The sequence below is a fragment of the Rattus rattus genome, chromosome 5 (assembly GCF_011064425.1).
Source record: "Rattus rattus isolate New Zealand chromosome 5, Rrattus_CSIRO_v1, whole genome shotgun sequence".
NCBI classification, from domain to species: domain Eukaryota; kingdom Metazoa; phylum Chordata; class Mammalia; order Rodentia; family Muridae; genus Rattus; species Rattus rattus.
In genome coordinates, this window is record NC_046158.1 from 26794703 (window position 1) to 27041043 (window position 246341).

General features: G+C 37.3%; 1 long non-coding RNA gene across 1 annotated transcript; it reads left to right on the forward strand.

Annotated features, from left to right (window-relative positions):
- The first annotated feature begins 7277 nt into the window (after positions 1-7277).
- Positions 7278-190692, forward strand: LOC116901391. The gene is made up of 4 exons (XR_004387986.1): positions 7278-7886; positions 90197-90268; positions 173926-174017; positions 190426-190692. It is a non-coding gene; the product is annotated as an uncharacterized LOC116901391 (long non-coding RNA).
- Positions 190693-246341: the final 55649 nt, after the last annotated feature.

The following is a 246341-nucleotide window of genomic DNA, read 5'->3' on the forward strand; positions in this document are numbered from 1 at the left end:
TGAGTGGGTGGGCTTTGAGATTTCAGAAGCCCATGTCAGGCCCACTCTCTGTCTCTTTCTTTCTTAGCCTGTGGGTTAATATGTAGCCTTAGCTACTGTTTCAGAGCCATGCATGCGTATTGCTCACTGCCATGATAAAAATGGAATAAATTTCCTAGACTGTAAGGAAGCCCCCAATTAATGTTTTCTTTTCTAAGTATTGCCTTGGTTATCGTGTCTCACCACAGCAACAGTAACGCTGCTAAGACAGGACTCTTCCTCAGGATACTAAATGGTCATCCAGTGCCAAGTGGTCAGCCCTAAAAACATAAATACAAGTAACATTTTATGGACTTAACAGGCCATGTTTAGGGACATACATGTATGCACTAACAATTAGTGAAAAAACAAAAGAGGCCATGAATTTGAAGGAGGGCTGGAAAAGGTATATGGGAGGCTTTGATGGGAAGAAAGGAGAAATGTTGTAAATAAAATTATAGTATTAATAACCAAAAAAAGGAAGAAAATGCTGAAAACAATGAAAACAATTGTTAGTGCAAGAGTACTAAGGTAACAAGGTAAACAATTTCTTTCTACATGGAGAAGCACGGGCAGATACTTAGGATTGCAACGTAATTCAGCCAGAACAGAAACTGGATTAGAGGTGGTTTCAGGTCATTGCTGAATGCTCTCAGTGTAAAGAGGTTAGCCAGGCCTGGTGGTGCGCACTTACTTACAGCACTAGGTAGGCTGAAGCAGGTGGATCCCAGAACTTAAGGATAGCTAGCCTGGTCTACAGAGTGAGTTCCATGACAGCCAGCGTTTTGAAAACCAAACCAACCAACCAAACAAACAAACAAAAATCTTACAGGAAAACCAAGCCTTAGGGAAGTCCAAACACTTTCCTAAGCTTATCTGCAGGAATTCTACTAATTTACCATTAAAAAAAAAAAAAAAAACTACATTTCTGTTGCAGGCGTATTCTCTGGGAGTAAAATATTCATAGAATATGTTGCAGTTCTTAACAAGAGTTGTCTTCAGAAAAAGTATTTAACTAGGACTGTACCAGAGACCCTAATGAATGCCAGGAAGACAAACAACTTCAGTAGCCTCTACTATGTAGTCCTGGGACAAACACGCGTGCGCGCACACACACACACACATTCACCCCCCAAAAATCCCATTCAACAAAATACAACACTGATCCTTGATTTAAAAAAAAAAAAAAAAAAAACCTAGAATGAGAATATTTTTCAACATTGTAAATAATATTAAGAAAAATATCTAGAGCTAGTATGGTTGACTGAATAGCCTTGGCCCTGGGATTGGCACTATTAGGGGGTGGCCTTGCTGGGGGGAGGTGTGTCACTGTTAGGATGGGCTTTGAGACCCTCCTCCTCCTAGCTGTCTGGAAGACAGTCTTCTCCTAGAGGCCTTTAGATCAAGATGTAGAACTCTCAAGTCCCCCTGTACCATGGGGAATATGGAATACTCCTGCCTTGATGACTAAACCTCTCAACCTGTAAGCCAGACCCAATTAAATGTTGTCCTTAATAAGAGTTGCCTTGGTCATGGTGTCTGTTTACAGCAGTAAAACCTTAACTCAGATTGTTATTTATTTTTAATATAAAATGCAAGAGTCTCCACGACTTCTAATCAAACAGTATAGGTAGTCTTATAAAATGTTAGGTAAGAAAAGTCAGATACAGATATGATGGGGAAAAAACGGTCTTGTTTCACAGATATTATGACTGTATAAAATTCTTACATATTACTTAATACCTATTATGTTGTTTATGTGTAAAAAATACTATGCTTATTGTTTTCCTGTAATAAACCTAATTTCCAAATTAAAATACTATTCACATTTGCAAACACCAGGTGTGCGCATGCTTGCATACATGTATACATGCATAGGCATACACACACACACAGACACACACACAGACACACACACAGACACACACACACACACACACACACACACACACACAGCCCTAGGTATAAATCTATCAAAAGTGCAACTTGGGATAAGCCACCCAGTGTGAGAGATACAAGTCCTTGGGCTTGGTGCTCCTGATCTGTTTTAAGTATAAAAAGAGAGCTGAACCCTCGCATCACTGCGTTATTAATTCACTGGGCCTTGCTTCTGACAGTGGATGTACTCTGACTTGTCAAGTCTCTGCTGCTGAGACTTTCTTGTCATGATAGGCTAGAACCTGAAGCTAAGTTTATGCCCTTTGGTTAGACTATAACAGCAAAGAGAAACTGATGGTTGTGTTTATTTTATTTGAGATTGATGACTCACTTGAAACTCCCAAATTTAAGTTATTTCCCAAATAGCTGTGATTAAAGCTACAGGCTACCATACCCACCTACATTTTTATTAGTAACCAGAGAAACTTAGAAGCAGTATGTTCTTTGATGGACTGGATGAAATGGTACAGCCCTATGATGATTATTTCTGTGCTATAAAGCTATGAAGCCATGAAAAGACAAGAATAAACTCTAGGTAGCTGCTCCTAAGTAAAAGAACATACTGTTCAACTTTACAGATGACAAAGGAGGCAAAACTTCAGAAACACTGACAACAGGTCAATGGTTGTCAAATGTCTAAGGAAAGGTAATATGGGACACAGCCACATGAGATTTTTTTCCATGACAGCATACTAATGATACCATAATAACATCTCTTAATACAAAGTCAATTTCATTGTCAACTCTGGACTTGAACTAATACAACTTACTAAGGCGAGAATTCATAGAAACTAGGTCAATAGTAGAGAAGATGGGATAGTGTTTATAAGCATGGATGTAGAAACTTACTCTGTTTAAAATTGTATGTTTAATTACCTTACATGTCAGTTTAATACTGAAGTCAAATTTGACTCTACGGTTCAAGAAGACAAGGTATTAAAATTACAAAATATTTTTAAACACTTTATTTTTGTTATAAGGCAACAATTTCAAAGGTAAAAATCACTGCTTCTTGTGGTAGTACAAGCTTTAATTTTGTACTTTAGAATCTAAGCCAAGAGACTGATGGTAAATTCAAGGCCAGCGTAAATGACACATGGGAGTCCTATAACAGCCTGGGACTACAAAGGAAAATCTTGTTTCAAAACCAACGAAAAAGCAAAACACATAAACAAAAGAAGATGTACTTCTAAATGATTCATATGTAAAACCACCTCACTACTCTTTGTTCCAGGGGAGACTAAAATATCTTGGTCTTTACTTGGCACTCTGCTTAGTCCAGGAAGGTTATGATATTGGGTCAGGTGGCTGTCACTTTCCTGTCTCAGAACATTTTTCAGTTATTTTAGCTGATTTTTCTAGTATTAAACTTCAAATAATATTGCTTTTCAATGTAAGGAATTTAGGATGCTGTAGATTTAGGTTTTTAATACAAATATCCTACCCTTTTATATGTCTTTTCACTATATTCGATATAGGAGACATCAGCTTATGGTAATGAAAAGAATTAGAGCTTAATGTACCAAAGAAACTAAATCTTAGCAGCACAAGAAAAAAAGGGTGACAATATAATATATAATTTGTACTAAAAAGTGCCAACTACTTTTATATTTTTACTGACACAGGTGGTTAAAATGCTAAAAGTAAAACCAAAAGCAGAGCATGCCTATTCTCTCACTGATGGACAGCTGTTGAGTGTTTCTGTAATTTCAAAGTATCGCTTGTCCAGTCCTAAACAACTACTTGTCAATACATTCTTGCCACATATTCACAAAAATCAAGAACTTCTATCATTTAAATCAACAACAAAAAGAGTATATGAGGCTTAGAGTTATAGTTAAGACAAACTGGACAGATCATCTTGCTGAAGCCAAAACACAGATACGTGCTCACACTTGACACTAAAAGAAATAAAGCAATCTGAGAGTCCATGCCCAGATCTAGAAAGAGGAAAGTCGGAAATGAGCTCCATACCCAGTCCCTTCTGCCTCCTAAACAGGAAGTGTCAACTGAGGCTTTGCTGGATCATGGCACAACACCATAGCTCAAGGCCCATCAAACGTGGGTACTCAGATTACCCAGCTTAAGGGAAGAAATTAAGGGCAACCTACTCAGGATAAGGGAAATGGCAAGACTTCAGCATAATTTTAAGTCCTGCAAAATGTTATGTCTATAGTGAGAAATTCCAAGATTTAGGTATGATAAAGTCATTTATGACTGATAGCAACCCTAGGAATCTTTCCTAGGAAAGCGATTTCTCAAAAAACATCACCCATACCTCATACAGTCCTAATTTCCCAAAGGACCTAACTGCCACACTCCCCTGAGAAATAAGTACATATTATAAGTTAGCAGAAACACACGCAAATAAAATTTGGAACCCTGAATTCTTGTCAAAGACAACAAATTAACTATGAATACATGCTAATGAAAGTGAAGAAGGGTTTAATTTTCAGGAGCTAAGTACAGTTTCTTCTGTTTTACAAGACAATGATATACTGATACCAGAATCCAGAGGGACTCTAAACCATGACCAAGAATTCCACCTCCCCTTCCTCAGAGTAGAAAAGCAGACAAACCATAGGCAACAAAGTAGTTCTTAAAAAACAGTTCTCTTTAAATGCCCAAAAAAGTTGCCAAAAAGACAGAAATGCAGGACATTAATCAGAAGAAAGTGGCCAAGATGTAGAAACATCTATGTCAATACTTATAGTTAAGAACACTGCTGTCCAACATAAATGTAAATTCTAATTTAACATTTCCTAGTATATTTAATAAAGCAAAACAAAGTAAAAGTAGTTAAAATTTTAACAAGCAAACATAGTGAGAAGCTGAGGTATTTTACACACTTTTAATATATAAAATGAAACAAAAACAACAACATCCTACAGTAAGTCATACAACATTTCAAGTGCCCAAAAGCCACATAGGGCTAGTGGCAGTTGTACTGTCTAGCACAAGTTGAAAACCTATGTCCTGGAGTTAAAAGTTAAATATAAAATTCAAGAAACAATAACCACATATAAATTAAGAAAGCTCACATACTATCCAGAAAGAAAGTAATACTCCAAGAACAGACTATCTGCCACAATGCTACAAATGTTTATGGAAAACAGCAAAGTAGAAAAAAAAAATACACAAAAGACCTAAAAAGGATAAAAGACAATTTATGAATGAATCCAAATAGCCAGTAAGTTTCTGAAAGCAGGCAATATCCTCAGTACAAAACTTTACTCAACACATTGCAAATTATACACTTATCAGATGGGCAAAATTAAAAGAAAAATGTTGGTGAGAAGGTACAAGCAAGGATCTATCACACCTGAGGTCGGGGTATAGAATGGCACACCAGTTTTAAAGTTTGGTGAAACTGTAGACAGCCATATACAACTCATAAAAATACACAGCTATGTTCATATGACAAATTTTATTTAGATAATCAGATTGTTATGTAGCTATGTAGATCATTAGCAAAACAAAGTCAAAGTTCATTAAGACTAATTGTGGCTTAGTTAAAAAAAAGGTGTTTTATACCTCAGAAACTCTTATACAACAACGAAAATATATAAATTACAGCAAAATATATCAACAGAGGCAACTCTCAGCTTTGTAAACAACGGCTTCCTGCATGCTCTGCCTTATTAGGATATGTGAACTACTACAAATAGATAAAAAGAGGCAAATTAATATTTGTTTAGAAATGCTGACACACGTTTTTACTAAAAGAAAAGCAGTGAATCACAAGAATCAAGAAAATATTAAAGTAGCACAGGAGGAAGAACGGTCTGGAAGCTATTAGTGGGCCTGTGTTTGCCAGCGGCTACCATGTTTTGGGTCTTGATTCATAGTGGTTACAGGTTATGTTACAGTTGTTTATTACATCTGTGTTTTGTGCACTTTTCCACACATTTAGGCCCTGACACAAAACAGGACTTAAAAGTTCTAACTAGGCCATAATAATTGTGCGCTCGTGCACGTGGGTGTGTGTGTGTGTGTGTGTGTGTGTGTGTGTGTGTGTGTGTGTGTGTGAGAGAGAGAGAGAGAGAGATAATAGTTTTTTCAATAACAAGATTGAGATTTAACTGACTGAATCCTACGGAGCAGAACTAAAACAGTTAAGACTAAGAGTAAGTTCGAAGATCTTTTATTTAAAAATTTTTTAGGTAACTTGGATTATTAAAGACGAAGTAATTAATAATCCTCCAAAGTATCTTGACAAAAACCAACTAAAAGACTAATGAAGAAAGTGAAGGTGAAGAAAAAAACGTTATTCACTATAAAAAAAGAAATACCCAGATAAAAAGCTTTCTTTTACTCCACAAGAAAAGAAAATTTCAAAGTTTTTGTTTTTTAATGACAAAACTCAGTATGAAGGACCACACAATCTCAAGCATCCTCAAACGTGCAAGTCTTTTGTGTTTGCAGCATTAAGGCAGAGCATTCAGGGTGCTTTCACTCAAAACTTTCCTGCCCGTTCCTTGCCTACAGCTTCTGCAAACCCTCAAGGAATACAGAAAAGGAAGGAAGGTAGGATGTGAACATAGCCAATATGAGCAAAGTACCGTAGCAGCTGATCAAAATTCACACATCTGGTTTGGTTTTTCCAAATAGGTCGCAAGCTCTAAAGCAGGTAGTGCTTCTCTCTGCAGAGAACCCGATCTCTCGACACTGACCGATGATGTTCCTCACCTACAAGCCTTCTGTAACCGGTCTTTGCAGAACTCTGCACTGCTCAGGGTTTCGTCCACAGCATCTCCGGGAAACCAAGAGCCAGGAGCAGGCTGCCTGCTTTAGGCCTATTGGGCCTACAGAAGCCTCCCAGTCTCCTTAGACTGTTCACCCGCCAATGGCCACTGCGGCCCTGACCTTGCCTAGGAGACCAGCCTTACCTCTCTCAGTAAAGCCTGCCTAAATCGGGCAAAGCCGGCCTCCGCCGACTGTAAGGACCCAGGATTGTTCACCGCCTTCCCAGCTCTGTTTCACCTGCGGCAGCCAAGAACGCACAGCAACTCCCAGCATGCACTGTGCTCGGCTGGCCTCTGCGGCCCTGCCCTGCCCCAACACGTGACCCCTTTTGCCTCGGTCCACGCCTTACCTGTCCCTCCACTTTCCTAAGGAGGAGGGAGGCAGCTGGGGTGTTAAAAGAGTAGCAACTTCCTCCTCTTCCCGCCCCCCCCCCCTCTACCCCCTGCTGCAATGTTCCTGGGTCGACAGCGCCTTGAGCCTTCTGGGAAAACATCTCATTTCCTCCCCTCCCCCTCCTCCTGCCTTCAACCAACCAGCCTCCCGTCAGAAAGGGACATGCGCAGTGAGTGCCTCCCGTCTCTTCTACCCGAGCCCCCCCTCCCCCCCAAGCAGAGAGACCCCAGCAGCAGCAGCAGCTGATGATGAAGAGAGAGGCAGTGGCAGAGGGGGGCACCTTTTTATTTCTATTTTTAAAGGGACAGGACACCATTTTACCCCACTTCAACCTGAATTGAGGGGGGGTGGGGGAAGACGGCTGAGTTCCTCCCCACCCTCCAGCTCTGAGCCCTGAGTGGGGGATTGAGCCTGAGAGAGGAGAGGAGTTTCTTCTTCTTAGAAAACCCCCATCCACGACTCCTACCCCCTCAGCCCCTCTACTCGCCTGCTTCCAGAGCCCCCTCCACCCTCCTTCTCTGTGGCCGTGAGAGAAGGAGAGAAAGAGACCAAAAGCCTCTTAGCAACACAGACCCTTTGCTGCTGCTGCTGCTACTGCTGCTGTTGCTGCTGCTGCTGCTGCTGCTGCTGCTTGGCCCTGGCTGGAGACATCTCCCTACACCGGGAGCAGCCACTTCCCCAGCTCTCCTCCTCCTCCTTTGCCTCCTCCTCCTCCACTCCCCCCCTTTATTACCCTTTGTGTCATCCTCCACAGCTCCAGGGAAGGCACTCAAAAGTGGGGGGCAGGAAAGGTAAGTGTGTCTGCGGGGGCTCCATTGCCTTCCTCTGGCTCTGACTTTCACTCCGGGGCAGCAGTAGCACCAAACCTCATACGCAGTGGAGCTCCGGGGTGAGGAGGGGGTGGTGCTGGGGGGTGAGTGAAGGAGGGGCCGGAGTGAGGAGGGGTGTGTGAGGTGGGGTGTCCACCCTGTCAGGGAAGGAAGGACACTTTTATTTTTATTTGCTGTTGTCAAAAGTGCTTTCTCCAGCTAACATCTGATTGTGTCTTGCTTCAGTGGGGGAGAATACAAAAACAACCCCCTCCTTCCTCCAATGAGGCGCCAGGGAAAGAGACAGAAAGAGGCATACTTTCTGGATGTCACTTAAAAAATTACGTTTGGAGAGCTTTTTTCTCTTTCCTCGAGAAAAGCTGCCTGCATTTGTTTCTGAGTGGGAAAATGTCGGGATCTGAATTGTGTTGGAACTGCTTTAACCAGTTGTAGACCTGAGTGTTTCTCTCTCTTTGCTTCTGTCTGTGGCTTGGATATTGACTTTAGTGTTGGAAGACTTGACTGGCTTTACGTTAGGTGTTTAGCTTCTCCATTTTTCATTTTGTCTGAATTGCATGCCAAATGGCAAATTTTAGTTCATAAGGCCTTTGGTTGGATTTTGCACTTGTCTCTTTGAAAAAAGATATTTGTTTCATGTTTGACTGTATATTCAAAGCTTAAAATGCTTATAGTTTAAATGCCACTGGTATTATCTTTTCCCACATACCTTTCGGGTATTTATTTTCCGCAACATGAAAATATTAGCTATTTCATAACTAACTTTTCCCCCATCTAATCTTTGTAACTTGTCTGAACAAGTAATCCCCATTGAAAACTTTGTGTTGGTCTTGCTGCATAGAGGGCCAAATCTCCCCATCAATATTTTGCTGGATTGGTATCACTTCAGTTTTAAATGAGTTATTTATTTACTGCTGTAAATCAAGATGGGGTTTTCATCTCAGTTTTTGTTGTGGACAAATTGAAAATAAATTTCGAAAATAAACTTTCATGAGTTAAAAAAAATCATGAAGTTGTAGTTTGTTATAGTTGGCTACAAATCAAAAGGTAAATCTAGATTTAGATTTATGGAATAACAGTCTTGATAAAAATAACACTTCTGTATTCCTACATGATATATTCTTATGGCTTTCGTTTTACAGTGCTATATTTTATTTATATGTATATATTATACTTATATTTCAAAGTAGAGTGCTATATTTTATTTCATGAGTACTAAAAATATATTTCTGCTGTAGGCCTCATAGTTAGAGCTTACATTAGGAGGTAATGTTTTGTTTCATTTATCCATTTCTTTAGCCTTTCTTTGAAAATGGATACACACCTTCATATTCGTATGCTATCCCTGTGCCTCTTTCTCACTTTTTAAGAACTGCATTGGTTTCTTTGATTCCATAATTTATATCAGTAATAGAAAAACAGCAATTTGATCAACAAAAAGGATCAAAGAAATAAATCTATAAAGATATTTGACATTGTCTTTGATGAAGTATTACAATGTAGGATCCTTTTTTGTTTTATATTTTTTTCTTGATTGTAAAGCCAAATCGTGATATACACATATTTTAGTAACCCAGAAGCATTTCATATGTAGAAACTTGTCTAGTAAAAATTTAATTACCAACCATGTATAAAAGTAGACATTTACACAGAGGGCGGGGAACTGTAGCAGTAAACAGTGTGGGCCTGTTTCTTTCATCTCTTATGAATTTGAACACTTTTTTTTTAAACCTTTCTCTGAGATGTGAACGCTTCACTTAAGCAGAAATCCGTGCTTGTTCCAAGTTGTTCTATTATCAGAACTACTACTGGTCCACCTCCCGATTCCCTGTCTCTTTAAAAGTTCACAACCATAATGTAATGGGTAAAAGTGAGTATGCAGCTTGTATAGGCAGTTGAAATCGTGTTGGCCTAGTAAGCAGCTAAGTAAAATTTTACAATGGATTTAATGCCTGTGCGCAGTTTGTGTTTCCTTCTCTTTGAGAAAGGGTCTCAAAGATACTTAGCTGAGGCGGGCTGTGAACTCATGCTCATCCTGACTCAGCCTTTTGAGCAGTGGGATTCTAGTGCTACTCCCTTGCATTTTCCTTTGAAAGCATTCCTCATCACCTGTTTCCTATTTAACCCCTACTATGGTCAGAAGATGGTATTTTCTATAAATGAGATAATGGCATGACTTGAAAACCTTTCATTCTAGGTTTAGTATGGCTTATATTCTAAGTGTTAAATACTATTGATATTTTAGGAGGATAATCTTTCACCTAGATAATTCCTTCGAGGTCACATTATCTAATTCTTTATGTGCTGCAATATTTAGATATTCTGAAGAATTCACGGATTCCATGCTTTTTTTTTTTGCTGCTATTTTATTCATTTATTTATTTATGCTAGACATGAAACTTTCATACCTAATTCCGTGGGTAGCAGTTGAAAGTATTATACATAGGCTTTTCTCAAGACAGAGTCTATGATGTGGAAATCCATATCTAGACCAGACCTGTTTTCATCTCACAGAGATCCACCGACCCCCTGCCTCCTCAGGCCTGGGAGTAATAGTGAGCAGTGAGTGCCATGCCTGTCTCATGCTTGTCTGTGAACGTCACGGTATATAGCTTTAGAATTATGATTTGCCCGTCTGTGAAGCAGTAGCTTGGGTTGCCCATTTAAAGAAGTACTAATTTCACTACTTGTGAATTATTGTTTTCAGAACCAGTTCTTTCTCTTACTAATCCCCCTACCTCAAACCTCCAGTTAGTCTATTTCTTACTCTTGTTTTTAGAGCCCCTATTTACAACAACAATCAAAATTATAAATGTTTACTTGCAGGCTTGACTTAATGAACCACTTAAGGACTAAAGTTCATCTGATTAGAATTCGTATGCAACCCCATTCATAGTAATCATGGTGGGTAGTAGGGCCAACTGGTTGGCATAATCTGTATTAGTTTTAGAAATAGATCTGTTTGATTTTTTTTTTCACCTAAGAGGCGTAAGATTAACTTCTCATTTTTCCTCTCCTTATTGATATAATTCTTAATACCATGAAAGTTCTTTTCCTCAGAACTTTTTTCTTGATGGTTGCTGTGGCTTTCAAATTTCCTAATTAACAACCAAATTAAATGCTGTTAAAAAGTACAGTGCTCATAAGAATTCTAATCCTCATCAGGGTAGAATTTGACTGAAGTGACTTATTTTGACCGCAGTGTCATGAAACTTGCTTGAACGTCCATTTGTTCAGGGTACACCGAGTCTAGGTTGCTGTGAGTAGCTGGGGTTCTTAGTCAGCTCTAGCCAGCTCTGTAAAGCAGTTGTTGCTTAGGGTGACATGTTTCCCTGACTTTGTTTTTTCCGTCCTTACCCAGAGAATTATCAGCTTTCCAGTTTTCTATGGATATGAAGACTTACATCTAGTTATCATTGGGACCATGAAGTCAGCCAGAAAGCCTAGATTCAACTTATGTATCTTTGTAAACTTTGTGGCATTTTTAAATGTACGTGAAAAGTAGGATGTTCTTAGTTATTAATTAAACATCTGTAGAGTATCTTCATCTCTCAGGCATGCATCAGGCATTTGAAAACAAGGATGGTCTCTGCAATTCCATGTAAAGAAATTTCCTAATTGTATTCCAGATGTATTGGTCAGATCTTTATTTTTCTTCCCAAAAAATTATATTGACTATATTAATACTGTTAGAACAATGCATGTTTTAGGAGCTTATATTACTATATTTTATTAAAAAGACAAATTTAAGAAAAATTTTATTTGATACTATACTTTGGGGATTTTCAATTCATGCACAGTTCACTAGCATTAGACTATAAAAGTCATCTGTATGGCTTCCGCTGCTGGGTTTTTAATTCTAACTATAATTCTTTAACTTGGAGATAATTTAAAATGTTCATTTTTTTTCAAATTAAAAAAGACAATTTTCTCCAAATTTAATGTTTTACCCTCTCTATGTGTTTAACCCTCATACAGCAGATATCGAAAGGTGTACGTTTTCACTTTAAGTGTTTCAATACTTTGTACCATATTTTAAGCAATTCTTAACAATATTACTGAAGGCTACAACTTTGTATGAGTTTTGTATTTTTAGTATATACTATATATATTTCTTCAAGATCCTTGTGAAAAAATTTCTCATTTTCTAAAGATGTTGAAATCTTTGATACTACTTATATAGTTTTAATAAAATGAGTTAGAGCTTTTTCAATGGATGAATTCTTTAAAAAGCAAAGAACCTGATATCAGTTTCTTTAATAGCTTTAATATAATTGAAAAGTACCTTGGAGAGAAAAAGCTGCATTTGTGTCTCAGTTTCTACTATGTATGTTTTAGAAAAATGTTGATTCATAGTTGGAGAAAAGGAGTGAATGTCTCCACTGCCTTGTTTAGTAGCTTTGAGAAGTAAATGGACTACAAGTGGTAAATTCTTAAGTCTTTTATATCCTACCTTCTATTCTAGAAGTATTCGTTATTTATTGTAAGTTTGTAGCACCTTACTGAATATATCAGTTTTACTCAGTCTTAATTATTAGACAGTATTGTGTTAGATGTAGCATACTTCTTAATTCAAAATACAATCATAATGAAGAGTTTTAGCAATCTGTACTCCGGAAAGTACTAATAGAATAATGGCTCCAATACCTTTTAAGTAGGATAATGGAAAAAATTTCAAAGTATACAAGGATAGAAAAACAAACCAAATACCACTCTTACATAGACCAGTGTGCAACTTAAATCATAAAGCCAGTCTTTTCTTTACATAGCAAAATAACATTACAGAACTCTTCATATTGAACTTCCTTTAACTTGCATGGAGTTGCATGCAGTGTTTTGCTAAATGAAGTTGGAGGTTACAACAGTATGTACCAAGGTATTTCTTCTGTTTTTATACAAAATGTTTTGTTGGTAGAATACCACAAAACAACATGGTATTTAAGAGCATCTTCAAAGGTAAAATGATTTTTAATCAGTCAGAGTAGATTTTTGTTTTGCTTTGTTTTGTTTTTTACCTCTGTTCCTTTCTTTCAGGAAAAAGAATAAAATTATGTTTTTTGTGTTAATTGATCTTTATGTTCTTTCCTTGTAAATGTATTTTTGTACCATATACTCAGGTTGACTGTCATCCTATGAGCAGTCTTCCATTCTTTGAAAACATTTAATGCTAAGGAACTCTGTGTTTCTGTTGTAGCTAAGAATAGATAATTACAAACGGTTTCTGACATGTAAGAACACTTTTTAAATTTGGGAAAGGATAAGTCTGTGGTCCCTAATAATTTTTTTAGAAAACTAAAAAAATAAAAGTAAGGATTCTAATTCTCTTATCATTTCTACTTGAGGTATATTACATAAGAATTTAATGTTGGAATAATATTTCAAAGAGAAAAAGAGGTGAGACATTTATAGACTAACACACATTAATCTTTATTTTCTAACATGCTTGGCATACTGGAAATAAAAATTGCTAATGATGTCGAAGCAGCTACAGAGCTTGTACTTCATTCTAAGTTGGATATGACAAATTTTGATCTAACATAGTTGGCTTATAAAACTTTGTCTTAGAGAACTTTTCATTAAATTCTATAGGATTAAACAAATTAGAATAAACTACTTTACTGGAAAACAATGAGTTATGTAATCAACTATCAATCTTGCAATGGTGGAAAACTTGTGAAAAAATTGGTTTTTAATAAAATTTTTATTAAGTAAACAGATTTAGCAATCTTGAAATTTTTTGGTTTGTTGTTACAGTTAAGCTTAAATTCCTGTCCCTACCTTTCTACCCTAGTTCTTAACTGAATGTCTGTATGTCAGAACTTAGAAATAGATAAGGAAATGTTTCTTTTTTTTTTTTTTTTAGAGCTGAGGACCGAATCCAGAGCCTTGCACTTGCTAGGCAAGCGCTCTACCACTGAGCCAAATCCCCAACCCAGGAAATGTTTCTTAAGACCCAGTCTTAAATTTTATTTGCATCTCTTCTTGTTGCTATGATTATTACCAGAAGTACAAAAATATTAGCCATTAATATTAATCTATTTTTGATAATAGTGTTGAAAAAAGCATAGTCAAAGAAAAAAATACTCATGTTTTAAGTTGTTTCTTCATTTGGGATGTGCTAATTAAAGTGAAACTGCCACAGAATGAAAAAAAAAATGGACTTTTATTAGAAAAATCAACTATAAAGTTTGGCATTATTATATTCTATAGCAAAATATTTAGAAACTCAAATGCATACTATAGTAGATACAGAATTTATTTTTTAAAACATTGTTCCAAAACTATGTTCCTCCTCCCCACATTTATCACAATGGAGCTTGTGCTAAAGGATTTCTTGGCCATTTTAGAGACTAATCTAGTTAAAAGGTTTGTTTATGCTTCCCAGCTCTGTTCTGCTGATGGCATTAGAATGCTGGCCAGAGCCAGACATCTAACTGTTTATAACATTCAAATTTCAATTAAAGCTACAGTGTTTAGTTCACTATGTATAAGCAAGCTCATACCAGCTAAAAGGATTGCTGGTAATGTTCGTGATGATTTTGTGTTGCAGTAGGTTTTGCTAAATTTTGCAACTCCTAAGAATATGTTTTTTAATGTAGGAAGTGTATTTACTTCTTTTATAGATGTGTAAAATCAAAGTTTACACTCTACTTGCAGTAATGTAGTATTTTCTATTTACTTTTTAATAATTTCTTTTGAAAATAACAAAGCCGAACTATTTACTTAAATAGTCCAAGTTTCTTGATTTTTTTGGTTTTTTTTGTTTTAACTTTTCACATTCTACAGTGGGTATTACTTTGCTATTCAATTGATTTGGATCCTGGTTCTAATTTGAGGAACAGAATAATATGCTGCTTTTTCCCACATAAAACTAGGAGTCATATTATTCCAGTGTTTTTTATGTGTATGAAAAGTAGTCTAGGTGGAAATAAGAGATTTTAATTTAGGCCTACATGCTTTCTATCTTGTTCCTCTTGCTTTTTGAGGTTCTGTGTTTTAAGTGTGTTGTTAAACTATTTACTTTCCTTTTTATGGAGGAATAATGAATTTAATATTTCTTCAGCTGCTTATCTATTTTTGTGTAGCTTATTCAGGCTAGTCAGAATCGTATGTGCATTTAGCTCTTTTATTTTAGTAGCTATTTTTGCCAAGTTTATTGCTTTTTCCTAAAGCAGTCTTACTTCATTTATACATTGACTTAATGTACATATTATAGACAGGATTTTGCTAATATCCAGATACATGGAGTATAAACGTATTATTTAGGAAAAATGAAAATTCACATAGAAAAAGTTGCTAGTACAATCTTTTAAATAGTATTATCAAGAGATGTATGTGGCTCACTTTTTTATACTTTAGAAAGTGTTTATTCCTTTGATAGGAAGTAATTCAAGATAGACAAAAAGTGCAGTGTAGTACCTGAAGTTAAGAATAAAAAAATACAAAATTTAGATCTATAGGTTAAATACATGGATGGAATGCTAAGATAAGCTAAGTACAAAAGTAAGTCAGATAATATGTACAGTGAGTGTGCTGTCATTTACATGAAACTATTAGACTATTCTGTTAGACTATTTGAGAATGTATTTTCCTGCAGTTAATATGATGCTTATTTTCTTCTCAGTGTATAAACTTGGTGGTGGTGGTGGTGGTGGTGTGTGTGTGTGTGTGTGTGTGTGTGTGTGTGTGTGTGTGTGTGTACACAGAGCTAGAATATATGTACCAACTTGCATCTTTTTTATATAGAAATTTTGTGTGTAAAATTTCGATAGGCAATAGAACTCTTATTTTTTTGTTGTTGTTGTAGCATTACTTGGATTTGATTTCAATTACTTCACATTTATGCAACAATTTTATCCTGAAAAAATATAGATTAGAGTAACAAGAACAAATTTGCCCAGAAAAATTACAGGTCTGACCAAATAGTCACATGGATAGATGGATCTCTGAATACCTTAAGGATATTTAGTATTGTTAAAGTTATTGTAGATTGATTCACAATCAAAGAATGATCTAGTCTTGTTATGTAAGAAGACTTGATCCTTTGAGGAAGGAACAATGAATATAGTATAACTGTACTTTGAAATAGTTTACTTTTTCCTGAACATCCTTCTATAATACTAACTAATACTGGAGGATGTCAGTTATGAAGCTTTAGTCTGAGATAGAAAGGATGTTTAGACATGTTTGTCAGTGATACAAGTTAGAGTCACCTGACACTTCTACACATTTTTTGGTATTCAGTTACTGGTTTGGATAGAGGGCAAAACAAACCAGAAGGTTTCTGAGAATATGCATTTTTATTTTCAAGTGACTGAAATATGTCCTTGAAAATCATTATAGAAACTTTTGTAAAATTGTATGAAAATGAGCATGTAAATTGCTTAATAAAGAAGGTATTAGAATTCTGTAAGGCTAATCACCAGGTACTTTTGGGGAAAGATAAGTTAATGAGGATGTATATTAGAGGGGAAATATTAAGTTGTCATAGAAGGGAGAAATTTCAGGTAAGGACAAAGCTTCCAATGAGATGATGCCTTTGGCAAATTTGTTTATTAAGTATTATTTTGTTGTTGTTTGTTTGTGTGTTTGTGGAGACAGGGTTTTACTCTGTAGTGCACAGTGGCGTGGAATTTATAGAGCTCTGCTTATCTGTCTAGCTCTACTTCACAAGCTGCTGAGAGTAAAGGCGTGCACCACCACAGCCAGCCCAGGAGATTTGTTTTTAATACATTAAAAACCCAGTGTTAAAGTTCAAAATAACCTGGAAGAGTAAGGATGTGATTAGAAATATATGTAAATTTCTGGTTTTACTTTTTTATTTCCCAGAACATAACTCAGAAAGGAAATAAGCACGAAAATGGGAGAAAAATAATTTAGGCAGAGATTAAGAAAATGAGTAATGGTGTAATAAGGGCTAGAATGTCCATTGGCATCTTAAGCTAGTGTATCTGGGTATTAGTTGGCAACGAAACCGTATAGTTCAGATTGTTAAACATTTCCAAGATTGCTGCATCTTCTGTTTGTTTGCTTATTAAAATTCATACCCAGGTTGATTCTTGAGAGCAGTTATGAAGTATCATATCATATGTAAATGTTAAAAGGAAACAGTATAGTTTGTTTTCTCCATTTAATTCATAAATTTTGATGGATCTGATCTAGCCTGAAGAGTTCTGCAGGGTATTCTACCCTTACCACCAGGGATTTTTTTTTTTTTTTGTTTCTGTTTTGTTTTGTTTTTTTCCATTTGAAAACAGAAAACTTTATTTCTACAAATATGTATCTTCTTTTCAGCTGAAAAGAAATGAATATCTATTTTAAAAGTTGTTCTTATGAACTGGGTGTTTGTTGTCTTCAACCAATGGCTTGCCAATACAGTTCTTGAACAAACGTGTTGATAGCTGTTGTGTGCTCACTGGGATATATGTTCAGGAATTATCATTGCTCTTTGTATGTTCAGGAATTATCATCGCTCTTTGTCTTCTAGAGTTAAACCCTGGAGGTGGACAAGGATTTAGTCAAACAGTTGCAGCAAATAGTGCAGAATTAGAGTTTTTATCCTGGGAAGTTACATGATGTGTACTTAGAGAACTCAGTTGAACCAGGAGACATGTGTTATGAGGCACTGCTTATTTGGTTGTTAATTCCTCTGAGAAAGAATTACCTCCATCATGACAGAGAAACATGGCTGAAAAGAAAAGCCCAGGGGTTGCTACAGGCACAGATAGGAGCTAAAGTCCAAGGCATTCGTTGTTAGCATCATTTTCCTTCATCCTTAGGTTTAATACTTAAAAGCAGACAAATATTCATTTTTCTTAATGAGAAAAACATACAATTAATTATAGGCTGGTGGTTATGGAAGGACACTTTCTTTCAGCATAAAACTAATAATGTATTTTCCCATATAGTCTTGATTTTAGTTCCAGGTCTTACAGACTTTTAACAGAAATAGATTGGAAACTATGAACATAACATACTTTTCTAGAGATAAATAGGCAGAACTTAAAAAAGGAATTAAAATAATATGTCTGATTTCAAAAGAGAAGGACCTGGTTGTGGTTGAGCAATCTATAATGATATTATGAAGAAGACGCCTCAGCCAGGTGCTAGGTTGATAGAGGATATTGATAACAGACGAAGGTAATGGACAGTGTGGGGCAACTAGTAAAGCCATTCAGCTGCTTCTAGCTCCAGAACAGTAGTAACACATGCCACATTCAAAGATGCTAAGACAAGACACAAACCCTTATAAATCTGCGTGTTTCTATCACCTACTAGAATATAAACATTTTACAAATTATTTATCACTAAGAAAAATGTGGTTACACAATAATGGCAATACAAATATTTGCTTTTTTATTGTTATGTTCATATTAACCGAATCAGAATGATAGTAAATTCCTAGGTTGCACTCCCTGTCTCGTGCTATGATCTTAGCTTTGAATATATTGGTGCGTCTGATTTGCATTAGTATTTTTAAAGATAAAATTGGAGAAATATTATTTTTACTTTTTAATATAATCACTGAGTTATCCTCATTCCATTTGGACTTTGGATACCACCTAATTTTATTAAAAAGTTCACAGTCTGATAACTAAAGGTTTAAGAAACAGAATATTATGAAAATGATAAAATTAATGGATTAAGTCAATTGTTCACAGCAAAAAAAACCAAGAAATATAAAAGTAAAAAAAAAAAAAAACCCACTCATTGAATAGATTTGGGTACTGCCTTACTTGGGAGTTAATAATTTCTTTCAGGGCATTAATTTTAAAGATGAACAGTTTGTAAAATACATTTGAGCTTAGTTTTCTGGCATTCTCAGGTATTCTGGTATCTCAGATCAGACTGCCTTGATTTCCACTCTTGGCCTTCTCTATTTTTTCCATCTTATTTTTGAAAAAATAGATGTGTGTGTGTGTGTGTGTGTGTGTGTGTGTGTGTGTGTGTGTTGGGTGATCATGCAACTAGAGGTGAGAAGATAATATTGACAGTGGGTTCTTTCTACCTGCGGGCAAAGGAGTGAACTCATGTCTTTAGGCTTGGAGGCGAATGAATACCTTTACCACCTGAGCTGTCTTGTCAGCCCAGACTATGCTTTACAAAGCCTTTTTTAATCTCTAAGAATCACAAACATATTTAGAGTTATTTACTTACTATGAATACAGTGTTCTGAATGAGAGTACAGATAGCATTGATATATAAATATATATATATATATATTTTTTTTTTTTTTGCAGTATCTAGAGGAATAGTGAGGTCACAGACCACCACTACTTGAAAAGTTTATAATATTTGAGAAGAGAACTTACTGAGTTCTTATCCCTGAAGGGCCAGCTGTACCTCCTAAGTGGGAATATAAATTGATTTGAACATTATTCAGAAATTGCTGTGTTCCTTCTCTTTTATACCTCATTTTTCTAGCGAAGCGTATTTCTAAAGACACTAGCTCTGTGATAAATGAGTAGTACTTCTGTCCCCAAGGATTCTGTTATCAAATAAGGTTAATAATCTATGGTTATAATTAAAGAATGGTGGTAGGATTTATAGCATATATTAGGATCTATCAGTACTAGTTTCAAATCTCTAATGTAATTGCTAATAACCTAATTAGTACTTTATTGTGTCCCATGTACTATACTAGGAATTTTATAGGTAATATATTGAATTTTTAAATTTTATTATATACTTTAATATATATGAATGTGATCCAAAAATCTATTTTTGTTTTTTTCTTTTATTGAAAATAGATTTATTTTCCTTCATGTAATACATTCTGATTATGCTTTCTGCTTTCTGTACTCCTTCCAGTTCATCCTTAGTTCCCCTCCCATCGGATCCCTTTCCATCTCTCATTAGAAGACAAACAGGCTTCTCAAAGATAATAATAAAGTAAAATTATGATAAAAAATGATATATCGGAATTGGACAAAACAAAGAAAGAGTCTAAGAGAAGGCACAAGAAAAGAGACTCACCTACTTATTCGCACACTCAGGAATCCCATAAAACCACTAAACAAGCCATAATCCATACACGAAGAACCTGATGGAGACCCATGTAGGCCCTGTGCCTACTGCTCAGAGTCTTTGAGTTCCTATGGACTTTGATCATATTGATTAGAAGGCCTGTGTTCTTGGCGTCCTTTATCTCTCGGGCTCTTACCCTTTTTTGCACCCCCTTTCACAAGGTTCTCTGAGTCCTGAGAGGGGAAGTTGATGGAGATCCTTCATTTAGAGCTGGGCATTCCAAAGTCTCTCACTATGTGTTGTCTGCCTGTGCTTCTCTGGATTTGTTTGCTTCAGCTGCAGTGGGGAACTTCTCTGGTGATGGCTGAGTAAGGCTCTGATCTGTGATATTTGGTTTTATTCTAGATGTCTGGGATATCTAGTCTGAGGTTCTTGGTCCCCAGCCAATGTTGGGTATGAGTTCCATTTCACTGAGAGGAACTTAAGTCAAATCAGATATTGGTTGTTCACTCTCACAAGCTTTTGGTCAACATTTCACTAGCATATCTTGCTGTTAGGACACCATTGTTGAGCCAAGAGTTTGTGGCTGAGTTGCTATTTACGTTTCTCTTGGTAGCATGCAAAGTACCTTCCTCTACCAAAGACGGTACTAGAATGGAGGAACGAGGCTCTGTGTAGGTACAGGCTGCACTTCTTCAATTTCAGTGACTTCTGCAGGTGTTGTTTTCATCAGTAGGGCCTTGCTGTCAGTTTGTGGAGAGCAACCCGTAGTCTTGGCAACAGCCTGGATTGTTTGAGGGTTCATTTGTGACCCCTTTGGCCAACAGCTCAATTATCTGTAACCTGTCGCAGTATTTGCAGCTTCATTTGGTGACAAGAGATGGCCAGTTGGACTCTGTGTCCCCCATTATTTAGCAATTTTATTTAACTCACCTTCATATATGTATATATTTTAGGAAAATACATTTCTACTGTATTCGGTTTCCATACTAACCCTCAATTGACCCTTAACTTATTTGTCTCTCCTAATATTTCCTCCCTCATTCCCTTCTCCCTTCCCCATCTCCACTTGGTTCTCCCATTCAACTATCCCCCCATTCCTGTTTATACCTATCTACTCTATTTCCCTTTCCTGTGTATCTGTTCATCTGACCCCCAGTTACCTACTCTATACCTAACCTCTGTGTTTCCGCAGGTTGTAGCTGGCTTATTATTGACTTCAGGTATTATATTTAATTCTTTTAACACGCAGCAAAAATGCATTCTAAGAAACAAGTAGGAAGTATTTCCTCATATTTCTTTCTGCTTATAAATACATAGGCAATTTTCTGTAAAGAATATAAGAGTAGAATAAATACCATTCTTTTGCTCTGTCTTTATAGCACTGGGTAAGAAAGGTCACAGGCTTTATCCATGTAGCTAAGTACTAAATATATTATTGTGCTTCTGCACTTTTTTAGCTACAGTGTTCACTGATACCAACAGTAACCCATTATATTCTGTTTTATTACTAAGAAGCAAGCACTGAGCTTGAGAGATGCCCTTGACCTGAGACAGCCTTGTGCACTGCATGCTAGAGTGCACAGTCTTGGGGAGCTGCTGCGATTCTCTGCTGTATTTTTTTAAATAAGGAAATTGTTTGCTAATGCTTTTCTTAGCATTATTTTGAGCTTTAAATGTAGAGCATATGAACTCCTAGCATCTAGTGCATATCGATTAACATTTTCCTTTTACTCTCCCCTCTGCTTTATCCTTTATAAAGTTATATAATGCCTTGTAACTCATGATCTGGTATAATTCATCCATTCTAACCTGTGCTTAACAGTTTAGGGTATTCTATAAAAATTGTGGAGAACACGTTATAGAGAATGTCGAACACTTGTAACTAGCTAATGCATACAGGCAATTCAGATTTTACACATTGACTTTTGGCAATCTTTTACCATTAGGACAACAAAAATATAAATATATTTAGTCTTAATTTCTGTATTTTTAAGATGGTAATACTATAAAAATGCTTATTATCATGGATCCTACAGCTAAACTTTTTGGATGGATGTGATAACATTTTGAACCATTTTATTAATAAAATGGACTTCATAAAAATACCTTTCTCAGTTTTGTTTGTGTGTGTGTACTTGCAGATGCTTTAAAAAATACCTGATACTTTGGGAGAGACATAATTATGTATTACACACACACACACACACACACACACACACACACACACACACACACACACCATAGTTTGTTATACAAAAAGAGAACAAGTAATTTACTTTAGGCAGTTTGACTTGTAATTCTTTTATATCATTCAGAATAAACCATTCAGTTTAATTCGTTTCTTTGGAATAGTTCTCCCCATTGTCATAAAGAGACTGAGATACAGAAAAAGTACTTTAAAAAAAAAACAGGTAGAAAAGCTAACATGGGAATGCAAAAATAGTCCTTGTGTCAGAGTATTCATGATCCAAGCTGTTTTCTGTGTTTTATTGAGAATTCAAAAAGCCTATCAGTTAGCAAAGTAAATGTTCTTTAGAAATGTCACTGTTTTGTGTTGGTGTCTTGTTTAAAACTGATCCACTCAGTGGTTGTGTGGATGAAGAGCATTCACTGGGTGAGTCTAGTTAAAGTCAAATGGTGGCCTAGCTTTCTCTTAGGATACTTCAGTGTTGAGTATTTTATCTTGATCACCAAATATGATTCCTCTCTTTTATGAACTAGGTCAAAACTTTCTTATTTTTAATGATGTCAGTAGTCCAGTTCCTGTACTTCCTATATGGATTCAGTAGGGTTTTGTGAACTCTCCTAGATGTACCTTGGTATTTTTTTTTTTCTGTGAACAGTGATACCCAAATTTAAAGAATGTGGAATTATAAAATACAAAAAAAAAAAAAACCAAAAACAAAACCAAAAAAAAAAAAACAACTCTAATTTTATGAGATAAATGCTGTATTTTAGTTAAGGCATTAAAGATCTGTTTTAAAGTGTTCGGTTTTTCTTATATGCTGTATAATTAGTTTAAAAATGTGATAAACTGAGTACTAGAAGAAAAACACTTTAACACTGAAAGACTTAAGAGAAAACCACGTCTAAGAGAATTGCAGATGGTTGCTTAGACAAGAAAGGAAGAAAAACAAAGAAATAGAGTGTACAATTTCATATAGGTTCATCAGACACACATTCATAAATGCACTCACATGTGTCTGCACACACACACACACACAAAAGCAGAATGAATTTTTTCTTTAAAAGTAATAAACAGGAGCTAGGGATATAAATTAATGGTAAAACATTTGCCCAGAGTGACTGAGACCTTGGTTTAATCTACAGTACCAAAAAAAAAAAAAAAAAAAAATTGAGTTTTAGAGCCTAATTAACAAGTCAACATAACTGAAGAATTTTACACATACAACCACTTAAAATTTTCATATTTTTGGTCTCGGTCTCTGCCTTCCTCTGGCTCCGTGTGTGTGTGTGTGTGTGTGTATGTGTGTGTGTGTCTCTGTCTGTCTGTCTGTCTGTCTGTCTCTCACTGTGTGTCTGTCTGTCTCTCTCTCACTGTGTGTGTGTTTGTGTGTGTGTCTGTCTCACTGTGTGTGTGTCTGTCTGTCTCTCTCACTGTGTGTGTGTCTGTCTTTCTCTCACTGTGTGTGTGTCTGTCTCTCACTGTGTGTGTGTGTCTGTCTGTCTCTCACTGTGTGTGTGTGCGTGTGTGTGTGTGTGTGTGTGTGTGTGTGTGTGTGTGTGTGTGTGTGTGTGTGTGTGTTGGGCACCTTGGGGTAAGATTTCAGAGGACAGCCCCTGTGGAGTTGGTACCACCTCCTTACCTTCACCCTGGGTTCCAGGGATTGGACTCGGTACTTGGGTTTGTGTGACAAATATTTCAGTGCTGAGCCATCTTTGCCATCCTGTTGAGACATACTTTAGATACATAAAGTTCATACTAATTTTTATATTAAACCATCTTTACATTTGATGGACCAGTACTTAAAATAGTTTTCTTTCTTTTGATATTTTGCTAGTTTCATATGTAAGTTTGGAAACCTAGTTCACCCAATTATTCCTGCTTAAAAACTCAGATAATTTTGTAAATTCTTATGTAGTTAAACCACTTTAAATTTCTGCCAAAAAAAATGTTATACTTTCATATAAAAGACTATTCTTTTAAAGTGAGATTGTTACTTGCATTTTAGACTATCCTGAAGACTAATATTGGCTAGTAAGTGGCATCAGGGACTAACTTGAGTTAATAATAAAAATTTCCAAAGAAGGAATTTGTCTTAATGCCAAAAATTTCTTTATTGCTTATAATAATATATATACAGTCAGAAAAGAGAATCCTCACACTTGAGACCTGGTCTCATATTTTGTGTATGATACAGAAAAGGCAAAGGAAGGTCTATTCATTATTTTCTACAAATATTCAGTACTTGACTGGATTTTAAGTCAGGCATTTCTAAAATGATAGTCATGAGTACTAACCCTTTATAAAAAGTTTACTGTTTATTAAAAAAAAATAAGAGATCTAGAAAAAGTTTATGGGTATCCTAAGTCAAGCAGCAAATATATTTGGGACTGAGATCAGCTGCTTCCTCGTCTCCTTACATCTCCCATGTAGAATTAAACAAGATGGCGGCAGAAAGGAAAGTAGGCAAGACACTAGAACGTAGGCAAGCACTTCACATAGGAATGTATTTTAGACATATGTCAAAAGGCCACAGCAGTTGCTGCTCTTGCAGAGGACCATAGTTTGTATACTAGTGCACCCACACGGCAGTTCCAGGATGCACATATATACATAAAGGTGAAAGACCATAGACACGGTGAATCATCTTCTGAACAGTTTTCACATTTTAAATTAATTAGAGTATTTTTAAATGACTTTCATTTTCCTTAGCATTTATTATTACAGAATTTTTTTAAAGGCCGTCCTTGTATAGGATTTCCTCACAGGGAGCATTGTAACCATTCTAAACCTGGGTGTGGTGAAATATTGTCAAGTCTCTTTTCTATAAAACCTAGCGTATGGTTTTACTGTTTTTCTCAGTGAAGAAAATTACTTCCTTTATCTTGAATTTAGTAAGCTATAGTCTTGGGTCTCTTGGGTAATTAACCCAGGTTTTTCTTAGATGGTCTCAATCTAACACTAATTTAAAATTCTCTTACTAGGGTTCAGTCATGAGTATGCATGATAAGGAGGGATTTCATAATAAATTTTAAACATGTAAAACAATTATGTGCATGTCCATGCACATTAGTGTGTATGCATGTGTATACCACATGGTACATGTGGAGTTTAAAGAACAACTTTGGAAGTCAGAGTCTTGCTTTTTATGGATTGAGGCATATCTCTTACTTCTGTTGCTACTCTGCACTGGAGGCTAGCAGGCCCTTCAGCTTCTGCCCTCTGTCCGCCCAGCCCACTCTTGGTGTGAGAGTGCTGGGTCACAGAGGCCTGGCATCGCATCTGGGTCTCTACTTGCCTTCAGGACTGGACTGAGGTCATGAGGCCTTTGGAGCTAGTACCCTTACCTACCTGGCCAGCTCCTCATAAGAAATGGAAAGGCTGTTCCACCCCAGGCAAGGTTTCGACTAATGTAACAGATAAACATTTGTAAAAAGGATTGATCCCAGCTTGTTTTATGTTTTCTTTTTGTTTGTTTGTTCGTTTGTTTTATGTTTTCTTAATTTTGGATTACTGCCTAAATTTAAATTCTAAGGATTCAATTTTTTTTTTACTTCCAAAATTTGGTAAGTATATTTAGTAGAAGAACTGAGTGAGTGTTTTTGAAAGATTGGAGAAACAATACACAATAATGAGATTAAATTTTCAGAAGTAAACAAATGTTTCAAAGTTGAGACTGCAAAGCTAGACATAGTAACCACAAGAAACATCCCTCCTACAGTGCATGTGGCTGGGAAGAAAGGAAGCTGAGCCCACAAACTACATGCTAGAAGGTAACCTAGGATTCCTTGTATCACACATGAAGACCATCTTCTCAGATGTAATGAAGAAAGAGCGACAGATTTTAATTCATAAAATATATTTCCCTGAAGTAGCAATCCTTCTGTTTTTTACAGTTTATAGTTAGCTTATAATATACCCTATATGCTTTAAGCTACCTTTTTTTTCCTGCATATCTTTTTTGTCTCTTAGGAACTGGTGATATTTGTAGGGGGGCAAATTTAAGAATTTCTTTGACCCAACATATTATACATATAGAATTAAAAATTGTGTTAAAGTTTCAAATAAAGATTTTTAAGTAGAGAATGCTACTGATATATTTAAATGTTTGTAAAATCACTTCCTACTTGAGTTTTTAAAGACACAAGGAAACTCTTAAGCTGTTAAGACGTTACATAAGGATAGTAATTAGAAGTAAATCACTAATAAACTTTCAATTAGAAACTAAAGAAAAATTATTATGTGCATAGAGAAATTCCATTTCCATCTAACTTTAAATATATTTTATTCATTGAGTTACAGCTTAATTTATTATCTTTCAAATAGTTTATAGAAACTACATTAAAATATTGAATGGAGTTATCTATTATATTAAATACTAAAATGTTGTGATAATTAACTATGCTTGTTACCTATATTGTAGACTATTTACTTTCTTAGATTAAAGTAACCATGCACACAGTTCTATTTCTCCTCTAGTGAAAAAATGATGCAATGTGTTTTGTACTGGACTGTTGTCTAGCTTGATCTTTTTAATAGTCAGATTATCCTACTGATAAGCAATATCTTCTCTTTTAGATTATGATTTATTCTGTATCTATAAATCTGAAAATAGGCATGCAACATAATTATTATTTTATTTTTAGTGATCTCTAAGGGAAATTGACAATGATTTTGATGTGTATTAATGTCTTGAATATTTAATATTTTATTCCATAATTATTGTTTTTTATTATAATCATTGGGCAGATGTGAGTAGTTGCTGTGAATAACATTGATTGCTTTTTTTAAACTGTAGCTCACAGTTGTCTTATTTCATTTGTCCTGGCTTAACATGTGATTTGGTAACCCACAATTTATCCTTGAGCCATATCTATTATCAGATAACTTACTGTCTTCCTTTCATTAGCATGCTAAATCAAAACTTTTTGTTTGGGTTTGCATGTAGTTTTTTTTCTCCTAAGTCTAGAACATTGGACTTGGAACCTGGCTAAATATGAAAACATGCATGGTGATACCTGTAGCCTTGAAGTCAGGATTTCAAAGTTTCAGAAAAGAAAATGTAACCACTTCTCCAGTTTTTGAAATGGGCTTATATAAATCCTCTGTAGACCGCTGTGAATGATTTTTCCTAGAGAAGTAAGGCTTGGGTGTTAAAAGGCTATGATTTTCGTCAGTACATCCTCTAGTAGCCCTTGTCATTCCATGCCCATTCTTGTTTGTGTCTGTCATCTGTTCTACCACCCTTGACCTCTTCTAAACTAAGTAAGGATAGCATGTTCTCTTGCGAAAGTTGGGTCATGTGAGGGGTTGCCTATAGCCCTCCTTTTCTTTCGTGTTCTACCTGTACCTACCCCAAACCAACAAATGACTATCAATAATTTTTCTTTTTGAAAGTTCCTTAGGAGAACTGGTTCTCTTTAACCAGTTAAGGAGATGTGAATTGTTGCCAGGTTAAACATGTATATTGCAGTCCTTAACAAGTTAAATATCTCTGTGTTTTAATCTGAAGTTGAGAGTCACAATTAAAAAAAATTTTTTTTTCCAATTCCCTCATGGTTACTGATTTTCTTTATGAACTGAGGCATAAAAAATGTGCACAGATATCCTTTAACACCCTAAACGTCCGTTAGGGCAGCCTGATTTACAGGTTTTAGAGAATAGTGCTTTTGTTTTGAAAAGAGACAAAATCTCAGTAAACCTTACATGTGGGTACAAATAGGACAACTTTATAATCAAAATTGCTAGGTAGATTTTACTGTGCTCAAAAAAGCTGTGTATTTTTACCATTCTTCCTTCTAACTCTACATAATAGCCATCAGAATAAGCATTCTAACAAAACCACACTGGTTTTTTACCTTCTTTTCTACCACTTGTTTTTAGTGCCTGTGTAACGTTTGAGAGTTGCAGCCATCTTTATATTACTGATGAGAAGCATATGCTACATTGCAGAAGAAAGCTAGTTTGTGACATAAATCATAAACATTTCTCTCAGCAGAGAATGCTGTAGGTAAATCCAAGGAAAAAGCCAAATAAACTTTTTTTTTTATTTAATTATGTCCTTGGATTGCTAAAGATATTTTAGACTAACATTTTGAGACAAGGACAATTTCAACGATTCACATTACCAAGGCTAATTACATTATGTTAAAACAAAATAAAACAACAATACTCTTATCATTTTACCATGTACAATAAATGTGAAAATATATATTTTCACAAATTTGAGATGTAAAGAAAGGACACTACAAAGTAAAAATACTACAAGGCCAGTAAGGAAACTACAGATTTCTAATTTCTTTCTTTCTTTTGGCAAGGTCTTGTTTAGATAGGCTGAATTCAGACTTTCTGTGCGGCTGTGGTTAGCTTGAAACCCCTGTCTTCCACCTCCACATCTCATTGCCGTGATTTGCCTTTGTGTGCCGCCATACCCAATTTTTCAAAACTTTTTGGAGAAAAGCCTGATCTAATAAAATTTCCTTATGAGAATTTAGTAAAGTTATAAAGACTGCATGAGAACCTGTAGAGATAAAAGGAGGGCAGTGGTGGGCTGCAGTGCTGAAGGAGAGCTGTGAAACCTCGGCATCTAGATGATATTCACATTCATTTTTCTAAAATCCTCCTGAAATCATTTGACTCTTGGGATCTGATAGTGCCCAAATAAAAAATTGTCTGTGGGTGGGCTTGGATATGCGAGCAGACTTAGGAAAACATAACTTTCTAGATAGTCTGCTGCTTTAGGATCTCCAGAGCTCCTGATAGCACACAGGCCCTGGGACCCCCAAAGAGGCTGGTACAAGTGTTAATAGCTCAGCCTCAGAACTGCTTTTCACAAGAGTTCCCAGTGAGTCTCTGTTTAATGACACTTTGAGAACTGCTGCTTTATTGCTTCATAGGCTAATCCTGCTCCTGGTCTAGGAGTAGCATTTTTAGTTCCCAGCTCCATGATCCTTCCCTTGCTGTGTGCTGTAACCTACATACATATTACCATTTTATTAAATATGGAAGGATGTAAAGGAAAATAGGTGAACAGTGGACAAATCAGAAATACCATTCCTGTGCTACAATGTATTTTAGTATTACTCAATTATTCCTCTATGATAAAATTCCTAATAAATGTTTATCTGTATATTTTTTCTTAAAGGGAAAATTAAACAGTTCAGTGGGTATTGTCATGTAAGACATGTTATTCCTAAGATTCTTATTTGTGAAAAGTAGGTGAAACTTCTTTATAAGAAATTTTTGTGTCTCCTTTGATATCCAGATTTTTATGAAAGGAATAGTTATTCTGCAAAGGTTATAATTTGGCGATTTTCCTGACGCTGCTAATTTCAGGTGATGAATTCTTTTATTTTCTTCTAAAATACTACTACTTTTAGGATATATAACTTGAGTTGACGGATTCAGTGTCTTTGTTTCTTCTTGTAGTTTTAAGGAACACAGATGCACATACAGAGACAAAATAAAAAAAAACTTTAAAAAAAACTCAAAGTAAAAAATGTGTTTTATCTATGCAGTGAGAACTACATACCTTTTTCACATTTACACAACGGTTATAAGAACTACAGTAGAAGCTTGTCTTATTAACTTCTTAGCTTGTATATAACAAATACCTGGCTTACAAATACAGTATATCATTTATTCTGCAGGCATCCTCTAATTCAATATAATTTTTATTTTCACCTATGAGCCAATTCAAGCAAGATTAAGTTAACATTAAATTTTTCTTTTCTCTTTATTTTATAATTATTATTATTATTTTATTATTATTGTGTTATTGTTTGAGAGAAGTTTCTCTGTGTAGCATTAGCTGTCCTAGAACTAGCTTAAAAGACCAGGCTGGCTTTGAACTCAAAGATCTGCCTACCTCTACCTTGCAAGTACTAGGATCAAAGCCATGAGCTACCACTACTGCCAGGCCTGAACATTACGTTTTACGCTGATTTAAATAGCTCTTAACTGCCACACTTTGCCTTTAAATGACTTTAAAACCTGTCCATTCTCTTTAAATATAACTATCAAATATAGATAGATTAGATTAGATTAGATTAGAGTAGATAGATTGATAGATTGACTCTCCTTCCCTCTAAAGAAAAATGATAGCTACTTGATTGGTTCCATGTGTATACCATTCATAATTAATAGACTTGTATATGTGTACTACATAATTGTTATTATATAAAGTAGTCATTCATCCTTTTCTATAGATTTAAATTAAGGGTTCAATTTTGTTGCCTTGCTCAGGTTTTCCAGAATGTGATAAAAACACTATATGACACTTTATTGCTTGTTATTGGTAAAGAAAAATCTAAAATTGAATCAGCTCAGTTTTCGGGTAAACTAGAGACTAGTTACAAGCTCTAGGAGAAATAGTAGGTAGATGAAGAAGTAGAAGTGTACATCTTCAGCTTCTAGTCAATATAAAGTGGGAAATGCTCCTTATCTTCTTTGTATTCTGTCTTGTGTTATAAGGTATTTGATCATTCATTGTATATGTCAGACATTGTGAAGACTTCTGCTATTAATTCCACAAAGGGTAGCAAAATTGTAACTTCACTTATGTATGCCTCTGTAGTCTATGCGGATCAAACCGAGCTCACCAGGACTTATTGCTTTATTGAGGGCTTTCTATGCTACTGATACAAAGGAAATACAATTCAAGGTTTTCAAGGACTTTCTGCATTCCCACAAAACTCTTCTTTTCTTCATGTTGGAGGAAAAGTTACTTTAGTTTATCACACTCCTTGATGTTAGTCTTCTACCCCCCTCCAGCCCTCATGTACAGTGAGTTGGTGTAATTCATTCTTTTGACGGAGAGTGACTCTAAGTAGTCCTTTTAGCTAATTAATCTGCCTCTTGCTTTCCCTTCTTTTGTCTTCTCCATAATGATCTTTGTGAGTTACATGTTCCCAAATACAATAATAATATCAATACTTTTGCTAAATCTGTTAAGATTATTTCTTCATTGTGATTTTTATAAAAATCCAAGTTCAGTCTAGCATACATTCTAGACTGCCCATACATATGTCTTCAGTTTAGACCTCCAACCTTATCACCATTACCTTTCTACTTTATTTACACTTCAACTCACATAGTTGCTCTCTCACACGCTGTGTTCTTCAGTTCTTGCCTGTGCACGAACATTGTGTTCAGACTGGTGCCCACAGCCTTAGCCGTCCACCTACCCAAACTTAATTTTACTTCAATCCCTACATCACTTCTTATAAGTGATTTGAGCTTAATCAAGCATACTTAATTTGTCCTTTCTTCATTATTTGTGGCTATTTACTTTTTGTGGAAATCTACTCGTATCGCTTCTGCACCCCCACAACTGTAAAGGTTTTTGTTTTTATTTTTACCATCATGTTTAGCTACATTGTCACATGTCCTCGCATTGTTGTAGTCATTAAAGCTTTGCAAGGACTCAGACAATTCTAGATGAAAGTAAGCAACAGGAATAGAATGCAATTTATGTGGCAGTGAGGGAGTTTTTAAGAAGAAGGAGCATAGATAATAGCAAGTGTAGATGTTTTTGATATCAAGCTTGTACACTATTAGATCTGAAGCCTACCAGGAAGTCAAGAGTAGAAACTAAAAATGTATGCCAGTATTTTTACTAAATGCCTTTTATGTACATGGCTTTATGTTCCCTCAGCACCAAAGATACTACGATGAGTAAAAATGGGTCTCTGCCTTTTAAGGAAGTTAGAGTGACTAAGTGAGACATAAAGAAACAAATCTGATGTCATCTATAATTGAAGTAGTTGTGAGGAATGACAACGTCTCATGCTGAGAATTTCTCCTTTGTCAAAAGGATTCACATATGAAGTGAAAAGAATTTCAACTGTAAGTTGGAATTTCTGAACAAATAAGATTGATTGGGGCTTCCTAGCCTAAAGGATCTGTATGTACAGAAACACATACAAAAACAGCAAGACCAGCTCAGTAAATGAAGATCTCACACAAATGAGCTCCAGCAAGGTGCAATAGATGACTTTCAACTTAGTTTCTTTCATTCATTCATTCTATCTATCTATCTATCTATCTATCTATCTATCTATCTATCTATCTATCTACCTACCTACCTACCTACCTACCTACCTACCTACCTACCTACCTATTTATCTACTTATTTATTTTTGGTTATTTTATTTATTTACATTTCAAATATTATCCCCCTTCATGGTTTCCCCTCTGCAAACCCCTCACCCTATTCCCCTTCCCCTTTGCCTCTAAGCAGGTGCTCCTCCACTGACTCACCCACTCTGGCTTCACTGATCAGCATTCCCCTACACTGGGGCATCTAGCCTCCACAGGACCAAGGGCTTCCTCTCCCATTTTTGATGTCTGATAAAGCCATCCTCTGCTACATATGCATCTGAAGCCATGGGTCCCTCCATGTGTACTGTTTGGTTGGTGGATTAGTCCCTGGGAGCTCTGGGTGATCCAGTTAGTTGCAATCCTCGTCAGCTCTTCTGTCCCTCTCCTAACTCTTCCACTGGGCTCAGTTCAGTGGTTGACTGTGAGTATCTGCCTCTCTATAAATCAGGTGTTAGCACAGCCTGTCGGAGGACAGCTATACCAGGCTCCTGTCAGCAAGTGCTTCTTGGCATCAGCAATATTGTCTGGGTTTGGTGTCTGCAGATGGGATAAATGCAGATGGGCAGTCTCTGGATGACCTTTCCTTCAGTCTCTGCTCCATTTTTTGTCCTCGCATTTCCTTTAGACAGGAACAATTCTGTGTAGAGGGGAAGGGGGTTGCATTTCTATTTACTAGAGGTGGTCTCTACAGGCTCTGTCTCCCCTTTGTTGGGTATTTCGGTTAATGTCATCCCTGTTGGTTTCTGCCTTTTGGGTGCAATCTTTATCCATTGTTAGACCTTTGCTATCATTTATAATGAAGGTTAGAGCATGAATTTTGTAGACATGAACTCACGTTAAAATATGGCAATATTCAACCTCTATGAAGCATCTTTTATACATTCAAACTCTACGTACTTTTCAAGAGTTTTTAGGAAGATTCTGAAATAATGAAGACAAAGCTGTTGGCAGGACCCGGTTCATAAAAAACGTTTCAGCAGGACTCAAGAAGTGTTAACACGTATTGCATCTGCTGATAGTCTTTTCACTTTCTTCTTCTGCCCCTTTATTTCAGGAATGATTTTTTTGAGTCCTTCTTATGTATTAGGTACTGGAGTTCACAAAGATGACTAAAACTCTCTCTCTTCCCTTCATCAATTTGATAAGTTCATGAGGATATGTTTCTATGTCTGTTGGAAATGAATAGCCTTGACTAATGACAAGGGGAGAGGTTTTTCTGAGGAAAGGAAGGAGCACCCACTGGAGAAGCCATCATCCTAAAGGAACATGGCATTGTGAGTGATCAACAGCTGGTTTGCAGTTGAACAATAGAGAGCTCTGACACTTTCTAGGAAAGTTAATGTTTGAAACACAAAGTCAGCGTAACATCGTTTACTCAGAGAAAGAAAACTGCTATGAAGGGGTTCAGTGAGATGTCTCAGCAGGGAACAGCACTAGCTATGCTTGTCTGATGATTTGATATCTATCCCCCAAACTGTATGGAAGCATGGAAAGGTTAAATGAATGATCCGGCTCCTGAGAGTTGTCCTCTGAACCCCTATGTGTTACCTGGTACAGGAGTGCCTGCACACACAGTATACATGCAAACACAAAGCATACACAGGGTCATGGCGGTGATGGTGATGATGACGACAGTAATAAATTGTTAAGGAAACTGGTCAAAAATGCCTTTAGCAGAGACGAGAATTTGAGGTGTGGGGTTAAAAATGTTGTAGGGTGTTGGTGTGTGATTCAGCATTATGAACTATAGGGTCTAAAGTTACAATTTCACTACCTTGTAATCAAAGCATTTAAGTCCAATGTGGATATGAGAGAAAGCTCTGTGAAAACTTAGTGTGGGATGCTGAGATACTGCATCAGTTACTGTGGAGCCTCACATAACTCACCAAAGTTTAACTAGAACTCAGACAGGAGGAAGGACCAGTATTTGGTTAGAAATGCTAGTGCCTAAGATATAATAGATGTTATATCCATTATAATAGATATAAGTGGGAAACTGATCATCTTGTTGGCAGTAGTTTGGAAGTCTTTTCCTGTTGTGTAAATTGCTAACATATGTCTGATAGATTGACTAGATGGAATGTATGTATGTATATATAGATGTATATATATGTATACACATACACACATATATACATACATATATTTTTTTTTCTGGTTTTCATGACACACTGATTTATACTCAGAAATTAGACAGCACATTGCTTTCCATAAACTAGAAATCATGTGACACATGGACTTTGTGGGATATCTCAGGGACTCTCTTTGTGCCAAAGGAGAAAGTATAACACTGGAAATTCATAGAAAGCAGCAGTAGGAATTGCAAGACAGTAACTCCTGTGCTGTCACTTTGCATTCCAGCCCAGCTGTATTTCTAACCTGGTAAAGAATATGGCAGTGTTAGATGAAAATGCAAAGAGGGAACGTAATACTCTGTCTGCCACTGTAGGTTTTTAGGTCTGTATGTCTCTCTGTCCGTGTCTCTCTCTCTCTCTCTCTCTCTCTCTCTCTCTCTCTCTCTCTCTCTCTCTCTCTCTCTCTCTCTCTGCGTGTGTGTGTGTGTGTGTGTGTGCATTTAGATAAAGTGTAACATAAACTTCATAACTTCACAACTTAGCATATACACCTCAGTTTAGACATGCAGTTATGTACACCTCACCATGAAAAGAAACAGTAATGTCCTGTTCTGCAGTACCTTCTATCCCGGTCTTAACTCCAAGGCTTGCTTATTGCAGACAGTTCATACAAACGGAATCATTATTCATGGCCTTTTGTGTTTGATTTCTCTTATGGTCAGTGTGTTTTATACTTGTGGTATGTACATAGACAACTTTTTGTAGCTAAATACATTTTCTTACAGGATTGTGTTGTAATTTGCCCATTCTTCAGTGTTTGGTGGGTATTTTTGAGGGCTTCACTTTTTGGTTTTTGTGGATAATATTCCCAAGTATTCATGTACACGTTGCTTTGTACTCATGTTTTCATTGCTATTGGAAACCAACTTGGGGTATCCAATTCCTTGGCTACTTTGTGAGTCTCAATTTAACATTTAAGAAACACGAAACATTCAAAATGGCCACAGCACTCAATAGCCACTTTCTCCTCCCACAGTCAGACCTTACAATACTTCAAGTTTCTACTGTTTTTGCTTGTTTGCTTGCTTGCTTGTTCTTTCTGCTTGTCTTGGTTTTTCAGAATGGTTTCTCCCTTTAGCCATGGCTTTCCTACAACTAGCTTTGTAGACCAGGCTGGCCTCAAAATCACAGAGGTCCATCTGCCTCTGTCTTGAATGCTGGGATTAAAGGCATGCACCAACACCAAGGTATTTTTGTATGTTTACATACTTACTGTAGCTATCATGGTCATTTGGGTTTAATTCCATAATGGGGAATGTTCTAAATATTTGTGCTAATTAGTTGTTTTCATATCATTTTTAAGTATCTATTCTAACCCTGTCTATTTGTATTTGGTTAGTATGTTTTCATTGTTGAGTATAAAGGTCTAGTCATTTCTGAGATACATGGCAGCAGTTTCCGCTCTTCCTTGGTGTTTTTCATAATCTTGCTAATATCTTTCTTTTTAAAGATTAGTTATTTTAGTCAAGGCTTTAGGATGGCTTTAAATTTGTTACTCTTTGCCTCTCTCCTGAGTTTTGGAATACAGACATGTGCTGTCATGCCTAGACTATTTGGTTTTATGCAGAATCTATTTGCTTTTTGGTGCTTTAGCTTTTTCTCTCTTTGTAAACACACATGCGCGCACGCGTGCGCGCGCGCACACACACACACACACACACACACACACACACACACACACACACGCCTGCTTCAAGATCTTGAAGATTTTATACCTCTGTTTGCTTCGAGGAGTTAAAATTTTATCCCTCATATTGAATGTCTTTGCTCTTTGATCCATTTTCAGTTTTTTGTGCACACTAAGATCTGAGTGCAGACAACTTCCTCTGTCCCTTTAACTTCCCTCTGCCATTGTTTTCCCCTCATTCACTGACCTTGGCTACTTCTCAGAAACACACGGATCATATGTGTGATATTTTAGACCCAATTTTGTTGGTTTTTCTGTCCCCAAATATATGTTAGGACCACATTGTTTTCATATCTTTCCATATGCTGAATTTAAAACTCACACGTCGGTTCCAGCATTTTTGTTTGTTTGCTGTAGTGTGAGTGCCTAGGACATTCACTGTTTTGGTCTATCAGGAGCTCCCTTCTTCCTTTTGACTTTTAGAGTTTCTAGGGAGACAGACAGACAGACAGACAGACAGACAGACACACACACACACACACACACACACACACTTTTAAAATTTGATGCAGATTGCACAGATAGTAGGCCATTTTGGAATTGCCGTCATCTTTATGGTAGTAGCTCAGCTAACGCATTTGCGCATGTTCTCATCCTTTACCTGGTACACATATCCCCTGTACTCTACCAGGCTGGCCTTGAAGTTATGATCCTCTTGCCTTAGTTTCCCAAATTCTGGATCTGTAGGCAGACATTGCTAGTTTGGTTTTTAATGCATCTAAACAGTCTAGTTTTTAGCATATACATCTCGATAATCATCATCATCATCATCAACAGCCCACTCTATTAAATTTAGTAAGTATTGAATTTCTTTGTTATAATCATAAGTGGACTTACTTATTTTTGGTTTGTTTATTGATGCTGTTTAGAAATACAAATAGTTTTTACTTCGTTCTTACATTCTATGATATTTTTGAATTCCTAATTAGCCTTAATTTTATTTTAGTGAACTTTTCAGACTTTTTAATATACATAAAATCATGTTATCTTCAAATTGAAGATGTGATCCTTTTTTTATTTGGAAACTTACTTTTCCTTTACCTCTTTTGCTTGATTGGAATGTATGAACCACATAGATCATTGTTTCTCAACCTTCCTAATGCTACTTCTCTTTAATACAGTTCCTCATGTTATAGGGACCCCAAACCATACAATTATTTTTATTACTACTTTGCCACTGTGATTTTTGCCTCTGTTATGAATTATAATGTAAATATTTTTGAAAATAGGATTTACTAAAAGAGTTGTGATACACAGGCTGAGAACCATTAATATAGAGTATAAAAGATGTAGATAGTGCTCTAGACCTTGTTTCTCATCCCAGACATTTCTCTATATAATCATGAAGTTAGCATACAGTTTCCAGTAGATAATCTTTACATTCCCTTTACATTCCCTAGTCCCTTTTGTACTTGTTGCTTTTAGTCATGTTTGTCATGTGCTTTTTCTGCTTTTATTAAGATGAACGTGTTTTACTATTTTTATTTTATTACTATGATTTTTATATATTGAACAAACCTACCATGTATATTAGTACCTCCGAGTTCAATTTTCTACCCAGGATTTTGTTAATAACTCTTGAATTGGTAGCCATTAGTCCTATTAATGCACAGTGTTTTGGGTTTTTATGAAATGATTTCCTTGTTTCACTTTGGCACTGAGGTGTCATAGAGTGGGTGAGACTATGTTCTTTTTCTTTCAGTTTTTTTGAGAGGCTTAGGAGATTGACACTTGTTTTTGGTTGATTATTTTTGCAATATTCAGTGTCAAGTTATGTGATTCTCTGTTTTTTATTAATATTTTTAAATTATTGATTCATTCTATTTACTTGTAATAGGTATATTTCTTAGAGCTTCCTTTGGTATTTTGTGTGTGTTTAGGAACATATCCACTTCATATTCTTCAATTTCTTGCCATCCAACTGTTTTGATTGGAGTGTTAACATGCAGTGGATGTGTGTGTACATCCGTAAGTTGACGTAGGATGTCTTTCTCTATGGTTCTCCAGTTTAGTCACTGAGATGGAAATTGGACTAGCTAACCAGCTTAAGCAAAGGGCCCTTCGTTTCTCCCTCTGGACTATCTCTGGCCAGCTACCACATGAGTCAGGCTACTATTGTGGGTTCTAGGACATAGATGCCCAGTCCTGCTTCTTCAAGTGCTTTACCCACCGAGATCTCCCATATACTGTGAACAATATTTTCTTTTGGCCTTTTGTTTCTGCAAGGCAAGCATTTGTTGGTCTTTAATTATTCCTGATTTTAGTGACTTCAATGTCCTCTATTTTTCTTTATCAGTCTAGTCAGTGGCTTGCCAATTTTGTTTATCATTTTTGAGAAATGTTTCTCTGAATCTTTTAGTTTCACTGATTGTTTTTCTCTCTCTTTTTAATTCTTATTTTGTTATTCCTGTTCTACTTGCTTTTTTATTCTTGCTTGGATTTGATTTGCTTCTTCCTTTTTTTAAGGTGGTAGGAGACTAATCTGAGATTTTTTTTTTAAATGTGTTTATTTCCAGCTGTAACATTTCTCATGGCATGGTTTGGATGCACACCATAAATTTTCAAATGCCATGCTTTCATTTTCAATTCATCTCTAGGCATTTATAATGTTTTTTGTAGTCTTCACAAGTTTTATCGAGACCTGCTTTTTGGTTAAAAATATAGTCTGTTTGGTAAATCTTGATTCATTTTAGAAAAATGGATTCTCTATTTTGGACACAGTCTCCCATTAATGTTACTTCTTATTAACTTATAGCATTGCTCAAGTCTTCATCGCCCCTTTAATCCTTCCTCCAGTTGGTTCTCTTTATTAAGACAGTAGGACGTAGGATGTTTTAGGTCTTCAGCTAATGTTGTTGACCTCAGTTCTCTGTCATGCTTCATTTTTCTGTTTCATGTAGTTTTGTGCATATAGGCTTATAATCGCTGTATCTTCTTGACTGTTAGATTTATATTACTATGCAAAGCTCTATACTCTCGAAACAATTTTGTCACAGTAGTCCTATTTTTAAAAGATTTTAGTAGTGCATTTTCAAATACTTTATTATATAATGTTTAATATACAGAGTAAAATGTGGCATGATTTTTGAAGACTAATAATGAAATTAATATGAATGTACAAAATTACATAATATTGAAACTACAAATATTTTTCCTCTTTTCCTCCCCCCTTCCCTTTTCCCTTCTCCCTTCCCCTTTCCATCCTACCCTGACTTCTTTCATAGTTGGGGACTGAAACTAGAGCTTTATACCATCAAGGAAATCACTCTACCATTAGCCACACCCCCAGCCTACCTTTTCTACTTTTGTCATTTGCTTGTCTATTCTAGAGAATCCTACTAAGTGACTTGTGATTAGTCATTCTATGCTTTTCCATTTCAAGTTTGTTTGTTTGTTTGTTTGTTTGTTTAGCGTGTGTGCTTGCATGTGCGTGCCCACCATAGCCCTTGTTGGAAGTTAGAGGACGATGTAGGAATTGATTCTCTGCTTCAATCATGTGGACTTTTGTTATTGAACTCAGGTTATCAGGCATGGTTGTAGCTCCTTTTACCTTCTGAGCTATTTTTCCAACCCCCTGCTATAAGAAGTAATGTTCTCTTCTGTTAATTTGTAGCAGTGTATTTCATTTTTCTCTAGTTCTGATTATATTTAAAGGTGAGGGCACTGGTGTCTAACTTCATGATGCTGATACATTCTGACAAAGGTGGCATCAGGCTGCTTTGCTGAGTGAACATCATGGAGTATATTTGCATAAAGATGTCACTGGGTGAGCAATCTTACTGCACCACCATCACAGAGGCATTCCAGCCTTGACTAAAATAGTGTTCATTGCCTGACTATCTGGAGTTTCTTATTTCTTCAAGTAGTAGCATAATTTCCATGGTTTATGTCCATAGTTGTGTGTTTAACTAGCTTTATGTGTTTTTTAAATTTTTCTTCTCTGGAGTTATAATTTACTTATTGTGCTGATGGACATTTGAATAATTTCAAATGTTTCTTGTTGTTCAATTAACCTTTTCTTACCATATATGAGGATCTCTCATGGTATATATTTTGGAAGAATTTCCCTAAAACTGTGTTGTCCACTATAGTGGCCACATAAGCAGCTTATGCTGTACATTTTGAACTTAAAGTAATTTTTTTTTAATTTTTTGGTTTGTTTGTAGCCACATGTGGTAATGGATATTCTGAACAACACAGAATAGAAAGTTTCTGTTATCTCAGGTAGTTCTTTTGGAAGGCCTTGTTCTAGCACAATGCCTTTTACAAAGTATTTCAAGGACCAGTGTTGATTTAAAAACTGCCACTTGTCTAACACAGAATAAAACATAAAATGACTCTGGGTAAAAACATATATAGCAAATGATATTTTGGCCACATTCATGTATGTTATTGTTTTTTATACTGAGTCGTCTTAGTAATTTAGTGTTATTAGAGTTTAGTAATTAACTTTGGTTACACATATCGATTAGTAAAAGATTTGACAGATACTGTTTAACTAGTTAATTTGCACTGAATAATTTGAGAACAACTAGATATACTGATAAAGGATTGGAAGATCACAGTCAAACATATGTGTTCAACTTTTTGAAATAAAATTGCTTTGTTTTCTACAATTGCCAAATCAAGGATCTACTCTCTTCTGCTTTGTATTCAATTATTGCTATTTGCTAGATATAAAATTGCACGCTATCATTTCTGCTTGCATTTCCACATTGATGATTAAATATACTCCGATATATGTATAGCACATTTTAATTATAATTTGAATTTATAGGATACTTATGTTGGATATTCATCTTGTAATCATTTTTTATGAACTTGTATTTTGTTTGTTTGCTTGCTTGCAGTGGGTATTACTTTGATAAATATTAAATTTTAACTTACTAGAAATTTTGATGGCTTCTTTTTAATGTTTAGGAAGTTTTCCTGTTATGTGTAAAGGTGTGTGTGTGTGTGTGTGTGTGTGTGTGTGTGTGTGTGTTGCTTCTTTCTTTAAACATTGACCTTTACCTTTATGTCTTTGATGCCATCAAAATATAGATTTTATTTTCATGTGAGATGTAAACAGGATGGCTTAGTTATCTGCGCACTGTTCATTGAAGAGGTTTTCATGCAGTTTTGATGTCACATACCCAGTTGGTCTGAATATGTTTTTACAACGATGCGGATCAGCTTCTTGGTTGACTTGTTACTTTGCCTTGCCTAAGCTACAGTAGCTGAGACTCTTGGTAGCTGGTATGTAAGGAAAGGCTTATGTAGCTTTCCAAAGATGCTTCACAGCTCTCTTATTGTGGTTTACATTGAGAAAGATTGGTCTCTGTCTAGATAATGACCTATTCCATCTTGAATATCTCAGGGTTTTAAACTTTTCTTGGTACATTCATTAGTCTTCGTACTTTAAACAATATTTTAGCTTGTTTTATATAATAATGGAGACAGCTTTTATATATTTATTTAGAAAGATTAATAAGCACGCTTTAGTTTTAGCCTTTATGTGTAGTTCCTTGGAAATATTTTTATAATTGATGATTCTTACCAAACAATAATACTTTGTTTTTGTCATTTTCAGAACCTTACATGTTTTTATTCCTTTTTGTTTTTTGTGCCTGCCAGAAACACCAGCTCTGAAATAGTCATTCTCTTAATGTTAATGTTTCTTTTAAAGCAGGTTTTTCTATTCACTGAATTGGAAGCCTGTTGCCTCAGCTTCTAAGTACTATGTTTGCAGGCATGTCCCATCATGCCTTGCTGCCCTTACAAGCAATCTTTTCTGAGTATTATCTTGAAGTTTGATGTGTAATTCGGTCTCAAAGTTCTCTTTCTAGTTTATACTGTGAACAAATGCTGTTATATTTGATGCTTTTTTTTAGTGATTATTATCTTTGTATTTTGACTCTTAGACAATGCATATTTATATAACTTTCCAAGTGAAATCCAAGATAATCAAAACCTGTATTTTTTTTTATTAGATTTAGTTTTTAAATGTTTAGCTTGAGTGTTATGGCTTCTTATTAAAGAAACTTTTTAAGGCTTCTTTTTAAACAATGAGAAGCGAAGTTCATCACTTATTGTAATCCATTATTTTGAACTGTATTAAAAATATTTTATTGACTATCTAGTAATATTCACTCAGCTGAGATGGCTCTTTAGGTTGGGATTTTTAATAAATGTTCCTTTAGTCATTGTATTTGAATTTTTTTCTCTGTAGCCAACTTCATCAAATAAATTAAAGGAAGACAGAATTATTCTAGCTCGTGGTGGGCTTTCATCCCTGATATTGTTTCTAAAGCCGAGCTTAAAGTGAACATCATGGTGGCAACATCTGGTGCGGGAAAATAACCGTTCTTTAGGAGTGTGCAGGAACAGGGGCTTGTGAGGACTGTAGGTAGCCCGTCTGCACAGGCCGACTTCTTTCTGGGTTTTCACCACCTCCAGAATAGCAGCTCGCACTGGCAGTCAGGGATCAGCACATGACAGGAGCATTTCACTCAGCATGAGTCTTTAAAGGAGCATTAGTGTCAATACATTCTCTAACTACTGTGCATGTTATGACTTAAAGAGGAATTTCTGTTTTCCCATCTATTGCCATAATGTTCTTCCATCATCTATTATGGAATGATAATCTTCCATTGTAATTATCTATTATCCATAATGTTCTTCCAATATTCCTTTATCTATTTCTGCACATTACTTTTTACATTTTGGGTTTTAATAGGAATCTTTTTACATATTAAGTCCACTATTCTTTTTAATCATGCACGCTGTTTTTCTACATTAAAATGCTCCTGCTTTTCATTTTATATCCTGTTAGCCATTTAAATTTTTCTCTTTAGAAACTTTTTCATTATTTAGATTGACTTAAGCCCGTCAGCTCTGAAAGTACAAACATTTAAGGCCATTAAATATCATATATACATACATATATATATATATATATCCTTATTGATAATTCTTTCATATGTACAAGTTTTAAAATTATTTTGTATAAATATTTTCTGACATCTAAGGCAATTTATTCACTGATTCCTGAATTCTTTGGAACAGTTTTCTTCTGTCTCACCTCTGTAAGGATTTGTTTATTTGCTGTTTATTGTAATGTATATTTAAAGTCTTTGGGTCATATGAAAACCTTGACAACTTATTAGAAAGATCCTGAATTTAGAATATCAGCTTATAATGTCCAGAATTGCTTTTTCCACCATTAACTTCAATGTGCATTCATTATCTATCTCTCTCTCTCTCTCTCTCTCTCTCTCTCTCTCTCTCTCTCTCTCTCTCTCTCTGTGTGTGTGTGTGTGTGTGTGTGTGTGTGCATATGATTTAGAGCTTACAAGTTATTCACATATATCTGTAGTATTTAAATAAAGTTAGATTGTGAAAAGAATGTTATCTTGTTATTGTTTCGTTGTTGTATTGAACATTGTTGGGCTCTGTCCATTTTCAGCACTGGGGTAAGCCTCATGTTTGAGGTTTTGAATTTAATGAACAGAGATTAAGCCCTGCAGTGGGATTCGAAGTTCATTCAGAAGATATTTTTTATGGACAATTGTGTTTTTCATACAATATTTTAGATACTTGAAGCCCCACCCAGAATCTTTACCTGAGTGTGCCGATTTAAGAGGGGAAAGTGTAACTGTATATCTCCAACGTCCTTTTTACTTTGATTTGGGTTAGCATTTTATCCCTGTGTGTTTTCTTCCATTGTCTTCTTAGACCGTAATTGTACTTTGTAATGTTTAAACTCAGAATATATTGGATAGCACTTAATCTCTATAGGTGTGGGGTTTTGTTTTTTGGTTTGTTTGTTTCTTTTCAAGGAAGAAAACTGGAAGCAAATGTTAAACTGTTAGTCATTTGTAATACTCAAAATGAAAGGAGACAGATTCAAACCAACTCCTCAGTTTTCCTTGTGTTCGCGTGACAGTTTAGTTTGTTTACAGATCTTTTGTAATGCAGTGTTATTAGGATAGAAATGATGGTGCATGTGTTCAGGAGGCTGACTCAGCAAACCAACAGCCCCACCCAAATGTAGAAACATGGACTTTAAAGAAGGAAATGAACAAAAGATTGAAAGGGAAAAAAGAAAAGAGGGAAAGGAACATGTTTAGATCATGGGTAACTTGGTGTGTTCAAATATTGGTATTTCCAAATTGCTTGTTAATTTAAATTGGAATTTCATTTAAGAGGTTTAAGGGGGACTCTTTCGTGTTTATTTCTTAATGCTATCCATGTGGCTCACTCTCGTTGCATTACTTCATTAAACATAATTGAGCAAACTGTCCTAATAAAGACTGATTTTATCTCCCTACCCTAAGTACTAGACAGGACAGATGTGCTGCTTCAGGTGTCTGCAATGGATTTCAGTGTTTGTATCTGACTTTAAAACTTAGTTCAAACACTGTCCAAGCAAAGAGTGTGCTTGACTTGTCACTCTAAACACTTCCCACACAAGGGACGCGTGCGTGTGTGAATCATTCTACAACTTAATGATAGTATAGAAAGTTTAGTAAGAAATTGATTTAACCTATATTCCTGTAACTTAAATCCTTGTAACACAATAGAAGAGCTTCATAAAATGCGATGGATGGATGGACGGATGGATGGATGGATGGATGGGTGGATGAGTTGATGGTGGATAGAAGGTAGGATTGATGATGGCTGGGTAGCTGGATAAATATGCACACATTTTATACAGTTATTTACAATACTCAGTGTCCTGTGTCTTTTGTTATTGTGAATGTTAGAGATAGCATCAAAGAGAAGAGTTCTTGGATAATGAACCTTGATGATAATTCCTTATAATTCATTTACTGTGGTCACATTTGTTTATAAAAGTTCTTTGTATACATTTGTCCACACTATTCTAGCATCATTCATAAATAATATAGTTGTCAGTAGCTTTTTAAAATACAAAAAAATTCTACACGTGGGGAAGTTGATTCTGATAAGTTAAAATTTACCATTTGACTTCCATATACATAATACATACATCAATTTAAAAAGTGATGTGCCCGGTAAGCAAGCTTTCTTTCCTGTTGCTATCACCTTTACTACTCAGCTTGTATGCAGTAAGGCAAGTTTTCATTAATGTGTTTAGCTGTTAGAAATTTAAATAATGTTAAGAACGTATGTAAATATACAGGCATAAATAAAATGCTATTTTGTCATCCATACTTAAATACTTCCATGCTTTTCCATTATGAAACACTAAAGAAATATGTATGCTTACTTACCAGTCCATGGTATCCTGCTGTGGTCTAAAGGAATTAAATCATGTCAGGATACCATGACAAAACTTTAGCTGTGGCAATTTTATTGAGAGCAATCAGACTATACCTTTATCAGAAACAGAATATAGTGCCAACTGCTAGGATCAATCAGTTATAGTTGCTAGGATACAATGATGTTTGTAAGCCTTTCAGGGTACACAAGATTAATGTCTAAGACCAGTTGTCTTGTAAAACTCCCATATTTTTTGTTTTTTGACTTCTGGGGGAGTATACAGAGAAACACAAAGTAGCCTGTAAGCTTGACTGCCTGAGGAAAAACATGGAAGGCACGTTGAGTCTCAGGAGCCATAGACTCTAACCGGAACAACCTGTGACACATGCCTCTCAAGGCAGCTAGGCCAATTTCTTGATTCCCCCACATTAGCTCTGTGAGCAGGGAAAACCGTGGTTCTCAGTGATTACTGGGATACTTTGGGGTGTTTAGAGGCCATAAATATATGGAGCTCTGCTTTGCAAATGTCCAATGGGACATGCATACTTTGAAATACTTTAATTATATGATTTGTATGTCATTCCTTGTGATACTATATAATTTTTAAGTTTTCTTATTAGTTTTATTTTGCATAACAATTTTTGAAAATGATTAGTTTAAGACTTGAGATATAAGTCTCAAATATTCCAGATTATATTGAAAATTTTAAGGTAAAATTGTTTATTTATTTGTTTGTTATAGCATTTTCGATGAGAGCCATTTTGATGATTTCACTTGTGAGGTAAACAGAAGACTGTTTCTGTATGTTTTTGAGACAGTCTCTCATATATCCCAGGCATGACTGGAACTGACTTTGTAACCCTAGCTAGCCTAGAATTTATAATATTATTGCCTCAGGCTTCCACATCTAGCCCAGGAATGAATGCTACTTCTAAATTTTCTTTAGACTGATAAGTTATATTAATTTTGTCAGTAAATATATTTTATCATCCTTTCCTGAATCATCTTTTTTATCTGGATCTTCACATTGTTTTACCTCCTCTTAAAGATGGGATTCCTGTGCCTCACTACGCTTGCCTGTGAAGTGTCACTCCAAACACAGGAAGCTTATACATAAATGAGAAAAACTAATTCAGATGTAAATACCGCTTGCCCTCTTTGTAGTGACTGATTGTACATGTTCTTCTCCATTGCAAAAAGGTTTTCTAATCCCAAAGCCAAAAATTTAAGTATCCTTGAGATTAAATTGTGTTAAGCTGCTTATAAATAAAATACAAATAATTTCTAATTTTCATTTGTTGTTATTCACTACCCAAGAGATTTTTTTTATTTGTGATGTCAGTCCTATAGAATAAAAAGGTGTTTCTCTTTATTCTAACTCTTTTCTGTCAGAGATACAGGAGTCCTTGCTCTTTAATCACAATATTTCAATTAAAAAAAGCCAGAAATCTACTCAGTAATCAGTGGTGTAGTCACTCTGTCTGTTTCTCTGGGTGTTCACTTCCGGCTCACAGTTTTATATCTAGAAGGTACATGAATTAGGCCATATCTGTCAAAGCATTTGGCTGCATGTCTTCTGTCCTCCTCACTTCTGAGAACATATTATATATCTGGTTCTCTTCCTTGAGCAAAGGGTAACTTATGCAACCATAAATATAGTTCATGTTTTAGTCCTGTATTGTTGCGTCTTAGGTTATTTCTGACTCTTACATTTCCTTAGCACAACTGTGATTTTTGCATCATGCATTAATTTCACATATGAAAATTCTTGAATGTGAGTCAAGAATTAAAAGCATGACATTATATATATTAAAATGTGTGCCATGTCTTGCTAGCAGTGTTAGAGTGTGTATACTATACAAACAGAATGTTTTATTTTCTTTAATATTTATTCTGTGTTCTCAGTATTTTAGCTATTTTTGACATTTACATTTTTTAATTTTAATCAAGTATTGATTCGTTTTTTTATTCTTTATGTCTTTTGAGGTTGTTTCTTCTATATGTGCCAAGATTTGTATAATTATATATTATCATTTAGTAATATTGATTGAAATATTTTCACATTTTGCTGATACATTAGATTAAAATTAAAATTATTGTATAATTGCTCACCTGGTTCTCCTTATTATGCTCCAAAACCTTGAACTAGGTAACTATAATAATGAATTTGTGCATATATAATTTTATATGCAAATAATATAATTAAATATAACACAAATATATATTCATTTTACCTTGGAAGTGGTCTTTCTGATAATAGCAAAGTGTTTGTTGTTTTATTTTTTCAGTGTACATTGACTTCATCTTTATGCAACCATGTACGTACTGCTGCAAAGAGAGTCTAGGAAATAGCATTCCTGTAACTGGAGTTACAGAAAGTTTTGAGATACTACTAGGTGGGTGCTGAGAATCTAACCTACTTTCTAGAGAAAACAGTCAGTGCAGTTAACCATTAAGATATCTCTCTAGATTCTGCATTAAAGTTTTAAAATGCTAAAATTAGGTAGTAGTTTGTAGATACTTAATTTGTAAAAGGTAAAATAGGTGCACGGTCCCTGTTTTCAAAGAAGCTTATTGTGTTCTTTCAAAATTAGTATATTTGATAAACTTGTAAAATACATTCATTTTTTGTTTATGTATATAAATATATTACCTGCATTTATTTTTTTTAATTTTTTATTAGATATATTACTTTACTTACATTTCAAACGTTATTCCCCTTCCCGGTTTCCTGTCCATAAGCCCCCATCCCTTCCCCTCCCCTCCCCATACAGTATTCCCCCCATACACCCCCTTTACTGCCTATCCCCATATTCCCCTGCACTGGGGGGGGGTGTCCGACCTTGGCAGGACCAAGGGCTTCCCCTTTCACTGGTGCCCCAACAAGACTATTCTCTGCTACATACACAGTTGGAGCCGTGGGTCAGTCCATGTATAGTCTTTGTGTAGTGGTTTAGTCCCTGGAAGCTCTGGTTGCTTGGCCTTGTTGTTTTTATGGGATTGCAAGCCCCTTCAGCTCTTTCAATATTTCCTCTAATTCCCCCCAAGGGGGTCCTGTTCTCAGTTCGGTGGTTTGCTGCTAGTATTGACCTCCGTATTGGACATGCTCTGGATGTGTCTCTCAGGAGAGAACTATATCCGGTCCCTTTCAGCATGCATGTTTTAGCTTCATCAATCTTATCTAGTTTTGGTGGATTATATGTATATATCCACCAAAACTAGATATATAGGCATATATATATGCCACATGTGGGGCAGGCTCTGTATGGCTGTTCCTTGAGTCGCTACTCTAAACTTTGCTTCCATATCCCCTCCTATGGATATTTTTTCCCCTTTTAAGAAGGAGTGGGAACATCCGCATTTTGGTCATCCTTGTTCATGAGCTTCCTGTGTTCTGTGGATTGCATCTTGGGTAATTCAAGCTTTTTGGCTAATATCCACTTATCAATGAGTGCATACCAAGTGTGTTTTTCTGTGATTGAGTTACCTCACTCAGGATGATATTTTCTAGTTCATTCCATTTGCCTATGAATTTCATGAAGTCTTTGTTTTTAATAGCTGAGTAGTACTCCATTGTGTAGAAGTACCACATTTTTTGAATCCATTCCTCTGTTGAAGGGCATCCAAGTTCTTTCCAGCTCTGTCTATTATAAATAAGACTGCTAAGAACATAGTAGAGCATGTGTCTTTGTTGAATGTTGGGGCATCTTTTGGGTATATACCCAAGAGAGGTATAGCTGGGTCCTCAGGTAGTGGAATGTCCAATTCTCTAAGGAACCTCTAGACTGATTTCCAGAGTATTACCTGCATTTATATATGTGTATGTGCAGAGCCCACAGAAATAAAAAAAAATGGGTTTGGAGATTCTGGAACTGGATGCATGTGAGCCACCTGTGGGTTCTGGTAAGTGAACCCATTTATTTTATGAGAGAAGCAAATGCCCTTGACTGCTGAGCCATATTTCTAACCCTGAGTTTCAAAACTTATCTAATTGAAGAAAGAATAAGTCATTTAGTATGATTTACCAATGTCCAACCCTCTTTATAATATATATTTGGTTATGTAAATTGTATTCTGAGATGGCATGCTAAAGCTAGGTGAAGGCTTACGTTTGAAGTGTTTGCCCTTTCTCCTCTGTGTCCCTAACTTTGATTCCTTTCATTCCACTGTCTTGTCCTTCTTTATTTCTTTAGTAACTGATGTTTGAAAATCAGAAAATCAGCTTACAATATTGGCAGGTATTTCATTCATATATACATATGTATACACACACACACACATATATATATTGTATGTATGTATGTATATAATTGCTTTATATGAAATTTATTTCTGATAACTGCCTGAGAGCTGAAATCATATAACATGCAATTCCAAATATCTTTATTCCCAGTTTCTTTTTATTTTGCTTTCCCAGGTCTAACAACCTAACAGTCGGGGAGAGTCTTGCCTCTTAGGGTCTGGTAGAGGTGGCACGTGCATAGCCAGTATTCAGAAGGAACAAGCTCAGTTATCACTCTGTTCCATAGTGAAGATTAAAAGTTTGATGTCCATGTTTCGCCGTCGTCTTTTCAATGCCAGCCTGTTTGCAGTTGTAGAATGTAATGGGTGAGCAGACATATTTGTTATCTTCTGTAGCATACACAAAGAAGCACTTAATAGACTTCTTTTGAGCTTCATGAGGCTGTCCCATTTTCACAGTAGCCTGGTATTTGCCAGCATTGTTAAGATAGGAAGAAGGTGCATCCAGGGGATGCTGGATCATTAGTTTTTAATGAATTATAAATTCTGGCTAATGGTTTAGGAAGATAAATCCATTGAGTTTGTGGGATGTATCCACGTTTCTTTTCCCTTTGAGCATTCTATAGCCTATCATTTCCTATGTGAATAACAATTAAGAAGCAATGCCATGAGTGTTTGAAATCATTCAGATTCAACGAGACAGCAACATAAGGAACAAAAGAAAGAAAGACAGACAGGCTAAAAGAAAAGAAAGGGAAGTCAAACTCAAAGAAAGGGACATCACAGTGTAGAAAATAAAGGTTTGCTATCATGAAATACATCTTCAAGGTCAAATGTCTTAAAATTAATGACTGGTTACAGGGTAAACCATAGTTGATCAAGAAAGAACGGGATCATCAGAGCATATAACTAAATTTGGATATTTTACGTGTTATAGACTTAAAGCTTTGCAGGTTTGTCTTTTTATCTTCATTGCCTGAAGTACAAAGCTGAGCTGAAAAAGGTAATATATTGACCAACAGGCAGTTAATAAATTGGATCTGTTGTATAATTACGATCTTTGTAATGTTTTTGAGCAAGAAGCGGGGATGAGGTCAGATCTCCCAAATGAGACCTCATCTTAGACTTTAAATATATGTTTCAAATATATCTTTTAAAACCTTATTTTGTTTTCTAATTAAGATCCTTTCAGTAACTGTTAGAATAATAACTAAGGCAATTTTATTACATTTTATTTTTCTTACTAGTTCTCATTAGATATAGAATGACATAGTTACTTTTCTATTGCTGTGAAGAAACTCCTTGGTCAAGGCATATAAAAGAAACATTTAGCTGTGGGCTTGCTTACAGTTTCTTAAAGTGAAACCAAACTGTCCTAGTGGAAGGATGGCAGCAGGCAGGTACGACACTGCAGCAACAGCTAAGAGCCTGATTATGTCCCACCAGTTACAGGCAGTGAGAGAGACTGTGCCTGGAAATGGCTTTGGACCCCTGAGACCACCCTCAGTGAAACATCTCCTCCACAAGTCCGCACTTCCTATGCCGTCCTATACAGTTTAACAACTGGAAACCAAACATTTTAATACATGAGCCTATTGGAGCCTTTCTCATTCAAACTACCATGTACACCTAGATACATGTCTTAATTTTAATATGAGTCTTATTTAATCTGGCATACCAATTTTCTTACTTTCAGATAGCTCTAAGTTCATTATGATTATTTCGAATATATGTAAACTCTGATATTTATATCTGCTTACCTATAAAATGAAAAGTGAATTTAAATTTTTATTAACTTTGCTTATAATTTAATTTTGTGTAAGGCTTGGTGGAAATCTTCTAATCCCAATACTTGGGAACTAAGGTAAAAGAATCATAGGTCAGGAAGTCAGCTTGGGAATCCATAGCAAGTTTTGGGAAGGTCCAAACTACATGGTGAGATTATATCTCAAGAACGAATGGCAGGGGAGATGCAAGAATGCTGTTCAGTACTATAAGAAATTTCATTATTTTCCTTATCTTTCAGTACCCTATGTCTCTAATTTTCCTCTAGTCTCATGTAACCAAATATTTGTATTTTCATATTTTACTAGTTGCCTTAAGAATGTATATTGCCATATTTAGAGCAGGTCTAATGCTTTCCTCTTAGTGTGAACATTTAACCTGGCCATGCACTCATCTAATGGTAGTATGGTGGCTATGTTACTAAACAAATTGCTTATGGTAATATGAACCTTCATTGGTGGCCTTCATTTGATAGTTTATGTATCTACAAACATCTGGAAGGAATTCATTTGGATTTTTTATGGATACTGACTCTTGGAAATTGATGTCCCTTGGAAGGATTCTAGAAAACATGGCTGTAGAGTTGTTGTTACAAGAGACATTGGTTCTTGATCGAAATAAAGCCTCAGCTTGGTAAAGTCCCCTCACCTACTGTATGCAAAGCATGCCTTATACCTGAGTCAAGATCTGGGAAGCCGTCCAAATCTGATGATTGTGTGACCCTGCTGTGGACTGCCACCGACATGTGAAGGACAGACACTGTGCTGGCTCTGTCTTCTGATGTCCCAGGGAGATTGGTGTTCAGGGCGAATGACAGTTGTCCTGTTCATTGTCCTGTGGATCTGGTTGACCCTACAAAGATAGGACCCCAGAGACATTGTAGGAGTTCTGACCTTTAGTTCCATGGAGTTTATAGAGAGAAGGTAAGGAACAAACTGAACACTCACAGTACATTATTTCACAGTCATTGTCTGTGGTCATAACTCTGATGTCATTGGGTTTAGGGATCTTTCTATATAAGATTGTTTAAAAGGAAATGGCATGTGTTCAGAAGTGACAGATTCTGATACACAGAACTGGATATTGTCGAAAATCCACTCTGATCTTTAGTTGATTTCTTTTTTGTTATGTTATGGAGGTCTCCTGTCCTGAGCAAGTAGCTAATAGTAATTATAACTAATTAACATTGTGCATATTTAATTTTTACTGTGTTGATTTTTTTTTCTGTTACATTGAAGACTGATGTATCTAACTTTACTAAAGAATTTGGGGCTGATTAGTTTTCATCAGCCTGACACAGGTCATCTTAGAATAGGGACCTGCAGTTGAGGAATCGCCTCCATCAGATTAGCCTGTGGTTTTTTTGTTTTGCTAATAACAGGGATCTTTCTTCATAGCTTGAAATAAATGATCATTTATCCAGTGTTTGGTTCTAGATTTACTACTTGAATAAATTTTGCCATATGTTACTCTACTTAGCAGTTATTCCTCACAGTTGGATAATAGAAGCCATAGTATAGAAATATCCTTTGAAGGGTAAGAGTAACTCATGTATGCATATTAAAAATAAACATTATAAGTAATATATACACATATGAATGCCAAAGTGGTGTATAGCATTCATACTGCTTAGTAAGTGAGAAGACTAGTCCTAACTGCTTTTTAAAAATAGCAGTAGAGTTAGTAAAATGTAGATGGTGAAGAGATCCTCAGGCTAGCAGCTGTTTTTACTATGGTTTTCCCATGGTTTCATGATAAAGAGATTGGTAGGGTACTTGATACAAAAAGCCAGAAGTCTGTAACTCTAGTACACATATCACTATTTTGTACAAAAGCATATGTTGAAAATTGTTTTGTTTTCTTTTGTTTAATTGCGTTTTGAAAAATTATTTTGTTTGTGCATGTGCCGTACCGTGTATGTGGAGGTCAGGGGACAGCTGTTTGGATCCCAGGGATAGAACTCAAGCCCTCAAAATTGTTGGAAAGCATCTTTACCTGCTTAGGTGTCAGCTAAAGGCATTTGCTTTTTCAGACAGGGTATCATGTATCCCAGGCTAGCCCAAAATTAGCCATGTAGCAGAAGATGGGCTTGATTTCCAGTTAATCCTGATGCTACTTCCCGGTGCTGATTATAGGTATGAGCCGTGCATGCCACCTGACTTCCTGGGAAATCTTTTGTATATATTTTCTCCCCTATAGTAATGCTAAGGACACTTTAGACCTTAGAAATGCAGAGAAGAGTCAAGCAACATGATAGGTATGAAAAGGTAAATTAAAAATAACATTAGATGGAAGCTTAACACTAATTTGTGGATCAATAATTTTAACTGAGATATAAAAATTATAATAGTATTATAAATTATCTACCATAAGCAGATAGTTAAAAGAGATATGCTAAAATATTGATAATTATATTGAAATTTAAAATTAGAGACAAGTAGACTTTTATTCTCCTCTCTGACATATTCCAGTTGTCTTACTTATACAGATAAATCGATATTTATATAAGCAGTTCTTTCTCTGTATATGTTCAGAAGTGAATTCATGTATATATGCATGTAAATATGGAAATGATTGACAGGAACTATTTGTATCTTGAGGCACATATTGTGATTATCAAGGGACATTCTCCCTAATTCCTTCCGATAAACAATGAAACATGAATTTTGCTTATCTTGTTCTTTTTGAGTTATTTACTGTTTCGTGGTAATTTACTAGTAGATCCCGAGGTTGAGATTTGGATGGTATTGTTTCTGGTTCACTGATTGCTCTGCGTTTTCTTGTTGAGGGTTCCAGACAGTTAAAAAATGATATTTTTCTAACTATCATTCTGTATTACGTATTTCACGAACAGCAATCCTTCAGACTACACTGTCTGAAATGCATTCTTCTAAAGCACCTTTAAATGAACAGATTTTATATTTCATGCTTTAGAACTCTTTCTTAGTTGAAAAATTAGGAAGCACAGCATTATGAATTTAATAATTGTTAAAACTGTGGTCAGCATTAAGATAAATTAACAGCTTGTGTGATAAACTTAAGAACTTCCTTGGATTTTCCAATTATCATCACCTGACAGTGGATCATAGCGATACAGCGCGTGCCGCTGCTAACAAATAAAGGGTTCTGTCCCTTGACTTCCGAAAGAAAAAGGAGAAGCAGAACAAACAGAAGCAGAAGCAAGTGCAGCTGCGTAAATGATGAAGCATTTTCACTTTCTGGAGAAACACACATGTCTGCTTCTTCATTTAACCATTCTTGAGCAGTGAAGATAATGTTATATGAGCACAGCACATCATAACATCCAGTAATGTGCATGTCATCAGTATAATAAGTATCTGCTGTAATTTGCTATAGGTCTCGTGTATAGAGAAATTAAAGTAGCAAACGTCTTTTTGTAAAGGAACTATGTGAACAGTGACCTGGAAACTCTCTAGTGAAAATCAGTCATTTGTAGCAAGTTTCCCGTTTCTTTGGCATTTTAGCAGTATCATTTGTTTGGATTACAATTTTTAATGCAAAAACCAAGTTTCTGTTTTTCCACGATCAGGGACTTTGAGTGCACAGTAGACGGACTTTACGTCCCCTCACTCTTTGAAGGTGGCACTCAGCAGTCCTATTTGTCCTTTACCAAGCGTACATTTTTGAATGTGTGATAAAAGATAAATAAAAACAATATTCCTTTTTTAGGCATTATTTCGTCTTAGAACTGTTTTTCCCTTAAGAACATAACGTATATGCAAAACAAGTATTTATTTAAGAGGTAAATTGAATAATTTTTCTAGCATAAAGGCATTTGCATCGGTCGTATGAAAACGGAGTATAGGCTTGTCCTGGCTACAGAATCACTGCTTTCTATAACAGCTCTAATGTGTGAGTGAATTGGGCTTACTATAGTTTTATAGTTCGAAAATCTCAAGAAAATAAGTTACTTCTTGTCCAGGGAGACCATTTAGATATTCACTGTTATTAAATGTTCCTGGATGTTGTTGGGTTTTTTGTTTGGTTGGTTTTGTTTCTTTCTTTAATGTAGAGTGGAGAGAAAGACCCAGCTCTGTGGGGTCATCTTCATCCCTACACTTGCATGCCATATGGGAGTGAAAACACTCCTAAGCACCAATAAATAGAAAACCAAACAAGGAAAGATAATTGCCCAAGCCCATGGCCTTAGCAGGAACGAAGGGAAGCTATAGACAGGGGCACAGCCTCACTCTCAAGCTTGTTCTCTTAAATGCTGTGCCGTGTAACTCTGTGCTGCCACCCTGAGAAGCTGCATTACCTTTAGAATACAGAAGCCATAGCACATTAATTATGATTCTCTGTATAAAGTCTGGACCACATTTCTTTCTGGCTTATAAGATAACAGATAGTGTAGGACTGGGTATGCGGGTCACTTGCTAGCTTGCTCGACTAGCTTGGATGAAGCTTGTGTTTCTTCTTCAGTACTGCCATAGGCAAGTTTGGTAGCACGTGCCTATAATTTTAGCACTCTGGAGGTAGAGGTAAGAGTTGCAGTTCAGAGCTACTGTTAAGCTCTAGTCCATCCTTATTAAATGTTAATTGCCTAAAAAGAGAGAGAAAAACAGATTTATAGATTATAGTATTTCATTTTAGGAACAGTGTGTATACTGGATAAGATTCAAAAGCATGGCAAGTAATGATCTGGAAATAACGCTTGCCTCTTCCTTCTAATTCTTGTAGCTTTTTGCAAGTGTCTTTTGAAAACAAAGACTTCCTCACGATAGATATACCAGCTACAGTGTACTTTGGGACTTCTCTCAAAATAGAGTTCTCCACAGGAGGACCTATCAGCATAAGGGGCTGTTAGCGAGTAATTAATAATTACAACTGCTCTAATAGAGAAGTAGTAGTACTTCATGGACAGATGGTTGCAGCAATGACTCAAGCAAGAAGCAGACCAGAGCAGAATGAAGCAACAAAATATTATAACTTCCTATAGAAGAGAAATGAGGTTACAGCTCAGGGTATATATAACCAAAGATAAGGGAAAATCATGAGACACACTGGAATGAATTGTAACTAAGCTTCTATCTTGCGTGCACATGCATGCGTGTGTATATATATGTGTTTAAAAGCAGAAAGCTGGTCTAGAATTTTGACTGCACTCCATCTTTGTTTGTTTGCTTGTCTTTTCTCCATCCCATGGTTTTATCTAAATCATAGGCCTTATAAGAGAAATGGAAATAACCTTCTATTACAATTAATGCATCAAGCTGTGGGAACTCTACCCAGGTGTGTGTGACAGACTCAATTTAAACATTGCTACAATACCATTATTACACTAAAGAAGCTTCCTTCATTTTTCTAATAAATTGAAAAGTTTGTAGATTTTTCTAAGTGTAACATTAACTGTGAGTTTTCTTTCTTTCTTTTTTTTTTTTTTATTACTTTAGTAAATGACCCCACCCTTCCTGGCTACATACATACACACACACACACACACACACACACACACACACACACACACACACACACTCCCCAGTTCCTCATCCCATTCCTTCTTTTTTTCATATTTTTTCCAACAGGTGCTGTCACCTGACTTTTTGATCTTCGTGATTCTGATTGGTGTAAGGTAGAGTTCTAGGGTCGTTTTGATTTGCACTTCCCTGATCAGTAATGCCTTTGAACATTTCTATAAGTGGTTTTCAGTCATTCGAGGTTCCTTTGTTGTAAATTCTGTTTGGTTCTGTACCCATTTTTTGATTGGCTTGTTTGGTTCTTGGAGGTTAGCTTCTATAGTTCTTTGTATACTTTGTATATTAACCCTCTAGCGGATGTGGGGTTAGTGAAGAGTTTTTTCCCAATCTGTAGGTTGACGATTTGTCCTTTTGACAGTGACCTGTCCCATATAGAAGCTTTCAGATTTGTGAGGTCCCATTTATCAATTCTCCATCTTAGAGCCTGGGCCATTGGAGTTCTGTTTACAAAATCATCACCACCTCCAACCCCCTGCCCCATGTCAATGAGTTTGACCCTCTTTCTGACTTTCTCTTCTATTAGATTCAGTGTATCTGGTTTTATGTTGAGGTTCTTGATCCACTTGGACTTGAGCTTTGTAGAAGGTGACAAATATAGATCTATTTTCACTTTTCTACATAGAGAGTGCCAGTTAAAATGGTACCATTTATTGAAGATGCTTTCTTTTTTCCATTGCATATTTTTGGCTTCTTTGTCAAAGATGAAGTTCCATAAGTATGTCATTTTATTTCTGGATCTTCAGGTGTATTCCATTGATCTACCTGTCTGTCTCTGTACCAATACCATGCAGTTTTTATCACTATTCTTCTGTAGTATAGCTTGAAGTGAGGGATAGTGATTCCCTTATAAGTTCTTATTGTTAAGAATTGTTTTAGCTGTCCTGGGTTTTTTTTTTTTTTTTTCCCATATGAAATTGAGAATTGCTCTTTCCAAGTCTTTGAAGAATTGTGTTGGAATTTTTATGGGGATTTCATTGAATCCCCATAGATGGCTTTTGATAGGATGGCCATTTTTTACTGTGTTAATCCTAGCAATCTGTGAGCATGGGAGATCTCTCATACAGATCTTTTACTTCCTTTGTAAGAGTTACACTAAGATATTTTATATATTTGTGACTATTGTGAAGGGTGTTGTTTCTCTATTTTCTTCCTCAGCCTGTTTTTCATTTGTTTAAAGGAAGGTCACTGATTTGTTTTCAGTTTTTTATATCCACTCACTTGGCTGAAGTTGTTTATCAGCTATAGAAGTTCTCTGGTAGGATTTTTGGGGTTGCCTATGTATACTAACATAGCATCTGCAAATAGTGATACCTTGAGTTCTTTGTCAATTTGTATCCCTTCTTCTTTTGTTGTCTTATTGCACTCCCTAGAGCTTTTAAGTACCATATTGATAGATATGTGGAGAGTGGGCAGCATTGTCCTGTCCCTGATTTTAGTGAGATTGCTTCAGGTTTCTCTCCATTTAGTTTGATGTTGACTACTGGTTTGCTGTGTATTGCTTGTATTATGTTTAGGTATGGGCCTTGAATTCCTGATCTCTCCAGTACTTTCAACATGAAGTGGTGTTGTATTTTGTCAAGTGCTTTTTTAGCATCTAATGAGATGATCATGTGATTTTTTTCTTTGAGATTGTGTATAGTGGATTACATTACTAAATTTTTATATATTGAACCAACTTTGCATCCCTGGGATGAAGCATACTTGATCCTGCTGAGTGATGGTTCTGGTGTGTTCTTGGATTTAGTTTGGGAGAATTTTATTGAGTATTTTTGCATAGACATAAGCGAAATTGGTCTGAAATTCAAGTATCAGAGTAATTTATGGCTTCATAGAGTGAATTAGGTAGTATTCCTTCTCCTTCTATTTTGTGGAATAGTTTGAGGTAGGATTTTAGGTCAGCTTCCTTGCTTTTAGGTATGATGGGGTATATCGGGCTTGCTGATGTGGGAGACCTGTCTTTTGCTTGCCTTTTGCCATCTGGTTTTCTCTGGTGTTAACTGGTCTGGGTATTTCTGTCTAGAGCCTGCCTCCTGTGCCTGGATTGCTGCAGGTCTCCTGGGAGGCCTTCTGACCATGGTGTCTTCTGAGAGGCAGAGACATAGATTATCTGCTCCAGTAGAAGGTGCAGGCCAGAAGGGAGGTGGAGTTCAAGCCGAGGGAATAGGTCCCAAGTCCACTGGGCTCCTCAGGGGTCCCAGCTGCTGACATTATTTGGGAGCGTCCCTTACTTGATACCCTGGATTCTGGGAGGCCTTCAAACTATGGGGTCTTCAGAGGGGGAGACAAGCTGATGATTTCCTTTTGTGAATTTTCTAAATAGTTGTTTATCTGAAACTGTAAATATGATCCATACATTACAGTTGGAATCTTGCCAGGTTTTAAAAATCAATGCCCACATAATATATTAATGACTAAAATAACTAGTTTGCAAGAAATGCAGAGTCAATAGTAATTAGTCAACTTATTCAACTATAAATAGCATCTGCTATAGTTTGTGCCCTAATGTTCGTAAAGGGCTGAAGCGTTTTTAAAAAAAATCTAGTTGTAAATTTTGTAGATGTGGGAGGTGGCGGAATTTTTAATGGTAGTTGTAGTGAATTAAAACCTCTAAAACTATGGATCCAAATAAAATTTAGTAAACTTATTCAGCTATTTTCTCATGACTACAGCATAGAACAGCTGTCTAGTTGTTTTTAAGTTTACCTACAAATGTAGTACTTTAGAATAAACATTAACTTTATTCTACTGTGGTTACAAAAGCATCATAAAATGTTAAGTATTCTATAGTTTTTGTGGTTGGTAGTCCAGTCAGGTATAGCTTGTAAATAGGGTCCATGTTAGCCTAAGATGCAATGATAATTGATAATATATCGATCAGGATAGGCTATGTTGTAAAGTAAGGAGAGCAACCAATAAAACCTCAGCGGTAAAAACAACAGTGTGTGTCTGTTGATCCCCGTACATGTCTGTCATGTTCCACGAGGACTGTAACAGAAGAAACAGAATCTTACAGAACCACCATTGCTTCAATCATTGAGGATGGCCGTGCTGGAAAGTATGCCGGGATGAGAGGGGACTGTCCCACCTCTGTAAAATAACGTTCCAGCTCAGACATCATACTCCGAATTCCAAGGAGGCTGAGCAGTTAGTCATTATATATAGCAGAAAGAGCCAGGCGCACAGCTTTACAGTTTATCTTGTCTGTAACGTTTTTATTTACCATTCCTAACGTAGGTCCTCATTTATTCACAGACTACTCTGGTGAATACTTAACTATTTGGGCATCACTGTACTAGGAAGTAAATGATTCCAGAGTCTGTATTATAGTCTGAACAAAAGAAGTGATTCTGTAGTAAAGATCACAGACACTTGCTCACAGGCAAATCTACTCCTTAGCTTTTTTGTATATCCTTGAAAGAGTGTTTACCATGCGTTTAGCACTGTTTTTAAGGGACCTAGGAAAATAAACACCTTAAGCAACCGGCATAACAACAACAACAAACAAAAACTATCCAAGCATTTATAGAAAATATTTGTCCAAAGCCTGCTTTGTTATATCTGTACTTAAATTTGAAGCCTCTAAAACAAACTCCTGTTTAGCTACCAATAATTTTTTCACATCTCTTAATAGTATGCCCTTTATTTAGTGTGGTACACAATGTCTGTGGGGCTGTGATCCCTTACTGTACAAAAATTTTTATACTTTTATACTCTATTGGAACTAGGCTTTAAAGCAGTGAGGCAGTTATTTGGTTTGATGCATAGTAATGAAATGGGATACATAAGGTGTCTGCATAGAAATGTTAAGTGATGCTTTGTTTTAGAACAGGAAATAAAATAAATCACTGATAACTGCTTTTTCAGAAAATAAGACAAATTCATTTGTCTTGGAAATTGAAATTTAAAAAGTAATGACTAAAATTATGAGGCTAGGAACATACAAAGATGCTGGTGAGTTCGTTTTCTTTTAGTCATCTACTATTGGACCTTTAATCCACCCTGAAGAGTAGCTTGTATACCCCTTTAAACTTACTTGGTAGAAACTAATTTTGTATTCGCAAGTAGATATCAATTACAAATAGCTTCTGGGTTAGTGTACTGGCTGGTTTTATGTGTCAACTTGACACAAGCTGGAGTTATCACAGAGAAAGGAGCCTCCCTTGAGGAAATGCCTCCATGAGATCCAGCTGTAAGGCATTTTCTCAACTAGAGATCAAGGGGGGAGGACCCAGCCCATTGTGGATGGTGCCATCCCTGGGCTGGTGGTCTTGGGTTCTATAAGAGAGCAAGCTGAGCAAGCCAGGGGAAGCAAACCAGTCAGCAGCATCCCTCCGTGGCCTCTGCATCAGCTCCTGCTTCTTGACCTGCTTGAGTTCCAGTCCTGACTTCCTTTGGTGATGAACAGTGTAAGCTGAATAAACCACTTCCTCCCCAACTTGCTTCTTGGTCCTGATGTTTGTGTAGGAATAGAAACCCTGACTAAGACAGCTAGGGATGGGAAGTGTGTCTGTTTCTTTAAACTCTGGGCATCTTCTGCTGCAGACCTGTGTGTAGGCTCAGTGCATGCTGCCTTAGCCTCTATGCCTCACTTCTGCTGAGTTTAGAAGGCCTTGTTTCCTCGGTGTTCTCTATCCATCCCCTTTGGCTCTTAACCTTTTTCTGCTTTCTCTGAGTCCTAAATAGAGGCAATTGGTGCAGATGCCCTGTTTTGTGCGAAGTACTCCAAGATCTCACTTTCTCAAAGTCATATACTATTTGGCTTTGGTCTCTGAATTTGTTCCTATCTGCTATAGGAGGAAGCTTCCCTGAAGATGACTGAACAAGGGACACTTGAGGTAGAATGAGTTATAAGACTTGGAATCATTTGAGCAGTATTGAGGTAATGTCACAGTCTAAACAGTAGAAGAACAGGTTAGGAATCAAAATAGTGCTTCCATAACCCTCAATTACCTAACTATATCCAAAATTTGTTGTGTTAGGGAATGATGAGAGAGAGAGAGAGAGAGAGAGAGAGAGAGAGAGAGAGAGAGAGAGAGACAGAGACAGACAGAGACAGAGAGACAGAGAGAGAGAGACAGAGAGACAGACAGAGAGACAGACAGAGAGACAGACAGAGAGACAGACAGAGACAGACAGAGACAGAGAGAGAGAATGGTATGATGGCTGTTGACTGGTTTGTGAAAAAAAAAAATACCTGTATAACCCTTTTGCCCCTTCATCCCCTCAGCTTAGATAAGTTATAAATGCGCAGAAGCGATGTGACTGTCCAACCCATATCACTGCCCAGTTGATATCGAAAAACATATGGGACTCTGCTAAAGGAAGGAATGTGTTGTGTGTTCGGTTTGTGTGGAAACAACAAAGCACCCTCAGGAGTTACTAATCAGTCACTGGGAAGCAACACCCGATGGAGTGTTATAAAGCGGGTGAATGACAGTGTTTGTGATGGTTTGAATGAGAATAGACTTCATAGCTCATGTATGTGATTATTTGGTTCTTGGTTAGTGGAACTATTTGGGAAGAATTAGAAGGTGTGTTGTTGTTGGAGGTGTAGCAATGTGTAAAGACTTTAGGTTTCAAAATACTAAAGCCATTTCCAGTATCTTACTAGTCTCTGTCTCCCTCTCCTTCCCGGCCTCTGCATCCTACTTAGGGATTTAAATATAAGCTCTCAGCTGTTCCTGCCACCATGCCTTTGCTCTGCCCTCATGGACTTGAACTCACTGAAAACCTAAACTAAATTAAACACTTCTTCAAAAACACAAGAAAACGAAAAACTTAAAACAGGTAATGGGGACACACATAAATGTAGATTTTTATATTCTGAAACATAGACCAACATGCTATCTTCAAATTCATAATTTTAAGTAGCAAAAGATTATGGTTCAAAATTTGTCATATTCTAAGAAGATAGTGTTATGTTTTGAAGTAGTCGAGATACAATGAAATCCAAGTTAGAGAAAGAGAAGTTACTTTGATTCAGATTGAGAAAAATACGAAAAAACCAATCAGGATTGATCTAAACAGTTTTGGAGAAAAAGACAGCAAATATGTAATAACCTTTGTGGCAGGAAGATAGAGTAAGCTACTGAAGAGAAAAGATTTCATAATCTTTCCATTTTTCATGTCTTTGTGTTTGTGTGGTTTGTATGTGCACATATGTGAAGTCATGTATCTGTGCATGTGGAGGCCAAGGTTGATGTTAGTAATGATCTTTGATTGTCCCTTCAGTTTATTCTATGAGACAAGGTCTCTTAGTCAAACCCTGACCATGTCAGTGTATGGAAAATCTTTTTAAAAATTAATTAATTAACTAATTGCATCCCACATGCTGCCTGCCTCCCTAATCCCCCTCACAGAACTCCTCTTCCATCCCTTTCCCTTTGCCTCTGAAAGGGTAGCTCCCCACCACCAGGTTTACCACCGTCCTGCTGCATCAAGGCTCTGCAGGACTAAGCACATCCTGTCTCACTGAGACAGCTTCTGTTATATCTGTGCTGCAGTTCTGAGACTAGCCTGCATATGCTCTTTGGTTGTTGACTCAATCTCTGGGAGGTCCTAAGGGTCCAGGGTAGTTGACACTGTTGTTCTTACTATGAGGTCGCCATCCCCTTCAGTTCTCCGAGTCTTTCTCCTCACTCTTCCCTACAGGTCTCCCACCTCTATCCAGTGTTTGGCTGTGAGGATCTACATCTGTTTCAGGCAGTTGCTGGTAGTCTTGGGCTATTTAGGCTAAGATCATGTCTGAAAGCACAACGTAGCATCAGTTAAGTGTCAGGGTCTGGTACCTGCCCATGGAATGTACCTAATTTGTTCACTGGCTGGCTATTCCTTCAGGCTCTGCTCCATTTTTGTCCCAGCATTTCTTTTAGATAGGAGCAATTTGTGATTGAAAGTTTTATAGCTGGATTGATGTCTCTTCCCATCCTTCCTCTGGGGGTCCTGTCTAACTACTGGAGGTGGTCTCTTCAGGTTCCACATTCCGTCTGTTGGACATTTTAGCTAAGGTCACCCACAGAGCCTCCCTATCCCAGGTCTCTGGGACATTTTAGCAGTTCCCCTCCCCTCACACCCCCAGCAGCTGCAATATTTCCATTCATTCTCTTGGCCCTCTGCTCCTGTCTCCCCCTGTACAGGTCCTGCAGCCCCTTTCCCCTCTCCTCCTCTCTCCCATGGATCCCTCCCTCCCTCTGCTTCCCATGATTATTTTGTTCCCCCTTCTAAGTGGGGTTGAAGATTTTTCACTTGGGCCTTCCTTTTTAACTCCTTATAGTCTGCAGGGTGTATCATGGTTGTATTTTTTTGGCTAATATCCACTTATCAGTGAGTACATACGATGCATGGGTTTTAGTTATAGTTCCACCCATTTGCCTGATGTCCTTGTTTTAATATCTGAATGATATTGGATGATCTGGCTGGCCAGTTTGCTGAGGGATCCTAACTCTGCCTTCAGAGGCAGGAATTGGAGCAGTGCCCAGGCCCATGGATTTACATGGATTCTGATGATCTGAATTCCATTCATCATCTTTGCATAGCAAGCATCTTAACCAGTCAACCATGCTGAGGTTCTACTTACTATAATTTCCTATTAACCTTTGGTACTTAGTTCACTTGTATCTCTACACCTTGAGGTCTATGTTAGTTTGTAGAACTCAGTTCTGTAGTCTGCTCAAAATGTTGTGATATATGGACGTAGATTGGCAATGCCAAAAACACTTGTCTAACAATCCTCGGAAGTCTGATCTTGCTCTGCAGAGTGCTTGCTGTTGTTATCGCTTTTATTCCCAGCCACGCATAATACTTTATAACACTAGTCTGTAGCTCTACTTTCAAGGGAATCAACGCCCTCTTGTGACCTTGACAGGACACCAGACATGCACATGGTACACATGTACACATTCAGTTAAAACATTAATATGAATGAAAAATGTTAAAAATATTCCTAGTCTTGTGGTCATTTGTGTGTCCTATTGAGTGTTAATGGGAAGTAGGTAGCTGGGATAAATGCTTCAGATAGCTTACTTCAGAAAGAAATCTTTAGATAAATTGCTTCAGAAATAAAACTATCACTGTTTTTTCAAGTAGCGGGATTGCTTTCTTAATATGCAACAAGCATAGTTTTCCGAATGACTCCGAAAGGTCTTTGTAATTTCTTTGGTTGATTAAAATTATGCAACAGCCTCCAATATTGCTGAGTGGGTTCTGGGCCCATATCCTATGGATTCTCTGTGCCCTGTGGGTAATGCGGTTGTTGACTTGCACATCACATAGATATCATGTTTGATCAGCTTCTGTCTGGGAGCAGGAAGTTGTTGTATAAGCACAAATATGTCAGGATTCACTAAAGATTTCATGCAATTCACTTCTCATAACTTAAATTTACCCTCTAATTCAGAGATTGCTTTTAAAAATCTCATTTTCTTTTATTATTTTCTACCACACAACCTTTGCCAATGCTCCTTTATATAACAAGGTCTTGAGACTGCCCTTTCCACCGTAGATAATCTACAAATATTTGTAATTCAGGATGGTGCTTCCTTCTACACTATAAATGTAGCCTGTTTGTAATTCATGATGTACTTTCTTTTGCAAATGTAACTAAACAGTTTGGTTTTGTAGCCATGAAATAATTTGGATTCCTTAACAATCTTTTCCTTATGTAGGAAATTTTAAAGTCATAAAGTAATGAGTAAATTTGTAATCAAAATACTTTACCCATGCATGGATATGTTGATAGAGAGTCTAAAAGAGCCTCATATATAACTTTCTTAAGACATGTTTGTAGGAAAATGATTAATATTGTTGACTCATTTCTTGCTTGGATTTGACATTTACATAATTTTGTTACTTTTCTATTGTCATTTTGACTGTCCATTGAAGTATATTTTTAGTCAACATGATTAATGTTTTAAAAGCAAACAAAACAGGTATCTGAGTTACTCATTGTCTCCTGTACCAGTTCTAAGTCATGATGTGCCGAGTTGGTATTTTAGTGGACAATGAGTAGATCACCTCTGCCTTCCCAATTTAAAACAAGATAAAATAAAGAGTTTGCAGGCTCACCCTCGCTAGTAAGCTTATACTGTGTCTGAAACTCTGCTGTCAGAGTGATGACTCCACTCTTCTCTTCCAGTGTCTCAAGTTTAAGTGTGACTGTTCTCGCTGTTAGAACGTACTTTGCCCGTTCATTAAAACCAGGTTGGCAGTTTATCACTTTCTCAGAATAAAATAATAACTTAAAATTATTAGCACCACCCCTTGGAATTATTAATACCAATCTCATCAAAATGTTTTCTTTAAAGAAATTTAGGATTAAGTGAGCATGGGATTTAGCTGTACCGAATTAGATGCAGGAGGTTAATCTTTTCCTCAAATAAGCATTCAGGAATCCCCCAAATGCTAAATTCAGCAGGAAGCATTTTTGTAGTAAAGCAAGAAGTATGAAAATCATAGTCCTTTAAAATCAACATAAGACATCATTTTGCAGTTAGTTTTAGGCAGTTTTCCAGATACCTAAAGTTCAGTACTTTTAAAAATGACATAGAGAGAATATATGTGTGGTTCTTTTTTCAAAAGAATTATCTTCTAAACTATATATGAAATTTTCTAATTTACTAGTACCTATCTCCTAATTGAAAAAATTGTTAATATTATTTTTCCATTTTGTATTTATCTGTAAATCTAAAAAAGAATATTGTGATAATATGAACACAGGGTTTTTATATGTTAATGCATTTTTAAAAATATCTGACAACACATTTGTACCTAATGTTTAGAAAATCCTGTGGCATTAGGTCTCAATTCCAAGACTGTCCTTGCTTAAAGTAGGCTTTCTTTCTACCATTCTTTAAGTTTTTAGATGGTCTGGGGGAAAAAATTACATAACTGTTATACTGTTTATGGGTTTTCTCTTTAAATAAAATTAGGAAGTATTAAAATATACTTACAATAAAAGTTATATGTGATATTTTGAAAATTATTATGCAGTAGGATAAACACTAAATGAAGAGCAATTTTAAGTATTTATATGTTTGGAGTATTAGGTAAGAATTTGTTGAAATGTTGGTTACGGTAAATTGGAAAAATGGTAAAATTTCTTCTAGATTCAGATTTTTCAATGTATACTTTAATGGTAAGAATAAATGTGTTTTTAAAAAGCTGCATTGTAGAAAGATAAGGTTAAATGTATAGAAGCATTGGCTACCTCAGAGCGTTTGAAGGGTACTTACTAGATAAAAATATATTTGTCCAAAGAATTGTCCTTTCTTTAGGCTTTATTGCAGCATAAGAGACTACTCAAACCGATTGTTTCAAGGTACTAAACAATTTTAAATTAATATCAAATATAAAAAGGGGTTAAACATACATTTTTATTGTCTCCCTCTAACTCGCATTCTGTCCCATAACATTTCAAAACACCTCTACAAGTATTTACTTCATTCCTGCCATTTAAAATACTTGTTTCCCTAGTATTTTGGAATAGTTCTAGAACAAAATAGGGAGGTGATAAGTATTTGTTCAATCAGGAATAAAAAGATGAGGGAAGTATGTAATTAAATCTGAATTATATATGCACAGGACATTTCCAGTGTAAATTACTCGTGTTCCCTTACCGTCTCTTAGACTATGAAATTGAAGGAATATGCGATGCGGTATAAAGATTAAAGATGCCTTAAGCCACCAGAAAGCATTAACAATGTGGAGCTGAGCAAGATGAAAGCCTGTGCTGGCTCCTGGGAGGAGCTTGAGTGCGCCAAGTAGGAAAGAGAGGAGCCTTTACACAAATGGACCCCGATGGCCACACACGCAAAAGGCTTCCCAGATGCTCCTGCACACATGTGAATGACTTGATAGGCTTATTACTGCACTGCCCACCCCATTGGGGCTTTCATTCTCTGTTTATTCCACACAGCATGTACTAAACTGTAACACATGCCTGTGTTTGAGAAATCTGGCTACAATACAATACAAACCACTACAGGACACAATTAAATTACCATTTGATCTGATAGGGGAATAGCTTCATCTCAACATAGACCCGTTGTTCCCTTGTATTATTTCAGGGTGGTTCTCTATAAATTCTTAGACTTTCTGAATTTGATTTACTACTTTGATTAATTCTGCTGTGTCATTTTGCAAGTTTTTTTTACCTTGCTCAATCCTTCCATACATTTTGTTTTTAAGGAAATATTTCCCACTTCTGCTTAAAACCAGAGGCATTCTTGAAAGCTCCTTTATGAGAAGCTTGAATTTCTCTCTAGCACTAAACCTCTCTAGTTCTAGACTGAATTGCTCCATCCAGAACCCACCTGAATACTGAACACATCTAAGATGTGTAATTCTTATCGTTCCTTCTGTGGTGCATAGCTATCCTGTCACATCTCCATCATTTAACTTTCTTCCTTCCATTTGTTCTACTAGGTCCTCCTAGCCTTTTTGTATGCCAGAACTGCCGCTATCTAATTCTTTATTATTTCTTAATATATACATATATACATATTTTTCGATTTTTTTCTCTCTTCTCCATTTTCTTCATCCTTATATTTCTTCTCTGATGGCATCAGCTTATTGATCAATTGACTGACTGTCATCCAATAATTACTTATTTACCACCTCATATAACTGGATATGCTATGCTTTGTGCTTAAAAAATGGGGCTTGTCTTTATAACATTTTCTATATTTGAAGAAGAAAGACATCAGTCTTAAACATATACAACTTAAACTTCCTTCTTGTTTTGCATATAATCTTGTAGAAAGGATATTTATCTGCATTTCCTATTCCAGATGATCTTTTTGCTCATAGCTTTTGCCAAATTGATAATTGGTGTGTTTTTAAAAAATTAATGTTGTCTTTATAAATATCTTACTAATAATTACACCAGCATTTGTTAGGTGTATCAGTTTTATAAACATGAATTTTATAATCTTCACAAGTGCTCATGAAGAAGCCAAGGCTCAAAGTTGTTTAAAGTTATTCATATACAGGGATAAGAATAGGAATTTCTTTGCTTTTTATTTTTAATCTCATGTTTGGGATCTCTGTTTCTATCATTCTATAATTATATTGCTTTTCCATGTCAAATCCTTTCCCTCTCCAACTCGAACTCCTCCATACCACTTGGAAGTTAATGACCTTCATTTCTATAAACATTACTTTTAAATTAACTCGCTCTCCCTGCCCCACCCCCCACACAGCCCATCTAAGCTAGTGTTTCTGTTGTGTAGGTATGTGTCTGACTGATGCTTTGCCCTTGGTTAGCCTACACGGAAGATGGTCCCCAGAGAAGACTGATCCACCCTCTTTCAGGAGCGCTGTTTGCTTATGAGCTCTTCATTGATGGGCTAGGAGTTTTTAGATTTCCCCCATCCTTTTTGGCACATCATAGGGTGCTATCATTATTTTTGAGGTAACTGTACTGTTGAAATTTCATGTGTGCAGCATCTGTATCATGTAAAGGACACTCTAGCTGCGGGTATCCTGGCATTGTGGTTCTTTCAGCCTTTCCATCCTCTCCTTTGTGGTGTCCCTGGCCTGAGCTTTAGGTAGGGTTTCATTTTAGATGCACCGATTAGCACTAGTGACCTCCCAGAACTCTACTATGAATTCATTTGGACTTGGACTGTCCTTTGTTGATGAAAGACGTAATTACTCTCTCAGTTTCTACCTTTACTGTGGATTTCTTTCGATTATTGATTTCTTCTTGGTTTTGAAGAATCTAGAAATCCATCCATTTCATTTAACTTTATCAGTTTGATGGAATATATGGTTTTAAAGTATTGGTTTATGCTTTTTAATTTTCTGGTGTGTGTGTGTGTGTGTGTGTGTCTGTGTGTGTGTGTGTGTGTGTGTGTGTGAGTGTATGCACGTATGTGCATGTTTGTGTTTCTAATCTTTCCCTATTTGTTTGTAATTTCATCAATTTGAGTGAGAGTCCTGGGACAGACAGGGCAAGTGAATGCACGTGTGTAGCTCCTGTCTGGACCTGGACCAAGCGCACTTGTGGATGCTGCTCCTTCCTGGACTGGATGGATAGTTTGAATGGGTTCCCTGGAGTGAAAGTCTTAGTCAAAGTAGAAAATTTAGTTTGTTTTTTATTAAAAAAAACTGAGTCACCTCACAAAGTTAAACTTTAGTTTTTTGATGGTTTTGTCTATAAAAACATATTGAGAAACATGTATTATAAAATAGACAACTTTTATGAAAAGAATTGATTGTATTTCTTATTCAGTTTTTTTTTTTTTTTTTTTTTTTTTTTTTTTTACTGTCTGTATACATGATAAGTGTAGGACACGTGTACCTGTAGGTAGAGATCAGAGGACACCTTTCTGGTACTGTTTTATTCCACCTCAGCAAGTGCCTTAGCTAGGTGGCACACCACTGCTTTTGCCTGGTTGTGGGTCAGTAAACATGGCTTCTTAGCAGGTAAGCCATCTCATTTATCTGTGGCTGATTGGATACAGAAAACATGGCTTCTTTGCTAAAAGATTTGTTTTGTTTGGTTAATATGAGAATACGTATCTGTGGTTTCTGCCAAGGAGCATTACATGTTTTTCAATGTTACAGTATTTAGGCAAGCAGAAATCAAGATTCTGTTTCATCCTTCTATGTTGTTTACATAATGTATTTTAAAATATTTTGTATAATTTCATGTCGATTATAGTATCATAATTCACATGGAGGCTTTTCTCATGGACGGAAATATTACATAAAAAGACTGAAATCCTGGTGTAGAAATACTTCATAAAATCATATGTTTGAAGCTAAAGATAGTATCATGTTGCAGAACATATGTTTATGTAGTAGTTAATCACATTTTACTCAAGACCAAGATCGTGTGTCATCATTAATATTAGGCAAAGCACTTACCTTTTTTTGTGTTTCTGTTCTTTTGTAAGGATGTCACTAACTCCTTGTGAAATGTCAAACTAGAAGACTCAGGCAGTTGTTGGGATTATACAGTTTTGCCATAATAAAATTAAAAATGTTCAAAAGCAAAGATTTTAAAATGTCATAGTATCATGGGAGTCATAAAGGAAAACAGCTATGACTTATAATTTTCAAAAAAATCAGTATTTATTGACTTTGAAATCATTTTAAAATGCATCTTCAACAATATTTGGATCTTTTAGTGAAGATGTGTGAATATATTTTCACGTTCTGTAGGTTCCACTTCTTTTATTGCCAAGTAATTATTTATAATAAATGACTATTGTGTACTTTTAAGAGTTACATCAGATTGGGACAGGAGAAGTGGTTCAGTTGTTAAGAGCACTTATTCTTACAGAGGACCTGGGTTCAATTCCACTTAGTTATTTCCAACCATCTGTAACCTTAGTTCCAGAAGATCCAGTGTCTTCATGATTTCTGCTGCCACCATGAGTTAAAATCACTCACATACACAAGATAGATAGATAGATAGATAGATAGATAGATAGATAGATAGATAGATAGATAGATAGAGAATTGCCCAAACTTAATTTTTTTAATTTGTCATAACTGCAAAATATATATCGATATAATTTTTTTTGGAAAACAAGTCATTTTTTTAAAGCAACGTATCTTCTTACTATTTGTAAAATAGTTTTACCATTTTCTTATATTGACAGTTCAATGGAAATTCTAACAGTGTTCACATGGAAACCGTTTTCAGATTAAAACCATCTACTGTATATTACCCTGACCCCTCAAACATAGTGTATCAGCACTGCCTTCGCTTGACCTTTAAGGCTTTCACCAGTTTATGGATAAGTATACACATTTCAATAAGCTGAGAAAACAACTAACATGGCATAGCAGACTTGGCTGTTTTTATCTTTCTTCATAGCCCAGACTGGCTTTAAACGCACCAATCCTCTTCCCGTCTAAGCCTCCCACATGTGCAGACAGCTGTCTCTGTGCCCTTCTAGAGATGGTGTTGTTTCTGTCTCTCCTAGTTGCAATTTTATTTCCATTCCATTCCTTTTCAGAGCCTGCTTGCCTGCACTTAATGACATCTGCATGTCTGCTATCTGTTGGAGAATATCTGGGCCTGCATCCTTTCCTCCTCTGCTACTTACCTTTGATTTCTAATCACTCATTTAACCTTTCTCTGTCTCAGTATGTTCCATTCATTAAGAATGAAAACTCTGGATCCAGGGAATTCAACACCCTCACACAAACACAGGCGAATACTATTGCATATGTAAGACAGACAGACAGACAGACAGATCACTGTGCTAACAAAAAGCTTTTAAGAAAGAATATTGACTACTACTGGTAAGAAGTAAAAAAGCTAGACACAAATTTGTCTGTGACCAGTTTCTCTTACATATCTTTAGTTTATCTGAAAATCAATTTCTTAAGCAAGTTCATGTTCAATATTTTCTTTAGTTGTCCTTAACCTCCTTCTATCGTACACTTAACATGTGCTATATGCACTTACTGCTTTTAAAGAAGTACGTTAGACACTACCCACTGTCCATGCCAACTGTCCTCTAGGAAGTGGCACGCAGAGTCTGTTCTTACTGCCTTGCCTTTGAGTACTTTGAGCCCGCTGGAGTTCTTTGCCTAGGCACACTGCTGGTTCGCTTGAACACACTGGGGAAGACTTAGGCTCTCTGTAACACTATTGTGGACGTTATCAGTCTCATAGTTCGTGGCTAAGCTTCGTTAGGATGAGACCGTCTTATTCTTACCTGCTAATTTTACATGATATATCTGAACTGTTAAATTGTCTTTGATATTTACACAGAAGTACGTAATAAGCCAGAGTTTTCCTGCTTTCTTTGTTTTTTGACCAAAACCACTTAAAAACTGAAAATCAGAGCATTATGCAGTCTTTCTACTTTCATGCTAGCTAGAGAGAAAAAGGTTCAAGGCTATTTTGAAAAGTTTAGTCTTATGAGTCCTATACTTTAAGCAAATCATCTTGAGTATAGGCTTTTGTACATTGATTTAAAGTTATAATCATGATTATTTTATATTTTTATCACTGTGTTAAGTAGTTAGGTATTGCCACATACAGACGGGCTCATTTATAATGGCAAACTTACTCTGATAATTGCTGAACTATTTAACTATATCATATGCCATTTAAAATGGTAGGTTATATGCCAGAAGAGTTTTCTAGAAAACTTAGCATCTTTCAGTTTTTCTTTGGTTTTTGAGTTTATGAAAATATCTGGAATAGCAAACATGGTGCTGTGTGCCCATCATCCTAATATTCTGGAGGCTGAGCCAGGAGGATCACAAGTTTGAGGTATAAATAGAAATCACGTCTCAAAAACAACCAACCTATAAATCACTCAAAATAAGAAATAAGAGAATGGTCTATATTAGTATAAACAATGTTAATGATATTTATTAATCACCCACAAGTTAAATTAATTTTTAATACTTGTATTCTTTAAATTGATTTGTATGTACAGGAATTCTTATAGAATTGATGTTTTCATTTCTTACAGAAAATGAGTTCTCGAGAAATTAAGTGACAAGACTTACCTTACATGATTATATGTGGCAGATACAAGCCTCTGATTTTTTTTTTTTTTTTTGGAATTTTTTTTCTCCATCTTTATTAAATTGGGTATTTTCTATTTACATCTCAATTGTTATTCCCTTCCGGTTTCCAGGCCAACATCCCCCTAACCCCTCCCCCTCCCCTTCTATATCGGTGTTCCCCTCCCCATCCTCCCCCCATTACCGCCCTCCCCCCAACAGTCCCGTTCACTGGGGGTTCAGTCTTGGCAGGACCAAGGGCTTCCTCTTCCACTGGTGCCCTTACTAGAATATTCATTGCTACCTATGAGGTTGGAGCCCAGGGTCAGTCCATGTATAGTCTTTGGGTAGTGGCTTAGTCCCTGGAAGTCTGGTTGCTTGGCATTGTTGTTCAAATGGGGATCTCGAGCCCCTTCAGCTCTTTCAGTCCTTTCTCTGATTCTGTCAACAGAGGTCCTGTTCTCAGTTCCTTGGTTTGCTGCTGGCATTCGCCTATGTATTTGCCGTATTCTGGCTGTGTCTCTCAGGAGAGATCTACATCCGGTTCCTGTCGGCCTGCACTTCTTTGCTTCATCCATCTTATCTAGCTTGGTGTATATGTATGGGCTACATGTGGGGCAGGCTCTGAACTAAATTTCTTAGATTATGCCTAATTCTTCTGGTAGTATCATTTAACAAACTAGAAATTTGTTGTGAGAATACCAAAGATTAATTCTAGTGCTTACTATTTGAATATGACAGATTCCATCACTTATACAACTTAGAAACCTCCAAATTCTGCATATTAGCCAAAAGACTTGGCAATCTACATTAATAATCTCAATAGGCCTGTCAATGTTTAATGTACCAAGTTCATTTCTACTTTAGGAATACAAGTTTTTCCCTCTTATAATACTTTTCCATTGGATTTTTGGATTGATGGATCCTGGTAGTCAGGCCTAAACTTTTTAAATGCTAATTCCCCCAAGAAATCTTCATAAAGACTTCTAAAAACTCATTCTTGTGTATATTCCTAAGGTGTTTCTGTCTACCTTTAGTGACATTGCTGCATAAAGTCTTTCAAAACACGAATGAGCCCTGTATGCACTGATAATTTGAAATACTAATGTGTTTCCTTTTATATATGTGAACAAAAACTATGTAGAGAATACTCTGAAAAAAATACATTTAAATTTCTAAATGTTTTAGAATTTAGAAATAATAGTAACTCAATACTAACTCACAACTCAGAAACGAGGCATACACAAGTGTTGCAATTCACTGACCTAGGATCCTTTCCTCACCAGTTGTGATCTGACCAAGATTGAGTCTGGTGGTACTGATATAGTTCAGATTGCAGCATGTCAGATTCCACAGATAAAGCTTTCCCACTGTCCCTGCTGCCTCAGAGTCCCAGAATGTAAAAGGTTAGTTGAAGCATCTTAAATTATTGGAATCTAGCAAACTATAGATTATCATTGAATACGCTTTTGGTGACTGCTGCTTGATCACAGCCACCTAATCCTAGTTAAGGGATGACTCTGTGCATGATCACTTGAGCATGGTCTTTGTCATAGGAGTGTGCATTTTCAAGTCCTTAAAAGAAATAGTGAATATTGAGATGGCGATGCTAAAAGTATTTGAAAGTGAAGAATGTTTCCTTATCAAATCTATTTACTTGTGTTAATTATTCTGCACTAGATCTTGAAAAATATACAAAACAAAACTCTAGCTATCTGGGGGACACTTTATAGGCAAATACATCATATCTCATATTACTGGTTAGAATGCATAATTCCATTAGTATGCACACAATCTATATGTAAGTAAAAATTTAGTTTGAAGGCTTCTTTTATGTAATAAAACTAATTACTTTCGGGGTTGGGGATTTAGCTCAGTGGTAGAGCGCTTGCCTAGGAAGCGCAAGGCCCTGGGTTCGATCCCCAGCTTCGAAAAAAAGAACAACAACAACAAAAAAAAAAAAAAAAAAAACTAATTACTTTCTTATAAAGGTGGGAGCATTTAATTAGTGAATTTGACACTTATATAGACTTTGATGCATATCAATATGAATCACTTGTTAAACCAATACACACCTATCCACAATTCCTATTTTTAATTTACATATATTACCATAAGTTAGTTTTGGTATGTTTTCATCCTGCCTTCTTCACCAGATTTGGAGAAAATATTTTGAATGAAGAGAGTGTTTCATAAGTTCAGAGATTGAAGTGGGAAATGTATTTGTGATTTTCTGGATTATAAACCCATTTGAAACCATTTTATATTTTGAGAGGGAAAAACTGAGATTCCATTTTCTTAGAATAGAAAAACAAACTGAAATATTACTGTGAGTTAAAACAACACTACTATCGGTTTTTAATTATCCATGGTTAAATCAGATGGCATGCTACAATCAGTTTAACAATTACACTTTTTCTATTTTCTTTCTTTCATTAGTAGCCTTTTGAAATTTTTAAAGTAAATTACAGAATGGATAAAGAAAAGGAAATAGCACAGAGAAAAGCGTCAGATTTCAGTTTTCTTTCCTTTTTATGTCTTAAAGAAGTTTATTTAATTAAGCTTTGAACACTAGTAATCACAATTTATTACATTTATGAATGGCTATTCTATTAGGGTTTATAGACTTTAAATAGTTTATCTGATTTAATGTTGGTAAGGGGTATCTAGAAGTTCATCCATTCACTTAAAATTTCAAATCATGTGGAGTTCAGGCTGTTGGAGTGAGACCTACTGATTCTTTGCAGTCTCTCAGTGTCTATTGTCCGTCCCCCTCCTCCTGTATCATTCCGTTACCTGAACAGTGTCTGTCTGAACAGTGTCTGTCTGTCTTACTTTGGCTCGGGGTTTGTCTGTCTTGTTGATTTTTCTCAAAGAGCCAGCTCTTGGTTTTGTTGATTCCCTTCTTCCTGGACTGTGTCGCTGGGCCTCGGTGGGAGAGGATGTGCCTACCTGCAGGGTCTAGCTGTCCCAGGGTGATATGGTACCAAAGGGGACGTCCTCTTCTTTGAGAAAAAAGAATCAGGATGATGGGGGGGAAGGGGGTTGTAAGTGCACTACTGGAAGGAGAGGAGGTAATGCAATGTAATGTGATTAAGAAAAAGGTTATCAAAAAAAAATTTACACCTAGTGATACAATTTAAAAAAATGTAATAAACATTAAACTAAATGTACAAAATAGTTAAATCTTAAAAAATGAACATTACATGTCCTTTGATGGAAATGGAAATGTTAATAACCTAGATTTGAAAGTACATATGCGAAATAAGTATTGGAATGCAACACTTAACTATAAAAGTACATACAATTAAGGTGGGTGAATCAGAATTATAAATATCCTTTCAACAAATTGAAATGTTAAAGATCCTGGTTTGGTCTTTGTAAACCGTATAATCTATTGTGATATAATAGTATATTTTGTAAATATTCATAGTTTAAAAAATGGAAAATTCAAAGCATTTCTCCTGTATCTTTAAAAATAGTAGTTCATTTTTTAAATGTTTTTTTAATATTTTGTGCATTTACATGTCAGATGTTATCCCCTTTCCTTGTTCCCACCTCTCCCATCATTCTTCCCCTTGCATCAATGAGGATGCTGCCCCTCTCACGCACCTACTCCCACGTCACCATCCTGGCATTCCCCTTCACTGGACCAAGGGCTTCTCCTATTGATGCCCGACAATGCCATATTCAGATACATATTCAGCTGGAGCGATAAGTCCCTCCATGTATACTCATCATTGATTGGTGGTTAGTCCCTGGGAGCCATGGGAGTCTGATGTTGCTGTGCTTCCTATGGGGCTGCAAACCCTTTCAGCTCCCTCAGTCCTTTCTCTAGCTCCTCCATTGGGGTCCCTGTGCTGAGTCTGATGGTTGACTGCAAGCATCCTCATCTGTATCAATGAGGCTCTGGCAGAGCTTCTCAGGAGACATCCATATCAGGCTCCTGTTGGCAAGTACTTCTTGGTATCAGCAATAGAGACTGGGTTTGGTAGCTGCATATGGGATGGATCCCCAGGTGGGGCAGTTTCTATATAACCTTTCCTTCAGTCCTTGCTTCACTCTTTGTCCCCGTATTTCTTCCCCTGAGTATTTTGTTCTCCCTTCTGTTCTTTTGAGCTCGGGTTACCTCACTCAGAATATTTTCTAGTTCCATCCATTTGCCTAAGAATTTCATGAAGTCATTGTTTTTAATACCTGTGTAATACTCCATTGTGTAGATGTACCACATTTTCTGTATCCAGTCCTCTGTTGAAGGGCATCTGGGTTCTTCCAGCTTCTGGCTATTTTAAGTAAGGCTGCTATGAACATAGTGGAGCATGTGTTCTTGTTAAACATTGGAACATCTTTTCGGTATATGCCCACGAATGGTATAGCTGGGTCCTCAGTACTGTGTCCAATTTTCTGAGGAACCTCCAAGTTGATTTCCAGAGTGGTTGTTCAACTTGCAATCCCACCAACAATGTAGGAGTGTTCCTCTTTCTCCACATCTTCGCCAGGATCTGCTGTTACCTGAGTTTTTGATCTTAGCCATTCTGACTAGTGTGAGGTGGAATCTCAGGGTCATTTTGATTTTCTTTCTTTTTATTTTTTAAAGATTTATTTATTTTATGTATATGAGAACACTGTTAATCTCTTCAGACACTCCAGAAGAGGGCTTCAGATCCTATTACAGATGGTGGTCAGCCACCATGTGGTTGCTGGGAATTGGACTCAGGACCTCTGGAACAGCAGTCAGTGCTCTTAACCACTGAGCCATCTCTCCAGCCCCATTGTGATTTTCATTTCCCTTATGACTAAGGATGTTGAACTTTTTTAAGGTACTTCTCAGCCATTCAATATTCCTCAGTTGAGAATTCTTTGTGTAACTCTGTACCCCATTTTTAATAGGGTTATTGGACACTCTGGAGTCTAACTTCTTGAGTTCAATGTATATATTGGATATTAGCCCTGTATCAGATGTAGGGTTGATAAAGAACTTTTCTTAATCTGTTGGTTGCTGTTTTATCCTAATGACAGTATTCTTTGCCTTACAGAAGCTTTATAATTTTATGAGGTCCCATTTGTCAATTCTTGATCTTCAAGCATGAGCTATTGGTGTTCTGTTCAGGAAATTTTCCCATGTGCCTATGTGTTCCAGGCTCTTCTCCACTTTCTTGTCTATTAGTTTCAGGTTTTATTTGTAGTCCTTGATCCTCTTGGACTTGAGCTTTTACAAGGAGACAAGAATATATAAATTTGCAATATTCTACATGTGACTGCCAGTTAAACCAGCACCATTTTTTGAAAATGCTGTCTTCCTTTCCATTGGATGGTTTTACCTCCTTAATCAAAGATCAAGTGAACATTAGGTATGTGGGTTTATTTGAGGGTCTTCAGTTCTATTCCATTGATCTACCTGCCTGTCTTGGTACTAATACCATACAGTTTTTTTCATGATTGCTCTGTAATACTACTTGAAGTCAGAGATGGTGATTCTCCCAGGAGTTCTTTTATTGTTGAGAATAATTTTCACTATCCTGGGTTTTTTATTTTCCAAATGTATTTGCAAATTACTCTTTCTAACTCTATGAAGAATTGAGTTGGAATTTTGATGGAGATTTCATTAAATCTTTAGATTGCTTTTAGCAAGATGGCCATTTTTACTATATTTATCCTGCCAATCAATGAGCATGGTAGATCTTTCCATCTTATGAGATCTTCTTCAGTTTCTTTCTTCAGATACTTGAAGTTCTTGTCATACAAATCTTGCACTGGTTTGCTTAGAGTCACACCAAGGTATTTTATATTATTGGTGACTATTACAAAGGGTGTCGTTTCGCTAATTTCCTTCTAAGCCTGCTTATCCTTTGAGTAGAGGAAGGTTACTGATTTCTTTAGGTTAATTTTGTATCCAGCCTCTTTACTGAAATTGTTGTATCCCTTTGACCTCTTTTTGTTGTCTAATTGCTCTGGCTAGGACCTCAAGTACTATGTTGAATAGGTAACCATAATGGGCAACCTTGTCTGGTCCCTGGTTTTAGTGGGATTGCTTCAGGTTTCTCTCCAGTTAGTTTGATGTTGGCTACTGGTTTGCTGTATATTGCTTTTACTATGTTTAGGTATGGCCCTTGAATTCCTGATCATTCGAGGGCTTTGAACATGAAGGAGTGTTGAATTTTGTCAGATGCTTTTTCAGCGTCTAATGAGATGATCATGTGATTTTTTTCCTTTGAGTTTATTATAAAGTAGATTATGTTGATTGATTTCTGTATATTGAACCATCCCTGCAACCCTGGGATGAAACCTACTTGATCATGATAGTTGATCATTTTAATGTGACCTTCGATTCCATTTCCAAGAATTTTATCGAGTATTTTGCATTGATATTCATAATAGAAATTGGACTTAAATTCTCTTTCTTTGTTGAATCTTTGTGTGGTTTAGGTATAAACATAATTGTGGCTTCATAAAATGAATTGGGTAGTGATCCTTCTGTTTCTATTTTGTGGAATAGTTTGGACAATTATTGGTATTAGGTCTTCTATGAAGGTCTGATAGAATTCCCCACTAAATCCATCTGTTCCTGGACTTTTTTTGGTTGGGAGACTATGAATAACTGCTTCTATTTCTTTAGGAGTTATGGAACTCTTTAAATGGTTTATCTGAACCTGATTTATTTAGTACCTGGTATCTGTCTAGAAAATTGTCCATTTCCTCCACATTTTCCAATTTTGATGCATATAAGCTTTTGTTGTATGATGTGATAAATTTTTATTTTCCTCAGAATCTGTTCTTATATCTCCCTGTTCATTTCTGACTTTGTTAATTTGGATACTGTCTCTGTGCCCTCTAGTTAGTCTGGCTTAGGGTTTATCTATCTTGTTGGTTTTCTCAAAGAACCAGCTCCTGGTTTTGTTGATTCTTTGCATAGTTCGTTTGTTTCCACTTGGTTGATTTCAGCTCTGAGTTTATTTCCTGTCTTCTACTCCTCTTGGGTGTATTTGCTTCTTTTTGTTCCAGAGCTTTGAGGTGTGCTGTCCAGCTGCTAGTGTATGCTCTCTCCAGTTTCTTTTTGGAGGCACTCAGAGCTATGAGTTCTCCTCTTAGCACGGCTTTCATTGTGTCCCAAAAGTTTGGGTATGCTGTGCCTTCATGTTCATTAAATTCTATCAAGTCTTTAATTTCTTTATTTCTTCCTTGACCAAGTTATCATTGAGTAGAGCGTTGTTCAGCTTCCCTGTGTGTGTGACCTTTCTGTTGTTTTTGTTGTTATTGAAAACCAGTCCATGATGATCTGATAATGTGTATGGGGTTATTTCAATCTTCTTGTGTCTGTGGGAGGTCTTTTTGTGACCAATTATATCATCAATTTTGGAGAAGGTACCGTGAGGTGCTGTGAAGAAGGTATATTTTTTTGTTTTAGAATGTAATGTTCCATAGATAATAGTTAAATGCATTTGGTTCATAACTTCTGTTAGTTTCACTGGGTCTCTGTTTAGTTTCTGTTTCTATGCTCTGTCCATTGATGAGAGTGGGGTGTTGAAGTCTCCCATTATTTTTGTGGGTGGTGCAATGTATGCTTTGAGCTTTAATAAGATTCCTTTTATTAATGTGGGTGCCCTTGCATTTGGAGCAAAGGCGTTCAGAATTGAGACTTCATCTTGATAGATTTTTACTTGGAGGAGTATGAAGTGTCCTTCCTTTTTTTTGAAAAATTTTGGTTGAAGGTGGATTTTATTCTATATTAGAACAGCTACTCCAGCTTGTTTCTTGGGACCATTTGCTTGCATAATTTTTTTGCCAGGCTTTTACTCTGAGATAGTGTGTGTCTTTTTCACTCAGGTACATTTCCTGCATGCAGCACCATTCTCAGTCCTGTATGTATCCAGTCTGTTAGTCTATATCTGTTTATTGGAGAATTGAGTTCAATGATATTAAGAGATATTAAGGAATAGTGTTTGTTGCTTCCTCTTATTTTTTTGTTAAAGGTGGAATCATATTTGTTCAGCTATATTTTTTTTCAGTTTTTTGAAAGAAGTTTATTTTCTTGCTTTTTCTAGGGTGTAGTTTCCCTCCTTCTGTTGGAATTTTTCATGTATTATCCTTTGTAGGTCTGGATTTGTGGAAAGATATTGTGTAAATTTGGTTTTGTCATGGACTATCTTTGTTTCTCCATTATGTTAATTGAGAGTTTTGCTGGATATAGTAGTCTGGGCTGGCATTTGTGTTCTCTTAGGGAACCCAGGATCTTCTGGCTTTCATAGTCTCTGGATAGAAGTCTGGTGTAATTCTGATAGGTCTGCCTTTATATGTTATCTGACCTTTTTCCCTTACTACTTCTAAATCTTTTTTTTTTTTTTTTTTTTTTCCCAGAGCTGAGGACCAAACCCAGGGCCTTGCACTTGCTAGGCAAGCGTTCTACCACTGAACTAAATCCCAAACCCCCTTACTACTTCTAATATTCTTATTTTGTTCTGTGCATTTGGTGCTTTGACTATTATGTGTTGGGAGGAGTTTCTTTTCTGGTCCAATCTATTTGGAGTTCTGTAGGCTTCTTGTATGTTCATGGGCTAGGTTAGGGAAGTTTTCTTCTATGATTTTGTTGAAGATATTTACTGACCCTTTAATTTGGTAATCTTTGCTCTCTTCTATCCCTGTTATCCTTAGGTTTGGTCTTCTCATTGTGTCCTGGATTTCTTATGTTTTGGATTAGGAGCTTTGTGCATTTTACATTTTCTTTTACTCATTGTTTACTATGGCCTCTTGCCGTCTGGTATTAGTTGGTGTTGCTGTCTCTAACTGGAACTTGTCCCTCCCCTTGACCTGTGATTCTGTGATCTTAGGAGTAGGAGCACTGCTGGGAGATAAGCTCTCTCTTGTCAGGATTTGGTTATGGAGGGCTGTGGGACAGCCTTCGCTCTAGGTGCAAATGGAGACTGGAAGGATCCTGTCCCAGGCTGCTCCACAGATCCTGTGCCCTGTGTGCTCCTGGTTGGGCCCTCTTTGTACAATTATTTGAGGGAAAGCGGTGGTCTCACCTGTGGATTGTGGGCTTAGGAGACCAGCTCTCTATGGGCCGGATTTGGTACCGAGGGCTGTGGGAGAACCTTAGCTCTGGGTGCAGATGGAGACTGAAAGGCAGAAGTTCATTTTTATCTCTTCTTCTTTTACAGTAAATTTATTGTTACTGGATAAAGAAGGGTCATTTTAAATATATCTCATTTGTTTGGTTATTCGTTGGGTTGTTTCAGATTTCTGTTTGTTTATTTTTTATTTTTACGTTCATAATATAGTGATATCATTTTCATTTCATCCTTCTAAACCCTCCTCATACCCCTCTTTGCTTTGTCAAATATATATATATTCTATATATATATATTTTTTTTTTTTTTACTAGAACCTACTTGGTCTGTACAGTGTTAGTTATATGAATGTTTGAAGATCATTTGGCATTAGATAATCGATTAGTTTCTTTTTCTCTGTGAATTCTATCTCTTCTACTTTCAGCCATCTTTAGTTGCGTATAGTTCTTTGTGTAGGATTCAAGTCTCATGTTCTTCCCTGTCCACTTTCCCATTTCCATTGTTATCTCTGTTCAGCTTGTGTCAGGTATTCATTGCTGCTGAGACTTTATGGGCATCTCTTCTGACATTACTACAAATGCAGTTCGACAACATACCCCCTGATCCTTTGGATCTTACAGTCTTTCCAACCCTTCTTCAGCAGTGTTCCCTGGGTCTTAAGTACAGGAGTTGTTTTGTAATTATATCCATTGGTACTGGACTCGACAACTGTACATTTTGGTTGGTTGTGGTTTTCTGTAAGATTCTCGGTGTTTGGCAAAGGGAAATTTCTTGGATCAGGGATGAGGATTTACTTATCTATGCTTATAAGGACAGATATTTTTAGTGTGCATAAGAATTGTGCAGTTCAGTAGAATGGTGTTAGTAGATTATTCTTCAAGATTCATAACTTCATTAGCCCTGGATAGTTGACTAGGCTTCCAGTACTAGTCATAATTTCCCTCTTGCTGAGTGGATGAGAGATCTAATTTGAGAACTATTGGCTACTGTCAGTATAAGCTTGTTACCACTCCACCTTCGTGGTTATTGTGCCTTCCTGGCTGTTGTGGTAAATAGGTATCATAGCTGGGTAGAACTGTTGGTGGATTCCTTTCTTTGGAAGCCTTCATGGTGACTTCTGGTACCATGGAAGATGGACCTCAGAGAGAAGGCACTCAGGTCAGTTCCAGCCCAGGGTCCTTTGGACCTTTTGTCTGAAATATATGCTGTCCTTGAAATAGGGACCGACCTTCCAATCGTGGTGGGCAACCAAGGGTAATAACAATAGTCTAATATTTTGGGAGTTTTTTGAACAGATCTGTCTAACAACTCAAGAAACCGGCTTCTCATGCTTGGTGTTGTGGTTTTTCTTAGGTTGTCTTGGGTCTTACAGGAGCATTGTCAGTCCATATGAAAAAAAAATTCAATTAAACTATATAATTCAGAATATATCTAACCTTCCTCTGTTCTTTATTCCCCTCTCGTTTTGATAATTAGAGCCCCGCCCTCCACTTCTCCCAGTCTCCTTATCAGATCACATATGCCCTGATATTGCCCCTTTTCAAATCTTGAGTTTTGTTACATGGATCTGCATGTCTGCTTTTGTGCCAGCGTCACATATTTTTATCAGCATGACACTAGTGTATCTTAAAAGTGAAATGGTAATCTCCAGCATTGTTTCTGATTTTGTTGTATATTTTTCTGTCTTGTCCAGCATCTTTTGTGATTCCATATCAATTTTTGGATAGTTTTGTTTTCTATTTCTGTGAGGAATTTGATGGGGATTTTGTAATGGGAAGGCATTATATCTATAAATAGCTTGTGGAAGAAATGGTCATTTCCTAGTATTAATTCCACCAATCAATCGACATGGGGTACCTTTCCATTTTCTAGTGTTTTTTTGTTTTTTTTTTCCTATCTTTTCAAAAGTTTAAAGTTTTTATTGTAGAGATCTAGCAGCTCCTTGGTTGTTAATTCCTATATATTTTATTTACTTAGGGAGCATTGTTTATGGAGTGTGTCCATGTTCTCCTTCTCTGTAGTCTTTTTGCTGGTGCATAGAAATTTATTGACTGTGTCCTGCCACGTTGCTCTAGTTATTCTTCTATACATGTTTGTACACAGTTAATGGTTCTCTAATGTGTAATATCCAGAGATTTGCAACTAGAGATGTTTTATTCCTTTCCCTCTTTGTATCCCTTCAATTTTCTTCTTCTGCTTTATTGATTCATGTAGTAGTTGAGCACAGTATTGAAAAGGAGTGGGGAGAGTGACCATCAGTGCTTCCTCCCTGACTTCAGTTGATGGTTTATACTGTTTCTCCATGTAGGATTATGTTGGCCGTACATTTCTCATCTATAGCTTCAATTTTTTTTTCTAGCTGGTTAGGAATTCAGCCAGAAAATTTGAGGGTGAAGTTCTGCGTTCGGAGCTAGGATTGTGAGGCACAGTTGTTCTTTTTTACTATTGAACAGCTGTCCTCATTTGAAGGAGATTGCCTTAGGAGAATGTACTGAAAGGTTTGTGGATCTGTGTATGAATAGACCCGAAGAACTCAAGGTAGTGCTATTGGCATCTAGCGTAATAGATAGAGATCAAGAGTGCTTGCTACTAAGCATTATACAGGGCTCAGCACAGACCCCAACACGAAGAGTCAAACAGTTTAAAATGCCAGTGCTGTTGGACTGAAAACCCCTGCTCTAGACAGCTCTTACTTTAGAACTGCAAGAAAGATCCAGACCTCCTGACACCATCTCCTTCCTTGATTACCTGTTGTTCTTTCCCATCAGGACCAGAGCTCACCAGAACAGTACAGAGTCTTCATTTGTTAAATTCTTTTTTTTTTTTTTTTTTTTTTTTAGAAAGGATCTTAAATTGCAACCAAAGCTTGCCTGAAATTCACTATTAAGTCCAAACTTGCTGGCCATTCTTCTTCCTCCACCTCTTGTGTGCCAGGATTATAGATGCCTGGTTGTTACGTTCTTCTGAATTGCAGAGCCAAGAGTTTTTAATTCATATGCTCCAATGTCTTATTAATACGGCACCAAGAAATATCTTTTTTTTACGTTAATCACATTGTTTGAAATTCATTCAGTACATATTAACAGTGTAATATGTAACATTCAGTGCCTATTAACATCAAGGTAAGCATACCATGGAGGATAAGAATATGAAGACAAAATTCAAACTTTTAAGGAAAATACAGTGTAAAAAGAAAATGGAACCTACTGTGTGTAAACGTATGAAATTTATTAACTTGAATAGAAACAGAAATAATGGTCTATCTAAAATTGATGACAGAAAAGTCTAAATGTCCAAAACCAGGAAATATTTGGGTTTATTATAATATTTTACATATATAAAATTATATGCTTATGACATTTTATTTGTTGGGAATAGCAGGTCCCTACTTATTAAATATTAAATCTATGATATACCTATGTAGTTATTATTAAACTGAAATTAAAAGGCATTGCAACTACAGAAGACTGTAGGTAGTATGCAGTATTTAGTTATCGGTAATGGTGGCGTAATATTGTACAAAGCAGTGTAGAGTATATCCAACCATGTGACGGTTTTCTTTCTATTACTTTCTGTTTAAAGTACTGGGCTAAATACTAGAAATTTAATTTAATTAATTAATTTGAGTAATAAAGAAGCCCTGTAGGAGATTTTGTCATCCTTTAGTCATTGGCCTAAGACTATTACCTGAAATAATCTTTCTGTTTTTTTCCTGGTTTATGTAAGTACATAGTTCTCAAGTTATGTTACTTTCTTTTTGCTAAACGTAGGCTACACTCAGCTATTGAAACCAAGTATTCCAGAGATAACAGTACCATGAGGAATTTGTTTTTCATTAGTATATTAGACTAACCCTGCCTCCTGAATTTGCTTTTCAAATTGACATGGTAAGAGAGGAGAGATTGAATAATCTTATAGGAAGCATTTAAGGACTAACCCTAGACTTGGCTCCGTTGTTCATTATCTTATTGCCCCCAAAAAACCTTTATTTCCACAGCCTACCTGATAGGCAATCTTAGAAATGTATAGGTACTAGGACTGTCTATTTTATTAGACACCAAAACTGTGCCACTGGTCACCACAACCGATTATATAAATGAGAAAAGATTTTCCCAGGATTATCACATGTCATTGTATGACAAGAAAACGAAGTACTGACATAGACCTGGAAAAGAAATATTAGTTCAGGTAATGATCTTATGGCAATGTGTTAAGGAAGTGGAAGAAAACTCCCACCTTATCAATTAATATGGATGCATAGTGGTTAGCACCACAGTCACCAATCCGTGATAAACTGTTTATATGTGAGTCAGATGACATTGAGAAGCCAATTGAATGTTTAAAGTGTGGCAAAGTTTGACTCTTCAGAGAACAATGTAATAAAGCTTGGATTACAGAAAGCTCATTCTGTCTACTGTGAGTTATATGGATTGGAGGACAGGAAAGTTGCGAAGCCATTTAAGGAATTTTAACTTAAGTCCAAATGTGCAGTGGCCTCATCTGTAAACAATTAAATGATAGAATAGGTAGCCAGGATAGTTAACAGGTACAACATTTGAATTTAGGTGAGTAATAATAAGGGGAGTGGCTATATTGGCAGTGGAGAGTGATCTCAGATCAAGACCTGTCAGCCTTGTTTATGTGTGAACCAAAGAGTTGAGTATTAATATAGAGATGAGAATTTTCAGCAGGGTGCAATGATTTTTGTTTAACAGGATATATGTCATAATTTTTGGTTGGTAATTTAGGTTATGTGCCCAGTAGGAAGCGTTGCTTACTAGAAAAAGAGTGCATATTCAGAGTCTTTGGGAAAGCATTTAAGGTTGGGATTCTTAACATTTTCCTTATATTTAAATTAATGAGATTGATGTATAGTGCCTGACTCCTTGCTGTCTTTTGTTCCTAAGCCCAAGTAATGATCAAGAGTCTAATTCTATTAATTGTTATGAATATGAACTAGTTACCTGAACTAAAGAACAGAAGTCCTGGTTAATGTGATTCCTTATTAATTGAAAGGTGGTTCTTTTATTGTTAAGAATTGTTTTCACTGTCCTGGGTTTTTTGTTTTTCCATATGAAAGTGAGAATTGCTCTTTCCATGTCTTTGAAGAATTGAGTTGGAATTTTGATGCGGATTGCACTGTAGCAATCTGTAGATTGCTTTTGGTAGGATGGCCATTTTTACTCTGTTAATCCTAGCAATCCATGAGCGTGGGAGATCTCTCCATTTTCTGAAGTCTTCAATTTCTTTCTTGAGAGACTTGAAGTTCTTATCATATAGATTTTTCACTTGTTTGGTTAAAGTGACTACAAGGTGTTATTATTTGTGACCATCGTGAAGGATGTTGTTACCCTAATTTCTTTCTCAGCTTGTTTATCATTTGTATAAAGGAAGTCTACTGATTTGTTTGAGTTAATTTTATATCCAGCCATTTGACCGAAGTTGTTTTTCAGCTGTAGAAGTTCTCTGGTAAAATTCTTGGGGTCACTTATGTATATTATCATAATATCTGCAAATGGTGATACCTTGACTTTTTGTCAATTTGTATCCTTTTTACCTTGATCTCCTTTTGTTGTCTTATTGCTCTGGCTAGAACTTTGAGTGCTGTATTGAATAGATATGGGAAGAGTGGGCATCTTTGTCTTGTTCCTGATTTTAGTGGGATTGCTTCAAGTATCTCAGGAAAACAAAACAAAAACAAAAACAGTGGCTAACTTCTTCAATGAATTTGTGAAAATGAAGAGAAAGAAAGGTAATCAAGAGAGACTAAGTGGACTAGAAACAGAAAGGATAACAAACTTAAATCACAAAGCCAGGCCAAGAAAGTAGTATCTGTCCATAGTAAGAGGAGGGAAGTAATAAGTGTTGGAGAGTTTAGAGTTGTATTAAGTGTGGTATTCAATAACTATGGAGTGTTACAGAGCCTGAAGGAAGGGCAACTGATAGGATTAAGAGGCAGAACTTGGTCTCAGATGGAGGATATTGATTGACAGGGATATTTCCACTCTTAGTAGAGTTTAGATTTCATAATGTTTTATGCAAAACAATCAGGAAAAAAACAGTCATGGAGGGGGTTTTGATGATATTGATAGCCAGGTGGTTGAGACAGTTTGAACATCACAAAATCAGGGTAAAAGCAGTGAAAAAAGAGATTAAGATTAGTCTAAAAAGTGGTCACTGAACTTTATAAAATGTACAAAGTTTATATAAAAGATATAACATTGCATATCATTTGTATTTTACATATCCTTTGATAGAAATGATGAAAACTATTAATAAAAATAAATGCTTTTAAGGCTTCTTTCTTCTGAATCATCTTTTTTTCTTTCTTGGATATTTTCTTTACTTCTATTTCAAATGTTATCCCCTTTCCCAATTTACCCTCTGGAATCGCCCTATCCCTTCCTCTCTACCCCTTCCTCTATGAGAGTGTTCCCCCACCCACCTACCCTACTCCCTCCCATCTCCCTGCCCTGGCATTCCCCTACACCGGGGCATTGAGCCTTCACAGGGCCAAGAGCCTCTCCTCTCATTGATGTCTGACAAGGCCATTCTCTGCTACATATGTGTCTGGAGCCATGGGTCCCTCCATGTGTACTCTTTGGTTAGTGGTTTAGTGTCTGGGAGCTCTGGGGGGTCTGGTTCATTGATATTGTTGTTCCTCCTATGGGGTTGAAAACCCCTTCAACTCCTTCTGTTCTTTTTCTAACTCCTACATTGTGGGCCCCATTTTAAGTCCAATGATTAGTTTAGAACATCTGACTCTGTATTTGTCAGGTTCTGGCAGAGCCTCTCAGGAGAAAGCTGTATCAGGCTCCTGTCAGCATGCACTTCTTGGCATCTACAATATTTTCTGGGTTTGGTGAGATAGGGTCGTCTCTAGATGACCTATTCCTCAGTCTCTGCTCCACACTTTGTCTCTGTATTTCTTCCTGTGAATATTTTGTTCTCCCTTCTAAGAAGGAATGAAACATCCACTCTTTGATCTTCCAACTTCTTTACCTTCATGTGATCTGTGGATTGTATCTGAGCTTTTGGGCTAATATCCTCTTCTCAGTGAGTACATAACATGTATGTTATTTTGTGATTTGGGTTATCTCACTCTGGATATTTTCTAGTTTCATCCATCTGCGTAAGAATTTCATGTAATCATTGTTTTTAATAACTGAGTAGTATTCCATTGTGTAGATGTACCACATTTTCTGTATCTATTACTCTGTCGAAGGGCATCTGGGTTGTTTCCAGCTTCTGGCTATTATTAATAAGGCTGCTATGAACAAAGCATGTGTGTTTGTTGTATGTTGGAGCATTATTTGAGTATAAGCCCAGGAGTGGTATAGCTGGGTCCTCAGGTAGTACTATATCCAATTTTCTGAGGAACCTCCAGACTGATTTCCAGAATGGTTGTACCAGCTTGCAGTCCCACCAACAATGGAGGAGTGTTCCTCTTTCTCCATATTCTCTCCAGCATCTGTTATCACCTGAATTTTTTATCTTAGCCATTCTGACTGGTGTGAGGTAGAGTCTCAGGGTTGTTTTGATTTGCATTTCTCTGATGACTGAGGATGTTGAACATTTCTTTAGGTGCTTCTCAAGACATTTGACATTTAACAGTTGAGAATTCTTCTTTTTAGCTCTGTACCCCATGTTTAATAGGGTTATATGATTCTCTGGAGCCTAACTTACTTAGTTCTTTGTATATATTGGATATTAGCCCTCTATCGGATGTAGGATTGGTAAAAACTTTTTCCCAGTCTGTTGATTTCTGTTTTGTCCTGTTATAAAAATATTAACAGAAATGATGAAAAATACTAATAAAAATTAATGCTTTTAAGGCTTACTGCTTTGTTCTTCTGAATAATCTTTTTTTTTTTTTTTTTTTTTTTATGTTCTCTTCTGAAGATAACTTCTCCAAGAACCTGTGTATTGGATTGTAACTAAATCAAGATGTTTGAAATCAGAAGATCATGATCAGTGAGTAAGATTTCTCACCTTACTACTTTTTGGATGTGACAGTATAAAAAGCACATCTGGGTTGTTTGTATAGTATAGTGACATTGTTTACTTGATTCCAGTGTTTGAATAGGAGGAAAAAACTATGAGAATGGTCCAGAAATTTCTAAGTTTAAAAAGCTGAGAAGGATTTTTAAAGAAATTATTGGAAGGTAACAGCAAGGAATTTAGGGAGATGGGAGTCTGATAAAAAGTAACCATAGTTTTCTACTCTGTGACAATTTATTTATTGTATTTTAGTTAGATGAATTGGATTAGTTACAGTTAATGATGAGAGATCTTCATAACTTAAAGTGTTTGTTCACATTATTTGATCACAGGTAACTCATGTGAATAAATTGGTTGTCATCTTTTAATAACCCTTGAAAAAGGTTTCATGGTGTTTCATTGCAGCGTAAATAACCCTTGGGCATGTTAGTACCAGGATAAATGTGTTCTTGCTGTGGCAGAGCTGACCATACTGTTTTGGGAGGATTGTGGAAGCACTTTGGAACTTTGGGCTAGAAAAGCCATTGGGTATTGAGAGCTCAATGAGCTGTTCTGTAGGAGTCTGGAAGATAAAAATGTTGAAAGCAGTAAGGACAATGGAAACCTGGTTTGTGAGGTTTCTGAGGGAAAACAAAGACTATAATAGGCCTTTTGTGTAAAGAACCTGTGATGTCTAGACAGCTGGACCTGAAGAATAGCCTGTGATTAAGAAGAGTCCAGAACCACTAAAATGAAGCCTCTGCTTTCCTGGGGCTGAGGCTGGTCAGTTGGGGCTGAAGTGTCAGGTATGATTAAAAAGATACCAGGATTGTGTGGTGGAATGTTCTGGCAACTGTTTCTTAAGGGTCAACACAAATAATCTGTCTTCCAGAAGCGACAACGTGGTATCTCATGCTGGTTGCTGAACTTTAGAATGACTGGCCCAGGTAGTACTGGTTTTTAAGGCATAAAGGGGTTTTGAAGAGCAGCTGAGGCTTGGCGGAGCTGGAGTCCCTGACTAGAACCCTGGAGACTCTTTTGGTGAAATGCAGTGGAATTGCAGCAGAAGGCCATAGATAGCATTTTGCAGTTGGCTGTATTATGAGATGACTGCCAAAGGTGGCAGCAGGTGTGGAATGCAGCCTAATCTAAGGAGCCTCTCTGTGTGTCCAGAGTCTGAAGGCTGAGCCAAGAAAGTGACCCAAGCCCTTAGGAGGGGCCCAAATCATTAGTGGATACCAGACATTGCTTATCCAGGTTTAACAGTTGGAATTGGAGTTTGGTTTTGATTTGTCCAGATGTGACTGTGACCTGGGTTTTCCCTCTTGAAGATTTTCATTTACTTTTTATTTTTCAGTACCCACAGTGGAGAGCTATTGGATTTTAAGAGACTATATTTTTTTAGCGTTCGAATTTTCAAGTTTGGAACATTTTATGTTTGTTAATGTTTTACACTAAATTATTATATTGTATTATTGTATTGTCATTATTAATGTGTGATCTTGGAGATGAACAAGAAAGGAAAGGTTGTGGCTTAACAATGAGCTATGCGTGTGTCATATTGACAAAGCCTCAGTTGTATGGGCTGATTGTATAAGAACTTGAAACAGGCCTGATTAATCTTGACATGTGGGAACCACAGTTGAGAAATACCTCCATAAGATTGGGCTGGAGACAACCTGTTAAGTAGTTTCTTAATTTGTGATTGATGTGGAAGGGCGAAGCCCATTGTGGATGGGACCATCCCTTGACTGATGGTCCTGGGTTCTACGAGAAGGCAGGCTGACCAAATCCTAGGGAGCAAGCCAGTGGGTAGCATTCCCCCATTACCTCTGCATCAGTTCCTGCCTCCAGGTTCCTGTCCTGTTTGAGTTCCTGTCCCGGCTTATCTCAATGATGGGGTACAGTGTGAAAGTATAAGCCAAATGAGCAATATCCTCCTAAACTTGCTTTTGGTCATGGTGCTTCTCCACAGCAACTCTTAACAAGACAGCTGTAAAATTGAAATCACGGGCAAAAGTATTTATTCACATCCAGCAGATGATTCTTTTGGTACAGAACTCAGTTTTTCAGTAGAAGTCACTGTATATATAATGTCTTCATACATGTTAGTTTTTGCTTCTTCACAAAATGAAGTCTTCATGCAGGAGTGTCTAGAAAAATAAAGTTAGGTGGAATATTCGTCCTTTTGATGACCTAGCTTCTGAAATCACAAAGTATTATCTTTGCCATACTCAATCATAGGCACAAGTTCTTGCCTATATTCAAAGAAATTTGGGTGAAAAGGGTATGGATGAGGGTTATTTGATATTTACAAACGAAATATGAGGTTAGAACTTGATGTCAGAATATATTTTTAGTGTGTTCCAGGCCCAGCAGACAAAAAAAATTCATTTTTAGTTACTCAAAGTGGGGCACGTGTTTAATCACAGATGCTTGAAAGGCAGAGGCAGGAAGCTCTTCTAAGACCAGGTGACAACATAGCATACTAAGACCACATTTCTGTAGAATACATACAGAATAATGACAAATGTTCACAAATAAAAACAAACCTAGGTTACAGTAAATGCATAACAATCATGGTCATTTTGCCTTTATCTTGTTATTCATCTTTTCTAAGGATATGTAGATTTCAGTAACTCCATCCTGTCTTCTGATTTCAATAACTCTACCCTGTCTTCCATGTGCCAGAATAAAAGAAGGCTAAAGGAATAAGAAAAATCATCGTGAGCCCTGTAATTTTACATAACCAAATTTCAGGATTTTATATTCTTCACAAACCTGCTAGGTATAGGGATAGTATGTAGGTATGTATTTCTGTGTGCTTCTAACTCCATTACATTATGCTATCTGATTACCTCAGTACAATTCACATGCTATGAGTCTAGAAAAACATTGTATTCTCCTAGTAAAAGTATGCACTAAATTTGAGACATCCACTTTTACGCTTCTGATAATTTTCTTTTGTTTTTTTCAGAATGTCTGCTGTAAAAACTTGATTTTTTTGATGGGTTATAAGAGATCTGTACCAATGTGCACTCAAATATGTTTAACATGTTCTCTCTCTGTGTGTGTGTGTGTGTGTGTGTGTGTGTGTGTGTGTGTGTGTGTGTATGCATATGTCTCATGAATTTGAAGAAACTTTATTTACTCTCTTACGTCATGCAATGCCTATCCTGCTTTTAAAACAGTGTAAAAAAATCTGAATTAAATTTTGAAGAAAAGCTTAAAGGTCCAATCAGTTCTTAATGCAAACTTTATTATTGCATTCAGTCTTCCTCCTTCCTCAGAGATATTCTAAGAAGTTTGAACTAAATAGTTTAAATTAAATAGGTTGTTGTTTTTATTCATTTTGGCCAAATCTTAAAAACCACAGACCTGAAAAAGGCCTCCTTGTGCACTAACTGAAACCTTAAATCCAAACAAAAAGTGTGTGGTCACTCCCATGACAGTCGTGCCACGCTTGCGCCAGTGTATGTGACATGCAGATCACTGCTGGGTAACACTGCTGAATCCTCTTCTCCTTCAGCGTCATGCAGTGTGCATTCAGTTCAGGAACACTGGTCAGTAAGGTAAAGCTGCTAGTTAGGCAATAGCTTAACTTGTAAATGTTTTATAAGATGAGGTAAGTGTTGCCTTTGCATCACTTATCATCAATTTATGGATAGCAGCCAATCACTCTGACAATAGCCTGGCATACTCTGTAGTTTCCATGAGATCCCTTTGGCCAGAAACTCAACAAACTAACCCATTCCTGGCACTGGATGTTTTCCTTGGGCCATTAGTTTAGTCTAATTTGGGTATTGTCTTTCCTGTTATTTGGTAAGATAGAGTCCTTTCATATATTTATATGTTTTGGAAAAGTTCTCTAGTAATAGTCTTCCATATTGACTTTCTTTTAATATTGTATTAGTTTTCACTCCCTGTATTCCCTCATTAATTCCCCCCCCCCATTTAATTCTCCTTGTTTCCCTTTAATCTCCCCCAAAACACTATATACTATATTTCCCTCCTTGGGAGATCCCTTCCTTCTATTTAGTCGTTATTAAATATCTAATCACTGTGGCCATTTGGATTGTATCGCACATACTGAAAACTTAAAAGTGAATATCCACATTAAAAAAATATATACAGTACTTGTCTTTTTATTCAGGTTTGCCTCACAGGGGATGACTATTTCTAACTATATCCTTTTATTTGCAGAACTCTATAATTCCATTTTTACTAGTTGCTGAATAATATTCCATTGTGTAAATATACTAATTTTCTTTGTCCGTTCATCAGTTGGTGAATATTTAGCTCATTCCAGTTCATAGCTATCATGAATAGAGTAGCAAGGAACATGGATAATACCTCTGTGTATGGATATTAAGTCATTTAAGTATAAAAAAGGTGGACCCTCTTTTCTAATCCAGTCTGTTAATCTGTACTGAGAGTTTAAATCATCAGTACTGAGAGTTGTTAATGAGCAGTGTTTATTGATTTTTGGTTTTTTGTTGTGGTGGTGTGGTCATTTTTAACCTCTTGATTGATTTACTGTTTCTGGAATGTTTGTTCTATGTGTCCTCTTCAGTGGTCAATAATCTCCTCAGGTGTTTCTTCCTAGTGTCTTCTGTAGAGCTGGATTGCTGTCCAGTAGTTGCTTAGGTTTGGTCTTAGAAGTTGACGTTTTTCTTCCTTCATCTTCTGTGATTTATAATTGTACAGTGTATGCTGTCTCGTCTGGCTTCTTTGGTCTCTCAGTGTGGAGGGCAATCACCATCCATACCTTCCTGGCTTTCAGAGGTTACAGTGAAGAGCCAGGCGTTAAGTTCTAATGGGCCTGCCTTTCTGTGATACTTGGTCTTTTCCTTGTGACTTGTCATGTCCTTTCCTTGTATTTCTAGTATTTTGTTTTTATTTTCCCATCATTTATTATCCTTTCTCTTCTTTATTAACCTCCATTTTTTCTTTGTTTTGTCACACTGACACCCATTGGCTTCCTCTTTTTATAGTGTGTTACTTAAGGACTCTATTTTTAGATGAGCACCCTAGAAATGTCATCATTAGTATTGTACAAATATGTGCAGACTTGTATGACCTAGCCAAGCAAAACAACACCCTTAGGCCAAAACCTTTCTTAATTTTTATATTGTTATTTAAAATTGTTTTATAAACTTAAGGTTGGTTTTATTTATATATTTCCCATGTTTTTTTTCTTATCAGATGTCTAATATTTCAGATCTGTTATTTTCCACAAGGCTAAAAGTATATCAGTAATTAGAGTAATAGATTCTCTTAATCTTTATTTCTAAATCTTGTTTTACCTTTTTTCTAGTAAACTTTTCTGGTATAGAATTATGGACTACGTGAATCTCTTTAATATGCTTAATTTCATTTTCTATTTTTCAAGAACTCAGTTATTAATCTTAGTTGTTTACTCATTAATCTTAAGTGCATTTACATTTAACTCTGAAATGTACTTTTATTTTTTGTGTGAATTTACTTAGTAAGTGTACTTTCTGTACATCATTTCCACTCCTTCCTCTCCTCCTTACACTTCTCAATTTCTCCAACAATTGTTTTTTATTTCATATGTGTGTGTGTGTGTATCACACGCACACATACACACACACACACGCACGCACACACACACACACACACACACACACACACAAATGCATGTTTAACACTGAAAAGTCAGTATCCAGCAACTGTGTGTGAAGAAAACTGATCGCTTTTCTTCCTTCAGTATCCCTTATCAGTATCAGCATCAGTATCAGTATCAGTATCAGTATCAATATCAGCTATACTGATAGCTATTTATCCAGTAGCAGGCCCATTGAAGTTGTCTTCTGTCAGTGTTGACAGGACCACTAGTATGGCTTTCTTCAGGTAATCATGTTCAGAGTTCGTGGGTACAGCATCCCCATTGTATTCAGAAGACACTGTCTTTCAGCACTGATCTTTGTCCTCAGGATCATAGAATCGTTGTCCCAGGTTCCTCGATGTTCTGAGCCTTACCTGTGAGTGCTAGGTCATACATGTCCTATTGAGCCTGAGCAACTCACGGTTTCTGAATTGTGACCAGCTGTGGATCTCTACCTCTGACAGCCTTAAAAGGAAGCTTCAGTGCATAGAGCCGCACTTACCTATAGCCATAAGAACTGAGTGTTTGGAAGGTGCTTGTGAGTTATTTTAACTTCTCAAAATGATAGTAGTGGCTTCTCCTGTGGGAACTGGGAACATACCAGCCACGACTTCTTGATTAGGTTTATAGTATCTATTGCATGGGCCTTAGGTCCAATTAGACAGCTGTTGGTTACTTCCAAGATGTAGGTACAACCATTGAGTCACTGGAAATACAAAGCTAGGTCTGTCGTTGTCGTAGTTTATAGATCAGGTTCTAATGAGGTATCCCCAAAGTCTTCGTGTGAGTACTTGGTCTCTGACTGGTGGAGATATTTAGATAGGTTTAGGAGACTTGACATTGCTAGAAGGTGTGTGTCACTTGGAAGATTTGCTGTTTCAGAAGCCTTAGGACATTCCATTTGTTTTCTACTTCCTTTTAATGGCCTAAGATATGAGTTCTTACCTTGCTCGTCTTCATACACGCTGGCTGCCAAGCTTCCCTACCATGATGGTGATGAACTCTCTGGAAACATAAACCCAGATAAAAGTGTCTTGTTATTAGTTACACGTGTCTAATCACAGCTACAGGGAAGGAACTAATACAACAGACTTTACAGATGGGTAAGAGTATTACTGTCTGTTCTTCCTTGGTGGCATATATAGGTAGCATCTGACACTGAGACCAACTCCTCGTGTAGGAAGTTGTAGGGCAGTACCTGTTTGATTTCTTCTACCCTGTTACCAAATTGTGTTGTCTTTAACAATTCTACCAAGCAGGCAAGAACCTATATTTTTCAGGGTTCATTTAAACCTTCTGACCAACAACTTGCTTATAGCTATTTTGATGATGATGTTGTTGTTGTTGTTGTTGTTGTCGTCATTGTATGGGAAAGATTAGGAGATGTGGTTTTCTTGGAGAAGGTAAGTCACTACGGGCAGGCTTTGAGGTTCCAAAAGCCCATGCCATTCCCGGTTAGCTCTCTTTCTCTCTGCCCTCTACTTGCAGGTCAGTATGTAAGCTGTCAGCTACTGCTCCTGCGCTATGTCTGCCTGCTTGCTGCCATGCTCCCTTACCATGGTGAGGATAACCTGCAGAAACTGTAAGCCCTAATAAACTCTTTGTATCTAGTTACCTTGGTCATGGTGTCTTACTAGAAAAGTAACTAAAACAGCAAGGTTACATTGACACCTAAAGGTTCATTTTTTGAATTTATACATAATAGAGAATGTGACATATGTTCTTTTTGGCTATAGGTTATTTTATACAGTATATTCCCTGATTCTATTTGTTTCCAAAAAAATGTATTATCTCGTTTTCTTCAAAGCTAAATCTAATCCTTTTATGTTTTTATACTTTATTTTCATTATCTGCAAGTTCATTACTTGGCGAGCATCTAATAAGCTTACCTTCATTAAATATTGTGAGTAGAACAGAAGTAAACATGAGCAAGCAAGTATCTCAGTAGGAGGATATCACGTCCTTTGGATTTCTGCCAAATGGCATAGCTCTGTCATGTGGCTCTCTGTCTAGCTTTTGGAAGAAGCTCCACACTGATTTCCATAGTGACCACACACACCAGTCTGTGCTGCTCCACCATCAGTGAACAGTAATGTTCATTACTTTTAAGACCTTGTCTTTACTTTCGCTCTGTAGTTTTATTATAGGAACATAAAATAGTCTTCATTTATGTGCTGTGGGACTCATTGAGATTTAATGATTGAATTCAAGGATTTTTTTTTTTTTTAAGGATATAAAGATGTTGCCATTGTTGTCTGCTTCCTTCACATCCTCCTTGAATTCTCATTCAGTCATATGCAAGGTCTCTTCATATTGTTTTACATGCTTTTTATTAGTTCAAAAGACTTGTGTGGTGTGGTCTATTATGTCTCATTGTTCCCTTTACTGACTTCTCAGCTGCACTCTAGTAGCTAGCTTCTCACGTTATTCACTAGATTTGTTCATTTGCTTTAAGGTTTATCCTCTGTGATTTTTAGAATGGTGATTTTCATGTTAGAGGTTATGTTTTTTTAGGCTATTAGGCCTACCGTTGGAACATATTAGTCATCTTATATGTATAGAGTATAAATCACTAATATTAACATCTCACGCACAGACTTATTAAACATATAGTGATCTATATTTTATAAAAATTGATTTTATACTGGCTTATGCATCTTTCTTTGAACTGATATTTGAAAATATTTTGATATTTGTAATTAAAATGGAATTTTGAAGAGAATGTATTTTTTTTAAATGCCCTAGAACATACAGTATTATAAAATTCTGCAGGTCCACTCTGAATATTTAGTCTAAAACTTTATGACCTCAAGAAGCAGGGGATATTCAGATTGGAGATTTCAGTGAGAAAAATTGGGATTATAACTTTTTTTTTCCGGAGCTGAGGACCAAATCCAGGGCCTTGCACTTGCTAGGCAAGCGCTCTACCACTGAGCTAAATCCCCAACCCGGGATTATAGCTTTTTAAAGAGCTGTTTTGTTTGTTGGTTTGTTTCCTCTACAAGCCTAAAGTCTTACAAGCAGTTTCCCCGTATTTCCTATAGAGAAAGAGCCAGGACAGGAGAGGGAAAGCCACTGAGCACGGTGTTTGTCCATAGACACCTAATGTTACACGTTACCTTCTGACTCGGGTACTTTTGAGCAGATTACTTGATTGATCAATTGACTCTGACAATAGTGCTACTTAAAGATTGCTTGTCATGATAATTAACATCTTTGAAGCATTTAGAATACAATAAACTGTATGTGTTGGGTGTTCTCAGTGTCACATTATGTGGTCATGCTTATTACATTAAGTGGGTAATAGTTTCTGGGTTCAGCACTGTAGATGATCTCCTTTTAGATAATTCAGTTCTCAAGATTGACTGATCTAACAGATATTTCACATTGTTTAAAATTTAAAAAGTTTTAAAATTTTTGACCTAGCATCAAGTATTTCAGCCTTTATTAATTTCATATTTATTATTCTAACCTTTCTTGGTGGTTGATGGGTAAATTTACTGAGAATTATTTTCATGTTTATCTAGTATTTTAGTAATTCTTTAGTAGTACTCATTTTATAAGAAATATAAATACATTTTTCCCTAGGAAAGGCTAAATCTCAATTGAAACTGAAATTTTGACAGAATAGGTAGACTAAAACCCAAGTAGATGTGTCCTAAAGATATGTCATGGGTAAACATATTACATTTAATTGTAATGCTAATTCAGTGTTCTAGAAAATATTAATTTAACCTGTATTTTCTCCTTTTCTTTAAAGATTTATTGGCACTTTTGCCCTTGTGTTAAATATGTTCCCATTTAATATTTTTAAGAAATATAAGAGAAAACAAGAACCACAACTCAAAGTTTCACAGGTTAAATCCAAAGGAGGAAAAGAACCCAAGACAAGACACAAATCTCAGAGCCTGACTTGTTCACACACTCAGGAGTCACATACTGAAAGCTGTAATATATACACAGAGGACCTGGTGCAGACCAGTGTAGGCCCCGTGCTGCCTGGTTCAGGCTCCATGAGTCCATAGGAGCTTTGCTGTCCTCTCCTGATGTCTCCTCTGGCTCCCACGCTCCTTCCACCGTGTCTTCCTCAAGGGTCCTTTAGTTCTGAGGGGGCAGAGAATTGATGAAGACATCTCATTTAGAGCAACTGTACCTTGTTCCAAGGTCAGTCAGATGGTCTGCCCCACCCCCAGCTTTCTCTCCCTCCCTGTGAGAGAGAGAGAGAGAGAGAGAGAGAGAGAGAGAGAGAGAGAGAGAGAAGAGAGAGAGTAAAATGTCTGGCTGTGGGTCTCTATATTTGTTTCTCATCTGCTGCAGGGGTAATTCTCCAGAGTATGGTTGAATAAGGCACTGATCCATGAGTAAAGCAGAATATCAGTAGGTTTCATTTTTATTGTTAACTTAATAAAAAAAGACCAATAGTTCCAGTAGTTTGGGGGTTTATCCTCGCTCTCTGGTCTATCTAGTCTTTGGTTTTTGGTTGTTTGGGCAGTGTTGGGTGTGGGTTCTGTCTCATGAGTGTGAGCCTTATGTCAAATGACTTTGATGTGGGTTACTGCCACAAGCTTCATGCCACCATTGCTCTAGGATATTCTGTAGGCAGCAAAGATTGTAGATAAAAAAGTATATGGCTAGGTGGGTGTTTATGCTTCTCTGTTGATAGTCTGCAGAATACCTTTCCTATACAAAAAGCACTAGAACGTAGGGGTAAAGGTTCTTATAGGCACCAGCTGTACCTCTCCATAATCAGTGAATTATATGTGTGTTGTCTTCAACAGTGGGTGCTTCCTGTCAGTTTGTAGACAGCAACCTATTGTCTTGCCAACAGCCTAAGTTGTATGGGGCTTTGCATGGGACCCCTTTGGCCAACAACTCAGTTGATTATAACCCAATCTTGGTACTAGAAGCTTCATTTGGTAACAAGAGATGGTCAAATGATGCTCCATTTCCCTCATTGTTTAGAAACTTCATCGGGATTGCTTTCATATATTTTAGGAAGTTTCTACTACACTAGTTTCCTTGCTCCTCCCCGCCCCCCACAATTTTACTGGCCTCTTCCCACATTCCTTTCTTCAACCCCATGTTTAATTTGCATTTCCCTGATGGCTAAGGATGCTAAACATGTCTTAATATGTTTTCTGGGCCATTTGAGTTTTCTCATATTAAGAATTCTGTTTAGATCTGTACCCTATTATTTTATTGAATTATTTGGGGTTTCTTATATTTTTATATATTTCATTTATTTTATAAATTATATATATATTTATATACTTTATATATTTTATTTAATATATATAAATTTATATATATTTTATATATTTTAGTCCTCTCAGATGTGGAATTGGTTTTAAAAAAAATCCCATTTTGTAGGCTTCTGCTTTGTCCAAAGGACAGCATCCCTTTCAAAAAAAAGTGTTTCATTTTCATGAGGTCCCATTTATGAATTGTCGATCTTAGTGCCTGTGCTGATGGTGTTCTGTTCAGAAAGTCTCCTCCTGTGGCAATGAGTTCAAGGTTATTCCCCACCTTCTCTTCTATCATGTTCAGTTTATCTGGTTTTATATTAAGATCTTTAATCTATTTGGAATTGGGTTTTGTTCAGGGTGCAGAAATGTGGATTTATTTACATTCTTCTACTTGCAGATGTCCACTTTGACAAACACAGTTTGTTGAAAATGCTGTAATTTTTCCAGTGACTGTTTCTGGCTTTTTATAAAAATTCAGATCTCCAAAGGTTTGTAGGTTTATGTCTGGGTCTTCGGTTTAATTTCAGTGATCACCATGTCTCTTTTTAGCCAATACCATGGTGGTTTTATTACTATAGTTTTGCAATACAACTTGCAGTGAGGGGCGAGACCCCAGCAGGTCTTCACTCTTCAGAGTTACTTTAGCTGTCCTGGGTTTTTGTTTCCTTATAAAGCTGAGAAGTGGTTGTCCTTTGAGGTCTGTGAAGAGTTGTGTTGGAATTTTGTGGGGATTGCCTTGCCCCTTTAGATTGCTTTTGGTGGGAGCCGATTTTACTACAACAATCCTACTGATCTATTCACATGGAGTGTTTTTACTTCTAATATTTTCTTTGGCTTTTTTCTTCAGAAACTTTTAATTTTTATTGAACAAGTCTTTCACTTGTTTCTCAGACTTACGTCAAGATATTTTATTCTATTTGACGCCATTGCGAAAGGTGTTATTATTTCTCTGATTTCTTTCTCAGTCTCTGTCATTTGCCTACATGAAGGCTACTATTTTTTTAAGAAATAAAACAATACTGTTTTATTTTATATGTTAGAACATATGTATCATATGTTTTGTTACTTTCAATTTTTACAATCTAGTCACTGCCCACCTCCCAGTCCAGCCTCCCACAGATCCTCATCCCATTCCTCCCCCTGTCTCCAAGAGATGCCCCCACACCACCCGGCTTCCCCACCCCTGGGGTGTCAAGCCTCAGGGCTGTGTCTTCTGTCACTGAGGCCAGACCCAGCAGTGCTCTGCTGTGTGTGTCAGAGGCCTCGGACCAGCTGGTGCATGCTGCCTGGTTGGTGGCTCAGGGCCTGAGAGATCTCAGGGGTCCAGGGTAGTTGAGACTGCTGGTCTTATGGGGTCAGAGGGCTACTCATATTTTTGAGTTGATTTTTATATCCAACTATGTTGCTGAAAGTGTTAATAAACTATAAAAATTTCTGTTTTGTCAAAGGCTTTTTCTACGTCAAATGAAATGATCTTGCGATTTTTTTTCTTTAAGTTTATATAACGGAATTTTTAGGGTTACTTTTATATACTGTCATATCATCTGCAGATAACAATTCTTTTACTTCTTCCTTTTTAATTTGTATGCATCTGATTTCCTTCAGTTGTCTTAACTTTTAGCAAAGACTTCAAGTAGAAAATTGAAAAGTATGGAGAAAGTAAACTGACTTTAATGGAATTGCATTGGATTTCTCTTTAGTTAAGTTGATGTTCGCTATGAGCTTGCTGTCCACTGTGGCCTTTATTATGTTTAGGTATGTTGCTTCCATCACTGATCTGTACACGGCTATTATCATGAAGGGATACTGGATTTTGTCAAAGGCCTTTTCTGCATCAAATGAAATGATCTTATGATTTTGTTTGTTTATATACTGAATTACGTTTCTTGATGTTCATATATTGAACTCTCCCTGCCTCTCTGGAATAAAATCTGGGTGATCACCATAGATGATCTTTTTGATGTGATCTTCGGTTTGGTGTGTAAGTATTTTTTATTAAGTATTTTTTCATCTATGTTCATGTGGAAAATTGGTCTGTAATGTTCTTTATTGGATCTTTAAGTATTTTGATATCAGTATTACTGTGGCCTCATAAAATGAATTGGGCTATATTCTCTCTGGTTCTATTTTATGGGATAGTTTGTGGAGTATTAATTCTTCCTTGAAAGTCTAGTAGAATTATGTGCTATAACCATCTGGCCCTTTGAGGGTGGGCGATTGTTTGTTTGTTTTCAGTTTGAATGTGTGTGCTGTCTTGGTATTGGTTTTTATTGTTGTTGTTGGGGAGACTTCTAATGACTGCTTCTATTTTACTCTAGGTGATGACAATTTTTAAATTGTTTATCTGATCTTGATTTTAACTTTTAAATGAGAAAATTATTTCTTTTATATTTTCTAATTTGGTTGAGTATAGACTTTTAAAGTATGCCTTTAGGATTCTTTAAGTTTTCTTGGTGTCTTTTGTTATGACCCCTTTTTATTTCTGCTTTTGTTAATTTAAATATTCTCTATTCACTTTTTAGTTAATTTGGATGAGAACTTGTCTACTTTTTTTTTATGTTCTCAAAGAACCAATTCTTTGTTTTATTAATTCCTTGCATTGTTCTTTTTATTTCTGTTTTATTCATTTCAGTCTTAAGTTGATTATTTCTTACAGTCTAACTCCTTTAAGTGTGATTTCTTCTAGAGCTTTCAGGTATGCTGTTACATTACTAATATGAGATCTCTTGATTGTTTCTCTTTTGTTTTCTTGCTTTTCTATTTTTTTTTGTTTTGTTTTGTTTTGTTTATATAGGCACTGAGTGCTATGAATTTGCTTCTTTGAACTGCCTTCATTGTGTTCCATATGTTTAGGTAGGTTGTGTATTCATTTTTAACCAGTTTTAGAACATCTTTAATTTCTTTTGTCAACTATTTTCTCATTGAGTAGGTGGGTCAATATGTGATTTATAGTGATGTAGTTGATTGCTGTTATTTTAGTGGTGCTGATGGTAGTGTTTTGTGTTCATGTTTCGCTTCCTTTAATTTTGCTAATCTGAGATTATTTATTCCCTGTGATTCCATGGCTGTAGTTAACCTCTTATGTTTTTTTTTTCTTCTATCACAGTGTTTTTCATTCCTTGGGGGAAAGGGGTCAAATGAACCTTTCACAGGAATCAGCTAAAATCATCCTGTATCTCAGATATTTACAACATGATTCGTAACAGTAGTAAAATTAGTTATGAAGTAGCAGCAAGAGTAATTTTCTGGGTCATTACAACACAGGCAAGTGTGTTAAAGAGCCAGAGCTTTAAGAAGATGGAGAACCACCGTTCCAGCACCTTCAGTAGAGCAGGATTTGTACACAGAAATTGCTTGACTTAGGTTTTTATTGTGGGGTGCCTTATTTTCTCCATCCATAGCGATTGAAAGTTTTGTTGGATAGAATAGCCTAAGCTAGGATGTGTAGTCTCTTGCAGTTTACAATGTATGTGTCCATCCCCTTCTGGCTTTTGGTGTCAAAAAAAAAGTCAGGTATATTTCTAATACATCTGCCTTTATATGTTATTTGGCCTTTTTCCTTTGCAGCTTTTAATATTCTTTTGTTGTTGTTATTGTTGTTGTTGTTGTTGTGTATGTTTAGTGTTTTGATTATTATGTGGTAAAGGGACTTTGTTTTCTGGTCCAATCTATTTGGTGTTCTCAGTGCTTCATGTACCTTTGTAGGCATCTCCTATTTTAGGTTTGAAGTTTTTCATTTATGATTTTGTTAAAAATATTTTCCGGACCTTTGAGCTGGACTTCTTCTATTCCTATTATTTTTAGATTTAGTCTTCTTATACTGTCCCAGATTTCCCGGATTTTATCAGCAGATTTTTAGATTTAACATTTTCTTTGACTGGCGTATCCATTTTGTTTCTTCACTTGTTTGTTTTGTAACAGTATCTTCAATGCCTGAGATTCTTATGTCCATCTCTTGTCTTTTAATGATGCTTGTCTCTGTAGTTTCTATTGGAATTTTTAAGAATTTCTCTTCTGGGGAAACCTAGTTTACACTTTAATTTACTTCCACCTTCCAGTCTGCACTGTTTTCCTGGATTTCTTTTTGTATTAATTCATTTCCTCAAAAATTTTGCTGTATTTTCCTGATTTTCTTTAAGGAATGTATTTGTCTTTTAGACCCTCTTATTATATTCATACAGCTTGTTTGAAGAATTTTGAGGCAGAGAAAAGGGGGTGAGCTGTTTTGGAATATTTAGGGCCTGCTGAGGTAGGGTTGGGGCTCCAGTGGAGACATACTGTCCTGGCTGCTACTGTGTTTTCAACTGACATCTAGGCATCTGTTTTCCTGGACGACTCAGCTAGTGTTTACCATGTATTTTTACCAGTTGTTTAAATATTTGTTTCACTAGCAGTTACCTATCATGGATAACATTCCAATTAACATTTGAAAGTGATAATTCTCCAGCAAATTCTAAAAGCAGTAATTTATGCATCACAATACCATAATGAAACCCAAAAGATACACATTTGAGAAATCAAATACCAGATACAGAGTTTTAGTCAGCATTTACAAATAGTTCCTAAAAGGGAATAGTAACTATCCTAACCAGTAGTTGGAAAGGTTTTAAATAATTAGATTTAAAACAAGGGGTGTGTGTGTGTGTGTGTGTGTGTGTGTGTGTGTGTGTGTATGTGTGTGTGTGTGTGTGTGTGTGTGTGTGTGTGCGCGTGCACGTGCGCACTCGCATGTACATTTCTGTATGCACATGTATATGTTTGTCACAGAGGCTGGAAAGGGTATTGGGTTTCCTGAAGTGGGATTTTAAGTGGTACAAGCTAGGGAACAAGCTCTGGTGCTCTGAATTGTCGAGTCATCCTTTCAATTCCTCTATAGACGTTTTAAAACTGCAAAGAAGCACAGTTAACATTGGTAGGGAAATGCCAATTAAAACTATAACATAATTCATATTCACAAAAGTCTTACAATTAGAAGATAATAACTGTTCGTGAAGATGTAGAGGAAGTGGAATCCTGAAATGTAAGTGTTGGAAGTAGAGCTTCTTCTCAAAATTTCTAAACTTATTAGATATAATGTTACTTAATAATTCTACTGCTGCTGAGTAGTTATAGAAATCAAGACAACTTTTCACAAAACGAACCTTACACCTAGTATTTATAGAATCATTATTTGTTGATGATGACAGTGACAATAATGATGACTATGACAATGGCAAAAGATGCAAAATTGGAATATTGTCAGTGAAGTAATGAAGTGAAAACACATGTTCCAACACAGATTAACCTCCAGAAGCTAAATGAAAGGACGCACACCCAAAAGACCACATATTAGACCATTCTGATTTTAAATAGGTGTTTTTTTTATTTTATATGTACATGGTTTTGACTGCACATGTGTCTGTGCATCACATGTGTACATTGCCCGTGGATGTCAGGAGCAGGTGTTAGATCCTGATTAACTGCAGTTACAAATGGTTTTGAGCCCCAATGTGGGTGCTAGGAACTGAACTGGGGTCCTCTGGAAGAGCAATAGAAAGTGCTCTAAACTGTTAAGCAATATCTGAAGCCTTGATATTACACAATTCTTTACTTTTTTTCTTTTTTTTATTGGATATTTTTATTCACATTTCAAATGTTATTTCCTTTACCAGTTTCCTGTCCATAAGCCTCTTATCCCCTGCCCCTCCCCCTTCTTCTATAAGGGTGTTCCCCCTCCCGCACCCTGACATTCCCCTGCACTGGGGTCAGCCTTGGCAGGACCAAGGGCTTCTCCTCCCATTAGTGCCCAACAAGGCCATCCTCTGCTACATATACACCTGGAGCCATGGATCTCTCCATGTATATTATTTGGGTAGTGGTTTAGTCCGTGAAAGTTCTGATTGGTTGGCATTGTTGTTCTTATGGAGTTGCAAGCCCCTTCAGGTCCTTCAATCTTAGAGAAAAGAAACTCCTCCAGTGGGGATCCCATTTTCAGTTAAGTTCTTTGACGCTAGCATTCACCTCTATATTTGACATGCTCTGACTATGCCTCTCAGGACATGGCTGTATCAGGCTCCTGTCAGCATGCACTTCTTGACTTCATCAATATTGTCTACTTTTGGCGGCTGTGTATATATATGAACTGGATCCCCAGGTCCGGCAGGCTCTAAATGACCGTTCCTTTAGTCTCTGCTCCAAATTTGCCTCCATATCTCCTCCTATGACTATTTTTGTTCCCCCTTTTAAGAAGGACTGAAGCATCTGCACTTTGGCCGTCCTTCTTTTTGAGCTTAATGTGGTCTGTGGATTATATCTTGGGTAATCCAAGCTTTGGGGATAATATCCACTTATCAGTGAGTGCTATCCACATAGGTAAATATTTATGCAAAAACGGTGTCTTTTTTTTTTTTTTTTTTTTTTTTTTTTTTTTTTTTTTTCCGGGGCTGGGGACCCAACCCAGGACCTTGCGCTTCCTAGGCAAGCGCTCTACCACTGAGCCAAATCCCCAACCCCAAAAACGGTGTCTTAAGTAATTGAATAGTTGAGAACAGGTTGACTCATGGAATTGATTGGTTGGTAATGGTTGCCAATTATTATTAAAGATTAATTTTTATTGGATGTGTATGTATGTGCCTGTAAATACACACACACACACACACACACACACACACACACACACACACACACCATATATGTGCACATGTTCACACAGGCCAGAAGGAAGGAATCAAGTCCCCTGGTTCTATAGGTAGGGAGTAGGAATTGTGAACCACTGATATGGATACTGGAAACCATACTTACATTCTCTACAAGAGCACCAAGTACCCTTGGGCACTGAGCCATCTTTTCTGCCCCTTGACAGAATTTTTTTGTTGTTGTTTTTTTGTTTTTTTTAATTATTGAATTGTAAACTTTGAATTGGGTAAGTGACAGAATATAGGCCACACTTGAATAAAGGTTTGAAAAATAATTTAAGCTTCATCTTAATTAATATATAGAAGATACTGAGTGTTGCTTTATGGGTAAAATTTGTCCAGAATGGTCAGCACAGTTTTGTGTGCTAAAAAATATCTAAAACTCTTATGGAGCTTCAGTATACTGTGGGACTTAATTTTTAATTCAGTTTGATTTTTATCTGAAGCCCTGGGAAGATTGCTAAAATTCTCTTTGCCTCATGTTCAAAACAGGCATAAAAATAATGTTATCATGCTCCTTTGAGAATAAAATGGAACCTTTTCACTATTCATAGCAGAATAGGGTACACTGAACTCACCAACAATCCTCCAAAAGAGAAGAAGTAACAAATGGTTTCTCTATACACATAATGAGGCAAACTGGACGTTAACTACGTGTCTATTTTATCTCACTTTTAGATAGAATCCTACTACATAGTCCAAGTTGAGCTCAAACTCAATATCTTCATGCCTTTGCTTTCTGAGTGATGAGTTTACAAGTATGTGTCATCCATGCTAACAGTTAAAGAGCTTAAGGGTTAGTAATGAATGCCAAAAAAAAAAAAAAAATCACCAGTTCAAGTGTGAGGTTGGGTGCTTAAAAACAAGAATGATATTCATAAGGCAAAATTCCCAGTGGATAAAGTATAACTTACTGGCTATATTCTGTAAGTTAAATGGAAAGAGTTGTAGGGAATTGACTGATTATGAAAGTAAAAAAGAAGCCTAGATCATAAGCCTATCTGAACTCCAATGGTGAGTCCAAAGGTAAGCAAGCTTTCAACTGTAGCAACTCCCAAAGCAACCATATAGCAGTGAGAATAGGGCAGCTTCTACATGCTAAAGTAGCGTGGTCTAATAGAACATCAGGTAGATCTCGCTCCTTAAACATTAAACAGATGACTGAGGTTGAGAGATGGTGGTAGAAGCTGGGTGGGCTTCCTAGGATTTCGGAACCGAGATTAAAGATTTTTTTTTCTTTTTCCAAGTTCAGCAATAGAGACTGACGAGCCATAAATAGACTATAATGAGAAACAAATTTAAGTGAATGACAAAGTACGCGATGATAAACAGACATTGAAAACTGCACATTTTTAAAACTAGAAGTAGCACTTAAAACTATTTTTATGAAATACTAAAAACCATGAATTACGAAGAAGTTCATGTCATCGTTCTTCATACTTATTGTGTACCGTGTTGAAGCTCTCTGACTATGTTCACTTTGCAACAAGTCAAAAACATTTAGTTCAAAATTTGTTATATCATTTTAGGAAGTTATTTTTAGAAAAGTTAGTGAATAGTATGCTTACCGTTTTGGTACAATTCTCCTAAAATGAAGAACAGTTGGGCAGTGGTGGCACATGCCCTTAGTCCCAGCACCTGAGAGACAGAGGCGGGCAGATCTGTGGACAGCCATGGTGAAACCCTATCGGGGAGGAGGAGTGGGATGAGGAACTGTGGAACGGGGGACTGGAATGTAATAAATAAAATAATTTTTTGAAATAAGAAAGAAAGACAACTGCACTGATGTAAGCATACACAGTTGGAGTAATAAATGGTAAGGCAACTGCAGGCAGCTGTTAAAGGAGAGGAAAGGAAGAGGTCTCAGCCGCAGGATTGGGGTAGGTAGAAAAATACAATTTGGGGGAAGTGTTAACTTAGCTTTGTTTGTTTATATTTTGCTATTTTCTACAAATGAAACTGTTCCCCTTAAAAGACTTTTTATTTTATAAGCCTTAAAACTTTGGTAAACACATCTCCTGGCTTTTCTCCATAGTTACCTGTTGCTACTCTAGTTGGTGACATGGACCTGGGAGAGCTGGACCTTAAAATGAATTGGACTAAATTCTCATGCAATAGCCAGCTTTATTCAGACATCAGACAACTTACACTCTGCATAAGAAGAATCCCTTTAGTAAACAGTATAGTCCCGAGGACAGGACACCGGCAAAAACCGAATAATCTCAAGTGAACTCACTGATACACACTACATCAAGGAGGGCACAAAAGCATGTTCCAAGAATAATTTTGTACTTACAGTGCTGAGGTCCCAGAATTCTTGTTCTGTTCTCTTGGCATTTCCTCACAAGCAGTGCTAATTCCCCTACACGGCTTCATTCAATAGATGGTGTTCTCACAACTTCCCAGACTTTTCTACTTAGAGAACCCCAGTGAGCAGCAAAGAAAAGCAATGTGCTTGCTTTCATGGTCAAGATTAATTATGTTTATCAGTTATAAAACTACTTTTCTCTAGGCTGTTTTATCAGACTTAATCAGTCACATTGCATCCTGAAAATTACCTCGATTATAAATTGAAGGAATAAAAATATTATGATTGTCTTACTGCTTGATTTAGACATAAATGTGAAAAGGTTTAAAATGAAATTATTTAGAGTCACTACGAGAGCTTTAGTGATAACATTTCAGATTCCTTACATTATAGAAGAACACATGTGTTGTTTGAATACCCTGACTTAACCTCATTTTTAATAGGTACTAAAATTTTGTACGAGCATCTGTTTGAATATTACTTCTAAGTCAGAAGTAAAATAGAATAAAGATGCAGAACATGGGAAATGTTACGTCGAAGCTCTTTCTTGTATCAAATCTCCCTATTCCTTTCTTCAAATCCTCACTAATTTTTGACTTTCAAAATATTTTTCTAATTGCTCAATGCAAAAATTGTATGTGAATAAAGATACTTTGGCAGGAAGAAAACATCCTGTATTAAAATAGCAATATAAAAATGAGATACAAAATGATATGATAGTATAAGTTACTAGCCATGGATAGACTAATTATTAAAGAAAATTGCTCTTTGACTTAGGAAAATACAGATATTTATGAATTTAATAATGAATATCTTCCCCCAAAAGGTACATTTTTAAATTTTCTTTTACATTCAAAAATCTTTACATTAGTTATCTAAGCTTTCATTTTCTTAAAATTTCAAGAAAGATTTTTTAAATTTTTTTTATGCTTTTTAAAATGAACTCAGCAGTTCTTTGTATAGACCAACCTTTCTTTTCCTCTGTTTAGAAACAGGGCTGTGGTGTCCTTTAATCCTCATATGGCAGAGGCAGCCTGGTCTGAACAGAGTGTCAGGACAGCCAGAGCTACCCAGAAAAACTGTAAATACTGGTTTTATTTCTGCAGAGGAAGAGATGAAATGAGAGCTGTACCCAAGCTAAGTGCAAGCAGGGCTTGGGCTAATCCCAGAGCTTCTCTTTCTCTGTTCTAACTATCACTGGCTTCTTGCCTCTGTACAATCTAGTCTTCCATGCTGACTGACTCAATCTGGCTTCTCTCAGCTTCCGACTGAATTGCTGTCTGGTTTCATATTAACTTTAACAATATTTTACTCTTCTGGCTGCTTCTCATTCTCTACCTAGTTATGTCTACAACCTGCTCTGCTACCACTGCCTTATGCACCTAACACCCACCACACACCATGCCACATATTTTTCTCTCTCACTGCTTTTAAGTAGCCTCTCTTTATCTACTGTTCTTACGTTCTATCTCTGACCCATTCTGTCAGATCTTCTCTGATTGATCATTTTGTCTGCTCCTCAATTAGACCTCACTTTCAAACCTGGCTGCTTCCTTCTGCAAACTAACCTTACCTTCACTGTTGAAAAGTAAAGGTGTGTACTAAGGGTATGTCTGTATTCCAGCCAGAGGGATCAAAGGTCTGTGCTAAGGGTGTGTCTGTATTCCAGCCAGATCATACTATAATCTAGCGCAAGTCTGCATCCTACCCACATCACAGTCCTAGAGGGTCTTTGGATGTGATGCTTTACCCATGTAGCCATGCTACTGGATTAAATTTCTACTTCAAAATCCTATCTCAAAAAACAAACAAACCCAACAAAAATCATGTTATCTAGGAATAAAAACAGTAGATAAATGGACGGTAATTATGTTTAAAGTGGAAAATATAAACAGTCTTTATAAAGTATGGAGTGAAACACAAACTTCATTCTGAGCAGTTTTTATTACTTTAAAGGTGATGGTTTATTTTACTTTTCCCTGTAACTTTCTTATAAAGTATATGATATGAAAATAAGAAAGGCTATTTAACTGTGCAAAATCAAAATGACCAAAATGGCCAAATTCAGTGGGCAGTGATAACAGGTCTATTTAATGAGAACCAGCGATACTCACCAGCTTCTTTGTCCTGCCAAGGTCCCCTTTCCCTATTTATCACCTCCAGTTCTAGCAACTTGAAATTCTCTTATTTATCACATTTGTAGGTATAAAATATGCAGTGTGGAAATGTTTATAACAGCATTAAAAAACTGAGAACTATGAACTTTGTTATAAGTAGCTTTTTCAAGTTTTAATATTAGCAAGTGAATGAACTCAGAAAGCTGTTGTCATCCAAGTGTGACATGGGCAGGATACGTTGTGGGACTTTTCAAAAGGTAGAAGGTAAAAGAAAGGTAAGTGTATAATCAACATTGTTTACGTCCTGGTTGCTGAATAAAATTGCAGTCTTAAAAACTGTGCATGGGTGGGGTTGGGGGTTGTCAGAAATTATTCTGACCTGTTTATTGTGATAGTTTTAATTTCCTTAGCCCAAGCTATACAACAAACATCAAGATAACATTGGGGGTATATTTCGAATCTGTTTATTCTGCATTCAATATGTGTTGTCCACCTGCAAATTGAAATGGGGCCCTACTATTTATATGTAAAACACTTAGCCAAGAAATACATTTTTATAGATATATTTTGACCTTTTAAGACAAGTAAAGTCTTAAGTAAAGTCTATGTACATGAAGAAGACTGCCGTGACCTAAGAGGTAGGGGGTATATATAATGCTGGTGATAAAAGGGGGTCTGGAGAAGGTAGTATGATTGTACCTCAGTTATCAAGAACTCTGAAGAGAGATGGAGGGCATGAGGCAAAGGGCATGGTACTACTCAATGAGAATAGTTACGAAGCATCTAGCATTTTCTTAAAGAAACTTTACTATAAAAAGGAATAGATTTGTGTCATGAAAACTTACTGATTTAAAAGTGTAAGTGCCCTCCTGCCCACTAAGCTTTTCCTTAAAAGTGTTCATTTGAAGTCTTTTTTCCATTTTCCAAATCATTTTTCTTTCATATGCAGTCATTACTATACTCTATTTCAAGACTTAAAAATTTTCCATTTAGTATTTTTGAAAGGGTTGGTTCATTTATATCCAGAAGGTATATTGCATGTAATGGAATTTCCCTCCAAAGAAATTGGTATTGCATTAACATTTGAAAATCAAAGAAAAATAGGAATGAACAAAAGATATATACATATATCCATCATATATAAAGGCAAACTACATATACTGCAGTCAGACGTCTGTAGTTACGAGTTCTGTATCAATGAATTCAGCCAATCACAAATTGGAAACATTTGTGAGGGGGAAAAAAGGTGCTCTGATATGGACATCCCCACACCATTATTACCTAAACAGTATTGCATAGCGTCTAGTATGGATGATATGTATTGTACTAAGTATTATTAGCCATCTAGAGTTGACTGAAAATGTATGGAAGGAAGTGCATAGGCATTAGCGTGGAGCTGAACTTTGTACGTGGGGCTTAGAATAATGTCCATATAGTTCTGAGGGTTGGCTGTAAATACATGGGATCTATTAGATATACGCATATATTTATAAATATGTATATATAAATATCAATGATATAACCTGCGATATAAGTGGGATCAGGGATATATATGATTACTAGTTAAGCATGTTTAAAACATTTTCAAAATAGATAAAATTATGTATAAAATATTTTATTGCGTCAACTCTGAGGCACACTTTTCCACACTTTAATCTCTCGAATGCAGATATTTGATTCTGCCTCCATCTTAAACTCAGTGGAACTATAGTAATTATTTCTTTGGTTTTATTGCATATTACTCTGTGAAGCTTTCTGTTTATTTTGTTTTCTTATTTTTCTCACCTCCGTGGCTTCACAATAGCTAGTCTATTTATATAGAAGTACTTTGAGAACTGGAGAGATAGCACAGTATAAAAATTGCATGCTGCGGGGCTGGGGATTTAGCTCAGTGGTAGAGCGCTTACCTAGGAAGCGCAAGGCCCTGGGTTCGGTCCCCAGCTCCGAAAAAAAAAAGAACCAAAAAAAAAAAAAAAAATTGCATGCTGCTTTTGCTGAGGACAAGGCTTTGTTTTACACACAACAGCCGTCTGTAACTAATGTCCTCCAAGAACACTGCATGCACATGGTACACAGAAATACATGCAGACAAAACACCCATACACATAAAATAAAAAATAAATAATTAAAAACTAGAAAGTTAATTTATTCAGATATGTCGAGTTTGGACTTGGCAAGGTTTTGAGTAGCTAGCTTAATCTCATTACGTGATGTATTGTGAATTCATTATAATAATGTGTTTTTTTATTTTTAAAAACATGAAAAAATTTAAACTACTATAATCCGATTTTGTTTGTTAGCAGTTTTATTTTTGTTCAGTATAGTTGGGGTTTATTATGGGTTTTTCATGATTTTTATGATTTACTCTCCATACTGTAATTTTACTCATCTTTCCCAAAAGAAAATGTCGTGAAAATGTATTATATAGTAACTGCTTTGCAGGAAACGTCCTTCCAGCTTTGATATTTTCTGTTTTGACTTCAAAGTTTGTCTGTGATAACATGTGGAAAAAATGCTTATAGCACAGCCTGATGACCTACACACATGCACATGAACACACACATGGATATGAACGCACACATGACATGAACACACGCATGCAAACATGCAAGTACACGCTTTACTCCTGTTAACTCCTAACACTCCATCCTTCAGACCTGCCATGCATTATTTTTTCTCTTATACTAACTAGGTTTCCTCAAGACTAGGATTATATAGCTATCGCCTAATAGCTCAGTAAATATTAAAGTACTTAATAATGTCTATAAAATGTTTTTCAAATTATTTTTGAAAATGTGCTATGAAAAGCTATTTGCTGTATTAAAAAGATAGTAAAATGGAGATTTAAAGATCTACACGACTACTTAAGAAGTAAATAAGGAATTTATTGCAAATGTATATGTACTTTATTCATTAAAATGTCTTTTCAAAGGAGTCAGTAACTGAAGGCAAGATAAATTGAAAGGTTTATTAGGTAGCCAAGAGAACTCTTTAAGAATTGCAGTCCATGGGCTGGAGAGATGGCTCAGCCGTTAAAGCTAGGCTCACAACCAAAAATATAAGAATTGAAGTTCAACTAGTAGGCAGCTTTACAAATGAAAACTTTTAAAATAGTAGAAAATAGAATTTAATATTAGATGGCTAAAGATTACCTTCTTTGCCTGAAAACCAGAGTGCTTATGTTAGCCCCCACCAACACCCCATGATTGTGAGCCTCTTCTCACAGGCGCTCCCCTTACACATTCCTCACACACTCAAAGGAAAAGAAGCAATCTTTCCCCATTGACTGAGACAGTTATGGTAATATAGATAGTTATAGTAATGTGAGCAATGACAGTCATGCCTTCTTACTTGATCCCTTCATATTTAAATACTACATGGTACATCATATGGCTACATGATGAACAGTAGTCCCTTATGCACATGCACTTAACAAAAACTATGTCAGCATGTAATTCATGGAGAAGCAAGAGAGGGTTGAAACTATAGATAGAAAATATAATTCACTGTGTAGGTACAATACTGAATTTTTTGGAGACTAAAATTAAAGTTTTTAACCTGAACTTAAAAATCTTAGTATGAAATTAATTTAACAGTACAGTGAGAAGTCCTACTTAAAGTATCTATGTATATTACTTTGTATACATGCAGTATATACCGAAATACATGCGCAGATTATTGATCCTTAAAAGTCTGAAAATTTGATGTACTGTGTCCTTTTATAGTGAATAGCAATAGTCAATAAGAATCAAAAGCCACATTAGAGTGGAACACAAAGTATTTCCTATTTTCCTTGGCTTTATTGGTCTTTTTTTTTTTTTCATATTTTGTTTCAATGGAATGGACTAAAATAGCATCCAACACTAATAAAGGAATCCATAAATTTTTGTAATTCCTTTTTTCAGACAGGACACAGGGATATACATGTATTTCCACTATTGTTATTACCTAAAGCTTCACTTTTTCCTCTATCCTGGTGTAGGATCTAATTAAAATTAATGTATTTCATATGTATAAAATGTTTGAACTTATCTTTATGTCATGTGCACCACAGTTTATTTCCTTAAGAAAAACGCCATCTGAGATGAATGCAACTGTATCAAAAAGGCAAGGAGATCTAACATCTGTTTGAATATTCCTGTTAGCCCACTATTAACTCTGCTACAAAATTTTAATACCTAAATGTTGATCTTTAGCATCTCTTTACTTTAGACTAGCAATTTCAATTTGTTTTGGCAATGTTATTCTGATTTTTTTTCAATGTTTTAATATTAAGGTTGAAGATGTGATTCAGCATTTAAGAACACTGGCAGCTCTTGCGGAGAACCCAGGTTCATTTTCAACATGCTCTTGGCAGTTCCGATACCCTCTTCTGGCCTGCATGGGCACTCTGTACATATAGTGTGCACTTGCTCATGGACACACACGCATACACAAATATAAAGTTAAATAAACCTTTCTTTTGAAAAGTTTTACACTATTTTTTTAAATTATTTTTACTCTCCAGATTTTACAGAGTGGTCTAGTAAGTGATGGAGCAAGCCACTCATACCATACAAAGTCATCATTCATTTGTTCATCAGAAGGACATCTCTATTTGGGAATATATAAGTAGACAAACACATGTAAAAAGTTCTCACCAAAATTGAAAAATATTATCTAAGATGGTTTTATAAAATAAAAAAATACTATGAAGACAGAATTTGTATTGTAGAACTTCAAAAACCTTTATACAGCTCGGTCAAGTGACTCCACCCAGAAATCCTTCAGGACTTCTGATCAGAGGGGACATGCATGTTTCTTAAGACACTGTAGAAGAAATCAGTGGTGACAGATATGAGGCACAAGTGGGAACTCCTGTGGATGGAACTGTTAAATGCTGCGCTTTTTAATGTGGTGCTCAGCCCATTGTCGTAGGACACAGTCCTGTGTAGACAGTAGTAGGATTAAGCAGTCATGGTTAACGACTCACCTGTTAAGGTGAGAGAGCGTGGGACTCCCTGAGCTCTGCCTACTGTTTGGCTGTGGTTCTCTGCATCTGTTCCTGTCAGTTGGAGGAGGCCTCTTCAAAGAGGATTATGCTAAACTTCTGTCTATAAGTATGACAGAATATCATTCAAAAGCATTTCATTAATGTTTTTAGACTTTAGTTTTTTTAGGATTTTTTGTGGTTTGTTTGCTAGTGACGTGTTTGTTCTATCCTTGCTCTCAGAGCTGTCCAGCCTCTGGTTCCTGGTCCTCCAGTGACAGACATGGGCTTCCTCTCATGACATGGGTCACAACTTGGAGTGCTCGCTGGTTGGCCAACCCATGTTCCCCAGCATACCTTGAAGGCAAGGTCGAAAATTTTGTGTCTGGGTTGGTGTCCCATTCCCTCCACTGAAAGCGTTTCCTGGTTACAAAAAGTGATAAATCCCAGCTCCATATCCTCCATTACAAGGAGTCATGGCTAGGGTCGCCCAAATAGATTCCAGGGGTTTCCATTGCACTAGGTTGCTACCTTACCAACAAAATGCTCCCCAGTTTCAGCCATCTCTCCCAGTACTCTCTCCCTCCCCCGTGCCCCTTGATCCTTATTGTTCTCTTCCCCTCCTGCCCATCATCCACTCAAAAAGCTGGTATACTTTTCTTTCCCAGGGAGATCAATGCTTCCCCCCCTTTGAGCTCTTCTTGTTACATAGCCTCTGGGTTTGTGGATTGTAATATGATTATTCTTTACTTTGCAGCAAACATCCACATGTAAGTGAGTTCATACCATCCTTGTTTTTCTGTGTCATCGTTGTCACCTGGGTAGCCTAACTCAGGATGTTTTCTTTCCTAGTTCCATCCATTTGCCTGTGAATTTCATTATTTTTTAAATAGCTGAGTATTACTCCATTGTATAAATGTACCACATTGCATTGAGGGTCATATATTGTTTCTGGTTTTGTGCTACTATGAATAAAGCTGCTATGAAAATAGTTGAGGAAATGCCCATGTGGTAGGATGGAGCCTCCTTTGGGTATATGATCAGGAGTGCTATAAGTAGCTCTTGAGTTAGATGGATTCGACGTTTTCTGAGAAGCAGCTGTATTGATTTCCAAAGTCGCTGTACAGATGTGCACCTCTGCCAGCAATGGAGGAGTATTCCCCTTGTTCTGCATCCTTGTGAGCATTAGCTATCACTTGAGTGATCTTAGCCACTGTTTTGATTTCCATTTCCCTGATGACTAAGGATGTTTAACATTTCTTTGTTTTTCAGCCATTTGAGATTCCTCTGTTGAGAATTCTCTCCTTAGATCTTTTTTATTTTATTTTATTTTTCTTGGATATTTTATGTATTTGCATTTCAGATGTTATCCCCCTTTCCCCCCTCTCCCATACCCCCTTCCCTGTGCTTCTGTGAGGATGCTCCCATTCCCATCCACCTACTCCAACCTCAATGCCTTCGCCTTACCCTACATTGGGGAAACGAGCCTTCACAGGGCCAAGAGCTTTTCCTCCTATTGGTGCTGGATAATGCCACATGCTACATATGTGGCTGGAGTCATGGGTCCCTCCATGTGTACTCATTTGTTGGTGGTTTAGTCCCTGGGAGCTCTGGTGGGGTCTGGTTGGGTTGATATTGCTGTTCATACTATGGTATGGCAAAGCCCTTTAGCTTCTTCAGTCATTTCTCAAACTCCTGTATTGGGGTCTCCTTGTTCAGCTGCTAGCATCCTCATCTGTATCAGTAGGGCTCTGACAGAGCCTCTCAGGAGACATCCATATCTGGCTCATGTCAGTTACTACTTCTTGGCATCAACAATAGTGACTAGGTTTGGTGGCTGCATATGGGATAGATCCCAGGCAGGGTAGTCTCTGAATGGCCTTTCCTTCCGTCTCTGCACCACTCTTTGGCCCTGTATTTCATCCTGTGAGTATTTTGTTCTCCCTCCTGAGAAGGAAAGAAGAATCTACACTTTAGTCTTCCTTCTTCTTAAGCCTCATGTGGTCTGAATTATATCTTGGGTATTCCAAGCTTTTGGGCTAATGTCCACTTATCAGTGAGTGCATAACATGTGTGTTCTTTTGTGATTGGGTTACCTGACTCAGGATGATATTTTCTAGTTCCATCCATTTGCCTATGAATTTCATGTAATCATTGTTTTTAATAGCTGAGTAATATTCCATTGTGTAAATGTACCACATTTTCTGTATCCACTCCTCTGTTGAAGGACATCTGCGTTCTTTCCAGCTTTGGGCTATTATAAATATTATGAACATAGTGGAGCATGTGTCCTTGTTATATGTTGGATCATCTTTTGGATGTATGCCCAGGAGTGGTATAGCTGGGTCCTCAAGTAGTACTATGTCCAATTTTCTGAGGAACCACCAGACTGATTTCCAAAGTGGTTGTACCAGCTTGCAGCCCTATCAACAATGGAGGAGTGTTTCCACTTCCTTGCTAGCATCTAGTCTCACCTGAGTTTTTGATCTTTGCTATTCCGACTGCTGTGAGGTGGTATCTCAAGGTTGTTTTGATTTTCATTTCCCTGCTGACTAAGGATGTTGAACATTTCTTTAGGTGCTTCTTAGCATTTAACAGAATTCAACACCCCCTCATGATAAAAGTCTTGAAAAGATCAGGAATTCAAGACACATACCTAAAGATAGTAAAAGCAGTATACTGCAAACCAGTAGCCAACTTCAAAGTAAATGGAGAGAAACTTGAAGCAATCCCATTAAAATCAGGGACTAGAAAAGGCTGTCCACTCTTTCCCTACTTATTCAATATAGTTCTTGAAGTTCTAGCCAGAGCAATCAAACAACAAAAGGAAGTCAAAGGGATACAAATTGGATAGGAAGAAGTCAAAATATCACTATTTGCAGATGATGTGATAGTATACTTAAGTGATCCAAAAATTCCACCAGAGAACTCTTTCAGCTGATAAACAACTTCAGCAAAGTGGCTGGATACAATATTAACTCAAACAAATCAGTAGCCTTCCTCTACTCAAAGGATAAACGGGCTGAGAAAGAAATTAGGAATATGACACCCTTTACAATAGTCACAAACTACCTAAAAAACCTTAGTATGGCCCTAAACAAGCAAGTGAAAGATATGTATTATAAGCATTTCTAGTTTCTAAAGAACATAATGGAAGAAGATCTCAGAAGATAGATCTTCCATGCTCATGGATTGGCAGTATTAATATAGTAAAAATGGCCATCTTGTCAAAAGCTATCTACAGACTCAATTCAATCCCCATCAGAATTCCAACTCAATTCTTCATAGAGTTAGAAAGAGCAATTTGCAAATTCACATGGATAAACAAAACACCCAGCATTGCGAAAACTATTCTCTACAATAAAAGAACTTCTGGGGAATCACCATCCCTGACCTCAAGCTGTATCACAGAGCAATCTTGATAAAGACTGCATGGAATTGGTACAGAGACAGTCGAGTAGATCAGTGGTATAGAATTGGAGACCCAGAAATGAACCCACACACCTATGGTCACTTGATCTTTGACAAAGGAGCTAAAACCATCCAATGGAAAAAAGACAGCAAATGGTGCTTGTACAACTGGAGGTCAGCATGTCAAAGAATGCAAATCAATTCATTTTTATTTCCTTGTACAAAGCTCAAATTCAAGTGGATTAAGGACCTCCACATAAAACCAGATACACTGAAACTAATAGAAGAGAAAGTGGGGAAGAACCTTGAACACATAGGCATAGGGAAATTTTCCTGAACAGAACACCAGTGGTTTATCCTCTAAAATCAAGACTTGACAAATGGAACCTCATAAAATTACAAAGCTTCTGTAAGGTAAAGGATACTGTCAACAGGACACAATGACAACCAACAGATTGGGAAAAGGTCTTTTCCAATCCTACATCTGATAGAGGGCTAATATCTAATATATACAAAGAACTCAAGAAGTTAGGCTCCAGAGAATCAAATAATCCTCTGAAAAATGGTGTACAGAGGTAAACATACATTTTTTATATTCCTTTTTATTTAATTTTTTTTTTACTCCAGATTTTGTTCCCCTCCAGGCCCACCCTCTCACTATTTTACATCATTCTACATCTCATACTTCCTCCTTGCCCCCCCCACTCCAGGAGGATGCCCTAACCCCACCCCCAACTCCGCTCCACCAAACCTCTAAACTCCTTGGGACCTCCTGTTTCTTGGGTTAGGTGCATATTCTCTGACTGAGTCCAGACCAGGCAGTCCTCTGCTGTATATGTGTTGGAGGGCGGGTGGAGAAGGGTGAGCTCATATCAGCTGGTGTATGCTGCGTGGTTGGTATTCTGTATGAAAGACCTCAGGGGTCCAGATTAGTTGAGACTGCTGGTCCTCCTACTGGGTTGCCCTCCTCCTCAGCTTCTTCCAGCTTTCCCCTAATTCAGCCACAAGAGTAAGCAACTTTGTGCATTGGTTGAGTGCAAATATCTGCATCTGACTCTTTCAGCTGCTAATTGGGTCTTTCAGAGGGCAGTCATGATAGGTCTCTTTTTGTGAGTGTTCCAAAGCCTCAATAGCAGTGTCAGGCCTTGGAGGCCTTGAGCTCGATCCCACTTTGGGTTTGTTACTGGACCTTCTTTTCCTCAGGCTCCTCTCCATTTCCATCCCTGCAGTTCTTTCAGACAGGAACAATTATGGGTCAGTTTTGATTATGGTATAGCAATCCCATCCCTCACTGGATGTCCTCCTGTCTTTCTGCTGGAAGTGGATTCTACATGTTCTCTCTTCCCACTATAGGGCATTTCATCTAAGGTCCCTCCTTTGAGTCCTGAGAGTCTCTCACCTCCCAGGTCTCTTGTACATTCTGGAGGGTCCTCCCAAACCCCTACCTCCTAAGGTTGCCTGTTTCCATTTTTTCTGCTAGCCCTCAGGGCTTCAGTCCTTTTGCCTCACCCAATACCAGATCATGTTTTTCCAGCCCCCATCCTCTTTCCGTCCCTTGTCCCTCCTCACTCCCCCATTGTGGTTGCTTTCTTCTCCCTCCCAAGTGGGACTGAGGCGTCCTCACTTGGGCCCTTCAGCTTGTTCACCTTCCTGATTTGGTGAACTGTATCTTGGTTATTCTGTACTGTTTTTGTTGTTGTTACTATTGACTTATGAGTGGGAACATACCATGCATGTCCTTTTGGATCCGAGTTACCTCACTCAGGATGATCTTTTCTAGTTCCATCCATTTGCCTGCAAAACTCAGGATGTCCTCGTTCTTAATAGTTGAGTAGTGTTCTATTGTATAAATGAACCACATTTTCTGTATCCATTTTTCTATCCTGGGACATCTGGGTTGTTTCCAGCTTCTAGCTCTCATAAACAAGGCCACTATGAACATAGTGGAACCCGTGCCCCTGTGGCATCGTGAGGTATCTTTTGGGTATATTCCCAAGATCTTACCCCATTTTTTAATTGTATCATTTTATTGATAGCTAGTTTCTTGAGTTCTTTATATTATTTTGGATATTAGTCCTTTATCAGATGTGGAGTTAGTGAAAAATATTTTTCCTTTCTGTGGACTGCTATTTTGTCCTATTGATGGTGTCTTTTGCCTTATAGTAGCTTTTCACTTTCCTGAGGGCCCAGGCATAAACTTAGCACCTGCACTATCAGTGTTCTGTTAGGAAGTTATCTCTTGTACAGTATGTTCAGAGCTATTTCCCAGTTTCTCTTTTAGCATAATCCGTGTATCTGGTTTATGTTGAAGTCTTCAATCCACTTGGACTTGAGTTTTGTGTAGGTGATAGAAATGGATTTATTTGCCATCTTCTACATGCAGACAGCCACTTAGACCAGCACCATAAATTGAAGATGCTTTCCCCTCATTGTATATTTCTGGCTTCTTTCTTAAATTCTGGTGTACATGTATATGTAAATTTATGTCTGGGTCTTCAATTCAAATTCCATTGGTTATTATGATTGTGTTAATTCCAATGTAATGCAGTTTTTATTACTATACCTCTGTCATATGACTTGAAATCAAAAATGGTGATACTTTTAGAAGTTCTTTTATTTTACAGGATTGTTTTAGTTATCCTGGGTTTTTATTTTTCCACATTGAATATTATTCTTTCAAGGTCTGTCAAGAATTTTATTGTAATTTTGATGGGGATATCATTGAATCTGTAGATTACTTTTTATAAGTTGGCAAATTTTACTTTGTTAATCTTACAGATCCATAAACACTGGAGATCTTTCCATCTTCTGATACGCTTTTCAATTTCTTTCTTCAAAGACTTGAAGTTATTGTCATACAAGTCTTTTGTCATTCAAGACCAATTTAACTTTTTTACATAGATGCAAAAATACTCAATAAAATTCAAGAACATATCAAAAAGATTTTCCAAGTAGGCTTCATCCAGAGATTTATGGGTAGTATAACATATGAAAGTCTTATCATTATATTCCACCATATAAAGGAACCGAAAAGAAAAAAAAGTACAACAAAAACATCCACACAGGATCATGTAATTAGATGCTGAAAAGGCCTTTGACAAACTTCAACACTCCTGCATGATAAAGTACTTGGAGCTAGGAGGGATAGAAGGAACATACCTAAACATAATAAAGGGAATTTCCCTCAAGCCTGAGCCATCACAATATTAATTGAAAGAGTAGACAAAAAAAGAGGAATGTAGAAAAGATGAAAGACCAGCTTGTTTTATTGTTTGCCTATACTACAGCTAATGAGATTTTTAAAATTTCTTTCTTACTACTTTTTTTCAAATAATATGAAGGGCTTACGAGACAGTAGTACACATGTGTACAGTAAACTAATAATAGGAAAAATCAGGAATGTTTCGAAAAATCAAAAACATGGCTGTGTGCATCCTATTAATCTCATGGCAAAAACAAGTACATATTTCCTAACAGAAGGTCACTACAATCACCTTACATTGAATACATTTGATAAACTCTCAGAACTCCAGTTTTTATAAGAATGAATTTGCACTTTTCCAGGCAATCTACGTTGTTCTATATTCCTTAGAAAATAGAAATAGCCTATGCATTTAAAGGCGAGCTTTAAATAGTAAATAGCATGCTGATATATTGTCTGGAGAAGAGACTGTTGCTTCACATTTTCTAATGCCTCCGTGGTTACAAACGCTTTTCGGTAGGGAAAGCCTTGCTTTTGTCTGCTTGTTATGTAGACTACCGCACTCACAGCCCACAGCAGATGCCTTTAGTGCATGACCTTCGCTTCAGTTTTCCTGTACAGAATTTAGAAGTCAAACTTGAGGTTTAATTTTGACCATGTAATCTCTTAAAATGAAATGAGATATAGAAGTTAGATGAGAATAATTATGCTAAGTTGCTAAAAATAAATATGATAATTTGTTGAGTACAATGTCTGGCACATGAAAATATTCAAATATTCAAAACTGTTACTAGTGGATTTAGCAAGAGAAATTTTTTGTAATTAATAGTGTTTCTGTTGTTTGTACTTCAAGCTTTTATTTTTCTAGAAATTAAAATTTTTATTCAAACATTGGAACAATAGTATAATATGCATAGATGATCTATAAATTTCATGTTACTTTTATGATTTGTTTAAACACAAATACTTCAAGCTTTCAGTAGAGATTAATTTTTAGTGAACTATATCCATATGGCAATTTTAAAATGTAAAAATGATCTTCTTTTTTAATGTTGAATAGGCATAAGAATCAAATTATGTTTCTTAAACAGGAATACTCATACTTTTTCTTCATTTGTGTGACATAAAAATAGCTAACTGCTTTGGTTGGAAAAATGTTTGGTATATGACTCAGCATGAAATACTTAGGAAAATCTTTTAGAATCTTATACATGAATAAAAGTGATATTTCAGTTGTAATCATAGTGTATGTTAATTCCCTGAAGCTAGGGTGTTCAATTTTTTAGTTAATTAAGCAGGCACTAAAATTAATATTTGCACATTTATTTCTCATTTTTTTGCCTGTTAAATTTGAAATTATTTCTTTCAGAACAAAGCCTTATGCTGTTAACTGTTACTACCGTGTACCTACTTTCCTAACGGGTACATTATTTACTAAAAGTACAAGGCAGTGATGCAGTGCGTGAAGCTATAAAGTATTGTCATTTATATGCCGTATACTCATGGCTTATGCTCACTACCCACAGTAATTGTGTGGCTTGTATTTAATAATAAGACTTTTACCAGAAAATGTGGATTCTGACATTACTGCACTAGGGGGATTATAAAAACAAATATAAGAAACAACTTGAATAATTAAATTATTTTATATCCTATTCAAAGAAGATATATTAAAATAATCTTTCTATATTTTTCTCAGGGCTATTTTTGTCACTTAAATTATTTCAAGCGACTTAGCCATATATTTTACCTTATAATCATAATAGGTTCCAAATTAGACTGTACCAAGTAAATTATTCTCATTCAAATACCGAGAAGTGATTTGTATGGATGAACATTGTCTGCAATGTCTCTGCCCTCACTTTGTTTGCTTTTTCTTTCTTTTTTGTTTTAATCATTTGTTCTTGACAAATATAGGCCTCCTGGCCCTTTCCACTGGCTGTAGAGATGGACTCCTCATGGGTGTGATAGGTGCTTCACTGTCTTTCTAGAAGTGGGTGTTTACTGTGAAATATTGCTAAGGGATTACTTTCTGATCTGAATTCTCTGTATTCAAAAGTATCCTGGTTCTTTTTATGCCTTGTTAATGTGGAAACCAGTTTCCCTTTGTTCTGATATTCATTGCCTAATGCATACTTCTCCATAAGCCCTTGGGGAGCAGAAAACTGGCCCATTAGCATTGGCTTCCTTTGCCCCTGCTAAATGAAAGTCCTGCATTCCATTCTTCTCATGAGACATCATGAGGCCTTTCTTTTCTCTACCTACCCACTTTAATATCCTCACTTGTACTAAGAATTCAGTTCTTTTGGTTCTAGATTCATTAGCTTTTTCCCTGTTACCATGTCTCTCCTTTAAAGATTCTTAGTCATTTTATTACAAATACCTGTTACTGGAGCTGAAACATGGCACCTTGTTCAAATACATTTTAAGTAGCTTTCTCTCTCCCTCTCTCTCTCCTTCTCTCTCTCCCTCCCCTCTCTCTCCTTCTCTCTCTCCCTCTCTCTCCCTCCCTCCCTCCCTATGCCCCTCCTCCTCCCTCCCTCCTCTCTCTCTCTCTCTCTCTCTCTCTCTCTCTCTCTCTCTCTCTCTCTCTTTTGTTTCATCTTTATTAAATTGGGTATTTCTTATTTACATTTCAAATGCTATTCCATTTCCAGGTTTCCACTCCAACATCCCCCAACCCCTCCCCCTCTCCTTCTATATGGGTGTTCCCCTCTCCATCCTCCCCCTATTACCTCCCTCCCCATGAGAATCCTGTTCACTGGGGGTCCAACCTTGGCAAAACCAAGGGCTTCCCCTTCCACTGGTGCCCTTACTAGACTATTCATTGCTTCCTTTGCACTTGGAGCCCAGGGTCAGTCCATGTATAGTCTTTGGGTAGTGGCTTAGTCCCTGGAAGCTCTGGTTGGTTGGCATTGTTGTTCATATAGGGTCTCAAGCCTCTTCAAGCTCTTCTAGTCCTTTCGCTGATTCCTTCAACAGGGGTCCTGATTACTCTGGCTAGAACTTCAAGAATTATATTGAATAAGTAGGGAGAGAGTGGGCAGCCTTGTCTAGTCCCTGATTTTAGTGGGATTGCTTCAAGTTTCTCTCTATTTAGTTTAATGTTAGCGACTGGTTTGCTATATATGGCTTTTACTGTGTTTAGGTATGGGCCTTGAATTCCTGTTCTTTCCAGGACTTTTATCATGAAGGGGTGTTGAATTTTGTCAAATGCTTTTAAAACGATCATGTGGTTTTAATCTTTCAGTTTGTTTATATAGTGGATTACGTTGATGGTTTTCCGTATTAAACCATCCCTGCATAACTGGGTTGAAGCATTCTTGATCATGATGAATGATCATTTTGATGTGTTCTTGGATTCAGTTTGAAAGAATTTTATTAAGTATTTTTGCGTCAGTATTCATAAGGGAAATTGGTCTGAAGTTCTCTTTCTTTGTTGGGTCTTTGTGTGGTTTAGGTATAAGAGTAATTGTGGCTATTATAAAAAAGGCTGCTATGAACATAGTGGAGCACGTGTCTTTTTTATATGTTGGGGCATCTTTTGGGTATATGCCCAAGAGAGGTATAGCTGGATCCTCAGGCAGTTCAATGTCCAATTTCTGAGGAACCTCCAGACTGATTTCCAGAATGGTTGTAACAGTTTGCAGTCCCACCAACAATGGAGGCGTGAAGCTGGAAAGAACCCAGATGCCCTTCAACAGAGGAATGGATACAGAAAATGTGGTACATCTACACAATGGACTATTACTCAGCTATCAAAAACAATGACTTTATGAAATTCGTAGGCAAATGGTTGGAACTGGAAAATATCATCCTGAGTGAGGTAACCCAATCACAGAAAAACACACATGGTATGCACTCATGGATAAGTGACTATTAGCCCAAATGCTTGAATTACCCTAGATGCACAGAACACATGAAACTCAAGACGGATGATCAAAATGTGAATGCTTCACTCCTTCTTTAAAAGGGGAACAAGAATACCCTTGGCAGGGAATAGAGAGGCAAAGATTAAAACAGACACAGAAGGAACACCCATTCAGAGCCTGCCCCACATGTGGCCCATGCATATACAGCCATCCAATTAGACAAGATGGATGAAGCAAAGAAGTGCAGGCCGATAGGAGCCGGATATAGATCTCTCCTGAGAGACACAGCCAGAATACAGCAAACACAGAGGCGTATGCCAGCAGCAAACCACTGAACTGAGAATAGGACCCCCGTTGAAGGAATCAGAGAAAGAACTGGAAGAGCTTGAAGGGGCTCGAGACCCCATATGTACAACAATGCCAAGCAACCAGAGCTTCTAGGGACTAAGCCACTACCTAAAGACTATACATGGACTGACCCTGGACTCTGACCTCATAGGTAGCAATGAATATCCTAGTAAGAGCACCAGTGGAAGGGGAAGCCCTGGGTCCTGCTAAGACTGAACCCCCAGTGAACCAGATTGTTGGGGGGAGGGCGGCAATGGGGGGAGGGTGGGGAGGGGACCACCCATAAAGAAGAGGAGGGGGAGGATTAGGGGGATGTTTGCCCGGAAACCGGGAAAGGGAATAACACTCGAAATGTAAATAAATACTCAAGTTAATTAAAAAAAAAAAAAAAAAAAGAGTAATTGTGGCTTCATAGACGGAATTCAGTAGTGCTCCATTTGTTTCAATTTTGTGGAGTAGTTTGGATAGTATTGGTATGAGGTCTTCTATGAAGGTCTGATAGAATTCTTCACTGAACCCATCTGGACCTGGGCTCTTTTTGCTTGGGAGACATTTAATGACTACTTCTATTTCTTTAGGAGGTATGGGGTTGCTTAAATGGTTTATCTATTCCTAATTTAACTTCGGTACCTTATATCTGTCTAGGAAATTGTCCATTTCCTCCAGAGTTTCAAGTTTTTTTGAATACAGGCTTTTGTAGTAGGATCTGATGGGTTTTTTTTTTTAATTTCCTCTGATTCTGTAGTTATGTCTCCCTTTTCATTTCTGATTTTATTAATTTGGACACACTCTCTGTGTCCTCTGGTTAGTCTGGCTATCGGTTTATCTATCTTGTTGATTTTCTCTAAGAACCAGCTTTTTGTTCTGTTGAATATTTCTATGGTCCTTTTTGTTTCTACTTGGTTGATTTCAGCTCTGAGTTTGATTATTTCCTGCCTTCTACTCCTCCTGGGTGTATTGCTTCTTTTTGTTCTAGAGCTTTTAGGTGTGCTATCAAGCTGCTGATAAATGCTCTCTCCTGTTTCTTTCTGCAGGCACTCAGAGCTATGAGTTTTCCTCTCAGCACAGCTTTTATTGTGTCCCATAAGTTTGGGTTTGTTGTACCTTCATTTTCATTAAATTCTATGAAGTCTTTAATTTCTTTATTTATTTCTTCCTTGACCAGTTTATCATTGAGTAGAGCATTGTTCACCTTCCATGTATATGCAGGCGTTCTTTTCTTATTGTTACTGAAGACCAGCTTTAGCCCGTGGTGGTCCGATAGGACGCATGGGATTATTTCTATCTATCTTTATCTGTTGAGGCCTGTTTTGTGCCCGATTATGTGGTCAGTTTTGGAGAAAGTACCATGAGGTTGTGAGGTATATCCTTTTGCTTTAGGATATAATGTTCTATAAATATCTGTTAAGTCCATTTGATTCATAACTTCTGTTAGTCTGTCTATGTCTCTGTTTAATTTCTGTTTCCATGATCTGTCCACTGATGAGAGTGGAGTGTTGAAATCTCCTACTATTATTGTGTGAGGTGCAATATGTGCTTTGACCTTTAGTAAGGTTTCTTTTATGTATGTAGGTGCCCTTGTATTTGGAGCATAGATATTTAGGATCGAGAGTTCATCTTGGTGGATTTTTCCTTTGATGAATATGAAGTGTCCTTCCTTATCTTTTTTGATGACTTTTGATTGAAAATGAACTTTATTCGATATTAGAATGGCTACTCCAGCTTGCTTCTTCAGACCATTTGCTTGGAAAGTTGTTTTCCAGCCTTTTACTCTGAGGTAGTGTCTGTCTTTTTCTCTTAGATGTGTTTTCTGTAGGCAGCAAAATGCTGGGTCCTCATTATGTATCCAGTTTGTTAATCTGTGTCTTTTTGGGGGAGGGGAATTGAGTCCATTGAAGTTGAGAGATATTAAGCAATAGTGATTGTTGCTTCCTGTTATCTTCGTATTTGGAGGCGATATTAGGATGTAGCTTGCCTCCTTATGTTGGGCTTTACCATTTATTATCCTGTGTTGGACTGGATTCGTAGAAAAATATTGTGTAAATTTGGTTTTGTTATGGAATATCTTGGTTTCTCCATCTATGCTAATTGAGAGTTTTGCTGGGTACAGTAACCTGAGCTGGCATTTGTGTTCTCTTAGGGTCTGTATGACATCTGCCCAGGACCTTCTGTTTTTCATAGTCTGGTGAGAAGTCTGATGGGTGTGCCTTTATATGCTACTTGACCTTTTTCCCTTACTGCTTTTAATATTTTTTCTTTGTTTTGTGTTTTATGTGTTTTGACTATTATGTGACAGGAGGAATGTCTTTATGGTCCAATCTATTTGGAGTTCTGTAGGCTTCTTGTATGTTTATGGGCATCTCTTTCTTTAGGTTAGTGAAGTTTTCTTCTATGATTTTGTTGAAGATATTTACTGGTCCTTTGAGCTGGGAGTCTTCACTCTCTTCTATATCAATTACCCTTAAGTTTGATCTTCTCATTGTGTCCTGGATTTCCTGTATGTTTTGGGCCAGTAGCTTTTTCCATTTTCCATTAACTTTGACAGTTGTGTCGATGATTTCTATTGAATCTTCTGCTCCTGAGATTCTCTCTTCTATCTCTTGTATTCTGTTGGTGATGCTGGTATCTATGACTCCTTGTATCTTCCTTTGATTTTCTATATCTAGGGTTGTTTCCCTGTGTTCTTTCTTCATTGCGTCTATTTCCATTTTTAATTCCTTCTCCTTTTTGATTGTGTTTTCCTGTAATTCTTTCAGGGAATTTTGTGTTTCCTCTCTAAGGGCTTCTACTTGTTTCCTTGTGTTTTCCTGCATATTTCTAAGGGAGTTCTTTATGTCTTTCTTAAAGTCCTCCATCATCATGATCAAATGTGATTTTAAATCTAGATCTTGCTTTTCTGGTGTGTTTAGATATTCAGTGTTTGCTTTGGTGGGAGAATTGGGTTCCGATGATGCCATATAGTCTTGGTTTCTGTTCCTTGGGTTCCTGCCCTTGCCTCTCGCCATCAGGTTGTCTCTGGTGTTACCTTGTTTTGCTATTTCTGACAGTTGCTTGACCTTCCTACAGGCCTGTGTGTCAGGAGTGCTGTAGACCTGTTTTCCTGTTTTCTTTCAGTCAGTTATGGGAACAGAGTGTTCTGCTCTCAGAAGTGTAGTGGGTCCTGTCCGCTGCCTTTCAGCTGTCCCTGTGGGTGGGAAGCAGAAGGGCCTGCCCCTACTTCTCTTAGGCGGCCCAGATGGTGCTAGGTGTTTTCCTCTAGAGTCAGAAATATGGGCAGAGAGTAGTCTCTTCTGGTTTTCCAGGCATGTCTGCCCCTCTGAAAGTCTAGCTCTCCCTCCCATGGGATTTGGGTGCAGGGAGCTGTTTGACTGGGTCCTTTCAGATCTGGGTGTAGTTTGGACCGCAGGGCTCCTGCAGTTTGACTACTACAATCTTCCTGTACCCAGAGGCACTATACAGTTTCCTCTTGGACCAAGGATGTGGGCAAAGGTGGGCAGAAGTGGCAGTCTCTCCTGCCCTGGAGTCTCAGGAGTGCCCACACTTCTGGGCGATCCACTCTTTCCCATGGGGTTTGGGGTAGGGAGCTGTGGGCCGGAATTAGTGAGGTCCAAACCGTGGCTTTCTCTTTTTTTTTTTTTTTTTTGTTCTTTTTTTTTTTGGGGACCCAACCCAGGGCCTTGTGCTTCCTAGGCAAGCTCTACCACTGAGCTAAATCCCCCAACCCCGTGGCTTTCTCTTTTAATGGTTTCTTTCCCTGCCTAAGCTTGGCTGTCCTGGAACTTGCTTTATTGATCAGGCTGGCCTTGAACTCAGATCCACCTGCCTCTGTTTCTTGAGTGCTGGAATTTACGGTATACAACCACAGGCCAAGATCTAAGCTGTTCTTAAATTCCTTTTCCAAAATTGGAAGCTTAGCTGGGTGGGATGTTGCCCTGAGGTTACCACTCCCCTTAGTCCATTTAACATCAGGGTTTTCTTTAATCTGTTAATCTTATTTTAAAAGATTTATTTCTTTATTATATATGAGTACACTGCTATTGTCTTCAGACACACCAGAAGAGGGCGTTAAATACCATTACAGATGGTTGTGAGCCACCATGTGGTTGCTGGGATTTGAACTCAGGACCTCTGGAAGAGCAGATAGTGCTCTTAACCGCTGAGCCCCCTAATCTGTTAATCTTGTACCCAGGACTTAGCTCCATTCCACTGCATGGAGCCCCCTTTCTTCTTCATCCATTCTATTTGTATTTTTCTTGCTTAGCCTGCACCATTTCATTATAGATATGAATAAGAGTGATCACTAATAGACACTCAACAGAGTTGATACTATGCTGTTTTGAAATTTCCTCTGCTAATGCAACTAATCCTAAACTCTTTGTTTTAGCTTCAGGCATACTTTTTAGGCAAAAGCAAATGTCAGCCACATTCTTAACCAAAATCTCACAGCACAGTCTGGAGACCACATACTAATCACCCTCAGCACCACTGTATTTCACATTCTTACTTATATTACCCATTAAGCTCCACTTAAAAGGACTCCACTGCTTTCCTAAACCAATGTCCCAGAGTCCACATTCCTCCTACACATATAGGCTGGCTTATCATAGCACTACCCCAGTCCTGGTACCAACTTCTGTTTTAGGATGTCTGTTGCTATGAAGAGACACCATGACCATGCCAACTCATATAAAGAAAAATATTTATTTGAGGCTAGCTTACAGTTTCGGAGGTTTGGTCCATTATCTTTATGGACGCATGGTGGCATGCAGGCAGAAAAGGTGCTGCCTTTTTGCACATGGTGCTGTTAAGGGAGCTGAGAGTTCTCCATGTGGATCAGCAGGCAGCAGAAATACAGCACACTTCCTCCAACAAAGCCGCTTCAACAAGGACATACCTAATCGTGCTCTCCCTAAGAACCTAGTGGTCCATTTTCATCCAAGCTACCACAAGGAGTGATCTGTTATCTCAGTTTTTCCATGTTCAGAATTACCTTTTAATCAACTTCAGACAAAGAATAGTTTGGTGGCCTATACTTGGTGTTTTTGTTTTTCTCTCAGTATTCCAATAACTTTCAACTTCACATTATTAGAGGATAAAGTAAGATGTGATTTTACATTTATTTTATATGTAACTTGTTCTTTCTGGAAACTCATGACGTTTTCTCATTATATTTCATTATAGACCTTTCACTAAAAGGTATCTCATTTTCTGCCTTACTTTAACTAATCTACATGGAATCCAGTGAGCCCTTTCATTCACATATTTAATTCTTCTTCAGATGGAGAAACTTTGTTTTTGTTATTCCTTCCTTCTTGGTATATTTTCTTTCTTACAGATATTTCTTCTTAGCAAAATTTTTTCCCTTTTGGTGCAATTTCAAAGCTTGTTTTCTCTGAAGATTTTCAACTTCTTCATATTTTGAGATATGTCTTCCATTTAATGTTAAATTCCAATAATTATGACCTACCTGTTACTTTTCAATTCCTCAGTTTTTCCAGTTATAAGATCACATTTAGGTTTCGGGATTTGTTTTAACGCTGATCACACCTGTTTTGTTGTCGAGTTAGGCCTCTCTGCTACCCTTCACACTCTTCCTGCTTAAAGCCCCTTGTCTGTTACTTCTGTGGATTTCCTTCTCAGACAGCATCCTTGTCACTTTGCCTGTTAAAATGTGCCCCTCCTCCGGCCTGTGTCCTTGGGTGTAATGAATGATGTATGTATTTGGATGCCACTGCACCTCAGCCCCTCTCTTTCCCTGCCTTCCCTATTCACTCTCAGCCCGTGAGAAAACGCAGCTGATATCTGTTAATGACTGAATTTCAATGCTGCAAATGCTACCTAAATTATCAGTTTGAAAATATCCTCTTTGTAAAAATTTCCTTGAAATAAATAACTTTTGAATCCTTTAATAGCCAAGGATGGGTCTCAGTAGTGTAGCTCTCACCATGTAGCAATGCTGTACATAGTGGTTAAGAGCACTTACTGCTCTTCCAGAGGTCCTGAATTCAAATCCCAGCAACCACACAGTGGCTCATGACCATCTGTAGTGAGATCTGATGCCCTCTTCTGGTGTGTCTGAAGACAGCTACAGTGTACTTATATATAATAAATCAATCTTTAAAAACAAAAAAAGACAGCATAGCGAAATTAAAAGAATTTGCCCAGATTCAAAAACTGATACTAGGCTGGAAGCCATTTTTTTTCCTTTATTTAGAATTTTTTTAACCACATCGTATGAGACCTGTGATTTAAATGTTATCCTCTAGACATTATGTTTCCCTATGTATAATGATAATGACTGTTTAGTTTAAATTTTAGAAAACATGCATTTTGATAATGTTGAAAAATTTTTTTGTTTTTGTTTGTTTGTTTATTTGTTTTTTGCTTTTCCGGAGCTGAGGACTGAACCCAGGGCCTTGTGCTTGCTAGGCAAGCTCTCCATCACTGAGCTAAATCCCCAACCCACATTTTGATCAAGTTAAATTGAAAACACTAAATGCCATTTATAAATATAGTGTGATTAATTATGTAGATTGATCTATTCAAAGGTATATAAAAGAATTCATTTTCAGGCATTAGGCTTATGTAATAGCTTTAAATATTTGACCACTTGGGGTGAGTTTATACTTAGACTTTTTTAGTTCCACATGAAAATAATTGTTGATAATTTTTTTTTTGTCTTCTGTGGGAAATACTCATGCTATTTAAACTCTGCAAAATATAAAAGTCGATTTCATGATTTCTCATAATCTTTCCTTGTGCTATAGTTATCTGAATCAGTGTTATTTAGAATTTGAATTTTAAAGTGCTTTCCTTTCCAAAGTACTTTAATCCTAATGCATTTTCATGTAAGTGGGATGTAAAAACATTTTTAACATATTGTGAAAGCCCATGGAAATAATTTGCACTTTATTAAAGATAATGCGTTTTAAAAAAGACACGTTTGAAAGTATAATTTAATTTAATTATAGAATAATTTTTGGTTGTTCAGTTTTTTGTTGACAAATAATTTTGTATATTTATGTAGTATACCATGTTTTGATTTGTGTATACATTAATAGAAATGATTAAATCTAGCCAATTAGCATATCTTTCAGCTCACTGACATTTTTACAGTGAAAATATTTAAAATTGCTTGGTATTTTAAATGTATTTGGAAAACAGTATTAACGATGGTCACTGTGCAGTACAATGCAGCACTGAAATGTAAACTTCCAGTCTAAGCAGAACTTTGAACTTTGCAGTCACCATCATTTTTCTTGTTCCTCATATTCCTGAGCCTCCACTTGGTCTCGCATGGCCACCTTTCCACGATTTTCATGAGATTCTACATGAGTGAGATCAAACTTTTTTATTTCTTGCTTCTTGTCATGTCTTTCAGGATCCATTTATGTTGTCATACATGTTAAAATGTTTCCATTATAGGAACATTCCATGTAATATTCCACTCTGTATGTTTAGCACCTTTTTGTGTCAGTCATTCATTGGTTTAAACTCTTGCCTCTGTGTACATAGTGCTGAAATGTATATGAGGGTACCAAGCCTTCTTCAACTTAACTGCTTTCAGCTCCTTCCCTGCTCTCTGAGCTTAGCAAGGCTGCTAGGTGACATTCTGTCTTTAAGTTGTTTTTCAGCATCTTTCATAATTATTTTCCTTATTATTTTACGGAATATACCTTACTACATTCCCACCAACAGTATATGTTTATTCCATTTTCCAAATTTTTGCCAACTTCTCTTGTGATTGTTATTTTAAAAATAAACTTTATGGAGCAGTTTTATTACTTTGATTGCCATACTTCAACAACTGTGAAAAGGGACTGTCCTAATTTGGCTTCTGTTGCTTTGATTAAACAACTGGTTAAACAGCAAGCTGGGGAAGGAAAGGGTTTATTTGACTTACAGAGCCTCATCATAGGTGGTCACTAAAGGAAGTCAGGGCAGGAATACAAGCACTAAGAGAGGCAAAGCCCTTGGGGTGAGTTTTTTACTGGTTTGCTCCCTTGACTTGCTTAGCCTTCTTTCCTGTACAACCTAATACCACTTCCCCCAGGCAACACTCTGCCAGGCTGAGCCTCTCACGTAAACAATTAACAGAAACAAGTATGCCCACAGACTTGCCTACAGGCAGTCTTAGAGATATGACCCCTCGCTTAATTTTCCCTCTTCCCATATAACTTCAGTTTATGCCAAATTGACAATACTAACAAGCATATAGGAAAAATGTAAAAGCTTTATTCAACCACGAGTCGGTGCTACATGGAATTTCCTATCTCTTAGTGAAAGTCTATGGAGCCTGTATGTGTAAGACTACTCCATCAATGTAATGTCATGAATGCTGGATGTATCTTGAGTCTCAACTTGATAGATCACATAAACTTCTTTTCTGTTGCCAACCTATTTTGTAGGAATAATTCTGCCCCACCTAGGATCTAAAAGAAGAACATTAGGGAATTTTGAAGTAGGCAAAATAACTCTTAATAATCACCTTGATGGACAAAGGATGATATCCCCTTTTGGGTTTGTTTGTATTTTCTCAATAATAAAAAGACTTTTATTATTCTTAATTATGTGTTTGCCATTCCTATCTTGACTTTTGAGAAATGCAAATTTAGACCCTGTATTTACTTTTATTCTTGAGTTATATTAGTAACATATATTTTGGAGACTAGCTTCTTGTTCACTTGTATGGTGGGAGAACGATTTCCTCCTGGTCAGTAAGTCGTTTGTTTCTTTTGTCACAGTCTTGTAGTTCATACAGTCCCTTCTGGCTGTTATTCTTTTGTTCCTTGTGGTTTTGAAGTCCTGAGAAATAATTTTCTAAAACAATGCTGTAGACTGTGTAGCACTATTATTTCAGGCCCTATGTTTAGGACTCTTACCCAATTGTAGTTCATTTTTATACATAGTAAAGATAATTTTAAAATATGGTATACAGTTTTAATGTTCTCAGTATAACCATCCAAAACCTTTTATTACAACTACATTTTCCTCTACTATACATATTTGACACCTTTGTGGAAAATCAATTGACCACATAATGCTTGAGTGTACTTTTTCTATTTCCTATCTTATTAGTCATTTTTTGAATTTTGTAACTTTTTACTATAATGACTTTATATTCTGAAATCAAGGAATGTCATGCTTCCATTTTTAGTATTTTAGCTCAATGTTTCTTTATTGCTTTTGGTCTTTTCTCGACACTATACAGTGTTTAGGACTGCCTTTTCTAGACTGTTTACAATGATGTATTGAATTGTGAATCACATTAGTTCTATAGACATTTTCACAGGATAGCCTCCTTAGTCCATGATGTTGTATGTTGCTCCACTTTCTCTCATGGTGCTTTCTATTAGTCAAGGTACAGATGATTGGTTCAACCAAGGTTCATATCCTTGGTTGAATTATTCCTAAGCCCTTCATCTTTATACCAAGTTAGCCAGGTTAGTTCTTAGTGATAGAAAGCAGTGGCATAGTCTTACCCACTGAGTTCCTTTTGGTACTTCATTCTCTACGAATCAGGTTTCAATAGTCAACTCTAGAGTTGTCCGATAATTTAAGGAAAGCTTTCAGCAGAGACAAACAAACAAACAAACAAACAAAAAAGTATTCAATGGAATCATGAGGAAAATGACAGTGAAAGTAGGCAAAATATTAAATGCAAAATAAACAGAAAAAAGTAAACAAGACTAGAGGAAAATAGTCTATACTTAATGGGCAGGAGAGATGGCTTAGCCATTAAAGGGTAGGCTCACAAACAAACATAATATTCTCAAAGTAATTCTACAAAATATTGTGGACATTAAATAAGATAACATGCTACTTAAGAATTTTCAATAGTAAAAGGGCATGGTACTTTAATTTTTAAATATAGCAAGTATCAAAATAGAAAATAAAGTACCCTAAAAGTAATTGTAGAACCCTCCCAAGGAAATTGAATGAGCAAAGAATTAAAATAAAAAATTCAAAACAACCTGTGAGTCTTTACTGAGGTTTATCACAATGAACATATGAGACTCAAAAAAAAAAAAAAAAGACATGCACATGAGGTAAAGAGCTAATCTGACGGTAAATCCTCAGAACTAGGAAGGAGAATGGAGCCCGCAGCTTGAGGAGGCTCAGTGAGTAAGACACATTAAAAGTGCATCAAGAGAAGCCCAGAATGTCACATCCTCGGAGTACAGACCATACAGGAGGGATCTGAGCAGCAATGGCACTGGCCTTCTACAATTCTTGCTGTCGTGAGTCACGTCCTTCAAGTGATAATTACACTGGATTATGTAATGGATAATAGATATGTAATAGAATATAGAGAAGACTGGCTCCCACATTCAAAACTAGTTTTAGTTTTAGTTTTGTTTTCCATGGAGTGTTTACTTAATAAACAACTGTACAACATTCATAGAAAAAGTCAAGTTAATCAAAAAAGAAAAATATATATAAATTGTACAATATACTACATTCAGGAAAGGGCAAAAATATTTCTGTATTTAATAAGCCAAAGAAATCAGTTTAATATTATATCCTATAAGCAAGCCATTTCAGAGAAGAGTTCTTCAGGAGCCAGAGGGGACTGTTTTAACATCAAGAACAATATATTTATATGTAAGTCCTTTTAATGCTGAAAAATACATACAACTTAAAATATACATAAACTGGGAATATGTAAAATGTGATACCTAATTAACTCCAGAAAGAGAAAGTCACTGTTCTAGGTCATTCCTTGGTCTTCACTGTTTATAAGCCATCATTACCCAAACAGTAGCCACCCATTTAACCCCAAATTATAACAGTATTTAAGAAATGTAAACTATTCACACAGGAAATATATTGATCCATAATTTTGAAACAGCCATTGCTGACTAAGCTGATGAATGAGGAAAGAAAATATCAAGAACAATTGTAAAATTACTGCTAGATTAAAAAACAAAACAGATAAAAGCAGTTGACTCTTGGGACAGGGAAAATAGAGATGAATTGGGTAGAATGTGTTAGTCTTTACTATTTAGTATTTTAAATGAAATTATATAAATTTTAGAAGTATTGCATCAGTTCAATGTAGTGGCACAGGCCCATAATCCTAGCACTCAGTAATTTTAGAAAACAAAAACAAAAACACATTTTGAGTTTAAAGCTATTCTGGGCTATGTAGTAAGACTCTATCTTTATAATATTAAATAAAACAGTAGTCTTCCTTTTGTAAAATTAAGATGTAATCATTTATTGATATAGTATACAACATTTAAAAATAGCAAGGAAGTGTAGTAGATAATGCCTCTGTTTCATGTGTTATATAACTAATTGATTCCTCCTTACAATTTATGTTTTCATTACTATTGATTATATTCAAGATACTCTGCTTTTGAATTTTTATTTTAGGTTTATTTATTTTATTTTGAGTGGACTGTTTTGCCCGAGTGTTAGTATGTGCACTACATGTGTGCCTGGTGCTAGCAGAGATCCTGAAATTGGAATTACAGATGATGGTGAGCTGTTTTGTAAGTTTGTAAGTACTAGGACTGAACCTGGGGCGTCTGCAAGAACCCCTTAGCCTCTCAGCCATCTCTCTAGGCCCTCAAGTTATTCTTGATTTTAGTAATGTGTTGATAATCAGTCTAGCTAAAGAGTTTCTATATTACCAATTTTGGATCATTTCCCCATTACTTAAATTTGAATTTCATTTTTTGTAACTCTTTCCTAAGATCTGATTTGGAGTGTATTAAATTCATTTTTTTTTAAGTGAAATGTTCTTATTTCCTTCAAGATACTTAATTTGACCTTGTGGTAATTTATGAATATTGTTAAATTTTCTCATGTGTGAATGTCCATATTTGCTTGAGAAGAATGGTATTTTAGTAGGTATCTGTTGCTGTGATGAACATTAGGACCAAAAGCAATTCCGTCTTACATTTATAGTCCATCTTGCAGGGCAGCCAAGGCGTGAGCTGAAGAAGAGACAATGAAAGAATTCCTTATTAGCTTGCTTCCCTCAGCTCCTTTTCCCTGCCTGGCTCAGCTACTTTTCTTATACAGTGCTGGCCCATCTGCCTAGGGATGATACTGACACAGTGGACTGGACACTTTCTACATCAATCATAAAATGTCCAACGGTCATACCCACAGGCCAGTCTGATGGATGCACTTGAGGTCCCCTCTTGGCCAAGTGTGTTGACAAGTGAAGTTAATGATGACAAATGGTCTTATGCTCTTGTTGGACAGGGCATTCTATATATGTACTATGGATAGTTGGTTTATTATGTTGCTTCTACTTTTCTGTTGGTTTTCTGCTTAGTCATTCAATCATTATTGAAGGGGGGTTAGCTAAGTCTCCAATCATTGCTAATTTGTCTTTTCTCTTCATTCTGTGATTTCTAGGACTTTTTTTGTTAGTCTTATTTGTGCCTAATAGCTTTATCTTCCTGACATTTTTACTTTTAAAAATATCTTTCTCTTAGTTATAAATTCTTGCAATACAAATGCGTCTTGTCCAGCTCTCTGGATGGCTTTTCTGTCTTTGAATGAAAAGTAGATCAGTATCTGGGTGTGGTGTGACTTGTATTTAATTGCCACACTAAGGAGGCAGAAGCAGGTGGATCTCCAATAATTCGGGGTGTGTGTGTGTGTGTGTGTGTGTGTGTGTGTGTGTGTGTGTGTGTATTAGTATTAGTGTATTGCAAACCTATATTCCTTGATTTTTGTTCTTGGTGTGAGTAATATTTTGCTTTAGAGTTCCTATAACCAAGTTAGAACTTGAACTTACTATGTAGCTGAAGCTGCCCTTAAATTCTTGATGCTCCCGACAACACCTCTCCTAGTGGAATTAAGGCTGACATGGCCTGACCCTCTGTATCTCTGTTAAACTTTAAAGGACATTTGTCTGATACTAAGAAAGCTATGTAAGCTCATATTTTCAGTTTAATGTAAGTAATGTTTTGTTACTTTTACATTTGATATTCTTATACTATATACATATATGCACATATATATTATGGATGGTGTTTAATTGGGTCAGGTCTGTTTTCCTATCTGCCAGTCTCATTCTTATGATAAAACCTGTTAATAATTGGTGTTTGGGTAGGAATTAGATATACCATGTTGATATTTGCTTTCTGGATTTGTCTTTCCATCTCTAGTCCTCCATCACTACCAGCTGTTTCTTGTTTTGTTGTGATTTCTAACTGGCATTTGAGGGTATTTATCTACCGTCAAAGTAAAAAATGAAAGAAAATATATATATACAATATGATATCTTTTCATTGTTTAAAGAAAGCCTAAATGTGGAATTTTCAAGAGTAATTGCAATAGGTAAAAGCAAAGAATCCATGAAAACCTTAAAAATCACTATTTCTTTTTTTTTTTAATTTTTTATTAGATTTATTTTTTTACTTACATTTCAAATGTTATTCCCTTTCCTGGTTTTCTATCCATAACCCTCCATCCCATGCCATCCCCATCCCTCATACAGGTATTCCCCCCATACATCCCCTTACCGCCCCCTAATTAATTAATTAATTAAGAATTAATTAATTAATACTCAATAAAATTCTTGCAAACTGAATCCAGGACCACATCAAAACGATCAACCATCATGATCAAGTAGGCTTCATCCCAGGGATGCAGGGATGGCTTAATATACGAAAATCCATCAATGTAATCCACTAAATAAACGAACTCAAAGATAAGAACCACATGATCATTTCATTAGATGCTGAGAAAGCATTTGACAAAATTCAACACCCCTTCATGATAAAAGTCCTGGAAAGATCAGGAATTCAAGGAATTTACTAAACATAGTAAAAGCCATATACAGCAACATTAAACTAAATGGAGAGAATCTTGAAGCAATCCCACTAAAATCAGGGACTAGACAAGGCTGCCCACTCTCTCCCTACTTATTCAATATAGTTCTTGAAGTCCTAGCCAGAGCAATCAGACAGCGAAAAGAGGTCAAAGGGATAGAAATTGGAAGGGAATAAATCAAAATCACTATTTCTAAAGCTGACTATTTCATTAAACGCCAACCTGGCTTAACTTTTGGATAGAGGAAAAGAAAGTAAATCTTTCGTATATTCTGGTGCTTAGAGAAACAGATAGAAACAAATAGGTATTCTCTGTCATTCCAAATTTATGCCTGTATGTGTGTGTGTGTTTGTGTGTGTGTTGGGGGTGTGTTGTGTGTGTGTGTGTGTGTGTGTGTGTGTGTGTGTGTGTGTGTGTGTGTGTGTGTGGTTAGTTAGTTAGTTAGTTTGTTTGTTTGTGACAGGTGTTTCTCTAGCTCTAACTGACCTAGAACTCACTGTGTAGACCAAACTAGCCTCAAACTCAGAGTTCCACCTGCCTCGGCTTTCCAAATGCTAGGATTAAAGATGCGTGCCCCTACACCCGGAAGTCCTTTGTAATATATTTGATTACTTTTTAAAGATAAATTTAGATACTATAATAAAAGATAATATTATAAAATATTTGCAGTGATAGTATATTGTTTTTTAATGTAAATCTAACACACCTGCATTACATAATTGTGCATGTGCATGGGGTTTAAATGGTGAGATACTATCACTAAAAAGCAAAACAAAACAAACATGGGAGTTAGTGAGTAAAGTGTTTACTGTACAGCACAAGAACTTTAATTGGGTTGTAAAAGCCAGGTGTGTTCATTTGCAACTGTAACAGAAGTTGGGATGCACAGAAGCAGAGGTTTTAGAGGCTGGCTTGACACTATAGTCTAACAAAAGCCATGTATGGGATTCAGTGAAAGAACCTGACTGAAATAAGTACTTAAGTAAATGAATATGTAGAAACAATCAAGGAAAGAAATCCTAACATCAGCCTGGGACTCCACGTGAACATGCATGCTTCCTCATATGCACACACATATGCTTGTAATATGTACATAGAAAAGCATTGATGTTCCCTAGTGAAACATAGCTATGCATTCTGAAATTCATTAGTTCTATTCTTCCAGTAGGTCTGCAGACTTAAGTGATTTCTGTCATGAAAACACCTAGAATAGCGAATAACATAGGTTATTTTTTGACTGTTGATTGTTATCTTTTTGAGAAATAGTTTTTACAGTTCTCTAAAGAAGTCTTCAACTGCATGCAAAAACATAAGGCATCAAAGATCATTGTTACTTTCAGTCCTTCCTGTCTTCTACGGTGTACCACACGCAACAAAAACGTATTTGTTCTCAAGGAAAACAGAGTCAAAGGCATTTCCTTGTTCACCCAAATGATCAGCAGTCATAGTTAGTGTTGAGTTGGTAAAAGATTATTGCACTTGGTAGTTTCCTTAGTGGTGTGTGTGTGTGTGTGTGTGTGTGTGTGTGTGTGTGTGTGTGTGTGTGTGTGTGTGTGTGTATACAAGTGTATGTTTATAGTTGGTGAGTGTCAATGTTCTTCCTCAGTCATCTTACCTCCAAACCTCCAATTTTCTGACACAGGGTCTCTGACTGAACCCGAAACTCAGATCGGCTAGACTGGCAAGCCAAGTCTTGCTGTCTCTGCCTTATCACTTCTGAGACTGCAAGCCAGCTCTGTCACATCTAGTTTCTAAGGTGGGGGCTGGCAATCCAAATTGAGGTTCTTATGCTTGTACAGCCAAGCTCCTTCCTGACTGAGCTAGCTCCCAGTCCCTGGATCACTGTTTCTGTTGCTATATTTTAGTTATTTTCCTGCTGCTTTCTCTTGTGATTCCAATTAACATCATAACCTTAAAGAACATAGGTTAACACGACCTAACTAAAATTCCAAAACTTTGATTTTTGTATAATTTCATTCAGTCTCTATCTAGTTTATTCTAATGTTCTTCAAATTATGTTTCTACATATAAATCTAGTCAAACAATTTTAAATTTTGCCCTGGTCTTTTAAAACAGATAGGTTGAAAAATGCAAAAAAAATGTGTTTTATATATGTGCATGTGTGTATATTTATTGTGTGTATGAATATATGGGGCATGTATGTATATATAACTATATATTATATGAATAATATATACTATATATGTTATGTTAATAACATAATATATAAAGATACATTCATATAAACCTTTATACTAGTGACTTTTTTAGTATTCTTTATTCTTCTCGATGGATTAAAATTTCGTCTCTTCAGTCTTAAATATTCTTTTTATTAATTTTGGCAGAATATTGATGAAATAGTCTTTGAAGGTTTGGTATGGGTATAGGATTGTGTTTAAAGATCTTAATTTCTTTATCTGTGATAAATTGCATGCTAGAAGTAAATTCTTGTTTAACATGTTTGCTTTTCAGTGCTTAAAATCTATTTTTTCTTTTTCTTTTCTTTTTGCAGTTCTTGGTTGGAACTTGGGGAGTAATATTTAAATATCAGGGGAAAGATACTGTTGCTCTGAAAAGTGCCCTAGTTACTGGTGTGACTGCTGCTAGCCTACAGGTTTACTCAGCTGCCCCAGTAATATGTTTGATATTCAGGTTACTCAGGAACTAAGAAAGAGATGGAGAAGTGCCTTACCACATCCTTGGGATTTAGGCACTTCCTTTTCCCTCTGTTGGTTTGTACCTGTTTTGTTTTGAAATGCACACACTTAATGTAATAAACATTCTTTAGATTTTTTCAAGCCTTTAATTCCCAAAGTTTTAAAAAAGGTTGAATTTGACAATTTGCTGCTATTACTACTACTGTGTTAATACCACCTGTCAGTGTGTGAATGTGAGAGTGGGGGGGGGTGTGTGTGGGTGTGTATAATTTTTAAAGAAACTCAAGTCATCCAAACATTTTAAAAATATATTGTGATAATTTCTACCATAAATACCTACTCCCATTGGCTCCAACCAGCATTTTAGCTAGTGTTAGCGATTACTGCATATGTGTAACCCTGTCTTAAGAAGAACATTCGAACCCAGCTACACTTCTCTTGGGCATATACCCAAAAGATGTTCCAACATATAACAAAGACACGTGCTCCATTATGTTCATAGCAGCCTTATTTATAATAGCCAGAAGCTGGAAAGAACCCAGATGCCCTTCAACAGAGGAATGGATACAGAAAATGTGGTCCATCTACACAATGGAATATTACTCAGCTATCAAAAACAATGACTTCATGAAATTCATAGGCAAATGGATGGAACTGGAAAATATCGTCCTGAGTGAGGTAACCCAGTCACAGAAAAACACACATGGTATGCACTCATTGATAAGTGACTATTAGCCCAAATGCTCGAATTACCCTAGATGCACCGAACACGTGAAATTCAAGAAGGATGACCAAAATGCGGATGTTTCACTCCTTCTTTAAAAGGGGAACAAGAGGGGTTGGGGAGTTAGCTCAGTGGTAGAGCGCTTGCCTAGGAAGCGCAAGGCCCTGGGTTCGGTCCCCAGCTCCGAAAAAAAGAACCAAAAAAAAAAAGGGGGGGAACAAGAATACCCTTTGGAGGGGATTGGGAGGCAAAGCTTAGAACAGAGACTGAAGGAACACCCATTCAGAGCCTGCCCCACATGTGGCCCATACATATACAGCCACCCAATTAGATAAGATGGATGAAGCAAAGAAGTGCAGGCCGACAGGAGCCGGATGTAGATCTCTCCTGAGAGACACAGCCAGAATACAGCAAATACAGAGGCGAATGCCAGCAGCAAACCACTGAACTGAGAATAGGACTCCCGTTGAAGGAATCAGAGAAAGAACTGGAAGAGCTTGAAGGGGCTCAAGACCCCATATGAACAACAATACCAACCAACCAGAGCTTCCAGGGACTAAGCCACTACCCAAAGATTATACATGGACTGACCCTGGGCTCCAACTGCATACGTAGCAATAGATAGCCTAGTAAGGGCACCAGTGGAAGGGGAAGCCCTTGGCTCTGCCAAGGCTGGACCCTCAGTGAAGGAGATTCTTGGGGGAAGGGTGGTAATGGGGAGGAGGATTAGGAGGGGAACACCCATATAGAATAGGAAGGGGAAGGGTTAGGGGGATCTTGGCATGGAAACCGGGAAATGGAATAACATTTGAAATGTAAATAAGAAATATCCAATTTAATAAAGATAGAGAGAAAAAAAAGAGCATTCGATACTCTTCACTGTTTTGTAAGTACATGACTGCGTAGTTAGCCTTGGAGACCAATGGATCATGACAAAGGGCTTTCAGATTTAGTTAGTTGGTGGTTTCTTGGTACATTTTGCTCCCTACATTTTTTTAAATTAAAACATATTTATATCATTTCTCTCCTTCCTCCTCTCTCCAGCTCTTCTCACATCCCACCTTCACTCACTTTCAAATTCACAATGGCTTTTTTATTGTTAATTTACATATATACACATACATAAATATGTAAGTAATGTCTGCTGTGTTTGATTAGTAGAACTTATCTGTACATGATTTCAGGGCTGACCACTTGGTGCTGGATAACCCACTAGGACCTCGTCCCTGAGGAAGACTAATGTTCCCACTCTCATCATTCCTTATTTGCCCATGGTCTCTGTCGAATGTGTTGTCCTATGGGATTTCCTTCCATGGTAGCATGTCCTTGGTATAGTCCTTTCTCAGGTCTTTTTAAGGAGCCACGTGGTGTGGGTATTTTGGCTGAGACTTCCTTTACATTTCTGGAAGTCACAATCTCACAGAAGATTTCTTATCCTAGTTCTCTTAAAAGTCTTTTCCTCATAACAATATATGTTGCCTGTTTCATTCCTTCATTCACTTATCAATAATTAAACCAATATTTGTTGAATACCTGCCAAATTCTAGGCTGAGCATAGCAATGAATTAAATTAAAAATAAATATATCATTACTTTTTAAGTAAATTATATTCCTAATGAAAGAAAGTGAACAAATAACATTGTGTGTGTAATTTTGATCAGTTTTGTGGAGGAAAATTAATCAAAAGATTGCCAAAGATTTACAATAGTGTTTTAGTTCTAAATAAGGCACCTATTAACCAAACATCAGAAGAATTGATAGAATGAGTCATATGACTATTTAGGCAAGATGTGTCCAAGATGTACAGTCTGTGAAATAGGAATATGCTTCACATTTTGCAGAAAGAATGGGGTAGCCTTTGTGCTGGACCTGTGTGGAAGGGGTGAAGTAGAGAGCAATAGAACAGCTCAGTGCTCAGTGAACCAGTAGGAAGTATTCTTTTGGTGGTTCTATAGCCCTGCTTTGTTTTTCCAATTGTGAGTTGTATCTGAAATGCTTTATTTCTATCAATCTATCAATCCTCTAACAATTAGTAAGTCCCTACATTTAATTCCTGTTTCTTGTCTGCCTATTCTCTTCATGTTCATTAATTTTTTTTATATCCTTTATCATTTGATCTGCTGCCAGTCTCTCAACCTATATCTGTATTCATTTAAGAGTCTTCTTTGTGAAAAGCATTGTGGTGCACATTGTAGACCTAATAATCATCAAGCTAGAAGTGAGCATACCTGTTGCAGGAATCTGTCTGGGGTGAGCACCCAGACACCAGTCACAGTAACCTCCTGAGAGACTTTGTTTCCAAGTCCAGTTTGTAGTCTCATTTTGTATACTACAAAACCACAAGATGAGGCAAGCAAGCAAGCTGGTGGGGTTTATAGAGCACCTGTGGCAGGTGGGGGTTTATAGAGCACCTGTGGCAGGTGGGGTTTATAGAGCACCTGTGGCAGGTGGGGTTTATAGAGCACCTGTGGCAAGTGGAGTATATAGAGCACCTGTGGCAGGTGGGGTTTATAGAGCACCTGTGGCAGGTGGCTTGGCGGCTTTTACTTTTCAAAGGCATATGTTACAGTTGACAGGTCGAAGCTTTTGTGGTCAAGTTGCTAAGGACAATGACCTATCCTACTACAGCTGTTTAAGTCATTCTGTTCTAAGTAGCAAGGTGAAATCATATTTGGCAATAAACAGTACAAACCTGCTTTATGTAAATCACTAAATAAATCAATAAGCCAGTTGATAATACTTGATCTTTTCTGCCTTATTCTACTTCATTGCCCTCACAAAATTCATAACAACCAGGAGTAGGAAAGTGGGTTATATAAGTAGTTAGTGACGTGCTAGAGGAAAGGCATTTCAAGAACAAGCAGTGTTCATTCACATGAACATCTGAGTCTGAATGCAAGCTTTCCAGAGCAAAGAGTACTCTCGGAAAAAATATAAGGAGGAGTTAGACTTTCAAAGTGAAAAGAAATGGTGACCAAACACATGGTGACCAAACACATGGTCCAATTGTGGGAATGCTAAAACAACACCAAGCAAACCAGTGGAAGAGCAGAACTGGAGTTGATGTGAAGTTTCAAGGACTGAAGTGAGAATGACCAGCATGGGGCCTGATGAGGGCCTGGTGGGGGCTGTGCATGATATTTTCAGGCCCTAGTAAAGTATCTGGTGATCCATTTGCCCCCAGTCAGCCATCGTAAGGCGTTGGCATGATTACTTATCTATCGGGGTATATTTCCACCAGGCAGTGCTATGATGTAGCTCAGAGATAAGACAGCTCACCCAATATGCTCATATCCTAACTCCATCCCAGCACTGGTGGTGAAGGGGTACCAGTTCCTATTGACTTTAGCCTAAATGCAGAACAGCACATAAAGAGTGTTATGTAGGATTTACCTCTGTATCGTTAGATTATTAGTCCCCACTTTTTCCTTAAGTTCCAGGGGTACAGAACTGCTTGTAATTGTACCCTAGAAGAAAGACTCCAAGTTTCAGGCCACACTAATTTTTCTGAATGTTCTTCAGCACTTGCCTATCACACGAACCCATATTTATCCTTTAGAATTGATGTTTGAAGTGATCTTTGTAAAAGTCCCGTGTTAAGATTTGACTAGAGCAAGCTTTACTCACTTGTCTATGGCTGCCCCTGTGTGACCTTTTCATTGCAGTTACTATATGAAACAATTGCTTGACTTCTCTGAGAGTGTGAACTCTCTTACAACATTTGCAGGCTTTTGTTTTCCGTCAGCACATCTCCTAGCATAGCCTCTGTGCCTTAGCTTCATTAAATAAATAGTGAGTCTGATTCATATGAAAGAAGATTAAATTTGACTAATAAGTTTCATGGCCAAGATCTAAATCAAGGCAGTGTGAGCTGGCACTGGCTTTAATAACTTTCTTAACATGGTATTTTGGCAACCACTACCAAACAACCAAAATTGAATTGCTAACCTCAAAAGGAAATCTGTCTGCTATTTTAAATTTGTCTTGTTTTTAAAGCATGTTAACCCATTGCTTCTCTGCATACTAATGGGAGAAGGGATTCCAGACACGTAGACACCGCTTCAAATATGGAAATATGTAATGAAGAAGGTCCCACATGAGTTTGGGTGCCATGTAAGATAATTCTGCAAGTGTACATGGATACTGCTTTTCATATCGTGACACGATGATTAGAGATGAATCAGCTGATGGACCTTTCTGTACTCATAATGTGAAAGAAGAAGCTGTTGACTAGGCTCATTCCCAGAACAGTGTTGTAGTAGGTATCATAAAGCTGAAATTTATGAAATATTTTTATTGAAGATTTTATTAAGTATGAATTTTTAGTAAGCATTTTTCTTAGTACTGTTACTTGAATCTTAATACACTAAAATTCTATTTTTTGTGCAGTTTTCTAAGCCTTGCTTATAAATTATTTACCTTTCTATTACCATAATTGAAATGGCAGTTTATTTTTACCTGTATTTTAATAGTAATTTCTGGTTTTCTCTTTGATGTTCATTACTCCCATTCTTAAAACATACAAGAGCACCTAAAACCTACCTTGCACACCACTTAATTTCAAAAAGTTGTAAATGCCACATAAAACTCAATTATTCATCTTCAATATTAATTTGAGAAACTGTAATTATATATGTTAAATGTATATATATATGTTATATACATGTATATATAATGCTGAAAATATAGAAATAAAAATAATGAAATATATCCAAATGTATATTTGCAGTATTTTATGTGATAGAAAAAAACGCAGCTTTAAAAGCCAGACTTTTCTAACGCAAGTATTAGCAGTAAATGAAAGGTTTTTGGATTTTTCTTTGTTGTTGTTTGTTTGTATGTTTTGTTTTGATTTTATGCGTATGGGTGTTTTGCTTGCCTGTATCTCTGTCTATCATGTATCTATGGAGACCAGAGAGGGCTTCAGAACCCACTGATAATGGTGATAACAGACATCTTTGAGCTGCTTTGAAGGTGCTCAGAACTGAACTCTGGTCCTCTCCAAGAGGAACCAGTGCTCTTACCACTGAGTTATCTCTCCAGGCCCCCCCCCAAAAGTCTTATATGTGAGCATTTGTTAATTCTTCTGAGATGCATTAAATTTTGGTCATACTATTGGGTTTCATTGTAATAGTAATAGCTATTTATTTCCTTTATTCTGTTTGGAATCATAGGCAATGTTTGTGTCTTAGTCAGATAAGGGAAGAAATGGGAACAATAGGCAGGGATGGGGAAACTTAAAGTATTTTTTCTATATATTTTTCTCATCTCACACTGGATGTTGAAGATTTGAAATACACACGTCACACACACACACACACGCACACACTCGTGCGCACCAACACAAAGCAGAATGTAGTCATACAGAACGTGCCATTCAGACACCACTTTAGTTAGGATTAGACTGCTTTTCCTTGGCTTGTCTTGAACAGTGCCAGTCTATTTGAAGTTAGCTGTGTGTTTGCTGAGAGGATCTTGTTGTCTTACCAAATATTAAATTCCTGGGCTCGAGCAATGTTCCTACCTCTGTTTCCCAAGGGCCAGGACTGTAGTTGCAGACCACCACTCTCAGGAAGGCACATCCATGTAAGTATCAGAAGACACCACCTACATTGCACTTTATGTGTTTATGTATCCACTTTCTTCCCAGTAGTGACAAAATCAGATCACAAGATTGAAAAGCACATGTGGGATAAAAGCTGGGAGTGGAGTAAATTCTGTTAGGATTTGCACTGTTTCTTTACCATGTTGATACATTTTACTTCTTTTCAGGAAGACAGTAGATTTGAACTCAAATTATTCAATACAACTACCATCAATACAGTCTTGATCAAATCAACACATTTCAAAACAGGTCATAGAGATAAATGTTATATGAGGAAGGATTGATACTTGAGTAAGGTTTGACTTTTTATGTGTTCTTCCATTTTTATATATATATATAAAGTGCTCAAAATTAGATAATTGTGTTTACTGAGGTCTGTTTACTTCAATTTGAATTTTTGGGTGGGATTTGGGGGTTGTGTACGTTAGTCACTAGAAACATCTAGTTGTGTAGATTTGTCATTGCTGTGGTTCTCACGTAGGTTTTTTATACTATATTAATAGGAATTAAACTGTATTAATGGGAATTAATTTTTTGTTTAATCATACATAGATTCTTTTTTTCTTTAGCAGCTTGCTTTTTTGAATTGAGAATACATGTCTGTTTACAGAAACCATGTAGTAAATGGAAGCGGGTTTCTAGGAACACATTCCTTGGAGAGAGCTTAGTCCTGGTTACCTTCAGAAAGGGAAGCAGTGACATCCTTTGTGCCATTGCTGGCGTCCATGTCACTGGAAAGAAGAACCCACAGAGCAGAGAACTTCAGAAGGAATTCCTTGGAATGTTATATAGGTCCTTCATGTTGTTTCTGTTTTGTAATCATTTCTTTGGACAGCCTCTATTCTGTTAAAAATATTGACTATAACTTTTAATTTCTTAATCTTAAACCTTTGTCATTCTTAATTTCCCTTTGTTATAATGTCCTCATTTCAACTTTAGCATACGGTACTGGCATTTTCTGAGCCATCATTTTCAGTGATTTTTGAAATAAAACAAGTAATTTAAAGATGTGATCAGTATTCAACACAACTGAGATCCATTTACTGAATAAACCCAAAAGCTGTTAGGAAGGCAGAGGGTAACTTCGGGCTGAGGTTCAATTTCAGTGTCACGGTTCCCACCGAGCAATGAGATGATACTTATGCCCTAAGAGTTTATTGCTGATTAAATGAAATGTGGGGACAAAGGAACATCGGTTTATAATGGTGTAAGTAGAATTTGAATTTAATATATTTAATCTGATACTAGATTAGATGAAATATTTTTATTTTCATTCCTGCAAAATCAGGGACTGAACTATTACAGTTGAACCTATATGTTAAAAGCATGAGTTGGGCTGGAAAGATGGCTCAGCAGTTAAGAGCACTGACTGCTGAGTTCAATTCCCAGTAATGACACACTGGTTCACAACCATCTGCAATGGGATCCGATGCCCTCTTCTGGGGTGTCTGAAGACAGCGACAGTGTACTTACATACATAAAAAATATTTTTTAAAGTATGAATTTTAAAAATTAGAAATTATCACCATCTGATTGGCAACAACCTAATGAGTATCATAAGTGACTGAAACTCTGAGCAGGCTATTATTCTGAGTGTCCATAGTGCCTCATTGCCAGTAGGAACCATTCTTTTTCCTTTTTTTGGATGGATATTTTTTATTTACATTTCAATTGTTATCATCCCCTTTGCCAGCTTCCCATCGATTAAACCCCCTATTCCATCCACCTTCCCCTTCTATAAGGGTGTGCCCCCACCCACCCACCCACCCACCCCTGCCTGCCTCTGCACCCTGAAATTCTCCTACATTGGGAGGTCCAGCCTTGGCAGTACCAAGGGCTTCAACTCCCATTGGTGCCCAACAAGGCCATCCTCTGCTACATAAGCAGCTGGAGCCATGGGTCTGTCCATGTGTACTTTCGGATGGTGGTGTAGTCCCTGGGAGCTCTGGTTGGTTGATATTGTTGTTCTTATGGGACTGCAAACGCCGTCAGCTCCTTCAATCTTTTCTCCAATTCCTCCAATGGGGATCCCATTCTCAATTCTATGGCTGGCTGCAAGCATCCGCCTCTGTATTTGTCATGCTCTGGAAGAGCTTCTCAGGAGACAGCTGTATCAGGCTCCTGACAGTATGCACTTCTTGGCATCAGCAATATTGTCTTGGTTTCACAGCTGTATGTATATCGGCTGGATCCCCAGGTGGGGCAGTCTCTGGATGGCCTTTCCTTCAGTCTCTGCTCCAAACTTTGTCTCCATCTCTCCTCCCATGAATATTTCTGTTCCCCCTTCTAAGAAGGACTGAAGCATCCTCAGTTTAGTCTTCTTTCTTCTTGAGCTTCATGTGGTCTGTGAATTGTATCTTAGGTAATCCAAGCTTATGGGCTAATATCCACTTATCAGTGAGTGCATACCATGTGTGTTTTTTTGGTAATTGGGTTACCTTACTCTGGATGACATTTTCTAGTTCCTTCCATGTACTTGAGAATTTCATGAAGTCATTGTTTTTAATAGTTGAGTATTTCGTCATTGTGTAAATGTACCACATTTTCTGTTTTCATTCCTCTGTTGAAGGACATCTGGGTTGTTTCCAGCTTCTGGCTATTATAAATAAGGCTGCTATGAACATAGGGAAGCACGTGTCCTTGTTATGTGGTGGAGCATCTTTTGGGTGCCCAGGAGTGGTATAGCTGGGTCCTCAGGTAGCACTATGTCCAATTTTCTGAGGAATCTCCAGATTGATTTCCAGAGTGGTTGTACCAGCTTGCAATCCCATCAACAATGGAAAAATGTTCTTTTTCCATATCCTTGCCAGCATCTGCTGTCACCTGAGTTTTTTATCTTAGCCATTCTGACTGATATGAGGTGGAGTCTCAGGGTTGTTTTGATTTGCATTTCCCTGATGACTGAGGATATTGAACATTTCTTTAGGTGCTTCTTAGCCTTCGGTATTTATCAGCTGAGGATTCTTTCTTTAGCTCTTTACCCCATTTTTCAATAGGGTTTTTTGATTCTCTGCAGTCTAACTTCTTGAATTCTTTGTATATATTGGATATTAGCCCTCTATCAGATGTAGGATTGGTAAAGATCTTTTCCCAATCTGTTGGTTGCCGTTTTGTCCTAATGACAGTGTCCTTTGCCTTACAGAAGCTTTGCAATTTCATGAGGTTCATTTGTCTCTTGTTGATCTTAGAGCAGAAGCCATTGGTGTTCTGTTCAGGAAATTTTCCCCTGTGCCCTTGTGTTCAAAGCTCTTCCTAAATTTCTCTTCTGTTAGTTTCAGAGTTTCTGGTATTTCAGAGTGGAGGTGTTTGATCCATGTGGACTTGAGCTCTGTATAAGGAGATACATGTGGATCAATGAGGATTCTGATACATGCTGACACTTCAGTTGAAACAGCTCCATTTGTTGAAAATGCTGTCATTTTTCCACTTGATGGTTTTAGCTCCTCTGTTAAAGATCAAGTGACAATGTGGGTTCATTTCTGGGTCTTCAGTTCTATTCCATAATCTACCTGCCTGTCACTGTACTTTACCCTGCAGTTTTAATCATTGCTGTGTAATACAGCTGGAAGTTAAGGATAGTGATTCCCCCCAGAATTTCTTTTATTGTTTAGGATAGTTCTCACTATGCTGAGTTTTTCTTTTATTCCAAATGAATTTGCAAATTGCTTTTTCTAACTCTATGAAGAATTGACTGAATTTTGATGGGGATTGCATTGAATCTGTAGATTGCTTTTGGCAAGATGGCCATTTTTACAATATTAATCCTGCTAATCCATGAGCATGGAAGATCTATCAGTCTTCTGAGATCTCCAATTTCTTTCTTCAGAGACTTGAAATTCTTGTCCTACAAATTGTTCACTTGTTTGGTTAGAGTCAAACCAAGAAACTGTATATTATTTGTGAATATTGTGAAAGGTGTCATTTCCCTAATTTCTTTCTTAGCCCGTTTATTTTTTGAGTAGAGGAAGACTGCTGATTTATTTGAGTTAATTTTATATCCAGCCTCTTTGCAAAAGTTGTTTACCATCTGTAAGTGTGCTTTGGTGGAATTTTTGGGTGCTTGGGGTCACTTAAGTATACTATCATATCTTCTGCAAATAGTGATATTTTGTCTTCTTCCCTTCCAATTCCTTTTACCTCCTTTTGTTGTCTAATTGCTGTGGCCAGAACTTCAAGTACTACATTGAATAGGGAGAGAGTGGACAACCTTGTCTAGTCCCTAATTTTAGTGGGATTGCTTCAAGTTTTCCTCCATTTAATTTGATGTTGGCTACTGGTTTGCTGTGTATTGCTTTTACTATGTTTAGGTATGGGCCTTGATCTTTCCAAGACTTTCATGAAAGGGTGTTGAATTTTGTCAAATGCTTTCTCAGCATCTAAAAAGATGATCATGTGGTTTTTTTTCCTTTGAGTTTGTTTATATAGTGGATTACTTTGGTGGATTTCCATATATTGAAACATACCTGCATCCCTGGGATGAAACCTACTTGATCATGATGGATGATCATTTTGATGTGTTCTCTGATTCCGTTTTTGAGAATTTGTTTGAGTATTTTAGCATTCATATTCATAAGGGAAAATGTTCTGAAGTTCTCTTTCTTTGTAGGAATTTTCTGTGGTTGAGGGATAAGCATAATTGTGGCTTCATAGAACGAAGTAAGCAGTGGTTCTTCTGTTTCTATTTTGTGGAAAAGTTTGACAAGTATCGATATTAGGTCTTTGAAGGACTGATAGAATTCTGAACTAAAACCATCTGAACCTGGGCTATTTATTTATTTATTCATTTATTTTTTGGTTGGGGGTTATGGGACTATTGAAATAGTTTATCTGATCCTGATTTAACTTTGGTACCTGTTACCTGTCTAGAAAATTATCCATTTCATCCAGATTTTCCAGGTTTTTTTTTTAATATTGGCATTTGTAGTAAGATCTGATTGAGTTTTTAAATTTCCTCAGTTTCTGTTACTATGTGTCCCTTTTCATTGTTACTATGTGTCCCTTTTCATTTCTGATTTTTTTAATTTTGATACTATCTCTCTGCCCTGTGGTTAGTCTGGCTAAGTGTTTATCTATCTGTTGATTTTCTCAAAGAATCAACTCCTGGTTTTGTTGATTCTTTGTATAGTTCTTTTTGTATAGTTGATTTTTGCTTAGTTTCTTCTTGGTTGGTTTCAGCCCTGAGTTTGATTATTTCCTGTCGTCGACTCTTGAGTGTATTTGCTTCTTTTTTTTTTTTTTCTAGAACTTTCAGGTGTACTGTCAAGCTGCCCGTGTATTCTCTCTCAACTTTTGCAGTTTCTTGTCATTTTTCTTTAATTTTTCTATTTTTCTTATTTTTTTTTTAATTTTTTTTGGATGCACTCTGATCTATGAGTTTTTCTCTTAGCATTGCTTTTATTGTTTCCTATAAGTTTGGGTATGTTGTGTCTTCATTTTCATTAAATCCTAAAAAGTCTTTAATTTCTTTATTTCTTCCTTGACCAAATTTTCATTGAATAGAGCGCTGTTCTGCATTTGTATGTATGTGGGCTTTCTGTTGTTTTTATTGTTATTGAAGGCCAGCCTTAGTCCATGGTGATCTGAAACCATGCGTGGGATTATTTCAGTCTTCTTGTATTTGTTAAGGCCTGTTTTGTAGTCAATTTTGGAAAACATACCATGAGGTGCTGAGAAGGTATATTCTTTTGTTTTAGGATGAAATGCTCTAGAGATATTTGTTATATCCATTTGGTTCATAACTTGTTAGTTTTATAGTATCTGTTTAATTTCTGTTTCTATGATCTGTCTATTGATGAGAATGGGGTGTTGAAGTCTTCCACTATTATTGTGTGAGGTTCAGAATGTGCTTTGAGCTTTTGTAGTTTCTTTTTTGAATGTGGGTTCCCTTGCATTTAGAGCATAGATGTTCAGAATTGAGAATTCATCTTGGTTGATTTTTCCTTTGACGAGTATGAAGTATCTTTCCTTATCTTTTTTTTTTTTTTTTTTTGGTAACTTTTGGTTGAAAGTTGGCTTTATTGGATATTAGAATGGCTACTCTAGCCTGTTTCTTGGGATCATTTGCTTAGAAATTTTTTTTTCCCCAGCATTTTACTCTGAGATATTATCTGTCTTTGTCACTGATGTTTGTTTCCTGAATGCAGCAAAATGCTGGGCCCTCTCTAAGTATCCAGTGTTTGATTGTTGCTTCCTGTTATTTTTGTTGTTAGAGGTGGAATTATGTTTGTGTGGCCATCTTCTTTTGGGTTCGTTGCAAGGGAATTACTTTCTTGCTTTTCTAGGGTGTAGTTTTCCTCCTTGTGTTGGGGTTTTCCATTTCTTATCTTTTGTAGGGCTGGATTTGTGGAAATATATTTTGTAAATTTGCTTTTTTCATGGAGTATCTTGGTTTCTCTTTCTATGTTAATTAAGAGTTTTGCTGGATATAGTAGCCTGGGCTGGCATTTGTGTTCTCTTAGGGTCTATATGACATCTGCCCAGGACCTTCTGGCTTTCATAGTCTCTGGTGAGAAGTCTGGTATAATTCTGATAGGTCTGCCTTTATATGTTAATTGACCTTTTTTTCTTTTTCCCTTACCATTTTTATATTCTTTCTTTGTTTTGTGCATTTAGTATTTGACTATTATGTGTCTGAAGGAAGTTCATTTCTGGTCCAATCTATTTGGAGTTCTGTAGGCTTCTTGTATGTTCATGGGCATCTCTTTCTTTAGGTTAGTGAAGTTTTCTTCTATAATTTTGTTGAAGATATTTACTGGCCCTTTAAGTTGGGAATCTTAGCTCTCTTCTATACCCATTATCCTTAGGTTTGATCGTCTCATTGTGTCCTGGATTTCCTGGATGTTTTGTGTATGGAACTTTTTGCATTTTGCATTTTCTTTAACTGTTGTCTCAATGTTTCCTATGGTATCTTCTGCCCCTGAGATTCTCTCTTCTATCTCTTGTATTCTGTTGGTGATGCTTGCATCTATGTCTCCTGATCTCTTTCCTAGGTTTTCTATCTCAACTGTTGTCTCTGATTGTGAATTCTTTATTGTTTCTGTTTTCATTTTTAGATCCTGGGTGGTTTTGTTCAACTTCTTCACCTGTTTGACTGTGTTTTCCTGTAATTCTTTAAGGGATTTTTGTGTTTCCTCTTTAAGGGCTTGTACCTGTTTACCTGTGTTGTCCTGTATTTCTTTAAGCGAGTTATTTATGTCCCTCTTAAAGTCCTCTATCATTATTATGAGAGGTGATTTTAAATTCGAATCTTGCTTTTCTGGTGTGTTGTGATATCCAGGGCTTTCTGTGGTGGGGGAACTAGGTTCTGATGATGACAAGTAGCCTTGGTTTGTGTTGCTTAGGTTCTTGTGCCTGCCTCTTGCCATCCGTTCATCTCTGGTGTTAGCTGATCTTGCCGTCTCTAACTGGAGCTTGTTCTTCCTGTAGGCCTGTGAGCCTGTGATCTTAGGTGTGTCAGCACTCCTGGGAGATCAGCTCTCTCAAGACTGAATTTGTGTAGAGGGCTGTGGGACAGCATTAGCTCCTGGGCACAGACTGAGACTGGAAGGATTCTGTCCTGGGCTACTCCGCAGTTCCTGTGCCCTCTGTGCTCCTGGCAGGTCCCCCTCTGGACAGCTTTTGGAGCAATAGTGGTAGTATCACCAGTGGGCTTAGGAGTGACAGCACTCCTGGGAGACCAACTCTCTCCAGGTAGAATTTGGGTATGGAGGGCTGTGGGATATCCTTAGCTCCTGGGCACATATGAAGACCAGAATCCAGATATATTTCTTTATTAATGTAATTATTAAGACTATATACAGTCCAAGCCTTATTCATAATATGTAGCTATAAGCACACTTCTGTAGTCAAGCATTTTCATAGTAAAAAAAACATTAATTACAAATAGCAAATTTTTTGTATACCTTAGCTTCTAGATAGAACTTTATTTTTGAACTAATTATCACCATAGTGGTCATGAATGCCTTTTGATTATTCTAAGATAATAAATGTTATGAATCCTCTGTATTTTGTAGAAAGCTCTTGTTATATGTTACCAGTCTTCCAATGCCCAGTTCCTACCATTTGATCTGATAGAATCCACTGAAACAAGCTCTCAAGCAAAAATTGTCCTGTTTCAGTGTAATAGGTAACTGCAAGGCTTATTTCTTGTGCCACTTGTGTTCTGCACGCAGGCTTCAGGTGGCCTCTGTGGCCACTGGTGCTGCGGGGCCTTATATCATCTTCCCATGCTTCCTTCCCGTGTTCTTAACTTCCCTGTAGTGGATCAGAGGGATATTTCCTCATTTCTTTCTTTCCTTTTTTTATGTTTATGCTGTTCAGTTTCCATGCTGTTACTTGCTCTTTAGGAAAGATCTGCTTAGGCATTTTTATTTTGCTTTTGTCTTTAAAAATTTGTTTTTGAGATTATAATATAACTAGGTAATCAGCTTCTGGATGAACCCCAACTACAGTATTATTGTTTATACAATTAATCAATTGTTTAGGCAAAAGTTGACAGCTGTAAGGGTGTTTTATTATGACCATTAAATATTTTTAAAAAACAGGTCCTTTTCCATTTTCTGTTGACTAACAAGTACCAGTAAAAATTAGCAAGAATATGTGACTAAATAACGCATCTTACATTCTCAATATATTATTTCAATTCTAAGCCTAATTTATAATTCTAAAATCAGTATAAGTGATAAGTCTTAACTTTGAAAATAATAATACATACTATCTTTTCTTAAGTTTAAATTTACATATATACACCTATGGGCCAAACTAAAGTAAACCTTAATATAAAATGCTCATGTATGAATGTTTAGGGGCATTTAACATGCTAAAAAAAAGTGAAAGCAATAAAAAGTGTAGAATAATATTCTAAGTTATTGAAAACTAAAATCCAAGGAACTTAATGTACCACAAAACTAATAAAATATTTATCAGCCACCTTGATACTAAAATAAGATGTAATAAAATGTTAAATAAAAGTATTAGGAATAATTTAAAAAATACTGCAATCATTGAAATGGAATGCATTTGACTATACAGAGCAGTCATTTGTAGCCAGAAATGGTCAAAAGCACTCGAAGCTTTAGAGTAAAGGACTGGAAGTCTAGATGGGGGTGCATGTAAGTTAGAGACAAGCACATTCTTTTGATCTCTGAAGTGCTCAGCAAGAGCCTGTTCGTTGTTAGTTAAAGCCTATTTGCAAAGTGAAAAAAAAGAAAAGAAACAAAACAAAACAAAAAGAAATTCACAAAGATACCAAGCCCATCATCTCCAGAGCCCGAATTTCTGATGAATTTTTCATTACTTACTAAATGCCAATAACAGATTCATAAATCAAAAAAAAAAAAAAAAACTCTCAGGAGCAAAGCTGTGAAGAGGATCTAATAGCAAGTTGGAATGCCAATGTGAGGGGAATTTCACAGGGTCCCACCTAGATGAAGAGCTATAGGCAATTAGTTGTTGAGAGAGAGGAGAATTAGACAGTCCCAAAGAACACATCTACAATAATGTGCTTGGTGGGTTGTATATTTATATATGCAGATGTCAGGTTGGGGAGATAGCTTAGCACTGAAGAACATTTGTTACTCAAAAAGAACCTAGATGGAGTTCCTAATATGCACATGAAGATTCACTACTCTTTATTACTCCAGTTCCAGGGGAATGTGACACCCTATTGTACCTCTGTGGACACCAGGAACAAATATGCACATACATGCTTATATACTGCTAAAACACTCATACACATAAAATAATAGATTTCATTTGTATGTATACATATGTATGTATATTTAACAATATTTAAAGAAGATGTTCAAACATGGATTGAAGAGAACATCGAGGAGACATGGTAGAAATGATCAAAATATGATACTAATGTGTATTAGGCAGGGTTCTCTAGAGGAATGGGACTAAAAGAATGAAATATATGTGTATATATAAATATGTAGAATATATATAAAAGGATATTTATTAGAATAGCTTACAAGCTGAGGTTTGGTTAGTTCATCAACAACTGTCTCCCAGTAGGATGACTAAGACTCCAGTAGTTATACATTTCACGAGGCTACATGTATCTACTGGTCTTCAGCCTGCTTTGGAATCCGGAAGAAGTAGGTTGTAATGCTAGTGAAGGAATGCCTCAACAGCAAGAGTGAGGGCAAGCAGACCAAAGCACAAGCTACCTTCCTCCGTGTACTTTATGTGGGCTGACGCTTGAAGCTGCAGTGCTGTGGTCCAGGTTTACATTGTGTCATCCAGTCAAGAAAATCCCTCACAGATGTGCCCAGCTGCTTGGATTTTAGATGCTTCCAGGAGTAGTAAAGTTGACAATCAAGATTAGCCATCACAAGTCCATCCTTGTCAACTTGACCAGAATTGTGTGACTTTATGCCATGCTTAATTCCAAAGAAAAATAATGAAGCCATAATTCCACCTAACATGATATAACTATGTCATGTACAGCCACAAATTTTAAAGTAGGTAACATTTCCCCTTGAGAATATTTAGTCTTTTAGTGGTTTATGACTTACTCAGATAATAACCACTGATAATGTCTCAATTGATGTTGCATTACATATTGAAGAAGTAAAGAAAATACAAATGTTTCTTAACCTGTACACACACATGCACACACACACACACATGCACTCATGCACACACAGGCACTCATGCACATGCACACACGTCAACTATACCCCACATTTCTCCAACTAGTTTTGCAGCCTTAGTTGTTATTTATAGCTATCTCCCTCTCCTACCCAGTCTGTATTTCCTCCAGAAATACACTTTAGCAAGCACCTCAGCAGGTCTTGGTTCTTTTCTCGGAGAAGCAGTCCATACCTTCATCCCCAGGGTCTAGTCCCTTTGTTACCTATTCTGGATTAGATTGTTATAGTTTCCTATTGACTTTAATCATAGGATATTGTAACACCAAGAAACACCCTCACCTCTGAACAGAATCTTTCATGCCTCCATTATGGAGAACCAATCCAGTCTCCCCTTGGTAGTCTGGATCATTAACCCTTTCTAACATTGTTATTTGTTTTGTTTCATTTGTTGGTTGGTTGGTTGGTTGGTTGGTTGGTTGGTTGGTTGGTTGGTTGGTTGGTTGGTTGGTTTTGGGTTTTGGTGGTTTTTAGCCTGTTTGCTCATGGGTATCAGAAACCCAAAATGGCCAGGTGGAAATCTGAGCTTCCACTTGAATGGAATATCTGTTGTGTCTCCACACAAGAACTTTCTCCTGTTTGGAAACAAAAGTTCTAGGCCAGAAAAAGTTAAGTTAAATTTAAGCAAAAATGCCATCGTCATTGGGGGTGATAATAAGTAGAACTATTTTCATTTCAATCCCTTTATTCCTGCACTTATGAATCTGGCAATGGGAGAAACTATATCATATATTGGATGCTGATTCAAAGCATATACTACTTTTTCAGAGAGCCCTGTCTCAGCCTTCTTGGCTACAGCATACTCACTGTTGCTATGACAGTGTCTTCAAAAGGTTCTACCTGTTCTCTCAGACCAGCTGCATCAGGGTGGAAAACATGGTAAGACAAAAGGATTCCATGAGCATGGGCTCCTGTTGCACTTCTTACACTGTGAAGTGACTTCCTTGGTCAGAAGCAGTGCTCTGTGAAATACCACAATGCTGGGTAAGGGATTCTGTAAGTCCATGGGTGGTAGTTTTGGCAAAAGCATTATATGTAGGAACACCAAGATCATCATCAGAATATGTATCTACTCCAAAAATAGCAAAGCATTGTCCTTTCCATGAAGGAATTGCTCTGGTGTGGTCCATGTGCCACTAGGTCACTGGGTGGTCATCCTGAGGAATGATGCCATATCAAGAACTCACAGTTGGTCTCTGCTGCTGACAGATCAGCATTCATCAGCAGCTGAAGCCAGGTCAGCTTTAGTGAGTAGAAATTGATATTGTTGAGCCCATGCATAACCTCTATCTGTGCCACCATGGCCATTTTGTTCATGGGTCCACTGGGCAATGACAGGAATGGCTTTGAAAAGTGATGGAGTGTCCACATCCTATCTACTTGACTATTGAACTCTCCATCTACTGAAGTCAGTTTTTTATGAACATTTACATGAGACACAATTATCTTCATATCCTTTGTCCAATTTGAGAGAGATATTCACACAATACTTCCCAAAATTTCCTTCTGACCAATTTTTTCAATCATTCTTTACAAGTAGCTAATCCGTTGGTTATAGACCATTTATCAGTGAACAGTCTCACAATTGGCCATTTCTCCTAAGCAAAATATATGACCATTTTTACTGCCCAAAGTTCTGTCCACTGTGAAAATTTCCTCCTCATTGTCTATAGGCACCTGAGCAACTTCTTCATCTAACTAGTGCTTTTGAAATCTGCTCATCCAATCACATGCATTTACCTTTTATTTGCTAATGTATTGCTTCTGTGTGCATTGTGCTTTATAGTTTTAGGGGTCGGATGATATCCAATTCTTCATAGGCAGCTTAGATCACATGATAACTTGTCAAACATTCAAATCCCACTAAGGCCCAATAACAAGCTAAGGGCTGTCTCTAAAGGAACGAATAACTGTCTTAAATGATGGTAAAGTTCTGTTCCAAAATCCCAAGACCTTCCTGTATGATTTACCATTAGCAGCTTGACAAAGGTCCCCAAACGCTGTCTGTCATCGATACCTCAATTATCAGGTCTGCTTGATCTTATGTGGAAGTACTGAGTAGCCTTCATATCCTATACCTGTTAGAGAGCCTTCTATTCCAAGGCCTATCTAAAGCTAACAGTTTTCCAAGTCATTTGGGTATATGACAAGATTCTCAGGTGAGGAATGAGCTGTTCCCAGAATCCCCAAAGGACCATCGAGGAGCTTTGTTCTTCATTCTGAATGGTGAGAGGGGTCCAACTGTAACTTACCCTTTGTCAGAGAAGGGATGTCTCTGCATGCCACACCTGACTGGACTCTGAGAAATTTCACTGATATAGAAGGTCCTTGAAATTTGTATTCATTTCCTATCCTCTGATATACACTACCAACAAATCCATAATGGCATCCATATAGTGGACCACTGATATGTTATAGAAGAAGCAGATCAAGATCTCTTTGAACTAAATTTTGGCCTAGGGCTGGAGAGTTACTATACCCTGTGGGTCAAACTTTAAATGTATACTGATGGCCTTTTTAGCTGAAAGCTCATAGTGGTCTTTATGGACAGATACCTAGAAAAGGCATTTCCTAGGTTAATAGCTGCCTACCTTGTACCATGAAATAAGTTGATCTTCTCAAATAAGGCTGCATCGGCATATGAATCATTACTTGCTTAATTTTTTAATAGTCAACTCCCATTCTCCATGATCCATCTGTGTTGTGCACCAGCCAGATGAGAGAACTAAACGGACATGTCATGGGCAGTACTAACCCTACATCTTTCAAGCCCTTGATTGTGAAATTGATTTCTGCAGGGATACAGTATTGGTTTTGGTTTTTTTTTTTTTTTTTTTTTTTTTTTTTTTTTGAGCTGGGGACCGAACCCAGGGCCTTGCGCTTCCTAGGCAAGTGCTCTACTACTGAGCTAAATCCCCAACCCCTGGTTTTGGTTTTCTTGATCAACCCAACTCCAGTGACTTCCATTTGGTCTTTCCAACTGTAATAGCTCATAATATTTGCACAAAGTTTCTGTCAACTTTCCGTATTTCTATTCCAATTATACATTCCGTAACTGAAGGAATAACCACATAATAAGTACAGGGACCCACTGGACCCACTTTAACCTAAATTCACTAAATATCTGGCTTCCATAAGACTCTGTTTTACCTGGAGGGTCCCAGTGCATCTTTGAGTCTCTTGGAATCACTTTCAATCCGAACCCATTCTCTAATAGTCACCAGAATGTCTGATTGTTCTCTGCAGTATACATTTATTTCTTACTGTACAAGCCTCTAGGTCTCTCTGGGGAATGGTGGGAGAAAGGCTAACAGTAAAACTCAGATATTTTAGCACAGTGCTTCCTTGGGAGGTGTGTGGGGCGGTGGCCGGACCTTCATTCACAGAGTGCTGAAGCTCAAATTTGAAAATTAGCTCATGGCCCAAGAGTTCTTGTCGCTACTGTCCAATGTAACCTATCATCTGTTCAAGACTTTTTTTTTTCTACTTCTACAGATCAAACACAAATATAATAGGCTTCTTATCTGTTTCATTCCTGAAAACACCATGACTGATAGCCAGTACCACACATCCAAAGAAGTCATGCCACCATAAAATCACTCTTCCTGTGCTGTCCATATGGGGTCAGGCCATCACTGTCTGTTTCAGAAACCGTGTTCACCTTGCCTTTGGTAACTCAGTGCTGCCATTGCTCTACACTGATGCGTTGTTTCTCCCTTTCTGTCCCAATGTGTAAGATTCTCCGAGTCTCTCATTTGTTGACGTTGATTACTTAGTGGAGGTGAGTAACGCTGTGCTAGAGTGAGGCTGAGCTGACACAGGCTCTGCGCAAGTTTGCACCTCAGCAACTCCTGCGAACCCTTCTGTAGGCTCTCCCCTCTTAACACAGTTACACATGAGCAACACTAAATGTGCTTGGTGGGTTGCACATTTGCACACAGATAGGTAGAGCTGAAGAGAAGAATCATCAGTTTAGAGCGCTCATTGCTCTTGTAGAGAAGCAGTAATTTCCAGAACCCACATGAAGGTTCACACTGTCTGTAACTCCAGTTTCTTAGGATCTGTATCCTCTTCTGACCTCTTTGGGTACAAGGCACATATCTAGTAGCCATCCATATATTGCAAGAAAAACAGATACACTCAAAATTGATTTTTAAAAATATTCGTTATAATCATGTGTATGTATACATAACAAGCAAGAAGTCAGTAATTTTAAGAGAGTCACAGAGATGCTGGAGGAGAAAGGGAGGGTTAGAAATGATCTAAAATATAGTACTAGTATGAAATTCTCAATATTTTACATATTAAATTATAAAACACCTCTGGCAGATTGGTCTCATATGTCTTCAAGTCTAGTCTGTCTCTGCCTGCTTTTTTCCTCTCAAGCTACCAGCCTATTTAAAATATTTGTTGCTCAGTTTGACTAGTTTTGTCTGTGCTATTGTAACTAATGTCTGTTTTTTCTAAATCTTTTTATTGTTTAAATGTTATGTTTTATAATGCAAGTAATTCCAAAGCAAACGTGATTTTAATAATTAATATTATGAATCTTGGAGAATAATTGCCTGGTTTACATCCTGGCCTTACCACTTAAACCTGTCAACTTTTGGTGTTATTTTCATCTCCTTTCCTTGCTTTTTTAATTTGCTAGATAGAAATGGTTCAGAATATATTCCATAAGGATGTTTTGAATAATAACTATATTAAATGTGCAAAATTCAGGGTGAGTGATGCTTGATGAATAAAAATGCTCACTATTTGTTTTCTTCGTGTATGATAATACATTCTAAATAGAATTTTAATTAATAAAGTTATTGTAGTATGTCAGCATTTTATGTAATACTTTTCGTGGAGATGATGTATCCTAATTACTAGACTACAAAAATAAGTGTTTCATATATAAGCCATTTGTAAGGAAAGAAAAGTAATTTTTAAGAATGCTTTCTGTGTACTGTGTTAAGGTAAAAAGAAGATGAATGCTCTGTCTACCATGTGCCAGCTTCAATTTTCCTTTACCATGAAATCTACAGTGGTTCTGATTTGCATTTTCACTCACAGTTACGTGTGTTGAACATCCTTTCCGTGTTTCTTCACTGCTTGTATTTCATCTTTTGAGAACTCTGCTTACTTCTACAACTCATTTTTAATTGCATTTTTATGTCCTTTTTACTACTTATAAATTCTAGGTAGTAACCCTCTGTCTGGTATATAATTGGTGCAGTTCTATCCCCAGTCTGTACGTGGCACTTACACAGATGACTGCTGTGAATGGTCTTTAGTGTGCCATGACGCGTCTTTGAATCCGGTCTCTTCAGAGCTCCTGCCCTGAAGCCTTTGTGCATTTCGTCAAAGGCCTTTTCTGAATTTAATGTGATTAGCATGTGGTTTTACCTTTCCGTCTACTTATGTATGGATAACATTTATTAACTCACAGATGTTTTAGTATGACTACATCTCTGGGATGAATCCTGCTTCATCAAAGTGAAAGATCTTTTCTTGTGTATGTTCTTAGATTGGCTTGCAAGTATTTTATTAAGACTTTTATCTATGTTCATAAAAGACTTTTATCTATATTCTTTTTCTATTTGGTCTTTGGTATTGTTATCATGGTATTAATAGCCACTAATTATTAAAAGATTTTGGAAGTGTTCCTTCAGGTTCTATTTTGTGGAATAATTAGAGGAGTGTTGGCATTTGAAGGACTATTACTATTAGTAATAGAAGGACTATTCTGCACTGAATCCATCCAGTCCTCAGCTTCTTTTGGTTGGGAGAGTTTTGAATTGCTACTTCTAACTCACTGTGTGTTGTGGGCCTATATAATTTTGCTTATTTCATCTTGATTTAACATTCACAGGTTGTATATATCAGTAAATCCATTATTTACTTTAGGTTTTCCAGTTTGGTAGAATGCAGTTTGACCTTTTGGATTCTCTGTATTTCCTTTGTAATACCTCTCTTTTCTTTCTTTTCTTTTCCTTCCTTTTTCTTTTTGTTTTGTTTTGTGTTATTGTTGTTTTATGGGGTTTTTTTGTTTGTTTGTTTGTTTTTGTTTGTTTGTTAGTTTTTGAGATGTGATTTCTCTGTGTAGCCCTTGCTGTCCTGGAACTTGATATGTAGAGTATGCTGGCATCGAACTCAATCTACAACCTCTGCCCCTTCCCGTTTCATCTATAATTGTGTGAGTGTGTGTGTGTGTGTGTGTGTGTGTGTCTGTCTGTCTTCTGTCTCCTTTTAATTAAGTTGGCTAAGGGTTTGTCAGTGTTGTTGACTTTCTCAAACAACATTTATCTCATTGATTTTTTCCTACCTTTCATTGATTTCATCCCTAAGTCAGATCATTTCTTCCTCTTTGGTGCATTGTTTCTTCTCTTTGTTCTTCAGCTTTCAGACATGTAGTTAAGAAGGTAATATAGAAGGTCTCTCTAGGTTTCATACGCACTTAGCCCAGGAACTTGGCATTTAGAAGTGCTTTCATAAAAACAAAAAAAAAAAATCGCTTTTCAAGTTTAAAAAAAAAAGTGCCTTCATGGTTTCCTATACACTTGGACATACTGTGTTTTCATGTTTGTTCCGTTCAAGAATGTTTGTAATTTCCTTCTGGATTTCCATCATGACCCATTATCTGTTGAGCCCATTTGATTTATGTAGTTACTTAACTGTTCTGCTTAGTTTTTGTCTCGATGATCTGTCTGTTCATGAGAGTTGAATATTAAAGTCACCATTTATCACTGTGGCTGGGCAAGGCGGGCGCAGAGATTTTAATATGGCTGTAGACTGTAGTATCGTTTCTTTTTTGAACTTGGGTACCCTTACATTTGGTGCATAAATGTTTAGAATTGTGAAATCATAAGTGGGTTTTTCCTTTATTGAATATTTAATGTCCTTACCTATCTCTTCTGATTAGTCTTGGTTTAAAATCTTTTTGTCAATTATAAAAATAGTTATGTTTGCTTGCTTTTTGTATCCATTTGCTTAGATTACATTTTTCCATTCTTTTACCCCAAAGTAACATCTGTCTTTGGTGACATTTGTATTTTGGATGTATAGGATGTATCCTCTTTGTTAATCCAATTTGTTAGTCTGTTTTTATTGGGAAATTAAGGTCATTGATATTGAATGGTATTATTGAGTAGTGTTTATAGATTCCTATTATCATTTTTAACTCCCCCTTTTCTATGAACAGTTCTGGGATTATTTATTACTTGTGTCTTCTTGAGTACGGTTAACCCTTTCAGGCCAAAGTTTTCTTTCTAGTGCAGTCTGTAGAGTTGATTTGGTGGACTGAAATTCCGTAGCTTTAGGGGTTTATTGGAATATCTTTTTTTCTAAATTGATAATTTTGCTACGTCTTGAAGTCTAGACATATTGAAGTATTATTAAAAAGGGGCACAACAGATTCCCACGGGTCACCGCTCCACGCTGGGTCCCTGGTACTCTCCGACCCAGGTGTTAGTTCTGGCACGATAGGGCCATATAGAACTAACCTTAATTTATCTAAGTGGCAGCTGGCTTCAGTGAGGCACCTAGCCATCTTCTAACCCCAGTGGTCTCTCCGCTCCCATTGCTAGTCATCCTGGCCAGCCCTGACCAGCTGGGAACTCTGGTCTCAGCTACCCAGTGATATCAAGATTCAACAACATAACCCAACAACCAGATTTGTATATTAAATACTCAGTCCATAATACATCCACAGAATAAATTCACTGCCAATTAATAAATATAGAAATCACCCACCTAGACAAGATAAAGTGGACCCAGACCACCTGTATCAGAATCATCTTCCTCCATCGTCTCCATCTTGAATCCTCTCCCATCCTAGACCTTTCCCCACCTACCCTTCCTTCTTATCCAATGATAGACTTTGCCTTATTCTCGACCGGCCTTGCTGCATAATGACATCGTCCTACATAGGCTAGCATCTTCTCAGAGTCTATAGAATATGAGTCTAGGCCTTTCTGGCCTTCAGGGTTTCCCTTGGGAATTTAGGTATTATTCTGATGTGCCTGCCTTTATATGTGACTTCGTCTTTTTCCCATGATGCTTTCATAGCCTTCCTTTGTACTGGATATCTAATGTTTTGATTATTATGTGTCAAGGAGAAATTTTTTTCCCGATCTTCTCCTGCCTATTTGATGTTCTTTATGCTTTATGTAACTTGATAAGCACCTTGTTCTTTTTTACATTGGGGGAAGTTTCAGATTTTCATTTATGATTTTATTTCCTGTTCCTTTGACCTGTGTTTCTTCTCTTTCCTCTATCCATTCATTTCCTATTCATAGGTTTTGTCCTATGACAAATTCAGACAATTCAGTCATCTGCTACATATATGCCAGCAGCCATCGATTGGCCCATGTATGCTCTTTGGTTGGTAGCTTAGTCTCTGGGAGCTCATAGGAGCCTGGGTTAGTTGATACTGTTGTTCTCCCATGGGTTTGCCATCCCCTTCAGCTCCTTCTGTCTCTCCCCTAGCTCTTCCATAGGAGTCCTGACCTCAGCCAACAGTTAGCTGTAATTGTCGGTGTCTATCTCTGTCAGTTTCTGGTAGCACCTCTCAGAGAACAGCCATGTAGGCTCCTGTCTACAAGGACAATGTGGCATCAGTAATATGTCAGGGTTTGGTGCCTGCCCATGTGATGGATCCCAAGTTGGGCCAGTCACTGGATGGCCATTCCTTCAGTCTCTGCTCCATTTTTTGTCCTTGTATTTCTTTGAAACAGGAATAATTATGGGTCAAAATTTTTGAGGATGGGTGAGTGGCCCCATGCTTACTAAAAGGAGGCATAGTTATTGCATACACAGAAACAAGAAGGCAGAATTACTATATACAGCTGAATAGGAAATGTGCTTCACTAATCTCAGTAGGCAGGGTCTGTATGGGCATGGTCTTCAGACCATAAACATTTAGAGGAGAAAGCTATGGTGGACATTCTCTGCACAAACTGTCAATATTCACACTCAGGTTAGAGGAAGACTTTGCCAAATGAACTTCACCCAAGAAAGGCTTTGCCACTCTCATTGGGCTGAGGTACAGGCATAGACATGCCTGTGTCAATAAAGTATAGTCACCTGGGTCATTACTCTCTCTCTTTCCCTTTTCCTCTCCTTCTGCCTCTCCCCCTACATATAAATATTCTCTGTTACTGTATTTGGGAAAATGAAATTACCTTCTGAAAATCTGATTAAACTAGAAAATGATCATAACCCAAGAGTAATGAATATAATGAACATACCATTGGATCTGGACATGACAGTGCTGCTGTCCCCCAGCACTGGAAGAGTTAAGGCAGGAGCACTACATTTCAAGACCAACTTGCCCCTGCAGGTGAGGGAGGAGTTTTATCACTACCAAACTGATTATTCCAACCAGAGTTCGTCCATAGGTACTGAATATTTTTTTAAAAATACTGGTTAGGTTGGTGGCTGTATATGTATGGGCCATATGTGGGGCAGGCTCGGAATGGGTGTTCCTTCAGCCTCTATTCTAAACTTTGCTTCCCTATTCCCTGCCAAGGGTATTCTTGTTCCCCTTTTAAAGAAGGAGTGATGCATTCGCATTTTGGTCATCCTTCTTGAGTTTCATGTGTTCTGTGCATCTAGGGTAATTCAAGCATTTGGGCTAATATCCACTTATCAATGAGTACATACCATGTGTGTTTTTCTGTGATTGGGTTACCTCACTCAGGATGATATTTTCCAGTTCCATCCATTTGCCTATGAATTTCATAAAGTCATTGTTTTTGATAGCTGAGTAGTATTCCATAGTGTAGATGTACCACATTTTCTGTATCCATTCCTCTGTTGAAGGGCATCTGGGTTCTTTCCAGCTTCTGGCTATTATAAATAAGGCTACTATGAACATAGTGGAGCATGTGTCTTTGTTATATGTTGGGGCATCTTTTGGGTATATGCTCAAGAGAGGTATAGCTGGGTCCTCAGGTAGTGCAATGTCCAATTTCCAGACTGATTTAAAAAAAAAAAAAATACTGGTTAGGGAAGAAAAAAAAGAAGAAAAATATTGCTTATTTTTACAAACATAATTTATTTGTTATTTGTGCTTTGGATTATAAATATGAAGGGAACTTAAATTCCTCTATATTCTAAATATATTGCCTAATGAAGCCAGATTATGTAAACATGAGCCAAGAGGGCTGAAGAAAATGTTGTCAGTGGACAAGATTCACAGCCATATTTGAATTTTTCAGAAGGTCATAGGCATACCTAGTAGAGTCTTCTGCTCTTTGCCACAAAAATGTAACAGTTACATTCGAACCTAATTCAAGGTTCATTGAAAGAATAATTTGGAATAAACATTCTAATGGTCTTCACCGGTATTAAACAACAGTTTGCATATGCTCAGGTAAAATTATTCTCTTTCACAAAACAGTTCTGAACATAAATCATCCATGGACTGCATGATTAAAATTCTTGTTAAAAAATTGAAGGCCTTTATAAAGGAAGCATAATCTACAAATATTTTTCATTTATTCAAATGTTTTATTACTATTACACTGAATTCCTTATTAATTTCTTACTATGATAATGTTTTGAATAAGTCACTGAAAAATGTAAAATAAAATGTTTTAAAGTTACTTTTAGGATACATATGATTAGGATATTGAAAATTACATAGATGCTCCCCTCCACCTGGGAGACAAGACAGCACGTGCACTGCTGCAGTTGTGAGGGACAAGAGAGCGCGGTTTTTCTTCTACATATTTCTGAATTTTATAATTAGATATACAGAAATATTTTAACAAAGCATATTTTACAAGAGATTGGAAATATGCTAAAACTAGAAATTTATATTTCAAGCTTGAGCCATATTTAATGGATTTTAAGGCATATAGAATGCTGAATTTGGAATTAGTCTGTGGTTTTTAATATAAACTGTTAGCATCACAAATTTAACTCACAATAACTCACAAACAACCTCATGTTAATATTTTTAAAGTAGTTTAATGTACAGATAAAAACACAGGGATCAACAGTAATGAATAAAAGCAACAATGGTATAGTGTATTCCAATTCATTTTTGTGTAGTTTCAAACTCTAAAACCACCTGTTGAGAGAATGGCCCTCAAACTTTCTCCACGTTTGTCCTGTCAGATGGTAAGAACAAAGCTGTTTAGGGAACGGGTATATTCTCTGGATAAGTCCATTTGTCAATCAGAGTCATTTTCTTTATAAAAACATTTTTTTTCTGCCAAGCTTTCCTAAAATGGTGTAAAATACTGATTGGGGTATTCAAGTGAGAAGAATAGAATTTTAGCTTTTCACAAGCCAGAAAATTTGAACTTAGTAATTTTTTTTATCTAACTCTTAAAACATTTCCAACATAATTCAGAAGAACATGATTGGAAGAACATGAATAAGGAAAAAAATTTCTAACATAGAACTGAGTAAAGCTGGGAGATGGAGAACAGTCCCAATTAGCTGTCCAGTGGCAAACAGCCCTGAAAATTTACAAACTAGTAATAGTGCATGGACTCAACAGGTCATATTTAAGTGTGTGTGTGAGTGTGTGAATGTGTGTCTGTGCGCGCAAGTGTGTGTGTGAGTGTGTGTGCAAGTGTGTGTGAGTGTGTGTGTGACTGTGTGTGTAAGTGTGTGTGTGACTGTGTGTGTGTGACTGTGTGTGTAAGTGTATGTGTGAGTGTGTGTGTGTGTGTGTGTGCAAGTGTGTGTGTGACTGTGTGTGTGACTGTGTGTGTGTGAGTGTGTGTGGAGTGTGTGTGTGAGTGTGTGTGTGTATGTGTGTATGTGAGTGCAAACATATATGCATGCAATAATAAATGATGAAAAAAGAGGCCATGAATTTGAAAGCGAGCTGAGAGAGGTATATGGGAGGGTTTAAAGTGAGGAAAGGGAAGAGCAAATGCTGTAATTGAATTACAATCTCAAAGTAAACCAAACATGTACACAGAAACTGGACAGTTAAACATACTGTAGAAAATGCTCCCCTGTGGCATGCATCTACATCTGTGTCAAGCTCAGGACACGGCCCTGCGTGTGAGAGCTTACCAAAAAGCTGAGAACTTGAGCACCGTCTCTAGACTCCACACAATGAAAGGAGAGTGGTGACTTTTGCTTGTTGTCCCCTGACCTCCATAGTTCATGAATACTGGACATCCACACATCCCACTGCAGCCCAATATGCCATAAATTGCAAATATATAAGAGGAGAGAGGGAAAAAATGCTAAAACCTATTTTGGACAGAACTGGCTGATTTTTCTAAAGAGAAATTTCAGTGTAATTTTTGAATTTTTTTTACTTAAAATATATTCTATTGTGTGACCTAGCTACTCCTTGCTTTAGATAATTAAATAAATTTATTCCTTTAATAAGGAAGTCATAACTTGAAGAATTTTTCATTTAAATAAATGAAATTCACCTATACACTTGTTTATATGTTCTTATGCTTCTCTTTTAGGAGAGCATCAGAGATGTCCACTTTTGCCTCCATAAGATAGATATTGAAGGCTGTGTGGTTTAGAAAATATCTATAGAAATTAGACACTCAAGGTAAGTAGAAAGTGCAGCCTCATAAATAATTATGTGCGCAATCAATTAGAGTTTAATTTGCCATTTTTTCCTCTAGCATAGTCTTTCACTCAGGGTTTTCTGTGTATGACTGCTTACGTGTTTATACAACTACAAATCCCAGCTGTGTCTGAAATTTAAGATGAGATATGAGCTATACAAACCAGAAAAGCCACATTAAAATTTACTTACTACATTTGGACATTGTGAATATATGACCTAAAAAGTGGGCCGCTGTTCTCCATCTCTGAACGTCTTGTAAAGTGAAGTGAGGGACTCTTAAACCAAACTTTAGTTATCTTTTTAAAATAAATCAGAAAGACAGAGTTAAAAACGTATTTTCAGTAGAGGTAGAAACTTAGCTTTCATACAAAGAATACTTTTGTCACTGTTTGAACAGCAACTGGCTCTTCTGCCTTTGAAACGAGAGACTTTAGAGCTTCCCTCGCCAGATAGCGCTCTACGTTCACATTCCATTGCAGCACCATTACTTAATTCTGGTTTCTCTTGAATTTTTTTTTTTTTTGTTGATGAAAATTTTTATATCATTAAGAATTTTGTTCAATGTATTTTGATCACACAAATTTCAACCCCAACTGCTTCCAGATCCCCCCTCCCTTCCCTACCCAAACCTGCTTTGGTAGCAATTAATGGTATTGCTAAGTTTGGAAGTGTTTCATTGTGTGTGTGTGTGTGTGTGTGTGTGTGTGTGTGTGTGTGTGTGTGTGTGTGTATGTGTGTGTGTGTGTGTGTGTGTGTGTGTGTGTGTGAATGGTTTTAGTTCCTTTGTCAATGATCAAGTGACCATAGCTGAGTGGGTTCATTTCTGGTTATTCATTTCTAGTCCACTGGTCTATCTGCCTGTCTCTGTACTTATACCATACAGTTTTTATCACTATTGCTCTGTAATACAGCTTGAAGTTAGGGATAGTGATTTCCCCAAAAGTTCTTTAATTGTTGAGAATAGTTTTCACAATCCTGGTTTTTTTGTTATTCCAAATGAATTTGCAAATTACTCTGTCTAATTCTGTGAAGAATTGAGTTGGAATTTTGATAGGGTTTGCATTGAATCTGTAGATTGCTTTTGGCAAAATGGTCATTTTCACTATATTAATCCTGCCGATCCATGAGCATGGGAGGTCTTTCCATCTTCTGAGATCTTTGTCAATTTCTTTCTTCAGAGACTTGAAGTTCTTGTCATACAGATCTTTAACTTGCTTGGTTAGAATCACACCAAGGTATTTTGTATTATTTGTAACTATTGTGAAGGGTATCATTTCCCTAATTTATTTCTCAACCTGTTTATCTTTTGAGTAGAAGAAAGGTTTGATTGCATTAATATCCAGCCACTTTGCAGAGATGGTTTATCATGTTTAGGAGTTCTCTTGTGGAACTAGTGGGGTCACTTAAGTATACTATCATCTGCAAATAGTGATGTTTCGACTTCTTCCTTTCCAATTTGAATCCCTTTGTCCTCCTTTTGTTGTTTAACTGCTCTGGCTAGGACTTCAAGTACTATATTGAATAAGTAGGGAGAGAGTGGGCAACCTTGTCTAGTCCCTGATTTTAGTGGGATTGCTTCAAGTTTCTTTCCACTTAGTTTGATGTTGGCTACTGGTTTGTTGTATATTGGTTTTACTATATTTTGGTATGGACCTTAAATTCCTGATCTTTCCAAGACTTCTAACATGAAAGGGTGCTGAATTTTGTCAAATTTTCTCAGCATCTAATGAGATGATCATGTGGGTTTTTTTTCCTTTGAGTTTCTTTAGATAGTGGATTACTTTGATGGATTTCTGTATATTGAACCATCCTGAATCCCTAGGATGAAGACTACTTGATCATGATGGATGATTGTTTTGATGTGTTCTTGGATTCAGTTTCCAAGAATTTTATCGAATATTTTGCATTGATATTCATAATGGAAATTTGTCTTAAACTCTCTTTCTTGTTGAGTTTTTGTGTAGTTTAGGTATAAACGTAATTATGGCTTCATAAAAGGAATTGTGTAGTGCTCCTTCTGTTTCTATTTTGTGGAATAGTTTGGACAGTATTGGTATTAGGTCTTCTATGAAGGTCTGATAGAATTTAACTGCTTCTATTTCTTTAGGAGTTATGGGACTATTTAGATGGTTTATCTGATCCTGTTTTAACTTAAGTACCTAGTATTTGTGTGGAAAATTGTCCATTTTGTCCACCGTTTTGTTGAGTATAGGCTTTTGTTGTATGATGTGATAATTTTTTATTTTCCTCAGAATCTGTTGTTATATCTCCTTTTTCATTTCTGATTTTGTTACTTTGACTACTGTCTCCAGTATCATCAAAGGACTGGTTAGTCTGACTGAGGGTTTGTCTATCTTGTTGATTGTCTCAAAGACCCAGCTTCTGGTTTTGTTGATTCTTTGTATAGTCCTTTTTGTTTCTATTTGGTTGATTTCAGCCCTGAATTTATTTCCTGCCTTCTACTCCTCTTGGGTCTATTTGCTTCTTTTTGTTCTAGAGTTTTCAGGTGTGCTGTCAAGCTGTTGGTGTATGCTTTCTCCAGTTTCTTTGTGGAGGCACTCAGAGCTATGAGTTTTCCTCTGAGCACTGCTTTCATTGTGTCCTATAAGTTTGGGTATGCTGTGCCTTCATTTTCATTAAATTCTAAAAAGTCTTCAGTTTCTTTAGTTCCTGCTTGACCAAATTATCATTGAGTAGATCGTTGTTCAGCTTCCATGTGAATGTGGGCTTTCTGTTGGTTTTGTTGTTATTGAAGACCAGCCTTAGTCTGTGTAGATCTCTTAGGATGCATAGGATTATTTCAATCTTCTTGTATCTGTTGAGATTTGTTTTGTGACCAATTATATGGTCAGTTTTGGAGAAGATACCATAAGGTACTGAGAAGAAGGTATATTATTTTGTTTTAGGATGAAATGTTCTACACATATCTGTTATATTCATTTGGTTCATAACTTCTGTTCGTTGCACTATATCTCTGTTTAGTTTCTGTTTCCATGATCTGTCCTTTGATGATACTGGAGTGTTGAATTCCCCCACTATTATTGTGTGAGGTTCAATGTGTGCTTTGAGCTTTTCTAAAATTTTTTCTTTTTAATGAATATGGGTACCCTTGCATTTAGAGCATAGATGTTCAGAATTGAGAGTTCATTTTGGTAGATTTTTCCTTTGATGAGTATGAAGTATCCTTCCTTGCCTTTTTTGACAACTTTTGATCGAAAGTAGGTTTTATTCTATATTAGAATGGCTACTCCAGCTTGTTTCTTGGGACCATTTGCTTGGAAAAAAATTTTCTAGTCTTTTACTCTGAGGTAGTGCTTTTCTTTGTCACTGAGGTGTGTTTCCTGTATGCAGCAAAATACTGGGTCTTCTGTACGTATCTAATCTGTTAGTCTATGTCTTTTTATTGGGGAATTGAGTCCAGTGATATTAAGAGATATTAGGGAATAGTGATTCTTTTTTCCTCTGATTTTTGTTGTTACAGATGGAATTATGTTTGTGTGGCTCTCTTCTTTTGGGTTCATTTCGAGGAGATTAATTTCTTGATTTTTCTAAGGTATCATTTCCCTCCTTATGTTGGGGTTTTCCATCTATTATCTTTTGCAGGATAATATCCTGGATTTGTGGAACGATATTGTGTAAATTTGGTTTTCTCATGGAATATCTTGGTCTCTCTATACATGTTAGTTGAGAGTTTTGCTGGACATAATAGCCTGAGCAGGCTATTGTGTTCTCTTAGGGTCTGTGTGATGCCTACCCAGGATCTTCTGGCTTTCATAGTCGCTGGTGAGAAGTCTGGTGTAGTTCTGATAGGTCTGCCTTTATATGTTACTTGACCTTTTTCCCTTACTGCTTTTAATATTCTTTCTTTGTTTTGTGTTTTAGGTGTTTTGACTGTTATGTGGCAGGAGGAATGTCTTTATGGTCCAATCTATTTGGAGTTCTGTAGGCTTCTTTTCTGTTTATGGGCATCTCTTTCTTTAGATCAGGGAAGTTTTCTTCTATAATTTTGTTTAAGATATTCACTGGCCCTTTAAGTTGGGAGTCTTCACTCTCTTCTATACCTATTATCCTTAGGTTTGATCTTCTCATTGTGTCCTGGATTTCCTGGATGTTTTTGGACTAAGAGCTTTTTGCATTTTACATTATCTTTGACAATTGTGTCAATGATATCTTGTGTCTATGGTATCTTCTGCCCCTGAGGTACTCTCTTCTATCTCTTGTATTCTGCTGGTGATGCTTGTATTTGGGACTCCTGATCTCTTCCCTGGATTTTCTATCTCCAAGGTTGTCTCCCTTTGTGATTTCTTTATTGTTTCTATTTCCATTTTTAAATCCTCCACGGTTTTGTTCAATTCCTTCACCTGTTTGGTTGTGTTTTCCTGTAATTCTTTAAGTGATTTTTGTGTTTCCTCTTCCAGGGCTTCTACTTGGTTACTTGTGTTGTCCTGTGTTTCTTTAATGGATTTATTTATGTCCTTCTTAAAGTCCTCTATCATCACCATAAAATGTGATTTTATATCTCAATCTTGCTTTTCTGGTGTGTTTGAATATCCAGTATTTTCTTACGTGGGAAAACTGGGCTCTGATGATTCCAAGTAGTCTTGATTTCTGTTCCTTGTTTAGGTTCCTGTGCTTGCCTCTCACTGTCAGGTTGTCTCTGGTGTTAGCTTGTCTTGCTGTCTCTGGCAGTGGCTTGACTCTCCTGTAGGCCTTTGTCTCAGCACTCCTGTAGACCTGTTTACTTTCAGCCAGATCTGGGAATAGAGAGCTCTGCTCTCAGGTGTGTTGGCGCTCCTGGTGACTGGCTTTCAACTCTGGGCGCAGGCAGAAACCCAAAGGGTCCTGTCCTTGACTGCTCCTAGGTCTCTGTGCCCAAGGGGCACAAATGGCACTAAGTGATTTCCTCTTGAGTCAGGAATGTGGGCAGAGAGTAGTCTGCTGAATTCTCAGGAGTGTCTGCACTTCTGAGGGTCCAGCACTCTCCCACACAGGATTTGGGTTTAGGGAGCTGTGTGACTGGTTCAGTTCAGTTCTAGGTGCAGGCAGGAACCCTTGTTTCATTTCCTTAAAGGAGTAACCTGAAACTGATATCTTTCCCACGTTGAGACAGGATACTAATCTTGACAAGTACATCTTGTAGTATATAAATTATTAAAACATTTCAGAATTATTTTATACCTCTCCTTATAGCACTCAAAATAATAGAGTAAAGGAATCAGTGTGTTAAAGGGGATGGTATCTAAACAGAGTCCATGGAATCCTTCATTGTACACATGTTTCTTGAGTGCTGCCTCTCCATCAAAACTACAATGTACAGTATATAAGGTGTGGAAGAGGAAAGTGATTTGAGTTTGAAACATACTAAAATCATGTCATCTAAATGGATATTAAATCCAGAATGATTATCTATGAGGCTAAAGATAATATTATAATATAAAATTCATCAAAATTTCAGATATTATTTCTTAAAAACAAAATCCTCAGTCTGGAGCTTCCTCAGAAAATTGCCATTGAACTACTTGAGGACCCAGCTATACCTCTCCTGGGCATATACCCAAAAGATGTTCCAGCATATAACAGGGACACATGCTCCACTATGTCCATAGCAGCCTTATTATTTATAACAGCCAGAAGCTGGAAAGAACCCAGATGCCCTTCAACACAGTAATGGATACAGAAAATGTGGTACATCTACACAATGGAGTACTACTCAACTATCAAAAACAATGACTTCATGAAATTCATAGGCAAATGGGTGGGATTAGAAAATATCATCCTGTATGAGCTAACCCAGTCACAAAAAAAAAAAAAAAAAACACATGGTATGCACTCACTGATAAGTGGATAGATATTAGCCCAAAAGTTTGGATTACCCAAGATACAATCCACAGACCACATGAAGCTCAAGAAAAAGAATAACCAAAGTGTGGATGCTTCAGTCCTTCTTAGAAGGGGGAACAAAAATATTCATAGGAGGAGAGATGGAGACAAAGTTTGGAGCAGAGACTGAAGGAAAGGCCATCCAGAGACTACCCCACCTTGGGAGCCAACCCATATACATACAACCACCAAACTGAGACAATATTGCTGATGCCAACAGGTGCATGCTGACAGGAGCCTGATATAGCTGTCTCCTGAGAGGCTCTGCCAGAGCATGGCAAATACAGAGTCAGATGCTTGTAGCCAAACATTGAACTCCTCCCAGTTGGAGGAGTTAGAAAAAGGACTGAAGGAGCTGAAGGGCTTTGCACCCTCATAAGAATAACAGTACCAGCCAAACAGCATTCCCAGGGACTAAACCACCATCCAAAGAGTACACATGGACAGACCCATAGCTGCAGCTCCTTATGAAGCAGAGGATGGCCTTGTTGGACACCAATTAGATGGGAGGCACTTGGTCCCACCAAAGCTCGACACCACCCCCACAGTGTAGGGAAATATCAGGGCAGGGCAGCAAGAAGAGATGGGTAGGTGAGTGGGGGAGCACCCTCACAGTAGAAGTGGGAATCAGGATGAGATGGGGGGTTATGGATGGAAAACTGGGAAAGGGGACAATATTTGAAATGTAAATAAATAATAAAATTTAATAATAAAAATAAAATGTATAAAAAGTAGAATCCACATGAATCACCCTTTAACTATATGGAAATTCCCTCTTCCCTCTAAATATTTGCTCTGTTGTTATGTGTTTGATCAATCCTGCACTTACTGTTCTGTGTCATCTTACTTTACTGTTTCATTTTTTTCTTTTTCTTTTTTTTTTTGTTGGATTTTTTTTATTTCCATTTCAAATATTATCCCCTTTTCCAGTTTTGTTTTGAGCTAGGAGCTTGCTTTCTGCCCAGGAAGCTCAAACTCCTGTGCTTCTGCATCTCCGGCTTCAGTCATTCTCACAGTAGCTGAACCTGATTGTTTCCAGTGCCACAGCCACCTCCTGATAATTCTATTTTAAATTATTACTCCTTCTTTACTTTGCACCCCCTTCGAAACACTTAAATTTTCCAGCAGTTATATAATCTCCATGTCTATTTTCTGCTCACACTAGAAGTCAAAAACTACTGAGGCAGTCTTTGTGTAGTGTGATAAATATACCTCCTCTAAGAGTTTATAGATCTGAAAATCACATTTAACATAAATAAGTCAATGTTTAAACAAATATAAATCAAAATAAAGTTGTTTTCAAACACAAAGTGATATCATTTCACTAGGAAAAATGTCATGTGCATGTACTGATGTATTCTAAAAACTCTAAAAGCTACTCAGCTCAACATGAGGGTACACGTTTAAAGTAGTAACTTATGAAGCCTTTTGGGTATAATTGGTATAATTAATTCACCTCTATGTGCTTTTCTTTATGTCTTTGGAAGTATTTTAAACTTTTTTTATTGAAGCTCAACATTAAGGTTATTGCCCAGGTGTTTATTCTTTTATTTTAAAGTATATTTGTGTGTCATCAAGTCCCTAATGGTGCTTAACATTTTATTAGGGAAAACAAAGCAATAAATATGTAAATAATTCTATAATTTTTAAGAAGTAGATTGCTAAAGTGAGTTATCAGGGCAGTGATTGCTGTTCAAACATGAGAGGACCTCAACTCAGCCCCTAGCACCCACGCAAAAATATGCCACGATGCCGTGTGTTCCTAGCCTCAGCACTGGAGAGGCAGAGACAGGAGGATCCTAAATGCTTACTGAACAGTGAACCTAGTCTAATCCGAGAGCCCATGGTTAGAGACCTGGGATTAGAAGGCACTTTGCATATTTCCAAAGGCATGAAGCAACCACCTAAGCCTCTCTGGCATGTATGATTGACAGGGCCAGCATAGCCTGATAACCTCAAGGGTGCAGTGGGAGCATGCTTGCCTTGGCAGTGAACAGCAGCTCTTTAATTTGACTAAAGTCCCCCTCAACAAGCTAGGGAATCCTACCCAGGAATAATGAAGTCTGGTCTTGAAGGAGAGTCTACAACCACCACTTTATTAAACCTAAGCATAGGCCCTAACTAAACTCTAAATACTTGGCCTTTTATGAACATACACACGTAGTTCTCACCATGTCAAAAAAAGTTCTCATTGCCGCAAACAAAGAACATTACAGAAAAGCATAATTAATCAAATTGCAGAGTTACAGAGTCTAGTTCCAGCAGATATAGCTACAGAATACTTCCAGTGGACATGCTTAAAAAACACACCCATTCCTAAGAATCGATGAACATTCTAAAATTGCAGAAGTTAAGGGTAGAAAGATTTTTTTAATTTTTTTATCTTTATTAACTTCAGTATTTCTTATTTACATTTCAATTATTATTCCCTTTCCCGGTTTCCGGGCCAACATCCTCCTAACCCCTCCCCTTCCCCTTCTCTATGGGTGTTCCCCTCCCCATCCTCCCCCCATTACCACCCTCCCCCCAACAATCATGTTCACTGGGGGTTCAGTCTTGGCAGGACCAAGGGCTTCCCCTTCCACTGGTGCTCTTACTAGGCTATTCATTGCTACCTATGAGGTTAGAGTCCAGGGTCAGTCCATGTGTAGTCTTTGGGTAGTGGCTTAGTCCCTGGAAGCTATGGTTGCTTGGCATTGTTGTTCATATGGGGTCTCGAGCCTCTTCAAGCTCTTTCAGTCCTTTCTCTGATTCCTTCAATGGGTGTTCCATTCTCAGTTCAGTGGTTGAATGATGGCATTCGCCTATGTATTTGCTGTATTCTGGCTATGTCTCTCAGGAGAGATCTACATCCGGTTCCTGTCGGCCTGCACTTCTTTGCTTCATCCATCTTATCTAATTGGGTGGCTGTATATGTGTGTGGGGCAGGCTCTGAATGGGTGTTCCTTCTGCCTCTGTTCTAAACTTTGCCTCCCTATTCCCTGCCAAGGGTATTCTTGTTCCCCTTTTAAAGAAGGAGTGAAGCATTTGCATTTTGGTCATCCTTCTTGAGTTTCATGTGTTCTGTGCATCTAGGGTAATTCGAGCATTTGGGGTAATAGCCACTTATCAATGAGTGCATACCATGTGTGTTTTTCTGTGATTGGGTTACCTCACTCAGGATGATATTTTCCAGTTCCGTCCATTTGCCTATGAATTTCATAAAGTCATTGTTTTTGATAGCTGAGTAGTATTCCATTGTGTAGATGTACCACATTTTCTGTATCCATTCCTCTGTTGAAGGGCATCTGGGTTCTTTCTAGCTTCTGGCTATTATAAATAAGGCAGGGCAGAAAGATTTTAAGAGTCAGAAAATCAGGAAGTTTGTTGTGAGATTGTGTCTCCTAAGAAAGTCAGTAGCTACACCCAAAAAATATACTGTAAAACACCATAGCTCCTATTACAAGTGCCTATTCTAACTGTAAAGTTAATTGTATTGTATACAAGTGCATGGTGCATAGACTTTGGAGGCTGGTTACTGTTGGTATGTGATGTTTTTATTTTCTTGCAAGTTTTTGATATTACTTTTTATTAATCATTTTATTTGTTTACATTTTTAATGATATCCCCCTACCTGTTACCCATCCCCAAACCCATCCTCTCCCCACCCCCTGCTTCTATGAGGGTGGTCCTCCACCTACTCACTCACTCCTTCCTCACCACTCTTGCAGTCCCTTATGCTGAGGTATCCAGCCTCCATAGGAGCAAGGGCCTCTCCTCCCACTGATGCCAGATAAGGCCATCCTCTGCTACATATGCAGCTGGAGCCATGGAGCCCTCCATGTGTACTCATGTGTTACAGGTTTAGTCCCTGGGAGCTCTGGGTGAAGAACATAATTACATCATTTTCCCATTTCTTTTCCTCCCTTTAACCCTCCCACATACTCCTCTTTGTTCTTTTCAAAATTCATGGCTTATTAATTCATTAATTGTCATTATATGTGTATGGGTATTTGTGTGTGTGTGTTCCTAAATATAAAATACAACTTGTTCTGTCTATATAATGTTACTTACACCTGTTTCTTTTTTTATTGGTTATTTTATTTATTTACATTTCAAATGCTATCCCTTCCTGGTTTTCCTTCCACAAACCTCTATCTCATTCCCCATACCCCCTGCTTCTATGAGGGTGCCCTGCCAACCCCTGACTCCCGCCTCACCACCATAGCATCCCCCTATGCTGGGGCATCCAGCCTCCACAGGACCAAGAGCCTTCCTTCTCACTGATGCCAGACAACACCATCCTCTCCTACATATGCAGCTGGAGCCATGGGTCTTTCCACGTGTATTTTTGGTTGGTGGTTTAGTCCCTGGGAGCTCTGGGGGATCTGGTTGGTTGATATTGTTCTTCCTGTGGGGTTGCAAACCCTTCAGCTCCTTCAGTCCTTCCCCTAGCTTCTTCATTGGGGTCCCCATGCTCAGTCCAGTGGTTGGCTGTGTGCAGCTGCATCTGTAATAGGCTCTGGCAGAGCCTCTCAGGGGACAGCCATAGCAGTTCCTGTCAGCATGTACTTCTTGGCATCAGCAACAGTGTCTGGGTTTTGGTGTCTGCAAATGGGATGGATCCCTAGGTGGGTCAGTCTCTGAATGGCCTTTCCTTCAGTCTCTACTCGACTCTTTGTCCCTGCATTTCCTTTAGACAGAAGGAATTCTGGATTAATATTTTTGAGTGGGTGGGTGGCCCCATCCCTTGACCGGGTGCCTTGCCTCTGGATATGGTTTCTACAGGTTCTGTCTCCTCTTTGTTGGGTATTTTCAGCTAATGTCATCCCTGCTGGGTCCTGGGAGCCTCTTGCTTTCCTGGCATCTGGGACTTTTTAGTGGCTGCCTGCAGTTCCCCAGCCCCCATTACTACATACCTTCATTCAATTTCCGGAACCCCTATACTTCTCCCCCCACCTCAGTCTCCTTTCACACCTGGTCCTGCCAGCCTTTTCCCTCCTTCCCCCTCTTTCCTTCACAGGTCTCTCCTTCCCTCTATCTCCCATGATTATTTTGTTCCCCCTTCTAAGGACTGAAGTATCCACACTTTGGTCTTCCTTCTTCTTGAGCTTCATATGGTCTGTGAGTTATATCATGTGTATTCGGAGCTTTTTGTCTAATATCCACTTAATCAATGAGAACATACCATGTGTGTTCTTTTGTAACTGTGTTATCTCACTCAGGATGATATTTTCTAGTTCCACCCATTTGCCTAAGAATTTCATGGAATCATTGTTTTTAATAGCTGAGTACTATTCCATTGTGTAGATGTACCACATTCTCTATATCCATTCCTCTCTTGGGGGACTATGTGTTTTTTCAGTGCTGTTTCTCCTCTGGGGAAGTCTATTTCTTATATTCTTTTTGCCTCCTCTTCTACAATGTTCTAGATATTTGCATTGGGACTTGTTCTACAATTCCACATTTTGAATGGTTGTGCTTCTTTATAGTGGTCTCTGTCTCTTACAAGGAGTTTCCTTTATGTGAAATGAGGTCTATACACATCTGTTAGTATAACAAGTACTCCGAATGTAGTTAGAAAATATCCTGGTTTAGGATTCTCCTCCAAGATCCATGACTGCTCATCCTGGGTAGTTGGCTTGGTTTCCATTATCAGGCATGGTTTTCTCTTGTTGAGTGAGACTTAAGTGCAGTTAGAGAGCGTAGCACAAGATATGTGTACTAGTACTGTACCCTTTGGTTTACTGGGCCACGCTGGTTGTTGTGGTTTATAAGTGTCATAGCAAGGTAGGACTTTCTTTGGAAGTTTGTATTGTGGCTTCTGGTACCATGAAAGTTAGTCTTCAAGTAGTTTCAGTTCCAGCTCAGGGGCCTCAAGCCTTACATCTGAAGTGCATGCTGTCTTCAACAATAAAGACTTATCTTCCACTTCTGGGACCAACAAAGAATAGCAATAGCTTGTAATGTTTTAGAGTCTCTTGGACAATCCTGACCAACAGCCCAAAAGGAAGGAAGGAAGGAAGGGAGGGAGAAAGGAAGGAAGGAAGGAAGGATGGATGGATGGATGGATGGAGATATATCCTATTAGGATTCTCTGTTAGCTTGTCTTTCACTCTTGCAAAGGAGAGAGCATTGTCAGCCCAGATGGAAAAATTTTATTTAAAATTTATGCATTTGTCTATATATTATACATGTTTATTTTTAATAAAATTTTAAAAAGAGTAAGTGTGGAATGAAAATTGAATAAAAAATATGATCAAATATATATGTATGTGTGGTGTGAATAATTTTGATAAATAATTGGCAGAATATGTGTCTGATTGGATGCATATGAGTGCAGGCAGACGTGATAGAAGAGGCAGCAGGTAAGATGGTGAGTGAGAAGTTCCACTTTCCACACACTCTCAAGTATCTCCATTTCACTCAGCACCTGAATTCTCTGTAGAAGGAGTATATGCAAAGCCAGAAACACCCAGACACCGTGGGTTATAAATTACTGCCTATGCTTCCTATGGAATTTACAGTTCTCTACAGCTTTCAGTTTTGAGTTTGTTGAACACTAGGATTGAAGACAAGGTTATGTTCCATTCACAGTGAAGCATATTTAAAAAATAGGAGATTATAATTTTTCAATGTATCTGTACATGATATATTGTGGTTGCATGGGTAGAGTTACGACAGGTCTATCATAGTCATTCTGAAGGCACAAAGGTGGGAAACATAAACTTTCCTTTTATCTTATCTCATTTATACCTAAAAGCTAACAAAGTAACTGGAGCACTTTGATACCATGATGACTTTTAAGTGGAATCAAACTAAATATCAACTACAGCAATGTTCACTATGAATTGCTGCCTGGTATTGGCTGGTATTCATTACTGTATAGCAAGTATGTCAAAGCTCCTTTCTCAAATGTGAGACACTGTAAATCACGAAATAATCTGTCCCCAAGAGTTTCAAAGACAGGCGAACAAGATGTATAGAAGGAGCCATACAAGAATGCAATTGTGCTATTTCCTCTCTGTGAAGAGGAATTAAGACATTTTTCTTCTATGTTAAAATTTGACTTTAAAGAAAAAATCATTACCAGTCATCTCTTAAGTAGAGCAAAGATTAGCTTTCCTTTTCCTCTGAGTATCTAGTGGGTAGTATTGCTAATCAATAGGTCTGAGACAGGACAGACACCTGTGTGACAAAGTGGATAGAGCGTACCCTATACAAAAAGCTGAGAATTTCTGTCTTAAAATATACTGAGTATCTGAAGAATGGGAAAGGCAAGGGATGGCCCTGCCAGAAAGAAGGCAGGGGTGGAGGGGAGGGGGTTATCTGGGTATTTGTACAAATCTGCTTATTTTTACTTTCTATAATCTAAATATATTTTCATATGTATCAGAGTTGAAGACACTCTACAGTTGTTGGTGAACCTGTAGGAAATCAAGTCCTGATCAGCAGTGGGAAGCAGTTGCATTATCCATGCCTCCCACTCTACGCAGGGCGGCTTCCTATGCAGTCACTGAGCTCCTGAGGTCTTGAAGAGATGATTTCCATGGCTGCCTTCGAGTAGATCACCCCACCTCCTGGGCTGCGTGGAGCCCCTTTATTACTCTTTAACACTCCACCAAACTACTAAGTCATTCTTTCTCAGAATTTTACTTCACACAATAACATCATTTCTTCATTTTCTCTAACTAATACTATAAGTTGTACATAATCCTTATATTGTGTAAAACAAATGAAATAAGACTTCGTCTTATTAATGATGTAGTCATAAAGAGATTGAAATTAATGAACAAGTGGTGGCTTCTTTTAGGTTTCTGGGGGGGACCATTGTTTGTTTGTTTCTTACTTATTCAGTTTAGATTCCACTAACTGCCCCACTCCCGGTCACCCCTTCCCACAATCCTTCACCTATCACTATCCCCTTCTCCTCTAATTGGGTGGATATCCCCCAACTCTGGCACTTCAAGTTTCTTCGAGGCTAGGTGCTTCTTCTCCCACTGAAGCTAGACAAGGCAGCCCAGCTAGAACATATCCCATGTATAGGCAACGGCTTTTGAGATAGCCCCTGCTCCAGTTGTAATGAACTCACATAAAGACCAAGCTGTATATATGCTACATATGTGTGGGGAGGCCTAGGTCCAATCCGTGTATGTCCTTTTTTGGTGCGTCAGTCTCTGAGAGTCCCTATGATCTAGGTTAGTTGACTCAACTGGTCTTCCCGTGGAATCCCTGTCCCCTTAGGGGCTGTAATTTTCCTCCCTGATCTTCCATAAGAGTTCCCAAACTCGTTTCACTGTTTGGCTGTGGGTATATGCCTGTCTGAGTCATTGGTGGGCTGGGCCTCTCGTAGGACAGTAATGCTAGGCACCTGCCTGCAAATATGACAGTATTATTAATAGTGTAAGGGAGCGGTGCTTGCCCATGGGATGGGTCGCAAGTAGAGATGATTATTGGCTGGCCATTCTCTCAGTCTCTGCTCTCTCCCCAATCCCTGCATCTCTTGTAGACATGGTAAGTTTTGGGCAGAAAGGTTTGTGGGTGAGTTTGTGCCCATATTACTCCACAGTTGTACCTGCCTGGCCACAGGAGACAGCTTCCCCAGACTCCATACCTAGTGCTGTGATTCACAGCTAAGGACACCCCATTGATTCTTGCGTGCCTCCCCTATGCCAGGTCTCCTTCTCTTTCTGGAGATGCCCCCTAGTTACCTACCTGTCGGTTGCAGATTTCCATTCATTCTCATAGTCATCTGGCCATTCCCCTCTACACCTCCCCACACCCAATCCTGAACTCTCCCACTCTCTTCACCATCCCCTCTCCCACACGGATCCCTCCCTCTATGGACCTTCCATAACCATACCATTCCCCTTCCAAGTAAGGCTCAAGCATCTTTACTTGTACCCTCCTTCCTGTCCAGCCGCCTTAGGTCTGTGGAGTGTATCATGGGCATCCTGTACTTTATGGCTAATATTCACTTATAAGTGAATACATACTGTGCATGTCCTTTTGGGACTGGGTTACCTCGCTCAGGATATTCTCAAGATCCATCCATTTGCCTGCAAAATTCACGATGTCTTTTGTTTTTCATAGCTTCCATTGCGTAGATGTACACATTTTCTTTATCCATTTTTTTGTTGAGGGATATCTAGATTGTTCCCAGTTTCTGACTATTATGAATGAAGCTGCTGTGAACACAGTGGCACAAGTGTCTTTGTTGGACAGTGGAGCATCTCTTTGGGTATATGCCCAGAAGTGGTATTAGGTTGTAGTGGCTAAAGAATAATTAAGGCCAGTGGGGTAGCCCAGCTGATAGATTTGCTGCAAAGATTTAGGACCTGCGTTGGAGCCCTGGGAATTGCATGGTGTAAGGAGAGAACCAACTCCTGCAAAGTGCTTTCTGGTCCGCATGTGCATTAAGGCACACATATACACCACACCTACACAAAAAAGTGTAAAAAAAGTGTAAAAAGTAACTGAGGCAAGACCTACATAGATAAGTTTAAAAAGAAATTTTCCACAGAAATTTGATGGACTGTTAATGCAGGCCATAATCTATGAAACTATTTCTCTTAGCCAAAAATCAGTCGCATTCTACTAGCTTTCAAAAGTACCAAAGTGGTCCATTACTGGTACAAGTTGGATCACATGTCTACATTGCTCAAAATGTCTATGGAAAGATAGATAGATATAAGGTAAGGATCATACAATAAACATTTTATCTTTATTACTGTAATATTTCCAAGAAGACTCAACCACCTCTCCAGAACCAGCAGTATATTTGTGAATTGCCCTGTCAGCAGGAAGAACCAGCATTTTGTGTCAGGGTACTTTAGAAAACAATCCTAAAAGATTTCTGTTATTGGGAATGACTCTAAAAATGTAATATATTTTATGCTTAACACTTTCTTAAGATAAAAGTATTTCCCCTGAACTGTAAGATAACTTTGTCCTTTAACATTTTTGTAAACTATAAATTCAAATACATATAATTGTCATATTTTTAGATAATGAAATACCAAATAATCTAACCGTATAGTGTTATCAGGATCTAGCATAACTGTTGAAATATAGATTCTTAAACCAGACTTGAGCATTCATGTCCAGCCTCACCACCTAGATCCTTGTGCAAGTTTATGCAGTGTAGGCTTCACCATTCATCTTCATTATCTGCATAAATAAAGGGAGCTTCTATTTTTAAAAACATCTGTTTACTGCGTTCTTCAATAAACATTTAGCTTTTGCTCAAGTGTTTGAGGAAAGCAGCAGTCGCTGTGTTCCAGGCTGGATTCAGCTGCCCTGGGAGCCAAGTGGGTGTTGTTTGCCTTAGTGTAAAACACTGGAGTCAAATCACAAGTTGATGCAGCTCCTTATTACTCATATTATTAGCACACATCAGTGTCTGAAACTCAGATTATATGACTGTAATCAAACCTCCTAAGAAGCTTACGGCTTCTAATGAGAATCTTAAAACATGTGGAATAACTGTTCAAAGTTGGTAAATGTTCCCTTGTTTGCTTTTTAACAGAGCCACAGAAATATACAAGAAATCAAGAGCACAGAGTATTTCCTTCCATCAGTCCTCAGAACCCTGAAACGATTCTAACTCGATCAAGCACAGAGCACAGAGGAAGGCCCACCTTGGCAGATGGCCACAGAGGATGTCAACAATTTCTTGGAGGCAAGCAATTAAATATTTGTGGAATGAGATTTCTGTCTTTTAACTATATAAAATCAAATAGGGTTTGAGTGAATATTGGGTTTTTGTTAACATGTCTATTTGTCTCTTCACTTCCTTCTTCAGCATTGCTGCGTGTCAGAAGTTACGTTAGAGTGCTTATCCCCTACCTATAGGATTGCACAGCCTCAAGAAGCACTGAATCCATAGATAGGAAACGAGGTTTGAAATAACAAATCAACTACCCACATGTGAAAATGAGTCCATTGAATTTATCATGGACACATATAAATGAAAATACTAAATATATTTTCAGGTTTAATTATTGTCTATTCATTTTAGAGTTATTTGTACTTTTAATTAATTTAAATATCTTGAGCAAGTGTTCTCCTCTCAAGAGTCTTGGAAAGCCATCACATTATAACCCTCCCAGCATTGGGTTTTCTCAGTCCATAGCATCCAGGGGATTCACTGAGCTTCGAGGTTCTGTTCTGGCAGATGCTATTCTTTTCAGACGAGTAAAGGCTGTACAGAAGACTGCCAGCTTAAAAATTGAAGTTAATTACATTGTCACTAAGGGAAAGTTTACATAGATAGAAACTGATGATTTTTTTTTTAAGGTCATATAAGCAGTCTTCTACCCTTTTCACATTTGTAAAAAATAAAAACCCAAGTAGATGGGGAAGAAGGTGAAATTTTAAAAAATGACTTCTTAGGGGTCATGAGGGCTCGGCACTTAAGAGCACTGACTGCTCTTCCAAGGTCCTGAATTCAATTCCGAGCATCCACATGGTGGCTCACAACCATCTGTAATGGAATCTGATGCCCTCTTCTGGTGCGTCTGAAGACAGCTATAGTGTACTCCTATAAATAAAATAAGTAAATCTTTTTAAGAAAACAACCTCTTTAAAAAGTAAGGAAGCATGAAAGTCTCAAGTAGAGAAACTGTAGTCAGGCTTTGAATGTTTTAGTTTTAATTGAGCTCGCAGTCGTAACATCCATTCTGACTTGTACCTTCCACCCAGATGTTTGCATTTCCAGTAAGTATGGGAAGCACAATAGCTCTAGTAGTTGAGAGATTTGTTACCTGTAGGGTTTTCCTATTAAGGGTATAACCATTTCCTAGTGATGGTGGTGATTGAGAAACAGGATGGGAGTCCTTTAAGGCACAGTGGTTGATAAGGAACTGCCTAAGGTTCTTTTCAGCACTAATATACTATGCTATTAATAATGTTTTCTATGTGTATCTAGTCTCTTGGAGAATTTGAAAGTATTTTTGCCATAGACGTATTTGAACGTGAGCAAAATAGAGTGTGCTGTTGAAAAGAAGCTGCCATATTGTTTCTATACACGCATTGCTCCTGGTGAACTTGGCTGCTCATGGTCACTGTAGAAAGGTTCTTCTTGATGCTCTGTTTTGGAGAAGAAAGTTCGTGACATTTATTTCCAGGGTACAACCTGCTGTAAACTGATAAAGACTAACTACGGGTCCTGAGATTAACTCCCGTCTCTTGCCTGATGGCTGGTTTATAGAACGCAGCTGCTTTGGTGCAGGTGCAGAGGCCTCAGTGTGATGAACATTAGAGCGTGGGTGATGGCTACCTCCAGGGCCCCAGAGTAAAGGAACGGTGGGTCTGACAGTGAGGTAGGACTGACCCCAGAGAAGTAAACACCGTACTACTCCCCCCTCGTCCCTCTGTGCTTCACATGCTGAGGACAGTACAGTAAGTTCCCAAGTAAACTTTAGCTGTCTGTTTAACCTACTACAGAGTCTTCCTGGATTTTTAGTAAGCAGCTTACTTTTTAAAAATATTTTGTCCGTGTAGTAGAATTCAGCAGGGAACATTTGTAGTCAGAGAAGAGAGGGAGCGCTACACTGACCGTCATTGATCCTCACGAACAGCGTGTCCCTGGGGCGCGGGCGCTTCAGAAAGATGTCTCTGTTGGGCATAACTTTTGAATTACAAAAGCAGCACATACGTTGGCATTAAAAGTGAGAAACACAAATAGAAAAAGGGAAAGTTGATCCTCCTGTAACACAAGTCTCCTGTATTTACTTTATTATCTCAGAAATAATGTCTCCAAACCTAGATATCGGGGCGCACACTAGTTTCATAAAGACAACTCACGTGCAGATACCATTGCATCTTTTTCTACGGAATGGGTCAGTCTGGCAGTCATTGTTAGCGCTCTTTCTACTCTCTACTTCTCTTTGCTAATCTCATACTAATAAAGATGTGACCTTTTCTCATGTTTAAGACTTTTTTGTAGTTTACTTTGCCTATAATCTTGTGTTGTTTTTCTGTTTATTTCCCCATACTGAATTTTATATTTTGCACTAGTTAAGTAATCAGTGTTTCTATGATAATTTCTCAAGTTTATGTTCAAGATAACAAAACATAAAACACCAAAATTTTCTTCATCCCATGGACTACTTTTTCTTTTTTAAAATTAATAATGATTTAAGAAAGTCATACATATTTACAAGAGTGTTGATGACTGTTCATCCCCAATCCTCCCGGATCTGCACCCACTCATCATCTCCAACTTTTTTATTTCCATTACCCACTGAGTCCAGGTTCAGCTGCCCATACACGCATGGGTGTGTGACCATGCACTGGAACGTGGTGGACCTACACAGACCACACCCTTAAAAACACCACCACCATCCCCACCAGCTCCTCACCTCTCCATTGCTGGATATACCTGGCTTGATCCTGTACAAGTCTTTTACAGAAATCTAAAGGTGCTGTGAGCTCATGAATGCCAAGATCCTGTCATGTCCTGAAGATCCTGTCACGCAGTCTCTCTGACCTCTGTCTATTACAGTCCATCTACTTCCCCTTCCCTGATGATCCCTAGGCCTTGGGGGAGGGGATGACATAGATGTCACGTTTGTGACTGAGCATAAACAGATGCTTTTTCTCCATACTTTAACCAGTTAGGAGTTTGTACATCAATCACTCTCCACTGCACAAATTTCTCCGATGAGGTCTAGTATTATCTATAATTATCTATGGGTAAAGAAATAAAATGCAGCAGCTTAACACCATGCCCACCTAGCAAAATAATTGTAGTAGGTGCAACCTTGGGGCCTGTGAGCTCTGCCACTATGGGCTCTTGGCCAAATTTACAGTATCAGGTCTGTATTTCCTGCTGTGTAGTGGGCCTTAAGTCCACTCAGGAAGCAGTTGGTTAATGGACTACACGTTTTACACATGAAGTATATCTGGAATTCTGACAGTACCCTAGCAGCATCTTTTTTATCTACGTTGGTTGAAAACGTCGTCTTTATGATATCCTGATATCCTGTGTATGTCAAAGTATATCCCTTCATTTTTAATATATACTTTATGTTTATGTATTTTAAGATTAAATATTTTATTTCAATATTGTAATAATATCTTATTTCTTAATTTTGGACATAGGATCTCAATATATTCCTCTGGCTGGCCCCAAATTCTCCTGCCTCTGCCTCTTATGTCAAGGATACCAGGCCTGTGCCGCAGTGCCCAGCTGGAAGCCTCCTCCGTCCCCTTTGTTTTTAGCAGTGTGACAAGCTGGACCAATTTGCTTTTTCCTCTTTAGGCTTCGTGCTGACCTGTTTATTTCTAAAACTTGATTTTTTTTTTATAATCAAACATGAAGAATTTTTCATTACTTCTTCAATTACTTCTCCTTTTTCTTGTTTTTTTTTCCATCAAATATATGTTTAAATATGATAGTTCAGTGTTGTCTCCTGGTTGTGAAGTTTACAAGCTTTGTTATTTCCCCAGTATTTTTAAATTATTCTTTACTGACTGTTCTTTAAAATGTTTTGTATTCTTAACCTCTGGTTCATTGGCTGCTTTTTCTCTCTCCAATATTCTTTTAAAGCCCATCTAATTTTTTTATAAATACTTTATTTTTCAATTATATAATTTCTTTTTAATTCTTTTACATGGTAACATATTTAAGATATAAAATTTACCATATTTACCATTAAGGGCACTTGAATTTTTTTAATTCTTCCCTGCTCAAATTTCTGATGATAATTTTTCTGGATAATGGCTGCTTAATGTTTTTGAATTCGTAATCATTGTTTTCTATTAGCTGCTTTTTGATGAACCTTGAGTTACTTTCCTATTCTTTCGCCTGTCTAGTAATTTTTGTCTTGTGTATTGAATATGCGTGGTTTACTTTTTGAGCAAGTCTTGTTACCTGGCACCAAGTTGGTTTTTGTAACTTAGTGGAATCACTAGCTATTTGACTTCATCTTATGAAGGCTTACTTGCATGTTATAAAGCAGATCAGTTTACTTTAGGGACTTGTGGAGAACCAGAAGTTTTACTAAGTGACTCTCTGTGGTCATTTGAAATTCAGACTCCAGCGTTTCGTCTCCTACAATGACAGTCGCTATTTGCTCTGCCATGATGTTACTTTCTGGCCATCTTCCCTAGGCAGTGCACGTATACATATATATCACTGCACTACAGGGTCACCGTAGGTGAGATTCTGAGACTTCTGCCATTTCTTTCCTTCCTTCTTCCCTCCTCCTTCCATCCTCAGCTTACATTTACTGTGTCTAATCTGAGTTCCGGTCTCTGAACTGTCTAGTAAACAAGGTAGTAAATAAGGCTTTCTGGTAATACCTGGTTCCATGTTTTCATTGGCATATATCACTACATTTCCACAAACAAATATACACTGTATCTAGATCACGCACACTCCTGGGCCCCTCTCTTGTCGTCCTGCTCTTGTTGAACATCTTCATTTTCTATGCTGTATGTTTGTGTCCAGTGATGTCATTAAACACTGTCTTCTCTCTTTCCCCTCTTCATCTGTTTATTGTTAAGTAAATCTCCAGGATAGCCTCAGGAGTGTTCTTTGTTTTCTTCTGTTTTGTTTTACATTTTCCAGGATTTTTACATAGTTTGTTGTGGTTGTTGTTCTTGTTCTTGTTGTAGTCCTCGTATGTCATTGCTAGAAGAATTATTGTGGCTTAATTCACTCTATTGTTATCAGGATTAGCATCCTTGGGTCTTTATTTTTTTTTATTTTTTTTAGAGTCAGAGCTTTATTTTGATAACACTTGGTAACAGTTGTCACTAAAATGAAATCACAGATACATATGCCATAAATAATAGTATGCTATGTTAATACAAAACTTTTACAGAAAAGATGTGGAAGAACTTTGATCCTTGAGTGTATAATAAATTGAAACTAGAGGGAAGGGTGCTGCATACCTTTTTTAAATTTTATTTTTCTTGGATATTTTATGTATTTACATTTCAAATGTTATCCCCTTTCCCCCCTTCTCCCATACCCTGCTTTCTCCTTCCCCTGCTTCTATGAAGATGTTCCCGCTCCCACCCACTCACTCCCACCTCAACACCCTGGCACTCCCCTACACTGGGAAAATGAACCTTAACAGGACCAAGGGCTTTCCTCCTATTGAAGCTGGAAAATGCCATCCTCTACTACATATGCAACTGGAGCCATGGATCTCTCCATGTGTACTCATTGGTTGATGGTTTAGTACCTGGGAGCTCTGGGGGTGGGTGACTGGTTGGTTGGTATTGCTGTTCTTCCTATGGGGTTGCAAACCCCTTCAACTCCTTCAGTCCTTTCTCTAACTCCTCCATTGGGGTATTTATATTGTTATCTTTACTTCATAATGAGTCTGGTCAATTAGGTCTAGCTTTGATTCTTGACTCTGCTGTTTCTTACTGAGTTATTTCAGATTTTAGGGTTTCCTTCAGACATTAAAGGTGAAAGTATATGTACAACATGAGCATAGGATCCAAAACTCCTTATAGATGCTTATAGATCCTTACAGATGCTGCTTCCCTTTATGACCATAATTACCTTTTAAGGTTGGAAAGTTGGATATTCCCATATACAGGGACTTGCCCAGGGTTGTGCTTCTCTGTATCCATAATACAGATCAGTTAAATTGATCCTGGGAGTTGAGTTTATGCCTCCAGATGTTCTTGTTTCAGTAAATTCTATGTGGGGAAACAGTTGGATTATCATTTAGAGAAGCAACATGATAAGGAATACTAATTACAGCACCAGAGTTCTAATCCATGTTCTTTTTTGAGTGTCAGGACTACTGGACTTTTTCTATCATATAAATTGAGTCTATTGAAATTTTTGACTTTCAAGGCAAATGGACTATGCAGTACGAATTGTCTGACTTAGGAATGTTAAGTCAGACAAATAAGCATTTGTGTATATCATCTATATAGACTGATTGATATATAGGCATGTATATATATTTGTAAATATACCATATATTAATATATCTATATATTTATTATATCTTAAATATATAGTCATATAAAGACCACTATGGAATGAGCCACTCTATCCTGCAAATTTAGTTGTGACTTAGAACTGAATGATTTGTATCGTGAGCAAATGTGTTATTTAAAAATCGTTTATTCACAGAATGGACTTTTCTGTGAATCATTAACATTTCTGGCTGACCTGTCTGTGAGAACTGTGTTAGGATTGTATGTGTCTGTTGCTTTGTGTTACATTTAAAGTATATACTAAGATTTTGTGTGTGGTTTCAAAAACAGTTTGCTATAGTAGAAGCATTTTCATGCTGACAGTAAAAGGGGAAATGGTTGCAGTTGCATTAGCACTGTCTCTCTGGTAAACATTTCACAGTTGCTATTCACATTTATGCCTGGTCAAATAGAAACCCATCAATCTCCTGAGGCAGCAGAGCGGAGGAGACCACCAACGCTGCCCACCCCTGCCCACATCCCTGGCCCAGGAGGAAACTGTTAACGGCCTCTGGGTACCCGTAGAGGAGGGTCCAGGAGCAGCAGGTCCACCGCGTCTGAGACACCGCACCTGAAGGGACCGACCGGATAAACAGTTCTCTGCACCCAAATCCCGTGGGAGGGGGAGCTAAATCTTCAGAGAGGCGGACACGCCTGGGAAACCAGAAGAGACTGCACGCTGCACACAGTACTGAGCCCAGAGGAAAACACCAAAAGATATCTGGAACCCTGGTGCACGGAACCTCCCGGAAGGGGCGGCGCAGATCTTCCTGGTTGCTGCCGCAGCGGAGAGCCCGTGGGCAGCACCCCGCAAGCGAACTTGAGCCTCGGGTCCACAGGTAAGACCAACTTTTCTGCTGCAAGTGACTTGCCTGGTGAACTCAAGAAACAGGTCCACAGGAACAGCTGAAGACCTGTAGAGAGGAAAAACTACACGCCCGAAAGCAGAACACTCTGTCCCGATAACTGGCAGAAAGAAAACAGGAAAACAGGTCTACAGCACTCCTGACACACAGGCTTATAGGACAGTTTAGCCACTGTCAGAAATAGCAGAACAAAGTAACACTAGAGATAATCTGATGGCGAGAGGCAAGCGCAGGAACCCAAGCAACAGAAACCAAGACTACCTGGCACCATCGGAGCCCAATTCTCCCATCAAAACAAACATGGAATATCCAAACACACCAGAAAAGCAAGATCTAGATTCAAAATCATATTTTACCATGATGCTGGAGGACTTCAAGAAAGACGTGAAGAACTCCCTTAGAGAACAAGTAGAAGCCTACAGAGAGGAATCGCAAAAATGCCTGAAAGAATTCCAGGAAAATATAAATAAACAAGTAGAAGCCCATAGAGAGGAGACACAAAAATCCCTGAAAGAATTCCAGGAAAACATAAATAAACAAGTAGAAGCCCATAGGGAGGAGACACAAAAATCCCTGAAAGAATTCCAGGAAAACACAATCAACCAGTTGAAGGAATTAAAAATGGAAATAGAAGCAATCAAGAAAGAACACATGGAAACAACCCTGGATATAGAAAACCAAAAGAAGAGACAAGGAGCTGTAGATACAAGCTTCACCAACAGAATACAAGAGATGGAAGAGAGAATCTCAGGAGCAGAAGATTCCATAGAAATCATTGACTCAACTGTCAAAGATAATGTAAAGCGGAAAAAGCTACTGGTCCAAAACATACAGGAAATCCAGGACTCAATGAGAAGATCAAACCTAAGGATAATAGGTATAGAAGAGAGTGAAGACTCCCAGCTCAAAGGACCAGTAAATATCTTCAACAAAATCATAGAAGAAAACTTCCCTAACCTAAAAAAAGAGATACCCATAGGCATACAAGAAGAACTCCAAATAGATTGGACCAGAAAAGAAACACCTCCCGTCACATAATAGTCAAAACACCAAACGCACAAAATAAAGAAAGAATATTAAAAGCAGTAAGGGAAAAAGGCCAAGTAACATATAAAGGCAGACCTATCAGAATCACACCAGCCTTTTCGCCAGAAACTATGAAGGCCAGAAGATCCTGGACTGATGTCATACAGACCCTAAGAGAACACAAATGCCAGCCCAGGTTACTGTATCCTGCAAAACTCTCAATCAACATAGATGGAGAAACCAAGATATTCCATGACAAAACCAAATTTACACAATATCTTTCTACAAATCCAGCACTACAAAGGATACTAAATGGTAAAGCCCAACATAAGGAGGCAAGCTATACCCTAGAAGAAGCAAGAAACTAATCGTCTTGGCAACAAAACAAAGAGAAGAAAAGCACACAAACATAACCTCACATCCAAATATGAATACAACCGGAAGTAATAATCACTATTCCTTAATATCTCTCAACATCAATGGCCTCAACTCTCCAATAAAAAGACATAGATTAACAAACTGGATACGCAACGAGGACCCTGCATTCTGCTGCCTACAGGAAACACACCTCAGAGACAAAGACAGACACTACCTCAGAGTGAAAGGCTGGAAAACAACTTTCCAAGCAAATGGTCAGAAGAAGCAAGCTGGAGTAGCCATTCTAATATCAGATAAAATCAATTATCAACTAAAAGTCATCAAAAAAGATAAGGAAGGACACTTCATATTCATCAAAGGAAAAATCCACCAAGATGAACTCTCAATCCTAAATATCTATGCCCCAAATACAAGGGCACCTACATACGTAAAAGAAACCTTACTAAAGCTCAAAACACACATTGCACCTCACACAATAATAGTGGGAGATTTCAACACCCCACTCTCATCAATGGACAGATCATGGAAACAGAAATTAAACAGAGATGTAGACAGACTAAGAGAAGTCATGAGCCAAATGGACTTAACGGATATTTATAGAACATTCTATCCTAAAGTAAAAGGATATACCTTCTTCTCAGCTCCTCATGGTACTTTCTCCAAAATTGACCATATAATTGGTCAAAAAACGGGCCTCAACAGGTACAGAAAGATAGAAATAATCCCATGCGTGCTATCAGACCACCATGGCCTAAAACTGGTCTTCAATAACAATAAGGGAAGAATGCCCACATATACATGGAAATTGAACAATGCTCTACTCAATGATAACCTGGTCAAGGAAGAAATAAAGAAAGAAATTAAAACTTTTTTTAGAATTTAATGAAAATGAAGGTACAACATACCCAAACTTATGGGACACAATGAAAGCTGTGCTAAGAGGAAAACTCATAGCGCTGAGTGCCTGCAGAAAGAAACAGGAAAGAGCATATGTCAGCAGCTTGACAGCACACCTAAAAGCTCTAGAACAAAAAGAAGCAAATACACCCAGGAGGAGTAGAAGGCAGGAAATAATCAAACTCAGAGCTGAAATCAACCAAGTAGAAACAAAAAGGACCATAGAAAGAATCAACAGAACCAAAAGTTGGTTCTTTGAGAAAATCAACAAGATAGATAAACCCTTAGCCAGACTAACGAGAGGACACAGAGAGTGTGTCCAAATTAACAAAATCAGAAATGAAAAGGAGACATAACTACAGATTCAGAGGAAATTCAAAAAAAATCATCAGATCTTACTATAAAAGCCTATATTCAACAAAACTTGAACATCTGCAGGAAATGGACAATTTCCTAGACAGATACCAGGTACCGAAGTTAAATCAGGAACAGATAAACCAGTTAAACAACCCCATAACTCCTAAGGAAATAGAAGAAGTCATTAAAGGTCTCCCAACCAAAAAGAGCCCAGGTCCAGACGGGTTTAGTGCAGAATTCTATCAGACCTTCATAGAAGACCTCATACCAATATTATCCAAACTATTCCACAAAATTGAAACAGATGGAGCACTACCGAATTCCTTCTATGAAGCCACAATTACTCTTATACCTAAATCACACAAAGACCCAACAAGGAAAGAGAACTTCAGACCAATTTCCCTTATGAACATTGATGCAAAAATACTCAACAAAATTCTGGCAAACCGAATCCAAGAGCACATCAAAACAATCATCCACCATGATCAAGTAGGCTTCATCCCAGGCATGCAGGGATGGTTTAATATACGGAAAACCATCAACGTGATCCATTATATAAACAAACTGAAAGAGCAAAACCACATGATCATTTCATTAGATGCTGAGAAAGCATTTGACAAAATTCAACACCCCTTCATGATAAAAGTCCTGGAAAGAATAGGAATTCAAGGCCCATACCTAAACATAGTAAAAGCCATATACAGCAAACCAGTGGCTAACATTAAACTAAATGGAGAGAAACTTGAAGCAATCCCACTAAAATCAGGGACTAGACAAGGCTGCCCACTCTCTCCCTACTTATTCAATATAGTTCTTGAAGTTCTAGCCAGAGCAATCAGACAACAAAAGGAGGTCAAGGGGATACAGATCGAAAAGAAGAAGTCAAAATATCACTATTTGCAGATGATATGATAGTATATTTAAGTGATCCCAAAAGTTCCACCAGAGAACTACTAAAGCTGATAGACAACTTCAGCAAAGTGGCTGGGTATAAAATTAACTCAAATAAATCAGTAGCCTTCCTCTACACAAAAGAGAAACAAGCCGAGAAAGAAATTAGGGAAACGACACCCTTCATAATAGACCCAAATAATACAAAGTACCTCGGTGTGACTTTAACCAAGCAAGGGAAAGATCTGTACAATAAGAACTTCAAGACTCTGAAGAAAGAAATTGAAGAAGATCTCAGAAGATGGAAAGATCTCCCATGCTCATGGATTGGCAGGAGTAATATAGTAAAAATGGCCATTTTACCAAAAGCGATCTACAGATTCAATGCAATCCCCATCAAAATACCAATCCAATTCTTCAAAGAGTTAGACAGAACAATTTGCAAATTCATCTGGAATAACAAAAAACCCAGGATAGCTAAAACTATCCTCAACAATAAAAGGACTTCAGGGGGAATCACTATCCCAGAACTCAAGCAGTATTATAGAGCAATAGTGATAAAAACTGCATGGTATTGGTACAGAGACAGACAGATAGACCAATGGAACAGAATTGAAGACCCAGAAATGAACCCACACACCTATGGGCACTTGATTTTTGACAAAGGAGCCAAAACCATCCAATGGAAAAAAGATAGCATTTTCAGCAAATGGTGCTGGTTCAACTGGAGGTCAACATGTAGAAGAATGCAGATCGATCCATGCTTATCACCCTGTACAAAGCTTAAGTCCAAGTGGATAAAGGACCTCCACATCAAACCAGATACACTCAAACTAATAGAAGAAAAACTAGGGAAGCATTTGGAACACATGGGCACTGGAAAAAATTTCCTGAACAAAACACCCATGGCTTATGCTCTAAGATCAAGAATCGACAAATGGGATCTCATAAAACTGCAAAGCTTCTGTAAGGCAAAGGACACTGTGGTTAGGACAAAACGGCAACCAACAGATTGGGAAAAGATCTTTACCAATCCTACAACAGATAGAGGCCTTATATCCAAAATATACAAAGAACTCAAGAAGTTAGACCGCAGGGAGACAAATAACCCTATTAAAAATGGGGTTCAGAGCTAAACAAAGAATTCACAGCTGAGGAATACCCGAATGGCGAAAACACCTAAAGAAATGTTCAACATCGTTAGTCATAAGGAAATGCAAATCAAAACAACCCTGAGATTTCACCTCACACCAGTGAGAATGGCTAAGATCAAAAACTCAGGTGACAGCAAATGCTGGCGAGGATGTGGAGAAAGGAACACTCCTCCATTGTTGGTGGGGTTGCAGACTGCTACAACCATTCTGGAAATCAGTCTGGAGGTTCCTCAGAAAATTGGACATTGAACTGCCTGAGGATCCAGCTATACCTCTCTTGGGCATATACCCAAAAGATGCCCCAACATATAAAAAAGACACGTGCTCCACTATGTTCATGTAGCCTTATTTATAATAGCCAGAAGCTGGAAAGAACCCAGATGCCCTTCAACAGAGGAATGGATACAGAAAATGTGGTACATCTACACAATGGAATATTACTCAGCTATCAAAAACAATGACTTTATGAAATTAGAGGCAAATGGTTGGAACTGGAAAATATCATCCTGGTGAGCTAACCCAATCACAGAAAGACATACATGGTATGTACTCATTGATAAGTGGCTATTAGCCCAAATGCTTGAATTACCCTAGATGCCTAGAACAAATGAAACTCAAGACGGATGATCAAAAAAGTGAATGCATATCGCTCCTGAGAGACACAGCCAGAATACAGCAAATACAGAGGCGTATGCCAGCAGGAAACCACTGAACTGAGAACAGGACCCCCGTTGAAGGAATCAGAGAAAGAACTGGAAGAGCTTGAAGGAGCTCGAGACGCCATATGTACAGCAATGCCAACCAAACAGAGCTTCCAGGGACTAAGCCACTACCCAAAGACTATACATGGACTGACCCTGGACTCTGACCTCATAGGTAGCAATGAATATCCTAGTAAGAGCACCAGTGGAAGGGGAAGCCCTGGGTCCTGCTAAGACTGAACCCCCAGTGAACTAGACTGTTGGGAGAGGGGAAGCAAGGGGGAGGGTTGGGGGGAACACCCATAAGGAAGGGGGAGGGGATGTTTGCCGAAACCGGGAAAGGAATAACACTCAAATGTATATAAGAAATACTCAAGTTAATAATAATAAAAAATATAAAAAAAAAAAACCCATCAATCACGTAAAGCTGGGATGAGAATCTGATCTCTAATGCATAGCGTAAATTTTCATATACTCTTGTCTACAACAAAAGAAGAATGTGCAGTAACATTTCAGATTAAAATCTGTCCTTTCCAATTGACTTTGTTGCTATTGAAGAATCAAAATGTAATACTATGTGAGGAAATAAAATAATTTCTGTCTGGGCGTGGTTTTGTTCAAAGCAAATGTACACATATTTCTATGATGATTATAGGTCTATAAAAACTTTACAATTGCTTGTACATTTTAAGGTGAATTATCTTTATTGTTCAATAGTCATATACACTAATTTGAATTGTAGAAAAGTATATTTTATAGTAAAGATTACCTAAAATTATAATATAAAAAGTAAACAAACTCTATTTGCATAGCACATGAGAGTTATATGTTTATTATTTTTATGTAAATATAAAATACATTTAATATTTATAAAATTTTAGCACTTTTATTAAAGATGAACTCAATAAGATGTTTACAATTATGAAACAATCTTAGCGATTATATATTTTTTAATTGTAAAACAATTGGCAGAAGAGTTGAATATAAATTTTTACTTAAAATCTCAGCTGAAATGTTCAGTTTACTTACACTAGCATTTTCCCAGCATTTATTAAGAACTTTTTTAGGAAGCTGAGCTTGTTTTCCCACCTCTTTAGAAGACAAGGGCAGGCAGATAATCTGAGTTCTAGGCCAAGCAGGACTTTGTATGTAAGATTCGGTCTTGGAGAGAGGAGGGGGAAGGAAGAACTTGTTACTAACAAAGTACCAACTAGACACTTTTAGGATTTCAATAAATTATTCTCATCCAACCTTGCCTCAAAGAAGTGTGTGGTTTTATAGAACAAGCACAAGCAAGTAGGTACATACAGAGTAGGCCAACATTGAAAGTATAGTTCTTAACACAAATGTGCCCAAGATGAATACTTATACGTGTCAGTTTTTAATTATATCAGAATTACAGGTAATCTTTAAGAAAGCCCATTATCATTCTGAATATTACATAAGTATTGAAAGAAGGGGTGAGTATTCCCTCATAACTGGAAATGTAAGGCGGGATATCATGTACTATGAGTCCATATAGTATGGGAACTGTCTCTATAAGTAAGCCAGATATTTTACGATTATTCTGATTTTGACAGAGTTCTGCCACTTTTGGAATCTTGAGTAAAATATTTCTCAGTTAATTCCAGGTTCTTCATCTCTAAGACGTAGTAGTAATATGTCTGACTAGTTTCTTGTCAACAGTGAGCCTATATTGATTGTGTCTTTAAGAGGTTAGGTTAAAAAACATGGTTTTAGTAACTATTCCTATTGCGATTTCTTTTACTAATAAAGGATAGCTGAAAAGAGACTTCTATGACATACTAATAGTAAAACTATAATAGTGAATTTACCTGGGAGTACATAGAATTTATATACCCATTAGGAAATTGAAAACATTTCATATTATTAAGCAAAAAAATGTGTTGTGATTTATAAATAAAATTATTTGATATTTAATCTCATACTTGAACATGGTGTCTTTAGAGGCTGAAAACTCATAACACTTAGGAATTATAATTTACTTTTTCTTAATTCATATATCATTTATTATTCATTCTTAACAGGTATTGTGGGTAGGTACTACTGGTGATAGAATACTAAAAGCCTTGCAATACCTTATCCTCTAGAAGTTTGCTTGTAGGGCAATCATTTGTAATAGTCCTATACTTATAAATCCAGCACTTCAGAGACCATTCGCAGGTGCTTAGCAATGACTTGAAATACAGTAGATGTCCCATGAGAGAGAGTGTCTTCATGACTGCAGGGATCATTGGCAGGGTCCCATTAGACTTGGAAAGTTACTAGCCCACTATCCTGGAAATCATCTGACTCTTCTTGTCATTGTACTGGGAAGGTAAAATTTAGAACTCGCTTTATGAAATTATGAAGCTTCAGGTACAAATATATAACAAACATACATGACAAATTTGAGGCTCACTCGTTTTTACCTTTGAAAAAAATTACATTTTTCCTTGTCTATGCAGTGTTTCAAAACCTAGAACCACAATGTCCACATTATATAGAACTTTTCTTTTATTTTTCTCATGAATGATCCCCCATTTCTGACTATAAAGAACATCCTTGGTGATCAAATTCTACCGACCTCACATTTTTTTCAATTGATAGAAAATACTTGTGTATAGTGAAGAAGTAACATACTGTCTGGCACGTTTACATTTATAATAATTAAATAGTTAAAACAGCTGTCACCTCAAACAACATTTACCATTTCTTTATAATAAAAAGATTCAAAGTACACTCTTGTATCTACATTGAAGTGTACAGAACAGTATTATTAACTTAGAAAATTACATAGGCCACATTCCTGGCCCTGTACATAACTTGTCACTTGTCATCTAACTTCTCAGTGGAACACAAGAAGTTTTCCCCAACTCAACTGTAATTTTGAAATCACTGATGAAGAAATGCCCTTTCCTCCCCAGCTACTAATCTATGTGATACCTGTGTGGTTGGACTTTACTCTCACCTAAGTAAGCTTGTACAATACTATGCTTTTGTGTCTGCTAATTTCACTTAATGTAATATCCTCCAAATTCATTCCTGTTGGTGAAAATGACAGGATCGCTCATACCCTTTAGGGCCTAATAGTATTCCAAATTATTTGTGTGCCACATTGTTAGAATTTCTTCTACTTATAGACAATTATATTTTCAGTACTTTGGTCATTAGGAATAATGCTTCAATAAATATAATATAAATAATTATTTTCTCTGTATACTGATTTGATTTTCTTTTAATGTATACTCAGTAGGGGAATTTTTGTCATATGGTATCTCTATCTTTAATTTCTGAGATATCTATTTAGTCTCTTCTGTAAAAGTTGTTGACTTAGTTGTGATTTCCATTGCTGGGGAGAGACACCATGACCAAGGCAACTCTCTCATAAGGACAACATTTAATTGGTGCTGGCTTACAGGTTCAGAGGTTCAGTTCATTATCATCTAGGTGGGAGCATGGCAGCATCTAGGCAGGCATAGTGCAGGAGGATCTGGGAGTTCTACATCTTCATCTGAAGGCTGCTAAGAGAAACTGGCTTCAGCGAGCTTGGTCAAGGGTATTAAAGCCCTTGCCCACCGTGACACACTTACTCCAACAAGGCCACACCTCTAAAAGTGCCACTCCCTTGGCCAAGCGTATTGAAACCACCACAGTTGTACTCATTTGCTTTCTCACAAATGGTGTCTAAGAGTTTTCTCCACATTCTTCAAGCACTTGCTATCTTCTGTCTTTTCAATAATAGCTGTGACTTCACATTTTTTGAGAACTTCAAATACATGAGTAATATACTTATATACCACTCTCCTCTCTCATAATTCCTCCATGTCCTCTTCACTTCCTTTGAAACTTATGACTTACTCTTCAGTTATTATTGGGGAGAGTGTATATTTGCGTCTGTGTGTTCACATGTGTGTACATGTAACCTGCTAAGCCTAAGGGTCCTGCCTGGGCTAAACTGATTCTGTTAGCAGCCACTAATTGCCTATAGCTCTTTATCTAAGAGTGGGAACCTTGAGATTTTTCCCATATACTTTGGAGTATCAACTGCACACAAATACAACCTGCTGGGTCTGTTTATGTCAGCGGTATACATACAGTTTCAAAGATGACCACTTTGGATTGGACAACCAGTAAGCGGTCTCATCCCTTAGAGAGGCTAATTCTTTTCTGCCAGTAGTCATTAGTTACCTATAGTTCTTTGTCTAGTGATGGGACTCCATTAGATTTTGCTCTTTCCCACATTAACATGTCTATCGATAGTGTGATTGTCTTGTTTATGCAGCCATTTCTAGGACTCTGACTTTCTAGCTGTTACAGTCTCTCCACCCTTCTTCCATGATGCTCCATGAACCCTAGATGTGGGAGCTGTGATATAGATGTATGCATTGTGGTTTTGCTTGCCAGTCACATGGAAATACTGACCAGCCATTCAAAAAGACATATCATGTGCCTGTTACTGGTGTTTTCATTAGTCTGTGGTTCTTGTGGGGAGTATTATCACCCAACTTTTAATAAAACACACATACATGCCAGACAGTGATGGCTTACTTAGGAGGGGGAGGCAGACGGAATTCTGTGAGTTTGAGGCCAGCTTGATCAACAGAGCTAGTTCCAGGGCAGCCAGAGTTACAGGAAAAAAACTATCTCAAAAAACAAAACAAACACACACACACACACACACACACACACACACACACACACACACACACGTAATCATAATAAAATGAAATAAAATAAAGAAAAAACAACACATCCAAACAAATGTACTTATATGTATTATATATAACTTTAGGCAAATATAAAATAATATGATTCCCTGATGTCTTCCTAACAATATTGGTTTTATTTGTCTTCACTCCCACCTTCCTCTTCTGTATTGGCCTCCCTCCTTCCTCTCCTTCATTTTATTTCCAACTTCATGTTACCTATGTTCTTCTAGTCCTCTTCTAAACACATACACACACACCTATTGCCCCTTTCTGCTTTGCTGAGTTTTGTGATTATTGTCAACTGCATACTCACATCTGAAGATTGGTAACTGAGAACCCCAGGTGAGAAAGAACATGTATTTCAAAATCCGGGTTGCCTTCATCAATATAGGCTTTTCTAGGTGAATCCGTTTGCCTGAAATTTTCACAATTTCATTTTGTTTTTAATACCTGAATGGTACTGCATTGTGTATTCACATTGCATTCACATTACCCATTCATCTGTTGAAGGCTATTTAGCTCTTTCCATTTTCTGGCAATTATGAAAGGGACAGCAATGAACGTTGCTGAGCTAGCATCTGTGGATTAGGAGGCCAATTGCTTGAAGCATATGCTGAGTCATATAGTAAATTTATTTTAGGTTTTTTTGAGGGAGAGGTTGATTGTGTTGTTTTGAGTATTTCTGATACTGATTGTCCATACTGAATTTGTATTCACACAGTAGAGTGGATGAGGGTTCACCTTTCCAACAACCTCAGCAGTATTTGTTGGCAGCTACTTTGTTGAACTCAAAGTAACTTTAATTTTAATTTCTCTAACTGAAGCATGGTTAACACTTTTTGAGTTATTTCTCAGCCATTTTTACACTTCTATTAAGAATTCTGTGTTTAAATCTATAGCCTATTTTTTAATTTTTTTTATTTTTTATGGGTTATTTTTTTACGTTTCAAATGTCAATCCCCTTTCTGGTCTCCCCAACACAAACCCCCTATCCCAGCCCTCCTACCCCCAGTTTCTATGAAGGTGCTCCCCCACCTGCCCACCCACTCCTGCCACAGCACACTAGCATTCCCTCCCATTGATGCCAAATAATACAATCTTCTGCTACATATGTAGCTCGAGCTATGGGTATAAAATATAAATATGAGTATAAAGTATCCTTTTTCTTTTTTGATAACTTTTGGTTGAAAGTCGATCTTATTTGATATTAGAATGGATACTCCAGCTTGTTTCTTGGGACCATTTGCCTGGAAAATTTGTTCCCAGCCTTTTACTCTTAGGTAGTGTCTGTCTTTATTACTGAGGTGTGTTTCCTGTATACAGCAAAATTTTGGGTCCTGTTTCCATATCTAGTCAGTTAGTCTATGTCTTTTTATTGCAAAACTGAGTACATTATGTTTGTGTAGGTATCTTCTTTTGAGTTTGTTCAAAGATCACTTTCTTGCTTTTTCTTGGTATAGTTTCAATCCTTGTGTTGGAGTTTTCCATCTATTATCCTTTATAGGGCTGGATTTGTAGAAGAATATTATGTAAATTTGGTTTTATCATGGAATATCTTGGTTTCTCCCTCTATGGTAATTGAGAATTTTGCTGGATATAATAGCCTGGGTTGGAATTTGGGTTCTCTTAGGGTCTATATGATATTTGTCCATGATCTGCTAGTTTTCATAGTCTCTGTTGAGGATATGGTGTAATTCTGATAGATCTGCCTTTATATGTTACTTGGCCTTTTTTCCCTTACTGTTTTTAATATTCTTTATTTGTTTTGTGCATTTGGTATTATTATGTGATGGGAAGAATTTCTTTTCTGGTCCAATCTGTTTGGAGTTCTGTGGGCTTCTTGTATGTTTATGGCATCTTTTTCTTTAGAGAAATTTTCTTCTATGATTTTGTTGATGATATTCACTGTCTCTTGAAGTTGGGAATCTTTGTTCTTTTCTATACATATTATCCTTAGGTTTGATCTTCTCATTGTGTCCTGGATTTCCTGGATGTTTTGGGTTCAGAACATTTTGCATTTTGTTTGACTATTGTGTCAATGTTTTCTATGGTATCTTCTGCCCTTGAGATTCTCTCTTCTATCTCTTGTATTATGTTGGTGATGCTTGTGTCTGTGACTCCTGATTTCTTTCCGATTTTTTCCTATCTCCAGGGTTGTCTCTCTTTCTGATTTCTTTATTGTTTCTATTTCCATTTTTAGATCCTGGATGTTTTTGTTCAATTCTTTCACCTGTTTAGTTGTGCTTTCCTGTACTTAGATAAGGAATTTTTGTGTTTTTTCTTTAAGGGCTTCTACTTGTTTACCTGTGTTCTCCTGTATTTCTTTAAGGGAGGTTTTTTTAGCTCCTTCTTCAAGTCCTTTATCATCATCATGAGATGTTATTTTAAATCCAAATCTTGCTTCTCTGGTGTGTTGGAGTATCCAGGACTTTCTGTGTTAAGAGAACTGGGTTCTGATGATCCCAAGTAGTCTTGATTTCTATTGCCTATTTTCTTGCACTTGCCTCTCATCGTGGTTATCTCTGGGGTTAGTTGGTCTTTCTGTCTCTAACTGGAGCTTGTCCCTCCAGTGGGCCTATGAGCCTGTGATCTTAGGAGTGAGAGCACTCTCCAGCTAGGTTTTGGGTTCTGAAAGCTGTGGGACAGCCTTAGCTCTGAGTGCAAATGGAGACATGAAGGTGCATGGTGCATAGCCCATTTTTTTTTATTTACTTATTTTCCATTTTTTAAAAATATTGGGTATTTTTTACTTACATTTCAAATGTTATTCCCTTTCCCGGTTTCCTGCTCATCAGCCCCCAACCCCTCCCCTTATAGAAGGGTGTTCCCCTCCCCATCCACCTCCCATTACTGCCCCCCCAACAATCCTCTGCACTGGGGTCCAACCTTACAGGGACCAAGGGCTTCCCCCTTCGCTGGTGCCCAACAAGGCCATCCTTTGCTACCTATGCAGTCGGAGCCCAGGGTCAGTCCATGAATAGTCTTTGGGTAGTGGCTTAGTCCCTGGGAGCTCTGGTTGGTTGGCATTGTTGTTCTTATGGGGTCACAAGCCCCTTCTGCTCTTTCAGTCCTTTCTCTAATTCCTCAGTTTGCTGCTAGCATTGGCCTCTGTATTTGAAATGTTCTGGCTGTGTCTCTCAGGAGAGTTCTTGTCAGCCTGCACTTCTTTGCTTCATCCATCTTATCTAGTTTTGGTGGCTGTATATACATGAGCCACATGTGGGCTCTGAATGGCCATTCCTTCAGTCTCTGCTCTAAACTTTGCCTCCGTATCCCCTCCTATGGATATTTCGCTCCCCTTTTAAAGAAGGAGTGAAGCATTCTCATTTTGGTCATCCTTCTTGAGTCTCATGTGGTCTGTGCATTGCATCTTGGGTAATTCAAGCATTTGGGCTAATATCCGCTTAACAATGAGTGCATACCATGTGTGTTTTTCTGTGATTGGGTTACCTCACTCAGGATGATATTTTCTAGTTCCATCCATTTGCCTATGAATTTCATGAAGTCATTGTTTTTGATAGCTGAGTAGTACTCCATTGTGTAGATGTACCACATTTTCTGTATCCATTCCTCTGTTGAAGGGCATCTAGGTTCTTCCCAGCTTCTGGCTGTTATAAATAAGGCTGACATAACCCACTTTTTAATTGAGTCATTTGCTGTTGACTCTTCGGTATGTGTTTAAATGTTTGTTTGTTTGTTGAGTTTCTTGTATATTTAGATATCTATCTTCTACCAGATGTGGAGCTGCCAAAGATTCTTTCCTATTCTGTGTGTTTCTCTTTTCCTCAATTGAATGTTTCAGCTGTACAGGAGTGTTTCAGTTTTGTGAGGTCCCAGCTGTCAATTGTTGGCCTTAATTCCTAGACAAATGGACTTGTTCAGAAAGTCCTTTCCTACTTACATCTTGTAGAGTACTTCCTATGTTTCCTTCTAATGAATTTGATGTTCAAGTTTCACATTGAGGTCTTTCATCCTCTTGTTTCTATTCTTAGCGCAGGGTTTGTCAAATATCAGATGGCTGTAGTTATAAATATTTGACTGTTCCGCTTGGTTCCATTGGTCTGCATATCTGATTTGTGCCAGTGTCATATTAATTTCATTACTAGTACTCTATAATCTGTCTTGAAATCTGGAATAATAAAACCCACTCTGGGTTGCTTTGGCTATTGAAGCAGATTATATGGATTTTAGGGTTTTTTCTATTTCTGTGAGCAATATTCTGGGTTTTTTATTTGGATGGCATTGAACCTATACATTTCTTTTGGTAGGGTGGTAATTTTTACAGAATTCTACTAATCCAGAAACATGCACTGTCTTTCTATTTTATGTTATCTTTTTAAATCTCTTTCCTCCGTAATTTGAAGTTTTCATTGTAAAGGTGGTTTGCCTCTCTGGTTAAGTTTATCACAACATGCTTCGCTGTCTTTGATAGGACTGTAAGTGTGACTGTTCCCCGGATCTCTTTCTCAGTGTGTTTGCCCAGAGTATATAAAAAGGCTCCTTTTGTATACTAATGTTGCTGAAATTCTTGATTATTTTTGGAAGTTTTCTGATGTAATTTTTGGGTATCTTGTATGTAGAAAAAGCATCTGCAAATAAGATAATTAGATTTCTTCCTTTTTTATTTGTATCCTTTTAAATTCTATCTGCTGCCTTATTGCTTCAGCTATGGTTTCCTGTGCTCTACATAAAAGCCATACAGTTATTGGGCAGCCCTGTCTCATTCCTGATTTTAATGAGATTTCTTGAAAGATTTCTTCATCTAGGAGAGTATTAACTCTCAGTTTGTCATATGTAGCCTTTATTATATTGAGGGATAATTCCTTCACCCTTCATTAAGTCCATTTATGTAACTTATTTATTAGCTTACATATGTTGAACCAACTGCATTTCTGGGATAAATTCAATGTGAACTTTGTGACAAATTTCTGCCTGTGTACCTATATTAAGTTGGCTATCATTTTATTGAGAATTTTTACTTGTGTGTTCATCACGGATACCTGTCTGTAGTTTTGGAGGTGTTTTGTTTTGCCTTTGCCTTGTTTGGCTGTTACAGTAATACTGACTTCATAGAACTATTTTGCAAGTGCTGCTTCTGTTTCTCTTTTGGTTTTTTAAAGTGTAAGAAGGATTAATTAGCAGTTATTCCTGAAAATTCTGGTAAAACTCTGCTGAGAATGTATCTAGACATGGGTGTGTGTGGGTGTGTGTGTTTGTGTGCGTGTGCGTGTGTGTGTGTGTGTGTGTGTGTGTGTGTATCTGAGATGGGGGGAGAGGGAGAGTGTGTCAGAATCTCATTCCTTTTCCAATCACCTGTGCTATAAATTTGTTTAAGTTGTTCTCTTCTAGGTTTAGATTTAGGTGGTTGAATCAAGAAATCCATTGATGATTCAATAATTTACATAATATATATAAATAATAAAATCTCTTTCATATTTTCCAACTTAATGAAAATAGATGTTTCAAGATACTGCTTATATTATTGTAAATTTATTTGGTGTTGGTTGTAATTTATTTTTGTTCTTTTTTGGCTCTGTTTGGATCCTCTCCTTCTGTTAATTCATTGGACCAAGGAATTTCTTATTTATATTAACCAGCTCAGAGATTGGTTATGTCTATATTTGCTTGTTTGTTTAATTTGTTTTGACTTTTTGTTTTCTTTTCTGTCTACTGGGTCTGGGTTTGGCTTGTTCTGTTTTTTTCCAAATTCTTGAGTTGTATCATGAAGTCATTTATTTGTGCTTTTTCCAATTTTTTTATTGTAGGCACTTGGGGCTACAAACTGTCCTGGTAGAACTGCTTTTCCTATGTCCTAGAAGTTTTGTTGTCTGTGGCTTCAGTATTAATTAAATTCAAGAAATTTTTCAATCTTCATTTCTTTTATCTTAGTTAGGGTTTCCATTGCTGTATATAGTCTTTGGGTAGTGATTTAGTCCCTGGAAGCTCTGGTTGGTTGGCATTGTTGTTCTTAGGGGTTTGCAAGCTCCTTCAACTCTTTCAATACTTTTACAGCCACCAAAACTGGATAAGATTGATGAAGCTAAAAAAAAAAAAAAAAATGCATGCTGAAAGGGACTGGATATAGATCTCTCCTGAGAGACACATCCAGAGCATGTCCAATACAGAGGTCAGTGTTAGCACCAAACCACTGAACTGAGAGCAGAAGAGTTCTACATCTTGTTCCGAAAGGACCCAGGAAAATGCTCATTTCCAGGCAGCTAAGGGAAGGAACTCAAAGCCTACCCATTTGGTGACACACTTTTTCCAACAAGGCCACACTTCCTAATAGTGTCATTCTCTGGGCGAGCATATTCAAACCACCACATCTCTTTTGACTCATTCATTATTCAGTAATGAGTTGTTTAATCTCCATGAGTTTATAAACTTAGTAGGTTTTTTTTTTTTGGTGTTAAATTTTAACTTTTATTGCATAATAGTCAGGTGAGATATCTGAGGTTATTTCAGTGGTTTTGTATTTTCTTTGTGTTCAAATGTGAGGTCTGTTTTAGAGAAACTTCCACGTTCTATGGACAAGAATATATGTTCTTTGATATTTGGGTGCAGTTACCTGTTAGGTCTGTTTGATGCAGGGTATCATTTAATGCTGACTTTCCTATTTTTTTGACCTATGATATATCTATTAGAGAAAGTGGGGTGTTGAAATCATCTGCTAGTAATAAGTTTCTGTTAATATCTTAAATTCTCTTAGAATGCTTTTCATGAAACTGGGAGCACAAGAGTCTACTGTATATTATGTTTAGTATTATGATATTTTCCTGGATTAACTGATTTTTGATTAGACTGAAGTGGCATTTTTTTCTGATTGGTTTTAGTTTGAAATCATTTTATCAGATAGTAGGATGGCAACACCTTCTTTCTTCTTCTTCTTCTTCTTCTTCTTCTTCTTCTTCTTCTTCTTCTTCTTCTTCTTCTTCTTCTTCTTCTTCTTCTTCTCATTTGTTTGGAATACTTTTTTACATCCTTTTACTTCAAGGAGCTGCCTATTTTTAAGGCTGTTTTTCTTGTAGACAACAAATAGATTTTGTTTGGGTTACCTCACTCAGGATGATATTTTCTAGTTCCCTCCATTTGCCTATGAATTTCATGAAGGCATTGTTTTTAGTAGCTGAGTAGCACTCCATTGTGTAGATGTACCACATTTTCTGTATCCATTCCTCTGTTGAAGGGCATCTGGGTTCTTCCCAGCTTCTGGCTATTATAAATAAGGCTGCTATGAACATAGTGGAGCATGTGTCCTTGTTATATGTTGGAGCATCTTTGAGTATATCCCCAGGAGAGGTATAGCTGGGTCCTCAGGTAGTACAATGTCCAATTTTCTGAGGAACCTCCAGACTGATTTCCAGAACGGTTGTACCAGTCTGCAATCCCACCAACAGTGGAGGAGTGTTCCTCTTTCTCCACATCCTCGCCAGCATCTTAGCCATTCTGACTGGTGTAAGGTGATGACTAACATGTTCTCTGATGTTGAACATTTGTGTAAGTGCTTCTCAGCTATTCAAGATTGTTCAATTGAGAATTCTCTGTTTAGCTCTGTGTAACATTTTTCTATAGGGTTATTTGGTTCTCTGAAGTCTAACTTCTTGAGTTCTTTGTGTATTTTGGATGTTAGTCCTCTACTGGATGTAGGGTTAGTAAAGATCTTTTCCCAATCTGTGAATAGCCATTTTGCAAAAGCCTTATATTCTCTCTACTGTTTTTATCTCTATTGAATTCAGTTATCCTCATTATTTTACTTAGTTATGTATTTTTATTTTCTTTGACATCATTCAAATATTTATTGATATCCTCTTGGAGTTTAATTAACTTTTTGCTCTTGTCTTCCATAATTCCTTGAGTTCTTTAATAAAGTTTATTTATTTTAAACTTTGTGTCCTCAGGTACATCTAATTAGTTATAATAGGAGAATACTTCTAATGGTTTTGATCAGACACATGCTATTTTAGCTATTCATTCCAGGGGGTTTGTTATTTGGTTGTTTGTCTTGAGCATATAGACTTATATCTATGTTTGTGTGTTTAATTGATAATCTGGCTTGCCTTAGATTGGGCCAGTGCAGAAGATAGGTGATCTAAGCTAAGCCAGGTAAAGCTGGTAGATGTGTTGTTTACCTAGGAAAGATGGCTCCCAAACCACAGGTCTGGCGTTAGGGCAATCAAAGGTGGTTCATACATGATCAGTGTTTAAGACAACATGTCTGGAAATGGCTCCCATCCAAAGAGGGTAGAAGGGCTGTAGGTCTGGACCTAGGATTGTAAGTTTGCAGATTAGTGGACGAGTAGGAAGAGAAGTGGCTTAACCAAGAATGCTGTCTAATGCTCATAGTGTGTTTATATGTTGGTGTGCTAATGCCACAGTTTTTAGTTCTTGTAGCTCCCCCAATGAACTGAGGAATCATTAGCATTCATCCAGCTTTCTTTGACCTCAAGATGGTTTTGTTCATTAAGATGACTGCCTTTTCTATTTTTGTGAAGACTATTAATGGTATTTTAATGAGTGTTACAGTAAATCTACACATCCATATATTTGAACAGTATGGATCTTTTTACAGTATTAATTTTTCCATAATTTAGACACAAGATACCATTCCATTTATTTGAATTGCTTCGATTTCATAATGAATGTTTTATATTTTTTCAATAAAGAATCTGTTAATTTTTGGTTAAATTATTGCTGTGTGTATATTTTTATTTTGAAATGGTGTATATACATAATTGTGTTTCTTTTCTTCAGTTAGGAGTACTACTTCCAGTGTTTTGTCTAGTGTTTGTTGTTGTTATTGTCATCGTTGTTGTTGTTGGATATGAATTTTCTTCACTCTTTAGATCATGGAAAGTTTGATTCTTTGATGACTTTCTTTCTTTTTTTTTTTTATTTCTCCCTCCCCGCCCTCCCCCCAACAGTCTAGTTCACTGGGGGTTCAGTCTTAGCAGGACCCAGGGCTTCCCCTTCCACTGGTGCTCTTACTAGGATATTCATTGCTACCTATGAGGTCAGAGTCCAGGGTCAGTCCATGTATAGTCTTTAGGTAGTGGCTTAGTCCCTGGAAGCTCTAGTTGCCTTTGATGACTTTCTAAATAGCAGATTATATCATTTCTCAACAGGGGTAGTTTGAATACTTTCTCTAGTCTGGTGCTTTTTTATTTTATATTTTTCCTGGCTAGACTTTTCAGACTGTACTCTGGTGAATACAAATGGTAAAGGGCATTTTGCTTGTTCCTGGTCTTCAAGGAACAGCAGTTTCTTCTCCCTCCGCCCTCCTCTTTACACTATATGGAGGGATATCAGTACAGTTGGAGGAAAGGAATAGAGATAAATATGATCTGATTTTATTTTGTAAAATTCTCAAAGAATAAAAATATATGAAAAGTATGTAAATTTAAACAAGGAAACATGAGATTGTCAGACACTTTTGAAGATATGTACGATTTTAAAATATGTTAGTACAAATTTATGCATTCATGGACCGAGAGAAGAGGGTAAATAGGGCCTTGAGAACGTGTTAGTGCCAGGCACACAGATGGCTCACTGGGCAAAGCGCTCATATAGAAGGGTGTAGAGAACCTGAACTCTATACCCAGAACCCATAGTGGAAGGAAAGAACCATCTCCAGAAGTCCATCCTCTGGCCTGCACATGCGACCATATTTCACAACCCCAACTAATGACAGTGTTGATGTTTCTTTATTGCCTTTAACCCTGGAGGAGAAAAGTCATTTTCTAATACTCTTTATTTCTCCTACTAATTATTATTATTATTATTTTGAAGTATTATTATTATTAATCATTATTTAGAGGGCCTTGAAGTAGTTAGTAATTATGGTGGATTATACCGTTCTGGAGCTACTCTGACATATCAGCCCATCTGTCTGGCGTCTCCTCTGCCCCTCGATGTTAGCGGGACTTGGGGCTGTTTGTATGTTTGTTTCCACTGTAGGATTGTTAAACTATGGTTGCCACTGATAGATTATCTTCATCTTTGTTCCATACTGTTTGTTTCACCTTTAGGTAAACTATTCTTCAGTGCTATTTTAATGAGATCTCAAAAAGAAGGGAATGGAGAATGAGATGAGTGAAATCCATGTAAGACTCTTGCTGTTCTTAACGATGCTTTCTTGTTTTCTTTTTATTTAGAGTATATAACGATGTGTTGATTTCTTCTTTGAAGACTAATTTAGTCTTTAGGTAGTTTTATATGTTCTCTTTATATTTATTATTTTCCCAAATTTTGCCCTATGATAAGACAGGTAGTCTTAAATCTTTTTTGGAGGGGGGCACGTATCAATGATGGTTTGTTTGTTTGTTTTTCTTTTTCTCTTTTTTTCAAAATCACTGGAAGTCATCACATTAGATTTTTTTTCATATTTTTATTGGTTATTTTATTTATTTACATTTCAAATATTATCCCTATTCCCAGCATCCCCTCCACAAACCTCCTATTCCCTCTCCTCACTCCCTGCCTCCATGAGGATGTTCCCCCCACACCACCCCCCGCCCACCCAATCCCACCTCAGCGCCTTAGCCTTCCCCTATGATGGGTCATCGAGCCTCCACAGATCCAAGGGGCTCCCCTCTCAGATAAGGCCATCCTGTGCTACATATCCAGCTGGAGTCATGGGGTCCCCCCCTCTATGTGTACTCTCTATATATAATTCTGACCGGCTTGTCACTCACTATGTGGACTAGGCCAGACTTAAATCACAGAGCTACAACTACCACTGCCTCCTAAGTACTAGGATCAAGACAGATATCACCGTACCTGGCTGAACTTATCTTTATAGCATAGGGTAGAATCAATTTTCGTGAACATTTCTAGGATATTTAAAGAGAATTTTGTTCACTGTTAAACAGAGTTGTATATATATTTGGATTCATTTACATTGGAATGCCTGATTTATAATTTATAATTGACTGTAAGTGAAATTACCTCTCCAGAACAATTATGTCTGCCTTTTCATGTTCTCTTGAATTTTAAATAGCTTTTATTGATTTTCCAGTGCTCTTAGTTGTCGTATAAAAGTTCATGAAATATATATCCTTATTACATATCTTTACTTTTTGATGAATCTAACTTCATGTTACAAATATAATATACATTTTGCTTTCATTTCTCAAATATATTACTAATGCCATTTTTGCTTCATTGTTGAAATGGCCAAAAGAAATTTCTATATTTTTATCGTGTATAATATGTTTGAAAGTATGTATACATTATGATATAGAAAATGGAGTTAATTGACATTTATAGTATTCCTGTGTATTTATGTTTGCTGTTGTAATGACTCTTGTTTGTCTTCATAGCAATATTCAAGCATCTTTTTCTCCTCCTATATTTTACTACGCCTATCAGGTTTTTCTGAGTCCTCATATGAAAATTTTGTATCATATTTTTATCCTGCTAGGGCGTCATGTTCACAGATAAAATTATGTAATAGTTTTATACAGTGACTTTGGATCTTCCTACCTCATCCCTGGCTCACCACCACTTTTTACTGAAATAAAAATTGTGGAATCATCATTCTTACCAAATGGTTCTAAGATGTATTAGCCTTGGCCATGTTAATTTAGGCCAACAGAAAAGTTCGTTATCTTATTGCTGATACTCACTGAAGAGACCCTTTACATCTTAGGTTACTCAGTGTTGAAGAATGATAGTAAGGCTGCAAAGATAGAAGGTGCAGTTCTCTCTACAGTGTTTAGAAGGCTTCAGAGATGACTCAGCCAAGAGCACCAGTTACCTGCAAAGGAACCAGATGCAGTTTCTAGTACTTACATGGCGTTTCATTACCATCTATATCTCCAGTTCTAGAGTATCCCACATCCCCTTCTGACCTCCATAGGGCTCCGGTGTACATGTGGTAGTCATCATACAAATGACTCACATATCTAAACTGGAATAAATAAATCTAAATATTTTTAAGTGAATGCTTAAACTAAATGTCTAAAGTTTAGCATGTTCTGTATTCCCTTGTGTCATGTGGTTATATATATAAGAGAAGCCTAATATCAGCTTCATTTTTTTGTAGCTATTATGCAATGTATTTTCTGCTGAGACCCTCGCATGGTTTTGCTTTAAACATCTTTCAAATCTCTCAATTTTTAATATAAGATTTGTAATATCTACAGGCATGTTGCTTTCTTACTATGTATGAATAATCTCTTATCTTCTAAAATAGTACTTTTCCCCTCATTTCAGGAAAATCCTGGTGTTATTTCTCCTGTTCTGTTCCATTATCTTTTATATCTACTCAAGCTCTTATTTCCTGGACCTTCTGTCTTCTATTCTTAGTCAAGAATCTCCATAGAAATAGCAGCAATGGGTGTGTACTTGAAGGGAGTCCTCAAGAAACTGCCCGAAGTGATTGTGGCAGTCTGCTGACAGAATTCCTTCACAGGCCTCTTAAGTGAATGGATGAGACCTAGAATAATCTGCTTCATTCAAGATTGCTACTATTTTAAATGTTAATCATATCTGAAAAAAAGTCCTATCAGCATCTAGATTAGAGTTTAACCAAAGACCATAGCTCAGTGACATTTGCAGTAACTTCTATGGATTGTAAGCAGCTTCCCCTGTGCTATTTATTTCTTCATTCTTTCAAGTAGACTTAATACAATTTTCAAAAGTTTCTTCATAAATCATCTACTTAGAGCTTAGAATATTTTTATTTTTCTAAATAAGTTAACCATACTTTTCAATTAAAAACAGATTTCTGATTTTATATTTTCTATATCTCCAAATTTTAATCATTTCCTTAAACATATGTATTGATAAGAAAATATTTCTTAGAGGTGTATGCTTTTCTTTGTTTTTACTTCTGTGCTCTTTATTTTGAAAATGTATAAGCTATGAAAGTCGGTAAGAATAGTATAATTGCTATCACTCATCCCTTACCCTTTGTTAAGCAGTTAATATTTGCCATGTTTGGATAATTGCTTACCTATGTATTATCTGGCATTCTTTGGCTAAATTTCAGATTAATAACTTCTCTCAAAATGCTTCAACATGTGTGCCCTAATACTGTATTAGTTTGCTTTTGTTGTGATAAAACTCTGACCAAAATAAAAAAGGGAAATGGCACAATCAAATGGGATCAGAATGAGGACCCATCTAGTGCAGACTCCCTTGCCCAGGAGTGACACTGACAGCAGAAGGCTGGGCCTCCTCTGTCAATTAGCAGGCACAAAAATGCCCCCACAGACATGTCCGCAGGCCAATAGAATGCAGGCAGTTCTTCAGCTGACAACCCCTCTTTTCAGGGGTGTCAACCCCTGATAGCCATGAAAGCTTCAGAAATATTCTTTAACATTCTTTAAAATAACTGATGCATACAAGAAAATAATATTGATATATATCTAGAGTTTTTATAATCATTTAAATAACATATTTTATAGCAGTTTCTTCTCTTATATTCCCCAAATAATCATACCTCGTCTTTAGTTATTATACAGAACTTTTGCACTTGGCTTTCTTTTTCATGGCATAAATTCTTTTTATGGGGAATTTTTGGAATGAATTTTAAAAATGATCCTGTTTTTAGACAATCGATGGCAAAATTTTTCTTTAGATTTTCTTTCTCATACTTAAAGAGCATCTCTGTATGCATCTAGTATCAGGGTTTCAGCATTTCATTAGACTGTATTATTGAGAATGTGCATGCAGAATGGAGGAAAACCTGTTTTTCTATAGTTTGGACATACCGAGTTATGCTACTTTTAGTGACTTCAGAAAACAATCATTTGTTCCTTCAACCCTAACTTAAATAATGACTTAGTTGTCACCCATGCTACTTATTACAGAGGATACAGTGTTCATAGTCTGATTCCCTGAACAGTAATCATATTGGTTAAACAACTGAGGAGCAATCACTAGAAATCATAAGCGCTGATTGTTCAGAGATTTGGAGAATCATGGCAGTATCTCTGGTGACAGTCCAGGACAAATATAAGACTGGGCATGGTGGCATATCTCTTTAGTTTTAGCACTTGCTAAGCAGAGGCAGCCGAATCTGAATGCTTAGGCCAACATGGTCTACATAGAGAATAGCAGGTCAGACAGGAATCCACAAAAAACATAAAAAACATAAATGTATGTACACATGTAACTATATATACTCATGTGTGTGTGTGTGTGTGTTTGTTAGTTTGGGTTTTTTATTGTTGTTTTTTGTTTGTTTGCTTGTTTTTGATTTGTTTGGGGTTTTGGGGTTTTTTGGGGGGGGGGCTATAAAGAGACACCATGACCAAGATAATTCTTATAAAAGAAAACATTTAATTGGGGCTAGCTTTCAGGTTCAGAGGTTCAGTCCACTATCATCATGGTAGGAAGCATGGCAGCATGCAGGCAGACATGGTGCTGGAAAGTTGAGAGTTCTACATCTTCATCTGAAGGTAGCCAGGAGGAGAGACTGTCATCCTTACTAGAAGCCTGAGCATAGGAGGAGCCCTCAGAGCCCAGCACCCACGATGAGACACTTCCTTCCACAAGGCCACGCCTACTCTAACAAGGCCTCAGCTTCTCATGGGCCAAGCATATTCAAACCACCAGTGTGCAGATAATGCAGATATTTTTGCAGGTATCCACATTTACTTCTTCGAAATGCTTATCAATTTTCTCATTGAAGTCTATACTTTTAGGAATCCGAACTGTCTACATTCTGTTTCTGATGGGGAAAAGTACATGTGTGTGTGTGTGTGTGTGTGCGTGTCTGTGTGTCTGTGTGTCTGTGTGTTAATGAAAATGTCCTGTGTTAGTGGATTTTTTATGTTCACTTGAAAACTGTGTCTTAACATATTTAATATCTTTTTATATATCCATCCTTTTAGTACTTATTTCCCCTTTCATTCGTAATGTTGTTTGTGCCTCTTCTTTCTTCCATGTTGAAGAATGGTCTTTGTTCTTATGCTCATCATTCTCCTGTTTTACATTTTCTTTCTTTTTTCACTAATTGAATAAATTCATTTGAGGCAGTGCACTGATTTTTTTATTTAATTTATTATTTATTGAATTTTTAAATAGGTTAATTAAGACACAATGGATAGGGAGTAAAAAAATTTTGATCTTCCTAATATGATTCTGAGTCTTAATGTCTCCTCCCTTAATCTCTATCATACCCATGAAGAAACTTGTCTCAACCAAAAATTCTTTCATGTTCATTTATAGTCAGTCTGTCTTCCCAATATTGCCATTCCCTGACAAACCATGACTCACTCTCTTTCCCTGTAGTATTGCCTTTCCAGTGTGTTGTATAAGTACAGCATACTTGTAAACCTCTTCTGTCATTTAACACTTGGGATCCATTCCCAATATTGTTAAATCATTAGGTCATTATACTCTGAGTATGGTTTTCTGATTCAGATAATTTTACATTTATCAAGGTGTGATCCATTATCATGAATAGTCCATGTATGCATGCTTGAAAAGAATTCCCTATAGTTTTGATACATGAACCTACATGTACCTGTTAGAAAGACCATCAGTTTTCCTTTTTTTTTTTTACTTATTTATTTATTTATTTTTAAATCTATTTGTTTTTAAATCTATTTTCTTTGGAATTTAACCCCTATAATTTCTATTTTGGATGGATGCATGTTTATATGTTTATGTCCATGTATCTATAAACGTAAATATTTCCATTAGTGAATTCTTTTTCAATTTTGTCCATATACTGCTCAGTATGTTAAGGTTCTATTTCAAAATATTCTAAGTGCCACTTTACCTATATTTCACTTGGCTCAGAATTCAACTTTAATTTTTTCTATTTATTGTCTGAGTTTTCTAGACACAGCCAATCACATACAGAAAGAGACTTACTTTGGCAATCATGTCGGGGAGATAGTTTGGGGTATAAATTACATCTTTTTCTCACTTTGTTAATGGAGCTTTCAGTCTGAACTCTGTCATTGATCTTGATTCTGAAAATACCTCAAGTCTTATAGCTCAAACATTGTTTAGAAGATACAATTTCTATACCTTTTTGAAATTTGATGTCATATATTAAGACTTCCACCCAATGTGACTTCAACGACCACTTCAGTTTTCTTCTCATCTGAGAGACCTCTTTAGCCCGTTTTCCAATTTTGTAAATGTCACTTTTATTTCCTCAGAAGGCATGGGATGAAAGCTGTGCCCATGCTGTGCAAATATACAATTTGGGTTGAGCACAGAGTATTTTCTTCTCTTTTCTAAGTAAGCCTAGGCCTAGGGCCGGAAGCTTCTAGCCTCCATACAGTCTAATCTTCCAAAATGACTGATTCAATCCAGCTTTTCTCAGCTTCTGATCAAATTGTTCTGCCTGGCCTCATTCTAACTTTGGCAATCTGTTCTAATCTTTTGTCTCCTTCTCATTCTCTGCCTCATTCTGTCTTCACCTATGTCTAGCTCATTCTTTCTTCAACCTGTCTCTGTCTAACTTCCCTGGTAAAACTGCCATACACAGCACCCACACCACATCACACTCTTTTTCTCTCTCACCTCTCTTAAGTAGCCTCTTTCTCTGCTGTTCTCATGTGAATTGGGCAATTCATATTTCTGACTCATTCTGTCAAATCTTTCTCTGATTTATCACTTTGTCTGCTCCTCAGAGGTCACTTTCAAACATGGCTGCTTCCTTGTACAAACTAACCTTACCTTCATTGTTAGGGATTAAAGGAGACTACAAAAGCCATGCCTGTATTTCAGCCAGACATACTGTAATCCAGGGAGTGTCCTCATTCTCGCTGGACCATATCTTTGGGTGTGATCCATTAGAACAGCCATGTTGCTGCATTAGAATTTACACACAATTTACTGATGGTGTTTTCTACCATATCCAGTATAAAATTTGTATTTTCCTCTAAGGTTTTTCTTTTTCAATGGTGAATGTTTTATTTCTAATAATTTTGCTGTGATTTTTTGTATGACTGTTCTTGTCTTTTTCATTGGTTTGTTATACATTTTTTGGTTATTTTACATAGGTGCTCTTTCTTCCCTTTTTATGAAGCTAAGATTTTATTTTGAGATACTTTCTGAGGCAGGTGGTGTGGTATATTCCTTTAATCCCAGCACGCAGGAGGCAGTCAAAGCTCTGAGTTCAGGGCCATCCTGGTCTACATTGTAATTTCCAGGTCAGCCAGGACTACATAGAGAAACCTTGTCCCCTAAGGGTGTGGGGGATATTTTTTGAAAAGTTGAATCTTTCTATTCTCCTATTTGAGCATTTGTATCATTTTTTATATTTCCATTTTCTTAGTCTACAGATACCTCCTTTTGTTGTGCTTTTTTGCTTTCTTAGTTTTAGTTTTCCTCAGATGCTTTAACTTTTTCGTTACATGTTTGTTCTAATTTTATATCTGTTTCCTTACTGTATCACTTAGTCAGTGGATTGGTTGGCCTGCATTTTAGGATCTAGGCATTTTATATAAAGTTTAATTAATTTCACAGGGTTCTTTCTCAGTCTATTTCACAGTTCGGGAACTCTCATCTCAATGCAACTGACTGGCCCACTCTTATTGTTTGTAACATGGCAGTTTCTGTTTTTAGTGCAGCTTTGTTTTTAAACAGCCTTGCTAGGTGTAGGCTATTCTTAGAACTCGCTGAACTCACAGTCCTCCTATTTCAAGCTCCCAAATTCTAGCATTTTGTAGTAGGCCCCCATGGCTAGCCAGCTGTATCTTTTGATTTTTGTAATGTTTTTGGAAATCTCTTATACTTGGTATTTTGTACTTTATCAATGATCTTTGAGTATCACTGTGTCCTAATGCATACTTATAGTAGCATCCACATAGTTTCCACATCAAGATATGGAAACTAGAGTCTCAATCATGGTCAAGCCTGTCATATATGGCAATCTATACAGGCCAGACTGCTGCTCAGATGTGGTAGATCACAATAAAAATATGATAGATCACAAGTCAGGTCTTGTAAACTCAAATTGAATAGATTTGAAGACAATGATGCTATTTCCTTATAAGATTCAACTTTTCAAAGTCTTTTTTTCCTCATCTGTTTTTTAAAAAGTATATCTACTTCATGAAAATTCTTAAAAGACTAATGTAGTAATATATAAACCATTAACATATATTGTAACTAAGGGTAAACTTTTTTAAACAATGGGGTTGTATGGGTTTGTGTGTGTCTTTGTGTACAGACAGACAGATAGATAGATATGTTTTCACCTATAGTCACTCATGAAATACATAAAAACATATAAGTATATTTAACATATATACCCTGGTGTTTATATCATAATAATTTGTATTTTCAAATGAAATATTATTGAGATTATTAACTGTATGTACATACAAATTATCTTCAAAGGCAATTTTGACTATCAAATATTCTTTTTATTATAAATTGACTGTTAATACTTAGTCTCTGCCCTTGACTTGCTCTACACCTCTACTCCTGCTGTGGAGCTGCTATTTCCTAAGGGGAGACAAATCACTTCCCTTTGTGCATATAGCAAGTGGTTGGGGCCTATGCCCCAGTGGTGGGGCCCATATTCTATGTGCATATGGACTCAGTGGGTTCTTTTGTTGTTTTGTTTCATTTTGTTTTAAGATATGACATGAAGCTGGGAGAGAAGCTAGAGAAAGGTAATGAGTAGCAGATATGATTTCAGACATTCATTAACACATGTGTGATTTTTCAATGAATAAAAAAGGCTTAGCTACCCTCAGGTCTGGGTTAACTCATATGGTAAGGTGCCCACCACACCAGAATAAGGACCTGAGGTTGCTGTCGAATACTTGCTTATATTCGTTAGGCCAGGATTAGGATCTCAGTTCTCAGGAGATGAAGAGATCAATCTGTGGAGTTCTCTGCCCATCCAAACTTGCCTAGTTACCAAATCCCAGGTTCCAGTTAAAGACCCAGCCTCCAAAACAACCAAGTATAGCTTTCAGAAATGGCACCCGGGGTTGACTGTGGGGTTCACAGACATGTACACATTTGCAAACACACGCATACAGACTGTAGTACCTTACCAGATACTTTAGCTATCTCTTTCTTAGCCCAGTGCAGATTTATCAGGTAAACTGGGACATAGTAGAAAATTATTTGGATCTAGGATTAGAACAGCTGTGTTGCAATTTGCCTTCTGTCATGATGGGCTATCGTCTCTTACCCACGCTTCACTCTCTGAGTGTTAGTGTCTTTATTCATCAAAGAGAGATAGTGGTGCCCACAGAGCTGTAGTGCTTGAAAAACAGTAAATGAAATAAGGTATGAGAAGAGATCCATGTGTCTCACTGAACATGTAAACTGTGATTGTTTCTCTTCATCTCATAAGGAATATTCCTGGAATTGATAAGAAAAGCGGGTAAGCCAGAGCCTGGAGAATGCGTTGGATCTCCAGTTGATCGTGCACATTTGGGAAATAAGGGCCAACCATCACTCAGTGAGAGCATTATGAAGAATAGTTTCAGGGGTTGGCATTATCTAGTTCTTCCCTTCAACAAGTCAGCTTCTACGACCAAAACATTAGAATCTTTGCTCTTTCAGACACATCATTGAATATTTAATTTGTAACAATTTGAAATAATGAACAAAACTGAATTTCAGCTCAGAATTGAGTTTCACAGGCATTTCTTTCTTGTTCATATACCATCACATACCTTTAGTAGACTGGACTGAACACATCTAAAAACTAACTTTAACTTATTTAACCTTAACTAACTAATTTAACCTTAACTGCTATTTTGATTTTTAATCTCCAAGAAAAAAAAAGTTATGCTCCTAAAACCCCATTAAAGCATTTTTCTAGTTTCTTCCTACTCACGTAGCAGATAAAGCAATATGGCTTTGTTCATGACAGAGAAATACAAAGATTAAATTGTTGCTACCAAGGACCAAATAAAAGGGATACATGTAAATGTGGAACCCTACTCTTTACATTGTAGCTCTGCTCTTTAACTGTCTTCTTACCTTTTCCATATGCAGTTCAGAAACCTAGACAATGTTGTGTGACACTATTGCTGAGAAATAAGAACAAACACCCACTAATCACAGGTAGGGACATGGGGACAGACCAAAGAAGGATTCCACCAAAGTCCAATTTAGTGAACCTGTGAGTTTTCTTAGTATTGCTTACAAGACGTAAGGGTAAGAGTTACTTTCAGGACCACGGCTGACTAAAAGACACCTTTCTCTCCAAAAGCCCATCTCGGGTGAGAGCTTAGGAAAGCTGGAAACTGGAAGGGTTCTGCATAACTTATGGGTCAGCTCAGTCTGTTGGAGACTGGATTTTCTGGGCAATGCAGTTAGTTGGCCTGAGCCTCCTCAAGGTAGTTAGCATGGCCCACCACGTCTCCCAGCAGTTTTGCTGCTTATATTTGTTTGGGGAAAGTGAGCGTGCTATGCGTGGTCAATATCTGGGAAACAGATTTCCCGAAGCCTTTGAATTGTTTATTTCCTGTATCTTAATGAGCCTCCCTTTAAACATTCTTAGTCATAAACAGTTTCTGTCCAAAGTGAAATGTTTTATCTCAGAGGAGACTGCTTCACAACACACAAGAAAATTGTATTGAAATGTTTGAGATATTTTTCTTACTGTAAATATAAATCTTATATAACCATAACTGCATATTTGCAAAGCATTTTTCTCCTATAATTTTATAAAATGAGGGAATATTGTGTAAAATCCAAAACCCTGATGTCCCTTGCATAACTCTAATATGTTACCACGACTGCTCATGGCGTCATGCCCTAGCTGTCGAGAATGAGGGCCGTAGCACCCCCTTCGCCACTTGCTTACACCTGGCCATGCCATTCATTTTTCCTATTTACTCTTCAGAATGCAATAGAATTTAATAAAAATTAAGATCAGGAACCAGTTGTTTTATTACATTATTCTCAGGTAAACAAACAGCAATGTTTTACTTATAATATATAGCTCTGACTAAATGTGCAATCTCCCATTTGCTTTAGATTGAAGTACTTCACATAAACTTATTTCCTTTCTTATTAATGAACATTATTTTACTATATTGATATGCTATTACTGATTTTATCACTATATAAACAATTCCTGGCTTTTTCTCCTTTATATATTGATTATTCTATATACATGTTATTTGACTTTTAGTATATAGACCTACAAACTTTTCATCACTGAGAAATATCACGGCCCAGGAATTGAGGGTTATGATCATATTTCTCTTGTGTTTCAGTCTCTAAACTGAGATGCAGAATTACCATACAATTTCTCATTGGTTTTAATCTTTACAGGCACATATTTTTTCGGAGGTGTTTTAATCATGGCTTTACCATACTCCTTACATTCTCAACACTGAAATCTATCATGATGTAAGCAAAGATAATGGACACTGCATTTCATCTCTAGTGTAAAATGGATATTTAACACTCTATCAAATTTATAGATCCTTTGATTATAAGCACATTTAATTAAGGTTTGCATCTGTGTTACAGAAGAATTCACTAAATTTGGTTTTACATTTTGAAGAATCAACTTTGTTTTGCCCTCTGTGTACAGAAGTAGAACAAGATAATAAAATAAGATTGAAGTCCCGTGCTCATGAAGAGGGACAGTTAACATGAATTAGCCACAATCCCGAAATAAATATGCAAATTCAGGTGTCTTCCACTAAGATTCCAAAGCCTTTCTAAACAAATAGAAAAAAATATTAAAATATATGTGGAAGTACAAAAGCTGTCAGATAACCAAAGTAACAAATAGAATAATGCTACAGGTCACACCATACATGATTTCATGCTATACTACAGTCATAATAACAGACACCATGAGACCAGCATGAAAGCACACATGTCGATCACTGGATTAGACTGAAGGACTACACAGCTACAATCACCTGATTTTTGACAGAGATACTGAAAATTTTCGACTCTTAAACAAATGGTGCTAGAAAACTGAATATCTGCAGGTAGAGGAAAGAAACTCAGTCCTGGTCTCTCACCCTACACAAGAGTCAACTCCAAATGTAGCAAAGAACTTAATCTAAGACCTGAAATTCTAAAGCTCTTAAATGAAACAGCAAAATCACTTCAAGGTATATGCATAGGCACGTTACCTTAGCCTTAGTGTTTTATCACAGACATAGGTAAGTAACTGAGATAAGGTATGACAGAGGACAGAAAGCATTAATAACAATGTTCTAACAAGCACTGAAATAGATGAGAATCAACACAGTCAAGAGATGGGATAATGAAATGAAAATAAGAAACAAACAGCCTCCAAGCACATGGAGAAAAATGTTCACTCTATTAGCCTTCAGAGAAAATGAAGTCACCTCTTGCCTCAGTCAGAATAGCAGTTGTTAAACAGACAACAAAACCTACTGGAGAGGATGTGGACGGAAGTCAGACATTGTATGCTGCTGGTGGACATGTAAAGTAGAAGGACCACTATGTGAATCAGTGAGGACCAAAGAGCTGAAGCTATGCCTCCTCCATTGCACCACGCCTGGATAGTCACAGACAGGAAGTGAGGGTATCATGAAAACATAGGGACTTGCATCAGTACTCAATCTGCCCCTTTGTACAACAGTAAGAACAATACAGGCATCCTACAGCAAAGAAACTGATAAAGAAAAAGGAATTTTTTAGTGATGAGAAAAATCACAGACATACACACAGGACATTTTGAGTTTCTCTTTTGCAATTCCAAAAAAAAAAAAAAAGTTAATAACATAATGTGTTATAATCATGCCCATAAACATAATGTATGATTTTAACATGATTTTCAAGAAGTTCCTTTTGTAAAATATTACTTGAGATTGTTGAGTTCTTTTCCCCTAGTTTTCTAACCTCTCCAGCCCTTTAATATTCATATTAATCTCCTTTGCACATCCTCTGAATCCTTAGTGATTTTTGTCAGTGTTGTTCACTCTGCATAATTCCATGTCTTTACAAGTATTGATTTTTGAGGTAAGGTGCCATTACATGATTTTTAGCCATAGGTTGCAAAATTCTAAACATGTATTCACACCATGTAATGATTAAGTAAAATTTACCAACAAAACTTCTAAAATGAAGGTTCAAAGAGGCCTTCAGTTCTGAGCAGGGCTGTTTGATTAGGTACCAATTAGTAATATGAGAACCTGTATGAATATTCAATACAAATGATTCTGTCTTTTCTGAATATAGAAAACGGTTTTCAGTGTTGTAGAGTGTAAAGATTGTCGAGTTTATGAAAGCATCTTTACATAGGTATGTCAAATGTGACTTTTAAAGTTACATATGACTGTTTTGCCTGCAAAACATGCCTGCAAAAGCCAAAATAGACCATTGGATCTGCTGGAACTGGAGTTTCAGACAATCGTGAGCTGCCATGTGGGTTCAGGTCCTTAGAAGAGCAGCCAGTACTTCTAACCAGTACTCCATCCCCACATTATGACTTAAAATGCTGAAAAATATATTTCTGTATGCATGTTTTAGTCCTTAAAACCTGAAATGATGAAATGATTTCTCCAAGGTAATTTAGAGTGAATAATTAATATTCACCACCCAAGAAAGATATTTTTCTATGTGACAGGCACAAAACAAAAGCACCTTATAGTAACTGATACACTATAACATTATAGCAGGTGTCTAAGGACAAGTACATACCAAGGAAGACTTCTTAATCCATCTGAACATAATCTATTAGTGTTATTATATATACAAAAGTAATAGAAAGTCTTGTCAGTGTCTAGAAGTGGGGGAATATGAGTGATTTCTAAGAGTCAAAGTTTATATACACTAATTAAGCAGCGATTTTAAGATGTTCATCTGAAAGGTAGCTTCTGGAGTAAAGAACTGATAACTGATTTGACTCCAGCCCCACTCAGGGAGATAGAACCCATACTCCACACTGCTTGGATGACCAAGAACCAGAAACTAGATATCCCAGAACCAAGGTAAAGCCAAATGCTCCTTAAAAACAAACGTATCAAAAAAGCAAAAAGAAAACAAAAACACATAGCAAAATGACTCCTTTGATACGGTGTCTGAGCCTTGTTCAGCCATTATCAGAGAAGCTTCCTCCTGAAGGAGATAGGAACAAAGAAACAGAAACAGAGACAGAGCTAAACATTATGTGAGATAGAGAGGCCACAGAACACCTACTTCTTTTTTTTTTTTTTTATCTTTATTAGCTTGAGTATTTCTTATTTACATCTCGATTATTTTTTGGTTTCCGGGCCAACATCCCCCTAACCCCTCCCCAGTGGTGGGGTTTAAAGTTTGCAAGACCCAACCCTTTTTTTTTTTACTTTTTTTCTTCTTTTGTTTTTTTTTTTTTTTTTTTAACTTGAGTATTTCTTATATTCATTTCGAGTGTTATTCCCTTTCCTGGTTTCAGGGCAAACATACCCCTCCCCCTCCCCTTCTTTATGGGTGTTCCCCTCCCCATCCTCCCCCCTTGCCGCCCTCCCCCAGCAGTCTAGTTCACTGGGGTTCAGTCTTAGCAGGACCCAGGGCTTCCCCTTCCACTGGTGCTCTTACTAGGATATTCATTGCTACCTATGAGGTCAGAGTCCAGGGTCAGTCCATGTATAGTCTTTAGGTAGTGGCTTAGTCCCTGGAAGCTCTGGTTGCTTGGCATTGTTGTACATATGGGGTCTCGAGCCCTTCAAGCTCTTCAGTTCTTTCTCTGATTCCTTCAACGGGATCCTATTCTCAATTCAGTGGTTTGCTGCTGGCATACGCCTCTGTGTTTGCTGTATTCTGGCTGTGTCTCTCAGGAGAGATCTACATCCGACTCCTGTCTGCCTGCACTTCTTTGCTTTATCCATCTTGTCTAATTGGATGGCTGTATATGCATGGGCCACATGTGGGGCAGGCTCTGAATGGGTGTTCCTTCTGTGTCTGTTTTAATCTTTGCCTCTCTATTCCCTGCCAAGGGTATTCTTGTTCCCCTTTTAAAGAAGGAGTGAAGCATTCACATTTTGATCATCCGTCTTGAGTTTCATTTGTTCTAGGGATCTAGGATAATTCAAGCATTTGGGCTAATAGCCACTTATCAATGAGTGCATACCATGTGTGTTTTTCTGTGATTGGGTTACCTCACTCAGGATGATATTTTCCAGTTCCAACCATTTGCCTGAATATCATAAAAGTCATTGTTTTTTGATAGCTGAGTAATATTCCATTGTGTAGATGTACCACATTTTCTGTATCCATTCCTCTGTTGAAGGGCATCTGGGTTCTTTCCAGCTTCTGGCTATTATAAATAAGGCTGCGATGAACATAGTGGAGCACGTGTCTTTTTTATATGTTGGGGCATCTTTTGGGTATATGCCCAAGAGAGGTATAGCTGGATCCTCAGGCAGTTCAATGTCCAATTTTCTGAGGAACCTCCAGACTGATTTCCAGAATGGTTGTACCAGTCTGCAATCCCACCAACAATGGAGGAGTGTTCCTGTTTCTCTGCATCCTCGCCAGCATCTGCTGTCACCTGAGTTTTTGATCTTAGCCATTTTCACTGGTGTCTCAATGGCAGAACACTCATTTCTAAATCTGATGTTTTCATCAAATACCTCCCCTCAAAGCTCAGGGAACTCTATAGAAGAAACCGTAGAAAGGGTGTAAGAGGAGGCAGAAAGCATGGAAGATCCCAGGGAAACAAGGCAAAGCTCATACGCACTCACAGGGACTGAAGCAGCACGTATAGGGTCTACCACATCTGAACCAGGTCATCTGTGTTTATATTATGGCTTCCCATTTATGTTTTTATGGAATTCTTGAGTGAGTAAATGAGTAGGTCTCTGATTTTTCTGCCTTCTCTTGGGCTATTTTTCTTCTGTCGCTTTGTTTTGTTCAACTTCCATGTTATAATATTGTTTTATCTTATTATATTTTATGTTGTTAGATTTTATAATTATTTCTTAGAAGCCTGTTACTTTCTAACAAGAGAAAGGGAGTGGATCTGGATGGGAGGAGAGGTGGAGAGGAATTAGGAGGAGTACAGGCAGGGGAAACTATAATATATAAAAACTATAATATAAAAGATTCTATTTGCAATGAAAGAAAAAATAATTAAAAATAAAGTATATAATTGATTGGCTTTTTTATATTATACAGTTGAACAATTTCACCACATTATATTTTGGGACATTCTCATTGACCCACAAAATATCTGGTTCCAATAGCAATAAATAATATTTTATTTGCTCTCTGTTTTCTTCCTACCCTCAGCACCTCAGCTTTGCACCCATTATCATACTTGTACTTACATATTTGTCAACTTTTTAATATTCATTTTTTCATTTCTCTATTCACTTTATATCCTGATGGCAACCCCTCCCCTTCACCTCCCAGCCCCGCTCTCACACACCCTCCCTGTTCCCTTTCCTCCTTTCCTTTGAGAATGGGAGGCCCCCGTGGGTCCCAGCCTACCCTGGCACAGCTGCAGCAGAATAAGTGCATCTTCCCCCAGTGAAGCCAGACAAGGCAGCTGAGCTTTGGGAAGGGGATCCAAGACAGGCAACAGAGTCTCATTCCCACTCCAGTCATTAGGGGACCGACTTGAAAAATAGGCTGCACATCTGCTATATATGTGTAAGAGCATAGGTCCAGCCAGGGTGTGCTCTTTATTTGGTGGTTTGGACTCTGTGAGACCCCATGGGCCAGGTTAGTTTATTCTGTAGGTATTCTTGACCCATCTGACTCCCTCAATCCTTCCCCCTGCTCTTCCACAAGTCACCCCAACCTCTACCTGATGTTTGGCTGTGGGTCTTTTTATCTATTTCCATCAGGTGCTGAATGAAGCCTCTCAGAAGGCAGTTATGCTAGGCTTTGTCTGCAAACATAACAGAGTATCATTAATAGTGTCTGTAGTTGAATCTCTCCATGTGGCGAGTCTCAGGTTGGGCCAGTCATTGGTTGCCCATTCCCCCATTCTTTGGTCTATCTTTATCCCTGTATTTGTAGGAGACAGATTTTAGGTCAGAGGTTTTGTGGATGGATTGGAGTCCCCCTCTCTCCACTGGAAGTCTCCCACCTGGCTACAGAGGATGACCAACTTCAGGCTCCATATCACCTACTGATACTCCTTTTTTTTTTTTAAGGTATATAATAATTTATTTAAAAATACTTTGTACATAGTAAGTGCTCAATAAATAAATAGCACAAACATGGCTTCTATGAGTTTGACTTAATTTTAGGAAACATTTACTAATAGAGTCTGCCCTTCCTTTTATCTTTTCTTCTTTTTTAAAATTGGATATTTTATGCATTTACATTTCAAATGTTATTCCCTTTCCCAGTTTACCCCTTCTCCCATTCCCCCTTTTTCTACTTCTATAAGGATGCTCTCCCTCCTCTTATTAATGGAATCTTACTGTTTTGGACTTTTGTTAATAGTTCCCTACACTTAATCTTTTTAATACTCATCATTATTTCAACAGTTGCATTACTTCATTTTTATTAATAAATAACATCCCATATATGGATACTGCCATATTTGGTTTATCTATAAATACATTGTTAAGTATATGGGTTATTTTCATGATATAGATGTTATAAATAATTATGTGAATATGTGGTTACTGGGCTTTGTAAATGTGTTTTTACTTCACATGGTGTAACTAGGTATAGAATTACTAAATGCTATTTAGTTTGTATCCCTCAGAGGCCCATAGAGCAAAGCTTTTGTCAATAGTCTGTGCCAGTCTTGGGGGCAGCCCAGTAGAAAACATTATGCAATTAAAGGCATATCCTAGAAAGGAAGTTGAGAACACAGCTGGTCTCGCCCCGCACTCCCCCCCCCCACCTCCCACCACTCTCCCACACCCTCCCTTTCTTCCTACTGATTCCTGGATACCATATTCTTTACAAGACCTCCCCTGATATTCATACCCACTATGATGTACAGTGTCATGAGAAGATACAACATAGTGGGCCAAGTGACCGTAGACTGAAGCCAAAATAAATTTTCCTTCTTTGTCTTGGTATTTTGTCATAACAGAAAACCAGCTCCACATGAGTCAAGCATGAAATTATGTTTTACATCTGAATAACTGTGAAACTATTTTCAAATGGCTGTACCATTTTACATTACTATCTAGAAAGCCTGAGAGATTCAGTTTTTCTACATTCTGGGCAATACTTGCTATTATTCATGTTTTAATCATATTAAACAGAAATCAGACTTTGGTACGCCTTTGGATTTTCTTAATGTCATATGGTACTGAGAAGATACTGTAGGGATTTTTATTGGCATACATTAGTTATATGTAATAATGAATATCTTTATCACACATATATGTGATATGTATATATGTCACTATATTTACTTTTATTCCTCTCCTCAGAATCTTTGTCATCTCCCTTATCTCTGTATTTTGCTGGTTCGCCTTTCTCCTACCAAAAAGATTGTACCCCCACTTCCTTTCTGTCACATGCATGCCATTGCACTCTCTTACATATCATCATTACATTCTTTTATATATCATCATTACACACAGGGACAGTTTTCTGCTGTAATAAAATACATGGCAAAGTACCATGCCTCATACTATAAGCCAGTGTAGCTTTTAATTTCCATTCTCTTGATGGCTAGTGTGCTAAAGCTCTTTCTCAAATAGTTATTGGCAACTTGTTTTCACAATGGACTGTTTATTTCACTACTCCCATACTGAATGTCTAATTCGATTTCATAGATTAATGCAGCATGTGACACAAAACCTTGCCAAGGATACATCAGAGATGGCATTAACAGTATGAAGACCACCATCCCCACCAAAGTCACACCTATAGTGTAATCTGCCTCTTCATTCTGATGGTGATTTCCTTGTGCTATCTTTTCAGAAATTTCTTACCTATGCTTAAAACTTCAAGTGGTTCACGTTTGTTATCCTGTAGCAGTTTTCAACATCTTACTTATATTAATGCCTCGTGTGTATTTTGAATTTGTTTTGTGCATAGTAAAAGAGTTGTAGTTTCATTTTTGTACATGTTTTGCAAACACTATTTGATACCAAAATTATAGTAATCATTAGTTAAAAATTACATTATGTACCTGGGTTAATTTGGAGAAGATCTGTTAAGTGTCACTCACCTACATTGCTATTTTTATGTAACTTTATAATATAATTGGAATCATGTATTGTGATGCCTCTACTATTGCTTTTTCCTCTAAGATTGTTGCTATTCGGGAGGGCCTTTGTGCCTCCATAAAAATTTAGAGTCATTATTTTCTAATTCTGTGAAGAATTATTGAAATCTTGACAGATTATATTTAATGAATAAGTCACTTTTAGTTGTGCCAATTTTTTTTTTATTTCTACTAATCAATCAGCATAGGAAGTCCTTCCATCTTCTAGTGTCTTCTTAAATGTCATAAAGTTCTCATTGTAGAGGTCTCTACCCTACATTGATAGTATTTTTTTCCTACGTATTGTTCTAACTATCGTAAATGTTTCATTTTTTTCTTCAAATCCCTTTTCCAGCAAGTTCATTTTGGCATATAAGATGGCTATTGACTTTGATATGTTCATTTCGTGTCTTTCTACATTGCTCAGAGGTCTTATCATGCCTGGCAGTCTTCTTGGGAGTCATTAGGACCTTTTATGTGTAGGGTTGTGTTGTGTTCCAAAAAGGACGTTTAGATATTTTCTTTCATATTTGCATTCCTTCCATGTCTCCTGTCTTCTTGCTCTGGCGAAGACTTTAAACACTACATGATCAAAGAATGCGGGAACGGGTGCCTTTGTCTTCTTTCTGGTTTCAGTGGAACTGCTTTCAGGTCCTCCTCAGTTAGTGTAGGTGTGGAACATACCGTCTATTTAAATATTTAGATAGCTTTCTTCTGGTCAGGGATTTTTTTTTCTCAGTGATAGTAAACGTCAAAGTCTGTATATTTTGGTTGTCACACAATTCTAGCTTCATGTCTGTTCATGTTCCACTTATTGATTTGTGTATGTTGAGCCAACATTGCGTGCCTGAGATAAAATAAATTTGGTCATTGTGTGTTCCTTTCTTAATGTGTTCATGAATATGAACTGAAAGATTTTTATTGTGAATTTTCTCTCTCTCTGTTCATTAGTAACTTTACTTTGCTATATACTTTTTGTTTTTGTTTTTTAGTTCTTTGTTGTTGTTATACTATCCGGGTTTGGTAATGCTGATTTTTTTGTGAAATGAATTTGTAATGTTCCTTTCCTTTCTATTTTATTCGTATTAGCTCTTCCTTAAGAATTTTGTAGAATTCAACAGAGAATCCTGTAAATCCTAGGTGTGTCTTGCAGAAACATTTAGTTTTTTTAATTCTTCGATTTTGTTCTTTGACAATCTTATACATGTATATAACACTTACTCTGTCCCCCAAGACCCTCTAATATCTCCTTCCAATCCTTTTTAGAGTTCCTTTATCCCTACTAGTATTCTTTATCTCTTAATCTTTTTAATCTCTTTTTCTTTATCCTTCATTCTTTATCTGTTCCCCAGATTTGTGACATTTCCTCTTCTGTAAGCCATATAATTAAACCATGGTCATTTGTGGGATTGTTGTATCGAGACTATCTATTGAGGTCTGGTGAGGTCACTAGTGGGTGCACAACCGTCTTCCTAAATTTATCAGTAGCCAATAGTTTAGCAGTTAGGGGAAAAGCTTTCTGTGCCTCTCCATCCGTGCCCATTCTCTGCAGACCTGGTGCAGACGTGGGAGAGACTGTAAATTCAGACTGTAGAAGCCTTATCTTCTCCATATCTCATTCTCCACCCTTTTCCGTATCTTCCAACTGTTACATTCATCTGCCTCCTCTTATGTAACACAACTGGAACCTTATGGGTTAAATGTACATGCTTGATAGATAATGGATAGATGGATGGATGGATGGATGGATGGAGATGGATGAGAGAAGACCCATGTTTTATATGTCTCTTTTCAGTTGTTTATATCTCAGTATTTTTATGTAAGCATTTATAGCTATAAACTTGTATTCTAGAATGACTAACTGCATTCCAAAAGTTCTGATGCCTTTATTTTCATTTGATTCTAGGTCTCTTTAAGACCTTATCCTGGGGTTGGGGATTTAGCTCAGTGGTAGAGCTTGCCTAGCAAGCGCAAGGCCCTGGTTCGGTCCCCAGCTCCGAAAAAAAAAAAAAAAAAAAAAAGACCTTATCCTGGTTGTTTCTTCACTGACCCCTGCTCATTCAATATTACTTTTCTGAGTCTCCAAGTATTTGAATACTTTATGGAGTTTCTCTTGCTATTGATTCCTAGTTTTATTCTACTGTGCTCTGAAATAAATTTGATTCTTCAGTCCTTGGTGAGACTGGCTTGTGGCCTAGAGTGTGATTGTTTCACGGAAAGCTTCTATGTCTGTTGGGGGACAAATGTACATTCCATTTATGTTCAGTGGAATATTTTGTAGATATCTGTTCAGCTCATTTGATCCCTGGTATAGTTAGCTTGGACATTGCTTTATTAATTTTTCATTTGGATAGCCCATCTAAAACTACACAGGCGTAATGATGTCACCTACTAGTATTGTTTTAGGGCTTTCGGCCCATTTTTCCCATTATTCCTTTGTGAAATTGAGGCCCCCAACATCTGGTGCGTGTATGTTTATTATTTTGTGTCTTTGTGATGAGTTGCTCCCTTCGCTAGTCAGCAGTGGTCGTCTCTATTTATTCGCTAGTTTGTTTTCAACTCTGTAGCATCAAGCACCAGGAAACCTTATCAGCTGACTAGAAGCTTTTATTCACTCGATAAATTAACTCCCACCCTTTGACTGTGACTTTATGGGCATTTTTGCCAGTGAAGAGTGGATTTTGGAAACAGCAGTAGCCCAAACCAAGGACATCTCAATGGCCTTGAGTGATACCTCATGCCAGTGAACATCAGCATGGCTCCTGTCTGCTGTAGGACCATGGACATCCACAATAACCTCAGACTTCAACACAACTAGAGCAGGGGACCATGGATACCAAAGTGGCCATCAGAGGGAAGACAAACCATAGAGGTCTTTGTAGGAGGTCCAATCCTCCAGTCCTTCCTTATCTTGGAAATCCTGTTATTTCTCAGAACCAAGGCTATCCTGCAGCTCGGCTACATGCTCTGGGGCTGAGATGGACAAGCTCCAGGCTGCACATCTTCCTGTTGGCCTCACTCAGCAACTGCACACTCCCCGTCCACCTGTCCATCACAGACTTCTGTCACACCTCCACTGTCTCCATTGAATATTCCTTCCTTGTAGTAGAATGTATTAGAAGTGGTAGTGTGTAACATAGTTGTATTATTATTATCATTTTTATTGTTGTTTTTGTTATTACCCAGACAGTTTTACAAATATTTATTGCAATGAATAGTTGTTCTGGTTCAAGTTTTCTGTTTTCTGTTTTCTGAAGCACCATGAATACTGTACCATCACACCAAGACTAGTTTCAGATATCCTGCTTTGCCAGAGTCTTGGCAATCCTGGAGCTCTGGTTCTACAGGACAGACTCCTTCACACACTTCAGCAACTGATAGATAGGATAAATGTTAGGGTCGACTGAGTCAAAGCACTGGATCTGGACCCAGATGTACTGAGTTGGTCAGCCTGTGGTGCCTGTCATGGCCAGGTGGGGCATGCAAGTCTGGTCATTTTTACATTACGTTTTTTTCTAATGAACTTCAGTTGTCTTTTCTGTATGTGTGAGACCTCTTTTGTTTTATTTCATGTTTGTCATTTTCATTATAGGGTTCAAATTTAATCCTTTCTTCAGTTGTAGGTGTGTGTGTGTGTGTGTGTGTGTGTGTGTGTGTGTGTGTGTGTGTGTGTGTGGCTGGCTGACTGGCTGGCTGGCTGTGTGTGTAAGAAAGACTATTGCTTGTTTTTTCAATTATTTATTGTAATTTCAGTTATTATATTGTTGTATAACAGTTTTTTAATATGTTTATGTCCAAAAACATTACTGAATTTACTAATTGTAAAGTTTTAGAATACACTCTTTACATTTTCTGCATATAAAATCATATTAGCTATGAATGGGGATAATTTGATCCCCATTCATATTTGAATGTCCTTTAGATAAAAATAAACCAAGTACGGTTATGGAGGTGTACTACTGTGATCTTTCTGTATGATCAGAAAATCCCAGCTTGTAGACTATATATACTTAAAGAAAACCCATGTTCTTAAAATTAGAGTACCTGTTTCTTTATTCAGTAATCAGCTATGTAACTGTATGTCTAATATTTTTAAATATTTTACTGTCATATTTGTTAAATGAACAACTTACTATTGTTTTTAAAAGGTTTTTGACTAAATTTTATTATTTAACTTTGTGAGTTTTTTATACATTTCTTAAAATCAAATAGTAAGGGTTAGAAATTTATTGTAATATGAAGGCTTTGATTGGACTGGCATATTTGAGAATTTTATGAATACATTTAGAAATGATTGGGCAGATTTTATAAAAAAGGGTTAAGTGATGAAGTTAATGTTTCCCAGTGCTTACATGGCTTCTAGAAATACTACTAGCTTGATCCCGGGCATTCAGTTCCCAATCTTCTAAGCTAAGCAAAGGATCGCAAAGAGGAAATTCAGGGTACCCTGAAGTTCCAAAGGCAGAAGACTTCACTGAAATCTGTAGGTCCTGAAAGTCGCAAGTACCTGTGCAAGTGGCGAAGTCTTACTTTCTTGGTTTGCCTAATAATCTGATTTCCTTCCTTGGGATGTTTATAAAAGTTTAATCTGAGATTCCTTATGAAGTTTTTCAGTAGAGAAAATTTTAAAGTGGCTCTATGGCAGTAGTCCTCCATCTTCCTGTGCTGCAGCCCATTAATAGAGCTGCTTGTGTTCTGGTGACCACCAAAATTATTTTTATTGCTACTTTATAACTGTAACTTTGCTTCTGTTATGAGTTACAATGTAAATATCTGATATGAGGATAGTCTTAGGCCATATAGACCATTAAAATAGCATAACAGCCACAAATCTACTATTTAAGCCAATTTCCAACAAATATAGCAGCATATGTATATTAAGGCAATTTTATTCGATAAATAATCTTGATATTCATATACAGTTTGAATAAAGAATATTTTAGTCCTCTCCATATATATGAGAATAACATGGATCATAATTCAATATAAGAACAGAAATTGTAGCAGTTTCCATTTATGTCTACTCAAATTGACCCCTGCGGCCCTCACTACCTGCCCAATGCTCTAGGTTTCCAAATGAGAGACACACACAACACACGCACAGCCTTATATTTTAATATTCCTTAAGCAGCGCAATGTCTGCACCACTTTCAAACTTCCACGCAGCTAACACACTCCCCTCCAATATTTTTCAGTTACCACTTACTCTTTTGGATAATTAATTGAAAATAAGATTAATATCTAGAACACATACATCTCATACATAAATGGCTATCATTACTAATTAAAAGTGCTCAAAAATCCATAATCAGTGGGGAAATGCAAATCAAAAACCACAATATGCAGTCGCCTCATGCTACTTAAATGACTATTATCAAAAGAACCAAAAAATAAGTAAGTTCTGGCAACGATGTAGAGAGAAAGGAACCCTGTTCCCCTTCACCAAACCTGTTGGTGAGAATTTAAATTACTATACCCACTGTGGAAAACCATATGGAAGAATTTAAAAAACAACAACACCAAAAGCCTAGAGTCGGACTGTAGAATAGGATCCTATATACAACATTGCCTTTGACTCTAAGAGTTTCATCCCATCCCTCATAAAGACCCTCCCTGAACTCTGGGAAGAGGGATACAGTACAGCTAACCCAGAGGTCCCACTTCTGGGTATGTAGCCAAAAGAAAGGCAGCCAACCTATCAAAGGCATAGCTGTCGTCACATGACTACCACGTGTCTGTTCACAGAAACCAGTTATGAAGTCAGCTCAGCCCCTACTAGCAGAAGAACTGATAAACTGTGACTAAGTTACACGCACCCTGAATGTTGCTGAATTTACAGAAAATTCTGATATTTTAGTGATGTGGATAGAAATGAAGAGCAGTAGGTTAACAACAATCAGTGAGCCACAAAGACCAAATCATCTATGCTTTCTCTTGCATGTAAAAGCTAAATTTATCTCACGGAATGGATAATGGTTACCAAAGAATGCCAAGTCGGTTCAGAGCAGGAGAAGAAGGAGTGGAGAGAGGGCGGAAGTGCAATTAGCCAGCACCTGATTCTGCAGAAGATAGAGGAATATTTCAAGACACCTAGTAGAGACAATCTTGGATGTCCATAATGCACAGGACTGATAAGTGTTTAATAGTGGTAGACAATCTGGTGTCCTCGTCTGGTTGTTTGCGTGCAGTGTAATGTGCTTGAGTACATTTGGGTGGACCAGGCAGGGCTGGGATGTCCCTGCCTACAGTAAATGTGTTCTCAGCTTAACGGTATCTTCAGTTTTCATTCGGTTTATCAGCACATGAACTCATCATAATTTAATCTGTACTTTAAAATGCTACAAAGCCAAGTCAGCTCTTGTACTTTTAATAGATGGCGGAAATAAATGCTAGCTGTCCATTACTAGGGTCTTCAAATGTAAAACCTTATAAATCATCCACTATATCAGCCTGACCACACAACACATTTACAATGTCAACTCTGCACATGATTTTCATTTCATAGCTTGTTCTGCTTTTTGCTTCTTTCTCATCCAAGAACAGCCAAGCATCAGCCTTACTAAAAATGTTCTCCTTTTCCCCCTTAATGAATACATACCTTCTTCATCCCTTCGGTGCCTACGTAATTTTTGTACATTTTCATGTATAACTGAGTTTTCTACTTTTAATATTTGGGACTTATAGCTTTATAATATTAGACTACATGACCATCAGCAGGCAAGCAGGTGTAGCAGGAGCATTAGCTGAGAGCATATATCTCCATGCACATGCTAACAACATGGAAGCTAACTGGGACTGGCCTGAACTTTTGAAACCTCAAAGCCTGCCTCAAATGACACACCTCTTACAACAGAAATCACACCATCTAATACCTCCCAAAGTAGAAAAAGTCTTCAAGTGCATGAGTCTATGTGTGTGTGCATCTCTGTCTCTCTCTGTCTCTCTCTGTCTCCCTTCCTCCCCCCCCCCAGGTTATTTTATTTGTTCCAGATTGCCCTCTGCAAAACTCCCTATCCCATCACCTCCCCCCCCCCGCCTCTATGAGGCTGTTCACCCACCCACACACCCACTTCCACCTCACTGCCCTAGTATCCCCCTATGCTGGGGCTTCCAGCCTCCTCAGGGCCAAGGGACTTTCCTCCCCCTGGTGCCAGATAAGGCCATCCTCTGCTGCATCTGCAGCTGGAACCATGGATCCCTCCATGTGTAATCTTTGTTTGGTGCTTTAGTGCCTGGGAGCTCTGGGGTGGCTGGTTTGTTGATATTCTTGTTCTTCCTATGGGATTGCAAACCCCTTCAGCTCCTTCAGTCCTTCCCTGAACTTCTCCATTGGGGTCCCTGTGCTCAGTCTGATGGTTGGCTGCAAGCATCCGCATCTGTGTTGATCAGGCTCTGGTAGAGCCTCTCAGGAGACAGCTGTACCAGGCTCCTGTCAGTAAGCACTTCCTGGCATCAGCAATAGTGTCTGGGTTTGGTGTCTGCAGATGGGATGGATCCCTAAGTGGGGCAGTTTCTGGATGACCTTTCCTTCAGTCTCTGCTCCACTCTTTGTCCCTGAATTTCCTTTAGAAAGGAGCAATTCTGGGTTAAAGTTTTTGAGATGGGTGGGTGGCCCCATCCTTCAACTGGGGACTGTGTCTATCCATTGGATACAAGTTCTCTCTCCCTTTGTCATGTATTTCAGCTAATGCCATCCCTCTTGAGTCCTGGGAACCTCTTGCATCCCTGGCATCTGGAACTTTCTAGTGGCTACCCCCTCCCCCCTATCCACCACTGCTACACACTGTTCAATTTCCTAACCCTCTGTACTTCTCCCCATCTCTTCCCACACCTGAGTATGGGCGCCATTCTCATTCAGACCAGCACACTTAGTAGAATTCTTGCCTCGTGTGCTTTGTATTGTTATTTCCCTTTCCTTTCATTATTATTTTTTGTTCTGATTATGTACTGGCTTTAGTTTTAATATCAGTAACTTTTACTTTACAGAGAAAACTAGATGTAGAAACCTGGCCCTTATAATCTGAGTGTCATAGCAACATTTATTAATATGTTATCTAACACAATAGCCGTAAATGGCCCTTCACAGCACATGTTTTATATCACAGATAATGCATTTCTTTCACTTCCTTTTTAAGTTTTAGTTATTGTCTTGTGAAGGTGCACTTGGCAAAGCACATGTGTGGAGGTCAGAAGACGCCTTTCAGAAATCAGTTCTTTTCTTCCACCCTATGTGTCCTAGAGATAGACCTTAGTTCATCAAGCTTGATAGTAGTCATCTTTAGCCACTTGCTAGCCGACAACACACTTCTTTTTTCCATTAATTTATTTATTTATTCACTTTACATCCCAATCCCAGCTCCCTCCACCCGCATCTTCTCCCAGTTCCACACACACCTACCACCCCTCCCCCATCCTCCCACCCTTTCTCCCCTGAGAATGGGGAGATCCCTCTTAGGTACAAACCCATCCTGGCATGTCAAGTCACTGCAGGTCTAGGCACATCTTCTCCAAATGAAGCCAAACAAGACAGCCCAGTCACTGGTATAGAATCCAAAGGCAGGCATCAAAGTCAGGGTAAGCCCCCTCTCTAGTTGTCAAGGAACCCTCATGGAGAACAAGATACATGTCTACTACCACATACGCGCACGCACGCGCACGCGCACACACACACACACACACACACACACACACACACACACACACAGCCTTGGTCCAGCCCATGTATACATTTTAGTTGGTGGTTCAGTATCTGCAGTCTATGAGGGTGATTCTAGCTGAGTCTTCTAGCAGTGGGGGATATGCAACTTGAAGTGGCCACCTCCTGTAGCCAGACAGTACTCCCAGTAGAGGGACAAGGTCACCAGCCCACCCACAAACCCATTGACCCAAAATTTGTTCCACCTATAAGAAGTTCAGGGACAGAGTTGGAACAGAGACTGGGGGGGATGGCCAGTCAATGACTATTCTAATCTGAGACCCATCCCATGGGCAAAAAACAGTTCCCTGACACTATTAATGATATCTGTTATGCTTGCAGACAGGAGGTTAGTATAACTATGTTCTGAGAGGCTCCACCCAAATACAAGTACAGAGGCAGAGGCTCTCAGCCAGCCATTGAACTGAGAACAGGGAACCCATTAGAGGAGATAGAGAAAGGATTGAAGGAGCTGAAGGGGTTTGCAACCCCATAAGAACAACAATACCAACCAACCAGAGCTCCCAGGGACTAAAAAGTACACATCCAAAGAGTACACGTGGACAGACCCATGGCTCCAGCTGCATATGTAGCAGAGGATGGCCTTGTTGGGCACCAATGGGAGGAGCAGCCCTTGGCTCGACCCCCATTGTAGGGTTATATCAGCGCAGGGAGACAGGAAGGGGTTGGGGATGGGATGGGGGTTTGTGGATGGGAAACCATGAAAGGGGATAACATTTGAAATGTAAATAAATGTAAATAAATTA